The 271,235-nt window shown below is 46.2% G+C and overlaps 91 protein-coding genes across 91 annotated transcripts in view; 42 read left to right on the top strand and 49 right to left on the bottom strand.

Annotated features, from left to right (window-relative positions):
• PADG_03915 (CAMK/CAMKL/MARK protein kinase) overlaps window positions 1-1,270 on the bottom strand; it is a gene marked incomplete at both ends in the record, with an annotated part of 3,274 nt that extends 2,004 nt beyond the window's left edge. Inside the window, 4 exons of the mRNA XM_010760933.1 lie at window positions 1-787; window positions 872-989; window positions 1,101-1,129; window positions 1,223-1,270. The exon at window positions 1-787 is cut by the window's left edge and continues 264 nt beyond it. Coding sequence (XP_010759235.1) covers window positions 1-787; window positions 872-989; window positions 1,101-1,129; window positions 1,223-1,270 — 982 coding nt within the window. The remainder of the gene's footprint in view (window positions 788-871; window positions 990-1,100; window positions 1,130-1,222) is intronic.
• A 1,922-nt stretch (window positions 1,271-3,192) lies between these two features.
• On the bottom strand, window positions 3,193-3,857 carry PADG_03914 (uncharacterized protein; the record flags this gene model as incomplete). The annotated part of the gene is made up of 2 exons (XM_010761345.1): window positions 3,193-3,524; window positions 3,620-3,857. The coding sequence occupies 2 exons, from the start codon at window positions 3,855-3,857 to the stop codon at window positions 3,193-3,195; spliced, it is 570 nt and encodes a 189-aa protein (XP_010759647.1).
• A 1,455-nt stretch (window positions 3,858-5,312) lies between these two features.
• On the top strand, window positions 5,313-6,936 carry PADG_03913 (uncharacterized protein; the record flags this gene model as incomplete). Its single annotated transcript, XM_010760932.1, has 5 exons — window positions 5,313-5,476; window positions 5,637-5,898; window positions 5,972-6,078; window positions 6,474-6,522; window positions 6,577-6,936. 5 exons carry the CDS (start codon window positions 5,313-5,315, stop codon window positions 6,934-6,936), a joined length of 942 nt encoding a protein of 313 aa, XP_010759234.1.
• Window positions 6,937-7,571: 635 nt separating this feature from the next.
• PADG_03912 (uncharacterized protein) lies at window positions 7,572-9,135 on the bottom strand (the record flags this gene model as incomplete). The annotated part of the gene is made up of 5 exons (XM_010761344.1): window positions 7,572-7,723; window positions 7,802-7,910; window positions 7,975-8,360; window positions 8,420-8,465; window positions 8,533-9,135. The coding sequence occupies 5 exons, from the start codon at window positions 9,133-9,135 to the stop codon at window positions 7,572-7,574; spliced, it is 1,296 nt and encodes a 431-aa protein (XP_010759646.1).
• Window positions 9,136-9,588: 453 nt separating this feature from the next.
• On the top strand, window positions 9,589-13,016 carry PADG_11680 (uncharacterized protein; the record flags this gene model as incomplete). Its single annotated transcript, XM_010761608.1, has 12 exons — window positions 9,589-9,726; window positions 9,878-10,300; window positions 11,044-11,231; window positions 11,339-11,390; window positions 11,462-11,505; window positions 11,604-11,714; window positions 11,847-12,047; window positions 12,099-12,207; window positions 12,233-12,370; window positions 12,425-12,672; window positions 12,704-12,760; window positions 12,857-13,016. 12 exons carry the CDS (start codon window positions 9,589-9,591, stop codon window positions 13,014-13,016), a joined length of 1,869 nt encoding a protein of 622 aa, XP_010759910.1.
• Window positions 13,017-15,157: 2,141 nt separating this feature from the next.
• On the bottom strand, window positions 15,158-15,821 carry PADG_03909 (uncharacterized protein; the record flags this gene model as incomplete). Its single annotated transcript, XM_010761343.1, has 3 exons — window positions 15,158-15,354; window positions 15,484-15,613; window positions 15,741-15,821. The coding sequence occupies 3 exons, from the start codon at window positions 15,819-15,821 to the stop codon at window positions 15,158-15,160; spliced, it is 408 nt and encodes a 135-aa protein (XP_010759645.1).
• Window positions 15,822-17,062: 1,241 nt separating this feature from the next.
• PADG_03908 (uncharacterized protein) lies at window positions 17,063-17,731 on the top strand (the record flags this gene model as incomplete). Its single annotated transcript, XM_010760931.1, has 2 exons — window positions 17,063-17,467; window positions 17,522-17,731. The coding sequence occupies 2 exons, from the start codon at window positions 17,063-17,065 to the stop codon at window positions 17,729-17,731; spliced, it is 615 nt and encodes a 204-aa protein (XP_010759233.1).
• A 1,434-nt stretch (window positions 17,732-19,165) lies between these two features.
• On the bottom strand, window positions 19,166-22,473 carry PADG_03907 (uncharacterized protein; the record flags this gene model as incomplete). The annotated part of the gene is made up of 3 exons (XM_010760930.1): window positions 19,166-19,257; window positions 19,346-19,639; window positions 19,731-22,473. 3 exons carry the CDS (start codon window positions 22,471-22,473, stop codon window positions 19,166-19,168), a joined length of 3,129 nt encoding a protein of 1,042 aa, XP_010759232.1.
• Window positions 22,474-25,993: 3,520 nt separating this feature from the next.
• On the bottom strand, window positions 25,994-30,319 carry PADG_11679 (proliferating cell nuclear antigen (pcna); the record flags this gene model as incomplete). Its single annotated transcript, XM_010761607.1, has 9 exons — window positions 25,994-26,011; window positions 26,195-26,481; window positions 26,597-27,026; window positions 27,139-27,179; window positions 27,274-27,289; window positions 27,459-27,613; window positions 28,265-28,918; window positions 28,986-29,437; window positions 29,508-30,319. The coding sequence occupies 9 exons, from the start codon at window positions 30,317-30,319 to the stop codon at window positions 25,994-25,996; spliced, it is 2,865 nt and encodes a 954-aa protein (XP_010759909.1).
• A 2,581-nt stretch (window positions 30,320-32,900) lies between these two features.
• Window positions 32,901-33,595, bottom strand: PADG_11678 (uncharacterized protein; the record flags this gene model as incomplete). The annotated part of the gene is made up of 2 exons (XM_010761606.1): window positions 32,901-33,115; window positions 33,409-33,595. 2 exons carry the CDS (start codon window positions 33,593-33,595, stop codon window positions 32,901-32,903), a joined length of 402 nt encoding a protein of 133 aa, XP_010759908.1.
• A 1,632-nt stretch (window positions 33,596-35,227) lies between these two features.
• Window positions 35,228-36,577, top strand: PADG_03902 (uncharacterized protein; the record flags this gene model as incomplete). Its single annotated transcript, XM_010761342.1, has 4 exons — window positions 35,228-35,310; window positions 35,410-35,848; window positions 35,955-36,149; window positions 36,275-36,577. The coding sequence occupies 4 exons, from the start codon at window positions 35,228-35,230 to the stop codon at window positions 36,575-36,577; spliced, it is 1,020 nt and encodes a 339-aa protein (XP_010759644.1).
• Window positions 36,578-37,922: 1,345 nt separating this feature from the next.
• On the bottom strand, window positions 37,923-40,092 carry PADG_03901 (uncharacterized protein; the record flags this gene model as incomplete). The annotated part of the gene is made up of 5 exons (XM_010760929.1): window positions 37,923-38,308; window positions 38,440-38,890; window positions 38,982-39,322; window positions 39,419-39,601; window positions 39,696-40,092. 5 exons carry the CDS (start codon window positions 40,090-40,092, stop codon window positions 37,923-37,925), a joined length of 1,758 nt encoding a protein of 585 aa, XP_010759231.1.
• A 1,243-nt stretch (window positions 40,093-41,335) lies between these two features.
• On the bottom strand, window positions 41,336-42,220 carry PADG_03899 (uncharacterized protein; the record flags this gene model as incomplete). Its single annotated transcript, XM_010761341.1, has 4 exons — window positions 41,336-41,549; window positions 41,618-41,749; window positions 41,793-41,943; window positions 42,079-42,220. 4 exons carry the CDS (start codon window positions 42,218-42,220, stop codon window positions 41,336-41,338), a joined length of 639 nt encoding a protein of 212 aa, XP_010759643.1.
• Window positions 42,221-42,348: 128 nt separating this feature from the next.
• Window positions 42,349-42,555, bottom strand: PADG_11677 (uncharacterized protein; the record flags this gene model as incomplete). Its single annotated transcript, XM_010761605.1, has 1 exon — window positions 42,349-42,555. One exon carries the CDS (start codon window positions 42,553-42,555, stop codon window positions 42,349-42,351), a length of 207 nt encoding a protein of 68 aa, XP_010759907.1.
• A 1,212-nt stretch (window positions 42,556-43,767) lies between these two features.
• Window positions 43,768-44,283, top strand: PADG_03898 (uncharacterized protein; the record flags this gene model as incomplete). The annotated part of the gene is made up of 2 exons (XM_010761340.1): window positions 43,768-44,098; window positions 44,249-44,283. 2 exons carry the CDS (start codon window positions 43,768-43,770, stop codon window positions 44,281-44,283), a joined length of 366 nt encoding a protein of 121 aa, XP_010759642.1.
• A 1,431-nt stretch (window positions 44,284-45,714) lies between these two features.
• PADG_11676 (uncharacterized protein) lies at window positions 45,715-47,325 on the top strand (the record flags this gene model as incomplete). Its single annotated transcript, XM_010761604.1, has 3 exons — window positions 45,715-45,834; window positions 45,901-46,523; window positions 46,596-47,325. 3 exons carry the CDS (start codon window positions 45,715-45,717, stop codon window positions 47,323-47,325), a joined length of 1,473 nt encoding a protein of 490 aa, XP_010759906.1.
• A 215-nt stretch (window positions 47,326-47,540) lies between these two features.
• PADG_11675 (uncharacterized protein) lies at window positions 47,541-48,011 on the top strand (the record flags this gene model as incomplete). The annotated part of the gene is made up of 1 exon (XM_010761603.1): window positions 47,541-48,011. The coding sequence occupies one exon, from the start codon at window positions 47,541-47,543 to the stop codon at window positions 48,009-48,011; it is 471 nt and encodes a 156-aa protein (XP_010759905.1).
• Window positions 48,012-51,576: 3,565 nt separating this feature from the next.
• Window positions 51,577-52,311, bottom strand: PADG_03895 (dynein light chain, cytoplasmic; the record flags this gene model as incomplete). The annotated part of the gene is made up of 7 exons (XM_010760928.1): window positions 51,577-51,608; window positions 51,650-51,719; window positions 51,803-51,829; window positions 51,909-51,943; window positions 52,021-52,054; window positions 52,158-52,180; window positions 52,281-52,311. 7 exons carry the CDS (start codon window positions 52,309-52,311, stop codon window positions 51,577-51,579), a joined length of 252 nt encoding a protein of 83 aa, XP_010759230.1.
• Window positions 52,312-52,696: 385 nt separating this feature from the next.
• Window positions 52,697-55,641, top strand: PADG_03894 (RNA-binding ribosome biosynthesis protein MRD1; the record flags this gene model as incomplete). The annotated part of the gene is made up of 4 exons (XM_010760927.1): window positions 52,697-52,927; window positions 53,030-53,701; window positions 54,082-54,354; window positions 54,412-55,641. The coding sequence occupies 4 exons, from the start codon at window positions 52,697-52,699 to the stop codon at window positions 55,639-55,641; spliced, it is 2,406 nt and encodes an 801-aa protein (XP_010759229.1).
• A 727-nt stretch (window positions 55,642-56,368) lies between these two features.
• PADG_03893 (uncharacterized protein) lies at window positions 56,369-57,670 on the top strand (the record flags this gene model as incomplete). Its single annotated transcript, XM_010761339.1, has 2 exons — window positions 56,369-56,515; window positions 56,879-57,670. The coding sequence occupies 2 exons, from the start codon at window positions 56,369-56,371 to the stop codon at window positions 57,668-57,670; spliced, it is 939 nt and encodes a 312-aa protein (XP_010759641.1).
• A 1,015-nt stretch (window positions 57,671-58,685) lies between these two features.
• Window positions 58,686-60,372, bottom strand: PADG_03892 (uncharacterized protein; the record flags this gene model as incomplete). Its single annotated transcript, XM_010760926.1, has 7 exons — window positions 58,686-58,708; window positions 58,811-59,213; window positions 59,315-59,389; window positions 59,484-59,780; window positions 59,839-59,910; window positions 60,003-60,034; window positions 60,156-60,372. The coding sequence occupies 7 exons, from the start codon at window positions 60,370-60,372 to the stop codon at window positions 58,686-58,688; spliced, it is 1,119 nt and encodes a 372-aa protein (XP_010759228.1).
• A 2,056-nt stretch (window positions 60,373-62,428) lies between these two features.
• On the bottom strand, window positions 62,429-64,428 carry PADG_03891 (uncharacterized protein; the record flags this gene model as incomplete). Its single annotated transcript, XM_010760925.1, has 5 exons — window positions 62,429-62,641; window positions 62,717-62,815; window positions 62,894-63,043; window positions 63,116-64,320; window positions 64,398-64,428. The coding sequence occupies 5 exons, from the start codon at window positions 64,426-64,428 to the stop codon at window positions 62,429-62,431; spliced, it is 1,698 nt and encodes a 565-aa protein (XP_010759227.1).
• Window positions 64,429-64,802: 374 nt separating this feature from the next.
• PADG_11674 (uncharacterized protein) lies at window positions 64,803-65,012 on the top strand (the record flags this gene model as incomplete). Its single annotated transcript, XM_010761602.1, has 1 exon — window positions 64,803-65,012. The coding sequence occupies one exon, from the start codon at window positions 64,803-64,805 to the stop codon at window positions 65,010-65,012; it is 210 nt and encodes a 69-aa protein (XP_010759904.1).
• Window positions 65,013-68,067: 3,055 nt separating this feature from the next.
• PADG_11673 (uncharacterized protein) lies at window positions 68,068-73,463 on the top strand (the record flags this gene model as incomplete). Its single annotated transcript, XM_010761601.1, has 4 exons — window positions 68,068-70,455; window positions 71,337-71,638; window positions 71,864-72,631; window positions 72,704-73,463. The coding sequence occupies 4 exons, from the start codon at window positions 68,068-68,070 to the stop codon at window positions 73,461-73,463; spliced, it is 4,218 nt and encodes a 1,405-aa protein (XP_010759903.1).
• A 352-nt stretch (window positions 73,464-73,815) lies between these two features.
• Window positions 73,816-74,072, bottom strand: PADG_03888 (uncharacterized protein; the record flags this gene model as incomplete). The annotated part of the gene is made up of 2 exons (XM_010760924.1): window positions 73,816-73,989; window positions 74,040-74,072. The coding sequence occupies 2 exons, from the start codon at window positions 74,070-74,072 to the stop codon at window positions 73,816-73,818; spliced, it is 207 nt and encodes a 68-aa protein (XP_010759226.1).
• A 993-nt stretch (window positions 74,073-75,065) lies between these two features.
• Window positions 75,066-77,791, top strand: PADG_03887 (uncharacterized protein; the record flags this gene model as incomplete). The annotated part of the gene is made up of 4 exons (XM_010761338.1): window positions 75,066-75,252; window positions 75,624-75,700; window positions 75,776-76,028; window positions 76,116-77,791. The coding sequence occupies 4 exons, from the start codon at window positions 75,066-75,068 to the stop codon at window positions 77,789-77,791; spliced, it is 2,193 nt and encodes a 730-aa protein (XP_010759640.1).
• A 588-nt stretch (window positions 77,792-78,379) lies between these two features.
• Window positions 78,380-79,656, bottom strand: PADG_03886 (uncharacterized protein; the record flags this gene model as incomplete). Its single annotated transcript, XM_010761337.1, has 3 exons — window positions 78,380-79,266; window positions 79,347-79,499; window positions 79,593-79,656. 3 exons carry the CDS (start codon window positions 79,654-79,656, stop codon window positions 78,380-78,382), a joined length of 1,104 nt encoding a protein of 367 aa, XP_010759639.1.
• Window positions 79,657-80,385: 729 nt separating this feature from the next.
• On the top strand, window positions 80,386-81,893 carry PADG_03885 (uncharacterized protein; the record flags this gene model as incomplete). Its single annotated transcript, XM_010760923.1, has 2 exons — window positions 80,386-80,828; window positions 80,918-81,893. 2 exons carry the CDS (start codon window positions 80,386-80,388, stop codon window positions 81,891-81,893), a joined length of 1,419 nt encoding a protein of 472 aa, XP_010759225.1.
• Window positions 81,894-82,405: 512 nt separating this feature from the next.
• PADG_03884 (ubiquitin-protein ligase RMD5) lies at window positions 82,406-83,967 on the bottom strand (the record flags this gene model as incomplete). Its single annotated transcript, XM_010761336.1, has 4 exons — window positions 82,406-82,624; window positions 82,711-83,466; window positions 83,591-83,718; window positions 83,847-83,967. The coding sequence occupies 4 exons, from the start codon at window positions 83,965-83,967 to the stop codon at window positions 82,406-82,408; spliced, it is 1,224 nt and encodes a 407-aa protein (XP_010759638.1).
• Window positions 83,968-84,857: 890 nt separating this feature from the next.
• On the top strand, window positions 84,858-87,455 carry PADG_03883 (uncharacterized protein; the record flags this gene model as incomplete). Its single annotated transcript, XM_010761335.1, has 1 exon — window positions 84,858-87,455. One exon carries the CDS (start codon window positions 84,858-84,860, stop codon window positions 87,453-87,455), a length of 2,598 nt encoding a protein of 865 aa, XP_010759637.1.
• Window positions 87,456-88,387: 932 nt separating this feature from the next.
• Window positions 88,388-88,896, bottom strand: PADG_03882 (mitochondrial import inner membrane translocase subunit tim10; the record flags this gene model as incomplete). The annotated part of the gene is made up of 2 exons (XM_010761334.1): window positions 88,388-88,589; window positions 88,799-88,896. The coding sequence occupies 2 exons, from the start codon at window positions 88,894-88,896 to the stop codon at window positions 88,388-88,390; spliced, it is 300 nt and encodes a 99-aa protein (XP_010759636.1).
• A 723-nt stretch (window positions 88,897-89,619) lies between these two features.
• PADG_03881 (lysine-tRNA ligase) lies at window positions 89,620-91,634 on the top strand (the record flags this gene model as incomplete). Its single annotated transcript, XM_010760922.1, has 5 exons — window positions 89,620-89,666; window positions 89,737-89,975; window positions 90,062-90,232; window positions 90,318-90,743; window positions 90,844-91,634. 5 exons carry the CDS (start codon window positions 89,620-89,622, stop codon window positions 91,632-91,634), a joined length of 1,674 nt encoding a protein of 557 aa, XP_010759224.1.
• Window positions 91,635-95,837: 4,203 nt separating this feature from the next.
• PADG_03879 (uncharacterized protein) lies at window positions 95,838-96,305 on the bottom strand (the record flags this gene model as incomplete). Its single annotated transcript, XM_010760921.1, has 2 exons — window positions 95,838-96,140; window positions 96,261-96,305. The coding sequence occupies 2 exons, from the start codon at window positions 96,303-96,305 to the stop codon at window positions 95,838-95,840; spliced, it is 348 nt and encodes a 115-aa protein (XP_010759223.1).
• A 496-nt stretch (window positions 96,306-96,801) lies between these two features.
• Window positions 96,802-97,698, top strand: PADG_03878 (NADH-ubiquinone oxidoreductase 19.3 kDa subunit, mitochondrial; the record flags this gene model as incomplete). The annotated part of the gene is made up of 3 exons (XM_010760920.1): window positions 96,802-97,097; window positions 97,178-97,533; window positions 97,604-97,698. 3 exons carry the CDS (start codon window positions 96,802-96,804, stop codon window positions 97,696-97,698), a joined length of 747 nt encoding a protein of 248 aa, XP_010759222.1.
• A 1,751-nt stretch (window positions 97,699-99,449) lies between these two features.
• PADG_03876 (uncharacterized protein) lies at window positions 99,450-100,616 on the top strand (the record flags this gene model as incomplete). Its single annotated transcript, XM_010761333.1, has 4 exons — window positions 99,450-99,628; window positions 99,717-100,079; window positions 100,159-100,432; window positions 100,575-100,616. 4 exons carry the CDS (start codon window positions 99,450-99,452, stop codon window positions 100,614-100,616), a joined length of 858 nt encoding a protein of 285 aa, XP_010759635.1.
• A 1,946-nt stretch (window positions 100,617-102,562) lies between these two features.
• PADG_03874 (uncharacterized protein) lies at window positions 102,563-104,189 on the bottom strand (the record flags this gene model as incomplete). Its single annotated transcript, XM_010761332.1, has 5 exons — window positions 102,563-103,070; window positions 103,127-103,188; window positions 103,260-103,412; window positions 103,476-103,548; window positions 103,615-104,189. 5 exons carry the CDS (start codon window positions 104,187-104,189, stop codon window positions 102,563-102,565), a joined length of 1,371 nt encoding a protein of 456 aa, XP_010759634.1.
• Window positions 104,190-105,002: 813 nt separating this feature from the next.
• Window positions 105,003-105,722, top strand: PADG_03873 (60S ribosomal protein L20; the record flags this gene model as incomplete). Its single annotated transcript, XM_010760919.1, has 3 exons — window positions 105,003-105,203; window positions 105,310-105,486; window positions 105,564-105,722. The coding sequence occupies 3 exons, from the start codon at window positions 105,003-105,005 to the stop codon at window positions 105,720-105,722; spliced, it is 537 nt and encodes a 178-aa protein (XP_010759221.1).
• A 566-nt stretch (window positions 105,723-106,288) lies between these two features.
• PADG_03872 (NADH-cytochrome b5 reductase 2) lies at window positions 106,289-107,476 on the top strand (the record flags this gene model as incomplete). The annotated part of the gene is made up of 4 exons (XM_010761331.1): window positions 106,289-106,333; window positions 106,398-106,677; window positions 106,761-106,838; window positions 106,908-107,476. The coding sequence occupies 4 exons, from the start codon at window positions 106,289-106,291 to the stop codon at window positions 107,474-107,476; spliced, it is 972 nt and encodes a 323-aa protein (XP_010759633.1).
• Window positions 107,477-107,936: 460 nt separating this feature from the next.
• On the bottom strand, window positions 107,937-108,125 carry PADG_11672 (uncharacterized protein; the record flags this gene model as incomplete). The annotated part of the gene is made up of 1 exon (XM_010761600.1): window positions 107,937-108,125. One exon carries the CDS (start codon window positions 108,123-108,125, stop codon window positions 107,937-107,939), a length of 189 nt encoding a protein of 62 aa, XP_010759902.1.
• A 249-nt stretch (window positions 108,126-108,374) lies between these two features.
• Window positions 108,375-111,254, bottom strand: PADG_03871 (urease; the record flags this gene model as incomplete). The annotated part of the gene is made up of 5 exons (XM_010760918.1): window positions 108,375-108,455; window positions 108,693-108,872; window positions 108,951-109,010; window positions 109,142-110,818; window positions 110,913-111,254. The coding sequence occupies 5 exons, from the start codon at window positions 111,252-111,254 to the stop codon at window positions 108,375-108,377; spliced, it is 2,340 nt and encodes a 779-aa protein (XP_010759220.1).
• Window positions 111,255-113,326: 2,072 nt separating this feature from the next.
• On the top strand, window positions 113,327-114,630 carry PADG_03870 (uncharacterized protein; the record flags this gene model as incomplete). The annotated part of the gene is made up of 3 exons (XM_010760917.1): window positions 113,327-113,708; window positions 113,761-114,083; window positions 114,154-114,630. 3 exons carry the CDS (start codon window positions 113,327-113,329, stop codon window positions 114,628-114,630), a joined length of 1,182 nt encoding a protein of 393 aa, XP_010759219.1.
• Window positions 114,631-114,827: 197 nt separating this feature from the next.
• PADG_11671 (uncharacterized protein) lies at window positions 114,828-115,203 on the top strand (the record flags this gene model as incomplete). Its single annotated transcript, XM_010761599.1, has 2 exons — window positions 114,828-114,922; window positions 114,960-115,203. The coding sequence occupies 2 exons, from the start codon at window positions 114,828-114,830 to the stop codon at window positions 115,201-115,203; spliced, it is 339 nt and encodes a 112-aa protein (XP_010759901.1).
• A 2,406-nt stretch (window positions 115,204-117,609) lies between these two features.
• Window positions 117,610-118,853, bottom strand: PADG_03869 (uncharacterized protein; the record flags this gene model as incomplete). The annotated part of the gene is made up of 2 exons (XM_010760916.1): window positions 117,610-118,146; window positions 118,263-118,853. The coding sequence occupies 2 exons, from the start codon at window positions 118,851-118,853 to the stop codon at window positions 117,610-117,612; spliced, it is 1,128 nt and encodes a 375-aa protein (XP_010759218.1).
• Window positions 118,854-121,784: 2,931 nt separating this feature from the next.
• Window positions 121,785-124,679, bottom strand: PADG_03868 (uncharacterized protein; the record flags this gene model as incomplete). Its single annotated transcript, XM_010760915.1, has 8 exons — window positions 121,785-122,034; window positions 122,156-122,778; window positions 122,877-123,488; window positions 123,606-123,814; window positions 123,964-124,117; window positions 124,183-124,281; window positions 124,341-124,474; window positions 124,652-124,679. 8 exons carry the CDS (start codon window positions 124,677-124,679, stop codon window positions 121,785-121,787), a joined length of 2,109 nt encoding a protein of 702 aa, XP_010759217.1.
• Window positions 124,680-128,599: 3,920 nt separating this feature from the next.
• On the top strand, window positions 128,600-129,541 carry PADG_03865 (uncharacterized protein; the record flags this gene model as incomplete). Its single annotated transcript, XM_010761330.1, has 1 exon — window positions 128,600-129,541. One exon carries the CDS (start codon window positions 128,600-128,602, stop codon window positions 129,539-129,541), a length of 942 nt encoding a protein of 313 aa, XP_010759632.1.
• Window positions 129,542-130,570: 1,029 nt separating this feature from the next.
• PADG_03864 (nitrogen permease regulating protein NPR2) lies at window positions 130,571-132,474 on the top strand (the record flags this gene model as incomplete). The annotated part of the gene is made up of 4 exons (XM_010761329.1): window positions 130,571-130,613; window positions 130,706-131,137; window positions 131,236-131,372; window positions 131,455-132,474. The coding sequence occupies 4 exons, from the start codon at window positions 130,571-130,573 to the stop codon at window positions 132,472-132,474; spliced, it is 1,632 nt and encodes a 543-aa protein (XP_010759631.1).
• Window positions 132,475-133,102: 628 nt separating this feature from the next.
• PADG_03863 (histone acetyltransferase NGG1) lies at window positions 133,103-135,384 on the bottom strand (the record flags this gene model as incomplete). Its single annotated transcript, XM_010760914.1, has 3 exons — window positions 133,103-134,107; window positions 134,175-134,668; window positions 134,841-135,384. The coding sequence occupies 3 exons, from the start codon at window positions 135,382-135,384 to the stop codon at window positions 133,103-133,105; spliced, it is 2,043 nt and encodes a 680-aa protein (XP_010759216.1).
• A 2,405-nt stretch (window positions 135,385-137,789) lies between these two features.
• Window positions 137,790-139,846, top strand: PADG_03862 (uncharacterized protein; the record flags this gene model as incomplete). Its single annotated transcript, XM_010760913.1, has 4 exons — window positions 137,790-137,793; window positions 137,922-138,001; window positions 138,079-138,613; window positions 138,678-139,846. 4 exons carry the CDS (start codon window positions 137,790-137,792, stop codon window positions 139,844-139,846), a joined length of 1,788 nt encoding a protein of 595 aa, XP_010759215.1.
• Window positions 139,847-140,618: 772 nt separating this feature from the next.
• Window positions 140,619-141,084, bottom strand: PADG_03861 (uncharacterized protein; the record flags this gene model as incomplete). The annotated part of the gene is made up of 2 exons (XM_010761328.1): window positions 140,619-140,879; window positions 140,989-141,084. 2 exons carry the CDS (start codon window positions 141,082-141,084, stop codon window positions 140,619-140,621), a joined length of 357 nt encoding a protein of 118 aa, XP_010759630.1.
• Window positions 141,085-141,185: 101 nt separating this feature from the next.
• Window positions 141,186-142,159, bottom strand: PADG_03860 (uncharacterized protein; the record flags this gene model as incomplete). Its single annotated transcript, XM_010761327.1, has 2 exons — window positions 141,186-141,645; window positions 141,765-142,159. The coding sequence occupies 2 exons, from the start codon at window positions 142,157-142,159 to the stop codon at window positions 141,186-141,188; spliced, it is 855 nt and encodes a 284-aa protein (XP_010759629.1).
• Window positions 142,160-144,197: 2,038 nt separating this feature from the next.
• On the bottom strand, window positions 144,198-145,817 carry PADG_03859 (chlorophyll synthesis pathway protein BchC; the record flags this gene model as incomplete). The annotated part of the gene is made up of 7 exons (XM_010760912.1): window positions 144,198-144,391; window positions 144,489-144,801; window positions 144,929-145,074; window positions 145,201-145,401; window positions 145,476-145,491; window positions 145,567-145,635; window positions 145,755-145,817. 7 exons carry the CDS (start codon window positions 145,815-145,817, stop codon window positions 144,198-144,200), a joined length of 1,002 nt encoding a protein of 333 aa, XP_010759214.1.
• Window positions 145,818-147,986: 2,169 nt separating this feature from the next.
• On the top strand, window positions 147,987-148,570 carry PADG_03858 (uncharacterized protein; the record flags this gene model as incomplete). Its single annotated transcript, XM_010760911.1, has 2 exons — window positions 147,987-148,178; window positions 148,229-148,570. The coding sequence occupies 2 exons, from the start codon at window positions 147,987-147,989 to the stop codon at window positions 148,568-148,570; spliced, it is 534 nt and encodes a 177-aa protein (XP_010759213.1).
• Window positions 148,571-148,706: 136 nt separating this feature from the next.
• PADG_03857 (uncharacterized protein) lies at window positions 148,707-152,543 on the bottom strand (the record flags this gene model as incomplete). Its single annotated transcript, XM_010760910.1, has 3 exons — window positions 148,707-149,626; window positions 149,694-151,877; window positions 151,982-152,543. The coding sequence occupies 3 exons, from the start codon at window positions 152,541-152,543 to the stop codon at window positions 148,707-148,709; spliced, it is 3,666 nt and encodes a 1,221-aa protein (XP_010759212.1).
• Window positions 152,544-157,021: 4,478 nt separating this feature from the next.
• Window positions 157,022-158,006, bottom strand: PADG_03856 (60S ribosomal protein L15; the record flags this gene model as incomplete). Its single annotated transcript, XM_010761326.1, has 4 exons — window positions 157,022-157,162; window positions 157,247-157,473; window positions 157,569-157,725; window positions 157,920-158,006. The coding sequence occupies 4 exons, from the start codon at window positions 158,004-158,006 to the stop codon at window positions 157,022-157,024; spliced, it is 612 nt and encodes a 203-aa protein (XP_010759628.1).
• Window positions 158,007-158,588: 582 nt separating this feature from the next.
• On the bottom strand, window positions 158,589-159,939 carry PADG_11670 (uncharacterized protein; the record flags this gene model as incomplete). Its single annotated transcript, XM_010761598.1, has 4 exons — window positions 158,589-159,201; window positions 159,330-159,464; window positions 159,571-159,784; window positions 159,915-159,939. 4 exons carry the CDS (start codon window positions 159,937-159,939, stop codon window positions 158,589-158,591), a joined length of 987 nt encoding a protein of 328 aa, XP_010759900.1.
• A 2,197-nt stretch (window positions 159,940-162,136) lies between these two features.
• PADG_03855 (uncharacterized protein) lies at window positions 162,137-164,922 on the bottom strand (the record flags this gene model as incomplete). Its single annotated transcript, XM_010761325.1, has 2 exons — window positions 162,137-162,680; window positions 162,749-164,922. 2 exons carry the CDS (start codon window positions 164,920-164,922, stop codon window positions 162,137-162,139), a joined length of 2,718 nt encoding a protein of 905 aa, XP_010759627.1.
• A 3,268-nt stretch (window positions 164,923-168,190) lies between these two features.
• On the top strand, window positions 168,191-168,493 carry PADG_11669 (uncharacterized protein; the record flags this gene model as incomplete). Its single annotated transcript, XM_010761597.1, has 1 exon — window positions 168,191-168,493. The coding sequence occupies one exon, from the start codon at window positions 168,191-168,193 to the stop codon at window positions 168,491-168,493; it is 303 nt and encodes a 100-aa protein (XP_010759899.1).
• Window positions 168,494-169,574: 1,081 nt separating this feature from the next.
• On the top strand, window positions 169,575-170,132 carry PADG_11668 (uncharacterized protein; the record flags this gene model as incomplete). The annotated part of the gene is made up of 2 exons (XM_010761596.1): window positions 169,575-169,796; window positions 169,998-170,132. The coding sequence occupies 2 exons, from the start codon at window positions 169,575-169,577 to the stop codon at window positions 170,130-170,132; spliced, it is 357 nt and encodes a 118-aa protein (XP_010759898.1).
• Window positions 170,133-173,577: 3,445 nt separating this feature from the next.
• On the bottom strand, window positions 173,578-174,867 carry PADG_03852 (uncharacterized protein; the record flags this gene model as incomplete). Its single annotated transcript, XM_010761324.1, has 3 exons — window positions 173,578-173,721; window positions 173,867-174,397; window positions 174,589-174,867. The coding sequence occupies 3 exons, from the start codon at window positions 174,865-174,867 to the stop codon at window positions 173,578-173,580; spliced, it is 954 nt and encodes a 317-aa protein (XP_010759626.1).
• A 1,317-nt stretch (window positions 174,868-176,184) lies between these two features.
• PADG_03851 (uncharacterized protein) lies at window positions 176,185-179,970 on the bottom strand (the record flags this gene model as incomplete). Its single annotated transcript, XM_010761323.1, has 6 exons — window positions 176,185-176,268; window positions 176,341-176,769; window positions 176,841-178,294; window positions 178,869-179,078; window positions 179,288-179,621; window positions 179,725-179,970. The coding sequence occupies 6 exons, from the start codon at window positions 179,968-179,970 to the stop codon at window positions 176,185-176,187; spliced, it is 2,757 nt and encodes a 918-aa protein (XP_010759625.1).
• A 2,239-nt stretch (window positions 179,971-182,209) lies between these two features.
• PADG_03849 (uncharacterized protein) lies at window positions 182,210-182,978 on the bottom strand (the record flags this gene model as incomplete). Its single annotated transcript, XM_010760909.1, has 2 exons — window positions 182,210-182,798; window positions 182,911-182,978. 2 exons carry the CDS (start codon window positions 182,976-182,978, stop codon window positions 182,210-182,212), a joined length of 657 nt encoding a protein of 218 aa, XP_010759211.1.
• A 473-nt stretch (window positions 182,979-183,451) lies between these two features.
• Window positions 183,452-183,781, top strand: PADG_03848 (uncharacterized protein; the record flags this gene model as incomplete). The annotated part of the gene is made up of 1 exon (XM_010761322.1): window positions 183,452-183,781. One exon carries the CDS (start codon window positions 183,452-183,454, stop codon window positions 183,779-183,781), a length of 330 nt encoding a protein of 109 aa, XP_010759624.1.
• A 1,268-nt stretch (window positions 183,782-185,049) lies between these two features.
• On the bottom strand, window positions 185,050-186,243 carry PADG_03847 (uncharacterized protein; the record flags this gene model as incomplete). Its single annotated transcript, XM_010760908.1, has 1 exon — window positions 185,050-186,243. One exon carries the CDS (start codon window positions 186,241-186,243, stop codon window positions 185,050-185,052), a length of 1,194 nt encoding a protein of 397 aa, XP_010759210.1.
• A 5,246-nt stretch (window positions 186,244-191,489) lies between these two features.
• On the top strand, window positions 191,490-192,491 carry PADG_03846 (uncharacterized protein; the record flags this gene model as incomplete). Its single annotated transcript, XM_010760907.1, has 3 exons — window positions 191,490-191,636; window positions 191,738-192,180; window positions 192,272-192,491. The coding sequence occupies 3 exons, from the start codon at window positions 191,490-191,492 to the stop codon at window positions 192,489-192,491; spliced, it is 810 nt and encodes a 269-aa protein (XP_010759209.1).
• A 453-nt stretch (window positions 192,492-192,944) lies between these two features.
• On the top strand, window positions 192,945-193,745 carry PADG_03845 (uncharacterized protein; the record flags this gene model as incomplete). Its single annotated transcript, XM_010760906.1, has 1 exon — window positions 192,945-193,745. One exon carries the CDS (start codon window positions 192,945-192,947, stop codon window positions 193,743-193,745), a length of 801 nt encoding a protein of 266 aa, XP_010759208.1.
• Window positions 193,746-194,202: 457 nt separating this feature from the next.
• PADG_03844 (uncharacterized protein) lies at window positions 194,203-195,669 on the bottom strand (the record flags this gene model as incomplete). Its single annotated transcript, XM_010761321.1, has 2 exons — window positions 194,203-194,508; window positions 194,581-195,669. 2 exons carry the CDS (start codon window positions 195,667-195,669, stop codon window positions 194,203-194,205), a joined length of 1,395 nt encoding a protein of 464 aa, XP_010759623.1.
• A 467-nt stretch (window positions 195,670-196,136) lies between these two features.
• Window positions 196,137-198,371, top strand: PADG_03843 (DNA polymerase epsilon noncatalytic subunit; the record flags this gene model as incomplete). The annotated part of the gene is made up of 1 exon (XM_010761320.1): window positions 196,137-198,371. The coding sequence occupies one exon, from the start codon at window positions 196,137-196,139 to the stop codon at window positions 198,369-198,371; it is 2,235 nt and encodes a 744-aa protein (XP_010759622.1).
• A 691-nt stretch (window positions 198,372-199,062) lies between these two features.
• PADG_03842 (uncharacterized protein) lies at window positions 199,063-202,685 on the bottom strand (the record flags this gene model as incomplete). The annotated part of the gene is made up of 2 exons (XM_010760905.1): window positions 199,063-201,879; window positions 201,966-202,685. The coding sequence occupies 2 exons, from the start codon at window positions 202,683-202,685 to the stop codon at window positions 199,063-199,065; spliced, it is 3,537 nt and encodes a 1,178-aa protein (XP_010759207.1).
• Window positions 202,686-203,804: 1,119 nt separating this feature from the next.
• Window positions 203,805-205,638, top strand: PADG_03841 (protein disulfide-isomerase domain; the record flags this gene model as incomplete). The annotated part of the gene is made up of 4 exons (XM_010761319.1): window positions 203,805-204,178; window positions 204,256-204,634; window positions 204,705-205,144; window positions 205,230-205,638. The coding sequence occupies 4 exons, from the start codon at window positions 203,805-203,807 to the stop codon at window positions 205,636-205,638; spliced, it is 1,602 nt and encodes a 533-aa protein (XP_010759621.1).
• Window positions 205,639-206,526: 888 nt separating this feature from the next.
• Window positions 206,527-207,908, bottom strand: PADG_03840 (uracil-DNA glycosylase; the record flags this gene model as incomplete). Its single annotated transcript, XM_010761318.1, has 3 exons — window positions 206,527-206,865; window positions 206,972-207,440; window positions 207,517-207,908. 3 exons carry the CDS (start codon window positions 207,906-207,908, stop codon window positions 206,527-206,529), a joined length of 1,200 nt encoding a protein of 399 aa, XP_010759620.1.
• Window positions 207,909-208,548: 640 nt separating this feature from the next.
• On the bottom strand, window positions 208,549-210,120 carry PADG_03839 (uncharacterized protein; the record flags this gene model as incomplete). The annotated part of the gene is made up of 3 exons (XM_010761317.1): window positions 208,549-209,425; window positions 209,509-210,007; window positions 210,078-210,120. The coding sequence occupies 3 exons, from the start codon at window positions 210,118-210,120 to the stop codon at window positions 208,549-208,551; spliced, it is 1,419 nt and encodes a 472-aa protein (XP_010759619.1).
• Window positions 210,121-210,526: 406 nt separating this feature from the next.
• PADG_03838 (uncharacterized protein) lies at window positions 210,527-211,775 on the top strand (the record flags this gene model as incomplete). Its single annotated transcript, XM_010760904.1, has 3 exons — window positions 210,527-210,945; window positions 211,033-211,442; window positions 211,537-211,775. 3 exons carry the CDS (start codon window positions 210,527-210,529, stop codon window positions 211,773-211,775), a joined length of 1,068 nt encoding a protein of 355 aa, XP_010759206.1.
• A 1,481-nt stretch (window positions 211,776-213,256) lies between these two features.
• On the top strand, window positions 213,257-213,472 carry PADG_11667 (uncharacterized protein; the record flags this gene model as incomplete). Its single annotated transcript, XM_010761595.1, has 1 exon — window positions 213,257-213,472. The coding sequence occupies one exon, from the start codon at window positions 213,257-213,259 to the stop codon at window positions 213,470-213,472; it is 216 nt and encodes a 71-aa protein (XP_010759897.1).
• Window positions 213,473-214,117: 645 nt separating this feature from the next.
• Window positions 214,118-216,408, top strand: PADG_03837 (uncharacterized protein; the record flags this gene model as incomplete). Its single annotated transcript, XM_010760903.1, has 3 exons — window positions 214,118-214,427; window positions 214,489-216,033; window positions 216,098-216,408. 3 exons carry the CDS (start codon window positions 214,118-214,120, stop codon window positions 216,406-216,408), a joined length of 2,166 nt encoding a protein of 721 aa, XP_010759205.1.
• Window positions 216,409-218,095: 1,687 nt separating this feature from the next.
• Window positions 218,096-219,896, bottom strand: PADG_03836 (uncharacterized protein; the record flags this gene model as incomplete). Its single annotated transcript, XM_010760902.1, has 2 exons — window positions 218,096-219,780; window positions 219,860-219,896. The coding sequence occupies 2 exons, from the start codon at window positions 219,894-219,896 to the stop codon at window positions 218,096-218,098; spliced, it is 1,722 nt and encodes a 573-aa protein (XP_010759204.1).
• A 1,281-nt stretch (window positions 219,897-221,177) lies between these two features.
• On the bottom strand, window positions 221,178-221,644 carry PADG_03835 (uncharacterized protein; the record flags this gene model as incomplete). Its single annotated transcript, XM_010761316.1, has 2 exons — window positions 221,178-221,496; window positions 221,601-221,644. The coding sequence occupies 2 exons, from the start codon at window positions 221,642-221,644 to the stop codon at window positions 221,178-221,180; spliced, it is 363 nt and encodes a 120-aa protein (XP_010759618.1).
• Window positions 221,645-222,374: 730 nt separating this feature from the next.
• On the top strand, window positions 222,375-224,710 carry PADG_03834 (GTPase-activating protein GYP1; the record flags this gene model as incomplete). Its single annotated transcript, XM_010760901.1, has 8 exons — window positions 222,375-222,401; window positions 222,469-222,480; window positions 222,606-222,619; window positions 222,685-222,801; window positions 222,871-223,367; window positions 223,425-224,317; window positions 224,377-224,469; window positions 224,546-224,710. 8 exons carry the CDS (start codon window positions 222,375-222,377, stop codon window positions 224,708-224,710), a joined length of 1,818 nt encoding a protein of 605 aa, XP_010759203.1.
• A 120-nt stretch (window positions 224,711-224,830) lies between these two features.
• Window positions 224,831-226,134, bottom strand: PADG_03833 (dimethyladenosine transferase; the record flags this gene model as incomplete). The annotated part of the gene is made up of 3 exons (XM_010760900.1): window positions 224,831-225,577; window positions 225,655-225,876; window positions 225,949-226,134. 3 exons carry the CDS (start codon window positions 226,132-226,134, stop codon window positions 224,831-224,833), a joined length of 1,155 nt encoding a protein of 384 aa, XP_010759202.1.
• Window positions 226,135-226,415: 281 nt separating this feature from the next.
• PADG_03832 (U4/U6-U5 snRNP complex subunit PRP6) lies at window positions 226,416-229,469 on the top strand (the record flags this gene model as incomplete). The annotated part of the gene is made up of 3 exons (XM_010760899.1): window positions 226,416-226,807; window positions 226,948-229,237; window positions 229,326-229,469. The coding sequence occupies 3 exons, from the start codon at window positions 226,416-226,418 to the stop codon at window positions 229,467-229,469; spliced, it is 2,826 nt and encodes a 941-aa protein (XP_010759201.1).
• Window positions 229,470-230,306: 837 nt separating this feature from the next.
• PADG_03831 (uncharacterized protein) lies at window positions 230,307-231,804 on the bottom strand (the record flags this gene model as incomplete). Its single annotated transcript, XM_010760898.1, has 4 exons — window positions 230,307-230,971; window positions 231,036-231,141; window positions 231,230-231,504; window positions 231,576-231,804. The coding sequence occupies 4 exons, from the start codon at window positions 231,802-231,804 to the stop codon at window positions 230,307-230,309; spliced, it is 1,275 nt and encodes a 424-aa protein (XP_010759200.1).
• A 446-nt stretch (window positions 231,805-232,250) lies between these two features.
• Window positions 232,251-238,402, bottom strand: PADG_03830 (uncharacterized protein; the record flags this gene model as incomplete). The annotated part of the gene is made up of 8 exons (XM_010760897.1): window positions 232,251-232,351; window positions 232,440-232,601; window positions 232,665-233,717; window positions 233,785-234,190; window positions 234,273-235,583; window positions 236,440-238,143; window positions 238,236-238,324; window positions 238,387-238,402. The coding sequence occupies 8 exons, from the start codon at window positions 238,400-238,402 to the stop codon at window positions 232,251-232,253; spliced, it is 4,842 nt and encodes a 1,613-aa protein (XP_010759199.1).
• Window positions 238,403-238,787: 385 nt separating this feature from the next.
• Window positions 238,788-239,539, bottom strand: PADG_03829 (ribosomal protein S18; the record flags this gene model as incomplete). Its single annotated transcript, XM_010761315.1, has 3 exons — window positions 238,788-238,994; window positions 239,110-239,348; window positions 239,434-239,539. 3 exons carry the CDS (start codon window positions 239,537-239,539, stop codon window positions 238,788-238,790), a joined length of 552 nt encoding a protein of 183 aa, XP_010759617.1.
• Window positions 239,540-240,010: 471 nt separating this feature from the next.
• PADG_03828 (uncharacterized protein) lies at window positions 240,011-242,528 on the top strand (the record flags this gene model as incomplete). Its single annotated transcript, XM_010760896.1, has 2 exons — window positions 240,011-242,235; window positions 242,357-242,528. 2 exons carry the CDS (start codon window positions 240,011-240,013, stop codon window positions 242,526-242,528), a joined length of 2,397 nt encoding a protein of 798 aa, XP_010759198.1.
• Window positions 242,529-243,778: 1,250 nt separating this feature from the next.
• PADG_03827 (uncharacterized protein) lies at window positions 243,779-244,222 on the bottom strand (the record flags this gene model as incomplete). The annotated part of the gene is made up of 1 exon (XM_010761314.1): window positions 243,779-244,222. The coding sequence occupies one exon, from the start codon at window positions 244,220-244,222 to the stop codon at window positions 243,779-243,781; it is 444 nt and encodes a 147-aa protein (XP_010759616.1).
• A 1,411-nt stretch (window positions 244,223-245,633) lies between these two features.
• Window positions 245,634-246,948, top strand: PADG_03826 (uncharacterized protein; the record flags this gene model as incomplete). The annotated part of the gene is made up of 2 exons (XM_010760895.1): window positions 245,634-245,715; window positions 246,590-246,948. 2 exons carry the CDS (start codon window positions 245,634-245,636, stop codon window positions 246,946-246,948), a joined length of 441 nt encoding a protein of 146 aa, XP_010759197.1.
• A 3,210-nt stretch (window positions 246,949-250,158) lies between these two features.
• On the bottom strand, window positions 250,159-253,847 carry PADG_03825 (glutamate dehydrogenase (NAD(+)); the record flags this gene model as incomplete). Its single annotated transcript, XM_010761313.1, has 4 exons — window positions 250,159-250,207; window positions 250,316-250,416; window positions 250,522-253,355; window positions 253,475-253,847. 4 exons carry the CDS (start codon window positions 253,845-253,847, stop codon window positions 250,159-250,161), a joined length of 3,357 nt encoding a protein of 1,118 aa, XP_010759615.1.
• Window positions 253,848-261,984: 8,137 nt separating this feature from the next.
• PADG_03822 (uncharacterized protein) lies at window positions 261,985-262,233 on the top strand (the record flags this gene model as incomplete). The annotated part of the gene is made up of 1 exon (XM_010760894.1): window positions 261,985-262,233. One exon carries the CDS (start codon window positions 261,985-261,987, stop codon window positions 262,231-262,233), a length of 249 nt encoding a protein of 82 aa, XP_010759196.1.
• Window positions 262,234-262,840: 607 nt separating this feature from the next.
• Window positions 262,841-263,140, bottom strand: PADG_11666 (uncharacterized protein; the record flags this gene model as incomplete). The annotated part of the gene is made up of 1 exon (XM_010761594.1): window positions 262,841-263,140. The coding sequence occupies one exon, from the start codon at window positions 263,138-263,140 to the stop codon at window positions 262,841-262,843; it is 300 nt and encodes a 99-aa protein (XP_010759896.1).
• Window positions 263,141-263,297: 157 nt separating this feature from the next.
• PADG_03821 (uncharacterized protein) lies at window positions 263,298-264,366 on the bottom strand (the record flags this gene model as incomplete). The annotated part of the gene is made up of 2 exons (XM_010761312.1): window positions 263,298-264,194; window positions 264,310-264,366. 2 exons carry the CDS (start codon window positions 264,364-264,366, stop codon window positions 263,298-263,300), a joined length of 954 nt encoding a protein of 317 aa, XP_010759614.1.
• A 689-nt stretch (window positions 264,367-265,055) lies between these two features.
• Window positions 265,056-266,388, top strand: PADG_03820 (DNA repair protein; the record flags this gene model as incomplete). Its single annotated transcript, XM_010761311.1, has 3 exons — window positions 265,056-265,151; window positions 265,208-265,796; window positions 265,964-266,388. 3 exons carry the CDS (start codon window positions 265,056-265,058, stop codon window positions 266,386-266,388), a joined length of 1,110 nt encoding a protein of 369 aa, XP_010759613.1.
• A 1,686-nt stretch (window positions 266,389-268,074) lies between these two features.
• On the top strand, window positions 268,075-270,249 carry PADG_03819 (uncharacterized protein; the record flags this gene model as incomplete). The annotated part of the gene is made up of 3 exons (XM_010760893.1): window positions 268,075-268,132; window positions 268,249-269,684; window positions 269,758-270,249. 3 exons carry the CDS (start codon window positions 268,075-268,077, stop codon window positions 270,247-270,249), a joined length of 1,986 nt encoding a protein of 661 aa, XP_010759195.1.
• Between the last annotated feature and the right edge of the window lie 986 nt (window positions 270,250-271,235).

Raw genomic sequence — 271,235 nt, 5'->3', positions numbered from 1 at the left:
TGACCTGATCTATATTGACACCAGCACTCCTCATCCTCTCCAGCGTCGTCTTCTCCAGAGGTGTCGAGAATGGAGGAGGTCGTGCCAATTTCAGAATGGCCTGTTGCTGTGGGGCATGCTCTGCGAGAAATGTATGATTCAACACCTCGCACAATGTGGGCCGGAGAAGTGGACGTTTCGATAGTAACTGACTGATCAGCGATTTTGCATCCTCGGGAAACCGATCATTATACGTGGGTTCTCCCGTTAAAATCCGGGTTTTCGTAACCTGGTCATCATCGTCATCGTAGGGTAGTTCCCCAGCAATAAGCGCGAACAGAATGATGCCCAAACTCCATACGTCAACCTTTTCACCAGCATACTTTTCGCCTTTGAGCATTTCAGGAGCGCTGTAACAGACGGTCCCGCAAAATGTCTGTAGATAACTAGCCTTTCCCTCATACTCCCTGGTGAAACCGAAGTCACACAACTTGACATTCTCGTGCTTATCAAGCAGAATGTTTTCCAGTTTCAGATCACGATGTACACAAGACTTGCTGTGGACGTAACTAACAGCCCCGACCAGCTGGGCGAATATGCGCTGGACCTTCTCAAGAGGCATCGGCCCATTGCGAATAAGATAATTGTACAATTCATCACCGGGGCAGTATTCCAAAGCCAGCCAAACAAGTTTCTCCGTCACGATAACCTCGTACAGTCGAGCAATATGGGGATGAATGAATTGGCGATGATGGTGGATTTCTCGCGCAAGGTTTGCGTCTTCTCGATTTGATGACTTCAGGACGACCTACATCGTTTGAACCATCTCATATATTAGTTTCTCAAACCCGAACATTGTCACTCAGGGGCATAGACGTGGTATTCGCAGTACCTTGGAGCCATTGGTGAGTTTGTGAGTCGCGAGATAGACCTTTCCAAAGGACCCTTTGCCAATTAGCTTCCCGAGGTTGTAGTTTCCGACATTCCGTACATCCTTCGAGGAGAATTCTCTATAAAGACGAACAGTACAAAGTCAATATAAATGCGTGTTTCGTGGAATATAGAGATATGGGACTCCAAAAACGGTTTATACGGGACAAGGCATAAAGGAGGAAACCCACTCTAGTAACTCTTGGTAAGAATGGACAAGCTATGCGACACCGGGAAAGGATGTCAGTCAAACCGTGATTCCAAAACAGACAAGAATAACATAACCATAGAAATCAATCCAAGCACCACGCACCTTATCCTTATGAAGCTGGGACTCAAGCTTCGACTTGTTGGCCGGCATGTGTGAAGAATGGGCACGAGAAATATCTGAAGCTGCCCCTCGCGTTCCTCTCCTCCTTGCTTGCGGATGGCCAAGCTACCGCAGGTCTGCCATGTAATAACAGGGATCATATATTAGTCCTTAAGGTGGTGTATGACGATAGAGGGCATCAACGGATGGATTTGCGGCGTGATAAAACTGCGATGGTTGTCGGTGGTTGGTTGATAAGGCGGACGTCTGGAGTTTGACGTAGTCGCGGGCAGATAAATTCGACTGAAACGCGCAAGGTCAGCCCTGGACCCTGAGAGAAAAAAAAAAAAAAAAAGGCCCCTACAAGCCACTACGGCAATGAGCAATGTAAAAGTACAACCCAAACTCCAACGAAGCCACTTATTCAATACAAATATTTGGTATTCATCTTTCTTAGCTAGTAAGATTGAGGTTTCTCAGGCAGATAGATATACTAAGCTAGCTGGCGAGGTTTCTTGGCTCTGGAATGATAGTTATGGCTTCGGCGTGAATTTTGATCCCGATCTACAACTGTGAGGACATTAAGAATGTGTACTTATCATACAGGTATTTAAGTGGTTTGAACATGTGGCTGTAGATTCTTATAGGCCTACTACTATACTTGTTGGGGACCCAACACAAACACGCATCTAGCATTAAATAAATGGGGTATCATTGACCGATTGGAAGATGGAAAGATTAAAATTGTAAACTGGGTTTTGCCAACGAAGCAGATGTAACTAGAAATTCACCTACCGTGAGAACAGGGGAAACCGAGAGGCTGCTATTTCGAACTCTCAGCTGCTGCGTACAAGGCAGTGATATCAGCGGCTTTCACAGATTCCAGCGCCCATCATCATGAGTTCAGGATTTCTAGGAAGCGAAAAGAGCAGCCCTAAATTTTCAACAGGGAAACCTCCTCATACAAAGGGAAAGGCTTAAAATTTACGGCGCTCTTGAAGTTAAAGGTCTCAAACTTTGACAAACTGTGGATATCTGCCTGTGGTACAATGGTTGAATGGAGGTTGAATGGCGGTTGAATGGTGGGTTTTTGAATGGTGGCTGATATGGTACCATTATTTATGATTACCCTTGCACTGGTTCCAAGCTTTGCCGCGTTCATCACATGGACAACTGACAGACTTCAAGGAACCCCCTGAGAAATGTCCTAGATGCCTTCGGAACAACTCCAACATTGCTTCCAGCCATTCAAAGATAGTTTTCCTGATGCTCTCTTTGGAGGAACCCTGTTCAGGGAGTTGAGCAGTCCCCAGATCCCATCATATTTGTCACCCAGAATGAAGAAAAGAATATGTGAAACAGACTCGATATGTTTCTTATCAGGGGTCACCAAGAAGTAAAGAGCTAATATGTAGTTGCTGTGCCGTAGCTTTCTCTGCAACAGATTATTGTTTCGTGATATTTATTATTCAATTACATCACTAAATATCAAAGTGAAGACTGTGTATTTGATGTACTGAAGAGCCATATGAACAGGCTTCATTTTCATGCAATAGAAAGGGCTGTTTGTGTCAGCTACTTACAGCGTATTGCTTAGTTGCTTAGTTGCTCAGTTGCATCCAACATTGAAACCTGAAATGCATAATCACTCAGAAGTAGAAGTGATAAGCATGTTAAATAACAAGAAAAGAAACACAATATGCATCTCATTCAATGAAAAATGTATGCGTAATATATCTCAGAAAAAAAAGTGTACATGAAAATATCACTAGACATATAAATAGCCAAGCTTCTCCGACATTATGAAGTCAATATAGAATGAAAACATTCAACATCCTTTTAAACCTTATATCAACTCAACTTGAATTCGATAAACAGAACAAGAGTACCATACACAAAGACCGCGAAGGGCAAGCCAATAGCTCCATATTAAGCGGACAATCCTCTCATTCGTTACTCTCAGTTAATCAAATTTAAAGGACTGCCAACAGCCCAAGACCCGCACCAATTAACACAGCTTGCCCTCCGAGCTTGTTAGCCGCACCGGTAGGATTTGTAAGGGGCTCTGTTGCGGTGGCTTCGGAGCCACCTGGCAGAGTGAATGATGGGAGAGTCGGGGTGGGGAGGCTGAAAGCATCAGAAGTAGTGGACGAGCTGGATGAGACATCGTTGTCATCCCCAGCCGGAGTTGTCGGGCTCGTGGTGGGAGGAGCGGTCAGACTTTCAGTAGCATTGCAATCTGCAAGAGAGCTGCCCTCGGGACAACAACCGGAATCTGTACAGAAGGTCCCTTTGGGGCAGTATTCTGTCCAGCGCAAACGGTACGTTAGTTTTGGGAATTCAGCGCCCCGATGCTGAAGACGGAGAGAAGGCTTATTGTGCAGGGATGAATGTGCTTACTTCCGTTTGTGCAGCATGATTCGCCTACGGTAGGGTTATAACAATGAGGGAAACTTCCGCATTCCTCATAGCCTTCGCCACAAGACTTCGCGCAGCTATATGGTCGCCTGATGGGCTTGCAGAGGTTCAATTGTCGGCTCTGCAGCTTTTGAAGAGCCATGGCAGCCATGTTGTGGCTGGGCTGCACAAGAGCTGCCGAAACAGCGCCGGCAAACAGCACAATGGATGAGATATGCATTTTTAATTGTGGTATGAACTAAGAACGAGAGTGAATGGGTATCAATATTAAATTATGTATATCAAAGGAGCGAAAGAGCGACTGTTAAAAGAGACTGCAAGAAGGGAGCGAAAGGGGGTCCGGCGGAGATTCAATTCTCAGGAAACAACCTTGGAAAAGGGAGTAATAAATCTCTCAAGCAAAGGAGAGCGGCTGAGGCCCATATTTAAGGATCTGGGCGGAGAGACATGCTAACTTTCATTCCAAACACGCCATTAAGAGCCTCACTCCCTTGCCCTTCCACTGTGGTTGTAAATCTCACTGCAATTGGGTGGGAAATCAAAAGAGATGGACATACGGCGAGGATTCAATACGAGGGGTCCAGATTTCAATTTGTGAAAAACAGAACGGCCCGCCGATCCGCCGACACAGAAAGATACATCATGACAATATGTCGGGCCCATTCGCAGGGGGGAACAGCCAGTCCCAGGCCATGATATACGAGGGCCCATTTTGAAATGAACCATGTTAAGCTAGATGCTGAAAAAGTACAGCATGATCTTTGAACTCGAAATTGGAAACGTGAGGTCACAGTCATTTTTGTTCCTCATCTGTTCTACCAAGGAATGGAAGTGTCGAACTTCCCATTGCGACTGTAATGCCTTTGAAATCTGCAGAGCTTTGTTCTTCATCTTATTTGAAGGGTTCTCGCATAATGCCACAATCCATGGTTGGTGCGAGTCTCAAGCGCCTCAAAATTCAAAATTTGACAGTACATCCCATTTTGGGAAAGGGGGTGAACAAAGTCCAAAGGTCGGATATCCAATCACTGACGATCGAGTGATAGTCGATGCCAATCCTTCAGCCTGGCTTCTCTTAGCGCAAACCCAAGTTGATCATCCAGTTGCTTGTTGTCTGGAGAATCAGTGGGGATGGGGGCGATTCGATTCAAGACACGTCCATCAAGGGTCAGTTGTGAGAAGAGGAGGCAGGTTTATTTGCAATCAAAATGTTGCTCATATGTTGTTAAATAAATAATCCGTATATATCCAACAGCCGGTGCGGTTATGCAAAACAAACAACCTTAAGACCAACACTTCACAAGTAAAGCAAAATCAGAGCACAATTGATAACACCGTATCCAAACTAAGCCACAAGCCAAAAGCAGGAAGCAAACAGGTTAAAAACCAACTAATAAAAAAAAAAGCCCAGTTCATTAGCTCAGTCCCAAGGTTGGTTAGGCCTAAGCAGATGAAAGTTACCACACAGGCTTGGCGGCGGCTAACCAGCCAAGTTGAAAACCATGTCCCCAAAAACACGACGACGACAAACGATATAGAACAGAAGGGGGTGATGTTATGTTTCGGGGGAGACCTCCCCAATCAAAAGCGTCTTTCTCGCTGGGATCATTATGGCGATTCAAACGACCATGTTTCCCTGCAAGTGCTTCAGACGTTTTGTTGACCAAACCATGCGATGGCTGTAGGAGAAGCAATTGAAGAACAGAGCTTGCCCCGGTGTCACGAAAGGCATTACTATCCCGCCAAAATCGGCGATGAGTTTAAAGACCACCAGTACCTGGTTATTGCAAAGCTTGGATATGGTGCGTATTCCACCGTCTCACTTGCATGGGATCAGATGTTCGCAGATCCCATCTGCTCCTGAGAAAGATTGTCAGGAATACTAGTATTCACCCACTCTATATGGCAAAGCAGTACCCTTAACTCAATGAGTGCGTTAGCCATGATGCCGAATCTTCCCCAATTCGTAACGAGACTAATACGCTTGCGGCGTTTAAAGAGTTTTTGCTGAGACGGGGATCAATACAACCTCCCGGCAGTTGGGCTTTACGCGTCATGAGACGATATCTTTGAAGTCGATGGAGCTTCCCTTTATGGCCGACACTACTGCATCTTCTCAAAACCCCAAAGCCAGAGTATTCGTGTGTTACAGGAGACATCTCCAAAATGCCATCCTGCCCAAGCTTCTTGTGAAATCCATCATACACCGCTTGTGGTTTTCCTCCAACTATTTCATTCGAGCTGCGGTGTCATCCATGTTGGTAGGTTGAAACGAGATGGCGAAACCTTTTGCATCTACCCACTACCATACTTGGAGCAGACATGTCACCTCAGAATGTTCTGATGCAACTCGAGGGTGATAACAGCCTCAAGGACATTAAGGACCAAGAGCCGCGGGATCCTAGCGACCCTGTCATCACGACTGATGGAGCGGCTCCCGTGTACAGGTCTCTGGAAAACTAAGCTGGAGCTTTCAGGCCTCCCAGTTACCCAGTTCATCAAAATACGTCGAAAAGATGAGGCTTTTGCGAATCATCTCCAACGGTGGAAGATTCAGATATCCAATACATGTTAAGCCAGTGCCAACGGAAGCGCATATTAACCAGATCAATGGGGTCAAATAAATGTTTCCCTTCCGTGAACTTAAGTGTGTGATTGTTTTGGCCTTGAGTTAGACATACTATTACAGGGTGAACGTGATTCACGTCTACTAGTATTTACCTGTCTCCTAGAAATTTACCATGACACCAATGGACCACTCAACAGGATATACCCACCCAAGACTTCTGAAGCTCTGGGGCTCCATTTAAGTCAGACATCCACCAATTCCGTTTAGTCTGCCCATCTACCAGTCGCATTTGCCCGAAATCAGGAAGGACTGGAAAGTCTGCCTTTATTTTTAGGCTACATGAAAGAAGCTTATCCAAGTCTCCACATAGGCACGCGACAGGGCGTCCGAACCCCACATCCCCAAAACCTCTTTCGAGGACTTCGTCTACACAATCCCACCTGGCGAGGAAAAAGACCAGTTTTCTCAAGTTCATACGGAAGATACTAACTTGGGATCTGGAAGTGAGGGCCAACTGTACAAGCTCATCCAAGATGAGTGGATGATAAAGCCTCCATCAGAAGAAGATATGGTTGGGTTTGAGGAACCAAATCGGTATGTAACAATGGATGACTGGATAGTGTATGTACCGCTTCCAAGTTTTCTCAGAGTCTATTTGGGATTGTGTTCTAGTAGTATGGATACCGTAGTTGCCGCAGATATATGCAGCAGGCTAGATATTAGTAGTTAATTGCCATTTCCCACTATCTGCATTATTATCAAACCAGGAAGTCTACATAGGAATATCTCTATATAAGTATGAATTGAGGGTCAACAAATCCACTGAAGTGAAAGCCCTCGGATCGAAATGGTACCTGCATAACAATTTGACAATCAGGTTGCTTGCAGGGCAAGACATTTCCGGAAAGATAGTTGTGAATCGAGAACTGTGATGATCAGGTAGTTCACCCAGCGCATAATATAGGAGATAAGAAATCATGAATATTTCACCCAGGGCTCACTGCGCACCCAAGGGTGTGTTTAAGAGAACAAGGGTGGTTAGTTCACGCATCGCGCCTCTCAGGCTAGGATCATCTAGAATGGTATCCATCACTAGATTCATTCATGCCACTCGACTATCAGAGAACCCAAGGGATTATTCCAGGATAAATGGAGAAAATACTAGCCATCATGGGTATCGTCTTTTATATGAAGAGTCAAGATTCGGGTCCTTGCTTCCCCCATCTGGTCGAGGGGCAATATTTCCAGCCCCAACCCTAAAACGCTGTCCTGAAGTAACGATAATTCTAGCACGTAAATGCGTGCAGTTAACGACCTGAAAACAAAGTTCTAGCAACTTGACAACAAAGTGCCTTTCCCCATTTCCTATGATTGTGGTTTAGAACCTGTCCACCAGGGCAGAGACTCCAGATGGTGGCGCGCTCGTTTGCTAGTACAGAACGTTGGATCAACAGTGGCAATGCCGGCTTCACCAAAGAGGCCAAAACTCGCCAACCCAAGGTATGAGTGGAGGAGATCTATACAGGCGTCAATCATTAAACTTCACGACCAACTGAAAAGGCCAAAATCTTTGGGGTAAGGAGTAAGGAACCCACCTGGTGGGTCACCGGCACATTTTGCAAAGCCACCTATTAGGTGCTGCGTTTTCTCAAGCAGATAGCGACGGTTTGTGTCTACATTTACTACGTTGAGACGATCCAATATCTAAAGAACAGAGATCAGTCTCTTGTGAACATTGTTTCTTCATAAGAGCGGGGTGGGTATTTACACTTAGTGTACCTGTTACCCAGAAGGAGTAACATGTATCGACAAGTTTGTTTGATCTACCATTAAATCCAGCCCAGAGGAGATCTTCCTCTGGCCGCTCCGCCGCCGTGGATAGAACAGGTAGGGAGGATATTTTCTCATCAATCGATCGACAATCGGATTCTTTCAACTCGTCGAAGTTGAGTCTCTCTCGCTCTCTCCCCCTCTCATCTTCATTATCGCTTTCGTCAGTCTCTTCGAATTCCGTTGTCTGTCGCCAGGCCAGCCAGCGAATTAAATTCTCGAAGTTTGCCGTTCCGGGGACAACAACGGGGACTGCATGGGGGGCAGAAGGAGGTGTGCATCCGAGAAATGACAGCGACGCAAGGGCACAGTACGTTAAGCCAGCTACTACAATGTAAGCTGGGAGGCTGATTATCATACTGGTAGAGCGTAAACATGCGTACCATGCGATTCGTTCAACGGTGACACTGAAAACCCCCCATCAAATGACTTTTATTTCCATTTCTGTTAGCTATTCCGTTTTATACATTCTTGTGTGATACTCACTGTTACTTACCTGACAGGCCTCAATATGAGAGATCAGACTGTTTACATCGATATCTTCAATATCTCTAAGATAATCCGCATCTTGTCCCCGTAGTATATAGCGTATACCAGCTGCACAGCAGCAAAATCTCAAATCACTGCTTCCTTCAAATTTTCCTTCGGTTGCTAATACTTCTCCAAAACTCCCGTCTTCGCGCTGCATACTGCATAGCCACTGTAGACATTCTCTCCGTTTGACACGACGCAGGTCATCACCCAATAAAATTAGAGTCATGAGCGCAAAGAACGTGGCAGGCACATTTGCTGGGTCCCAGCATTCATTGGAAGGGTTCCTCTTCGAATCTCCAAATATCGTCCCTGGAAATCCCCGAAAGCCACCAGACGGAACCTGGCAATGGTAGATCCAATCGATATAGCCTTTGCGCTCTGATGGCTGGAGGTTGTCATCCAAGGAGCCAAGGAGATCAAGCCCAGCAATCGTGAAAAAAGCCAAGGTCATTCGACTTGAGTCATTGGAGGTATACTGATGTGGGAGAAAAGTTTTGAGGCAGCGAATAAAGTATTTGACTTGGCGATCCTTCCGTAGCACAGCGGATTCAGCGGGGTTTGTCATGGCTGTGATGGAGGGGTTAAACGGCCTCGACAAAGAAATGGCAGATCTAAACGCCTTGGTACGAAAAGATGGTGAATAAAATCACAACAACTCTATCAGCAAAGCATTGGATATCGTCTATGCCACGAGATATCCTATTTCGAAACATAAATCATAAACAGCAATATGGAACATATGCCATCAGATTTCAAGTAACAGAAAAGGAAAATGTTTGTTGGTTAAACTAACTAGTCAACTAGTTGAGTTAGGGAACCATCGGACATGACATAACTCATTAGTCAGCACCAATCAGTCAGCAAGTCCCCTTATCTCAAAGAATCAAATCTGCGGCATTCAAATTCGAAGACGATATCCCAAACACAACACGGAGTGAGCGACATGGTGCTTCAGCTTCCCCCAGGTACTTAAAGATACTGCGGGAATTTATCTCTTCCAAAGGGCTACGGGCTCATCATGGGCCGGTTGTCGTCGAAAAGCTACATCAAGCTGCATGCTCTCTTCCAGTTTGCCCTGGCTGTTTACCTCACCAACTGCCAGGAAATTATTTCAGACTGGGACCTGGAATACAACGTCAACAATGTTATCCGGATCGTAAGTTCCTAACTATTTGTTTCAGTTTCAGTTTCCGTAACCCTCAACCCGACATGATCACATTCACCGATCCCTTTCACTTCATTCCGCCTCAAATAAAGTTTCACACTCGTTCTCCGATCCTCTCCGCTTACATCTCCGGATGCCTCAGGATGCGACACCGACATTCACACGCCCGCACTCTCCGCTCGCCTACTGCGGTGTTATCCTATTAACATTCGCCCTCTTCGACCTAGTCCTAGCCATCAAACTCCCCTTAATAAATCAAATGATTTTGATAATAAGCCGTCTCTTCGATTCCAATGGAAATTCCCCCACCATGTCCGCAGCGGCTAATAAGATGATCCGGGTCTTCACCTCCCTCTTTACGCACATATGCATCCTCCTCGCCATAACCAGATGCCTTGTCTTTTCTATCATATCAATACGAATCTACGCTTCTGCCCCCGAGGTCTGGATGCCGGCTACCTCTGCAGGAATGCAAGATGCTGCGGCGTTGGATGCAAAAGTCAACCATCTGAAAAATAAAGTGGTGCTGGGATATGCAGTTGTGGAAATGATGTTCTCCGCTTCGGTGGGTGATAGATATGCGCTGCTCTGGATTGCCAATATTTCCATCTAACTAACTTTGCTGAATTTCTTTGCTCCACTCCAGACACTTCTCTCACTCAAAGACGAACGTCGACGGACAGACTCTTCACTATTTGCTCCACCCCTACTATCGAGGGCTTCACGATAATACATGGTATCCATGCGCTGGTGATAAATTCATCTTCATATCATAATGTTCGCAATTTGGCTGAAGAAGTGAAGTGATGGAATTTTCTAGCTTGCAGCGCGGAACTTTCTCCTATACCATATCATTCACTCACCTTGAAGCTAGAGCTTAGGTACAGTACACAAATAAGTCTTAAACAAAAGACTTAATGATTCTTTTTTTCCGGAAATCTTTTTTACCTTTTGATTTTCGTTATACAATAGGTTAAAGGAGGGCAAGAAACAATCCGTCTAGCAAGATGAAGAGTGGAATAGATTTTCTTTGATTTATTGTTTAGGCGTCGCTCTGAGCTTTCCATAACCATATTGTCGTTCGCCCTTTGTTCATATCCCATATTCTTACATACCCTCTTTAGCCTTCCTTCGGTTGTATTTTTATCTTTATTGGCTTCGCTTCTCTTCTTTTCCATATCCAAAGACCAAGAGGGACGATGCTCGGGACAAAGAATGGAGAGGCCCACGTTGTAAACTAGCGCCCACAGTAGTAGAACAACTTGGCTCTTAGCAGAGAATTCCAATCTAGGCCATCACAAGGACCAGCACGACCTCCCCTCACCAGACCAGACCGTCTCCGTGATCAAACCAACAGGGAAGACGAAGACTGCTCTCTGGAATTACCTCAACTTACCACGGAATTCCCAGGCATATGTCAGTGCAGTTGCCTCCCCGACGCCGCATTCTCTATTTCCTTATACGCAAGATGCATACTACAGTTCGAGCGTTCATCCGTATGAACCATAGATTGATCCACCGATTTTGGAGACGGGACGGCATTCCCGAGGTCGATCTCCGCAATAGCCACTAACTAACCTCTAAGCTTATAACCTGACATCAGCCAATCACAGGACTCAGAAGGATCCTTGTTATCTAGTGGGTATGTCTCCATGGTATGTATTTATGATGGGAGCGCTTAGAGTGGGGTAACTCCACCCGATGGCGAAATACTAAATCCTGTGAGGGCGGCGCATCTCAAGGCAACATGACAACAAACATTCAAAATATGTATGTTAGTTACATCTCCTAGATGTCCCCTGTACCGCCAACGCATAATAATCACAAAATTTGATTTGACTAAGTTAACTACCCCTTAAAGTCTCTAGGGATATGAATTCCCCAAAATGCTACCTGCATTCCTCCCTAGGTTCAGGCCAGTTAGCGCCGGACACTGTTTATAACGACGCCCGACTGACTTTAAAACGCCAGAATGAATTGTCTCCGCTGTTGCTAACACCTGTATTGTTAAATAATATGTTGCAATTAACATTTACGATATCCTCAATATGTCACATTCAACACAGGATGAACAAAACCAGATCCTAGAACCATTAACTGCTTGACTGCAGACGCTCTCATTGGATAATAAACAGCCAGTGCGCCGCAGACTTACATGACTCGGGAGTCAAGCTATGGAGAAAAGAGGATCTTGCAGATATCGAACAACAGCTTGCACACTCCCGTACCAAGGAGAAGTTTACTGTCCGCCGTATCGACGGTAGTGCCATTCACATAAGGAATCCGATGTTTGGGGTGCAGAAGCCAATCTGGTAGGGCCTACAGTCGTCCCATTAACATGCAACATCATCATCACCTTTCAGGAGGCCATATGTTAAATTTCAAGAGTTCTGGCATCTCGTCCAAACCACACCTGATGGTCCACCCGAGATGTACTCCTGCACCTACCTCGTAGAGTGGAACAATGAGACGGTAACTACCCAACTACGAGGGACAGATGGAGAACGGGCGATCGTTGTTTGAAAAGTCTCGAAACCAATGGAACGACAGCGCGACCTGCGAGGCCTTCACGTCACAGATTCGCAATCTCCTATGCGGGAATGGGAATGCGAAGAAGATGATTAAGATCATGTGTGTTCTGGGTTAGGCGACTTGAAACTGCAAGCCGCCTGATTGGTGGAGGGCGCAGAACAGCTCCAAGTCAACGGCTGAACAAGAACCGGAAACAAGCGTGATAGAAGCGTCCTTGATACATCATGCGATTGCGTTAACGGTGGCCGACGTAACACGTTCTCATGCCGAAACGGGGGACGTAAGGGTAAGGCTGCTTGCTCAAGACCCGCTTTACTCGACTGAGAAGAAGGATGTGTTACGGCAGATTGGATTTGAAGTTGTAGGGGATCATGGGGCTGGGGGCTTTGCAGAACTCGATGACATGTGTATAGTGTTCTCCCCTTTCGTTAACTAGCGCACCGGTCAAGCAGATCATTGCGGATCTCGCTCGGCCAGCCGTCATCATCTGCGCGTGAGCTCCAATACCGTGTTCAATAAATTCTAGTACGGAATATATCTAATCCAGCGTCTGCTGCCAATGGTTCTCGCTAACCTAGATCTTCTCTAGCAAACCGTACAAAGATCCAGATTCTCCGAGGACAAAGCAGATGTGGAAAGAATATGAAAGCTGCGAATTTCCAGTTCGGCCCGAGATTGACCTGCTAGACGGCTCGCTGCATCAGTTGATAATACATGCTAGAATTGATGACCAGAAACGCCCGAGGTGATAAAACTTGTACGCTTTTGTTATCAGAAAAAAGGATCTCCGGTTCTCACTCGCGGGGGGTGTCAGATAATACAGCACGATTCCATCCGTCGGACCGTAGCAAAGATGGCAGTGATTATCTTATTACGACTAACTATTGAATTTATATGGATTTGTTATAAATATCGCAATAAGCTTAAGCTTCATTTCTAAATCAGCCTGTATATTTTGAGCTTGGGCTTTTCACGAACGATAATAAAGCCATTGACGCTGGTTTTGATCTTTCTGAGCAGCAGAAGGGCGTTATTATTAGGTTGATAGATATATCATAACTGGATGACATTGGTTCCACAATCCAGGAAAGCTTAAGAGATATCATAGGTGCAGCCGTGATTAAAAAGTTCTATTCTCTATCATTCATCGGTCTTTATTTGTGGTTCATATTTGCCTGAGAGTGGAAGATAGATCGTTGAACTTGATGGCTTCGATTTATATAACTACGCCCATACAACGATTGAACTTGATGGCAAAGCAACACGCTCCAACTATTGTAAGACACGCACCCGTAGTTAGCCACCAGGATCCAGAGAAAGCAAAGTTCCGAGTTCTACCATAAACTCCAAGGTCCCTAAGTATTCATAGACACGATCAAAACAACTCACACGTCCTTGGTTCCGTTCCTCGTCCCAATACAGCTACTCTAGGAAAATTAAAAATATAAATAAATAAATAAAATAATAATAATAATAATAATAATAATAATAATAATAATAATAATAATAATAATAATAATAATAATAATAATAATAATAATAATAATAATAATAATAATAATAATAATAATAATAATAATAATAATAATAATAATAATAATAATAATAATAATAATAATAATAATAATAATAATAATAATAATAATAATAATAATAATAATAATAATAATAATAATAATAATAATAATAATAATAATAATAATAATAATAATAATAATAATAATAATAATAATAATAATAATAATAATAATAATAATAATAATAATAATAATAATAATAATAATAATAATAATAATAATAATAATAATAATAATAATAATAATAATAATAATAATAATAATAATAAAATATAATAAAAAAAGATTGTCCTTGCCAGCTTTCCCTTCACCCGGACCGTGCAACGTCATTCGGGGCTGCGAATGGAACAAATCGCAAAAGTGCGAGGTAACCTTATACGACGCTACGCAATGCAGGCTGAAACAAACCACTGGCTGATGAGCATTTCGGGACTCCCTAAGGGTAGTGTTGGAGCTTGGTTGCTCAAAGTTCCTTGATCCTGTGGCTTTCTTGGTAGTTACGTGCAGTGGGACATTCGTTCCACAGCACGACTGTGGCGGTGCAATAGGGTATGTTAGGAATAGGGGTTCAGGAGGTAGGATCTATTTTTGGAGATTAAGGGTTAGGGGACTTGCGAAGTGGGAGATGAAGTGGTTCGAGCATGGAATCGAGAAGGGATCAGCGATTGAGGGCAGTCAAGCCCATACATGTCTCTGACAAGGTCTACGGAATAAATCAATATGTAAATATTTTTCCAAGAACTATTACGATTAATTAGCATGAAGTACGTTCATACATACATGCACAAATATTAGACTCATTACAGTGTTGGAATTAGAAATTTGCCTTGAACACGTAGCACACAGGAGACCCAGATCCTATTGTATGAATGTAGGTGTGCACATACATATTAAATACAACATTTTGATTGAAAAGACCATTGAACATGCAAATAGACGGAGAACAACAACACCAAAAAAAAAAAAAAAAAAAAAAAAAAAAAAAAAAAGGAAAAGAAAAGAAATGTGTTTCCATCATCCATAACATTCGTTGAACAAAATAAGACACAGAGCTTCAACGGATGCTCTCATATGAATTACGAAACAAGAACTATCCTACTTCCGCTCCCTTTTTCCAACCAACACCAGCACATCGCATAGCATGGCACAATGGTATATAAAACGAAGACATAAAAAGGGAACAAGAAAGAAATTTAATCAAGAATAACATACACCTCCCACCCCCTCTCGCTCACTCACTCAAACCATCAAACCCTCAACCCCTCCCCAAACCCCCCAAACCCCGCGAACCCCCCGAAGCCCCCGAACCACACCTAAAACATCCCCAAAACCGCCATTACCAGTACCAGTCCCGCGCCAACTCCAATCTTCGCTGCCGCGTTCTGCGACGGCCCCTGAGTGGGGCTAGGAGTAGGGGTAGCAGACGACTGCGTGGTATTGCAAACGACTGAGTCTGGCATGCTGTTTACGCCGGCGGAGGCGCAGAGGCTTTTTGCGAACATGATTGTTTCTGTTGGGGATGGGTTTAGGATTGTGTTTGTCAGATATGGGTTGTGTATGTGGGTTTGTAGGTTTGCAGGTATTGGAGTGTATCTATGGGACTTGGATAGATAAAATGGTATAGATAGATGCAACATACTGTTTTGATCTTCCATTGAGCAGTGATCCATGACGCAGCAGCTCATGGTCATGAGGGAGCCATTAGAGGAGCAGATACACTGGATATTCAGGCCGCACATCGGGGGAATGCTGTCTTGCGCGCATTTTCTCTAGTGGGATATTTCATTAGTTCAGTATTTGTTTGGCCTTATAGTATCATTGTTGTGCTACGGATGGGTTGGGGTAGTGGTAAATTAGATATAATTGTATAATATAGGTGGTATTAAGGAGACATACGGCGCACTCAGGAAGCCCATTCATGCCCTGAGCGGCGACGAGGCCGAGAACGGAGGGGAGGACAGCCATGGAGAGACGCATTGTGTAGAATTGGGATTGGGAAAGATGGAGAAATGTTGGTGAGAGAGAAAGATAGATAGAGTTGGACGATGAGGAAAGGGAGAATGGAATAGCAGGAACAGCGAATTGTCAGCTCTTGAGATAGAATCGTAAATAGGCGATGGCCTGGCTGATATTTGAGATTTTTGTTTCGTCACAATTTGAATCGAGGGCTTTTGCACAACTGAAAAAGGTCTGGGGAGCCACCATTATTTATTGTTTTTAGCATGGAGTATTAGCATTAGTATTAAACTAGTATTAGAAGTATTATTCAATAGATGTGCAGCCCGTGGCTATGATGTATCTTCCTGATCTGGGGTTCACTAGTTACCTATTTATACCGATAACTTTCAGTATTATTAAACCATGTTTTACTCCTTATGGCTTGTAACACTTTTTAACTTGTTAATTACGTATTTCACCACATTCTAAGCCACTTTAGCACCCACGTGATATATAACTCTATTCAATAATTTCCTAAATGGGACTTGTTTGATTTTCACTTGAACAAGACTATTATGACCTTAGTGAAGAATCTCTCCGCAACCAAAACAGGGCTACGCCCGGATTATTCTTCTTCCTTTCATTTGCACCCGGATTAGTTTTCTTCCGCCCTGACCTGCATAAAACTCTTCGCCCAAACCTTCTTCGGAGCTTTCATTCTCCTTTCCCTTTCTCCTTCTAACAACTTTGTCGTTTTGTTCTATAAGGAAGCGTTAGGGCCATATTCGGTAGCACGCCCGTTGCACTAACAGCATACAAAGTTGAATCTTACGAGTATTGAATTAGACTATACTAAGATGAAACTCCTGCGTAAAAGCTTAATAAAAAGTATGGATATTTCAATTAAGATTTTTACTCTTCTAAGATTGCAGATATTTACCCTAAACATAGTAGTGAAAAGACGATGACAGTAGTATGGCAAATGATCTCTCATATTAAAACATTTAACTTGATTTAGAAATTTCAAAGAAGCTTCAATGAAGCTGAATATATTTTCTTGAGTGAGGCAGTTAAAGAGGCAACATGATTTGATATCTTTGATGTCTGAATTAGAATTCATAGAATCAAATTTAATTCAGATTAAAGTTTAGATGAACCAGTTGTTGACGCTTCCGCCCTTGCTCCACGTGATTCTAGGGACCCCCCCCCCTATATAGCTGAACTAGCCTCCCTCCCCTCCCTAACGGGAGGATCGACGAACGCCATATCCGTCATCAAGAATGGATCCATGTCATATGATGGTGGGGTTGGGCTTAAATGCCCCTCCAAAGCTTTTTCGCAGGCCTGACAAGAACTTGTTTTCTGCGAAGCTCTTCCCAGCTTCTGCGCGCCAGTTACGAACCATATCCAGCCAAACAACCCCTTTAAACACGAATAACAGACCCTCTCTACGCCTCATTATCAGAACGCGCCATATCTGTCTTCTAAGTGAAATGGAGACCGAGACGAAGAAAGACTTGAGCGTCAGTCCCTTGCCTCCGGGCTGCAACGATGATCTGAACTATCTAAAAACGCATGTGGATAAAACCGTGTCATGGCAAACGCTATCTACTTCTCTGAAGGAGAGCATGGAACCTCTAGATCATTCGAGAGTTGAAACTATACTACGCGCAGTCAAGGCTAAAGTGAGTGTTATTCGTTTGCTTCACAGCTAGTAGGAAAACTGATGGGCATGGTAGCACTCAAAATTCAGAATTTTTAAAATAGTTGATCGCACCAGGTTTATTATCAATCGGGAACCTGTGCACATCATCCCTATATCAAGTGACCTTGTGATATCCAATCGTCCGGATAAAAGTACAGCAATAACTGTTCCAGTGGGGAGTGGTGTATATGTTACTGAAACCATTTGCTATATCCACGCTTATACCGACTTATTAACCATCTAACCTGGTTGGAAAGAAGCGACGGCGGTGGATGGCTGTGATGTATGGGTTGGATATTCCACGTTTTAAAACTCTGCGTTTAATTGTCTAGAGATGATGTGACTAAAAAACTTGAACTTTGAGATTCGCTTATGTAGTTATTACCATGGTATGGTTGTGTTGCCTGTTCATCTAGCCTGGAAACCTTATTAGTGAAACTGCCATAGTTGGTCCTGGCAGCAACTGACCGAAATTGGAACTCGTATTTGAAAGTGCAGACTATCAAGCAACAAGTTCTGCCACTGCCCATCCGTCGAATAAACCTGCGTAAGAACGAATTGAATTGTTATATTCTATAATATATAAGAAGTTCTCTACGCGTTGAAGATATAGCCAGTGTGGATGTATGGGCTAGGCCTAAATAGGGCTAGTGTGAAAGAGGAAATTTATACTTTTGATTTTCTAAATATTTCTTACATACAAAAAACTTATCTGCCTTTTAACTAGTCAAGCTCAATCATTCAGCTTTTTCTATTATCAACTCTATAAAATATTACTATTGACACTATGTCATGATGCTATCTCATTATAATTATATTGTATTGCTATTTTATAAGAACGAAATTGTAAGCTAAATTCTATTCTCTATTTCTATATAAAAATTTTAGTTTTTGATGTTAATTAAAAATGTTTTAGGTAAATTAATACATGAATTTAATGTTGTAATTTGATGCATCATGTACTAAGAAATTATGTTAATAGTAAATTATACTATAATAAATAGTTATATCTATTGTAAAGAATTGGTCAAGATTTTCTTTCAGTAACTGCTTCAATCTTTGAGAGGCCGACTCTGACTGAGATGAGTTTCTCATTATATAAAAGTGATAACATCAAATCTAGCGCTGTTGAGTTTTGCTCATGAGCCGATTGGTTTTATAAGAATGACAAGTAAAGACATTCATACTTCTGGAATGCGCCTTTGTTTTATCGAAGTAATTGAAGGAGAGAGAATTGAGGTCAAACATGAGTTCTAGAAGTATGAGAATCATCTTGACCGTTTCTCTGATGTATAGGAGTAACGAGTAGAGGAATAACAAATGTACAAAAAACATTTTCTAGGAGAGGAGTCCCGAATTAGTTTTCGAGATTGTGATGGCAAGGTCATTTAATTTAAAGCTGCTGGTTACTAGGATTTATTTCACACTGTAATGTTTTTTAATCTTGTTGTTGCGTGGCATCCTGTGTAGAAGGAACGAGGAAAAATCCTAATCTCATATTAAAGGACCGTATCCATGGCTATGCTATGACGCCTAAGTAACTTCCCACAGTCATTAAGAATAAAGCCCAAAAAATTTGTAAAACGAGAGTAACAATAGTAAAATCCGCAGCGCCCGCTGCGGATCAGAGGTCCTCAAGCCAAAGGTCCTCTCTGACAGGCTGGAGGTCACCTCGCACCTACTGCCCCTGTTGACAATTCTCACTATCAATATCCTCCGCAAAAGCGACCCTGGCACTCCCATTTCGAGACACCTCCTTATCTGTAGGGACTTTATGGTTTGTTTGTTTTCTTGCTAGATGTTTCCTAGAACCTCCTGCCCCTTTTGCAAGACACCTCTTCCTGCTTCTATTCCTGACGATTCTCCACCAGCGAATAATAATCCCTTTTCGCCCATTTCAGCTTTTCCCGCTCTTGAACAGCGGCCATACACTCCGTTGCAATTCCTTTAGCGAGGACGTGTTTCTGATGTTGTCGTTGTGTGTATATGCGCCTCCAGGCAGACTGAATAATGACCGCAGCTCGTGCCTTTTTCGAGGCAGACAGAAGCCTGCAGCAAAGAAACGCGAGAGCTGCGAGAGTGAAATCTCGATCGAAAAAATGAGGTGATGTTGCGGACAATGGTGATGAGGACATTGGAGCTACAAGTGAGGCTGTGGTTTTTGAATCTGATGTTAGCTCATGTCCTTTTACTTCGGGAACTTGCCAGAACGGGGGTTTCAGCAGGATGAGACCTATCCTTACCGAATTGGCTGCTACAACCCAAATATCGCAGCCTCGAGTCCAAACTTCCCGAACCACTCAACGTTTTCTCGTGTCCAACTATGTACCCCTCATATTCATCCACAATGCTCTCGAAAATCCGTCCGTCGGCAAAACTTGTCGTCAAGTTATCAAGTCGAATGCTCTTTAGATGGGCAAGATGAGAAGCCCATTTTTTGAGCAGGAATGAGTGCCGCTCATATCCTGCATCGAAATCCTCCTCGGTCTCTTCATCATCATCTACACCGTCTTCAGTTTGACTATCATCCCGACTTTCTAGTTTCTTTTTCAATCGCCGGATTTCCTTTCTCACATCGTCCCAGTCAACCAACACAGACAGACCCCATTTCCCAACAAGGCCCCACAGCAGCGCTATGGTTTTTTCGCGGTACCCGTCAACGATATCCTCTGCACGGATGTCTTTGACAATGACACCAATGCCTTGAACGCCTAGCAGAGCACTTAACGCTATTTGCACGTTGAACAGTTTCGTTGCTCTACTAATGCATGGTATCTTTAGATGTTGCGAGAGTATCCAGTCTTCCTCTCCTTGCAATAAGGATAGAATTTCTCCCGTTGGCATTGTTATAGTGGCAGAATCAGAGCCCTCCTGTTGAGAGAGCAGGGTCGACGCAGAAGGATACAGAAGTAGTTCGACAAGCCTGGTAAGAAGAATGCCATCTCGAAGATCGATAGCAAGGTTGTTAATGTGGTAATCGTATTCTTGTAGAGGATTCTGTTTGTAGTCCACCTGGCAGTCGAGGTGATTCAGCGGCCGAGTGATGTCACCAACTGCTGGAAGAAGCATTGTTCCCAGTGCCTGAAGAACCGCTGCTGACGACTTATATTTTGACGATGGATTGAACAAACATCGAGGCAATGTGGTCTTTGAAATTTGGCTTGCTTTGTCTAGGAGCACTACCATCATAATGCTGCGCAAGAGAGTTCTGCGATAAGACCACCCAGGTGTGCCAACGTCCTCCCCATCCAGACCAGCAAAACCTGTTCCGGAATCCTCATTTCGTAGAATGAATGTTTCCAAAAATGATTCTAATGTACGACGAAATTGTCTTTCCTCACTTTGTGGAGGAGAGGCCGCGGAATTACTGGGTCTGGCAGATCTATTTGGGACAGGTATTTTCCGCCCTATCACAGTTTCTGCCGCGGCTCGAAGCGCGAAGAGATCATATGTTTCTATCCAAAGGTTCAGAAAAGAGCGCTTCCGTCCAATGTCCTCTTTTAAACAGTTTCCGCGAGCCAAAACGTCCTTGGGTATGCCTAGTGCACCATAGAGAAGAGACGCCTGGACACGTTTATACAGCAAGGAGAAGGATGCTTCTTGGTATATTTCCAAAAGCTCGTGTCTAAGGGTATCACTGTCATATAGGCCTGAGGTGCCTCGCGCGGAATCGAAGAGCCCATTCACGAGTTGAGTGATAGCTACCTCTTGATGTGCAAGCCAATTTTCCTCATACATTGCCGGATTGGAGATGTCTTCGCTGAGGAGGGGGTATTTCTCCTCAATTGTTAACGAAGGTATGTTGGGAACCAGAAGTTTCGCTGCCGGCCTTCTCGTCACCCGTGGCTTAGGAATTGGAGGAGAGGATGATACCTTTGGGCCTTGAGTCTGGCGAGTCTTAAATACTGTGCTCTTTGGAGCCAGGACGTTTTCCTCGCGGGGACGCAATTTAGGGTTTGGGACCACGTTTGCTTTATTTCCAAGTACCTTCCTGTTCGCGGATAGAGGATTTCCCTTGATTTCAAGCTTCGCTCTCGCTGCTGGATTAACAGCAGATGAAGCTCTTTTTGTTGGTTCCGCGACAGGTACACTCTTCCGTTTTTCAACGAGTGGAACATCGAAAATAGGAAAATATGCTCCTTCAGATTTCCCAGATTTGATATCATAGACAATCAATCCTCCTGGAGGTATATTCTCCTTCCCACCATTCTGACCTGGGATATCATGTTTTATGCTTGGTTCCTGTGGAGGCTTCCGTGACGGTTGAAGGGGTGCCCGCCGGGGGGCGATTGCGAATGACTCTCTTGCCGGCTGCTTTCGAGCAATTCTGGATTCCAAGCTTCCTATTTCGGAATCTTTAATGGCGTTTTTATTTCCTTCGTGGACCTTTAAAGATTTGACAGGACTGAAGATACCCATAAAGACGGAGGGAACAGTTGTGTCTTCAGAAGGAATGTAAATCGTCCTTCGCCTTGTTAACTTTTTCAGAGGGTCAGCAGCGACTGGCAGCCGCTGCTCTTTTGCCATTTCGCTGCGTTCATTTATAACGGCTGAATTGTGCGACTGAGGGGGATTTTGTGGAGGTGTAAATTCGTCGACTTTAGGAGATGCTGCGACGGAGAAGCTCACTCGGGGTCGCTGGAATCTCTGTGCTGGCTGCGATAACATTGAAGAGCCTTTGGCCGCAGGCCTGACCCTTGGATACCGACTTGATTCCACTCTCTTTTCCAACGCAGGCCCCAAACTCCCCAGCTCATCCGCGTGAATATCAAATGCTTTTGCTTTCCCCGCCTTCCTTGGCTTAACTCTCGTTAAAGGAGCATGAAAGTCCTTCGTAAAATCGATTGCAGCGGTGTCACCATCGGAAAGTCCAAATTCCTTGTCGAAATCGCTAAGATTCTTGCCGCTACCGGAGAACGGCGATTTGCTGCCTCTTCTCCATCCAGCGGGACACGGAGTCGCAGCTTCACTGTATCCTCTCGACATTGTGTAGGGGGCCAAAACGGTGATATCAAAATTTGAGTACTAGGGGTCTAGGTGCCTTTAGCAACGGATTGAGGCTAAATGGTTGCCAATTGTGCTTTACCTTATCAAGCCAAACTTCACCATATGAAAGTTTTAGGGTAGTGATTAGGGACAACGAGCAACTTTTGAGAGGCTATGAGGGAGTGTACTGAATAGATATGAAACACGATGCTTTATATATGTTGATTTCTTCATAACGAATGTTTCTCTGAGCTCAAAGCTCCAAGGTAGTGAAACTCTCTGCTGATGTCGTCACGATCCTCAATGTCTTTAGGGCGATGATGACACCATTGTTTATTTACCACAACGGGTTTTGTACGGTTGCCCGGGGCAACCGTACGAAAGTCGTGTCATGGCTCTGCCTCTTCGACTTTTGGACAGAAAACCGATGGACATGATGCATCGGGCACTTTACCCCATGCGATTCCATGAAAGGGAATTTAGCAATTAAACCTAGATGTATGGCTGCTCCTACGTTGTGCAGCAACATCGCTTTTGAGAGATGTGCCAGAGTTCATCTGCTACGGTTTTACACGGCTAGCAAGCCCAAGATGCCATTGGCAAACTTAACGTTCCTAGCATTTTGCTCCGCGCTGGATACTTTTTCAAGATCAAGTTGAATCTCTCGCTCTATTTTTTTTTTTTTTTTTTTTCTCTTTCTCTTTCTATTCTCTTTTGGAAACAAAATAAAAACAGTGAGGCGGACCCCGACATGGACCAACTGCCTGATATTCCCTTGAACCTGCATACAATATCTCTCGTCATCAACCAATATTTTGCATCCTGCGGAGAGACTCCGAGATGTCATCGTATGTACCATTACTCTGTAAAAGGTGTTGACGCGAACTCTATACAGCCTAGTTGTTACGCCATATATTAGTAGTGAGTGATGATGTCGCTATCGTGGGAATGAGAGTATAGCAGATATCCAAGTCCCCATTGCGTTGAACCTGTGAAGGGCCTCAGCGCATAAAATAATCACTTACAGTATCTTGCAAGCAAGTGAGCATACCAGGATAAGGCGATTGTTAGTCAACATCGTCGAGTAAATCACCTGCTAAAGAGTCCTGTCGTTACATCTTTGACACCATCATCGAATATCCAAAATCATGAAACTTCTTCCAAAATTTTGATGGAAACCATAGCCGTCGACAACCACCATCATCGTAAAGAAACCATTCTTGGACCCCATTCACCAGCCCACACATGTGAAACCCACCGACATAGAACCCACCTACCGTGGCCATTCCGTACTCCCGCAAAATCCACACTGCCACGGCGCCAGCTAGGTACATGTAAGTCATATAAACCAGCTCCAATGATCGATCGTAATATGCCCATTTCTGGCAGCTCAGCAATGGACGGATGAATGTATTTAACTGAACACCCCGTACGGGGGACAAATCCCGCTTTCCCCGCCTGAGCCGTATGCCACACGCCGTTCCGGGATAAATCGTGCAGCCAATTAAGGGTGTAATTAGTTGGGCGCTGGTGATATCCCGACACCATGAAAGGGATACGTATATCTGAGTATTGGGTAGCACCCTCAACCGTATTTCAACTGTTGTCATCCTCACTGATGATCCAAAAATGCTACTTTGTACCTAGGCATTGCGCTTCGCAGCTTTGTTCACTCACATTCTCCGTACTAATTTCGGCTTCACTTCATTGTAAAACATAGAGATATTAATCATCTCTCCAACAGATGCTGGCACGAACGGGGAAGCATAACATGAAAGACGGAGTTGAAGAAACGTCAGAGGATCATTTGACCCCATGGTAACCCAACATCCACAGAGAGCCTTAAATATTTGACTTGATACTCTTCACCAAACAATTCTTTCACTCAACTTAGCGATGATTAAGGGGGAAAAAGAAACACAAAAAGCGGCAACCCACGGCAGAATGAACGTACAGCAGCCTAACCAGATCCATACTAGCGTATTCAAATGCACAAAGTTCATTCCAACGCCCCCAAATTAAAATTCCAGCAATGAAAAGCTCCCACCTCGCCAAAATTCCTCTCCTTCTCGTTCTCCCTTCTTCCCTCCAAGCGTCGTCCTCACCAAAGCTGCGTTTCTTTGCTACACACGTCAGATCCAACAGATCTGTCCCATCCCCTCTCCTTTTTGCCTTCTCTCTACTGGCCCCCAAAAACCAGCAGAGAAAAGGACAAGAAAGGGCGGGAACATGCAGATGAGAAATTCGGAGTACTCTTCAAAAAGAACCCTTACCCAACCCACTCTCTTTCTCCGCTCCTTACCGGGCAAATAAAACGAGTTAGTGAGTCGGTACTGCCCGTGAGGGCCTGGCGTGAATCTCACCACGTCTGCAATTAGGCATCAGAAACATCGGGGTGGTTTAGAAATTTTGGGTTGTCGCTGAGGGCGGGCGTAAAACCCCCTTGTCCTTCGGCGCATCTTTAGATTTTTTCAATTTTCCCCATGGGAGAGCCGTTGCGAAGATTGTGTGTACAACCGCCTCCGCCCCTTCAAATTCTCTCCTAGGAGGGGATGGGTTGGTGGGGTTGGCGGTGTATGACACTTTAGTGCAATACGCAGCGTGCCAGGATAGCCGTTTCTTCTTTTCTTCTTAAGAGGGAGCGGTCTGGTATGAATTCGATTCCGATTACTCTGGTGAGGACGACGCTTCACTTTTTACTTTTTTAAAGGTTCGTGGTTATCATATTTGTTTGTTCATCTTGCTCCGTTGCGGGAGCCGGTTGGAATTTTTGAACAAAGGATACTGCTAATTGTTGTGTGTTTTTTTATTGCATCTGCCGTGCGAGGATCGGACGTCCCTTTTTTGTTCATTCCGTGCGACGTTATGTATTGCTCTCCTCTGACTTCTTGTTGGTCGTCCAGGTTGTGGTTTTTTTTTTTGGGATCATACTATATTGCAGGGATTTTCTATCAGCCGGACTGGCGAAGGGCTATTTATATCGTGGTTCAGCAACGCATTTCTCCGAGTGCAGTTTGGTCTGGCTGTATGAGGGAGTGCCTCTCATGGGCGCCAGTAGATGGTAGTTGGCAATTGGGCTCAATTCGCTCCAGGGTTGACGTTGGAATGGCCCTTGACATGGGTTCGGGAAAGACAACTAGACCTGATTTACATTCTCTTCACTGCTACGAACTCGCATCACACTCCATGATTAGTAGCCACTTGTGCTTAGAACCAAATATATATATATATATATATATATTTATAATATAAATAAATAAAATAAATAAAAAAAAGCATTAAAGTTACGTTGCTTGAATCATAATATATAACTCATAATAAACAAATCTTTTCATTATTTCGCCTTCCCCTACTTCCATTAAAAATAGAGTAACAGCAAGCGTGATGCAAAACATCTTGGAATCTCATAGCTTGCCAGTTTACAACAGACATGACGGGGCAATGGAAATCATGGATGATGGTCTTGAAAATGTTGGATTTTACTATTTTTTCTTATGTTTAGTTCTTGTCTTCGGGCCATTTATTCCTCGTCTCCAATCTATAGAACAAAATTAATTAGCAACCGTTCTATTAGTTGGAATGCAAAAAAAAATAAAAATAAAAATAAAAAAAAATAAAAATAAAAAGTTTGGGGTAAAAGGGGGTTGCAGGAGAAAGAGCGGGGAATAGATTGCAAAACAAAACAACCACCCCTCCAGTATTTCAGATATACAGGACATACTTTTGGCGCAAGGAAGAATCTCAAATGGCCGCTGCCCAACCCATACTCGACGAGCAATGGCACCTCCTGGGAGAGACAGAGACGAACAGTTGCTGATAAACCCGTGGCCTTGCAGAAATTGTTAAGGTATTTGAGAGAGAAGGTGAGGGAGACGGGTTCAGAGAGGGCGATGGAGACGTTCTGGTCTGGCTTGTCGACGTTGGTGTGTTGGCGGAGGGTGATGGCACCGTTACCGATTTCGCCCTGGCAGGAAAATTTGACGCCGTCCTTGTTGGCTTCGATCATTACTGTTGAGTGGGGAAGGGGGTGGTTAGATGAGGGGTACTGTCCGAATTTTCATTTATCCTGCTTATTTCCGTAGTTGGCAAATTAATGACAACAATAGAGAGCCATGAAACATACCAGACTCCGACAAATTCCCCAAATCAGTACAAATCCTCCTGAATTCCGCCGACGGCATATCCACCGTAGCCGCATACTCCGTGTCTGGGATCGCCAGGTGCTCCTGGTCAATATCCATAAGTTTGATATCATACTCGCTAAGCCGGTCCGTCTCCGCGCTCTCGAAAACCAGGTTAATGACGTCAGGTGAGTCCTCGGCTTTTAGTGTCAGGATGTCCTCGTTCTGTGCCGCACGTAGCACCTTTGTGAGCGAGACCAGGTTGATGCCCAGCGCAACGTTGCGGTCGCAGCGGTAAGGGGAGAACCCTTCTGCTTTCAGCATCATGGAGACGAGAGCAACGTGCGAATTGTCCATAGCTTGCAAGGCGATGCCGGAGTCATTGCAGTCGAAGTTGCAGTCTTGGACTAGATCTTTGATGGCGTCGACGACCTGGATGTGATAAATTTTTTTTTTTTTGTTTTTAAGTGGTTTTGTCCGGGTTAAGCACGTCTTGAACGAACAAGGTGCATGTGTGTGAGGACTGGTGTGGGATCGCCTTTACCTTCTTCAACAAGCTGGCCTGCTCTAGCCGTGCTTCCAACACTGTTGTCAAATTCCAAGTCAGTGAACCGGCCAGTTTCCTACCAGTGGAATCGTATCACATACTCTTGTCAACTGAGGTGGGTAAATATTAAACGAAAGAACAAGAGGGACTGTCGCAGGTGATATGGTGGAACGTAAGTATTGGGCACCAGTTCGTTCTGCCAGGCTATTCCGTTAGTCTGGCATACAGTTAGGGGATTATTCTGGGAGGGTTTACGGTTGTAGAGACGAGAAATTGAGAGTGTCAGCAGGTACTGAGTATAGGGTATTGGGTATAACGTTTGTGGGAGAAAGCGGTGCGCGGTGCAATGTTGAAGGGAGCTGGAGTTTGGCGGTCGAAGATTTGCGGGGCCAGAGAGCGCGCCGACGCGTCGCAAGACACGAATCGCGTCGGGTCAAAGGTAATCTTGCCCCATTCGAGCTAGCCTTCTTACCTAACCGAATCTACCAGCAACAAGGCAACAATAACCAGCTCTCATACAATACACAAAAGAGCAGCAAGTCTGCACAAGCACCCTCGAAATGATTGATTTTGCAAATTGACATAAATTATTCCTATTGACTACTTATCTATGGTGCCGTACAGTATTCCAACATAAAAGACAAAATATAAGAATATAGAAATTACACATTATGCAATATTCAACAGCAACCCATTCAAACCTAATAGAAAAAAGAAATTAAACAATTGACAAAAGGGGGCCTCATTAAAGAATGATAGAGAAGTCATTAATAAGAAAATAGTTGATCGAATTATAATGATATTGAACTCAACTTCGTCAAATGACTTCCGTCCGCCGTTGAACAGGGTATCAAATGCGTAGCTGGGACTCCAGGAAGGAGGTGTGTTGGATAATCAACCGGAAAATGCAAATATCTTCTCAGAGAATAAAAACGCTCAAAATGCTGATATAACGGCAATGGCAGAGGCGACGACGGGCAAAACCAGGCCCGTCGGTTGAAAAAAGGAAAGCAAGAAATGAAAAGTGAAAAAGGAGAGAAGAAAAGGGACGAAAAGGGAAAAAGAAGAAATGAGGCAGTACATCATGCTTAGATGCTCGTAATCCGCTGCGATGCCCTCCCACGCGGACGCAGTTTGATAACAGTCTCTAACTCTCTCAGCATGTGCGTATTAGCATCCAATTTCTCCCGCACCATAGCCTGCCTCGCCCGCTCCTCCTTCATTCGCGCAATCCTCTCCTCCCGCGACATAGAATTCCGCTTGAGGGGTAGAGCAATGGCTTCAAAAACCTCATCGTCGTCCATGTTGTTATCCGGACTTTGGAGGGACTGCTGATGCTGCTGCTGCTGCTGTTGTTGTTGTTGTTGATCTTCACCCGTCAACGCCCGGAGAGCCTCTGGAGGCCCGCCGTCAACTGCAGTCACGCCGCTGAGACTGAATGTCGGCGACGCGGGAGATTTGAGGGAACTCGTAGGTCGCGAGAGGCGACCTGAGTTTTCGAGGGTGGCAAATAGGGCGGATTTTCCGGCTTCCCATTCCTGGAGGATGCCGCGGAGGTCTGTGCCGATGGATTCGTAGAGGGTCGTTAGGGTGGTGCCGAAGTCTGTGTCGTCCGTCGCTCGTTCGAGGCTTGCGTCAGATTCCTCGCGGATTAGTTGCATTTTGGCGTGGAGGCTGCGGATTCCTTGGGAGAGGGAGTTGAGGCGTCGGAGTTGCGCGCGGTGATGGTCTTTATTCGGGGCTAGTTTGGCTTGTGGGTTCGGTGGGATCATATTATCTAGGCTGCAAGTTAGTATGGGTGTATATCTTGCCAGCATATTTTGTTTCATGAAGTCTCTACTTACGGTCTTGCTCATTGAGGATGGCGACCAGTCTTTCTACGCAACCTGTATCTGCAGCAACGAGACGCTGCATCTCCTCAATGGCGGTACTCCAATTTGCAATATCGGCTTCCCCACCCTCAGCTGGGAGTGCGAGCAAGCAGCATAAAGTAGCCTTTCTAACGGAATAAACTTTGGAAAACAAATTTCGAAGGGTTCGTAAGGAGGTCCCATCTTCCATCGCACTGTCCGCTAACAGTGCATTTGTTTCCTCGAGTTCCTCCGGGGAGAAATCATAAATATCATAATATTTTTCCAGATTGGCGGTATCTGCAAGTAGTCGCAGATGTCGTTTCGTCTTTAAGTATCGCTCCAGCATTTCCGAAAGACACTCTGAGAGAATGCGCCGGAGTCTCAAACAACGCCTTGTTTGCGTTTGCTCTTCTAGGCGGGTTATCGGCGGCATGGGAGTGCTTCTATATCGAGTGTTAACGTATGTAATGAACCACATTATGCAAAAACGGCTTTGGGGAATTGGTAACAAACAATCTATATCCTCTGGAAACCAGCTCCACCTCCTGTATCAAGATAACCGATGCTGAAGCGGCAGAATCAAAGGACTGCGCGTTTGCAACAAGCACGGACGCAACATCCACTGCCTGGCGACGAAGATATTTCAACCACTGGCGCTTTGCAAACGCATAAAACGATATTGCTACTGCCAGCAGAAGGACCACTAGGACACATATCCTCCAGACATTCCAATCCGATCCCTGCCGCGATCGAGCCCAGTGGAGTATCCAGACCACGGAAAAGGATGCACCGGCTGTGAATACGGCCCCAGGCAATCCAAAATTTGCTGCTCGTGTGCTTGACTGATCCTCATTATTGCGAGTATTTGATAGCAATCCCGTTATGGCACTGTACGACGGTGCGCACTGTTCGTTGAGGAGCTGTGAGGCGACGATGATGTATCCAAATTGTTCGAGGAACCGTTCATTCTCACTTTTCCCTATTGTTGTACTAACAACTGCCTTGTCGATGCGAAAAGTATAACCAGTCAGCAACGGGAAATCCACATCGTGAAAACGGAAAAAGCGTCCCCATACCTTGCAGAAGTCAGAGATTCTAGCCAGAGTTTGATGTTTCGCCAATGGCTTCAATTGTCGCGGTACCGGCAGTCTATTTCGTATTCGATCTTGGAACGTAGGGGGTCCTCGAGGTGCGAAATTAGCTGTCGATGAATCCAGCGGAGGTTGCGATGGGCTGAGGTCCTCTTGTAGCGCCCAGTCTTCCTGGCCTTCACCTTCGCCTGTTAGAGTGGCAGAGTCAGTCGAAAAGCGCGACAACAGATTCATGGCGAGAAAGATTAATTAACTCAACGCATACCCTCCAGATATTTAGCTAAAGGCGAGTCTTGATAAATCAGCGCCTCCATCACAGAAGGACATGGTTCTTGGAGGCTTTTATGAACCAGTACAGAGCCAAGTCAACTGATCCTCATGGAATGATGTGCGAATTGAGACTGGGGAAGCGCTGAGCAGGCGACGAAAGCGTTTCCCAAGGATGCAATGGAGGGTAGTACAAGTGTGACTAAAGGGATAAATCGACCAGTGGTTCAGAGACGCACGCACGCATGTGCCACGAGATCGTTACCGGGTTGTTTAGTTCCTTTCTTTCGTTTTTTTGGTGTGATGAAACGACACCTAATCGTTGGAATATTAATACTCCAAGTAGCATGGATGGATGCAGTTATTAGTGAGTTGGGAGGTGAACAGCCGAAGCGCCGAAACGAGGTTGATGCCACAGGGGCTGACAGCGGCTGCAAGCGCCCGGTGATGTGGAGGTTGAAGACACCTGACCGCGCTAAGGAGGGCGCGCTCCAGGGGCATTGTTGTCCAGGGTAGAGCCGAACCGGTTTTGTCACCAGTTAATATCAATTGTTGCTTCTCAGTCCTACCTACGCCCTCTCCCTCTCTCTCAATCTCAAGACAGGACAGATAGACGTACAGCTTAATCAATCTTGGTTTAGTTACCCACTTCATCTCCCAAGATCTGCAGTCCCTGCAGATAAGCAGCAGGGGCACTAACTCCTTCTGCCTCATTGTGCCTGAACCTTGGAACCACTGGAAGAAGCAGCCCACTGCCAGCTAGCATATTCCCACCCGGGATAACTCTAACTAACCTGCGTTCACCAATCCGTCTCTTTGACAAGCTGTCCACTTGTCACCTATCTTTGCGATGATGCATTGTGCGTATGTACAGAACAGCTACCCGGTGCAGAAATGGCCCGTAGGTCTATGGGTATCTGCAGGATTTCAATCTTTTTCTCCCGTATCCGCAATAATATTGACGCATCCTTAGGCTCAAGTCTGGTGGATCGGCTTTTCCCCTCCTTTGAACCTTGGAACGCCGTATATTTACTCAACCCGATCTAGCGGCAAATATGTCTTGTTACCGCGTTCTTAGATGCCTTTTTTTCCCTTCTTTCTAGAACATCTTGATGTGCTGATAAGGGCTCACACGTTGGTTTCTCCTATCGCGACGCGGAGATTCGCTGCGGTGACTGGTTTTCACAGGGCAACCTGGGAGCAAGATCTCTATCCAGCAATGTCCATATCAATGTATATGTTTATACCTAATCGATATACTATGCTTCTAGATATGGTTACCTCTATTCACCCTTTTACACTCGTATGGTCTCTCAAGACGGAAACATGAGTATGACTGCAGCATTTTGTTCTCGGATGAATTATTTTTATGGAAAGAATTCTTCTCTGAAATTCTGCTCTGAACATGTATACTATGATATTTCATCCTCTTTTCTCTTGTGAGCAGCTCCCGGAAAGGGCTGTATCTTGGCCTATCTGACCCGCGTGGGTGTATTGAATCTTTCAAATTCATGACAGAACAAACTTCCCAATGGATATCTTGATGAAACCGAGCATGCTTGAATTTGTGTGCTTTTATATATTCATTTCCGTAAGTATAGAAGATACTATTCAGCCACGTCTCACAGATCTTTCATGTAGGTAATCTTATGGTGCTGCTGCTCAGATTTGAAGGAATTGTAATACAACAAATCAAGGACACTATCATTTTCCTGTTCACGGCTTACCAGGTATATATATTCTTCACCTCTTAATCTCTCTGGCCATTGATGCATTGTTCCACTTTTTTTTTTCTTTTCTTCTCATCCGGCTGTCTCGCGCCTGTCCCCAGATGGCAGAGAAAATGAAGAGGGAGTCAAAAGAAGCAGTGAAATTGCTACTCTGCTTCTTGAAAGCTCTTCTCCGGTCGCCAACCGATAACTTGTTGTGAGATTCGAGATGTGTTCTCGAGTTCTCTTTCAAAAGGCCATCATTGCTGACAACTTGCTGCTCCGTGGAGCAGCAAAACAATGGCAGCATCGGAGCATCCAGCCACTCGCTTCAAAGTTTATGTGTAGCAAGCGAATCTTTTTTCACAGGGTTTGGAAGGCAAAAGGCAGTTCGTCAAATAAAGTTAGAAGAGGAACGAGAGCTTCCTCAGAGCTAGCTTCTCATTCTTACTACAAATCTGAGCTTGTCCGAACTGTAAATTCGGGTCGAGAGAAACGGACATTCGCCCCGAATGGCATTCGCAAATGGTGTGCTTTCCCTTGGAGTCCAGCCATCATTAGCTAGTTTCCCTCTGTTTCCATGATACCCCTACCCCATATATTTGCCTTTCCGTATCATACGAAATGTGGCGATATCTTGCTGAGGGGGCAGTTAATCGTAAACTGCCAGCGTAAATCCCCGCTTTTCAATCCATCACCGAGTCATTCGAAACAGCGCTCACAAGCGAAATCGCCACAGAAGGACTGCATTTCTCTCAAATGCTGGGTTCAGACCGGGGGGGGGGGGGGGGTGGAGAATTACAGAAATTCACAAGCATATTGCAGCATTTTCGGTAAGCCTAACGAAGTAGCCGCTCATATCGAGCAAGGCGCACCCGAGCAGGATTGCCATCGTGGAGGATAAGGAATCGGTTAATGCCCTGGAATAGCAGCAACTGGGGTATTTTACATCCCATGTTCAAGCAAGGCTTGCAATTGCGTGCTTCTCGACCAAAGGAGAGCAGTTTTGATTTGTATTTAACTGGCCTGCCGGGGGTTGGGGGGGATGATGAAGCTGTACATGACTAACTGCTGCATGCAATGGGGTCAAGATATATAACTACTACGTTTTGATGTAGCATTTTCATTGTCAATGTCTATTGTTTCAAGATCACTAATTCCCGCGAGGTGTCACTTGTGTGGCCCCTGATGTCGTCTAATTTATCCCAGCGTCATCAATCCCTGAAGAATAACTACACAGCCTCGCCCTCACCAGCCACACGGCAGGGAGGGAATACTTGACTAATCCGCTTTATAACCCTGCAAATAATAAAACATACGGCGGAGAAGAATTAAGAGTGTTCAAACCGAGCCACCAGCCACCAGAAGCGGAAACTCTGGGATCTTGTTTCTGGCCTCTGGCTATCTTCCCCTCCCCACCCCGGGTAAATCCCCTCACAAATCCAAGGGTTAACGCGCGGAATGGATCGGTCGGGGATGGAAGGTTTAACACTAGCCACGGACCAGCCCAAGCGCAGGTCTCAGACTGAACCATGGCTCCAGTTTTGCTGTTGTGCCTGACAACAATGGCGAGTCAAAAATAAACACTGCTTGTTCCCACGAATGCAGTAACCGAGCTAGACAGCACGGAAAGAGATTCTTGGTATTTCTTATGTCGTTTCTTTGCGGGTCGATGCATCGATGCTCTTCTGCAGACGCAGGGGATAATATAAAATTAGCCACAGGGCGAGAAAACTGCGATTCCTCCTTGGGGTTTGTGGTGTTTATGTTCAGTTTTTCGAAATAGAGTAATGGGTGGTCCACACAACTTTTGACTTTAAGGTCCGGGAGAAAAAGGTTTTTTCTCCGGTTGAAAATTTCAGCTGTGATAAATAAAAAATATAAAACAATATATATATATATAAATAAATAAATAGGTCTAATGGCCATCGCATTGGACTTTTGCAGGTTCGGTAAGCTTCGTTAGCAGAACACTCCGGATTTCTTGATCAAGACCGTTCTGTCAGCCTTGTGAAGTTGGGCAGCGAAGCCGGGATATTTTTTCAGATTCAGCCCCACAACCCGCTGGAAAACAAGAATGTATCCTCCATGTATGTAAATACTGTATGTCCTTCCTGGGATACCTGAGCACCAGCAGGTTGAAGAACGGTTAGGGACATGCGGAGTACATAAGTATTAGTTCCATCCAAGCCGTTGCTCAGCGAAGTCGTTAATCGTTAATCGTTAATTGCTGACATCCAGTGTTTTGCCAGTGATGCGCAAAATGAGAGTCCCCATCCCCATCCACCATTCCTTAACTAAACTTACAACTAAGAATCCGTTATAACTACTAGTAACTATTAGTTAAACCTATTGGTAGACTGGCTGCATCTGCATCAGGTCAGCCTATACGGAGTACTATTATGCTCCATCCCAACCACCCACCGTCTCATCCCCGGTTCGCTTGGTTACAGCATCCCCTGGCCACCATTACACATTGTGTTTCAGGCCTCCCCTTCGCCAGGGATTTTTGCTCCAGCCGAGATCAAAACTTAATCCAACCTAACATACGACAAGTGCAAGATAGTTTTTTTTTTTTTCTCACCTCCTTCTCCACACTTTCATCACTATTATTTACTTCCTCTCCCTGGGCTCCACGGACTGCTGCTGCTGCTGTTCATCCAACTCTCTCTCTCTTTTTCATCACTTTGCTCGCTGCGGTTGCTGGGAGGGCGTTGGTCAACTGGTCTCACTGGGCTTGTCAACAACAGGCTCGTGACCTAGATTTAATTCCCATACCAACGCCAATCCCAATACCATTCATACATATCTTTCTATTATTATCACCTCCTGCCCTCCTGGTCGAACACCTCATCCATCCTCATCATTCACCATCCATAAAAATAAGTACCCTTCGCAACAGGATCGCCAGCACCCGCGGATCTGAGGCTGACCCATCTATCGTCCATCCAACCACCCTCCGCTGCACTGATCTCACCAATATTGATCGAAATACCCTCCTGAAAGGCGCCGTGCTCCGTCCAGGAGCGAAGCCGCCAAGATTCCTTACCACCCATCTCGCGCCTCGGTCCTGGGAGGGCGGGCTTTTGACTACTCCATCCACCAATCCTCCCCCGGCTTCCGTGCCAAAGACGGCTATACAAACGTCTTCCCTCAAGAGCCCAGAATGTATCGGCCAAACTCACGCTGGACGTGGTCGTTCGTTATCATAACTTGCATCCAAGCTGCTATTATTCTTGGATTTGAGTCGTGAGTGTGCCGCTGCTCATTTCCCTGCAATCACGTATCTGCTTGTATATATATTTTTATATGTGCAACATTCTAACTCCAAATTGCTCAAAAATGCAGATACGTCTTTGCCCGTTTCCAGAGCGAACTCAGAGGCAACTACGGCACTGCGGCCACATCACGAACAATTCCAACATTCCTAACCCTTTACATCTTCGGCTTCGTATACGAGCTCATCCTAACCTACGATGCCCTACGGTTGAAAAACACCATCCAAGTCATCGGGATATGTCTCTGCAATGTCGGCCTGCTGATATACGGTGCTGTGCAAACGGACCAAATCCGGGAAGCCATCCTTGCCCTAAACAGGGGACACAATATCGACAAGAAAATCTGGCCCGACGTGAAACCGTTTCTCGTTGCTATACCTATTATCATCGGCATTGGGTCCGTGCTCATGATGTTCGTTGCTTGGAAGTTATATGATGAATTCGCCTGGACTATATATAAACATATTAGCGCTGATTTGCGGATGAAGCGTCGGTATCTAACATACCAGGTATTTGAAAAACGCTCTTCTTTGGGCCCTCTTTATACACATTTTATACAACCCTTAAAAGACTCTTGCACAATTGCCGGTTTTGCTAATAGACTGATATTCCCAGATCTACATCGCCCTCCTGAAATTTGATTTCTTCTTTTTCCTCGGTTTCACAGTTCAATTCGTAGTTATCGTCACCGACAAAAAGGCCACAGAATATATCCTCACAATCATCGCCATCCCCTGCACAATCCTAATCCTCCTAAGCGCAGCCTGGTCCACCCGTCGCGAAAATACCCCCGGAATGATTATCACCATTGTAAGCCGCACCCCAACCAGTCACCCTCCCCTTAAAGCACCTCATCCTATCCCCATCATAAAAATCCATGTTTCTTTACCAACTCAACTAACACCCATTCCCCCCCCCCCCCCCCCCCCCCCCAGCTCCTCTATCACGGCGGCCTAGCCTACTTCCTCTTCAAGCTTGTGCGCATGTACACCCCTCCACGTATGGACGCCTACAAAGCCGCCCGCACATCCCTCACCTTCTTCACCGTCATCACCATCGCCCTCATCATCATGACCATCATCAACGCCTGTATCTGCACGAACAACTTCAACAAGGGCTTGAAACCGCACATTTCTAGCCGCAAGGTTAATAACGATGATGAGAAGCCGAATACGACGGAGTTGTCGACGAATATGAAGGTTGGTGAGCTGTTGCCAGTGAGGATGACGATTGATTAGAGAAAAAGGGTTGAGGGGATTTATTTTTGTTTGTTTTCTTTCCCTTTCCTCCGGTGTGTATGTTGTGTGTTACTCTTTTTGGCCATTTTTCTTTTTCCGTCTACATGTGCTTCCCTGCTTTTGGTGTTTGTTTATTTTTGTATTCTGTGGGGATTGGACAGTGTGCAGGAGGGGAAAGAAACCTTGGAATCAACACCCTGCTGTGAAAAAATGGATTGCAAGAATCAAAGAAAGAAAGGGGATGGAATTCTCCTCAAACACATATATACGCACTACATAATAATTATTCCCCACAACACCCCACAACACCCCATTTTCTCCTCTCTCAACTTCAGACCCACGTCTTGCTTGTTTTGCTAGAATATGCAGAGAAACAAATACCCAGATGCAACTCATTGACATTTAAATAAATCAACCAACCACCTGGAGTGGGTCTATCTTCAGATTTGTTATTTTATTTTATTCTGAATTGGTTTTGTGATACATATCTCCCCCAGGTTGCCTATGATTTTTGAACAAGTTTTTCTTGCTGGTTTTTGATTTTCTGCTGAATGGGATAATGTGTCCGTCCTGTTCTAGGTAATATACTCCTACCATGTCATAGTAATATTATACTAACGACAGCAGCTTGATGTTAAGCAGTTTTCATGATAGGCTTTCTGTTATTGATATTTTTTTTCCCTTCTGGTTGTTTTGGCTGGGGATGATTTTGGAACTCTATTCATACCAGCAAGCACCCAATCAACTCCTTTTTGTTCTCTTTTTTCTTAATCTTCTGATTCCTCAAGTTAGGTGGTAATATATATTGATAGTGGACGTTATCGATTGTTAGTGCTTTTTTGATTGTCAGAGAAAACTTGGTGCATGATATATGAATTCCTTCTCGATTTTTTATTTATTAGATATCTCCCCCATCCTGACACAAAATGACGTACATGTCTAGGACATGCTTGACTTTATATGGCACAAAGTTCTTCTCTTCTGAGGGCTATTTGTCCAATCGACTGTTCAGTCGAACTCGATGAAAAAGAAGAACAGGTCATGATATTAATACTGACTGAGGAAAATGAAATCCATGTCCAAAATTCATACAGCACCTAACTTCGCGATCAAAGTCATGTCATGTTATGATATCATATCATATTCATATCATAACTAAAAGCTAAAATTCCAAGTCACGCAAATGAGAAATGATTCCAACCCCCATCCGACGCCTCATATCCTCCAAGTTCCACACTGCCCACGATCCCTCTCTATTCCCATCTCCATCCCCACCCTCATCTTCACACCCCCAACTCATTTCCTCAAACCCACCAAACCACGCCGCACCCCTCACCTCACCTCCCTAACCCCTCCTCTCTAACAAAACTTCAAAAGGCGGCGGTTTCGCCGTGAAATACGTACGATAGCCCGGCTCCTGCTCATCGAAGAGGGAAAATCGGGATGCACCGGTTCCATTTGCAGAGGTGGTTTTTTTATGCGCTTGTTCCCCTGAGTGCAAGCGGACGGTAAAAGTCCGGAAAAGCAGAGCGGTCACTAGGCGCATCTCCATGAAGGCTAGCGCTTTGCCGGCGCAGGAGTGGGCGCCGATTAGGAAGGGGTGGAAGGCTTCTTTGTGCAGGATTAGACTGGCGTCCGTGGTGGAGGTTGGGGACGTGGAAGTGGAGGTGGAATTGGGGGTGAGCCAGCGTTCGGGGATGAAGGAGTTTGGGTGTTCGAAATTGCGAGGGTCTAGGTTGTGTGTAAGGTATATTAGATCCATGTGTTTTTGTACGTACAGCACTAATAATGGGAATGGGGTGATATGAGCTCTTAAGGTGAATTGTTTGATAACCATTTTGGTCCTAATAACAGAATCTTACCCCGATGCATTGTATATGTAGGCGTGGACACGAGCGTGTCGCCGGGAATCCATTTGCCTGCAATCCATGCACCTTCGGGCGGCGTCATGCGTTGCATGTTGCCGGGGACCGCGGGATATAAACGGAGAGCTTCGTTGATGCAGCCGTCCATGAACGGGGAGCTGTTGGCAGACAAATTTTGATATGAGAGATCCTCAGCGTCTGTCAGGATGCCGTCCAGTTCCTGCTGGAGCAGTGATTGCTTCTCCGGGCAGATTGCTAGGAGATAGATGAGGGCGGAGAGGGATGAAGAAGTCGTTTCGCTACCGGCGACAATGGCGAGTTCGGATTCAAAGAACAGGTCCCTGGGGATGGAGAAGTCGTCGAAGATGAGCGGGGGGGAGGAGAAGGGTGAGTCTGGGGAGTTATCGTTTAGGAGGTGAGTGAAAAGGTCGTGGAGGGTTGTTGTTTGCTGGATATTGGTCGTGATAGTTAACAATGGTTACACACTGCATTTATGTGTATTTCCGTTATGTGTAAAGAGAATGTATAGAGTAGTTTACCTTCATCCGCTCTCTCAGCCGTCCCGCGCTATGCTTTAAACGTTTCGCCCACAACCCGCGAATGATGGGAAGAGTCCGGAAAAGAATGTACGTCCACGGGAGGCTTAGGAGGATTCCAAGCAGGGGTTTAGCTTCGGCTAATGTTATAAGAATATCACCTGGTTTTCCGCTTTTTACCATGTTAAACAAGTTGCTAAATGCAACATCGCCAATGACGTCGAAGGCGAAGAAGTCCATCCACTGGGTTATCTCGATAGGCTTGCCATTCCGTGTTCTCGCGGACAGCTGGGAAACGAGTTCTGTGCAGTAATCCACTATCCGTGGCTCGTACGTGGACAGAGCTGGAGATAATTATTGTACTCGGGTTAATATGTATGCGGCTGATTAAAATATGAGAGTGGCTAACAGGGAGAGGTCAAAGATGATGGCTTGTTCACCTTTCATGCCGAGTCCACGGTCCCATAATCTCCTCCTCCTTGCATGAGCCGTATTGTCGCGGATCATTTGCAGAGATCGGGAAGGATAATTGATATCGTAGAATGGTCCCTTGATACACACAGTCCCTGGGCCGTGAATATCACGAATGGCATCGACATGGCTGATTGAGATTTCTCGTGGGCCTGTTGATACATAAGTAGTGAGTCGTATGCAACTTGGACTCCATACATCAACTAGCGCTACCCCGTAAAAGTGTGTTGAATATGTGTAACTAACGAATGCGGACAAAATCTCCATGCTTCTTGTGAAGTTTGTTTATTTCTATGGGTAGCTTGTACCCAGGAAGAGAGACTTTGACGGTCCACCACGCGCTTAATTTCGCACCCAACGGACCCGGGAATGCCTTGAGAGGATGAAAGAAAACACGGTAGAGGCTAATGCTCCCAAAAAGCCCGGTCATATAGCTTATCCAGAAGGCCGACACCAATAACAGCGGATCGCGGACGGACAGCTTCGCCAGTGCAAGGACCACAATAGGGCTGAGGAGGCCTATGGCATAGGCATAGGTTGCCGCAAGAGTTGGAACATGCCGCTCCCATTCGCCCTGTTTGAAGAGCTGCAGATGAGATACAACTCCAAGAATGATGTTTGTAGTGCACAAGAGCGGCAACATCTTGTTTTCTTTCTCTCCTTGTTTTTGCGACTTTCTGTTGAAGGGAGGGGATAATTTTTGGCCACACGCATTCGAGTCTATCTACCATAAGTTGAAGAGGGAAGCAGAGCTAAGACCGAAAGCGATCCAGACAATATTCCAACAGTTTTAAAAACTGGCGACTGCCACATCTGCTGCTGTCATTAAAATGGAGTAAGATAAAAATGGGGTGAAGATAGCACAGATGAACGAGCCATCGAACTCATAAACCCCTAGAGTCCACTGAACCGGTTGGTTTCGGCTAGTAATAAATGTGCCTTCGCAAGTTTCATCGATTGGAGATGGGGTCGCTCTCATGTCAGAGTGAGCTTAGTATTAACTTTCATGTCACATTGCTCCGCGATAATACGGCGGAGGCCATATCAGCAGCCTCCAGAATAGTTAAATTTTATTAACCCCAAATATGCGTCACTTTGCACCGTGCTCGCATCCTATCTTCTGTCGTCCCCGGGCCGTCTTGTCGGCTTTTGTGGTATCTTTTACGCACAGACTTCAGATGCGCCCGCTGATGTAGTAATATCTTGCAGTAGTCAGTAATAATAATATGTCAATGTTCTGGGTCTCATGTCATTTCATGGCTGACAGCAAGGATATCATTGACCAGCACTTGGCTCAGTCTTTTCCAAGTCCCGCAGGATTGAAGATGAACTCCGTGCAAAACTCTGTTCTGCTGCACTTCAAGGCATTCTAGAGTGGTTACACCGGTTTGATTTTCGGTAATATCATTATTCAGAGTGCTGCGGGGTGATGATGCATAGGTTGCTAGCAATCCTTGCCCACAGGTGGTTGAGGTGAGGAGGTACCTTGAAAGTGTCCGTGTCCCGTGAGAGAGGTTGAGTACTGCTGATGTTCCTAACCATCCCTCATCCATTGTAAGAACAAGAATAGACATTTCTTCCCACACTTTATTTAATAATAGAAGTTCATCTGACTCGATTTTGCAAAAAAAGTTTATATGGACAGATACGAGTTGAGTCATGTGATACTATTTGTTTGTTCCCCCCAAAGGTGGTACCACTGCTCATCGTCTGCAGATATATTTGCAGAAATCCACGTTTCAACGACTTGAAGTTCACATTAACTGATAATCCTTCAGAAGATTCCTGGGCCCAAAATTTATGTTCTATACACTGACATCATTCCTCCCTCCTGGATGATAATGTCACAGGTATTGACTTTGTCATTGCATCTCGCGTCTCTCCCTTCAGGCATGGATCCGCTGTTGGAGATGCTCCCCTTCGACAATCTCGAACTCTTCTTGTTTGTCTTGTAAGGCAGATTTTGCATGTGTCATGCCAATATTGTGAATGATGGCGATATCAATGCCGTTATGGTTGATAAAAGAGGCATTGACTGAGCGAACCATGGAGTGATATGAGCTGGCCTTAGAAATTCGAGTCCCGACAGATCCCCTGTCCCTGGCTGGCGAAAAGCACCAAGAGACAGGCAATCAAAGAGAGTTGATGAGAGATGCTGCAGCTGCTACAGCATCTGAGGACGACCAATAGGTGCAGCTAGAGCCTTTGGTAATATCCTGAAGCTCAAAAAGCCCGTTTCACAGAAAGCGGGGTTTGGCCTAAAGCCAGCGCTCTGTTGAAGATACGCTTGAAGAGCTTCGCTGGACTTCGAATTCAGACCGCATTCCTTCATGCTGAAATCACCGAGGAGCTCTCAAATCATCCAGTATTCGGAATGATTCTTCTGGTGTACAGCGTATGCACTCTGCTTTCCTGTTCGCGCTCTCAAGAACGAGCTTTAGCAAATTCCGGATCAAGCATTGGGTGGCACGGTGTGATAGCCACTCGTTTACTCCTAAAGATATATGGAATAATCTCAGCAGTTCATCCACCAGCCTATGCTATCCCATTCTTCCTAGCGAGCAATCAACATGGCATATTATGTGTTAGATGGCGTTAAACTGGATAGTAATACTGCACCAGATCTGACCTGTCGAGAGATCGATGGATTGTGAGCGGCTATTTGGTGGTGTCATGATTGGAAACGTTCCTCCAAGAACCACAGAAATGAACGGGAGCATAGCCTCAGTGGGTGTTGCTTTGCCAGGTAAGAAATTGGAGAGAGCTGCCATACTGGACCTGAAGGACTGTACGCAATAAGTATGCAAAACGTGAATTTTCATGGCGAGAAAATCAAAGGTTTTAGGCTTGTTGTACTGGAATATGCCATGAATGCCTAACCCCTTCTCAATATTTGTGACTATTTGTTGATTGGAAAATTCTCAATTCGTGAAACGTTTCCTGGTTCGTCGTAAAGATTCCAAAGAAAGCGTTCCGCCATAAGCTTCTCTTCATAGGGAGAAAGCTTAAGTTTGATACTCGGGGTGTAAATTGCCTTTTGTCCATTCCCAATCCTCCGGATACCAGCCTGCAAGTGCCCAGTCCAAAATGCCCACAATTCTGCCATCACATAGAATGATAACTATCCCGTGGGGCTAGATCTGCGTGTGAGAAAAATGTACGATAATTGTTGCTATGGCAGGATGCGACTTTTTCTCTCAAAGGGAACACCTCCCCTTAATGGCCCATCACCAACAAATCCTGAAAATGGTTGGTTCTAGATAATTAAATGGTGATTGGGCAATTCTAAATCTGGTGTGAAAGATGGTGTTTTTCAAACCTAACGCTCATTAGACTTAGCAAACGAAGGGTTATTATGATTGACATACCCTGGAATGTTACCATCCCACGCTCTGGTGGTCGATATAACTGAAGTAGCGGACGAGGGTACACAAGGATACTCGGACTTGGATTTCTCTAATGAAAGAGGGAATCCTTAATAAGAATGATGTGGAATAATAGTTACGACACGGGTCTGGCCTTCGCAAGGGGGATTCGTTTAACCTGATATGAGGCTGAACACCACCAAATCAGTCTCTCTCTAGCACTCTGACAAAGAGTCCAGAGACATGCGACGGGACCGGCGATAACATTTATCTTAGGCATTAGTGAACCTTGGATATATACGCAACTTCATACATTTGAAGGGTGAGGACGGAGGGTTATCTCTATTATATCTCTGGGCAGAGCGGAACCACCCTTGCTGCGGTAATGACGTGGATTCTGTCGATAGAGACTTTATTAATAGATCATAACTTTATGAATGTGCGATTCAATATCAAACTTATATTTTCTCCCTAAATATCATATAAATGATATGTGTAGAGTATCCGCAGTGAAGGATAACTACCTGGAACATCGTGGGATTGTAAGTTTACATACCAGTTATGCAGGTCAGTGGTAATATTACGCCAAGAATGACAATACATGATACATCATTGTGGCCTTTTCTGGACATCTCACTTCAGATCGGCTTAAACTCTAGTTACTTCGCTGTCTCCTCGCAGCAACCTTTTCCACAACGCCAATCCTACACCTCATTTCATTTCCTTTCTTCTCATCTTCTCATCTCTTTTAAGTGGCTGCGGGATTTAACCCCCCCTAATTTCCCTCCCTTTCATCTCACCAAACACCCTCTATACCGCGCCATGGTAAGCATCCACTGGAGCTCTCTGCTCCTTACTCTGTCTATCGAATTCTTCCCACCCTTAGAGGCGCAAATAGGTCTCCTAAAGCGCAATTCACGATACAAACACAACTAACCTACCTATCTCCAAAAATGCAGGCCTCAGGATCTGGCGCCGACTCAGGAGCTGAAGGAACCAAGGCTTCCTTGAGCGCTTCCGGCGCTGCCGGCTCGTCCCTCAATTGTCCTTCATCACCCACTCCCCCGGGCGGACCACGGACAGCTCTGCGCCGTCGGGCTGCTGCAGACCACAAGGAATCCATCCGGAATGCGCGCCCCACATCGACACGAGCTGCTGGTGCTGGAGGTTCCTCTGGGACTATGCTAAAGCTCTATACGGACGAAAGCCCGGGGTTGAAGGTTGACCCGGTTGTGGTGTTGGTGCTGAGTTTGGGCTTTATATTCTCAGTTGTTGGTTTGCACGGTACGTTTTGCTCCGCTGTTTTTATGTGTTTTGTTGGCGCAGCTCTCTCTTGTCCTTAATATGTGATATCTCTCTGCCTTCATAATGTTCCGTGGTGCTGAGCCAGCCTTTGTTGCTCGCCAAGTTTAACTAACATGAGTTGCTGTGCAGTTATTGCCAAAGTTACTCGGAAATTCTCTGGATAAACATTTTGAACTCAACCTCCATCGATGCCGTATCCTCGACAATACCATTCTTACTTATCGCGGATCAAAAGTCTAATCGAAGAGGTCTGTACGATATGACTGCTTGAGGTAGAATAGGTATTTTGTAAGGTTTAAATCGTCTGCTCTGCAGATCCATTTCATTTTGCTCGGATGGACTTGGTCATACTTTCTCTTCTTGGTCTTTTCTTGAGTTCATATATACCCTGCATCTACTGCTTCACAATATCTGCCGAACGTCTCCTACCGAACTACCGATGGTCATGGTCGGACTGGGTGAACGGGAGAGCTCTGAGCATGAGTGGAATATTCCCACCCGTTGCTCTGTTTCTACCTGAAACGTGGTTTGCTAGTACATGTTTTCATTCGCCTCCTGAGTTCTTCTTCTTCCACCTGGATCTTTATCTACCGTTGATCCTTTCCTCCCTTTCCTCCCGTTCGCCTGCAGTTCGTTGGGGGAATTGCACGCCTACCGTTACCCAGGAACCAAAAGCTATTTTGTTTTGTTTTCCCTTAAGGCCGCTGTGGATGTGTATTTTTCTATTTCTGAAATTCATGTCTTAAATAATATATAATATTTTATATTTTCTCACGTCCTGGGTTCTGTTTTCGTTTCCCCTACGGTTGTCCTTGACTCGAGTTTCTGTTTGGGTGTTGATGCTCTCTAGCATTCCGTGATAGAATGGCAGAGAACTGGGAGGGAGGAGGAGGTTGGACGTATGCATGCATGTATGTATGCAACGCTTTAACTGCTTGTTTACTTAAATCTAATCCCACATCGCCCTTATAATGAACAGTCAAATTTGCCCTTCATCTGCGCTCCTAGCGTTCTGCTTAAGTGGGAGGTTCAACTAGACGGCCTCTTGACAGGTTAGGAGACTCACCCCTCCAAAATCCCCGCGAAATTTAACAGCTACAATTAGAGCTCAAATAAGATTTGATCTGTAAATATGTAGTTCTCACCAAGGACTCGCCCTATACCAACTCATCAGAATAATTCTACATGTGCGAACGAGTGAAAGAATGATACTGTGGCCTTCGCTTACCCCTTGACATTCCATCCTATATTTAGACGCCCAGGCAGCCTGGAGCAGCGACCCAGCTTGGTGCCTGTTCCTCCCTAACTATAAAAGCCGGCCGTCCTCTCAGCGATCTTAGCGACCTCCCTCAAAAAATTTTCTGTTTTATGTCATATATATGCTTACGATAAGTCAGTCTTGTTCATAAATTGCTCGTTGAGCGCTCTATACATCATCTAGCTCTCATACATTTGCTTCTTAAATAGCCCTAGCCTTTTGTTGGCACATCCATATTTCGTCTTCCCTATCTCCCCTTCTTGACTCTATGTGATATTTTAGTTATCCTGCACTCTGAAACTGATATAGTTGTTCTCCCTATTTGTCATCTGATATAATGGCGACTGAGGTTGTCCATGCTATTGAGATATCTCTAGTGGACATTTCCACAAAATCAGTGACCTTGGGTCCTCAGATGGCTATCATTGTCCGGGAAATTTCGGGCGTCCTTATTAAGGTATGTTTCCTTGTGCAGGGTAGCTGACACCATATTCTCCAACCAGGTAATTGATTTCTTTTACAGCCCGGCGCCAACGAAATAACCATCTACGGCGTAGACCCCCAAGTTGATCCTGACTCGATTCGTGTTTCTGGAAAGGGTCCTGGCACCATCACTGACATACAGACTACGACTGTAACACAGAGAAATTCTTTCGAGGAGCTTTTTCCTGGCTGTGAAGTCGAACCTGAGGACAATCATGTTGACCATGACGACCCAGATGATGATTTTGGAGTTGACAGGTCCGAACTCTCAAAGACAGGAAAGGAGTTAAAACTTTTAGATTCGAGTCTTGCTGCTGCCCACAGAGAGCTGGAGACAGCTAGAAAATCCATAGAACTTTTAGATGACTATGGAAAGAGCATGAAAGCAGGTGATACCCCAGTGGCGAGACTTGAAGAATATCTTCGCACCTATCAGACTCAGCGGTTAAAACTGGACGATTATTGTTACGAGTGTGAAGGCAATATATCTGACATTTCTAATCGGAAAAGCAGATTGTGCCGCAAAATGCGTGACCTTGAAGCGGCCTTCAGTCACGCTCGAGACGCTGCAGCAAAGCCTGAGCATGAAAACAGGAAGAGAAAACAGCATGAACACAATATTACTGTTGCCGAGAAGAAAAGACGTCGAGAGGCCCAAACAAAGTTTTATCCACAGCAAGTAGGAGTGGTCAATTAATATCTGGACGGATTTCCGAATCACACTCCGGGCTCCAGTCGGCGAAACTCAACCATTTCGGTTTTTGGCGCATCAGAAACTGCAGGGAAAGTAGAGCTTTCCATCACCTATGTGACAAAGAAGGCCGGATGGGTTCCTTGTTACGAATTAAACCTAACGACGCTGACCTCCTCTGGGAAAGCCGTGTATCTGGCAGAGTATCACAACTTCAGCTCTGAAGTTTGGCGCGATGCAAAAGTTGTGTTGTCAACCTCAGAGACTTCCTTTGGAGGTCTTGGAGAGAAGCTCCCACTGCTCAAACCGTGGAATGTGAAATTAGTCCAGGAGAATACTCCAGGATCAAGCAGCTCCGACGGCTGGAGGAATCCACTAGAGAATCACGTTGGCTTCAACGCCCGGGTGGGCCTGGAGAACCGTGCATTCAACAGAAACAATATACCAAAGTTTCCTACAACGAACCCAAGTCTAGCACCGGCGACTTATTCGACGGGTCTGCTGCTTGGAAAACAACAGCAGCAACAGAGGCAACTAACAAATATTGCACAAGCTCAGAGGATGCTTCCACCTCCTCCCCACACCGCGATTGTGCTTTCGCCTTCACCTCCTCCGCCAGCAGCCATCCCAGCATCATCAGGAAACCTGCCTGAAACTACCGCTGAAGATGATGACGCCACCATATGCGCAGATTTGACAGATGCTGTCACCACCCTCTCCGACACTTCAAATGCTCTCACTTTTCAAGAATCTTCCGACAAGACTATGGCCTAACAACCAACTATGACATCCCAGGTCAACGCACCCTCCGCCCTTCACCCCTGAAATGCCGTCACGTAATCGCGGAGATTGATTTCCCCAGAGTCGAGTTCTCCCACGTGATCAACCCAAAACTCCGCCCTGCTGCTTTTCTCCGCGCCAAGGTCTTTAATACATCATCACTGGCACTTCTGCGCGGTAACGTTGGCCTCACGCTCAACGGCACATTTATGGGAGTCGCTGTACTTCCCGGCAGCCGCCCAAACACTACCTTTAGCCTTAGTCTTGGCGTTGACCCGGGGAAACAAGTAAACTACGCCACGCCCGTCGTGCACCGGACCTCCGGCGGATGTTTTACGGGGAGTTCAGAGTCAACAGTATTCACACGTTCGTGCTGGATTGGAAATACCAAGTCGACAGCTGTTTCATTGGTGGTGCTTGACCAGGTCCCGGTCAGCGAAACCGAGGATCTGCAGGTTAATATTTTGCAACCTAAGGGTTTGAGTAAGGAAGGGGATTCTGTCAGTGTAGTCCCCGGTAGTAGCGCTGCTAAGGCTATCTGGGGATCTGAGCGAGTGACGATGTTGAAAAGTGGGGAGATTATGTGGCAGCTTGCTCTTGAAAAGGGGAAGGAGGTTAAATTGACTTTGGATTTTGAGACGAAGATGCCGAGTGGGCAGAAGATGACAGGTGCGTATTAAGCTCTTGGCTTTATTTTATGAGGCTTTAGATGTTTAGATATTTATTTATTTTTATTTTTATTTTTTTTTTGTTGTTAGTTTGGGGGTTAATCGGGAAGTTCAGCTATCGAGAGGATTGGTTGCAGGGTTAGCATGATATATATACGATATATATACCCAAAGATTTAAGAATATAACGATTATATACGGAGTAATTATCTAGTTGATTCATATTCAACTCTCTTCGATGAGCATATTTTTTCTCGTTCATTTAATCGTGAACCCCCAGTCTTTCAAAAAATCCGCAGGTGGGGGAATATCAAAGATAGCCAGAGACATCTTCAGTTATATCAATAAAGAAGTCTCATGATTTTCATTCAAATTTAACGTAAGATGTCTTGAGATGTTTGATTAATGGGTTCCTATCTTGTTTTCTTCTTGAAAGCTCTGAAGGCGTCTATTTATATATCGGTGAATGAACCTCGGAAGTAAATATATTTCCCAATTAGGAAAAGTTCAGGACGAGTTCCAATTAAAGAATCAACTTTAGGCTTCCGCTCTTGACTCTCACGCCAGATCTGGTAGGGATCAAGTGACCCCCCTACGGAAATATGCTTGTCCTTAAGTCCAAGTATAGACTACCGGCGATTGGGCCTTTTTGCAGCAGGGAGTCTAACAAAATCTTTCACTCTTACAAATCCACTTTTACGAATTCCTTCCGTAAGGGAATTCGTCCTTTGTAAAACTAACTATTGGAAGTGCTAGAGCCGTATTCAGTAGCATGTGCCTGGTTACGCAGGACTAGATGCTCTAAACCTAGGTCATTTAATTTAATTACTTAGTGATTGGGTAAAATTATTTCAGGATAGATCTATAATATATTGGTTGCAGAGATAGATTGCAGCTGTGTTTATTTGAAATTTGAGCAGAGTTGATCATGATTTTAAAAAGTGAGCTCAACTTAATAACTCATGTTCGACTTCTTATGTATGACTTTACATATTCACTGCTTACGTAGCCACATACTCCGCCAGCCATCAACAACTAATTTAGTATTCTAAGACAAACAAGACAAACTCAGCAAGTAATTTCCCATACTAAATTAGTGTGATAGTACAAAGTGGCCGAGGAAGTAGGGAAAATTGGCTAACTCCGACTCTAAACCTCAATCAGACATGTGACACAGCCACACAGAACTTCATCATTGCCTTGCCACAAGAGCCGCATGCAGCAAGCTCCGCATCTCCAGACTTCCCCAATCTGCCTGTCATCAAGTCTCTAAGAAACCTCGCACCTTCAATCATCCAACATAACAAAGTTTGCTTTTCTCCTAGATTTAATTGTCGTGTTCGCCTTTTCCTTACCTTGCAACCCTCATGTTAACCAGCTTTCTGGTTTCCTGAATCATTACGGCGGTTCAACCCACACATAAAGTTACATCCCGATTCCTGCTCTTATTATAGGCTGGTTTTACCGAGCAAGTATACAGTGTATATCCATATAGGTATATCCTTTCTTAATCTATTCTCAAAAGCCTTGAAATCCAGATTGGCAGCTTACCCTATTGGCAAAGACAAAGAGCGAATCAATACCAAAGTTACTGGAACAGACCAAGAGATATATTCTTGCAGGGTAGAGAGAAGAAACGCGCAGGCTATTCTCAGTTTAGCACGCTTGTCAGAAAAAAGTGAAGATGGCTATTTGCCTCACATTTGGAACTCAGGGTATGTTTTTATCCATTCAACCTTGGCCCATGTTTCGATATCTGTAAAATCTGGTTCCTCCGCAGCTGAAATGGGACACAAAAAGAACATTCCACTAACATGTCTTGCCAGAATTCACATCCCGCCTTCAGGGATATGAAAATGTCACTGCTCAATGTCATAATTGTGAGTGTGGCAACCCCTGTAATGCTGCTGATGAAACTGGGCATTGAGTCAAATTGCAAGTATGAGAAAACCATTATTTAACTTCTTCTATCTGGTCTGAATAGGTGGAAACTGGTCTGCGAATTGCGTGACAAGGTGGTAAGTGCACAGAATTTCCTTCTTTTCCCCAACCAGCGTTGAGTGAAATTAGGATTCGGGGGTTCTGCATGCTGGGGGAACCATTGAAGAACGAAAGAAAATGAAATGTTCCCTAATCTAACTATATCTCTCTAGGCCTTGGTTCACAGTTTGCTTTGTGGTAAGGCAGCTTTTCAAATACACTCGATCCCATATCTTTCTCAGCTCGCGGAGAAACTACTGAGCCAATTCGATCTTTGTTTTGCATGAACTAATTTCATTTAACTCTTAATTTAGCCCGTCGTTCCCTTATCAACTCACAAGTACAAGGTTCATCTTTGATATATTACCCCTATGTTTCTCTTCACCAACCAGCGCTCATTCCTGGATTTTAGGAAGTTTCATGCCACATATGCCGTTTCGCGCAAGATCTAAGGTATGGTAGATTTCTCTGTTCTCTTCTGCACCACCCATGTTTCTTGATTTCCGTCCGCCTATGCCCTTCTAACTTAGTTTACACAGCAAACGACCAGACGTTCAGTCACAAGCTGGTGGAGGGGGCCCCCCTCCACCTGCACCTTATCAAGGGCATCCTGGCTGGGGACCTCAGGGGCCAGGAGCACCTGTGCAAGCACATCAAGGTTACGTGTATAAGTAATTGGGGCTATTGGAGAGTATATTTGTCCTTGGGACTGCTTCTGCCCTCTTTTCTTATTGTGATTTCTGGTTGTTTGGGTCGCATTGCCCTTGTTTATTTTATGAACATTCCCTATGATTATCGTGCTGTTTTCCTTCGGTTGTTGCTTTTGTTGCTGTTTCTTCTTTGAGTTCGTTTTCTTTTACACGGTGTATGGATTAATTTAATATTGTCCTGGGTTCAAAACATACAATTTCATTGTTATACGCCTACATACCCAAATGTTTATGAAGACTTGCTCTTTGGCACGTTTTGGCCTTTTATCTAGTTCTCTTTCATACTCCTCGTCACTCTTTTGGAATATAAACCAGGATTTATATTAAGAAGAGGAGACGAGAATGGAGGGTTAGTATATTGGAGGAAGGTATAATTCTAATTGAACCAGCTTCGGTTCACAAAATACCTGCCTACACCTGTTTAGTCATCATTCACATTTTCTCTGCTTGTTCATTTGCACGCAGGGAGATATATATGATATACAATGCTGGTGAAGCGAAGAGACAAAATACATCAGAAGAAATGACTAAACCAAGATGAAACTATGAAAAAAAAGGGTGTTCGTAATTCGTTCATTTCCAAGCTCCACATCATCCTGGTTTTATTTAATTTCTCTTTCGTGCACATACAAATATGTATTGAGAATATTATTCCATCGGAATATCGCGTCGTTTAGGAAGTAGTCCGAAGGGAGAAAAAAGAAAATCATCCCGATACTGTCACAATGGATAGCATGGAGTGGTATACGAGGAGGGTTGACGCTCGTATTTGGGCCGAGGAAAGCAAAGGAGACAATAATCTATTGGGTCTTGAAGAGCAAAATGGCACAGTGTCCCACATAGAAATATATGAAATGCTTGGTTTCTGGAGTTGCGACAGCTAGGGATCAGTCTTCTTGAACGAACATTGGTTTGGTTCCTACATAGAATGGAAAAGGGAGGGGGGAAGGGTGTTCATACCATGCGTTACGAAACTGCCGAAATTCCGCCCAACTATGCAATGCCAGGTAGCGCCTTTGCGCAAGTCGAACTGCATTTCAAGTAAGCAACAATGCATTTGCTAAGGAGGAACTTAATATAGATCTGAGAAGAGATTTCCTGACTGCTACTCACCTCCTTCTTTATATACTGGGCAATATCCTATGAGGGGATATACCCATTAGTTCGAAAGAATCAACCCAGTGGATGTGTACCTCAATCTTCATCGAATAAGTTGTACCTTTTCAATATGGTATTTATCCATGGCCTCCGTTGCTGTCAGAAAGAGCATCCAGTATTAGTTTGCTTTTCGCATCCAGAGTGTTATAATGGTATGCAAGATTCTGACGTACCAACTTCAATGGCTTCCTGCTGCATGTCCTCGCTCTAGATCCCCGATTGGCTATTAGCAAACATACATTCAACAGTAGATCGACGTATTAACAATCATTTTTCTTGAAGGTTTGTCATTAGAGATTTTTGTGCTTACCATATCAGCAGACTTAATCTGGGCTGCAGTTCCATATCTTGTCAGTAATGGTTGTGGTAGTCGTAGGTAGGTCAGGCAGGGGAAAACAGGGGGTAACTGTATGCTGTCTGTTTGTTTTGATACCTTCGAGTTTCTCTCGCTTTTCAGAGGCCATTGTAGATATGGGTTCAAGGGTCGAAGAATTCCAAGTCAGATCCACGAGTGTGATATGAGGTGGACAAGAGGTTTTGCAGAAATTGCGTATAAGATGGTGGTGTGTTTAAAAACAGACTGGTTGATGGTTCCGACGTTGTTCAATGAACGTCTGCGCCTATTGTTTGTTGCGACAAGCTCCATATGGGGTGGTTGAAGCTAAACTGCTGACAACCTCACCGCCTTGGGTGGCAGAAAACAATGACATCTTTCCACACATTTCTTGGCTGTTTTATCTTTTTTTTCTTTTTTTTTTTTTACCCTTTCCCACCATTATTATTATTCTCTTCACAATCTCTGTCAGCATCCGGGAAGGAGAGATCCTTGGTCATTCTCATATAATCAACATGGAAGGGAACACAAGAGTCTTTGTGTCAGGCTTGCCGCCTACTTTCTCAAATGATGATCTTCGAAAACATTTCTCGATCCGTTTCCAGGTTACTGACGCTCATGTCATTCCGAAACGAAGGATTGGCTTTGTTGGCTTCAAAACCCCTTCTCTGGCACAGGATGCTGTTGATTACTTTAACAAGTCATATATAAGGATGTCGAAAATAGCTGTGGAGATGGCACGGCCAGTAAGGACCCCTTCGCATCGGTTCCCTCCCAGATATCACTTTCGAAGCCATCGTCGAAGGCTGACCTATTAAGGGATTCATGAAACTGACCGGAGACTTAAGATCGATGCTGAACCCCCTACAGTTGGGAAGTCGCATTCAAAACATGGCACATCTGCCAACTCCACATCTCTCAAGCGCAAACATGACCAAGTAGAACAGAAACAGGATCTTAAGCTTCAGGAATATATTGCGGCTATGCAACCGCCAATGAAGTCAAAGACATGGGCTGATGATAGCATAATGGTTGATACTAACGCGGTGCCAGCCAATAATGCTACAATTATACCGTCTATCAATGCTGAAAAATCTGAGGTGCAAAACAAGCGGTTGAAACTTGATCACCAATCTCTTGTTAAGAAGAAGCAGATGGAGCGGCCGAATCAAATCACTGAGGATAGTTTAGCCACTCCAAAGCCTAGATCTGTGGAGCCTGAAAATGACCCACAGGTCGAATCCGTCGAAGAAGCGCCGAAGTCCGATATGGACTGGTTACGATCAAGAACGAGTCGACTTCTTGGCCTGGTTGAAGAAGAAGACGATGACGATGGTTCCGCCGTAACTCCCCAAGTACGGGAAATTGAAGCAAGCGATGGCAGTGATCACGAAATCGTCATGGGAAGAAATTGTCCAGAGTCTCCGTTACCCAGACAAAACGAAACTCCCAATCCATCCGATGACAAAGAACCCTTTGACGCAAATATAGGTCTACTTCGTGAGACCGGTCGATTGTTCGTTCGGAATCTCCCCTATAACACCAGTGAAAGTGACTTGGAACCTTTATTCGTTTCTTTTGGAAAGATTGACGAGGCAAGTTTTTTTCTCTTTTCTTCTCTTTTTTCCTAAAATTTTTCCTTTTTCCTTTTTCATTTCCTTTTCATTTCTCATTCTTTTTTTAACCCTCACCCCATCTTCTACGTGCAACTAGCCGCCGCTTGACCTCCAATGATGATTTTCCAGATAGGGACAGCTTATGCTATGCAAATGATGTCACCTGGAAAGAGAATTTTAGTAGATGCCTCTTTTGATCTGAGGAGTTTGTCGTTGAAGTATTCCGACGTCTGGTTTATCAAGTTTTCGTTCATCATATCGGATGCTAACTGTAAAAATTATAGATTCATGTTGCTTTTGATACACGACAATCTAAAAGCAAAGGCTTTGCATACATACAATACGTAGATCCCGAGGCTGCCATTCAGGCTTACCAAGTCCTTGACGGGAAGGATTTCGAAGGTCGTCTCCTGCACATCTTACCAGCCTCGCCAAAGAAAACGTACAAGCTGGATGAATATGAGCTTTCAAAGCTCCCTCTAAAGAAGCAGCAGCAGATTAAACGAAAACAAGAAGCTTTATCTTCAAACTTCAATTGGAACTCTCTTTATATGAATGTATGCACTTTGTCATTTGTGTTGGCAATACATAACGTAATCTAACAATTTGACTAGGCTGATGCAGTTATGTCATCAATATCTGAACGGCTAGGGGTTTCCAAATCTGAACTGCTTGACCCCACGTCTTCTGATGCCGCAGTCAAGCAAGCCCATGCTGAAACGCATGTCATTCAAGAAACAAAGGCATATTTCTCATCGAATGGGGTCAATCTGGATTCGTTCAAGCAGCGAGAACAAGGTAACACTGCGATTCTCGTTAAAAACTTTTCCTTTAGCGTGAAAGCTGAAGATCTAAGGAAGCTGTTCGAATCGTTTGGGGAAATCAAAAGGCTCCTTATGCCACCGAGCGGCACGATAGCCATTGTTGAATTCGCCCTGGCGGATGAGTGCCAGAAGGCCTTTAAGGGGCTTGCGTATCGGAAACTAGGTGATTCGATACTGTTTTTGGAAAGAGCACCAAAAGACTTGTTTGATGAGAAGGCGATCGCAACCAACGCTGTACTCCCTGCTCCAAGAGTGGTCTCGCAAACATTCTCAACATCTGACACTTTCAAGGCGAGTGAAGCGGACGAAAACGAGACTCCGTTGGAGACATCGACTCTGTTCGTTCGAAATCTTAACTTTTCTACCACAAATGTTCGCCTGGCAGAGGTATTCCAACCCTTGGACGGATTCCTGTCTGCTAGGGTGAAAACCAAACCCAATCCAAAGCGGCCAGGGGAAACTCTTAGCATGGGCTTCGGGTTCGTGGAGTTCCGAACCAGTGCTCAGGCACGCGCTGCTCTTGCAACGATGAATGGTTATAAACTGGATCAACATGAGCTCGTCATCAAGACCTCGCACAAAGCTATGGATGCGGCTGAAGAGAGAAGGCGCGAGGACAATGCTAAGAAACTAGCTATGCGCGGAACCAAAATCCTCATAAAAAATTTACCGTTCCAAGCTACAAAAAAGGATATCAGGAACCTTTTTGGTGCATATGGCAAACTCCGCTCAGTTCGTGTGCCGCAGAAATTCGACCGCACGGCTCGTGGATTTGCGTTCGCTGATTTTATAAGTGTCCGAGAGGCGGAGAATGCCATGGAGGCGCTGAAACATACCCATCTTCTTGGTAGGCGGCTTGTGTTGGAGTTTGCGTCAGAGGAGGCTATTGACCCGGAGAAGGAGATTCGGAATATCGAAAAGAAGATGGATGTTCAGGTCAATCTGGTGAAACTTAGGAATCTTACTGGGTCTGGGAGGAAGAAATTTAATCTTGATGCATCTGGTGATGAGGATAAATGAATAGATCGATTGCATCCTCTTGGCTGTACAATGTATTCTTCTATAACCCGAGCGCGGAGGCACAATTGCTATACGAATGTCTTAACTTCAAATTCTTAATGTGCAGGTCAATCCTGCTCACGAGATGCATCAGTAGCATTTGGGCATACAGACTGAGTCTATCTCACGTCAGGATTATAATCACGTTAGGAAGATAGGAAAAGCGTGCTAATGATCTATTTCATTGAACCATTGGAGCTACTATGTATATTCTACAAGAGAGGCGAATAGGTGACATAGTTGTAGATACCCTATGTTGGCTGACGTAGTAATGCTTCCGATCTCCGGATTTGTTCCCAATATCTGACCAAATCAGACTCGGGAAATCACATGACACGATCCCGAAACTTTTTTTTTACATCTCGAACGACATTCCATTAAAAATGAATGTTATATCATCTACATATATACACCTCTACCAATCGCATGATTTAACCCTCAATCAACTACCCCTGGGCCCTGGAGAGAGGACTCCGTCCAAAAAAAGACGCCAAAAATAGAAGAATACTTCAGACGCACAATTTACCATCCAAAAGAGTCATCGCCCCTGAAAGCGTACTGCATGGATCCAAAGCAAATACTGCAACACCGGCTGCAAGTAAGGAGCCTGAATAGCCTTTGATAAAAGTCAAAAAGGGACAACGACAAGAGGCACAGTAGTAGATTATAATATTATCTACGTATATCCATGGCTACCCACGCGGCCCGCCAGGTTGCGAACCTCAAGCAGGTCCATATTAAAATGGTACCAAGTCCGCGCACGCTCGTAGAGTCCCAGTTGGTTCTTGGGGCGATGCGGAAGTTTGGGGAAGTGTCATATTTCCTGAATCTGAAGGTAAGATTTATGACTTCTCTTTTGATTTCTCTTTTGTGGCTTTAATTTTTGGTTCTTAGTTTATTGAGTGGGTGAAGGGGCCTTCTGTCTCTTCGTTTGTATCGAGGCTAGATCATCCAGACTTGGGAGATGAATACTTTTAATATCGGTTTGATTTCGTCTCCTGAGCGAGAACAAAGATACTGTTTTTCTTATTGTAATGTGAAAAAGCACCCACCTTTTGGATCACACTGATATGAGGTTTATTGGCATTAAGCTGGAATCCTCTTAGAGCATTTTTGGGGCGTTTATTGCTCTTCTCCTACCCTTTCTATCAAGCATAATCTCGTACTCTTCAAATTGCGTACTAAGAACATGTCCTAGAACACCCCGTCGCCACGAGCCATGAATACCGGGCGCTCTGCTCTAGTAATATTCGAAACAGTTGATGCCAGAAACGCTGCTGTGGAAGCTTCTCCACTTATTATTCCAATTCCTAGTCTATCTAAACTTTTGCCGGAATCAAGCATGCTTAACTCCGGCAAGGAGAGCTATCCAACCAAAAGCACCCTCGCCAAACCTCGAATCAAAGCCAGAACTAGAGAAGCAAGAAGAAACAGAGAAAGAGCCAAAAAAAAAAGGCAAAACTTAGCAGATTATGATGGTGATGGTAGCTCCCCGGCACCATCAATCCTCTGTTACGTTGAACCATCCCACCATGACCACAATGTTGCTGTCATGCAGAATCCATACTACAACGCCTTCCACATTGCGACCAACTTACTAGAGGTCCAGGATCTGATGAAGACTGCTACTAATTGCAGTGAAGGAGTTGGCTATAGTGAGGAACCCACTAAGAGCCTTGGCGATCTAGTCCTGAAACCCCCCCCGTGGCTACAACATATGGATTGTTTCCCGAAGAAGAAACGGATGTTCCCATTTCGTCACCAGGGTAATGTCTTACGGATTGCGGAGACGCTTTGTGGGGATTCCCTTATGCGAATGTATCGGGAGGGAAGGGAGGTTATGGAAAAGTTGAAAGTGAAGAAAGCTATGACTTCGAATAAGAAGGCGAATGAAATGGCACAGGAGAAGGAGCAGGGGCAGGGGCAAAGGATAGAACAAGAGCAAGAGCAGGAAAGAGAATCGAGAGAATTAGAAAAGAGTGTGGGATAAGGGTCTTGGTTGAGCAACCGGCATATTCGAAAACCTACGGGGTGGGAAGAGAAAGATTCACAAACTAAAATGAAAGTATCCCCTGACGCGCCTCACTCTAAAAGGGCTCGCATATAATTGCGCTTGCTCACTCGCCTTTACTCGAAATATCAAAGGACTTTTGGTTAGGTTATGATGTGTTTAGGTGCTGTTTGCATCCGTTTGCATCCCTGGAACATCAAGTCCAAATGATCTACTCTGCAATGTTTCGCGAATGCTAAAATAATGCAGCCCAGCCCAGCCCAACCGGCGTTTTTCTCATGTCAGATGGTTAAGAAATGCAGAAAGGTACAATGGATGATTAATATCAACTTTGGAGTTAAACATTTTCAGTGCCATCCTGGGTTCTAGCAATCTTGGCTGGAAGATGAGTTCCAGGGAAGAGAGGAGGGAGGAAGAGTATATATCATTTGAATATATGTAGCATCTACGCCATGTATCATTAATCCTCTGCGTTGTATATATAGCGGATAATAGACAAGGTGTTTTAGCGCAACTTCAGAAGGTAGTTGGGCCTGCAACTCATGAAATGGAAAGTCTTGAGTTCAGAAAAAGAGTCGGAAAATTCCACCAGGTACATGAACATCAAATTGGATTCCATGTTCCTCATCCATAGCAGATTTTAGTAGTTGTAGTAGTTAATAAGAAAGTATGGACATAGAAAGGAAATAGAACCTCATGCTTATGGATGGTTCATCTCAATCTCATTTTAATCTGGACGGAGGGGGGAACCCTCCTTCCTGTCTCTCATCATACTTATAGCTCAATATCTATCATAAGGAAATAAATTGTCATGAATGCAAACCATAATCGCTGATACCGGTTACGCAAATCTCGTTACTCTCTTATCGATTTCACAAGTTCGACTCAGGGAAGGGGGTTAATTCGACCACCCACTTGTCACGACACACGGACGTACGCTGTCATTTGTTGAAATAAGGTAGTTAGTAAAAAAAAAAAATTGGCCCTTCTCTCACTACTTTGTTCTAGGTTTCAAAACTACCCGGTTCAGCGGCACCCAAAGTGAAGTCAAATGAAAAGCGTAAAAGCACACGTGAAGAGGCTGGTAGATGAAAATAAAACAACGGCAATTAAACTTACTCGCATCAATTTGCTGGATCTGCGGCAGCGTCAGCCGCACCTTATTCCTATACAAAGCCGGACACTTCGTCTGTAAAGGATTCCCCTCGAAATATACCGTCTTAAGCTCCTCTTTATCCTTTAGCTCGCGCTCCACTTCCTCAAAGCTGGCGAATTGGTTGTTAGATGCCCACAGCTCCTCAAGATGGGAGAGATGAGAAAGGTTTTCTAGTATACTGATCCGGTTGTTAGAAATGTCGAGGACGCGGAGGTTGGTGCTATTTTCTAGGCCGGATATGGCGGTAATGGCGTTGTGGGAGACGTAGAGTTCTTCGAGGTTGGGGAGGTTTGAGAGGCCGGAAATGTTTGTTAGGCGATTTGAGGGGAGAGAGATGATTTTTAAGTTGGCGAGGGCGTCAATATTCTGAATGGGTTGGTTAGAGTGCCATGGTTATATATGGAGCTCGCGAATAGGAGAGACCGAAAGACAGTCGCTTAAGGATCGATGGTACATTATTCACATACCTTGATTTCGGTGATTTTATTCTTTCCTAACCAGAGCTCCTCTAAAGCTATGAGGGAGTCCAGATTTTCGATATCCTAAAACAATATTGATAAGCACAGCTCGTTCATCCATATCCGGGGTCCCACCAGCAAAGAGATGTATAGTGCTCAAAAAGGGTTCAGCACGAACTCGAATCTTATTCGCAGCAAGCTCCAAATTCCTCAATTCTTTCAGCCCCTCCAGCCCCTCGATCTTCTGTATTCGATTCTGCACGAAATATAGATCCTTCAGATGCACCAGGTGAGAAATATTCTTGATATGTTTGATATTGTTGAAGCTAAAGTCCAGGCTAGTGAGTTTGGAGAGGTGTTCTAGCCCTTTGATATGCGATATCATATTGTCATAGAGATCTAAGTCGGTGAGTGTTGGGCCAAGGTTTTCGGGGAAGCTGAGTCGGGATATTTGGTTTTGCCGGAGGCAGAGTTTCTGAGTGTATTTCATTCAGTTGACAGCCAATGGAAAAATGTTGAGGGGGCGTACGCACCTCTAGATTCGTGAAACGTTCCAAATGAAGTGCTGGAAGGGACGTTATGCGGCAATGGACCAGATCGATGTCCTGTTTGTTTGTATAAACAATGGCTCATTTACAGCTGACTCATATTATCTTTCTAGTCTGTGGATAGGCCGGGAATGGTGGTGTCCACATACGTCAACATCATTGCTCAACTCCGAAAGCAGATCTAAACGGGAAAACGCGAGACGTATATCAGCATGTATCTATAAAACCGATTAAGAGGAAAATGAGCAACGTGAGGAGGATGGAAATGACAGCAATATCTCTGTTCTAGGAGATATATATACCTTCATCCGCATCTATCTCTTGTGGAGGTGGAGCATTTTCATCTGAATCTTCGGGATCTCCTTGGTTGGCCAGCACGGCATGATGCTCGACACGCAACTTGCCATCCCAGCCTTTACTATCTCTCATTTTTGGGCTGCCTTGTGTGTCGTTTATGTCGTTGTTTTGAGACGTGTTAGACGTCGAGCTCGCGGAGATTGGAGGGTTAGATTCCGTCATTCATGTAGCACCTATGTTTTGGTGAGGGGGAAAAGAGGGGAAGCCTGGAGGTTGAAGAAATAGTTCCTCTGGGGTAGTGAAATTTGTGAGAGGTTGCGATAGGTGCCTGTAGAGAGGGGAGTAATAGAAAGGAATAAATAGTATTGGGTTTACTTCTGTCGCGGAATCAGGGTTGGATGAAAAGTTGTAGTTATTTATGTAACTAAAGTTCATGTGGAGTTGTGGAAGATGTCAGCCAAGCCTTGCTCTCTCGTCTTTATTTGCAGAGAGGGTGGGTGTTCTGGACACAGCCAGACGAAATTGCTACCAGCAGCAGCAAAAACAAACGGCTGAAATTCTTGATAAAATCTACTGTACATCAGATTTTCTCACTTGAAGCACAGAAGGCTCTGGATGGTTAGTTACATCACAGGGCCATAGGTTATTTCTCCGCTACGGACTCGATGGACGATTCATATAAAGTAACTTCTTCAACGGTCATATGCAGATTAGATAAACGATAAACTGGGCAAGTATGTATTAAAAATTACAACGATGATTGGACGTATTTTTTATATTTCTCTTAATAATAACATGCTAATGATTGAAGAATACTCCGTACAGATATGAAGGTCCTTACGACGAAATGGGAACTGAGAGAAAGATTTCAGCCTCCCAATAGGTACAACGTGCGAAGGAAACGATGGGTGAAAAAAAAAAAAAAAAAAAAAAAAGATGAATGATCTAGCTAAGAAGTCTTTTGGAACTGTTATTATATATAGCCCAGTAATAACTACTAGGCAGGGAGGTAAAGGGCAAGGAGTTTCTCTGCTTAGTATAAAAGAAGTTGATAGGGGCAAGGGGGGTAGAAGAAGCCCCTGAAGATGCAGAAACTCAATTCAATGCCATTGCTTTCACGAAAGGAAGACCATACAATGATACAGATAGCATGCTAATAAAATGGGGAATTCTGACGCTGTTTTGAGGTGAAAGCAGAGAGAGGGGAAGAAGAAAAAGATAGATTATCCTTGAGGAAAAAAGATTAAAGGAGCACAGAAATAATATAACAGCAGAGCTTGGCCTGCTAATAATATATAGTAATAAGAATCGGGTAATCAGAGAGGGGAATTGGCTAAGATTAGAATGAACAGAGGAAAGAGAAAGAAAAAAGGGGTAAATAATATGAAAAGAACGCGCAAAATCAATGGCTTTACTTATGTGATATCTCAGAAAATAAAATAAAAAAAAACAAAGACAAAGGCAAAATATTAATCAAAACAGTACTGACACAAAAATCGCTGCCTTGATCATGGGAAAGGTGGTGGGAGAAATGGATACAAACATTTATGATGATGTACGAAGGCCAGATCATAGAGGAAGGAGAAGAGTAGAAATAGAGGAAAGGAAAGAAGGAAATAACAAATGAAATGCATGGTTGCAGAGAGAGAGAGAGAGAGTGTGTGTGTGTGTGTGTGTGTATGTATGGGTGTGCTTTTGTTTTGTGTAAACGCCACTTGGGCGTAAATAAGATGGGAATGAACACATGTAACCAGCAAGGACATTTTTTTATAGTCTGCGAATGGAAGGCAGACAAAACGCCTGGTCGATGCAACAAGGAAATACTCGAAAGGGAAAAGTCGCTCACTCGGAGAGGTATATCAGCCCAGTTAGGGGGTTGTAATCAGTCAAGGGCGATAGGTATAAACTGGAAGAAGCAAAATAATATAGTTGGAACACGGAAATATGGACAGCGTCTAGGGAAAACCAGCCTGATAGTAGGTAGATGCTCATTCGGCCTTCGACGTAAAATTGAGAAGCCTGTTAATATCCGTTCTTCCTCCAATTGTCGTGGGGGTTGTTGTTCTGGTTTGTCCTGGGTTCAGAGCCATCAACCGAATATTTAGGATAGGAAGGGCTCGAGTAGCAAGAACACTTCATGACCACGATTTCGACGCCAAAGTAGAATTCCTACTGATCTTTTATCCTAGACCAGAACGGAAGATCGTACTAGTGATCCGGCAAACGAAAACGTCCATTCCAAGAGGAACGGCGTCGTCAAAAAAATTACCCACTATCGCTATAACGCAACATTTAAAACCAAGCTCACATCTCGAACCTGAGAACCTGCCAAATCCTCGAGAACAGGGATAAGATCTAGTAGCTCATTATCATGGGCGTCCGAAAACCAGCTGCTGATTGGAATGGCATGTTGCGGATGGAAAATGTAAGAGGTTGGAGAGTTATCAATGATAATGGTATCTCGTAGGTCGCGTCCTACTTGTGAAAGATCCTGAGCGGGAGAAAATTGGTTAACATGTATTATCCACGGGTTCTTTCAAGAACAAGCAGCGAGGTCGTAGCATACCTTAACATAATTTCCCTGGTGATTATAACAGCTATCTCTAAATAACCGATGATGCACGACTTTATGAATATCTAGCTGATCTAACAGAGGATCACCGTACTGTAACGTAAATGTTAATTTTATGGTTGTTGTCGCTAATCATCATGAGCACCTGACTACCATGAAGAGAAGACGAACCTTTGATACGGATGCTGTAAACACCACGACTTCATACAATTCGCCCACTCGTTTCATGAACTGATCCACGCCGGGACGCTTGATAACATAGATATTATGATATTGTCCTTCGATTTCCACGGGAATCGTGAAATCAGCCTTTTCAAGAACCTGAAATTTCGGTTAGGTACAATTTTGTATTTGACTACTAAAGCAAATGGGAGCCGATAACACTTTTCTTACCTTAAAACTACTATGAACAAGCGTTTCATCGAGGTCGAGCACTAGACATTTACGACTCTGAAGGTGCGGCTCGACAGGTGGTAATAACCACTGCTGCTTGTCTTGCGGGATCGCTGGAACGGGGGAAGCATATTTGTTGATCGGTTCCGTATTGCGATCTAAGGGGGGAGGAGGGGGAAGTTCAGTCGCTCGCTGTACCGGTTCCTCGTGAGGTATAATATCCACATCTTCATCTATGTAACTATCCGCTGACTGTGTATCTTGCATGGGAGCATCGTTATCGTCATTGGGCTTTTCCGGGACGTCCTCGGTGGGCTGCACATTCTTCTCAGCCCAAGTACTAGCTGCGTTTGAAACTGCAGATTTCTCCGATGCAGCAATAGTAGGCAAACTGCGGGATTCCGATTCTCGAGCTGGATAAGGCTTGGAACCAGAACCAGAACCAGAACCAGAACCAAAGCTGAAAGACGAGGGAGACTTAGTTAGCACGGGTAGGTTTGATCCTTCCCCAGGGTGCGTTTTGGTAAAATGATCTAAACACGTTTCACCCCGCGCTGCGGCGACTTCCACCTCAATTTGCGACTCCGTCCGATCCGTATTAGCCTTCAACGCAACTTTTTCATCAAATGAAGCCAGTTCTCTGGAATCTGCCATGCTCGAGTTTGCAGCACTGGCTTCTGCCTTCTCGACAGGCGTTGGTTGTCTACCATGAGATGAGAGCGGCTTTACGGATCTTTTTGGCGGTAGGCTGACACCCTCCTGATCGTCATTCGATGCGCTACAGCAGCTGAGAAAAGAAAACAGCTTCGAAGGTCTCTTTGATACATTTTTCTTTGGCTTGTCATCCATATCGGCAGTTTTAGTTTTGGAAGGAGTGTTCACAGCATCCGGAACATTGGAACGCTTGGATCGTTTGCTGCTTCCCATGCTATTGGCTCGCTTCTTGCTTCCGGCGTTGTTTTCAGCGACATCTTCGCGTTTGTCTGGAGCGGTTGGTTGCCCTCGTAGTTTTATACTAGAAGATGACCGAGATGGGATGTGAAGGAATGATCGTTTTCTCCTCGGACGATCAGCTTGGGTGGAAGCATCCTGTACCGAGTTTGCATGTGATGTGTGCCGTTCTACAGGGCCCTCATCAATTGATGGTTCAGTTGACAAGATATTTTTTTTTGTAGGCGCATCATTTGGAAGAGGTGTGGCAGAGTCTTGAAAGGGACAGCTGAGATTAGCATTATGAGATTTTTGATGACTGATGATTAGCGGAATAGAATAGAATACTCACTGGACCCTGAGCCTTTAGGTAAGGTCGTCATGGATTGTGTTTTATGAAAGCTAATTCTAGTTAGAGACAGGATGACGAGTCTATTTCCCAAGAGACAGGATAGGAAGATGTATGTCGATTTAACACAAGCACAAGTAACATGGACACAGCTGTAAATTCAATAGCCCTGTATCACTCGTGATATCAAATATAGAACTCGGTCAAGAAAAAGATTTCCCGCTTTATTTTTTCCTCCTGCACCTATCACACTAAGGATGGTGGGAGGTTCGTTGTAAATGGTGGGCGCGACAACGAAGGCTAGCTTCAATCAACTTCAGGAACCCCCTGCAAAGACGTGAGAAACCAGCACCTCTGGTAAATTGCCTTTCCAACCTGCGCTGATATATCAATGCTGGCAAGCAGACGATGGCTTGGGGCCTAAAGCAGGAAGTCACGGTGGTTGGGGCAGAGGATTCCAGAGGCGACACAGTTTCTCCAACCTCGCGTATTTCGCGCCTGCACGAATGGTGTCAACCGTTGAGATTTGACCAAGTGGTCTCCCAGCAGACTCTCAAATCAATCGATAAAGCTTCACGTATATCTCCAGCAGGATGTGAACGAGAGGAGACGGTGTGATGCGGTCGATGGATGCTCCGTGGAGGTAAAGACAATCCTTGCGATGTTCGGGGAGACCCAAGGCTGGAATCGAGTAAGCAACCCAAGGGGGAATAGTCCCGTTCGGAGTGGACTGAACTCAGAAAAGCTGCGGGAGTTCAAGTGGAATCTCGATTAGCACCAGCGAATTGGCCAAGGGGGAAATGGGGGGAACCGTCAAGACGTAGAACCAGCCCAACCGACTCAGGGCAAGGAAGACGAGGTTGACAAGCAGGATAGAAACAAACACAAGGACAGACAAGAGACTGACGGGAAAACAGCAGTCTACGGTCTACAGGAGGTGCTGAAGAAAGATTAAGCGGAGGAGAGGCGGTTCAACGCCAGCATCAGAAGAGAGGTTGGGTCAGGCTTGGTTAGGTAAGAAAGGGAAAGGGGGCTCTGTGGCTTGGTCGACCAGGGTTGGTATTGGTACTAGTACTTACGGCCAACAGCTGCGACCGCAAGTATTATAATTTACCAAACGATGATCTGCCCTCCATACGTCCAGAACTGCTGACCTGGGATACAGCCATAGCTTGGACCCTTCCCAAGGTTCCAAAGTCGTGGCTGAAAGTGGTGAAATCAATATTCATGTTGCATCCATGGATTGGCTGGCGTACGGAATAGTACGGCGCGTATTGTTTCAGGGTGCGTAATATATTACTCTATGCAGTTGGACCTCAATTTTACATTATTACTTGTACGTGGTACCATCATTTTCTAAAAATACATATACACGTGACCTCAATCTCTCCCATGGATCCAACCCAAGTGATCTCGCTATTGAGATGGGCGTCTAGTTTTACTCTCGTTAACAACATCATATACCGTGTTACGAGCTCGATACAATAACTATTCATCAAAAGTTAAAAGCGGGATCCCATCAATGGATTAACTATGAAAGCCTGGCATAAATTTCTAAAGCCTGCATTGCCATATCTAGAAGAGATTAACCTAGAATTTCATAACAACAGTCCAGTCCGCTTTCTGTGAGTAAATGTCGCCCCTGTTTCTCTGGTAGATGTCAAAAGCTCCAACCACGGAGCTGTTGCCAGTATAAGCTTATCAACTCAAACCCTTGCCTGCTTCCGGGAGGCATGAGTCCCTAGACCTTGTCACAGTTCGAGTCGGCAGTAACTAGCAGATGAGTGTGCTGTTGTGCTTAACTACCTGTATCATATCATACGGGGCGAGCAATTTCAACTCTCAACCATCGCAACCTCAAAATCGAATGTCCGCAGATGGAGCATCACATTCTCATCTAGAGTTGTGCAGCACGTGAGGGGATCAAGCAACCTTGAAACCCTGACCTGCTCATCGAAAGGACATGCATGTATATTCCCGTGTCTGTGCTGTGTGCACCATCGAGAAAAGATGGACGCTCTCGTAGTTTAAATTGGTCTCACAGTGTAACCACCTAAGTCTAACCCCTCTCGCACAAAGATTTCTTCCCTGGTCCCAAATCATGCTGGGATTCAGATATAAAGGTATGGGATTCTCAGCAAGTTAAGTGCTGTTTCATGAAACAGGCGCAAAACCCGGGATATGGATTGCTCCCTGTGTTCTGATCAGATGTTCTTTAAAAGTAACACAATTACTTAGCTAGTTTTGTGCGCGAGATTAGTCGCACTCTTGTTAACACGATTACCGCTAGCACATTGGCATAGCTCCAACTTCTCGCCGCAAAGTCGCTAACTAGGTCCTGGGTAAATTAAACATACCTAGGCAGGCATGCATGTGAGAATTCAGCGAGGTCAATAAATGATGGTAATCATCAGACAGAACAGCAATATCGCCAAGACATATGTTGCAGTCTTCGCGAGGATGAATAAGAAAGTGACCGAGTTTTTGTGCCATCCGTGCCAAGTCTGGGGTTCATCACATCATCATTGGACAGCGTCTTTCTTCACGGCGCTTACGCAGGAATCAGGATTGAAAAGAACCCTGTTCTGCGGAAGGGTGAAACCAGCACCCGTCGTCTTTGCCCATCAGGACGATGACAGGGTAGTTTACCGCTAGCAGGATGGCCAAGGTCTGACACTGCAGCTCGGCATCCACCATTAGTTTCTTGGTTCCACTGTGAGAGTCAGCTTCGGCTTCTGCCAAAATATGGCAGGCGACAACCCTCTATTTTGAACCAAAGCCCGCGGAAGACATTGGTTGGAGAAACATCAAGGATTTGAAGAGTTTCGAAAATTAAAACTATTGGCAGGCGAATCATAAAAGATTAGTTAATGGGCTGCAGATGCGTGCATCATGTTATGCTTCGGGGTAGGCCGGGGACCGTCATCGAAGCTATGGCTCGCGGAACATTTGACACAGCGGCAGCAGGCGTCGGTCGCTTGAAACTTGAGAGTAAAAGCCTGTCAAGGATATGCTTCCACAAATCAAACTGCATTGCCGACAATGCTGTTCATGAGACCTGTCTTAGTGAAATCAAGGAGCGATGTGTATTCGATCCCCATTGGTCGAGAGTGATTGTCGAGAATGAGTGTTCGAACGCAACGAACAAATGACCGGACCCGATCAGTTTCTACGCTGCGTATATTACTCGGTATTATTACATTACGTCCATTACGCCTATTACACTGGTACTAGTATTTTACGCATCCGATACAGCAACAAACGCCAGTAATAATAGCTATCACGTGATACTATCGTCATGTGAGCCCAAGGTCTCCCCGGATTTTCAGTGTCGTCACATGTCGCCAAAATGCGCCCGCATGAAATCCCTCCACAAACCTTCATGCCTTCAACATAAATCCGGCACAGCCAGTAATTCCTTCTTACCGCAACCTGGGAACTGACAATGCTCAAACAACTAGCGACAGCTGTATCTTATGTCCGCGCATTTGACTTGGCAAAAGAATTTTGATTCAAGGGACCTCGAGAACCTGGGCGGCCTCAACGTGGATTTGTTGAGTCTGACAATGCCATCTCCTGCAGAAGGATAAAACTGTATATTTTGGCGCATCTTCCGGTGGATGCGAGAAACCGCACGTTGAACTCCATACCCCATTCTTGATATACTGGCACAATGGCTGTCCAGTCGACGTTGCAACCTCGAGAAGACCCGTTGCTCCTCCTGTACACCCACTACTCAAACCTGCTACGCGCTCGGTTCCGGAAGTCCTCCAAAACTACAAAGTTAGTCGCAACTACTTTTCTTCTGTTGTCGATAATAGGAAGTGGATATGGAGGTTATAGGTGGTGGCAGGAATGGTCGAAGGAACGGGCCCAGGGGAACCGTCTGCTGAGAAAGAATTCTGGCATTCGCGGCAAGGATGGTTCGCGAATAATATATGTCCCGTACAGATCGTCCGTCTCCTCTTCCGATACCTCAAAAGTCACTATTCGCCCGACGAAACCTACTACATTTGATGCCCACCGGCGGCTTTTCTTGAATCCTCCCAGAGCGGCTGGCCTCGGTGATGTATCGTCCATGGTGTCACAAATCCCGCCACTCTCCACCAAGCCAGGCTTGAATCTAGCCTTCTTGCACCAGTTTCTTAGCCTCCTAAGTATCATGATTCCGAGATGGAGCAGCAAAGAAACCGGGTTTTTGATCGGCCATGGCGTTTTCCTTTTGCTCCGGACGTACCTATCTCTTGTTGTAGCGAGACTTGACGGAGAGATTGTGCGGGATCTAGTTGCTGGCAGAGGAAGAGCTTTCATCTGGGGCCTCATCAAATGGTGTGGCATTGGAGCTTTCGCTTCTTATACGAATGCCATGATCAAATTCCTCCAATCCAAAGTATCGATTGCCTTTCGAACCAGGCTCACTAGGTATATACATGACCTGTACCTTAACGATAACATAAATTACTACAAACTTTCCAATCTTGATGGAGGAGTTGGTGAATCGGCGGATCAATTTATCACCCAGGATCTCACACGGTTCTGTGCGGCCTCTGCGAAGTTATATTCTTCCATTGGGAAACCTCTGGTGGATCTCTTCGTTTTCAACTATCAACTTTATCGTTCACTTGGACCTCTCGCACTGGCGGGTATTCTGAGCGGCTATTTCGGCACAGCAACTATACTCCGCCGTGTTTCCCCACCATTTGGAAAGTTAACAGCGGTCGAGGGTAAAAAAGAGGGAGATTTCAGAACCCTCCACTCTCGACTCCTAGCAAATGCTGAGGAGGTGGCATTCTATGGCGGGGCTGAGATGGAACGTGTGTTTCTCACCAAGAGTTTCAAGGATCTGCAGCGATGGATGGAAGGAATATATAGCCTGAAAATCCGCTATAATATGCTTGAAGATATGATCCTTAAGTACTCTTGGTCTGCTTTTGGATATCTCATCACATCGCTTCCTATATTTCTACCTGCCTGGGGCGGTCTTGGGGGTGTTTCTGAGATGGCTTTCTCTTCGGAAACTTCTGGGAGGGAGAGGGACCGAATGAAAGATTTCATCACAAACAAGCGTCTTATGCTCTCCCTAGCAGATGCAGGTGGTCGCATGATGTACAGCATTAAGGATCTTTCGGAATTGGCTGGGTACACTTCCCGGGTATACACTCTGATTTCAACTCTCCACCGCGTGCACGCTAATGCATATGCCCCTCGCCGTGGTTCTCACCCCGAACTTTACTCCCTTTCTGATGTGCAGGGCACGATCCATAGTGGCTTCGATGGCGTACGTCTAGAACATGTTCCTGTGGTGGCACCCTTTCTCTTTCCCCAAGGTGGTGACGAGCTTATCGAATCATTATCCTTTATTGTTCATTCCGGTGAGCACCTTTTGATTTCCGGTCCCAATGGCGTTGGTAAATCTGCTATTGCTCGCATAGTCGCTGGGCTCTGGCCAGTTTACCGTGGCCTAGTAAGCCGACCTAGAAACTTTGGTGCGAATGGTATAATGTTCCTTCCCCAGCGCCCGTATTTAAGCATAGGCACCCTTCGTGATCAAGTCATCTACCCCCACAGCGAAATGGACATGCGAGAGGATGGAAAGAGCGAGGCAGATCTACTTCAAGTCCTCAACGACGTCCATCTCGGCTACTTGCCTGACCGTGAAGGTGGTTGGGACTGTCGCAAGGAGTGGAAAGATGTTCTGAGCGGCGGCGAGAAACAGCGCATGGGCATGGCCAGGCTTCTCTATCACGAACCTAGATATGCGTTTGTCGACGAAGCCACCTCTGCCGTTTCTTCTGACGTCGAAGGCTTACTCTACGAACAAGCTAAGCGACGCAACATCACCCTAATCACAATCTCCACGCGCCTTTCGCTTAAGAAATACCACACATTCAATCTCACGCTTGGCCTGGGAGAGGATGGTACCGAATGGGAGATCGACCGGATCGGAACGGAGAAGGAGAAAATGGGCGTTGAGAAGGAGATACAGGAGCTAAGGAAACGACTGGATAAGGTTGAGGCGTGGAAGGTTCGGAAGCAGGAAATAAACGACGAGCTGTGTAAAGTATAGGTGGCTAAGAGTGAGGCTGGCGAGGCTGAACTAGCTCCCCCTCCTTATCAAGCAGGCAAGGCAGATACGATCGAACAACATCAAATATGAGGACGGAGGGAGATACAGACACCGTGGAGACTTTGGCTGGTGCTATAGAATAGACCATCTGCATCGCTTTCTTTAAAATGAACACTAGTATCTGGCTTTGTATTTGTGCAGTACATATTATTATTAAGACTTGTTTTGTAGCTGGTTACATTTTCTTGGTGCACTGTCGTAACTAACGTGCATATTGTTATTCCAGTTAAAACCCGTTTGCATTTCCGAACAAATCCATTGAACATCGTATGATACCTGAATGAGTAATCTCGCCGATGACTGGATCATGTAGTTAAGCGAGCGAAGCGTTTAGCCAAATTGTTCTTTGCAAAAACGCAGCCGAACATACTCACATCCCGGTTCCGTCTTTTCAAACATTGGTCCTACCACCCATTCGCCCTCCTTGTGCAGCATAAGCAGCCAACAGGCGGAGAGAAAATTAGCACTCTGCCCTCCCTCTTCGCATAAGAAACGACATTTATCTGAAGTCATGAGAAAACAGCGAATCATACAAAATCAAGAAATTGGAATCTACGGAAGAGCAGCCAGGCTTTATCATGACACAAGTTTCATTCATACCTATCGGAAATTACGCTCTATTCTCTAAACATGAAGCTCAACGGGCTAGCGTCAGCTGGCATTTATGTCAATATATAAATATCTGTATTATGCTCTCCTCTAGAGACATTTTAGTCGATTTAGGAATCTATGTTGCCCCGCGGCATATCGATGTAGCGAGCCCAACAAGGGAATTTATCTATACATACACATATATACTTTTTAATAATTTAAAGCCACAGGATAGCTCATTGCATACCCGCGACTCCCACAGGATCGGACAAAGCGGAATACTTACTGAGGAGGATTATATCACGATGCTATCGAATATTCAATCCATCATCCCTCCGGGGATTTTTTGGATACCCATTGTTCTTCTCACTTCTCCATTCCTCCTGACATGGTTGTTTACTAACCTGAAGGCACGGCGGGGATTCCGAAACGGGGGCGAGCCTCCACTGATTCCATACACGATCCCATGGCTTGGCCACGGCCTTTTCTTCCGTCGGGGCACAACTTATTTCTCGTCTTGGGTTAGGTTAGTGGAATCATGCTTCCTCCAGCCGGCTGCGGTGTCCCTTAATCACTGACCCCTGTACACTTATTCTAAACCTGAACCTCGTCCCTCTTCTTGGAAAGCTGGAGTCGATATACTTTCCCTGAACCTGAAATGATAGAGAGAGAAAAAGGAAGATGCCAGTAATGGTGTGGTCCATCACTGAATGACTTTTGCTTATCACGTTTTGATCCCGTTTTTTGTTAGGAAAAAATATCCCGATGTGCCGGTTTTGAGAACGTTAATCGCAGGGGACTATTTGTATCCTATTTTCGACCTAAAACTGGCAAGCCAGATAGAGCGCCGCCCAAAGGTGTTCACGTTCGATCCCATCGTGATACTCGTGAATAAGGCTATTGGAGCTCCCAAAGCAGACCTTGATATTCTTGCGAATGGACCTCCAAGGTCTACTGACGGTCAGAATGGTAATGGCGCAGGCCGTGGTATAATTCCAGAGCTCCATCGACAGCATTTCCCCGGTCTTAATGGCCCAGCTTTACCGCATATGATATCTAAATTCAGTGAGATCTTGACCGCAAACTTAGAAAAGGAGTTTCCAAGGAAAAGTGGTGTCGACACCGGGTCTTGGGTAACGCTTGATCTCAAAGAATTTTACATGCGGCACCTCACCCTTGCTTCGATACCGATGTTAATGGGGACGCGTCTGATGGAGATTTGGCCCCGAGCCTATGAAGACATGTGGGAGTTTGACACCCACGTATTGACGCTTACGTTAAACATGCCTAGGCTATTAATCCCGAAAGCATCCGCTAGTCGAGACCGGATGGTCTCTATCATGGAACGATGGGAAAGTGAAGCATACAAACATCGAGATTTCTTTGCAGTGGAATCGGAAAATCCGGCCTGGGACCCCTATTGGGGGGCTAGACTGGTGAGACAAAGGCACCGCACGTTTCTGAACAATGGTGTCAGCAAACGGGGTCGAGCCGTTTTTCACTTGGGAGTTTTGTGGGCGTACGTTGTGATGTTTTCGTTGTATATTTCTTCTCTCCATCTGCTAAATTGCTGATTATCGTTTGAAATAAGAACAATTAACAACGCAGTCGCAGCCGCGGTGTGGATGTTGATGCACTGCTTGCTAGACCCACACCTCGAACGGCGAGTCCGCTCCGTAATCGCTTCGGCTCAAAATCAAGACGGCACGCTGGATATTGATAGTTTAGCTTTGGACAAGCTCATCAAATCCCTATTTCTTGAGACTCTGCGCTCATATGTCTCAGCACCCTCACTACGGTTAATTCTAGGAACAATTGAACTTGAGGGTTACACCTTTCGCAAGGGAGGAACAATAATCGTTCCGGGACGAGAACTGCAAATGCAGGAAAACATATGGTCCGCTGGCGGGTCCTTGCCGGGGCCTTTGGAGTTCTGGCCGGAGAGGTTTATCGACAGTGAATGCAATGACGATAGAGACATGGCAGCTGAAGCTATTGGGCATACTAATTCTCAAGATGAAGTTAAACGCGATCTTGTCGTCAAAAACGAGGTGAAGCTATCGGCAGATGCGATGACGATCCCTGGTAAGATACGGTCGAGGGAAATGCGAGAACGTATGAACTGGATGCGTCCTTTTGGAGCAGGCACCACGCTTTGCCCCGGAAGAAACTTGTCAATGTATGAAATGATTATTGGTATGGCGACTATGCTGTCGACATTTGAGATGGAGGTTAATAAAGAAGCCCTACATTCGAATGGAATGCCACAACCAAACTTTGACGTATCAGGGGCATTGCCCCCTGACAGGCCGTTTATTATTAGAATGAGGAGGAGAACTTCTGTGCACTAGGAGTCTTGGAGACAAGTTGGTGGCCGGTAAGGTAGCAAGTTATGATAAGGCGATTTGTTGTGAATATGAACGGTTAGTTATTTGGCATAGTGGCGATCAGTGAACCGGGATATTTATGAACGCTGATAGGTCCATTCTCGCGGGGCTGGCTTTAGAGCAGACAGCCTAAATGTCACAGTTATCCTTTTCTTGGTTCAAGCGTGGTAGATATCAGAAAAAAACGAGCAATTCCTTAATCTATCAACCCAGGCCATCCTACAGAATCCTCGATACAGATTCCACACTTCCCATGATAAACCCCTCATCATGAATGAAAACCACGATAGCCTGGTCACCAGTTGCTAACGGGTGTTTAAATCCGAAGCCAAGCGGCTTTGAGAGTGACAGGCTCTGGTTCTGGCGAAATCATTGTGATGGTAATTCGTCCTCTTAGATGTGATGTTTTGCGTGCTAGGATATCAATTCTGTCATAGTTCTTCAACAGTGGAGTCCGACAAGAGCATGTCCCTGCCAATTTCTTGATGAACTGTCAAATATTAGTATACATTTGGTTGGTGAGATCTCATTGCAACTTACCTGCTCCCATGCAGATGCATGGACTCTCTCCATTTTTATAGTTTGCCAGCTAATGTATGACAATAAGAATCGTGATATCTTCTATAACCAACCTCTATATGAGGAGGAAGAATGAGTATCTTATACCCACGAGAGCAGTTCACGTCAATCCCAAACGCATCGACCCCGCTGTCACTCTCTTGCGACTGATACCTAGGTATATACACACCTTTATGCCTGGTATTACCCGACGCAGATTTGAATTATTAGAAATTCTAAACGAGAAAGAATTAAAAATCTTCATTGCATGACGCCTGATGAATGTTCAATTACACTTAAAGCGACGTAGTTAATCATGCTTGGTGATTATTACCACAGTGGTCTCATCGGGGGGAGAATCCTCTCATCCAAAGATGGTAGCTCAGTTGATGGACCGCTTTAGTTCACTTTGTCCAATTAATAATATTACAATGGGCGGCTACCCTGTCGGGCAAGATCATACATGTTGAAACAAACATGTATGAAGGCACAAGCACACATACACGATAGCTTTGAATGAGGGTTCTATGTAGGCGCACGGTGAAAAAAAAGAAGTCTCTGCTTCTCGGAAAGTTATATGGCAGTTCTTTTGAGTTATATCTGAGAACGACCATTCTAATGATCAATGAGTGGTACGATTTTAAATGGAAGCAGACAAATTCTAGTATCAAATAAACATAAAGAAATTGGGTCAAAACACTGTGGAAAGTAAGAAATTGAGGGGTCTGCTCCTCATTGCCTGAGGGATGAAACATGTCTCATTTGAACTGAAGTTCAGCAATCTCAAGTTGAAATATGAGTCGACCAATCATAATAACTGCTTCATTTCCTCACGTGACTTATATTCAATGACTTTCAATTTATTTCTTCATTTATTATTCCTTTTTCTTAAACAATTCAAAAAACGCATCAACACCATCATTTCAAGAGAACGAAGCAATATAAAATGAAAGGAAATTCAACCACCTAGCTTAGTGATTTTTTATACATTTTTTTCCCTGATAAACCATGCCGCCTCTCAACTTGCCGCATGATGACCAGGACGGCCTCATCGAAATCCCGATCGATAAAACTTTTAGTGATGGGGATAAAACTATCTGGCCGACACATGAGCGTCATGAAAAAGAAGATCCTAAGCTGTACCTCGTGAAACTCGCCAGTTTGTGGATGAAGGAGAGAGGGGAGGCGAAAACAGGTTAGTGATGATGCTTCTAATCCTTTAATCATATAAAATATGCAACTTCCTTTGTCGAGCTATTTTGTTTTTCAATCCTCGAGTTGAATTTTTGTGACTCTCTGGATTATGTATTGTGATGTGTGATGTACTGTTTACCCCTTCTCTCGTGGTTCTATCCTTATTCCAAGATAAGGAACACTTTATTGGGGAAGATTACAAGAATAATTTTAATTTCAACAATATGTATTTTCTTATTATATCATATAATTCAGAGCCTCATCTATATCCATTTTCAGCTCAAAATTTCATATATCGGGCTTGCTGCCACGTCGATTTCCCTTCTCAATAGTTGCCATGTTACCAATTAACACATAACCGCTTAAGTATAGGGAAACATTATATTCTTGACCAACTGCCTGAAGGATATGTGTATATGTCCCGGGCACGTCAACACCATCCTGATCTTGTTAGTAGTATCTTTTCCAGTGAATTGGAATGATGTACATGCATGAACAGAAGCTGATTAGCAACATAATATCAGCGGGACAAATATCTGTTCGGTCACCCGTCAGGCTATTACTACAACTCTCCAAATCGATTCTGGCCTCATTTTTACTATCTGATGAATCATGGTGCCACTCCATGCCGCTGCGAACCTTGTCGAGCCAAGAAGCAGTTATTGACAGTTGACGACGGGTCTGGAATGGGAAGCCAGAGACGTAAGCCTGGGCCTAAACCTAAACCCAGATTAGGTGAATATCACATATCCACAAATGGCGGAATAAGAAGACCAGGTAAGAGATCATTTCCGCCCTTTTATGGAAATCTATCATGTCTATATTCATCGGATCGTGGCAGCTAACGCTAGATTATGAATATAGGGCGTCACAAAATGAGAAAATATGTAGCCGAAGATGAAGAGGGAACGCCAGATGTGTTCAAAAGTCTCGTAATGAAGTTGAAAGCTTCAGTTACCCTAGATGAACCGATCAAGGAACCGTTAAGTATGGACTGGAGAGCCGAGCGCAGTCAACTTCAGGACCATATCACCAGAATATTTATGCAACATTCGTTCATCCCGCGTATTGGTGAACTTGTTTTATGTTGTTTTTCCTTCCGGGGAACAGAGTTAAAATACAACCCACGTACTGAGAGCTTCGAAATGTATTGTCGGAAAACGAAGAAATTCCTTGGAATCCCTGAATGGCGAGCAGGAACTGTTACACAAACTGCGATGGAAGCTCCAATTCTCGAAGACGTAATTACGGAAACAAAGAAGAAATTGGCTGTCAACATGTCTGGCTTCCGGGTGGAGACGTTTCCGGACCCAAATAGTACAGATAAGAGCCTCTCAAGCCAATACAAATACGTGCCACTGAGCTGCATCCGGCCTCTTAACTATTGGCAAATATTTTTGCAGGGGATCCCCCCCGGCGACTACCACCCGTCTATTCAAAATGCACTCACGATCATGTCTTCTTTCTCAGTGTTGGATAAGTACCATTTTAAGGGAAAATGGCCGGACGCTACCGTCTATTGCAAAGGAATCTTCATTGGCTCCGAACTCCTGATCAAAGGCGACGGTGTTCGACTCATGCCGCGGTCAGAAACGCCTTCGGCAGGCCCATACAACCAAGTTACCGATGTGCTAGTCATAGAGAGCATTCACGTCAAGCTCCGAAACTGTGACGCAAATATGTCCTCTCCGCTACTGTGTGAGTCAACAGCAGTTCGTCTCGTGGGTAAAACTTATACCCTTTCACCCAAAAATGCTCATAGAGAACCACAATCGATCGACCCCCCAAAACCACTTACTGAAGAGGAGGTTATTGATTCATTTGAATGCGTGGGAATGCGAGGGTACGGAACATGGTACCGTATGCACCCAAAAAGGCATAGCATTCAGATATCCCTAGATCATGTTGTTGGTCGTTGCTACGAGTCAGAGCTCATGGCCCTAATGTTTGACGATCTCTCTCTGGGCCTGGATCTTGAAGGCGTGAAATACGGCCGTGAGTATGGTCGATCAACTGATCAACGATTAAGTCCAGGAAAGAAGTGGTTTTGCGGGGATTCCAGAGTTGAGGCTCTCGCCCTCGAAACGTTGAATCAGCATGAAGTGGGCATATATGATGACGCCAGGGATGTAAAGATGTTCCGCTCAAATTTGAGGATAATTGATGGAACGGCGACCAATGCGGACCTCAGGGATGCTAAAATCACCCGTACAACGGGCAGACCACGGGCCGGGCTCATTGGTGGCAGAACTCCGTCAACCACTTTTGAAAGCGTGGGCAGGATGAGCACCCTAGTTTCAAGTGCGCTTGGGCCGCTAGAGGCTTCTATTATCCCTAGCCCTATGGATCTTACGTCCGCTCCTGCTTCGGATGTCCAGGAACTGGACTCCGCGGATTCTTCTGAGAGCGAGACAAGTGACGAGTTGGCGAGCGGATTTCCGTCGATGCTTACGGTCCGTGGTGGAACGGAAGAGAGCGAAGGCGGCGACTACAAACCCTCCAACACTGGGCCACAGGCGAAGCGGATTAAATACATGTGAATCCTTATTTTCATTATCATGGGGTGGCGGGTTTCACTCTTTCTCCCATTGCATTAAAGTGCGGCGTTTGTTTGCTATGCGATCGGCTTCTCATGTTTAAGGCGTGATATCTCATGAGCGAATTGGCCTTGGATACTTCCCATTTCGATTTGTATTCCATCTTTGGTGTTCTCTGGCATGAGCCTTCCTTTGCCCTAACTTGCACTCTGCTTTCGGCTCTGCCCTTCTTCTACCCTTTATTGTCTGCATTTGCGAGATACCTCTGTATACTATCCCCCTTCAGCACGACAGCACCTCCTGCAAATGACGGGAAACGTGTCAATAGATCACGTTATTGTTTGATTATTTATTTGTATATTTTTGTGACGATATCTTCCTTTTCTGCAGCGATGATGTGCAGTGATGATGTGCACAAATTCCTGGACGACCAGATCATAGCATTCCAATGAGAAATCTCATTTAAATACATTAATCATATTTAAATACATTCATCGTAGGAGCTAAACGAACAATCCGGAAAAGATTATATCAAACACGTCGCAAGTATACAATACATACCCCTATAATTCATGTATCATTATCATACACCTAATGATTCCTCTCCACCACTTCCCTCGCAAAGTCCGCAAACGTCTTCCCTTCCTGCACCTCGTCTCCTAAATTCGGTTGCGTAAACACTGCCAAGGTATTCCTTGCAACCTTCCCTTTCACATTCTTGTCTCCCCCTTTGACGAAATGTGGCACTGCCCGGAATTTTCCTTTGGTAATCAGCTCCAACGCCTCCCCGGTCTGAAACGCCAGACAATCCTTTGGGATGTTGACCTTGACAACTTGTCCCGTGCGTGAGCGGATATACAACCCCGCCTTTGGATCCGGGGATTTGGGCAATTCGGGGATACTCCTGATGTCGCGACCATTGCTCGATACGAAGGATGAGGGTGGATGTGCCTCTTCATCAACGAACATGGCAGAGGTGAGTCCAGTAAGACAGCTATGATCAATATGCGTGGCACACCAATCGTCTTCATCTTCCTCCTTATCGTTATTGCTCTTTTCCCCTTTACTATTCCCCTGGTCCACCACAGGAAAATAATGCAATAGTCTCGCCTTAGTCGTCAAACTTGTCTTGACAACATGCTCCAAATACCCCCGTTTATACCCGTCAATATTAGCCAGCGCATATCGATCACAGGCGCGCGCTACCAATGCCGCCGTGTCAATGACCAACGCACACAGTTGCTCAATGCTACTGCGGAAGGTGGGCAGACGTCGCTGATCCGGCCAGATATTGGGGGCCGTGTACTGCGGGAAATCGGGGAAGTCATCCGCCGGCGCATTTTGCAAAGATGGGTCCTGGTAGAAGGCACAATTTATATAGTAGGAGCCCTTGAGTGTATCGAAGCGGCCAGAGCGGAGGGTTTCTTTGCCACAGGACCAGCCCACGAGGTATTTGGATGCCGGGCTCGAGAGGGCGTCTGGTGAGGAAGGTTGGCTTGGTCAGCTCCGTTTCTCTCCTAGGCAATTTGTTTCTTTGATTCAATGATCAGGGATATACCCAGCTCCTCTTGCGGAAGCGTCGCTACATAAGAAGCATTTGACAAGGCTTCAGCGCGCAGTTCTTTAAAGCGGGCGGGGAGGTCTTTTACGATGATGATGCCGAGAGATGAGGGGCCAAAGGCTTCAGTTAATGTTTCAAATGAAACAGAGCCTTAGATATATATATATATATTTATAGAACGTCAGCGATGGAAATTGTTTTAGGAGACTCGTCACATAGAAAGAATTATAGAAATGGATCTACCTTCTTCGAGTTCTTTGAGACTCACAGTAACTGGGTCGCCAGGGATGGACGCAGATGAATTCATTTTTTTAGATCGGTTTCGGCTTTCCTGTCCACCTCTTGCGATCCCTTTTTTTTTTTTTTTATCAAACCTAGTTAAATATGCGGATACAGGGGCCTTGGAGGAGGGTTGTCTTGGGTTGAAGCATCGGGCATCGGCTATCTCCACCGTCTTAAAATGTTTCATCTATGATAGCTTGAGTAGAGCCTATTCCTACAATGCAATCCCATTGGATTCCAGGCTTTAAACCAACAAACAGTGGTTGAGCGGGGGCGCCTATTTCTGCACTTTTAAGTCGCTAAAGTTCAGCTTGGAACCAGGGAACTGTGGGGAATGCGATGGGTCCGGGGGAGCAGTTAATCACTGTTTATACTGAGAAAAACTCTAACAATTTATGCGATGATATAAATTAGCCGAGATCAGTTCTAGTTTTCATATGTGCAATTTACTGAAAGTAATGATTGAATCAATCTCTAACACAGAGAAGATAGAAGCCTGCCTGTAACTAGTCATTTCTTTATAGTTATATTTAACTTGTTATAGATTTGTATTTCTTCGACACAGCAACACAATGACAACAACAACAACAACATACAACATGTAAATAACAGATAACAAGTTTGCACACTTGCAACTGTCTCAACTCTTTCATCACTTCATCACTATCATCACTATCATACTGTAGTCTTTCATGTTTGCTTTCTCATTTTAAATCGAGATTCCACTCTTTAACTACTCCAAACAGTCTTTCAAATGGACTCCGACAAAGTAAAGTCCGAGTCAAGCGAACAGCCAGGGGTGACCTTTTCGGCTCCCTCATTCTATCAAAAACTCGAGGCGCGCCTTGAGGAAATCAGAAAACAGCGCGCTGCCAACGTGAAGTCATCTGCAGACACCAGCATGAAAGCAGAAGAGACTGCAACTGTTGTCGCCGTCGCCACAGACACTAACCTGGAGGCAGGGGAGACTGCTACGTCGGCTGCTAGCCTCCAAGAGAATGACAAGCCAGCCGGTCAGCCGGGGCAAATTCCAAAGAGAAAGAGGCCTGTTGATCCTCTTCCATGCACATGTGCTATCTCTGAAAACTGCTGCAGAGCTGCAAGGGATGGTGTGTCAGATTGCCGACTCAATTCAGGGACCCTTGGCCATCCCCCAAAGCGCCAGCAGAAAACCAGAACCCCTTTCCTCAGCTCATCGTGAGTATAAGAAAAGGCGACTCCTTTTTTTTTTTTTTTTTTTTTTTTTTTTTTATTGTCATAACTACTCCGGACTAACTATTACATAGCACACGCTTCATTTCGACAAAGGAAAAAGCTCGACTCCAGCGATCAGCGGATGATGTTCTGAAGATTCTCGCACTCTTCAACAAATCAGCCACTGCATCCGAGAAAGAACGTGCTACTCTGTTCAAAGAAACTCGAGATCATGTCCATCATCTCCAATTCTATGACATTGAGCCAGCATTCCCTTCTGTTCTTCAAAAGTTCCTTGATCAGGACACTGGTCTCCCTGCCATCATCAAAAGCTCTACAGTTCCCTGGGATGTCAAGCTGGACTGTGAAGCTATTCTCAACCGCTGGGAACATGAAGACTTTGACCCAGACTTGCTTCGTGGCATCATCACTCGCCAGGTTAGTGGTCCCCCGACTAGTGGAGCGCAGTCGGCTGGGAAAACCACCAAACTCGTAACCTCCCGCAGCTTTGACAAGATGTTCAAATTCAAAAAGAACAGCCTTGTTGTGGGTAAAAATGACCTGTACAATGGTCAATGGTTTCCCTTGCAAATTATTGCAGTACGCGATGGTGCACATGGTAATATTGAAGGAGGAATCTCTGGCCGGAGTGGCCTTGGGGCTGTTTCCATTGTCCTCGGCTCTGCGGGAAACGGATATCCAGACGTTGACGAAGGAGATACAATCCTATACTGTGGCACACGTGGCAAGGATGGGGTGGCTTCCAGTGGGACTAAGCTCTTAATTGAATCTTTCGAGAAGAAAATCCCCATTCGCGTCCTGCGTAGCTGCAAGCTACCAAAGATTAATCCCTATAGGCCCGCGATGGGGTTCCGGTATGATGGGCTCTATGATATCCATGGGATGGAGGTTCTGGACAAACCGTCAATGTTGCATAGGTTCAAGCTGCGACGAATCCCCGAACAGACACCCATTAGGTATCAGGGAGATGAGAAACGCCCGACAAAGAGGGAGCTTGAGGAGTGGAAGAGGGTTTACAATCTTACCGCGATCTGGAAGGTGAATTAGTTGAGCGATTCTGAATTTCTCGTGATGCTGGGAGCGGGCTGGCAGGCGAGGATGGGGTTGTGTAAGTTTGTCATTTCTGATTTGCTTTTTCTTCATCGCTTTGCCTGTTGCTGACGTGACAATTTTCTTCTGTAGCCTCTAGGATACGCGCATTTACAAGTTTCATGTTGTTGTCACCGGGAGTATAACAGGCGACAGTCAGATATCTTCGGGTGGAAAGTGTTTTAATTGGAGTTGTCACGATAAAGATGGATACCGATGTAAATAAATGAGAATGGAAAGATTGAGAGTAGGGAGGAAATTAATTTTAAATATCATACATGGCTTCGGCCAGAACAACTTTCCCTGTCCCCAAGTATTCGCAACTGTTGCAAACTCCATGCGCCCGTTCCGAACAAATTGTCGGTCAAAGGGAAAGCAAACCCCGCAACGCCCAAATATATGCAAATTTATATAAAGGGGGGAAAGATTAAATAAGAGGAAAGTATGCATATGTGACCCTTTCCACCCTTTTACAGAAACACCTTCTGCGCCTCTCTGGGGTGGCTTTCGTTCGGACAGTATGGACATTTAAATTTACCCCCTTTGCTAAGCCTCATGAGAGATTCTTGAGCAATGACATGGCCGCAGGGCATCATCATTGGTGGGTTTTCGTCTGTCGTCTGCTCTTTTGATACTGGGCAGACGAATATCGAGTGGAATTGATAGGAGGGTGGAAGAGGGATTTCAACCTGCATTTATTTAATGATTAGTGTGTGGAATTACGGGGAAGTAGGAAAAATAGCCTCTTGAGTGGGGGGAAGGGAAATGTTCTTACGGGAAGTTCGTTTTGAGACGTCCATTCGGTCCGTTTTTCTTTCATAATTGTCTGCAGTTTGAGTAGAGTTGGCAGCGCTATTGCGCCAGCTGTGGCTGCTATGTACAAAGGGGAGTCGGCTGACAGGCCTAATAGCGAGCAGAACTCACGGGTAAAGGAGTGCGCTACATCGGTCCAGGCGGAGGGGTTGTTGAAGATGGCTCTATAGGGCGAGGCTTCCAGATTAGGGCAAAATGCCATGGCGCCCATCAACTGTTGAATTTCCGGCAGATGCCTAGTCTGGAATGTAGAGAATTCATTCCTGGCATACTCCAGTGCCAATTGCCGTCCTGATGCCATGGGTGTTTGGGGATTTTTGCCTCCATGGAACAACCACACGAACTGCAGCCTGCACAGTTCAAACTCCAGATTGCTCCCCCTTGCTTCCAGCAAATGCCGATGTTCCGACGCCCATTGTATGGCTGGAAGTAGGTTTTGCTGTTTTTTCAACTCATGTAATATTTGATACATGAGAACAAACTGTTTTCGGATCTCCCCAGACTGCATCTGCTCCATTTCAATTATGACATCGATGGAGTCGGAGTCTGAAGTTTCAGAAGCCGGTTGTGCGGGTGTTGGGTTCTTGGCTACTTCTGATAGAAATGTAGAGGCAACGGAAAATTGACCCTCTCGTAGAAGGTGCATGGCAATAGCTCTGTTGACGAGCGCTGGCTGCGCTGATAGAGCGTCATAAGGAAAAGGCTTATCTTTGAATAACTATGCGATAAAAAACAGTAAAAGATCAGCTCTGCATTCCAACCACACACACACACACACACACACAAAAAAAAAAAAAAAAAGAGAAAAAGGGGAGAGAGGGGGAGTGAGGGTCCAAGCTCACTTTATCCAGAGCTTTGGTATACTTGTTAAGTCCACTGTGGGCATCCTTAAGGCTCTCATTAGTTACATCGAAAGAGGCTTTGACGGGATTCTGTAGCTTTGCCAAATAAATGGAGGCTGAGCTTGGATCTAGGCAGAGCGAACATTTAGCATAACGCCCTCCAAAAAAAAAACCATCCCTTGAGATCTGAATATCGATACCGGTATGGTTATAGGTGTGTGTGTGTATGTATATTTATGTAAGTGGATCAGCTCACCCCTTGCGATGTTGTCCCTAGCCTCCTGGAGCAAGTCAATTGTCGCCTGGACATCTTTGATGCTTTTTCCGCTCTGGGCGCGCTTCCAGAGCCGCTGATGTTCCTTCTGCAATAAATCCATGTTCGCCGGTGGTGTGGTGGGGAAGTCAGCATTAAATGGAGATGTCTTTGGTCAGAGCTCTTATCGGTTTTGCGTAACGGCGGACATATCGGGGAGCTCAGGATTTGGCATCGAGGTCATAGAAATCGATGAATCCCTATCGGACGAACTCCTAGACATAAACAGCGGTCTGTTGTTTGAATGACTGTTCCCCTCTAGACGGAGTATGCTGCTCCAGGTCATGAGTAGTTTGGCTCGGTTAGCAGGTACCTAAGGTCATCAGAAGTTGAAGAGCGATTAAGTTCCCCAAGGTTTTGGTTGGTTCGAGCTCCACTTCGCAAGCCGTTGTAACATACTGTCATGTAACAATGAAACCACGAGAGACATTGCACCAGGCTGTGGCGCAGGTGAGTAGTGTAGTATTGTACTGTGCTGTACTCTTACTACTTGCACTGGAAAATAGCGTTTTGGCACGTGAACCCAGTGCAATAGTCATGTACCGTATTGTAACGTATTTAACTAACTATATTAGTCATTCCCCATCTTGTGACAATCACAGCCACTTGTGACATCAGTGGTTTCGTCTCTGACTTTCATTAAGACATTCACGTTTACTTCACAGACAAATACTTTTTAGTATTCCACAACTGTTGTTATCATCCGTTCTTTGAGGATGCCTGCCTTTATTCCCAGGCTAGGATATCCTCCATCCAACTGATGATGGCCCTTTTCACTGTTCGCTTCTGTTTTTTTCCCTGTCCAGGCCTCTACTGCCATCTCAAAGACGTTGGCGGGCATTCTCCGTTTGGCTGCTGCAGTAGGTGCTTTAATTGACCCTCGCTCCACGGGCAATTGATATTTGTCCGCAAGAGCACTGCACAAAAGACACCTCGTTATTTTCTCCATCTGCCATGGCCTATCCCAGCGACCTGAGCAACTTTCCCTCAGCGTCAGGCACCGCCAGTGCCCATCTCGATATAAGAACTCCCCATGGCAGAGGTTATTCCACAGCTCCCAATCATATCGAAGTGGCAGAAGGCCCCTCCCCTAAATACAACCATCAAAGGCTTGTATTTACAGATCCTGTTGCTTTCCGTTACCTGGAAGAGGATCCTTCTACGGTAGTCCTGGATCGACGTCGTACCCTGACGGGCTATGAAATTTACATTGTGGAGCAATGGGCGTGCTCCAGGGTACATCCTACGTTTGTTATCAACACATATACGGGCGATCCTTCTCATTCTGCTATTGTGGCGGTTCTCAGTGTTCCTACGGACGAAAATGCCTGGTCTCCTCGGTTGAGGGTTTACTTCAATGCGATTTCACAATTCCATGCCCGAAAACGAGAAACTCCCCTTGGTATTTTGATGGTCACGAATCTCAGCAGTTTCCCGTCCGCATTGACCGTGATACCCGTCCCTGATGGCGATGTTAAGAGACATAGGGATGATTTCATTGTTAACGAGAACCTGAAGCGTCTTTGTTGTTCAGGACGGGCTGGGATGAACTTGAGGCAGCCGACTGCTACTACGCAAGCCAAGTTTTATCAGCTATACAGGACGAGTGAGCGTGTGCCGTTCTACTCAGCAGTCTTAGAACTGGTGAAAGAGTGCCAGATTGCATTGACGATTTTCGATAAGCTGGTCCCCGAGTATGCGGACGGATTGCTCTGTGATGTGACAGAGAAAGCCATAAATGATTGGTGGACTGATACTGGAACTGATTTCTTCAATATCGAGCCAAGCGATGGAATCCTAGGGCCGACCACAGTTTCCGCATTGCTTGGGACGTTGATGGGTGCGAGAAATCGCCTAAATACCTATGGCGCTCCTGTTCCCAAAGACGTTTTTGATGTGGCTGCCTTAAAACGGGGAATAGCAAGCTTTCAAAAGTCCCAAAAGCTCGACGGGACTCGCAGGCTTGATCGACAAACATTAGATCGACTCCACCGTGTTACTGCTAAGGCTGCGAGCGGGGATGGTTGGAATGTACCGCGGGCAGTGAAATCCACCGTTGCTGAACTGGGAGGCAAAGGTGGTGAAATGGTGATGGGTATTGTTGGCGGGCGTGACAAAGCTGGGATATCGGAGGTTGAAACAATAGATATGGACCGGTTTGTGCAGCTGGTTAGTGGAGAACGGTCAAAATGGCTATGGCATGGCAAGCCACGCAAAACAGGCAGTGATATCTTTCGTCACGTTTCTGGTGAAGACTCGATGGTCTTTACGAACGATGATCGTGGCGGATACAAGTGGGTTAGTAGGAAAAGGAGCAACACTACATCAGAGTATAACTCTGGACGACCAAGTCTCGAAACAGAGCATTCCGGTAGACTACTTGACTCCCAAAGCCATATTTATGATGACAAGGAACAACCACTAAAGGGTGCCCTTAAGCGTACAGTCACGGGAAAGGTATCAGACGCCCGTGCCGGATTTGGTAGATTCCGGGATGCCGTTGGCTTACCTGGTCTCCGATCTCATCACCACAAACGATCTAGGGAAGGGACTGATTTTGAAACTGACCTGTCTGGTCATCCAAATGTCGAATACCCTTCCGGATTACCCATTATCAAACTGGCAGACGAAAATGTTCAGGAAGTAATACGACCGGAACATCAGGACGATACCGCCCAAACTCTGCGCGAACGACTCCCAGTAGAACCAAGCCCTATCACCGATTCCATCTCTCCCAAACATCGCACGAACCACGATGAACTCATTTCCAATGATGAACATTCAGATGCGGGTGAATTTCAACCCAGCGAAGACCAAGAGGCTGCTATCTCCACCGAAAGAGGCGGCAACCTTCCACTCAAGAAAGTCCAGGAGATACCAGAAGAGTTACTAGGTGTCACCCAATCATTCGACCTGCCTCTTCGACGCCCACGAAGCCTCGACATACTTCCTTCAAAAGTTTCAAATCCCCAACGCAATTCCCGCTGGCCCCGACATCTATCCTTCAGTGTCGTGGAAGACACCATTCTTGTCTGGAACAGCATTGCAGATTGGGACCCAACCCTCAATACCGCAAAAGAAGCAACCCCCGCCACAGCAATGCTGCGAGAAGACATCCTCGCCTCCGACGTGCGGCACTTTGGTTGCAAGATCCACGACTTACGCGACAAGATTGCGCCCTGGGTCGAGGAGCAGGTTAGCGCTGTAGAATACATCGATGCCCGCGCCCAGGCGCGACTGGAAGAGCTCAATTCCACCTACCAAGAAAAGACCGAGGATTTCGGCATGCTCCGGACGCGCACTGCGGATTTGGTTGCGGTCGAGGGGTCCGGGCTCTTGGAGGCGGCGAAGAAGGTTGAGCTGCTCGGTGCGAAGCTTGATTATGAGATAAACGTGCTGCAGTCGAGGATTGAAGATGTGGAGCTCAGCGTGAGTGATTTTGAGAGACATATTGTTGGGCTTGAGAATAGGGTTCGGGACCTGGTTATGGATGAGAAGCGGAAGGCAAGGAAGTCGTGGATTAGTTGGGCTCGTGAGTTTTGGGGACAGTGATGGAAGTCAACAGAAGATTCGCAAGGAGAGGGTTATTTTTCTTTCAACATTTGTCTTTGTTATTTGTTGCATGAAGGCGGGTATATAATGGCTTTCACCTTTTAGGTATTTTTGGGAGTTACCAATTTTTTTTTTTTTTTTTTTTTTTTTTTTTGCTGTACTATTAGCCATATCATTTAGAAGTGATCATATACTCGGAGTTTGATGTACACATAGTTACGTAGCATAGCATGGAGGTCAATAACTTAGTGAAAGCGAACCGAATCAACAAGGTTTACCATGAGAATATCCTTCACACAACCTGCAATTACATGACCCAGGATGTGGATAGATGTGATCGATGCAAAACCCTGCTTAAGGCAAAAAGACCGTCCCGACATGATAAAAAAAAGTCTTTCTTATATAAAAATACATAAACCGCACATAAAGAACTGCTGGTTCCGATTGAAAAGCAAAATGCCCCAGTAGATGGCGGTATCGTATAGAGAAGATGTGAAACCAAGAGACTCTCTCCACCCCCATATCCATGGATGACAACCTTCACACATGAATACATTGACACAGAAATGCGACAAAGGAAGATGCTCGTAAAGGACCATAGCAGTTTTCCACACAATCCTTTCCCCCTTACTCCTAACAGGTCCCCTGCCAAGAACACCAGATCCATCCTCCAATACGTCAAATCCTTCATGATCCCAAGGCATAAAAGCTGTTGCGCTGATACCTAGTAAGTAACCCAGCGAATCGGGCCGAGTAAATGGGATCCGACTCATCAGACCAAACCTCTCGCGCCCGCATCGTCATAGACAAGGAAGATTCCTTTCCCCCCCCCCCCCCATCATCCTTTTATTTTTTTTCCCCCCCCCCCCCCCCCCCCCCCCCAATTTTATAATGTCCCTTCTTTTCACTGGGTAAATATATATATATATATTTTACATTCCGAAACCAGAACTGCCTGCACCACTCTGCTGTCCCATAGCCTGTCCCTGCATCTGCTGCATCCTCTCCGAAACCTTCATGTTGACTTCGAAGAACTTGGCGACGCAGCGGTCGAGGCAGACGGATTCGCCCTTGTTTAGGTCCCCCTCGCGGTAATCGGGCGGTATGCATTTTTTCATGCAGGAGCTTGAGAGGCTGGTGGTGCGGGGAGGAGGTGATGGGTTAGCAATTGTTGTGTTTTCTTTTTATATTGGGGGGTTCTGGATGTTGCGTTTTGTATATATATATATGTGTGTGTGTGTGTGCGTGTGTGTGTAAACGGCCTCGGCTGGTGTTCCGGGACGGGGAGAGAAATGGAGAGTGAATGGGGTTTTCTATGTGTAATGTGTCTTTTGTTAACTCACCGGGTCATCATATCTGTGACCATCTCGACCTCTATCTCAGCTCTGCTGATCCTCTCCTCCGAAGATAACTTCGGTTGGCCTCCGAATAGGAATGACATCTCGAAGTTTGGGGGTTTATGAGGTCACGGTATGGGTTGCGAGAGGAAAGAGGATTATCCGGCGGATGCGCCGGTGGAGGATTTTCTTGCAAGAAGTTCTATTTGGATATCTGTGTCGAGCCAAAACAAGTTTGGAATGGAAGGGGATGCTCGTGTGGCATATGGGCTTGGTTGTCTGTTGGTTGTCGGTGACGCCGTGTGAAGCCCCGCGAGGCTCTCGATGAAGTCTCTAAAGGTCCGTTGCAGATGACTACGCAATTGGGTTTAGCGCAGAGGGATGGAGCAGCAGAAAAACTTGGAGATGTTTGTTTAGCTGAAGAGAAATAGTAAATTAGAATCAACAGACTTGCCTATTTACGATGACCTCCTGCAAGCATATCTATTCACACACACATTCACCTCATGTCCCAAATTCCCTTCTCTCCAGCCATTGATCCTCCCAATTGAGGCAACATTGCCAGCTGAGCACATGCGGACTTCCTGCTCTCGCTGGGTGTCCCAGGCGAACCTGGATAGGTCTTTTTCAAGGTATGTTTGTAGATCTCTCTCGCTCAGTTGGCGACCTCCAGGTAATCTACGACGATGAGACAGCACATTTACAGAACCGCTGCAGATAATGCTTGGGGGATTTCATCATCGAGTCCCTTTTTTAACCAAGCAGAGGAATCAGGACAACGTACTCTCTGAAAATAATCAATGCAAATTTTACATCGCCTTTCTCTCATGGATGCCACTCTTTTTCCCGGTCCTGAAGGACAATTGCTGACCATGTAAACGAAACCAAAATTTCAGATGCACGCGGTGCTCACTATCACAGACCCCTGTTCCGTCATCATGTAGAATAACGACACAAGCCTTTCGCTCAGTCCGTTGGTCGTCTGCTAATACATCCACCCAACTGAGATCAGAGAATAAGCCGTGCTGGAAAGATCGAATCGCACAGCTTAGAGATGTCTATCCAGATCCATATCCCCGGCTGTCAGTTGACAAACGGTCGATCAGCTGCGACGAATTCCACACCAGATATAACTCCCTAGCACCGAACGAGACCGCAGAGCAGGACAAAGTGGTTATCTGTGGTATGTGCAGGACATGCATGACATATATATATTTGATCTGAAGAAGCAAAAAGGGCATGCGGTCATTGCTTACTTTAGGTGATTAGGCAGAATCCAGTCTGCGCGGAGTGCGGGGAGCAAGTTGATATTCCTTGACCTCGTGCAGAATGGCCGGAAGGTGCAGATCCTGTGCAATCAGCGGCATATGGATGCCATGGGAGTGACACCGGAGAAGTTTAAGCAGTTTTACCATCTACTAAGGCGGGGAGATGTTTTATGTATGTTCTCTTACACCTCAATTCTGCTATTTTTTCTTCTATATAACATTACACATTGAACATTAACGAACTGGCTGGGAGCTAGCTGTCATAGGAAACCCTCACCGAACGGGCCGCGGTGAACTGTCCGTAACCGTCTCCGAGCTGCCCAAGCTCATCACACCATGTCTACACGACATCCCACTGCGGGTCAAAGAGCAAGAAACCTCTCCGTATGATAGACACGTTCAGCTGCTCTCCTCCCCCACAGCGAGTGATATCCTTCGAACCCGGTCAGCCATCATCCAATACATACGCAACTTCTTCTTCAATCGGTCGTTCATGGAGGTGGAAACCCCAATACTTGCTTCTGTCGCCGGCGGTGCGGTAGCCCGGCCGTTTCAGACATGCGCAACTGAGTTCCCAGACAGACCTCTGGCGCTAAGGATTGCACCGGAGCTATGGCTTAAACGCCTTGTTGTTGGCGGGTTCGATAAGGTGTTTGAGATTGGCCCGTCGTTTCGGAATGAGGGTACGTCGTTATCCATACATACGTTTCTTTATCTCTCCAATGATATTATGTATCTCTGGCCATCCTAACTGGGATATAACGTCTCTTCGCCCCCCTCTAGGCCTAGACAACACCCACAACCCCGAATTCACAACCTGCGAATTCTACCACGCCTACGCGGACCTCGAAACACTAATCTCCATCACTGAATCCCTCCTAACAGGGCTGTCCCAACACATCCACACCCTCCATCAAACCATCCAATCCTCCCTCTCCCTACCACCAGCGCCCTTCACAACACCCTTCCGCCGTCTCGACTTCATCCCGGCCCTCGAACAAGCAATGTCCCACAAACTCCCCAACCTCACCCCAACCTCCACCCACAACCCAACGACCCAAATCCACGAGCTATTCAACAACCATCTCAATCAGCCCCTCCCCTCCAACCCCACCCTCCCCCGCCTCCTCAACCGCCTAAGCTCCATCTACCTCGAGCCCCAGTGCAAAGAGCCAACCCTCATCATCAACCATCCAGAATGCCTCTCGCCGCTCTCGAAGTCATTCATACACCCCCAATGCGGGCAGGTGGTTGCTGCACGGGCGGAGCTATTCATCGACTCGCGTGAGGTGATGAATATGTACGAGGAGGAGAATTCGCCGTTTGAGCAAAGGAGGAAGTTTGAGGGGCAGGTTGGAGTTCAGGGGAAGGAGATGGGTTGTGGCGTTGGTTCTGGAGAAGGGGGAGGGAAGGTTGGTGATGAGAGTTACTTGCGGGCGTTGCAGTGGGGCCTGCCGCCGACGGGGGGTTGGGGGTGTGGGGTTGATCGGCTGTGTATGCTGTTCACAGGGGCGAGGAGGATTGGGGATGTGTTGAGTTTTGGGAATTTGCGAAGTGTGACGAGGTCTGAGTAGAGATGTTTGCTGGGATGGCAGGAAGCAAGAGAGAAAATCAACACCAGCAACGTTTTTATACAAGGTAAATTTAAGACTTTTCTCAATAACCACCTCTTTTATATTTTAATATTCATACTATTAAACCAAGCATTATAGAGTGATGGTGAAAAAACATAAATATTTTTATATTTTAATATCAAAATATTTTTTATTAACTACATTTATAATTTTTATTCAAATTTTATGAGAATTAAATGATTGATTTCAACAAAAGCTTTCAATTTAAAGTATTCTTTATTTAAATTTTAACAATTGTAGTAAACTAACATCTGATTGAAAAATTTTTATAATCAAAATTCTGTAACTAAATTATTTTGCTGATATGTAGATTAAATTTTTTTTATCTAATTTGTGTAAAACATTTTCATATTTCTAGCTTTTATTTTCTTTTCTTTTCTTTTCTTTTTTCTTTCTGATAAATTTATCTTTTTCATATTTAATACGTTTTTTAAAAATCAGTCAACTTTTTAAAATTTAATTCAAAAATACTTTTATTCAACAGCTCTTGTTGAAACTAATTATTCTCTTAATTTTTATAAAATTTAGATAAGAATTATAGATGTGATTAATGAAAATATACTTTTCTTCAAAATGTAGACAATCATCAAAAGTTTTTCATCAATCTATAATACTTGATGTATATAGCATGGATATTAAATATGAAAGAGATATATTATAACTTCAATCTAGCATAGATAAACAGGTGTTTGATTGCCAACTAGATAAGCTATATAAATGAATACTAAGGTGATTCTAAAAGAGGCCTGGAGAGTGATCTTCTTATATGCCATTGCTAGGCAGTTTCTCTTTTCAAACAACGCCAGTTCTGCAGTCCAGTAGCAGACATTGAACTTCAGAAATAAACTCTAACAAATATCAAAAGATTTCACCTACTCATTGCTGTGAAAATTCATGTTTTGCCTCACATGAAAACACTGCTGATTTTGATTTTCTTTCAGTTTCATACCCACACCAAAGTTTGTCTAGACATGACAGAAAAAGTGCCTGTAGAGCATAGTGTAAGATAATCTCTGTAGACTACGGTAGAACTAGCTGGGTGTAACGTAAACCGCCACACAACGCACGCCGCCACACAACGCACGCCCCAAAAAGCCGATTTTTGAACCCAACCTTCCACCTTCAATCATCTACAACATGCCAACCAAAGAAGCTGTAGAGCTCGCAGTGGCTGAATTCCTTTCGCAAGAGGCTGGCAATTATACTACTGTTGCAAAAAAATACGGAATTCATCGAACTACGCTTATGCGACGCGTTACGGGCAAATCAGTGTCTCGAGAAACTGCCGACTCCCTATATAGACAGAAACTTACGAACTCTCAAGAGGAAGAGCTTATTCGATATATAAATCGTCTTACGGACCGTGGCTTTCCTCCTACACCTCGAATTCTTCAAAATCTAGTTGAAGAAATCCTTCAGGAGCCGATTGGCGAGCATTGGATCTCTAGATTTTGTCAACGCCACAAGGATCGCATCAAAAGCCTATATTTACGAGCAATTGATCAAAAACGCAAGAGAGCTGATAATTCTGAGTATTTTCAGCACTTTTTCCAGCTTGTATTTGATTGATTTTTATTTACATTGCCTGCAATTTAATGAGGGGTTGCTAATGCTTGAGCATCTTAGCTAGACGAAAAGGTCAAAAAATTCAACATTCGACCATCTAATACGTGGAATCTTGATGAGAAGGGCTTTCTTATGGGCGTCATGCAAATCAGCAAGCGAATAGTCTCTGTACAGCAGCTTAAGAGCGGGAGCTTGCTAGGCACGATTCAGGATGGGAGTAGAGAATTCATCTCTTTGCTAGCCGCCATATCAGCCAGTGGAAGGTCAACGCCGCCAGGTCTTATATATCAGTCAGACTCCGGGGATTTGCAAGATACGTGGCTAGAAGATTTTGATTCTAAAGAGCATGAGGTCTTTTTTGCTGCCTCCCCGAACGGCTGGAGCAGTGATCAATATGGATTACATTGGCTGCAACGGGTCTTTAATCCTCATACAAAGGCTAGGAATGGAGCCTGGCGCCTGCTCATCCTTGACGGCCATTCTTCTCATGTCAATATGAAATTCATCAACTACGCTGATCAAAATCGTATTATCCTTGCTGTACTGCCGCCTCATTCAACTCATCGCTTGCAGCCTTTGGATGTTGGTATTTTTGGACCTTTATCAAAGGCATACTCTCAGCAGGTGGATTTATTCTTACGCTCAGCAATGGGAGGTGTATCCATTAAAAAACGCAACTTCTTTTTATTATTCCACAACGCCTGGAAGCAAGCTGTCACGAAGTCAAATATAGAGTCTGGATTTGCTGCTACTGGCATTTATCCTCTCTCACCAGATCGGGTGCTTAGCAAGCTTGCTAGACCAAGCACTCCAGTCACAGCAGAGCCAGTCACACCCACTACCATACGAGGACTGCGACGGGCAGTTAAGAAGTTAAATCAACGGCGAAGAATCTCTACTGGGTTCCGAAAAATCGTTCATGCTAGTGAAAGACTAGTTTTTGAAAAAGAGATTTTGCAGCATGAAAATAAGCTTCTATACGAAGCTTTACGAAAGGAGAAGAAGCGCCGCCAACGTGGAAAGCCTCTAGGTCTTGTGGATAAAGAGAATTCGCGTGCTGCTCAATTCTTTTCACCTTCTAGGATTGCGGCAGCACGTCAGCAGCTTGAGACCGACGAGGCTGCTAAGATTAGTGAGGCTGCTGAAAAAGCAGCAGGCAAGCTTCAACAGGATATATTACGTCAAGAGAAAGCGATCGTAAAAGCTGCAAAGCAAGCTGCAACTCGAGCTCTTAGGCTGGCTAATGCTCAGAAGCGAGAGAGACAAAAAGCTGAGGTTGCTGCTCGCGTGGCTGCTCGTAAACTAGCTGCTGAGCGAAAGAAGACTGATAAGGAAGCTGCTCAGCAAGCTACTAGAGAGTTAAAGCTTTCTAGAGATCAAAATCTCGTTGCCGCCGCCAGATCAGCCAGGTCAGCCAAATCCCCTACAAAGGCCGTACGAAGCCAGGGGCCTGGCGAAAAATCTAACCAGGCCAACCCTATACAACCTTCCCAATCCGGTAATCAGTCAATTACACGCCTATCAGCAAGCTCCCTACGACCTACTTCTTCTAGCAGTTCCTCCACGTCGCCGTCAATTCCTTCTTCGCCCACCCCGCAATTATCACGTTGTGGCCGCATTATTCGACTTCCATCTAGATTTTTGGATTAACTATACATTTTTATATGATCTATTCCTTCTACTAGATATATATTTTTAATTTAAATTAAATAAATTCATGGGTGGTTGAGAAATTGGTGGAATTCCTTGGGTGGTTGCTTGCTTGTAGAGGCGTGCGTTGTGTGGCGGCGTGCGTTGTGTGGCGGTTTACGTTAGCTGAGGATAGCGGCAAACTTAGACACCAAGTGCGTACTTGACATAAGGCGACTTGCAATCTTTAGCGCAGTTTTTTTAGTGTGTCCATTAGTGTATTAAATACAGTGATCTAACTAATTCTACATCCAGATCTGCGGTATTTAGCTATATTGATGTAATTTATGTAATCTCTTTGAGCTAAGTTTTAATCGAATTAGGGTATTTTGACATGTAGAACAGTCATGCTTAGATTGTAAAAGCTGTTTTTGATTTCCCTGATTCTGTTGTTTTTTTTTTATCTTGACATCAGACACAAGTTCGCATGGTTGGAAGAGAAATTCAATCATTTAGATGACAGTGCAGGTTTAAATACTGTATTATTCTTGAATGGAATGCTGTATGTTTTTATTTGTATTTAATATATATCAGATTTACAAGATAGTCAAATCTAATTGAACTAGATATATCATAGTCTTTGACTGCATACACTTGAAATGAAGAAGAATAATAATAAAGTAATAAATAAAGTAATATACTTGATTAATTCAATCACTTTTAGTATTAACAGACCAAGATTCACCAATGTGATGAATCTCTTGAATGAATTTATTATTTGCCATTTTCAAATGCTCCGAGGTAAACATGGTGGTTCTCCCTAGGGGTGTAGTGCCATCATCGGCCCGGTAGAAGGGATTTTGCAACAGCTTAATATATGCTGACTGCAATGCCCGGAAAGTCTGGTTTAGGAACATTAGCAGGCTGTGTAAATGTGTGGAGGTATTATCAACTTGCCGGCTTCAAATCTGAATCGCGAAGGCCAACAAGGGGTGGGACTTTCTTCTCATCCCTTCCCGATACGGGTTGCCCGCTCATATCCACGATTATTAAAAATTTCACATCGGTGTTTGTGAGCCAGCCATAGGCTGCGAATCGTTCGTCAAAGGCATGCAACAAACCCAAATCCTGATCAACCGATGTGTGCTTCCGGCGTATCTCAAAGAGGTCGAGACATGAGTTTAAGAGAAGTGAGAGCTCGAGCCTGGAGGCTTCATGGGGTGGGAATATTGAAATATGGAGAGGCTCGTTCTGTACCATCAAGCTGTCAGTCAAAAAAAAATAAATAAATAAATAAATAAATAAAATAAAATAAAATAAAATAAAAAAATCTTGCCCGCAGGTGACAGTGGACAGGCATCAGATTCTTACAAGTTTTCCAATGATGCCAATGCAAGCGATGGAGGGGGAGCCCATTCTCTCGTTTGCTTCTGGTTTGCTGTTTACTTATATGTATGCTATGAACATGACTCCAATGGTTTTCTTGACACTATCTTGAGTGCTTAGGAGAGTATGAAGAAGTGTATAGCACCATACAGTGCATTAGCAAGTCAAGGTTTATTGATGGATGGAAATTGGATGAAACTTCACTAATTAATTACTTGCGGCATTCCCTCAGTAAATATATTACCATCCTACCGTATCGCTGCTGAAATGAGATGTTTTAGGTTGGGTGCTTCGCCCAGAGGTACTGTACTGTACATAACTCAATACACAGTACCGCATGAAATGGCTTTGTAATTACCTCCGGCTTTCATACGGCGCTAAGCCCTCTTTATCTACCTGTAGAAACTTGCACCAACAGCATCCAATGGATTACCTAGGTCTCTCTCTATGAATTATCCCGCAGCACCCGCCTTGACAGAATTCCCTTGACCTGCGTTTCCTCAGGCAGGGTAAATACATTTTTACAATGCTTTCACTAAAGCAGGCATCAGTGTGGGCAGCGCCGTGCAGTAAGTGTCCCCGAATCATCAAGTCAAAAGTTCGCCTTCTGATCTTCAATCTATGTGAAGTCGCCTCTCCAACATCGACTTCCGTCCTGCGGTATTCCATCTATCCCGGTGCTTTATTTTCAACTCGCAATGCCTCGACAGCCGTTGCAAAACAAGAACATGCCAGTTCCCAACTCACAGCAACAGGCAAACCGCGAAGAGAAGTTCCTCTACCGAGCCAGGAGAAGAAGGGTGGCGCGATGCAATTCGCATTGTATGGCAAATCCGAACATCTCTCTTTTATCTCTCTTTGTGCCTCTGAGATTGAGCTAATATTTTTTATCATCTGCACAGGACAACCCTCGACCAGGTCACCAATTGGGCACGGCAGAGCTCGTTGTGGCCAATGACTTTCGGGCTAGCTTGCTGTGCCGTGGAGATGATGCATTTGTCGACTCCTCGCTATGACCAGGATCGACTGGGTATTATTTTCCGAGCCTCTCCGCGACAATCGGATGTGATGATCGTTGCCGGAACGTTGACCAACAAAATGGCACCGGCATTAAGGCAGGTTTATGACCAGATGCCTGATCCTCGCTGGGTGATCAGCATGGGAAGCTGTGCAAATGGAGGTGGCTACTACCATTACAGCTACTCAGTCACAAGAGGTTGTGATAGGATAGTGCCAGTTGACATATATGTTCCCGGCTGTAAGTTGCCTTCCACCACGATTTCACCGGCGATGACTCTAGTTGCCTAACCTAACTTCGTCGCTGCCAGGCCCACCAACTTCAGAAGCTCTTATGTATGGGATTTTCCAACTCCAAAAGAAGATGCGACAAACCCGAATTACTCGAATGTGGTACCGAAAGTAAATAGCATATCTACCAATAAAAGTACGGAGCCAGGCCCTCCATGTACCTGTGGCATCTGTCATTTAAAGTTCCAAAGCATTGAGTTGATGCTATTTTACATCCAGGCATGTTTCTTTCTTTCTTTCTTTCTTTCTTTCTTTCTTTCTTTCTTTCTTTCTTTCTTTCTTTCCTTTTTTCCCCTGACATATTGTATAAATAAACAATGCCTCTACCAAGCGTAAAACCGGCAAATAAATGCAAGTCTGAAGTAGTAATGAGTCTTAATCCGTAGTAAAGAAATGGACGAAACCATCATGTATTCACCGTCAACCTCTTTTCTTTTCTTTTCTTTTCTTTTCCCCCATCCATCCCTGTCTCCTCCTGCTTTGGGCAAGCTGGTTTCTAGCTGCAGGCCAAGCTTGGATATCCTGGGAGCCGAAGTTCTGGGATTGTTCCCATGGCTTCATGGCCTGTCTGTCTGGCTCATGGGTGTGATAATGGATTGTGCATTTTCTCTCTTTGACTGGCTGTTATGGGGGGATTGCATCAATCGGTATCATGATATGTACGATACAGCAGCTGATTCCTGCAGATCGTGCCCAGGCCCAGATTGGTCCATGTACTCGGTACAGGCCTTTGCAGAGAGTTTTGTCTGCCTGCCTGTCTCTGACAGATTCTGGCTAATCTCTCTGTTAATCCATTTCTGCGGGTTTACCCACTTCCGGCTTTCATATCTGCTCCTAGAATGTGTGTCTCTTGATACACTGATACATCACATATTAAGATATCCCCCCCCGCCGCCAGCCTAGCGTAGCTGTGGTATGGTACCGTACAGCCAGCCCCTTCCAATGCCTGTCCAATACCTGCCATAACTGGGCATTACCCCTGATCAACCCCAAGGAGCTTCCTTCCGCTTCTGATGCCAAGCCCCTCTGTGGGGAAAGGTGGGGTGGACTGGCCCCGCCTCTGATTGGCTCTGGGATGCCATTAGCACTGGAATTAGCTGCTCACTGGTGTCCACGTGACTGCGTGTGAGTCACCTGAAATCGCGTTCCCACTTTACACGTCGCCCTAGCGCAAGCCGCGTCGCCCGCTATCACATTCCTGCGGATACAAAACGCTTGCTTGCACTAACGCAGACAACAGCCCATACAACAGACACACTCGGGGAAGACGGGAACAGAGAGGTGAGGAGGCGAGGAGGTGAGGGTGATTGAATGGTATGGATTCTTTGGAGTACGCATTCGGCGTCGTTGCTGCGGCTCAGTTTCCTCCCTCTCCCCCACCCCCCCCTCAATTTGCTTGTATTTGATTCGGGACGCCTGCCTGTCATATGTGAGAAAATATTTTAGTTAGGAATAATACATAGCCAGCAAGCTTAGGCCTGGGGACAGTGCACCTGTATTACTCCAGATTACTGCTATTACTGTGCAATACATATCCCTATATAAGATCCCTCTGCACCCTCCAGGCTGACTGGGGAGAAAATTTTTCATTCCTTTCCCTTTCTCCTCCTTTCTCCTCTTCTCATCTTCTCCTCGCTGTCTCCAGTAGATACCAGGCAAACAAGACAGATAGATATATCTTTGAAGCCTGGCTGTTCTCTGGTCTTCTTGTCTTCTTTCTGCTTCCTTTCTCTGGGGGAAAAGACAGGCATTAAAAGAGAGCATAAGTAGAAAGAATAGAAAGCCAGAAACGGGAACATCCAGAAGAGACATATAATCCCAAACCTCCCACAGAGACAAACAGAACACACATCCAGCCAGGGCACCATGTTTATCAGACGATCCTCCCAAAGCCATCATCGAGAAAGTTTCTCCTCCAAATATCGAGCCGGTAAATCCTCCTCCTCTCGATCAAAGCGGTCCTTCAGAGATCCCTCAACAAGCGTCAGACGGGCAGAGAGCACATCTCAAAACCCTGAGAGCAGCAGCAGCCCCCCAGTAAGCCCGTAAGTCCTTGTGTTTGTGTGCCTCTTCATCCAAATGCCCACTACCCATCACCCATCGCCCTTAACACCCCTTTTCCTCTCTATCCAGCAACCTCTCCTCCGCAATAATCACCCTCTGCGTCGGCCCCGACCAGCGCCTCTTTGCCGCCCACCAAGACGTCCTCTGCATCTCCTCCTTCTTCGCCACATGCTGTCGGAGCCAATTCCTCGAATCCCACTCCAAACGCATAAACCTCCCAGACGAACAGCCGGAAATCTTCTCCTGCATCCTCGAGTTCCTGTACAAGGGCGACTACTACCCGCGCCTCCTGCACAATAAGCGTCGAGATTTGTGGGAGCTGGAGAATGGAGCTAGCCACAACGCCTCGGGGAGGATGCAGCAGCAGGGTATCGAGTCGACGATTGTATGTCAGGTGGATGGGAGTGTGATTCTGAAGGATACAGCCGTTTAGTGAGTATCCTAGCTATATATATATACATATGTGTGTTTTGTGTTTCTGTCCCCAGCGCTAACAACGATTTCCATGTAGCTGCGCGGCCGAAAAATACGACCTGGACGACCTCAAGCGCCTCGCGCTGCGTAAACAGGGTCTCCAGGTAGCCGTGCAGTGCAGCACCATCCTATCCAGTGCCCGCTACGCCTATGCAAACACGCCCGATAACGACTCGAAGCTGCGGGCACATTATCTCGCGCTGATTATTCGGAGTCGATCGACCTTCAAGCGCAGTGGGACCATGCAGATGGAGATGGAGGAGGGGGGCAAGTTGTTTTTTGATCTGTTTGTGGCTATGTGTAATCATATGGTGAGTTTGGGGTGTTTAATAATTTTTTTTTTGATGCTTTTTCATGTTATCGTTGGATGGCGATTTTTTATTAGGGGTGGTAGTGACCTTGGATATTCAACATAATAATAGATGTCCAATGCTGACTTTATCTATGTATCAGGATGACCTCACGAATGCCTCCAAGTCGCCCTTCTCCCACTAATTTGAATGGATCGGATTGGATCACGACCGCACATCCATCTATGGACCTTCCACTCCACTCCGGACCACTCCATCTCAACTCAACTCACCTCATCCCATCCCATCCACACGATCCACCCCTCTCAGTCTCAATCACTTCGCCACTCCTCGCCGTCCGATCTCCATGGTCAGCACTGACATCCCTTTTACCTTATCATGTATATTATAATGTATCCCTACACCAAGACCGCACTGGTCCCATGGTCGAAAATGGGGAGGAAAACCTGGAAGCAGAAAAGATATTCCATCTCCTTTTTCCATCTTCCTATTCCATAGTCCTATCAATCTTGTGCACCCTCTGTACATTATTTTCATTTCATTTCATTTCATTTCTTTTTATCTACTATTATCTCGTTTTGTCAATTCCCTTTTATGTGTTTCTTCTTTTCTTTCTTCTTATTTTGATCTATTCCCCATTTCCCCCTTTCATACATCAGTCTCCCACCTGCTGCTCCGTACTTGAAAAAAAAAAAAAAAAATTACACTTTCTTCCACTTCCTCCTCCTCCTGCTTCATGTGGCTCTCTCATGCACTTAACAGTTTTCTATTTGCCCGTTAATGTTGCCATTTCATACCACTTCCATGTTTTAACTACACACCGCAAAATCTCCTCTGCATCTGCGCTCATTGCCCCTTTTCGAGATCTATCTCTCAAGCTCAAGCTATACCGTCTTTCCTAAACACACTGTTTTTTTTTTTCTTTCTTCTCTAGTTCCATTTGTATGCTCCGGGTGTTGTCTTTCCGGTGCCCAACAGCATCACCAAGTAGTACATAGAACTCGACAACCCAGCGGCTGAGCGATAAAAGCAGATGAAAAGGGTAGAACAAAGGATAGGGAATGTAATTGAGTGATTGTTCTACGGGATGAAAGGGGTATAATTTCTGTGATGCTGAATTTGATATGGAAGGGAAACCAACTACCTTTATATAAGGAAATGAGGCAAACAGGTCGCTAAGTGCACATACGGAGGGAGATATTTGAGACATTTGGCTATTTTCAATGGCCAAATAAAACCCAGAAACCTTTGTCACCCCCAATAGCAATCCGGAGCGCCTTGACGGCGATGGCATTCGAGCGGTGAAGTGAAACGTCTCGGCCCTCAAGCCTTGGAGTCGAATTAGATTATTTTTACAAAGGAGCGTAACTCTTCTCTTGATATAATTAAAACCAACAAAACTACGCGGGGCAGCTGGCCACACTTCCTCGCTAATGCAAGGAACCAACCGCCCAACGCTCACCTTTAATAGGCCAATGACATCTGTAGCTTTGCTGGCGGTTGTGGACTTTGTAGCTAAATGCCAGAACAACTTCAACTTCAGGATAACGTGACCTGACTGTGCCCCTTCCGGGGCATATCTCTGACTTCCCTGGCCATGCGCTGGGAAGATTTTGCAAAATCACAGAACAATGATACATCCAGCATCGAAGTCGGATTGGATAGATTTTCTGTGCGTGGATCCCAAATATGATTTTGGCAAATGTGCGCAGGACGGCAGCTGAATATCAGGTGCGCCATCCGGATGTGGCTGATGTATTATAACGTGGGTACGACGGATGCGACGACTCGAATATGTCCTGGGGAGCGGTGAATGAGGTGACTAATAAGCTAAACTGCGAGCTCCGGAGTTATCGGTGAGACCAGGATCTTTCAATCGTCAATGGCACACAGTCAAGGGTACGCGATTTCATCAGTTCCCCCTTCTCATACGATATCAGGATAGTCAAGAATACGAGCGAAGTGTGCATAAGTCATATCGTAAGACTTATGCCATGTATGGTATAGGGGCCAAAGAGATAGGCGTATCAGACACCGGTTCCAGGAAAGGCTGTACCCCCTTTACTTAGCACGACAATCCCTCTGTCACGGGAAATGTACCCTTTCATTAAATTCTGCGAATTAAATCAGTCAGTAGGTCAGCAGACAAATGGTGTCGGGGCCCAGGACCCCACGGGGACTAGGACGGAATTGTTGATCAATGGAGTTAGCAGCCACCTTGTATATTAAGTTAGCCAGGAAGCATTCAACTTCGTCCATGTCCAGCGGCGCCTTCTCATCCACCTTGTTCCCCAATCTAATGGCAGCCGCGAATTCTGCAACCGGGACTCGCGTGCGTCTGATAGGTGATTGACCATTAACTGGTGGATCAAATCCTCCAGCCAAGAAAACTTTGCGGAAGAGATTGCGCAGCGCAATGTCCCGACCCCGTTCGAGAGGTAGATAGATACGTCTTCTGACGAACTCATTTTCTCCGGCGGCCATAGCTGCATCGAAGCCTGTGAGATCGCCCTTCTTGATACATTTGCTCAAGGGGCTGTATAAGCTCTCTAGGCGAGGGTAGGGGGCCAGGAGTCGATGTGTTGGTAGCGTGTGAGTCGTGACAATGTGGCAGGGGATAAGGTAGGTAAGGATGAGTCTAAGTATGGCTTTTTTAGCACCGATGTCATTCTGACGGGGAGTATTTGCACCCACTCTCTATTTTTCTTCGCTTCAGGATGGCACATTTTCCAGGCATAGGTTAGATGCACCTCAGCCTAAATAGCTAAATGGTCAATATTATATCATAGCATTTGGGTAATTCAATGCATTCTAGAATCGTGCGCACCTCTGCATAGTTCTCTTCAAGAAAACAGATCACTCCAAGATAGTATTTGAAAGTGACAATATGAGACTTGGGGAAAGCGGATATGGGTGGTAAATCTGCATGCGAGGCTTCGATGGCCCGCAACAGGCTCTTACACGATGAAATTGCTCCGAGCTACATATCACGAGTTAGGGGATAGCACATATGTCGAGATAATAGCTTTTCCGGACGCCATACCTTAAAATACGTCTTGAAGGAAAGGTTCACTGTGTTATATACGCCCCATTTACGTGATTCTTCGAGAGGTGCCCTAAAATGAAATTTTAGACAATGGGCTTGAGCCAAGAGAACATGATATGTTCAACCAGAAGCGTACCTGTCATGGAGACATAATGTGAACATCCTGTTGATGATTTGAGACGACTCCTCCAGCTTCGCATTTTTACTGGCATCAGAAACAACATCATCCCGGAAGCTGTCATTAAACGTATCTAAATCCTGAGACGTGCAGGAATCCGCTTCCATTGCGAATATCCGAAGGTATCTCCCTACGATATATAAGCAAGGCAATGTCCAGGCCTGGAACCCGCCATTCGTGTATCCGCGTATGAGAAGGTTGGCAACCTGCTTCCAAGCATTGAATACTTTGTTCCAGCTCCCTGTCTGAGGAGACTCTTCAATTTCAACTATTTCCGCCACAGCCTTCCAAAACGCCACAAAAACATCCACCCACGCATTGCCTTCTTGCTTGGGGAGTTTGATCCCCGTTGAACGGTCTTGAAGGACAGCAAATCGGACATCTGACTGAACATTGGCGGCATTTGTGAAATAATAGAAATCTCGAAGCCTATCTGGGTCCTTTGGGGAAGCGACAGGAGTAATTGTAGCTGCCAGTGCAGAGCCAGAGCCCACCAGCTGAGCTGCCTTGAACTCAGCAAATATTGCACTCATTCTTGGAATAACCACCCGGTGCGGGTGGAAGTCAGCTAAGTGGAAGCCGCAAACCAACAACCGATAGAACGCAAATAGATAAATCCACTAGTTCATGTATCACCTTCAAAGAAATTCTGGAGGCTGGTCAATCTTCCCTTTCTGTGATGTCTGATGTGCTCGTTCTGTTGCATGTTGTTTGTTGGTCTCTTTATCATTTTGCCTGCGGGAGGGAATGTACATAGATTAGGTTATCAAGTCTTGGCATTGCCCAACCCGGTTAGCGCCACAATCCACCTAGGTAGTCACGGGGGTTAAGCGAAGGGCCACAGAACACAAGTCCAACAATCTTGAAATTCTAGGAGTTGACGACGGAATCCATCTAACGACACAGTACGACAACCAGACAAAGTAAGTACTTATCCTGTATAGATGAATTGGATTACTAGTTGCTGACGATATTCTAGATGGGTGAGTTTTTCCCTTTGCTTTGGGCTCCGCGCCGTGTAATGCCTTGCCCAAATCCTCCCCCGTGAGAGCCTGTCAATTATCCTTCCACACCAAAAATCCAAATCCCCAATTCTTTAAGTAGCACTTGATGAGGATTATGATTCTTGCGAGTTCCGAAGGAATGGTGTGCCTCTGTTTCGATGGGATATTTTTAGCCTAGGATGCGATTCTTGAACATGTTTTTGGTCCCAGGTTATTTTTTTTGTCGAACCCGTTTTAAGGGGGCATAAAAGAATTTTGGATGGGCTTTCGATGCCGGCGTGCACCGTTTTATATCGATTACGATGATTGCAAATACAGACGTTTGGGACACTGTCTAATGATATGTGTGTCATATTAGGGCGTCTAACGGAATACCAGGTCATCGGGCGCCATTTGCCCACAGAGGCAAATCCCACGCCAAAGCTGTATCGCATGCGCATCTTCGCCCCTAACACTGTGGTCGCGAAGTCAAGATTCTGGTATTTCTTGATGAAGCTGCGAAAAGTGAAGAAGGCAAATGGCGAAATTGTCTCCCTCAATGTGGTATGTACCTCCACCCGGGAAAATTTTGCCAATTTTGATTTCTAGATATGTGAAATCGTTGTTCCGGGGCAAGGCTGCTAAAGTCAGCTTTCTTTCTTTCTTTCAGATCCACGAGAAGCACCCGCTGAAGGTTAAGAACTTTGGCATCTGGATTCGCTACGACTCGCGCTCCGGCACACACAACATGTACAAGGAATACCGGGAAATGTCGCGGACTGATGCCGTCCAGTCCCTCTACCAGGATATGGCCGCCCGCCACCGTGCCAGATTCCGGTCCATCCATGTAAAAAATCCCAGCTGCCTTCATATGTATTGCTTATCACATCTGATTGCAACATACTCATTCGTTTCCCTTTGTAGATACTGAGAGTTGTCGAAATCGAGAAGAAAGACCTTGTCCGACGCCCATACATCAAGCAGCTCCTCACCAAGAACTTAAAATTCCCCCTCCCCCACCGCGTTCCCAAAGCTACCACCAAGAAGTTGTTTGCGGCTCGCAGACCTTCGACTTTTGCTTAAGTGAATATAGGGTTTTTTGTTGGTGTGGGAACTGTCAGCAGCGGAGTATCAATGAATTGCGTTTATGGCTGCTTGCACGTTTATGCTGGGTAGATGGACTGGTTGGGACGAATACTACCCTGTCCCTGAGATCCGACTGGTCATTCTCTTGTTTTAGTCTATGGAGCAAAAAATTTTCTTCTCAATTTTATAATTTCCAAAATTTCATGAACGCCCCCCGACTGCCCGACTGACAATCTGCCTTAATTATCGCATTACTGCTACAGGCAGTATTTCATAGTTCTTCTGTAGCAAAAATGATCAATATTTCGTAGTTCTTCTGTAGCAAAATGATTAAGATCACGGCATTCTATATACGCTCTCGTTGTGGTTAACCAAAACTCCAATATCCACTCCCAACATGGCAAGTTTTCCCTGAATTGCGTCATGCCTCCAATGCTTGGTGCTGCTGTAACTAACTATAAGCACCCGCCGAAACTAAAAAACCAAAACCCCATCCAACCTCCATTCAACCTCCGCATCCACCCGTCCATTGGTTCCCCCGGATACATTAATTCCTCTTCACAATGTTCGCACGATACACACTCCGATCTGCCCAGCCTCTAGCACAGGTAAATCAACTCTACCCCTTCCCCGTTGCAGGCTCAATATGTTGACACCGTCCCATGCGCGTAGAGCGTGCGGAAATATTCATCCGAAGCCCCCGCAAAAAATGTATTGCGGACTTCCCTATATACCGGTCTTGTTTTTGCAGCAGGCGCGGGCTTCTATTACTGGCAAAATATCTCCGCGAAACCAGTGGTTGAGCTGAAGGAACGAAACGCAGTTCTTAAAGGAGGGGATCAAGGATGGGTTGGCTTGAGGCTGGTCGGCATTGAGAACGTCAGCCATAATGTCAAGAAATTACGATTTGAGTTTGAGGATCCCGAGAGCGTTTCTGGAGTTCATGTTTCTTGTAGGTTTTTAGACTATTTTTCTTTTCTGGGACAGCTATTCTCTGGTTATATTATGCGTAGCTAACCTGGATCTGCAAAACAGCCGCCGTTCTGACGAAATATAAGGGACCTAAGGACGAGAAACCAACTATCCGTCCTTACACTCCCATCAGTGACGAAGGTATGTAAAAAAAAAAAGACATCCCAAACGGACCGATTTTAACGGCAAATGTTCTGACGCACATCGCAGACCAACCTGGCTACCTCGAGCTGCTGGTGAAGAAGTATCCCAACGGCCCAATGTCCACGCACCTTCACAACATGGCGGTTGGACAACAGCTTGACTTTAAGGGCCCCATCCCCAAGTATCCGTGGGAAACAAGCAAGCACGACCACATCTGCATGATTGCAGGAGGCACGGGTATCACACCCATGTATCAACTAATCCGCAAGATCTTCAGGAACCCAGATGACAAGACGAAGGTAACCCTTGTCTTCGGAAACGTCACAGAGGATGATATCCTTTTGAAGAAAGAGTTGGAAAAGCTCGAAAACACCTACCCGCGACGCTTCCGTGCATTCTACACCCTGGACAAACCGCCCAAGGACTGGCCACAGGGAACTGGTTTCATCACTAAGGAATTGCTCAAGACAGTGCTCCCTGAACCGAAGACGGAAAATATCAAGATCTTTGTCTGCGGCCCTCCGGGGATGTACAAGGCCATCAGTGGGCCGAAGGTCAGTCCAAAGGATCAAGGAGAGCTTACCGGTATGCTGCAGGATCTTGGGTATACCAAGGATCAGGTTTACAAGTTCTAGGGTTTGCGCGGAACTCTCAGGCGCATCAACAATTTCCGGTCATTTTTTGGGGGGTATAACATATGGCACTTATTAGATTTAGGAATGGCAGACCGTTCTCGCTAGGCTTTGTATGAATATCAATTGGCTTGTTAACATCTCCAGACTTAGATTTTGTGTATGCACTCTTCTTCCGGGTTGAAAGAAATGGGTATTGCTCCTGCGAATGTCGAGTAGTAGCGGAGATGATAGGTTCCTATGGGAAAAGCCCCAAATCTTCGTATAAAAAAAACCCCCAATATTACCTATCTCTCAATTTTCCAGTTTGCAGATCACAGAGCCTCCAATTACCGCAAGTGTGGTCATTGAAGATTCCAGCATCGAAATCGGTGCAGTAGGAGCAGATATTTGGTTATTAAGGAGACCGACCCCATGCTTTTAAGGGGTTCTGGTTAAGGAAAAGAAAGATTCCACCCTGCTCTTACGACATATATTCTCCTTCCCCATAATCATCCGCTGCTGGGTTTTGCGTTTCCTTCTGGAAACCAACCAGAAGATGTCGGTTCACGCCTGGTTTATCAAGTTCTGATACTCCTGGGTACTCCAGGGTCTGGTGCAGTACCCAAAACAGCAGTTTCAAGCAATCGCAGAGAATCATGAGAACTGACATCACGCAGTTAATTAATAGGCCTATACGCAGATAATTAATAGGTCTATATTCCAACAATTACAAAAGATATAAACACAATTACACATTAGGAGGAACTCATGTCCCGCTTACTCTCCATTCCTTCCTATCAACAACCTCTCTTCAAGCCCCCTTTACATCAGGCAAATAATTATACTTATATAACAAAACTCCTCAACACGAATGGGAAAACAAATTTCTTCTCCAAGAGACAGCAACCGCAATCATCCATCAATAGACAAAATACTGCTGCGTCAGGTGTAATCGAGAAGCCGGCTCTGCCTCACACAGCATCCCGTTTGCTTCGACAGTCTATATCGGAAGAAAATGGGAGGAGGCATTGAGTTAGCAAAAACAATTGTAGGAGCTCCAGAATGAAAAATTTGAGAATACAGACGAATACCAATTGGAACGCCACCCCCTAATGAGAACCGTGGGTGGGGGGGTATCTCCTGACACAGAACAGTTCGGGCTGGCTTCGCGTGTGGGATGTGGTGTGGAATGGGGTATTATGATGTCGACAAGAAACAGCGAGATAAATGGACTTACATAACTCTCCGGATCAACCTTCATCTTTGGCATGACGTCGTTATATTTCATATCCTTCTTGCCGATACCTCGACAATTACGCACCGCCTCAACCCGTTTCTTGATCCCGTACGAATCAATGATGCCCAAACTCTTGGATGCTTGGGAGACGAACATGATGGATGTTTGGGGCACGCGTGCCTAAAATAGAAAATTGTATTAGTGAATGACATATGCAGGAGAGAGGAGCGGGGGGAAACAGGGGATGATAAAACTAACCCCAAACATATATCTCATCACAATGGGCTCGATGGTCGGAATCGATGCGTTTGGATCACCCTTTTGTTTTAGTTGTTAGTAAATATGTTTCGCCTTCTATATAACCGATGCAAGCCATCCATCTTCTTAATCAAGCGTATATGATCCCCAAAAAAAAAGGGGGTAGAGAAAGGAAGGGAGCTTGTACATACCACCATCGCCGCGGCAATCATCCCAGACTTCAACACCATACTTGGCTTCGTCCCAAAATTCGCAAAAGTCCACAAGACAAGATCGGCCACCTTCCCAACCTCCACACTCCCAATAACATGGCTCATCCCTTGTGCAATTGCCGGATTGATTGTATACTTGCTAACATACCGCTTGACCCTGAAATTATCTGCGCCGGTACCTTCATCCTCTTTCAGCGGCCCCCGTTGCATTTTATTCTTATCCGCTGTGTTCCACGTGCGGAGAATAACCTCTCCACAACGGCCCATGGCCTGGGAATCCGAGGACATCATGCTGATGGCGCCGAGGTCATGGAGTACGTCTTCCGCCGCGATGGTCTCGGCGCGAATGCGGCTTTCGGCGAACGCGACATCCTCGCGTATGTTTTTGGAGAGATGGTGGCAGACCATGAGCATGTCCAGATGCTCATCAAGGGTATTCGTGGTGAATGGGCGCGTGGGGTTGGTGCTGCTTGGAAGGACGTTGGGGTGTTCGACGACGGAGATGATATCGGGAGCATGTCCTCCCCCCGCTCCTTCTGTGTGGTAGGTGTGGATTGTGCGGTTCTTGAATGCCTTGGTAGTTTGTTCGACAAAGCCGGATTCGTTGAGAGTGTCGGTGTGGATAAGACATTGGACGTCGTATTCGTCGCATACGTCCAGGCACGTATCGATTGCTGCAGGAGTACAGCCCCAATCTTCATGTAGCTTGAGGCCTGCGGCTCCGGCACGACATTGTTCCCGTAGGCCTTTAGGTCCACTATCGTTCCCTTTGCCAGTGATTCCAAAGTTCATCGGGAAGTGGTCACAGGCCTGAATCATCTGCTTTATTTGGTTTGGCGCAGGCGTACACGTCGTTGCGTTCGTTCCGGTACTGGGGCCTGTGCCGCCTCCAAACATAGTGGTAATGCCAGAGGCCAGAGATTCATTAACCTGCTGTGGACAAATAAAATGGACATGAGTATCTATGCCACCGGCAGTCACTATTTTCCCTTCACCAGAAATGACATCGGTGCAAGCTCCAACGACCATCTTCGGATGGACTCCATCCATAATATCCGGGTTTCCCGCCTTCCCAATGGCCACAATATCACCCCCCTTAATACCTATATCAGCCACGTAAATCCCACTCCAATCGATAATAAGTGCGTTCGTAATAACGGTGTCAAGCACATCATCCGCACCCCTCCCCGAAGCTTGGCCCATGCCTTCTCGTAGGGTTTTACCTCCGCCAAAACTACACTCATCTCCATACGAGGTCATGTCCTTCTCAACCTTCACCCACAGGTCCATTGAGCCCAACCTGACAAGATCTCCAGTAGTCGGGCCAAACATGTGCTCGTACGCTTCTCTATTCATAGAAAACGGCTTGATATGTGTCATATCCCCAGCAGGCTGGGGAGTGTGCGCGAACCCAGCCCGCTGAAGCCGCTCGATAATCTCGTCCGCTCGACCGAGGTCTACTTTTCCGTTTGCTAGGAAATTGCCCCCATGAATTATCTTTTCCCCGGCTATCTCAACGAGGGTAACCGTTTTGGAGTCTCCCGGTTCAAACCGTATAGAAGTTCCGGCAGGGATATCGAGGCGGTAGCCGTATGCCTTGATACGGTCAAAATCCAGCTGTGGATTGACCTCGATGAAATGGTAATGGGAACCAACCTTTGACAAGCGGGAAAACACCGTATGTCAGCAGGCCGCAGAACCCCAAAAAAAGGGGAATTTGGTAGGTGCTGATTAGAGAAATCCAACAAACCTGGATGGGTCTATCCCCCTTGCTAGTCACTTTAAGGCTCAATCTCTTCCGTCCCCCATTAAGTACGATCTTGGACTGCTTAACGGGAATAACCGCGCCAGGCATTTTCAGCGGGTGATAGTCTTCCGGGACAGGATCTGGGAAGATGTCATTTGAAGGTACTGGCAGGAAGCTGCCATACAGTGCCTTTTCCAGATCACCATCCTCGGAACTGATGGGCTCATGGACGGTTACTAGATACGTGCCAGAGGGGAAAGTCCCCTCGACGAACAGTTCATGGAGAGTGGAGGTCACAGATGGCAGAACATGGCGGCGTCCCAGCATGGTCTTGCCTAGAGCCATCAGGTCGGCAACCGTATGGTTCCCATCGCGGATAAGCTGTGGAAGGTCAGCATACGTTCAGCCCTGTTTGGTGATGTAGCTGTTGATGCTTCTTCTTCTTCTTCTTCTTCTTCTTCTTCTTCTTCTTCTTCTTCTGTTTATCGTGGAGATGAAGATTCATATCGTAGGTTAAGAGAGGAGGAGGAAGGGGTATAACGGACCTCTTGTATGTTTGATGCTATTAATGCCTAAACTTCCCTTTCAAGTCAGCAAGCTGTGGAAACGGGTATTGTCGTTCCATATAATGGGTGCCGGGGGTCTTGGGGCCCGGGGTGGGGGGGGTTGGCCCACTGACGGTTGCTTCCGCATGGTTCAATCTGACTCCACGAGCCAGACGTCGTTGAGCAAGAAAGCCCAGTTGGGAGATGGTGAGCTTGTCTATCTGTTCGAGAGGAGAGGTCAGCAACAAGGAACAGCTACGAAACCGCATCGATAGCAATAACTAGTTAACTACTAGTCATAAATAGCTCGTGAGGGAAGCTCCAGGATTGTGCTGTATCCTTCGACTTCATTGAAGGAATTGAGCATAAACCATAGCTATACCAGACACAGAAGAAGACTCGAGAATATAAACCAAAACGTATCTTAATTACCTCTCTCGGAATCAACTGCATCTTCCGGACCGCAATCAACTATTCTTTGCTCTCTCCCTCAGCTGTAGAATGACCGCATTTGCCTGCTGGGAAGTTGAGTTCACAAGGTCTGCTTGGTTTTCTGCAGCACCTAGTGGAGCATAGGAAAAAAAATTAAATTAATTAATAAGTAAGTAAAGAAAACTAAAATAAAATAAAAACGCTGGAAGAAATGATTAAAACCCTCTGTTGTTGCTGGCCACAATGACATAAATGGTACAACAGTAGCCAACGTGATTCGCCACTCAACGCACGTACCACACTCAATGCAAGCCTCTTACAAGGCAACTAACCCACAAATCCCACGGATTTCTCATGAACATACTATGATATTTAAATATAACTAAGAATATATATACATATATATATATCATTCGATGGGGTAGGCCATATTAAAACGTCGACATTTATTTCAAAGCTGAGATGATAATCGAATTGAGGCAGCTGAAATGATTGGAAACACAATTGTAGGGACGATGAACTACCCCACATGGGTACCTGGATGTTGAGATGAGTCTAACCGATGAAGTTGACAACGAGACTTGACTACGGGAGGTGGGTTGGCTGGTTTGAGCTGGTTCAGCTGAAACAACCAACCGATGGGCTTGACAGCGGTTGAGACGTGGTTATCCGTTATTAGGAAGCCTTTGTCTCCCCACCACCTCAGGTTCATTGGGGGGGCAATACGGGTAACTAACTCGATAATAACTATAATTAATAACTAACTAGTATCATAGTTTATCTCTAAGCACCCAAGACTACCGGAGATGCAGAGGGTGCTCTGGGCCCAAGAAACATACAGTGGCAGAGGCATTGGGGGTGCCGTATAAAGCCCTGCTTAGGTTTATAGAGGCAGTTTGAGCAGGCCTATGAGTGATGATTAAGGAATAGAGGCCCTAGAGGAGGAGAAGTGTGTAGGGAGAGAGCTAGTTAAAGATAGGCAGTTTATCTTTAAGAAATAATACCTAAATATTACTGGTCACAATAAGGGGGCGGGGGGCCTGTATATAGACAGGCCATTTCCCCCCTAATATAGAGGTAATACCCTATAAGCACTATGCTTAACTAGCACAGGTGTATCACGAGATATGTGAAAAACACGAGAAATTAGTGTGTTGAGGGTAGGTGGGCTGATGAATTTGATTGTTTTTGGATGGTTTGAACCGCTCGGTGGTGAAATACGTCAGGTAACAGAGGGTAGCTAGCATCGTTGAGATCTTGCCTCTATTACTTCTACTCTTAACACAGCGGCAACGGCTCTTGGAGGGCGAGATCCCCTCTGTCCTCGCGGCGGGGCTGTAACAGTCCTCCATCAGTGCGTGCTCTATCAGTTCTTCCCCAGTTCCTCAATCCTCTTGAGCTCCCTCTCCCTCGGGGGAAACAGGACAAGCACTCGCAAAAATGGCACAGCGACATCCTCATCAGGCCTCTTTGGAGGGGATTATCAATGTCTCCGCTTCAGGGCCCTTGATAGCAACCCAGCGTGCCAGGGCCATGAGGATTTTCTACAGCATCGTCGACTCTTTCGGTCCCCCGCCTAGTAACCAAAGACCTTCCGAATACAGCAGACCACTTCTTGTCCGATACACCTACGAGTTTTCACGTTCTGAGCTATCGCAAGACACATTTCTGCGCGCGTTTTTCGAATTTATGAAATGGGATATTGCTGAGGCGGATGAGGCCAAGTTCAATATCAATCTTGAGAACGAAGCCGTGAAACATGAGCTGCACACAAATTTGAATCTCTTTGCTGATTTTCTATTTGATAACTTTTTCTTACCACGTAACTATGTCCCTATATCCACCTCTGGCGAACTTGACCAACCTGCTTCTAGTTAAGGCTTGTGGCTTTCAGACCGCCCAGCCCACCCCAGCCCACCTCTCTGTGATCGAAAAAGCATTGAGAGGCCCACAGGAGTTTATTGCGACAACCGACCGATTATCTGTTCTTCGAGGTTCCTGTCTAATCCGGGACCATAACCGCTGTGTGATCTCACGTGCTTTTGACGGGAAAGAGGCTCTGACTCGTATAAGACGAGATGGAGTTGATGCTCAGGATGACGAAGGACACCCGCTCCATGGACAGTCAAGCACGCTGTTAGAAGTGGCCCATATCATCCCACATTCCTTGACACAGGCAAATGCGAATGCAGAGCTGGTACGTTCCCATTGCTGTAGAGAAATGAATCATGGTTGCAGTTGCCCCTGTTGCTAAATGGCTTGCTTAGGACGATTCGAAGAAAGCCGCGCTCTTGATCCTGAAGATGTTCGATTACGATGTCTCACACATCATAGACGGTGTCAATATTGACCGCCCCTTCAACGCCATGAGCCTTACGCGTGATCTTCATACCTATTTCGGGAACTTTGAGGTCTTCTTTCAGGCTGTTCCTGGCCAAGATCATACTTATCTGATTGATACTTTTCTCCCCCAGGGGATTTTGCACTATCTTCCTGTCAACCGCTCACTTTATCTTGCTGCCGACCGGCACATAGATGCCCCTTCCCCCCGGCTCCTTGCTATCCACTGCGCCATTGCTCATGTTCTTCACCTCTCTGCGGCGGGGGAGTACATTGAACATATCCTTGGAGACATGGAAGACTTTGGTGTGCGAGAAGACGGTTCCACGGGACTGGGCTATCTGGTGAAACTGAGATTCGGCGGCTGGCTCGATAGAGGGGACCGGAAAAGGACCGGGAACTGATGCACATAGGCCCAGACTGTTTGTCTAGAGTAACTGATATCAGGGCCAAGCATTCAAGGCCAGGGGTGTAGGTCCAGTGGCCTTTCTTATTATGCTAAAGACTATGGCTCTTCCAGAAACGAAAGAATAATTATGAAGTAGTTGCCCATAGTCAGCCTCCAAGTAGGAAAATTCACTCATGTCAGGATTTGTGTGTCATGGACAATGCCAAGGAATCTACTAGGCCCCCAGCATTGATTCCTCTGCTGGAGGAGCGGCAGCAGGAGGTGGACAGATCACGACAGAGGGTGCGGTACGGAGTGAGTGGTACCATGCGCAAAAGAGTTCAGAGAGAAACAGACCGTGATTGATATCGAGCGTCAGCTCTCTGGCTTGGCCGCCGTCAACGATGAGGCCCGTGCAACGGGTTCTGTAAAAGGAATTATGACATGCCGTCAGCACTGGTCCAACCTTCTGGAGGGGCTTCTGACGTGGCCAGCCTCGGACCCCCTGGAAGATGAACGGCGACGGCGCAACGTAGGTGTAGAGGCCGTGAGGCAGTGCTGTGACTTCCCCGAGGGTGGTCTCCCTTGAGAGGAACGACCGAAGTGAAAAGTGCTGTCCGATGGGGCTCTCCATGAGGATATCCAACCAGAGAAGATGCGCGCCATCACCCTTATCATGGGAGGAGAAAATGCCGGGAGGGCGAAGAGCAATATCCGACATGCCAAGAAGCCTAAAATCTCTGCTTGCAGTGTCGGAGAAAGGTACTCCAGGCATCCTGATGTCCTGAGACACTTTCCGGCCGGCGCATCTCAGTGATCGTCAATGCAATTTCTGCCTCCTCCCGCTCTGCGACCAGAAGGACCTGCAGAATCATGCAGCAGCAGCCCTCTGCGTCGGCACCTAAGCAACCGTTACAAGTTATCATAATTTTGGGAAACCTGCGAATGTACTTGCACCAAGATGTAGACTAAGCACTTTACATGTGAGCGCTCTGATGCATAACTAGTATCAGTGGGGTAATAAAGGCGCAAACCGTCTGGGCATTTCGAATGTATTCGTCATTGTTTTATGCTCCGTTTGGAGGTTTGTTGGAGCGAAACATTTCGCCTTCTCTCCATTGCGAATCGAGCTATGCCAATCAGTTTCGAGCATAGTTGTTTATGCGCTAAAGAGGTTGGTCTTAAAAAGATTTGGTTCCCCTCTACGATCTTCAACACTGATCGTCATCGGGTCTTCGTTGGACTTAAAAGAGGCCCCTGTATGGCGTGGGAAGTCCATAATTTACTATATAAAAAATAATATATATATCAGTATAAAAAATTTTATTTTAAAATACAAATTAAAATATAAATATATTAATTACAAAGCTGAAAATTATTAAAAGAAGAAAAAGAAAGTAGATCTGTAAAACAAAGAAAAATATTGCTTTAATAATACAAAATTAGAGATATATAATTTTTTATAATTAATATAAGTAAAATTATAAATTTACTAGTTAAGTATTAAGTGTTAATTTTTAACTAAAAAAAAAAATACTTCGAAGATTTTCCCTTAAAATTTTATTTAATGAAAGTGAAATCAGTAACCTCTATCTCCAGAGAACCGTGCAAGCTTGGGATTGTCAGAAAATATCAAACAAGCAACTCCTCATGCGAGCCTTGTAGCCAGCCAACCTTGTCGCAGCATGCATGGTAAGAACTGATAATAAAACCACACCAAAGTAAAGAAAAGCTTGAATGTATGCAATATCCAGCTAATTCTTTCCATAAATGAAGCAAGGCCCTCACTCATAGCGGAGCTCAATAAAACTAAAGCCTGTTAGAACACCCACCCAAATCCCTACGAAAACGTCCTGCCCACAACCCCCCCTTCCCCCCCCCCCCCCCTCTCTCTTTTAATCCCTTCTCTCCCGCAGGAGGCCTAACTAACATTTGAAGTTGCACATACACGCGTAACACACAAACCCGGCTGTACATGTACACAGAAAGCTACCAGTGAAAAGCAGCCAGTGAAGAACGTGGGAAAAGGAAAAAGGGAAAGTCAAACCTTGCAAGAAATCAATAATCAATACCCTATCTTATTTATCAGGTCCTTTTTTTTTTTTTACCCTCTTTTCTTTTCTTCTTTCTCGCAAGGCTCTTGAAAGACCCTTTTGGGTCTAGAGTCCGGGGTTTGGTGCTTGCGCTCACTCAACCTCCCTCCCTCCAGGGTGCTCAATCCGCTGAAGGCAAGGAGCTCAACCATGAAACCCCACAACCATCAACTGTCAACGGTTGACACTCCACGAAAGGTCTACACATGATGGTTGGTATGGGCCTTGTCAGCAGTTCAAATTAATCAATTCAAGGGTTCGAGAACAGTCAAAGGACTCGAAGAGTTATCTCCAAATCTTCTCTCAGCACCCCAGCTTTCGCCCTCACAGCCCCCCCACCAGCTTTCGCCCTCATTTAACTAAACAACTCTCATTGAAGAAAGGATTAGAAAATTATAAAAGAAGAAAATAATAATAATAAAAAATGCTTTTTCTCCCCATGGTTCCCATTTTTGCATAGTCAATACTCATATCATCAGTTTGGAAAGCCTGCAATTGGGAATCAGAAAAAAATAAAACGGACAAGTGACGCAGAGAATGGAGGGACATGTGTGTGGTGAAATAATTCAGTCACGGACATACTCAACATACACCATAAGCACAAGCACAAGCACAAGCAGAAAGCGTTTCATTGCAATTTGCAAAGAGAATCAAGGGAAATAAAAAGCCACCAGATAATTTCCCAAATCTCAAAACCCAACTCCCATCCATCAAATTCATCCATCTCACACGCACAAAATGCAAAACACATTACCATTCGACAAAAAGCAAAGCGACAAAGGGGGAATTCCCAAGGCAAAGAGAGAGAAAAGAAGCAAAGGGAAAATTAACCACAAATCCCAACCTCAACCACCTCCCCCCCCCCCCCCCCCCCCCAAAAAAAAAAAAAAAAACCTCCCCCTCTACTCCGCAGCCTCACTCTTCCTCTTCTTCTTCCCCTTCTTATCTCCCCTAGGCATCTCCGTCGCCGCCGCCACAGTAGCCGCAGTAGAGCCCCTCTTAGACTTGGTCCCAGACGCCGTCACCTCCTCCTTCTCCTTCTTTCCAGCCCCCTTCCTCTTCTCCGGCGACCCCTTCTTCCCGCTCACCCCACCAGCAGGCATCGCCGGCTTCCCAGCATCTGCAACAGTCCCCCCAGCAGTGCGACGCCGCTTATTCGAGCGGGGAGGCGTAGGTGCCTTGACAGGTTCAGGTGAGGCTTCCTCTTCCTCTTCCTCATCTTCGTCCGCTGATTCCTCGTCAGACTCGTCAGATTCCTCTGTAGACGCTTCATGGGTGTGGGTGGGGAGGACGGTCGTGGTGGCGTGGTGGACGCCCTGGTGTAACTGGGCGGCAGCGGCTTGAGTTGTGTCGTCGTCCGGGACTGGGAGGCCGGCTTTGTACGCACGCATTTTCTCGTGGTAGACTGCTAGGTTGTCTGCGTAGAGTTTTTTCCAGATCTGTTGGGGAGAGAGATGTTGATGTCAGTAGCGTCCCAATGTTTTCTTTTCCCCGTAAGGGCAGGTAAAAATATGCAGAATTGTGTAGGGATATTAGGAGAAAGTGTAAAACATACCGATTTCTCCTCCTCAGTCATCTCCGCCCACCTCCTCGTGCCTTCATCCGCCACCTCCTTCGGGCGCGCATTAGCCCCCAACTCCTCCGCAATCGTCGCGCGATTATGCTGCATATACAAAAAATACGGCGTCAACGCCCTCTTAGGCGCATTGGGATCATGGGGGGCGCGCTTGCGCTTCATCTTCCCCGGCACAGGAGCGCCACCAGCTCCGGCGCCCAGGGCGTCCGGACGACCGGGACTAAGACCGCGGGTGCCACCCAGGAGGCCATTTTCGAGCAAGAGGCTGGAGGTGATGCTGCCCAGATCGAGGGTTGAGGGGCCGCGGTTCAGCACGGTGTTGGCATGGTTGATGTAGGCGCGGGAGAGATCTGAGACGGCGGATTGGAGGGTGGCGAGGGAGACGATCACCTGGATGTATGTTAGAGCTGAGGGGTCGGTGGGACTAGTTTTTGTGGCGGTGTTGAGGGTGTGGCTGGCTGTTGTTATGGGGTTGCTGACATTGAATATGGCATCGAGGAGGGATTGGGTGAAAGGGGATGGGGGGATGAGAGATGGAGGAGGGGCCAGGGTTGCGGCACGTGAAGGCATGGTGAAGGATGGAGGGACGGCGGGGCGGGGGTATAAGGGAGAAACACGAAGGATGGAAGGAAGGGTGGGTACAGTGGTATTACAGTGCAGTGAGGAGTTGGCAACAGTATAACTGGGACTTCGGGGCTTCGATAGGGAAGAGGAGGGTTGAAGGCTAATAAGGTTAATGAGATAGATAAGAGGGCAATGGGGGTTGGTGGAAGGAGATAGGCAAGGCCAGCTGCCCCAAAGGATTTGGGTGGCGGCGTGGAGGTTGTGGGTGATTGATTAGTGGTCGCTGCTGTTTGCGTTGCCTAGGGGCAAAGATGACGGGGGGGGAACCACACAACCAACATGGAACAGAAGAGGAAACCCCTTCAATTCGCGAGAGAAAACAAAGGGCAGGAGGAAATCATACACAGCGCCAGCCACCAAGGACGATTCCAGAGAATGATCAGTGTTCAAATCAACTTACACTATCGCGGGTCCTCGTGAAGTCATCAATGTTGACAGTCACAATCGCAGTGCTATCCTTATTCTTGTCTTCTTTGCGCGACATCTTGGTTTGAACCGCGATGCTCTAAGCAGTAGCTAAGCAGGTAGGTAGCTTAAGATGGCACTGCTTGTTGTGCGTGTTGAGGATTATAGCGCTGGGATATTGCCTACTGAACAGGCAGCGGAATAATTATTATATTAAATGGTTGGGAGGGAAGTATAAGTAGGCAATTCTTTTTCTTTTTTTTTTTCTTTTCTTTTCCTTTCTTTTCTTTTCTTTTTTTTTTTTTGTTGGGGGTGTGGGCGCGAAGGGTGAGAAAAAAATAACTAGGGAGAATGCAGGTGTATAACCGCAGTGTGTATCGACAGGCGTGGCGTGAGGCGGGAAGCGAGGGAGAGGGAAAGCAGAAATTTGAATGACTTTGGGGGGAGGGCTGACACCTAAATATTAATTTCGGCCGGGCGTGAGGATCGCTGGCGAGGTTGATAGGGCGCAAGGGCTAGCAGGGTAGCGACCCCTCACACACATTGTCCACGCACACACAAAGACAAGCGGTTATTAGGCCACTTCTTAATTAACCCAGCCCGTCCAAGCCAACGCTGCTTTTTGGCGGTCTCGGCAAAGCTAGGCTAGGGAGGGGGGAGGGGGGGGTTCCCGAAGGGTTACTGCCAGTGAGTGCTTATGATTAACTATTTTTGGTTAACTATTTCGTTAGTTATAATGGGTGACTGCTCTGCCCTAAGTTATTGTGATACCCCGAGAGTTGCAGGACGCTGCAGGCTGCATGGGCTGGGCGTCTCCTCCCCCCGCAGTGCCTGTTGCTATTGGCTCCAAGCCTGCAATTCTTTACCCCCTTCTCTCGGCTCGGCGGCTCAGCTGGTTGACCCCACTATCACACAAACCCTATTATTTCTTTACACTGAATAATATAAGGCCTCACCTCACCACACACACACACACACACCCACCACCACCATCATCATCATCATAATAAATGGAAAATTGCACTCGCAGCAGCTATATTATTTCTCTGGCATTTCCATTTTCCTTATCCTCTCCATACAGGCATATGGAGTGAGAAAGGGCGGCAGAACAAAACATAAGCCTAAGAAGCAGATCCAAATTAAGCGCAAATACATGCTGTGTATTATTATTATTATTATTATTATTATTATTATTATTATTATTATTATTATTATTGCCCAATGCGGCGGCAGCATAAATATTGTTGAGTATTGATCCCGGTGTGTCTGCAGGCTTCGCCCCCCAAGGGAAGTTTTAGTGAGAGAGACACAGAAATCTTCTCGGCCCCTACCACCAGAGGAGCAAACCCAACTTGACACAACAGCGCAGGAATATTTGCCGCTAATCACCTGAAACCTTCCGTTATTCCCCCCTTCCCGGCCCCGCTACAACTTCCCATCAGGGTCGACTCTCCAGCTAAAAACTTTAGTTAACTCAAGTAAGTTACTTCTGGTCTGTTGGGGTAATGGTTAACAAACATTGCCCCCCCAACGCTGGTTCGCAGCCACCTGGGTTGTTGTGCCGGGCGCTGACTTCCACGCACTCTTATCCATATCACTACGTAGTACACAAATCCACCCAGTGTGGTGCATTCCGCCCCGAAAACAGCACCCGTACTCAGTTACCCCCCATTAGGCAACACTCTGAGGTGTCTTGAAAAATAAGAAGCCAAGAAGATTAACTTATTTTGCTTGGGATTAAACCCCCGAAAGACACCTCACTTTCTTCTCTGATAAGGCATTCTCTAAAAGGCAGCGGTAATTCTGTCAGAGGCTCTTTTGGGTATGGTGTTGTTAATATCATTGTTCTTTGTCAACCTGGGAAGTATGTTAATATTTAGGGGCTCCTCTTTACGATATCCTGCCATGGCTTTCAGTTGACAGAGCTACCTATATTTTAACGGTGTTCTTCTCATCAATTCGACTTTCTGAAGTTTGTAACTACATGAACCCATTAAAGTACCTCACCGTTTCATTTCAAGTCCACTTTATTTATATAAAACTATAACTACCCTCTATATCTCAAAGCAAAAAGAATGTCAGATGATAGAAAATAAAGTCATGCATCTCCCCTGTCTCTCTTGTTTTACTGATATTGAATATTCTCTATATTTTAATCTTACAATAAGAGACGGGTGAAGATGTTAGAAAGATTCAGCTGAGCAAATGCAAAAATTAAAACCAAAATAGAATGTAGTTACTGGATATTGTCGCAAAAAAAAAAGGGGGGGGGGGAATAGTTGAATAACATCAGCCACCCGTTTCCCTAACCACCCCTTTTCAACTTCAGTAAGTGGAAAGAAAGGTGAACAAACACCGCACGCCGTCCTTGCAAGTTCCCTCGCATTATAGGAGAAGCAAAAGAGGCATACATACATATCTTACAGCAAGCGACGCCCCCATACCACTCTTCAAACCTTCACAGTTCACAGCTCACAATTCAGCCTCCTCCTCTGTATGATTATTCCCAGCACTGACGGGCGAGCCGAAACTTGTCCATGCCTCATAGGTCCCGCTCCGAGCGGCACGGTATGCGGTCATGCGGCACCTGGTCCTGGAAGAAGTGATTGTTTGCAGGGAGCCAAAGGCCGATGAAGAGAGGGAACATGTGCTCACGCGGTCGGATGGGGGTGTCAGATGGGTCTTGGTCGCGTCGCGATTATTATTCCTAGTAGGTGTGTGACTATTGTCGTCATGGGATGAGTGTTGGTGTTGTTGTAGTTGTTGTTGTTGTGAAACTGGGAGGTGAAGGGGTGGAGTAATTTTTTGGGGGAGGGGACTGGGATTGGTACTGGGAAACGCACTAGGATTGAGAAGTTTCTTGTGAGGTATCGTCATCCTCGTTCTCTAGATCTGAAAATGAAGATTCCACATGAAAATCCAGTTCCCGGTTTAGGTGTTTTTCCTTCAATGCTAGTTTTATGGCGAGGATTTGGGAGTTTGTGGAAGACTGCGTGTCGGCACCATCGGTTGTGTCTTGGCTTATAATATCCTGCAATGTTTCCTGGAATGCAGCGGCTGAAACTTCAGGGAGAGTATTGTTGTGTTGAGATTGCATTTCTCGCAGTGAAGGTGAATCGGAATCTGGTTCGCGGGCCTCAATGGCTGTTGATGGGGTAATGGGAGGAAGCTCGTTTTCTTCGATATATGAATCTGTTTGCTGGGTTGAATGGTGTTGTGATGAAGTATTAGATTCCAGTCGCATCCGTTTTCGGGACCGACGCGAGTCTCGCTGGACATACTCCCTCATCAACTTGTCGTGGGTAAAATCAGTGCCAGAACACAAATGACCAAATAGAGTTCGCATGGATACGTCCTCGTCCCAAGTTGCAACATCTGCAGTGCACGATATGATGTCTTTTGGTTTGAATGCCCTGATGAAATTGCAGAGTTCGTCGTACGAAGAGTGGCGCGAGTAGGGGAAACGCTGTTCATATATTAGTTCAAAGCACCCTCCCTCATGGGCTAAATGAGAGAAGCCAAATTAATTTACAAAAGTATGAAATCAGGTAGGTATCTTCTCACAATTGTGTTTGGGAGTGGACGTCCGAATTTGCCCCGTATGTTTAGGGGTATCTTGGGTTTGGAGATGTCTGGCAGATCCGATAGATTGACCTTTGGCGGCTCTCGGCTTAGAATGCCCACGAGCTTCTTCACGGAAATTTCACCAACATCCTTTATGCCATAAGCATCGAGAGATAGCGATTTCGATTTCGATTGATGCGCATCTGACAAAGCATCTAGCGCCAACGAACGAGTTTTCTCATCCTTAATACGCTCAAAGCATATATTTGAAAGCTGCTGGAATACAGCGCCATCCGATAAATCGAGCTCATGGCTTTGGTAAAGGTCGCCCTGGCCCCCGCCAGCTCCAAGCTCGGGGATCTCAGAACCATCGCTCGTACGCGACACGATGGGAGTAATATATACGGAGGGGCCTTTGGAGATCGTCGAGCAGCGCATATCGGGCTCGCAACTATGGATTCGAGATTTATGATCGTGAGTTAAGCAACCGGGGGCATGCGCGTTGCCCAGGGTGAATCCACAAAGGAATGCCGTTTTGTCAACTCCAAAACCATTTGTGGCCCGTGGCGTGAGGGATTTATACAACTCAATTTGATATTGATCGACATGGATCTGATGTAGCTTGTTAGCTTTTGCCTTTGGTGATTAAAGATGAAGTTTTTCCCTCTACCTTGGTGTTTAGCGCCGACGACAGGCCAACCAGATATCTTCATAACCAAACGTCCATACTCGCAGATAAAATATTGTATCCTCTGGGTAGGCGTTGATCTTTTCTAAGAGTTCTCTAATTCCTTCAGCTTTAGAGGGGAACGATTGGTATACATCAGATTTCGTAGCAAAGGTGGTGTCTAGATAGATCTTATCAAGTCGCTTATCTCCAAGGGTGTATGGAATAAGGACTGGATTCCGAATAAGATTGCCCACCCACCAGGATTCCGCTATGTTATATGGAATATAATTAGTATGGTCAATTGTTACGGAGAGCGATATGGCAAATTAGATCAAGAATTAAATAAATTTAGAGATCCCATCATAGCAATGTCGTAACAGAGAGAGCATATATAAAAACGCTAAAAGTAGCACGTACCCCGAATATCGCCGGTATAGAGAATGGTCTTGCCGTTTCCCTCTATAAGAAACATGACCGCACCAGGGCAATGGTTGGCGTCGAACAGAGTGACTCGAACATGGTTTCTTGGGCTCAGCTCTATCTCTGTTGGAACTTGAAGTGGGATTGGGCGCTGGTTAAAACATATGTTAATGCATGGGTAACTTCGTGGCCATGGCGTAGATATCAGGATCGCACCAATAATTTGGAGAGATGCTTGTAATGCTGCCTCCTCGACTCCAGTATCCCCTTGCTGAAATTTATGCGATGGGGGCGCTTCTCAAGCCGGAGGAGGATCTATTTTTCATGGTTAGTTAATTTATATTCTTTTGTAGAAGGGAAGAAGGTTACTTTACCTCTCGTGTAGCAGCAGAGCAATAAATAAAAGGTGCTCTCAAAGATTCTAAGCCTTGAAGGTGGTCGCTATGCACATGGCTCAGAAAGCAGGCCAGCGGAGCCGGTCTTTTGGGGTTCTTTCGAAAGTAATCGACTGCTCAATTGAAGCGGTACTGGTCAATATATCGATTTGGTCAATAGGCCAGAAAAGACAAAAAAAATCTGGATTTTTTTTACTTCGAATTTGTGGAAACTCTGCTTCCCGTGTTAGCTAAGATTAAAGTGATGTTGGATGTCCATTCAGCTATTTTCTCTCAGGGGTTTTGCTAACCTTCAACAATGCCATCGAAGGTTGACATCGTCACTGGGCACTTTGGCAGCTGTGAAGAGGCTTTGTAAAAGCTCTCATGCGGCTGTCAATATTCGGATGATGGAATGCCAGCGAGAGCCATGCATTTCACCATTTATACGAGTGACAGATAATGTCTATCTATCTTGGGCACATTCTCTAGGCAGAATCATAATCACGTGTTTTGTATATCGACACTCGCAGTTCAAGGGCTCCGTACTATGAAGCCAGAGAATAACCAAAATACACTAAGTTGTTAGAAAAAGAGGGTTTTCGACTGAAGGACATATTTATTTGGGGTAATTTCTATGTACTGTCATCAAAGTTCAAAATATTCTTGGTGATGTCATCACCAGTTCTTAGGGATCATCCCCTCTTGGAATCTGCTTCTAATTTTAAGGGGGAGGTCCTTGCAGCGCTGCCTTAGTTAAATCAAGTGAGGGGGGAATGAAATGCGAATTCTGTTGGTTTCTGTTCATGTAGGCATATCTAACGATCTAGGTTGGCTGACATTTTCTGGCAACAAGGGCTGGTGAAGTTTTAGGTGGAGACTTAAACGGTTCGTATTTGGCAGTCCACTTTGTGTAGTGCTGCTGTTTGTAGGTGCCTTGGGGAGATGCTAGATTTGCCTGATGGATACTATCTCCGAATCAGTCAAGCCAGTGTACATTTACCACGGACAAGATAGTGATGACACCACGGTCCCCCTAAATGTTCTCGCAGGAGATAGGATGACTGGCTATGCATCTAACTGCAAACACTTTGTCAAACTGGCTACATATCATCCACTGCTGACCGAAAGACATAAACCTACTACACTACAGTGTGCAGATTGATTCACCACCTACGACCAAAACATGAATACCTATTGTGGTTAGAATTACTGGTATATGTGTTGGGGAGGGGGGAGGGGGAGGATAATGGATTTGACCTCTTCCAACAGACGTAAAGAAGTGTGTTATATTAACGAAACTAAGAGCAAAGATGTCCTATTTAGTTCAAATACGTTGCGTTTTCTGTTTAACATCTTACTTTCTTGCAGAAACCAAGTGGGGAATATTGCCCCAGGTGGCAGCTATATCGATTCCTTCATAAAGTGGATGCGCCTCACCATGGCCCCGAGTGCTTCAGAGGAACACAGCCAAATTTAATGACAGGGAAAATGCCCATTGAAATGCAAAGGCGATGGCCAAAGCAACATATGAGAGACTTTTTTTCATCAGCTTCCAGTAGTTACTGGTCTTGGAGAGACGGAACCCAGCTTTGGCATTTCGAAGTTTTTGCTTGAACTCCTCCATAACTGTTCATCACTGCTCTCTTCAAAGGGGAGTTCCATGCAACACAAAACGGGCTCAGAATAGTTCACCGGAAATATATGAAATTTCCCCTCAGAAGAGGTAATAGCATAGTTATAGGCAACAACGTATTCAAGAAGCCTAGGACCACAATCGGATGTCCGAGACTGGCTCAAACGAATCCAAAGGTGGTGTTAATTCCGGGTAAGTCGTTTCTCTCTGTAATGCCGTTGTTCCGCTACCACTAGCAATGAAAGGGCATAATTTATCCCACGTGGAGATGACGTACGCCAGTGACATTTAAATATATTGGTTTCCAAGGGTATCAAAGGGAGATTAGGGAGATTATCGGACAATAATAAGGGATTTTTCCAATTGCTCCACTGTGCTCTCCGCTCTCGAGGCTGGATGCATTAATAATAAGAATGCATGGAAGGTGGAAATCGAATAGAGCAGCTTAAGAAGACATACCCGGGTCGTTGTAGGACGAAAGAATTATGACCATACATTGCCACTAAGCTGGAAATCTGCTGTAGCTAGTCAGTTAGTTAACCAATCATGAAGTCCATACATCCAAGCGAAGATGAATGGATTCCCCTTTTAGTCCTATGGCGAGGGGAGCAAGGGAGACTCTAATATTTAACGTACAATAAGTGAAATTCTGGAGTAGCATTAATAAAGACGTGACCACTTGTCATTGGAGAAACAAATCCAAGTACGCACAGAAATGGGTATGTTGCAGGATTGTTGCATGATCGAACGCATCGACGGGCGGGCTCTCCATCCAGGCGGGCCAACACAGTCTGACCTTCAAATGACTCGGACACGATAGAGGCGGATAATATTCTCGTAGATTGGCCAACACGTGTCGCCCCATTATGCTTTGAGGGGATATTTTATGCAAAGTTGAACTCCATAGAAAGGTCCTGAAGAGCGTCACAACCATAAAGTTGCTCGACAAGGCTTAGTTATCCACTGCCTTGCCCAGGCTGGGTGGCATGTCGGCTGCTTTCATGTCTAGCCAGGATCAGGGAATGCAAGGGAGCCCGCCACAAGAATGATTGGATACGGAACGATGAGCTGGAGCCTCTGGAATTTTGCCGATGCTGGTGCGAAAATATAAAGAAGGAAACCCGCGGGCCAGACATTCTTGCGAACATGTGCTGTGACCGACCTGAATGCTTAGATATGCAGCAGCACCAGCCAGGCTCCGATAGGTTGAGCCCAACTCTGCATGTAACTAACTAGCTGCCAACACCATGCTGCCGTCTGCTCTGCATATAGTTAAATGCTCAGGTGGTTAAATAATAACCCATGCCCTCCGGTTCTCTCGTCAGGTTCAGCGTGAGACTTCGAAGTTCACGGTTCCTGGGCCAGGCACTTTTCTCAGCTAGAATCACTGTTGGCCAATCTTTCCTTCAGGTGTGATTAGTTAACTAGTTTATCGGTAACTACCATCGTCCCTAGAGCAATGATTCACATATCGCTGAAGAGAGTCTAGCCAGCACGGCTCTATATATAAATCAGCCGCGAAAATCGATTTCACTTGGGTTGACTGTGTTCCTTGAAGCGCCTGTCTCACAGGATTGCTCGACCGTTGGGGTGTGATGTGCTTGGAATTGGAATCATCCCCACAGAGCACATCCGTTTTGGTCTTGTTTTGCGAATATTTTAAATAGCAACGCTGGTTGGGGCTCCCAAATCGGCAAACTCTCCACCAGCAACTCTAACCACGTCTTGACCACGACCACCCAAGCCTCCACTGTTATTTAACTAACTACCTCCTGCAGACCCACGAAATCCGGCTTTATATCCAGCCAATCTCCAGGAGCAGTCCGAAGACGAGAACACCCCAAAGTTGCCTCAAAAACCCGGGTACAGTGCGAACTTCCCAGATTGCCATCTTTATCTCAAACGCCAGGACCTCGAAATTTCGCGGGTGCAGTATTCGCAGGAGCCACTTCTGGAAGTGATACATACCTCTTTGACCATCAGAATAAACGAAGTGATTAAAATAACTTGATCATTCAACCCTACCGTCGCTAGTTGCAGAGTGTCTGGCGTGATCTTCAGCGCAACCTGACTCGCGAAACAACCCGTGAGCTTTATCAACTCGTGATACTCCGTTTACTGAGATAACCCGAAATAAAACCTCACGAGAAGCTGGAGACTGAAAAATTATACCCAAGTTCCTGGTAAAGGGGAGATACGGAACAGAAATTGGCAGAGACGGGAATTGTAGGAACAGCGGAACAATATCAGGAGCTTCTCGTTCCAGTTATTGGTGCTGCGGCCGCCAGCTCCCTTTCTACATATCATTATATCGTCACCTGAGCTTAGGAATTTCCTCGATGATGTGAATGCATAGCAATGTGGAAGAGTTGATTGTAGCCGGAAACTTACGTGGACTTCTAGATCTATCCACATTCTTTTTGCTCCCAAACCTAAGTTACTTCCACGCGTCCTATTTATCGATAAGGTTTAACTTCGAGAAAATTAACCTCACAACCATCTTAAATACTTCCGAGACCATCTATCTCATTCAGAGCTTAAATTTTATCCCCTTTATTTCTACCTCGCCTTTGCCTTCTCCTTTCTTTGAAACTTGACAACATCGAACGCCTGCTCACCCACCATGCATAAGCCTTCGCTGTCTCAACTTGTGTACAACGCGATCTTCCCGAAGCCTCGCACGAACGAACCCTCGTCATTTGCGTCCCTCATCACTCGGCATCTGGTTCCCGAGGTTCGTATCGAAACGTCGACTTTCTATGGCACTCTCGACTGCATTGAAGCTCAATATCCGGGGCTCGACTATTCATATCCGCCACACCGAATGCGGTTGGGTCGTTTCACATGGCATCGGAAATTGTTCAAAGCGTTTGACGAACTAGGGTTGACGGAAGCTGAAATTGCTTCTCTCTGCCGTTGGGAGGGTACAAAGTCCGCCAGAGATCGCTACGAACGGGATGAGGCGGTCCAAGTGAGAGATACTACAGCAGACGACATTAGGGCCGCGACCCCGCCAATACCACCATCTGTGTATATTCATTCATACGAGCAGGAGAGTCCTCGAGATCAGCATGCTCGAGAACCAGCAGTTGAATGCGAATTCCCAGAGTTGGAGATCATATCAGAGCTACAAAGTGAGGAGGAAGATGAGTCAGAAACAAGCGACGATGGCGCTGAAATGGAAAGTTATGGCGTTACGTTAAACCGACGTTTGATACAGGCAGCAGAAGCCAGACAACAGGGAGCCGACGTTTCCCTCGACGAAGACTGGGAGCAGTGGCTGAAAGAAGCCTCAGAACGTAATGGATATACAGAGATGATCGATGCAATCAGAACCGGTCAACCACTGAACATGACGTTCACCAACTTGCCAGTACACTCACCCTCTTCCTCATCGTCAACTAGCACGGGTGAACTTTACACTCATAGAACCCCACGCCCGACGAATTCCAGCCAGAGATCCGCCCCAATATCAAACGGGCTTGGGACTGCTGGGCCAGCCTTACTGAGCCCTTCTATCACCACTAGACGCGCTGTCGGATCGTCGTCAAGCCCCGCCACGTAGGGCCCGAGGTACCCCTGACAATAAGCCTCTCAAAGCCAGTTGCTCTACCAATATCAACAGAGGGCATCCTATTGGCCTTTTCCTGAAAACATAATTTCTGATTGCCCGCCCTGGATGGATGGCTCGGCTAACATACTTATTCCATGATGCATTTTATGATTTGTACCCATTTCCACTCTGTTTTGTTCAATTTCCTTTCTTTCTCTCCATTCCTACCCTTGTTAGACTGGCGTTCACCCTGATCGTTACGGCTTCTCTGCATCATTTCCAACCCTCGCGTTTCTACAGGTGGTTCCCCGAATAGATTTTTCTCTTTTTGCTTGCACTTTCCAAGTGATTCAGCGAACCTCATTGTTCCATTTTCCATTTGAAATTCTGTTCTATGATTTTTTTTTCTTTTTTCTTTTTTTTTCTTTTTAATTTTCTCGAACTTTATGTAACCGGGAGGCGCTTTGCTAATTTAGCCAGTCCGTGATTTATCTCTCCTATGTGTTTATGTGGCTGAGGGAATAGCGTGTTGAGCGTCGTCGATTCGATTACTTGATATTTCTCCTTTAAAGAGGCTTTGGTTTATTTCTTTACGCAATTCTTTTTTCCTTGCTAGACGCCTATCATTCTCCTTGCGATGCATATGGGGCTACTGAGCAAAGGGGGCATGTCGAGTTCAACATCAAAATTAACATTACTGTATCTCAGTTAGTAAAAATGAAAATTACATCTCCAACAAATTGCATGAGCTAGAAACTGGCTTTCACCTTAGAACTAATTGGGTGTGTGGGACATGTGACTTAAGCTTCTCGTCATCTTCATCAAGGACAAAACCTTCAGCAAGTATGGACATATTTTATATTTTACTATTTATAGCCATATCTGCTTGACAAAACACAATAGCAGACACTTGTCAATCATGGGCAAGCTGAACTATTTTGTAATCTTTGGTCATCTACCCTGAGGAAGACCTCATCATGACGCAAGAGGGAATTCCGCGACTGGTATAGTTATAATGCTATACAATCTCCAGCAGCAAAAATGATACATGCAATATTTTACAGCAAGTTTGACACCCAGGAAGGTAAGATATCGGTCGTATAACTTACATCTAGGCGCCAACTGTTTACATTTGGTCATTATAAAACTAATAACTATTTACGCCCCTGAACGCAGGCCCAAAAGTTGTTCATCAGGTCCCCGATGGAGCCATCGTACCATCCCCAACAGCGCCTCCGAACCAGCCTCCACTGATTTCTTTTTCCGACATATCCTTCTTCGTGATTCCGCGACAGGAGCTATGCGGCAACCTGATTCACGTCTGCTTGGGCGGATATCGCATCCTCGGATACCCAGTCTGCATGACATCACCGCGTTACGACCGAAATGAGTTTATATTCAACTTCTGCATTGTTCTGGCTGAAGATGAGCAATTTGGCAGTTTCAAAAGCGTAGTGCAGAAGCTGGCGCATTTGATGTGCGGCCTGGAAGAACAGTCTGGGTTTTTGTCGAGAGATTTCTCAAAAGGTGGGGAGGGAAAAGTTTACAGTCTCTGTGAGACGATGATGGAGGATTTGAATAATTACTGCGAATGCATGATCCCAATTGGTATGGCATTCTCCTTCCTTAAAAATATGCCTTCCAGTTGTTTTCCTGGGTTGTTCTATAATCTTCCTATCCGGCCAGTAACTGAGTGCTCTCCCCAGATGAACTCAACACTTTGAATATCAAACTATTTCCTCTCTATCCCTCACCACCAAAGGTGAAGGCGTGGCAAGTACCACTCTTTACTGTTCGTTACGAAGCTTTCGTGGATGAGAGCTGGGATCTAACAATGCAGAGAGTGAGTTCTCTCGCGGCAATCAGTCGTGAGCTCAAATCTTGATTCTTTAGGAGGATAAATAATTCTTACTTCTAATTGTCAGATCGTACCTTTCATCAACGGCGTCAACAGCATTCGTATAATTGCCACACTTGCAGACGCAGACTTCTCCCTCACATGCAGTGCAATCCGACACCTCCTTTATTACGGGTGCATATTCCTCCTAGACATCTTCTCCTTCAATGCGATATATGCGCCAACAGCACAGTTCGGTTCAACCATCGCAGTGGATGAAGAAATGCAACGCGAATGCGCACAATATGTAAACACACGTTTCGCACGCACCCAAAGTGTAACAGCACCACAAACATTCACACCCTTCACGCCATCTTCCCTATCATCTGGCCCCAGATGCAGTTCGAAGGCCCAAAATGACGAACACCTAGATTATGATGAAATGTGGCCACTTACCGGCAAATCTGGAATCATGGGTGCCAACCAATGCGGCAGCATCGTTGACGGAGTCGGGCTGGTCGAGCTTTACGCTAGTCTTAGGCAGGGCAAGACTGTAAAGCAATGGTACATCGAACACTTGCACGAGCTTGCCTACATAGATCTCAGACGCTTCATTACATTTGGTGTGATAAAGGGGTTTTTGTACCGTGTGCATAAATATGCATATGCAACGAAATCCCCTGCACGGCCAGCTAGACAGAGTCGTCAGGAGCTTCCGTCCTCGTCGCCATCATCCTCCCTTTCACAAAGTACTAGGAATGGGTCTTTTACAGGCAGTGGTGTAGATATAGCGGGAGGAGGAGGACGTCGCTTATCTACCCGGAGTCATCGGTCAATAGGTTCACGATCCGGAAACGACTATGTCAGTACGATGATTGTATCGCGTGGCTCGTATGGCGATAACGACATCGCCGTTGAGGATGATAGGGAAGATGGGTATGATTTGGAGGACGACGAGGAGGTTGTGATTGATGACAGGTCATTGAGGAAATATCTCGATGGGGCGCACTGCTTTGATCAAATATGCACAGAGCTGGAAATTAGTGAGAAGGAACTTACGAATCGGCTGAAGAGGTATCCGTATGAAGTACAAATTATTGATCGCTAGGGTAGCAACTGAAGTTCCAAGTTCTAGTAGCTGATCCTTGCTTTTCCCCCCGTTACCATGCGGGAGAGTATATATTCGTTACACCTGGTCGGATGCACGCTTTCATGCTAGTATAGGAAACCGCTGTTCTTACACATGAATTCAAGACGGGATATTTGCCACCAGCCTTCCAAATTCCTAGAAATTCTCAACTTAGGTTGGCGGAAGGTGAGGATATCGAATGTCACTTTTCGGAGCACATAAAATGTGAGGTGGGTGGAAATAGAAACGAACAAGACTCAAGAGATCTTGTATTAAAATGCGGATAATATTTGAAACGCCATCACTTTGCACACTGAAGATCGAGTCCTTCCTTTGATAACAAAGCCCAGGTCCCAGTAAGCCCATCCCAAAACTTGCCCGTAGACGCCAACCGCTGGCATAAGACTACAAAGAACATGATAATGATACCGGACGCCATGAAAAGCGAGAATCCCACCCAATCCAGAAGTTCCATACCGCAAATCCCATCCCAGACGAGAGAGAAAGAAAAAAAAAAAAAAAAAAAAAGATAAGTTGTACATATCGCTGTTAAGAAATAAAAATAAGGAAAAATATAAGAAAAAAAAAATAAGAAAATCTCTTCCGCCTACTCTTGCTCCTCATCCCAACCCTCCACCTCCGCTTTTTCATACTCCTCCATCACCACTGGGTCAAAAATACTCTCATCCTTCCCTGGCACTGTCGTTTTACAATCCTTAAACACAGGCCCAATGCAATCAGCCCACCGCTTCCGGCGATCCATCAGCGTGCGTGCCACATCGCCAATGCCAGGTCTGCTTACGCCAATCCCCGAAGCACTGGATGCGACAAGATGGCTTCCGCCACCAGCTCCGCCCGGTCTATGTTTAGCCTGCGAGCCTTTCTTGCTCTTGCCAAGCGTGCGCGTGCGTTTGAGATACGCCTGCTGCACCTGTGAATCCAAGTCGTCGTGGATCGTGCTGTATTCTTGGTATGCAAGGCGTTCACGGGCGATCTCTAGTAGACGTGCTTTGCGAGACCCGTTGATGATCATTTGCTTCTTTAGCTCTGCTTGCAGGAGACGTAAACGTTCCGCGATATCATCGTCATAGTGCGCGTCGTAGTCTGGGTTATCATTTTGTCCGAAAAGCCCAACGTATCGAAGCTCGGCTTTCAGTCTCTCGTCGAGCTGTCCGTGTTCAAGCTTAGCGGCGGGTACTTTGAAACCGTTCGGGGAAGCATCAGCAAAAGTGGTGGCAGAGTTCAATGGTTTGGCCTCAGTTTCTACCCCAAGCAGATTGTCTAAATCCATTGCATCCCCATTCATGGTGCCATTCATGTTAGTATCCTCATTATTAGAAGTAGATCCAGCAGCACTTTCAACTGGAAGTGTGCGATGTTCGAAGCGCAACAACGAGTACAGGCGGCTGACTAGGGGTGGCGCAGAGATTTGTTGAGTTTCTGCGGTTTCATCCGTCACTTGGTCGATACTGCCGCGACCTTGATTCAGAGGTAACTGTTCTCGCTCTTGATTCGACGAATCAACATTGATTGACCCATCCTCCTCAGCCCAGATATCAGTATAGTGTTTCTTGCCTCGGCGTGGCATAAGGAAAGGAGTTGTGCGGTCACCCTGATTTTCAAAAATTAGTGGATTGTCACAGAAAAATACCTATAATAAGTGTTGACAATCAACTTACTCTCTCTTTGAGAAACGCAATGTCCTCTTCCGTGAGAGGACGAACATACGGCTCAATATAGGTAGCAAACGTATTGGCGCTGACTTGGTTGGTTGGTTTTGAAGTACTGAAATCTTTGTCTGGAGGGGTTCCTGTCATCAAATGGCTAAGATCGCTCTTTGGAAACTGAGCGACACAATATATCTCCTTCTTCTCCTCGTCTGTCATGTCAACGGTAACATCTCGGATATGATAAATGGTGGGATCATCAAACGTAAGCGGATCAGGGCCAAAAAATTGGTACTGCTGAACAGAGGGCGCAGGTTCGGGCTGATGGGAATCAGAACTATCCATCGAGTCAGGCGAACCTGCAGCCGAGAGCTGATCTCCGGCGCCGGTGGCGGTTGGAGATGGTGTTGGAGAGAGAGAAGAAGTGCTTGACACGATAATTTTTGATTTTTTCGATGGAGGCGAAGCTGTTCTGGTTGCATCTTTCCCACTGCGACGATGAGGGACTATATGCTAAGTTAGATCCAAAATAGGAAAACAAGAGCTGGACGGAAACAAATAGGCACAGATTTGAGGAGTGTGTGAATGCAAAGAGACAGATTAGATCCTATTAACACCAAAAGGAAGTTAAGTGAAATACAGCATGGCTGGAGCTAAGACAAGGAAATATGGACTTACTGTCTGACTTCATATCTGCTCCATCCTGTCTGGCTACAGTATGAGCTCCATGTGATAAGGGTCTCTCCTCTTTGGCAGCCCCTCTATCCTTTCTCTTCTTCAATTTACCTCCCTTTGAAGCCCGCCCCATGTCCTCATCATCGTCTGCCTCTCTCTTCATTCTCAATCGTTCTTCTGCATCTCGGTCTATTTGTTCGCGTTCCCTCAGTTCTTCAAATGCTTCCTTGCGTTTCTGCGATAGATCCCGTATTCCCGCATTACACGCATCGCTTCTGACTTCGGCCAACTGGCTCAGAGTTTTGAGGTGTTCAACCAACGACTCAAGAGCCTTTGGCTCGGGGATCTGACCACTTCCGCCCAGCTTATCGAGAATGTCGGAATACTGCACGGAGGTTGAAACCAGAATCTTTGAGATGTCGTTGTCTAGATAACCAATACCGGTTACGGTGCTAGTGCTGACAGAGCTTGGAGTGGTATTGCGACTGCGAGATCGTCTGACCTCGCGGCCCTTTCCTTTGCCTTTGTTTGCGAGCGGCGGAGGCATGTTGGCCGATACCTCATGGAGGTTTGCTTTCACAGTTCAGAGACTGAAAATGGCAGCACGTCTAGACAAGGGACGGACGGTATGAGACGCTCTCAAACTTGTTGCTGCAACGACGGGCTATTCTACCACGCCTTGAGAGATACCCCGAGAAAGTCAGTTTGCGAATCGAATCGTCCACAGAGAGCGTCTCTCGATGGTCTCTTAGACAGATATAGTCCCAGGGTAAGAGCTCACAAAGGATGGGAAGAGTTGATTCGCGCGCAAATTGCACAGCCTTCTCCAATTGGTATATCTCGACGATGTCTCTTTTTTAGCTGGTTGGTCGCGCATGTTTCGCGATGCTCTTCGGCCCATCAATTTTCGCCGTTCGGATAAAGTTAGCTCGCGAACTTGAGGTCATATATATCACGTGACTTGATATGGAGGTAGCCCGTATCTGGTTTAGCGCTGCTCTTTTGTACTGGGTGGTTGGTTGGACTCAGCTGAAAGTTGTGAGCTACAGGTTGAAGATAGAGAAATAGTTTGGTATTTTGGCAATCTTCTGGCCTTCATCTCCAGAGTTTGCACGCTTCGAGTCCGCTATGCTAGTCCCGAAGAGGGTAATGTAAGTTCTAGGAACTACTTGTGTCGAGAAGAAACTAATCAATGTAACTTCTGAATGTCTCGTCAATCAGGATTTTGTATGGTATTTATTGTCTGAAGGAGCTTAGCTTCTGCGCTTTGGGATAATCATCCGATCCCGTTCGATTAAGAAGCTGCCTATGTGGTTAGGAAATTTGGAATGATGAGAGGACATTCAGCTCAAACTATCTCCCATTTGAACATTGGATGTTTGTTCAGCTAACTAACAAGGGGGCGCATCTGTTGTGCCTCTGCAGTTTTTTTCCTTTCTCCCTTGGCCGGCCCCTTCCACAGCAAATACCGTGCGAATGTGTTTCTAGAAGAGGCGGAATCCGAGGTGCCACACCTTGCTCGGGAGACTTGCAGGAAGAAATAGTCTACATATCTGCTATGTATCACAAGTCGCGGCGCTGTCCTAAAATTTGACCTTACCCTTGTGGTTGCATGGACCGCTATTATTCGCAAGGATGAGTTCCACCTTCCAACGTCTTAGTGAGGGTGGTGGTCTGTTAACAGTCTGTACCACTGGCGATTAACAAAGGACGGCCAAAGTGTGCCCTATGGCCACTTATGTAGCTTGATGGCTACCCTACCGTGACTGAAACTAACCTGTGGGGTTAAGCTAACTGATATTTTGTCAACTAAATGGGACCTCTTGGGATAGGGACCATGGAATTTCAAGCACAACCCCGGTATCAGGCGCTTCCAGACGAGAGAATATCGGTTGCGGGCAATTCAGAGGCGAGTCTGAGCCAATGATTGGAGAGTGGTGTTTGCAACAACACCCCTTAGAGGCCCTATTAACCTTTGAACAAATCATAAATCACAACTTGCACAGTACAAAAATTCCAATGCCGCGGAACCCATCGACAGCCCTGTGGCTGGATAGGGTCAACCAGTCACAGCATGAGACCTAGGAAAGCCTCGAAATTAATTTTAGAACAACGATCCATACTCAGTTGACCTCAGGAGAGCTATGGAATAGGTTATGTGCCAAAGTAGGCAATTATGCCGGCTTGGGGAAGTACAGAAAAGTGTTTGGAAGTTTTTCACATCCATTTCTCGGTTCCAGAGAGCAAGAAAAAACATATCAGGGTACTTATATGTTGTATATGTTCCCAAAGTGGGGAATCTTGTTCCAAGAAAAACAAAACCATTCCATGCCAAAATGGACAAGAGCAAGAGTCTGGGGTCCAGATCTACGCTGAGAGACGTCAGATACGAGATGTCTATGCGACATTAAGTGGGATTGTGGATTAGTGACTTAACTAAGGTGCGAGGCTAGGGAGCAGCTGACTACTTGAAGAATCACTGCATGTAACAACAACGACAACAGCACCCGCGAGCAAATGCCAATAGCTTCATGATGTTGAAGACAATCCACTCCATGCTTTGAACAAGCGCACCCTGTCAACCTCGAACAAAACACTTCTCGCCCGCACCGCCGAAGACCCCAAAAAAGGCGTCTCAGTGCGAGTATCTAGATAGGCTGCTGGGGATGTCGCTATCCTGATACCCACTCCCCCTTCAAAAGGACAAGGACTGCAAGAAGGCTTTGCTGGTTCCCCTGCTTCACTGTTAGATGAGATAAATAATCTATGTCTAGTTGTGATCGTTATATGCATTTTTCACTGTGAGCGGCAAAAGTCTCCAGCCGCATTGCGATTTTTGACCACACTACTACGTAACTGCTCGATATACTTGTTCTAATTCCAGCTCTCAAGTCATATACCCTAATAAGCGTTTTTATTGTCACTAGAGTCTTACGGGATTCTTGTTAAAAGATGAGTAAGTTTTCCACCCTTGGACCCAGGGCACGACTACCTTCGGAAAATTTGTAGAGATCTCTCCGAAGCAAATTGCAAGATTTGAAGAAAAGTGGTGATATGATACATCCTTGGCTGATATATTATTAGCTGCAAATACTCTTGACACTGTGGTCTTCGCTATCCCCTCATCAGAAAGATCACAGTTAGCAACTCCAGTACAACTAGATGTGAGGAGGAATATGTCGACCCTCGTCTAACCTCTAAAGCTGGACACTAACGAAAGCTGTAAAAACACAAAATACAGGCCAGCATCTCCTTTGAACTCAGGATTGGCGGTAGGATCCGAACGCTGTCAACGACAAATGCAGGGGATGGTTTTGATATCCGAGGCTTGCTCTATGTAGCGGACCTCGATCCCGAAGATCCGTGTAAACAGATGACAGCCCCTTTTGTACCAGCAAATGCGACTCGAAAATCCAATCTTCCAAATGTAAATATATTGATATCGATTGCTCCTTGGGTCTCTCCCACGTGTACTTTATCTTTCTTAGCAGCACAGTCACGAAGTTCGCCACTTGCGTCCATCTTTTATCGACCAGATGCATCGACTGACATACCTCCTCCAATGGACGATCCAATCTGGGATCTAAATGACGGCGACAAGTGGAAAGCTGCAAATAAATTCCCTGTCTACGCGATCCCCGGTGAATATGGTACGACGTTGATGCGTGCATTGAGCGAGTATTCTGGGGATTTGGCTGAGGTTCCACATGGAAGAGACCTGGCGAGGACATTTGACGACGATGAACTTATTCGGTTGTATTCAAAAATTGGCCTAAGTAATACTTTTCGTCATATCCATGGAGTTCTTTGAACACGTTAAACTGATATATATACGTCTAGGGAGCAATGGCAGCAGCCTCCCAAGCATCTGGGTTTTCCTTTTAGCTGTGCTGGGGATTCTGATTGGTATTATCCTTTCCTTATCCATCGCCGTGCGGCTAGTTCAAATCCACCGACGCGGCGCTCTGGAAAGGCGAGTCGCAGCAGGAGAAGTTGATCTAGAGACATTGGGTATTCGGCGGCTGAATGTCCCTCAGAACATTTTGGATAAAATGCCACTCTACATACATCACGAATTGGGCAAAAATGAATTTCTGACGCCACCTCCAACGACAGAAGTAATGCCAAATCATCCTTCTGAGGAATCTCATAAAGGCCCCGTGGATCAGAAGAGACATTTCCTTCAGCTGGTATCACCTTTGAAGTGCATGTCAAGTGCATCGCAGGCTCTCTTTACACAGAAATTCCAGTCTCTATCATTGCCCACACCTTCACTAAAATCACCAACCACGGCTTTTAGTACCAACCAGCGAGGCCACAATCAGCTAGCGTTCTCACAAACCACCTGTTCTATCTGCCTCGATGACTATGTTAGCGGCGAAACCACAGTCCGCCAACTTCCATGTCAGCATTTATTCCATCCAGAATGTATCGACAATTTCCTCTTACAGAACAGCAGTCTCTGCCCAGTTTGCAAGAAAAGTGTTCTTCCCCGTGGATATTGCCCCGAGAAAATAACCCATGTCATGGTTCGCCAGGAACGGCTTGCTCGCCAGCTTCGAGAGGTTCAAAATCGCAACACAGGGTGGGTCATGATGATTCTCAGCCTATTACCCCAGCTGAGAGCCAATGAACGACGCAGCGGTTTCCGCAATCCAGTTACAGATATGCTACGGCAGTCGAGAAATGCCGCCCGAGCCACAGTTACACCTCCATCTACAACCACCTCCCAGCACCTAGATAATTCTAGACCCTCGAGACAGCTGCAAGAAGAAACGCGTGTGAGGGCTATGGAGATGTTAGGTGGTCATCCCATGGTTGCAGATGGCGAGAGGGCGCGACACTTGCCCCAGTCGAAATGTACGCCAGCTCCAAACATCCTAATCCATGTCACATATCCTCTTATTATGTATAATATTTCGTCCGGCCGAGGCACTGTGGTTCGTGCTAATATATCTGTTTCTATAGGGCTTAAAGTTCTCTATAAAGTATTCCCGGCAATACGGTAGGCTAGATATTTATATTGCTATTCCGCACTGACCCATGTCTAGCTCACCATGCTACTTCTTTTCCGATATATAAACATATTCTATGAAATTTTGAACAAACCATACCCGTCATACCTATCTAATCTTTGACGATGGTGTATATTCATATATATTCTTTTTTCGCCTCATGCTCAAGTCATTTCTGCACAATATTTTGCTCTTCCACGGAGCCAGTTCTCACCACAGGCGTTAATCAGCTGAATCGACTCAGGGGGAGATTGAACGCATTCAATTACTTACTCAATTACCCTTTCCTATTTCTAAACTTTTTTTTTTTCATTTATTCTTTCCTCGTGGCTGATACCCTTTTCCTAAATTTTTGTGGATGCGGAAATCCCCTGGGGGTAAGATGGATGTTCTGTTCCAATCTCCCAAACCACTTCACTGTTCCCAAATTATATATTCTCATTGCTAAACATATTCTTCTCTGTCCATCTGCTTCCATGTAGGGAAATTCCGGGAGATAATTATAATATTTGTCTCGAGTGAGGTGCGGAAATGGTCTTTGAATGTTTTAGAAGATAATGAGTAGAGTTCGTGGGTACTGATGGAAATGTGGGATATCTGATTATGAGTTTCTCTACCGAAGCACTACATTTTTAGAAGTTTTTAAATATTATTGAGTTACCTTGCATTTCTCAAGTAGGTTTGCTAATTTTTGCTGTGTAAATATCTATTAAGACGAGCTGACACCACCTTTAAAATACAAATCTGTACATGCATTTAAACGGAATTAGCGAAGCAGGAGGACATCGCAATTTTGAAGCACATAGACTTGCTCAATATCCAGCGCGCATTCCAATCCGATGTGCAGGAGGTTGGCGGCCCCTTTTATAAGTGGTTTTGAGAAGCCCTCTTGCAATAAGCGCATCATGTGCGGTGCAGAAACAAATCGTAGCTCTGGGCTAGCATATGTTGAGATGCCATTTTCAAATAATATCCACCTTGTCACCTTGACCTTAAGAACCGCGGACCAACATTTTGCCCTGTTGTCCTAAGCCAAGCCTGTGAGTTACTAGCAAATATATATATATATGGCGAGACGTAGTCGAAACGGAGAGGTATGGCTAAAAGCTGGAGCATTCGGTTTGAGGGACATGTACATTCATATATGCGTTCCGGGTCTCGTCCTGGTGCAGATGCACACCATTCCTCAGAAACTGATGGTGTTCATCGTGGTTCTGCCTCACGGGTGTCATAACTCCATAAGGAACCAACACAGCAAGAACACGGCCGACTCAATTGTCCATTCATGGCAACACATGTTAGTCTCAAAAAGGCTGCTGGATGGTGAAGTCCCTCATGAAGCAAACTTGTCATGTTTCCCCTTAACCCTAACATTCAATATCTCCTCATGGTAAGACCCTCCCTTTCGCGCCTTTTTCAGCCTCTTCACCTCGTGATCTTCCAATTTCCTCCCCACGGCAGCTTCCAATTCTTTGCGACTGATTTTCTCCAGGGCCTTAGACTCCTTGGACGCTTTCAATTTAGGTTTAAAACGTGCCTGCATGCGGACACGGCAGGTTGTGTTAAACGAGATGCTTGAGGCATCGCCACGCACCTCGATCGCTGACGCTGTTGTAGATTCAGAGCTTCCTCGGGGTTCCTTTATGGAGATGAATGCCTCCTTGTCGCCACCGGCCACCTGGAAGGAAAATGTACCCGGTAGGTCTGGTGAGGGTATCGGAAGGAAGGATTCATATGCGGATACGGCGGGGGTATTTGCGCTTAGAATTCCGTATTTGTCGCAGCTTAGATATCTATCAAAAGTCTCTGGTGGTTAGCGAAATTCGCTCCATGAATCGGACATTTGGAGGAGAGGGGGGGGGAAGAAAAGAAAGGAAAAGAAAAGAAGAAGAAAATATTGACAGGAACCCACCGCCCATGATGTCCTTTGAAATTAATCCCCTCGGTACCCGCTACTCTAGTAGCAACCCACACTTGCCTCACATCATGCGGCTCTGCCGTTCCCGGATCGCCTTCAATCATATTTTCTATCTCATGAGCAAAAACCTTTCCGTTGCCATCGCACGCGATGCACGTGGGAGGGCTAGACGGCAAAACAATCACGACTGGACCTAAAATATCCGTTGGTGTGTCTGCAGAGACCCAATTCTGGTCCTCGTCGGCAGCTGAGAAATCATCGGGAATACCTTTGAGAGCGCTTTGGCGATCAGGGTTTCGGGAAGGAGACTCATAAGGATCGGAATCGGTCTGTTGACGCTTGCGCTTTTTGGGTTTTTTATCACCTTTAAATGTCAGTGGTTTAACCATCGTTACATTCGTTTGCTGATTTCTTTCCCCTTTGGTACGATTCTTCCAGAAATATGAGAGACAGGTTCGATCAAAACGGCTCAGGTTGTTAAGGTAAACTTAAAAAAAACTCAGGTTAAGTCAGCCCAGCACTAACTTATTTTGGCTTGAAGGGTTCCGCCAAGCTTCGAAGCTCAGATGATATCAATTGCGGCTGACAACCCTATTTTAACCACACGCCTCGCTTTCTATTGGTTGAGCAGCTAAGCAAAAGCAGACCTTTAAATGGATACAGGTAGTAATAGCAATTAAGATCGCTCAAATAAGAGGCATTTGGCCATAACAACCTTGGGGGTTGACTCCGCAATTTCTAGATAAAAAAGATCCTGACCCTTACGCTTCTAAAACAATGTATGTTCGTGGGTACAAATTGAAAAATGTCTTTGTCCACGGCTAATGACTCTAGCATGGCTCTTTTCTACCTCAATTCGAAGAAGGAAATCTGGCGTAAGATCAACCCACTGAAGAAGAAGAAGAAGAAGAAGAAGAAAAAAAAAAGTGGTTCCTCTCGTTGGGAGGAGACGAGCATATTCTGTGAATTATTTGGAAGGAGTTTGGAGTCAGCGCAGATGATATTTAAACGGGCGATAAACTTTGCCATGTGCCCAGCGAACGATTATCACTTCGAGCCAGTTCATGGCTGCTACCAGCATTAACCGAAGGCAATAGCGATGAAATATTCATTTATGCAAACTTCGTCTTCGACCTATCTCTCATCACGATGTTCAATGGACACTAACTGCCAACGAAATTGGATATATTTAATCAATCTCTTAATATAAACCCGAATGGTGCTTTCTTGTTCATGGGAATAACTATCACCAGAGTGATCCAAAGATTCTCTTGGGAAGTTTTACCAAAATAGAAACTGATGTCATTACGTTCTCTAACGAGGCCCTTGGTCGTTGGTGGACCCGTCCACGCTGCTCCCAATACCTTGAAGCTGTGGAGTTGTTCTGGATGCCATAATTACACGTAACGCAATGGTGGCATCAACGTTTGATCGGTGGTTCCATGTAGAGGATGAAGGGTGAAAGTCACGCTAGGGAATTGAGAAGCGCCTCTCGACCGATCATTGGGGGGGGGGGGGCCACGGTTTACCCTTCGAATTGCAGATCGACTGCGGATTGTTGACCCAACACCGATTCTCGAAACGGCGTCCTGAGTAAAATAAAGATGCCTGGGTTTTGTTATGCATCCAGGGGTAATCGGACCTCCATTAAATCTTCTGATGGCCCTAGATCTTGGTTTTCTCTTCGGTCTTCTTTATCTCTCCAGTTTTGCCTTGAGGGAGACGGACTGCCACTGCTAATCATAACCATATGTGTTTCAGCGTCAGGTTAAACGTATTTTCATTATATGCTGAATGAAAATCTATGCTCACGCAGCAGCTTATCACATATCTCCTGGGGATTGTGGATGATGCTGTTTTTATAGGCCCAGGACTCTTTTCTTATGCTCCTTCTATCTCTGCATTGGTTTCCTCATGAAGGCAAATATTGAATCGGTTGACAAGATAAGAGACGGAGTCATTATAATTTTGACGAAGTGTGTGACATGAATACGTTGAAACACTTGATGCTATCTTCATTCTTGCGGGATAAACTTTCAGTGATATTGAACTCACCGAATCTGACCCACCCGATTAGTGTGGGCAGTACAAAATACTTTTTCTAAATATGAAGTATTTACACCCCCCCCCCAAGGTCCTCAAATGTGATGTTATATACCTTGGACAGGGCCCGCACATCAGCACAAGTTTTCCAGTCATCAACTTGATCAACATTCTTATGTTAGCACGTCTCTCAACGCACACTCATTTCCATTTTGATGTTGATTATTCTTCATTCCTCTATATTCATGCTCTATTCTCCATAAAAAAGAGCCCATGCATTCTCTTATGTAAAAATTATGCCTTCTATTTCTCTATTGCCATAAAACTAGATGTGACCAACGCAGCACAGCTTCAAAAAGACAAACCAATATGAGAGCAGGTATCTTAATCGAAGACAATGGCAGCCTTAATGGCAGACTTGTTTCTCATCGACTCCAAGCACTCAGCCCATTGCTCGATCTTGAAGACTTTGTTGACAATGCCGTTAACCTTGACCTTGCCAGAATCAAGGTAATCAATGGCAGCAGGGAATTTGTAAGTTTCACTGAAACTCCCGAGGATGGTGATTTCGTCGCCGACTAAGGGAGGGAGAAGAGAACGTCAGTCGACCACGAACTCAACACGAGCACTTTGGATGATGAAAAAAAAGGGGGGGGTGGGTGTGCAATGACATACAGATCTTGGAGGGTGGCCATGTGACGCGATCTTTCGCAGCGTAGACGCCATACACCACGAGCTTACCACCGCGACGGACGTAGTTGATAGCGTCTTCCAGAATCTTCACGCTACCAGTGGCCTCAACGACAATATCAAACCCGTATGGGTTATCGGCCTTGAGCTTGGCAAACTGCGCACTGGGGTCTTTCCGTGAAAGAGAAATATATTCGTCTCCGGCGTTGAGAGATTTGGCCAAATCCATTTTCAGACCCTCAGGGGCAGCAATGACAACTTTGCATCCACCGTTCAGCTTGAGCATTTGAGCGAGAACCTAGGAAATTGTAGGTGAGGAAGCCAGGCCAAAAATAAAAAATAAAAATAAAAATAAAAATAAAAATAAAAATAAACAAATAATTAAATGAATAGTATTTGTTCTCCAGATGCAGGTGAAAACTTACGAGGCCAGTCGGGCCGGCGCCAAACATGAGGACGGTTGAGCCCATCTTTGGGGAGATCTTATCAAGACCGTGGGCAGCGCACGATGCGGGCTCGAGCAGTGTGGCGTCAGCATCGGAAAGGTTCTGGATCTTGAATACCCTGCCAGCTATATAGATTGAGAAGCGTGTCAGGATCTCCATTGCCATCCCCACTGGATATATATAATAATAATAATGATGATGATGATGATAATGATAATGGAAATAATATATCAACGGGCATATTCTCTTACCAGGGTATGCACAATATTCAGCGAAACCCCCGTTCATGGTCACGCCGTGAGCTTCAAAATTCTCGCAAAGCAACTCCTCTCCGCGTCGGCAGTAGAAGCATGTTCCGCAGAGCTCAGAGTTGTCGGCAACAACACGGTCACCAATGGTGAAACCCTTGACCTTGGGGCCCAGGGCGGCAACTTCACCAACAGTCTCATGACCTGGTTTTTGCACGTTCACAATTTTAGTACACAGCGCGAGGGAAATGCAGAGGAGCAAAGGCTATTCTCCATACCAGGCACCAGAGGGAACTACAAAATGCCGACTCGGTCAGTTTCCAGCCAAAAGGGACAGGAGATAGGGATGTATGTATTGGGGAGTTTTACCTTTGCCAAGAATTCTCCCTCGTGGATATGGAGATCTGTGCCACACACACCGCAGGCCTTGACCTTGATCTAGAAAAATGCATGAAAACCCCGAAATCAGAAAAGGAAATCCAGCACGGGATGCAAGATGCTTTCATCAGAGAGGGAAGGATCCTGCAGGATTTCCCATACCAAAATATCATTCTCACGCAGCGTTGGGACGGGGATGTTGACAAGTCCAAACTCCTCGGGCTTGGAGTATCTGGAGGCATTGACACCCAGAGGTTAGCAGGCGTTCTAGAGACGAAGAAAAGGACAATCCGGTTTTGTTTTGGACACGCCTATGATCCCGCTTCAGGAGTAACCGTCTCCAGCCTTCGGCGCATGTTGGCATCTTGACGTGGCGACATGGAAGGGGGGGGGGGGGGGGGGGGGGCAGCAAGCAAGGAGAGAAAACTAACTGGAGAGCCTTCATAGTCCTGGGGATCTGGCCGGCCATTGTGTGTGAGGAGGATTGATCGTTTCCCGAGCTTATACAACGATTGAGATCTGTGGTCAGGTCCAAAGAGTTAGCACCGACAATCGCTGATGTCAGCAAGCTGCGTGCAGGTCTCTCCAGCCATACCTAATCTTCTGGGGAAATTGAGCAAGTGTGATGAAGACCCAGGAAACAGGCAGCAGATGTGGGAAGTGAAGAAGAAGAGAAAGGGGAGAGGCGAGGGGAGGAGAAAGATGAGTGTGACTGTGAACAAATCGGTGAGGTTATGGGTAGGGAAATATTATTTCTTCCTCTCGAGAACATGACTAACGTTGTTCGGTCTCATCATGGTGGGGGCAGGAAATCCACCGGCGCCGTCCACCAAGCAGCCAGCAAAAACATAAAATAAAAAGAATAAAATACCAAACCAGCCAAATCTCACCATTATTCCACGACGTTGGGGAGAGCAATGAGCGATTAAAAAACTCTGGATGAAGTCGGCTCTTAGCCCAGGTACCGGTGACGGAGGGAATTTTACTTCCAACTCCGATTGAAGGTCCCCCGCTGGGGTCCTTGGAATGGCGGCGCAACGCCATCGCAGAGAACGCCGAAAGTTTAAAACGTCAATTGGAAATCTGGAACGGTCAGCCATTTTGACATCTTCTTCTTCTAGTTCCCTTCGACTCCCTGCATACCGTTCATTCGCCCACGGGACGGTTAGAAGTGTGTCGTCTGTGATCGTGGCAACAATGATTGGAACACCTGTGGGGATATCCCGTATGGGCTGCTGGCTTGATAAATGGACCAGGATTCCTTAAGCTATGGAGCCCATTGTGGATTAAAGGAGCAGAGAGGCGGCAACTTGTAACATCACCAAGCTGAGATTCTGGTGTTGAACTGAGAGGACAGCATCATGGCATCCCATAGTTGGCTTTTTTCCTTTTTTTTTCTTCTCTTTTGCCCCACTATCGCCTACGGCCATCATTTTGCCGCACCACATTATTCGCCCTCCCCTTCATCTCGTAAAATTTTAAATTTTTAATTATTATTTATTTAAAACAATATCTCCATTTTTCTAGCGGTCACGTCTGGCCAGATCTTCCGCTGCTTTCTGCATGGAAAGGAAAAGGAAAAGGAAGACGAACCGTCGCTCTGCTGCAAACCATGTGGCCGAAAGGCTAAATAAAAAGCTTGTCATTGGTTCTCAACAAGTAGATGAAAAAAGGTACCAAGTTGAGCAAACCCAACAAAGTATTTCGGTTTACTTTTTGGGCACTTGACAACATGCAAAACTAGCTGATCCTCGAGAGCAGCTTGTTGTTGGATTCCTCCCGATGTAGTTATTCGATCAACTGCTGAGCGGGTCAAGGGGGATGGATGGTTTTCTCCCTGGCGTCAAAGGAGGGGAGGCATCGACAGAACAACTCTAAGAAAGCAGCAATTCCACTGGACCTTGACATCGATCGTTGGACTGCAAAGAAATAACCAACATGTACATTTTTTTTTAGAACCAAAAACTGCTTGACAACTAGAAGGAAAATTCCTCTGCGGCACATGACATTGGACTGGCCACCTTAACCTCAACCCCGTTCATTCAACCCCGTCCATTCAACCCCGTTCATCCAACCCCGGCTGCAACCCTGCGCCTCAACCGCGGAACCTGGAACAGTCTGGAGTGAGCTGTTGAGCGCTTCAAACCACATGAACCATTCCCCGTGGACCCCGTAGCATCTGGTTATTCTGCTGGCAAAAGGAAGAGCAAGAGGAATAGCAAAAGTAAGATATTCAACCCAAGTGTACATGCTAGTAGTGCTTTAGGTGCTGGAGCGGAGCCGGTGCATTGCCAGTGTAATAGCCGGGCGCAGAAGTTTACTTCGGAAGCTTTTGGCCGCTTCTATTGGACCAAGTAATTAACTAGTTATCTCGGCTTATCTTGATATTTGGAATTTAGTAGTTAGTTAAAATGTGTTACCTTACAGATAGGAACCTTGGGAGGTTTTTCACAACGAGCTTTGGACTATCCCTGTACCAGACCCGTGGGCTTGGAAGTGATGCTAGTCTTAAGGCCACACGAAACCCTAGCAAACCAGGACTATCCTCAGCCCATGCATGTCCAATGAAGCCAGCATTTAATGCCACAAGAGATGTCTTCTCAGTAATCCCATTAATAAGGTCTAACTAATCACCAGGTAAACTAATCCGTAGCCAATATCAAACGCGCTAAACAAAAACGAGGAGAAGAGAAGCAGACCAACCCAGCAACCCAGCAACCAAATAACATCACTCTCACCCCATTCTGTCTATACGCATAACCAAACACCCTTGCTAAACAAAAGGGCACCCTCCTCCTCTCCAAACGCAGAATGGCAAAAGACAAAGCTCCACCTCATAAAAATGAAATCGGAACACCACGCAATCCAAACGATGCTCTATCGTCCCGAAACCCTCTCCAACACCTATCCAAAAGCTATCCAAGAGGAAGATGATCCAATGAGGTCAGTGCTTGGTTGCAGGTTGACCGAGTCAATACCACCAAAATTAAGGTAGGGAAAGCCGAACAAATGCATATCAGAATCCCAGCGCCAGAAAGAAAGAAAGAAAGAAAGAAAGAAAGAAAAAAAAAAAAAAAAAAAAAAACCTGCGTCACCAAACAGGATGATTTTATAAATAAGCTATGAATAATCTATTTCAATCCAAAACCCTCACTGTCCACCACAGCCCTCCACAATTTCTCCTCCAACTTCTCCCGAGTCGTATATCGATACAGCGCAACCATGTTAAAACACGTCCTGGCCGTCGGAAATCTATCCGAATCCTGCCCCAGACACACAAGACGAATCATAAGATTTGTCGCGCCCATAGCAGGAATGCGATCACTTCCGGTGATGAAGCTGAGGATCTTGCGCTGGTCGGCGGGTGAGACTCTGGCGAAGAATTCCCAGAACCATATCACCACGGGTTCCTGTTCGGGCTTTTCGCATTGCCAATGCTCATAGACTGCGACGGCTTGCAGCGAGGGGATATCCAACGGTTCGTCTGAACCACGTACTAGAAGTTCGATCTCTTCAGGGCGGAAGAGGTGCAAGGCGTTTCCTCCGCAAACAGTGAAAAACCCTCGTTTAAAGGGTTCAAATTGGCGTGCCACTGCTGTGTCTAGCAGGTACTTGACATAAAGATCAACATATTCACGACGATTGAAGTTGGTAACTGGTTTCTTTTCTCCTCCAGGGCGTAGCGGCAACTCAAGTTTCTTCCCGTATCGATCTACTTGAATAACAAAATCCAGGCAAAATGCCTCCTGCACGTCGCCATCATATTCCAGGAGGTTGCGCAAGCCCCTTGCAAGTGCGGGTTGATATTCCGCGAGATCTTGTAGAGTGCATTTAAAGACCTGTTGGGGAGTCGACAGGGCGGGCACATTATTTGAAGGTGCACAGGAAAGAAGCTTCCTGAAGGCAAAGGGCGGCAAGGCGATGTCCAGAATTGTGGAATTGTATATTGCCAAGCCAAGCAACACTCCAACCAAGAAGAACTGCTCCGATGACTCAAAACAAAATGGATTGAAATAGCAATACTGCGATTGCTCATCATAAACAAAAAGTCCTAATCAGCAGAATTAGTAATGTCAGTTCCACTTCGCAGAAAGGGATGGAATTGTGATGGGACAAACCGTGAAGAGGATCAAAAATTTCTCGAACCAAGAGGAGAAACCACTCCTTCCGCAGGCCGCCAGCGTCAACACCCTCCTCACCAAGGAATTCGATCCGCAGACCCTTCTTGATTTCCTCTTGTCCAGTACCCACCACCTCGCTAACACTGCGCAGACTATCCTCTGCTAGACATTCTCTTCGCACCTTCAGCACTAGATATTGGCTTACTCCTCTTCGACCCAAAATACTATTAAAGAAGGCTTCTCGCGCTTTCTCTTCCATTTGTCGTCGAGCATCGTGCTCGAGAATGCGTATCTTCGCCCAGATGCTCAGGAAGAATGAATACTGGCAAAATGAAAATTGACCATTGCGAGACTCCCATGCATCGAAGTCTGCAATCAGATCAGAATAATCCAGCAGCGTGTTGTAAAACGTGCTTATTGGAATAAGGTGCCTGCTGCTCTGGCCATCGGGTCTCAATACCTCTTCCGCTCCAGTTCGTACTCCGTCACGTTTCCGACTGTGGGTCATATTGTTCGCGCAAAATAGAAGTGCCATAACCTTTGCTGCCGCTCTGATTTGCCAATCTTTACTGTACGTAATGGCCTGTTGAGTTGCATCAGGAGATTTTGGGGCATTCTCGCGGTTGATAGCAGAATGAAGCTGGGCGGGAGTCGTGCTACCAGTAGATGAAAAGGTAGGAACGTAGTCATCCAAATCGTCTCCATTTCTGAGTTTGGTCGGATTGGTCCGTCGCCGCTTCTGTTCTCTATTCAAGCGATACGTGACAAAACTGCCTACTAGTTCAACAATGCGGCGGATATGACTCTCGGAAAATCTCGAAAACCAGGAAACGAGTATGTGGTGACATTCCGTGGGCAAATTAGAGAGCAGGCCTAGAATCCTTTTAATGATAAGAGGGCGACGGTCTGGTAATTCGCCTGATGCACAAATCGAGGCCGAACGCGAGTGGAGGACTGGTCTGGCGGCATTGCTCGCAGGACTTCCACGGTCTTCAGGCCGATGGCGTTCAGGCCGTCTTTGAGTCTTGGAAATTGATGCCAACTGTGGGTTGCCACTCAGGCTGGAGGAATAGAGTAACGGGTTTGCAAGCAAAATCAATAGAAATCTAATATCTTCCGGACGCTTCAGGGGGCGCCTTGGTCTCTGGAGTAAGTTTTCCGTAGCTTTTAGAAGGACAATTTGGACATGTCGTCGCGATGTCCTAATTTCTTGGTCTAGAACAGAAACATCGGTTGCATCCCATAATTTGGCCAGCGCTATCTTTTCCGGACTGTCTGTTCCATCTGGCCTCATTTCTTTCCATTTCTGGGTCCAGGACTCACCAGCGTGGATAAGCTCTTGGTACCAACCAGCAAGATCAGCCCAATTTATACGCGGAGTCCTTGAGCTAGTCAATCCGCTATTTGCTCCGAAAGCTTTGTCCTTCGGATAGTCTTCACTTGAACGATTAACATGCGTGCGGTTGCCCGTCCACCAGGAGCCATTCTCTGCAACGTCACTGAGCAAAAGGGTCTTTGCATCAAATTGAAAAACAGGCGGACTTGACAGAGGGTTAGTAGGTGAATCAGCGGGTAAGCCTGTCGATGTTGGATTTCCCTCGCTTGCCACTCGAGGAGGGTGTGGTCTTACGGTCAAAAATGAGTGATTGATCGTATCACAGCCGTTAAAGCAAGCGTTAATATAGTTTTCCAGGGGGCGAAATATGGACGCTGACCGACCTACACCTGGCCTGTTTTCATTGCCAGATGTGCATTGGCTAGACTGTGAAACAGCACGCGTCCCATCCGGCACAACTAAACTGTCCGATCCGCGAATGTGTCTAGCGTGGTGTGATGGTTTTTCCGTGTCGGACAGAGACATTCCCCGCATATCGCCTTCCAAATCTCTTGCATTTCCAAGAGAAGACACTCGAGAAGCAGGGGAGTGAGAGCCAGGGGAGTGCGAACGCGAGGTTTCGAAATTGGACCATGGGGAGGGAGATGGACTTCTTGCAGGGAATTGTTTGGCACCCGAAGCCTTTCCCTGGTGGGAAGCGTCAGACACGGCGGACTTGCCCGAAAATGGAGGCGCGACAACGGGGCCGGGGCCTCGTTCTTCGGTTTCATCTAAAAACGACCGTAGATACGAAGAGAGACATCGTTCAATGATGTCCCGAGTAATTTCAAGAGACAAGTACGGCACTAATTGTTGAAAAGAAGGGGGCAAAAAAAAAAAAGCAACGGTTAAAGATAGTTAGTCCCCAGTAAGCAGTGAAAATAAAAAGAATTGAGGTATAGAAACCAACCGTTTGGTCTAAAGTGCGGAACAGAGTGGCCATCAGCATTACCGAACTGGGCATTCAAAGAATCGTGTCGTGGCTCCAGGTCATTCATTGCGGTACATTTGCCGCATCTGAAGCCCTTCATGCCACGCGGGAATGCATTGGTATGGTCGCAAGTGATGCACCTTCGCGAAACATACTCTTCACCTCCACTGGCATGTACCCTCTCCTTCCGCGGGCTGGTCGACCTCGACAACCGCCCAGGATGTACGCGGCCGTCATCTGAAAAGTCTGTGCATGCATCTCTACCAGCTGGCTGTTGTCTTTTCTTCCCAGAGCCAAACAACGAGGGGAATGGATGGCTAATTGAGCGCGTATGGGTACGACGCGGCGGAGTCGACATGGAAGAGGTATCTTGAAAGCTGTGAGGGTGAGCTTGAGGGGTTTCGGGGCGATATGTTAGCGGAGTTTTTGGTAGGTTGTTGCCATCATGGGCCAACGACGGAGACGAGGAGACACTCTTGGAAGGCTTTGACGCCGATGGAAGGGGGTTTGACTCGAAGCGGGATGTCCAAGGTGGAGACATCGGGATCGTGAAGTGATTCTGCAGACCAGAGAGCTTTGACTCTTCCAGGGATCTGCAGGTAAGCTAGGGAACCCTGATTGGCGCTGCATCCAATGAAGGTTTCAGATAAATTAGCCTGTTACCTTTCTTGTTCCGCCTGGGTGGGACCAGAGGAGGGGAAAGACGGAACCCACAGCTAACGACAAATGTCAGACATGGGACTGAGAACCCACAGAGAAGTTGTTAGCGGGGGGAATAGCAGGTGAAATTGTTCTAGGCGTTCCACTTCGATCGTTGAAAATACTGGCGCCAGCTGCAATTGTTGGGAGCTGATCACCAACCAAGGTCTGTCTGCCAGTCTCCGGTCAGGGAGCAGGCCTGTATCTGCCCCGCCCTGTTTGACGGGAGACTGGAGCTAATCGTAGTGCCTCATGCCACTGAACAATCACTGATAACTAGCTACCAGTTGGTTTTGTTGTTGTTATTTGAACCGTCAGCCCAGCCGGTGGCGGCGTGGAAGTTGGGCTGGACCTGCTCTGCTCTGCTGCTGCTGCTGCTGCTGCTGCTTCGCCGTTGATTTGCTGGGAGCAGGGACAGCCCGTGAAAGCTAATAGAGTTCAACATTCCATCTCCATTGTCATCTTCAGCTTCAGCTTCAGCTTCAGCTTCTGAATGAATGAAGTATATCCTCAAAGTTCTCTGTGTTTGTTATTACAACAGTGCCCGCAACCTTCGCGGACACAGGATATGTTTCAAAGGAGTTGGCCATGTAGATGTAACGGTGGACGAAGTGCAAGATCTTGATCAGAACCGGGGGATCACGCGGTCAAGTCCATGCATAGTAACTACGGAGCAGCGGCCAAACAAAGACCCCTTCAAACAGAATCGCCTTAGATATGTAACTACAGCTTTTTGGTCTGGAAAAGTTATTGGGCGCTTTTTAAAATAACATAAGATGTGTCAGCAACCAACCGTCCCCAACCCTTCTGATAATTAGGGGGAGAGAGTGGTTTATAGAGACATAGTTACCGGGCTGGGAGGATGGGGCATGAGGCTAACCGATCTTAACCAAGATTGGAGGGCTGTTATAGGCACCAAACCCCCCATTAGGCTAGGGATGCCATTCCCAAATAGATCGCCGTCTTAATGTACGTTGGAAGGTGGTTCGCTGAGGCTGGACAGAACCCCATCCAAGTGGACACCCACACAACCACACAACTCCCGAACCAGGAACAGACCCATCTCATTCCGTTGCCCTACCCGTTCACTGCCGTCATATATCTTTGAAAAGTTTCAAACTCACGATTGATACGCTGTTCATCCTCGACCACGTCTCGGGCCGGATCGGGGACTACTCATGCTGCTGCAAGACAAGCCCCAATCATAAAGCAGAAAGGATCTATTTCAATCAAGCCTGGAAGAACTATCAGCAAGTTGCTCCAGATTTCTCGCGCCTCGTAATACAAGTCATCTTTGGCAGTTTTTGTTGCAATAATACGAGTACCAACATCGTCATCAAAGTCATAAAAGCATTTGGTATTATCACCCCTCAGTTGTTGTCACATTTTAGTAGTTATCTTCTGGTTGTGGAAATTGGCCTTCTCAGCATGCGACAGCAATCTCCTAGCGGTGTTTCGAGGGCCTACGCAGTGAACCCCTTAAACTTATGTTTCTTCACTTCAACCTCCGAAATATGTGTGTATCCAATCTTCTGCCAGCCAACCAGCCAAAGCTCTTCGCTGTGCAGCATTCAATCTTTCTGTTGACGCCGCACCTCTTCCCCATGAGTGTGCCAATGTCGATTTCCTAGGGATTTCCCTTTCAAAAAGTCGATTGCCCCCAAGGGTGTCGAGTGCCTATTGATTCTCTAGGGAGGTTTGGGGAACTTGGCGGGGGTGGGCTCATGTGGAAGATGATGTGACTCCCCTGGTATCCAGCTCCAACAGCCCGATCCTGATTTCATCCTGCTCGGTACCTTTTCTGTCACAAAACTTGTCTTAGACTAAGAAACACTGGCGGTGGAGCTGTCAATCATTCTAAATCAAAGCTTACGCATACCTCCCAGCTAGATTCCCAGTGTGGCTGTCGGTCCAGTGTGTGTGTTGTTATTTTCGCTCGAAGCTAACGGCAAGCTAAGCCATGAACATATTTAAATGCTGAGGAGGTTTGGGGCTCAAGGACCAGATAGTTAGTATGTAGGTAAGTAAGAACAGCAAGATATACCATCAAATCCACTCTTGATTCTCTAGCAGTTTATACCAAGCTCATTTGCAAAACCATAGGGCAGCGTGTTTTTATTCGTCCCAAATTCGCAACCACCGATACTTGCTGCACATAAGTGATGACCTTATCATGCGACATGCACGTAGTTACCAATTTGAAGCCGAGAGAAGTATCCTATGATAGTGGAAGGGATGGGTTTGGCCAACGAAAATAACTGGCGTATGGAATCGAATAGCGGTCCATCCAGAACAGAAGTGAGACTAGGGAGGGGGTGCATTTCAGCCATGCTTTGTTTCCTACGTGCTGCCTCCAGCCTTCCTGTTTCCAGAACACACCCACACACCACCCACGAGGAACTCCTCATGACGCCTCCATGGTGTGTCAAATTTGCCACGTTGAGAATTCCGTTGACGTGCTCTACGGTGCTCAATGCCAACGTTAGCATGTATCCTTGTCGACATTCCGAGCATTGCAGGGTGTGCGGCACATACATGAACGGGCCACACCTTGCTCAGAACTACAGTCCTATGGCTAAAGCCCAATTGTCCTGGGAATAGAGGTTTGTTCGGGACCTGAAGGAAGGCATGGGGGCGACTAAGAGAGCCAAATGGACTCGGCTATTGGCCTATATCTCTAAAATTGGGACTGGAATGAGAAGGAAAACGGCTGGGTGGAGCCGCTCTTGCAGCAACCAAGTGTCAGGTCTGACAATGATACCCATGGTTTGGGATGGTAAGTGGTGAATAGATGTGGTGGAGGTGATTACGTGGATGAGGTAGAGATATTTCTCCGTTTACCGACGATTGAAACTTGACGTCAACCATCAATTTCCCACCCGTTGGAACTCAAGAAGACAACCCATTGCTTGCACGTACCGAGCACAAGGAAGAACTGCTAAACTCTTGATTAGGAACCTTTTGTTTACTTGGAGTTTGCCGATATGGGCACCACTCTACGGAACTGAGACTCCATACATTCTCTTACGGATATCTCTACAGTGATTTATCAACGCTACTGGGTTAACTGTGGATGCGGTTGACGTTGGTTTGCTTCAGCTCCCGTAAACTGAATTTCCTCCGGCTATTTTTTTTGGCTGGACTGTTGACGTCGTCTGCTACGTCACACTCGTTTCCTTCGATGTCCCAATGGAAAACAACCGTCGAAACTGCCAGTTGAACCTGCAACTCAGGAACCCACCTTAATCCAACATCGGTGCCTCCGCAGCCGACTGCCAGTATGCAAACCTCGACGCAGGCGTTACTGACCGTCATCAGAGTTCCTACTGCTAACTGAGAGGATTAACTCTCAACTTATTCTGGCATCAGCTAACCCCCCAGCTGGCGGTATTTTGACCAATGATTCCATTGAAAATACCTTCAAACATAACATCTAGTTTAGAGGGTATCGGTGCGACCCAGAAAGTAAATTGGAGCTGAGGTGTTGACCTTAGATCCCGTGGGGACCAATGGGTATATAATGCGGCGCAATCAGGTAGAACTAATAGCAGTTCTGAGGACTTGAGCGCATTGGGGGAGTGTTAATGAAAGGGTTGGAGCAAGGAGCCCATGTACATACATGCAGAAGTCTTTACATAAGAATAAATCAAAAAGTTTGAAAAGTGGTTTTAACCCCCCCGCACACATCTAAGATAGAATCACAGCCGACGGAGTTAAGGTTAAAGCGGAGCGAACGAGAGCAGGGCTTCAGTCCGACTCCCAGCCTTGCCGCGGTGAAAAGGTAGCTTGGACAGGGCAATGCTAGCAAAGCACCATAGACAAAAACAACCCGAGAACAAGATGTAACTTGAGGAGAGAGGAAACAATTTAAACAGCAAGTCGATTATGACGGGGATGCAAACAAGAACCCCCCAAATGACGACAAAACTCTCGTGCGTGTGTAAAACCCCCGAAGGAAACAGAAATCCGGGATATTAATCCGGGATTATACTAAACGCTAAATGAACGCCCTGAAGCACACAGTGGAGGCAATAGAAGAATCTTGAGGATTTTCCATTTTGCTATAGACATTACCAAATTGATAAAAGTCGTGGCAACCATGCACTCTGCTGGTGCTGCAGCGGAGATTAAAATTGAAAAAGCTTTCTCTCCACTCCTGATGGATGGATTGGTGGTCGGCAATGCGCGATGTTGGCCAAAGTCGCCCACCACCGCAAAATAGACGCAATGTAAAACGTAATTCCAACACCGACACCCACTGTCCATCCACACACATATCTCGGTAACCATAACCACCGCCCCTTCTCCACATCACCACGTTTAGCGGTATCTCCAATAGCTCTGGGTATTGAGGCGCTTCCAGGTCTTCCGTCTGCCAGCAGTGGTCTTGTTGTATTTGTGGCCCCGTCCAAGACCACGGGACTTCTTGCCAGTGGCGGTCAAGCCGCGGGATTCGCGGTGCTACGAAGTGAACAATATTAGCATACAATGGGCCTAGTATGGTTCGTTCCACTTGTCGCAGAAATATATTAGGATAAAGCATACCTTGTGCACTGGATTGACGATCCAGTTGATGCGAGGATCGCGGCGGATAGCCTTGTGCTGGGGATCGACGAGGATAACCTCATAGTACTTGTAGGTGGAATCCTGGTTAATCCAGTAAGAGTTGAGAACGCGCAGGTTGGCGCAGCGTCTGCCAACACGCTCTTCGGCAGTGGATCTCAGAGAACGCTGGTATTTGAGCTGGTTGATACCATGGTTGGTAGGTTTGCCTATTTGGATATATTCCTCGTGTTAGAAATTTACAAAATTTTTACGAATCAATCCGCCACTTTGATTCCCCATGTGATTAAAGATGATGACACACCGTAAGTGGCACCCTTGGGGGCTGGCCTCTTGCGTCCTCCACGTCGGACACGGATGCGGTAGATAACGTAGCCCTGCTTGGCCTTGTAGCCGAGACGACGAGCCTTATCTGGACGCGAGGGACGGGAGGCACGATGGATAACATTGAGTTGACGGAGCTATATTTATGCACTCTCAGCAAAGTTCAACGAGTGTATAGCAAGACACAAAATAATATTTGTGCCACAGTTATAAATATCTCTGGCCGGAAGAGGGGAGAAGTTGGGACGTATTTTAATTCCAACTATTCTGTCTTCCTTTCCTTCCTTCAATTCCAGAGAGGATTTCATCTTGGGTAATCGAGGGGTCTCACCTCCCAGCATCGGACGCGCAAGAGGAAGCGAATCACATCGGACTGCTTCTTCTTTTGAAGCTCCTCCACGTATTTAAGAGCACCCATCTATCAAGTCAAATTGTAAGCTTTGGGGCATCAATGGAAGGTAATCGAAGCCAAATAGCAGTATATCAGCACCACAAGACATAGGGACCCGGGACACGTACCTTGTCGTCGTGGAATCGTTGCTGGTGGTTGTCGTGGTCGTGGTCGTGGTCGTTGTTCGATGCTTCAAACACAGCAAAAGCGAAAAGTTCTTTGGTTGTTTTGTTCAAGGAGTAGTGTGGGAGACGCTAGCGGGATAAGCGAGCCTAATTGGAATAGAACTCTTGGCGTAAATCACGTCTATTTGATTGGTTCTGCTGAGTCATCCACGTCTCCAAAGCCCCTTTAACAAATGGGAAACAACACAACCATTTCGTTAGAGCTCATTATAAAGAATGAAACTGCTCCAGATCTTGCAGTTTGCGAATCGCAAATTCTGGTAGAAAGGAAAAGTCTTGCAATATGACTCATGACTCCTTGTGTTCTTGCAAAATAATGATGTGCAGATATAGCTATAGATAGATACAGATATCATAACTACCCCTTTTTTCTCGACACCCTGCTGCTATGCAGCCATGACACCCACCCACACTTCGCTTTCGCTTAACCCCCCCTCTCAACAGGAAAAGCCTTGATGAGAGCCTTCATTCCCTTCACAACCTGATGTGCCACCTTCCCCCATCCATACGGCTCCTTATGAAAATTCTCCTTTCCTTTTCCCATATTCAACATATCCTGAAGTTGCTGATCGTTTTCAAAACAACTCTTCTCCTTATTCCCGTTCAATCCCTTGTCGTGCTTCGAGGCAAGCTTCTCTTTAATCTTCCTCTCTCTGGTGTCATCTTTGCGCACTAGAAGCCTTTCAATTTCAGCCTGGGACGCTGCCACACCGACAGCAATTACACGGCGAGTCTCCGCACAATCGCGTTCCCACATTTCTGCTGGGTCTGCGGGAGCTTCGAGGTCGGAGATGAACGTGGAGAGCTTGTCATATTCTTGGATCAACGATTCACTGCATTGGAGCAGAGCTTGGCTTCTGTGGTACAGAGGATGTTTGCCTGTTGGTACATCTTCAAGAACGAGTTTTTGAGCGTCCACTTTGGATGTTAATCCTGAAGGCCCTGATGTCGTTCCGGACGTCTTCGCCCCTGTAGGAGCTAGAGCTGTGCTAAGGAGGGAAACGATATGGGAGCGGAACACCTCGGATGCAGCCTCCCTGAAAATCCCCATTATCTATTGATTAGATGCTGGGAAAAGAGGGGAAATTGAAGTGTAACTCAATGGAGAAGGGGAGAGACGGCGGGCGGGATGAAATAAAGCCAAAACTTTCAACAAGCAACACACCTCTCTCGAACCTCCGAGTCCACCAACCTAACAAGCCTTCTTTCCTCCTCACTGATGCACTTCTCGAACTCTTTTGCATAATTGTCCCTCTTTTCAGGACGCTCCATCGCGGCTTGCAGATCCCTCAATGCCTTCCTGTTCCGCGTCCCCAACCCAGTCAACATTTAACGCGATCAATTGCAGTGCGACTCAACAAGAGTACAGGATATAGGACGCTCTATAATGTTATCTGCTCTCTTACCTAGTCGCCTCCGCCTCCCAGTCGTCGTCCTCATCTTCATCCAGATCCAAATCCACATCTTCGCCATCGGACTGGACAGTATATTCCGAATCCTCTTCGCTTTCCCCGATGGCCGCACGCGTATTCCTCTTCCCTCTAATCCCAGCCCCAACTCGCATTCTTTTCCTCTGTCCCTGAGCAGCTCCTTTGCTCGTGGGATCTGCTGCTGTACCTGCTACTCTAGCTGTTAACTCTTTCCTCACAACTCATAACGGGGGAAGTACATAAGTGTGAGGCAAAGTGAACTGGACTAGCTGTATAAAGGGAGAGATTAGGGGGTATGGAAAACCCTCATTTCGGCTCACCAGCTCTCTTTCTATCACGAGGCATGGCCGGATGAAGATGCAAATCTTTCAGGTCAACTAAATTTTGCCTCAGGATAGTGATTATCAACTTATTTGAACCAAGGTCTCACGGATTGATTGGGGGTATGACATGGATGTGAGGGTGTGAAGTTGGATTGGTCTGATCTGCCAGGTCGGTTTAAGGGGCAGTGGTCATGTGACCCAAGATTCTTAGTCCAAGCAACTGCCGAAGCAAACGAATTAAGGGATGAGAGACAAAGAGTGGTACCCTAGAAAATCAGTAATCATAACAATATATTCATCAAATTCCTATACCTAATATTCCCATTCTATCCGTCTTAAGAGAAAATCTCTGCCTCGAGTCTGTGCTCTTGTCTTACTCTGCATTGCCTCTTCTGCCCACTCTTCATATTTCTTCCAACGACAAAATCCCATAGGAGAAAAGAGAGAACAAAAGGAAAGAGGGGAAAACTAATATAAGTAAATATGAGAATATCAAATTGAATGTGAATAGAAGGTCCTCTGTGAAAAAGGACAAAAAATGACAAAGGAAAAAGCGTGGACTAAAACAGATTTAACGAAAGTCTGTCAAATTATATCTTAGAGAAAGTGAAAGGCAATACAAAAAGGCAGAATTTATATCCCAGTTCCAGCACCAATTTCCAGATTCCAGCTCTAGTTTCCAGAACGCAATTTTGGAAAAACAAACATATAAAAAAATCCCCCAGTTAACTGCATGAATAAAAGATGGAGGAAAAGGAAGCTAAGATGGGCCATTCCTCTGAACGCAAAAATAGTAGTAGTGGTAAGAAAACAATGAAACATAACGCAAAATCATTCATTACGTAGAAGAGAAAAGAAGGGGGTGGGGGTTGAAAACTGAGTCGCAGCATCAGAGAAGGCAGCATGCAAAACCTGAAAGTCTCGTGAATCGAAAATAGTGTATCGACAACGGTTAAGGGTGGAGAAAAATTACAAGTGTGGAAGAAAAGAAGTTAAGTTGTTACATGAAAGAAGGGTCAAACGGGTTAAGATCATGTTTGGGGTCTGCAGCAGTCCAAGGCAAATGTGACGGCCAAGGGCACTGAGTAGTGCTTTGCAGAGAGCGATTGAAAGATCATCCGTGAACATAACAAGTCGAGGCAAGAATGTTAATAAAAAAGAAAAGGAAAAAAAAAATTCCAGGAAGAAAGAAGAATGGAAAAACAGATAAAAGCAAAAGTTACAAGCAAGATAAACAAAAGTCCTCCCAATTTAAAGAAAAAAAAAATCCCAGTTCCTAATGTTCTCCAATATCCGCTCTTATAAATAGTCTTTGGTATCACACCCAGGGTCTTCCGTGTTTTTTTTTTTTTTTTTTTTTTTTTTTTGACAACTTAGATCTTCTCTTTCATAACAGTTCATTCTGTGAAAGAAGAAAAAGAACATGCACCCAAGAAGTTGGAAATCAATTTCGTCTCTCCTCAACCTTAGGAAAATGGAAAACACCATGCAGAAACATGAATGAGAGGAACAGAAGGGAGAAAAAACAAGACTGAACAATCAAAGAACTGAGGGGGGATAAAATATCAAAAACAACTTCCCATTACAAGTTGAACATCGCATTGTGTTATCCTGGTTATTTTTTTTCTTTACCCACTCATCGTAAGCTCATTAGCATGTATATGGCCTATGCACTAAACAATGAAACAGCCTGCAGGTATAGGAAAGAAATGGGAAAAGAACGGGGAAAATAAAACGTAATCTCAAAGGCAGATATTTCCGAGATAACTTGCTCTCTGAGCAATTGTAAAATAAAACAAGAAAAACGAACAGGGTCCATAATTCGTGAGTCGGGACAAGTCTATATAAAGTAAACAGCAAGTTTCCGAGAAGGCCTGGGACTCGCGCGCCATACACCGGCATAAAATCATCATCCCTGATCTTCTTGATCGATTTCTGGCGTACAAGGTATATCTAATCGAGAAGTCGAAACGCAAAAGAGAAAGAAAGAAAAAATCCTTTAAAACGACAGGGCTATAATGTAAATGTCGAAATCGTACGGGCGGGAGATAACAGGAGTTATTGGGTGTTGTCCGTAGGGAGGCGGAAGCGAAAGGGGTATTGTAGCATAACGCTGCGCGATAACATGAGACTCTTTGCTTCTCCCAGAAGAAAATGAAAACGAATGCAATATATTATACGATGCCATACAGCGTCGAGGGGTATAAATCGAGGGTACATCATGAACCGAGTGAAAGGCCTTGGAAGCGATTTGTCCAGTCGCCTTGTGTGGGATGGGTTTGGCGGCCCGCTGGTCCCAACCCAGCGGCACTGTTGAAGTCGCCCAGGTTCGGGTCCCCAGTCCCGTAGTTGGTTGAAGGGATAGAAGAGAACGGATCTGTTTGCGGTTGAAGAACTTGTGAAAAGCTAGACAGCCCCAGCTCAGCTTGTCGGCCAGCAGCAAAGGCCTGGTAAGGGTCCCTGTACGTGCTCCGCGCGGTTCCAGTAATATCTCTGGCGGCAGCGTCTGCATATCCCCCTGTCACACCTTGGCCAGCGCCTGGAGTAAACGGTTTAAAGTCATGGGGCCGGCGTCGGTCTGGGTGGTTTTCTTGACCAAACCCCATGGCGCTAGTGAGTCCAGCAGTTGGCGTAACGAAGGAAGCTGGGTTAATGGCGGACATCCAGATCCTTGTCTTATAGATTTTAAACAGATCTGTGACAAGGGAATTGAAATTGATGTAGGTATCAGCGAAATAATAGAATGTGAGCTTTTTCCAGTCCCTACATACAGAATATATGGTCAGTTCCCTCTTTGAGGTCATCCAAACGGGTGCTTGGATCGAACTTACATTTGGAACTCGGCATCCAGAATTTCCATATTAAGCCGGTGCTCAGCTACCTTTTGCTGGCAAACACGCTTTGCCTTAGCTTCATTCCCCTCCTTCTCACGGAGAGTTTCAATTTCGTGGCTTTGAGCAAGCCGCTTAATCAGCTTGGGCTTAATATCTCCACCCTGTGGTTCTTGCATTCCATGTTGACTCTGTTGGCCCATACCGCCCACAGCACTACCAGGGGCGCCATTCAAGTTGGAGGAAACGCCGTTCGGATTCACTGCATTTGGAGCACCCGACTGGCTTTGGCGTGAGAATAGCATAAGCCATTTGTAATGTTCCTCTGCGTAATATTCTTTATATTCGCGAGCTTTTGCCCAGGTTACATTTGCGTGACTAACTGTGCCAAGGTCCGTGCCACGATCCGCTTCAACGATGACAAGGTCACCGGTATTCACCTGCAATCCAGTATCTTCCTGGATATAGAACACATCTGCCCTGTAGCATTTGAATGTGACAATGAAAAGCTGCTGGTTATGGTGCGCTTGGGCCAAGTTCGAGTGCTGACGGCCAAAGGCGTTGGGCATAACATATGCCTGGTGGAGGGAGGTGGACATCCCGGAGGAAGCGATATTTTCGGGAGCGCGGAGGGGGTTATCGTGTCCATTGAAGTAAGAAGCTGCATGTAGACGGGCCTGTAAACGATCCTGTCCTGTTGTATGGGCTGTACGGTGATGATTCAAACAAAATTGGAGATACTCACGATTGTTGTCAACGGAAGAAGTAAGGGTTCCATCAGCATAATTTCCGAGGCTATCTTCTCGGTTACCCACGGAGCCAATGGCAGCTTGCTGAGAATCAGTGGAAGAGCTGATAGATGGGTGTCTCATGGGAATATCAGCGAAAGAGTGGCGACGACTCTGGGGTCCCTCTGGAATACCACCAAAGCCAAGCGAGGTTTGCCAGTGGGCCTTTTTAATATTTTCTAGCGTACGGTTCTCCAAGGAACTAAAAGCCGGGAATTGCTTTTCGAGGTTAGTTGAATGTTCACTGAGCCTTCTCCGCCCATTGCTCCTGGAATTGCTGTATCCAGGAATCTCTCCCAGCTCGTCATGATCCTCAACTGCCACTCTCTCTTCTGGGACACTTCCAGGGAGACGATGGGGGTTATGGCCTTGAGCAATGGAGAATCCACTCGTTGCAGAAGCTGAAGACATAGCACGATCGCGGAACCTAGAGTTTTCAAGTTGGCTAGATGCTGCTTGGCGTAAAAGAGCATTTTCCAAATAGAGTTGTTCCATGCGACGTGTCTGGGCCCAATTATATCCAGCTTCGGAGGTGCTGGGGAGGTGGTGATGGCTGTCATCTTCATCTTCACGAACACGCCCAAGGGTTGCAGGATCATGTCCCAGCTCCCCGAGCATGCTAGGTCGAGAAGAGCGGCGCTGGACTGAGAATTGGGCACTGGGCCCTCTGCGTGTGGTTGGAGTAGGTATTCCAGCGGTAGAAGTCGGCAAACTGACTGATTCTGGATCTAGCTGGCCAACAGAGTACGACTGGGAACGATATGTTTTGGGGGTAGGATGAAGAGGAATTGCAAAGGGGATGTTGGAGTCCCCAGAGATGGTTCGTGCTAGAGGGCTGAGAACGTCGTCTCCGTTGTTGCTTGAGGATAAAGTTGGCACATTCGAAGTTGGTGATTGGAGAACTTCTGTCAGCCTTGATGGGGGTTCTTTGCGTGTCTCTGAGTTCCAAATGGCAGTTCCCCACGGGGAAGATCCAGCGCCTGACGATCCCCAACCAAGCGGTGCATTAAGTCCCGGGCTAGTCGCACTACCCCATGAAGTCGGTTCGGCGGCGGCTGGCGTTGTCGGGTTAGAATTTGTAGCTGAAAATGAAGAGCCAGTTGGCAGTGAGGTTTTTCGAGCCAAAGAAGTGGGAACTTCGTTGAGCCATGATGTGCGTCGCGTAGGCTTAAATACAGGAGCGGCTGCGACTTGGGTGGGGTGATGATCTCCTTCATCGTCAGAGGAAGCCAAAACCTCCGAATCAGGGGTAGATTTTCGAACACCTTGGCGAGTTTTCTCGAGCAATATTGAAGCGTTATTGCCAGGAGGTGGGTATGCGGTATGCGGGCTTTTCGCAGCTGGTGTTGTACCCTTGCTTGAGTTACTTCTGCTTGACGAAGCCATGATTGTTGATTGATTTATAGTATGAAGGGGGAAATAGAAATCGGGTGTAGGCGTTTAAGTTGATGTTGACTCTTGAAGAAAGCCTATGTTCTACGCTGCTAGAACTTGTAATGTTAGCCAAATGTCAGCGCTTTTCTAATCACAGAGGTCCTTGGGGACACATGTTCGAATATGGAACCACAACCATTCAGTAGAGCATTTATAGAACGAAGGAAACTGTTTATATCAAACGAAGGGAATAACAACAATTCAAATAAATCATGAAGAGCGCAGTGGCAGTTAAACCGGATATAAAACGTAAATATCACAACTTACAGCGAAAAATTAGAACAGATGCTAGGGAAAAATACAGATCAGGGAAGATAAAAGAAAAAGAAAACTCAAAAGCACGAAAAAAAAAAGAGCAAAGGTAGCCAAATCACAAGCAGTGAAGGCCACCGCCTGTGAATTCAGGTCACAAAACGTATGAAATGTACGCACGTAGAATGGGAAAAGAGAAAGATAAACGTACAACTCCTCGACCAATAGAGCACCTGTAATTGCAGCTTCTCTGCAGAAATGATGGCGTGGATGTTAATGTTCGATCTCACAATCGAGAGAGATTTCAACAGAGATTATACGTATAAAGTCAAACACATCTGATCAGGGCCTGTCTGGGTCTTCTTGCGAAGCGTAGTTATTCGTAATTGAGGATCAATGTCGTGAATGGTGGGTCGACGGGGTGGATGAAACTATACACAATATTCGTGATAACTTGAGAGTGGCGGGAGGGGGGAGAGGGGGAGAATCTAAATCATTAAGATACATAAAGGAAGAGTTAGCCCATCACATTCACACATATCCAGTATTGCATGATATCCGCCACATAAATCTCCCAACGTCGTCAGAGCCAGCAGGAGGAGCAGGAGGGATGGTTGCCCTTCAAAAGGAAGTCGCTAAGCTCCCCCTCGATAATCAGGCCACCCTTTCAGCCCAACGGTTAGAGCAGAGCTATCCCAATGTACATGGCACATTGAGTCAACAGTCTCCACCTTGCACATCTCAGTAAAGCGTGGCGAATGGAACTTCGCCTCCCAGATTGAGATAAGGGCCAGAAATCTCAACGTCAACCATCAAATAGAGTGGTTAATCGCGAACATCTGGTCCAGTCAATCACGGAACTTCCCGTTCCCAAAGTTCCCGTCGCTGGGTAGCGTGCCCAACCCCGAGAATGTCTCCATCAACGGGCTTCTGGATAGGTGGGCGGTTTCCCAATGACGGAGCTCACAGATTTATATAGATATATATTCAGGCCGTGTTTGCTACTCCTTCTCGAAGGGAACTGGCAGGGCATTCCATCAAGGATGCAAATCCGCCGCATCCGCCGTTCTCTGAAGGGTGGAATGCGCATATATCGAACAATAGAAGAGGGGGAGATATAGAGAGAACGGGAAAAATGGAGCTTACCCAGAAAGTAATCTTCTAGCTAATGCGACGGACGAAAAGACGAAGTGGGGTATTGTAGATAGGAATTTTTGGGTATTGTCGCGCGTAACACTGATCTATGTAGAGTTGCAAGCATTCAGCTTTGAGGCATGGTAGGCCGGGAAAAAAAAAAAAAAGATATCTTCCTCTGAACAAATAAAACTAGGCAAGGTAGTATAAAACTCACAGCTCGAGGATTGGTCCTGGTGTGGTGAGCCTCACTCAAATGTTTTAAAGAAGTTGGCGACAGTCACGGGAGTTGGCAGGCGAGATGGATTCAACCGTCAATACCTTTGAGAAAACAAGTAATGACAAACTAACGAAGCGACCAGGCTTCAGTGCTTGCAAGGTTAGGTAGATTTGCGAAAACTTCTCGCCCAGAAGAAGGCCGAGTGGCGATGGCGTGTCAAAGGGGGTGATGTAGTTGTGTAGGTTGTTATGCAGGACAGGACCGGAGGGCGTAAGAACGCAGCGGCTTCCCCCTTGCCGGCAGGTTTATTTTTTATTTTATTTTATTTTTTTATTTATTTTTTTTTTCTCGTTGTTTTCTTGAGCGCAGCTAGTGCAAACTCGGTAATTCTTGCTTATAATTCTTCCTTCTGATTTTCGCTCTCTCTCTCTCTCTCTGTTTTTCCCTCTTTCTCCTTATTGGTTGGTATTCCGTCTAATCGCGGGCTATTCTGTAGGTATAGGTATATAGGAGGGCGCCGCGAGAGTGGATTCGGATGGCGAAAAGGGGTCAGGAAAATCTTTCGACTCGCACGGGGGGGAGGGGTCAAGGAGAGGCGTCAAGAAGAGGCGGGGTGGGAGGGTCTCGCGATGCGGGAATGCGGGCGCGGTGTTGTGGTGTGTTGTAGTATGTCGTCGTAGTTAATGGGAGGGGGGCTATCTATGGTGCTGATATACTTGTACTGGTGGAAGAGAGTAAACTGCCATCAACAAAGCCATGCAACAGGCCTTAGACCAAGCGCATCCTCAAGATGGAGCCAGACAGCGCGCAGATGATCGATCGGGCGGAGGAACAATTGATGACGATGGAGGACGACGGGGGCATTTGGGGTGCTGTAGAAGAAGAACAGGGTGGTAGGGATAGCAGGGATAGTTGGGATAGCAGGTAGGGTGGCGGAGGATGGCGTTCAATCAGAGAAGAGGAAGGTGGATGAAATAAAGTCGTTCCGTGTAGTCTGAGAGTTGGGAGAGAGTTGGGGGAGAGTTGAGAAGAGAGTAGAGTTAAAGAGAGAGTTGAGGAGACCAGCGAACTGCGGGAATAAAGTTATGTGGGCAGACAGCTAAAGTTGCCGTCTACGTCGTATGGGGGCGGATCCGTCCTTGGAGACTAGGGAGAGTTTTGCGGAGAGAGGAAGAGCTTTGGAGAGTTCTGCTTCTAAGTTCTGGGACGACGCTGGAGGCTAACCGCTTAATTAAATAACTAGTTATCACTAATGCCTCCAGGGGATAACTAATGGGGTTAGTCGCAAACAAGTTTTGGTGGTTAGCCCTGTTATCATTTGGTGTTAAATACAGTCTAAACGGGCCTGGAAACCATCGCTGGATGCGGCTAAGAGCCACCGTAGAGCTATGAAGTACGCAGAGGAATGCGGGAAACAGGATCAGGAAAATTCTACAGGTATTTAGGGGGGATTTGAATTATCTGCATCTACAATATCCGTTTCGTATTTAAGATACAAATAGGAAAATTTAAAGCAGTTCACGCCTGATTGTTTTTGTGCGTGCATCTTCTTGGAACCCCTGACAACCAACCAGCAGTGGGGCCTTTAGTTAGAGCTGTATCCACAATTCCTATATGCAGTACTCTTACCTCCTCCAGAGTACTCCAGGCCTGAAAGCTGAAGGCCCATATTCTCCATCATCATCATCATCATCATCATCATCATCATCATCATCACCTAGATCCACTATCAGTGAATGGGAAGGATCAAGGAGATCGTGGTCTTCGATTCGTGGATGGATTCAACGTGAAGTTTCTGGAGTCCTCAACTCCATCGTGCTGCAGCAGGTTACGCTCCCCTTCGGGTTGGAACAGGAACAGTTGGGAACAGAAGAGGGGAACCACTCACAGGCCGGCCAGCTGAGCAAAGGACTCTAAAATTAACCCCTCTGACAGCAACGGCTTGATGCCAAAGAGGATGGGCCCTCAAAAAAGAAAAGAAAATCAATAAAAAGAAAGAAGAGAGGAAAAGAGCGCGGAGAAAAGCGGAGAAAAGCGTGGCGGGGGCGCATTAGAGGTAGTTAACTAAAAAGCCCGCCCAGCCCGTCGCTTCATCGCGTTCCAAATTTTCAAAGGATATATAATTCATCCGTAACGTCTTGCTACGGGATTTTGGGCATGCTCTTCCCATAAAATAGTGGCGGGGAAAGCTCTAAAGCTCTATCCTTCCTTTCATTACTTCAAACATCAAGACCCCTTCATGAGCTTGTAGATTGGTGATTGACTAGTTATAATAACTAGGCCTGTCAGAAACAAAAGTTTGCACGAGGGAAATATTGCTCCCAAAAACTGGGGCAAATCACAGCCATATCGCATCATTCGTCTTGGGTTGCCAGTTGGTAGAATGGAGACTTGTCTCGCCGAGCGGACCAACTATCCTGGTTCCTTAGCAGGCCAGCTATAGGGCAGAGCATCCATCGTGAACACCAAACACTTGAACCACGCAGCCCGGATGAATCGCGGCTTTGAGCAAAGGACATTCATCAGTCGTGGCAATCAATGCTTTTGTTCAACCTTGTCCGAAATCTCCGCAGTGATAACTGATGTCCTACTGCTTCCCCCCCATCCACACACAAGCAGCAGAAAGTAATTGAGTTTCGGGTGCAATTCCTTACTGGACTGGAATTCCGGCTTCCGGTAAAGCAAATGGGCCAAAAAGGCAGCTGGAGAGAAGGACCATAGACTTTTTCTGGTGGTTTCAGCAGTACGCCTTACCCCGATTTCCCTTTTCCATAAAGCGTCGTTCAAACCATGGTTTCCTGGGCCCAGTCGAGCTTTTAACCTTTTTGCACACCAACCTTGTCAAAAGCGAATCAGCACTTCAATGTAAGCTGGTAGAAGTCTAAATAGAGATAGATCTCTTTAAGGTTGTTCAATTTTCAAATACTGTTTTTTTTAACAGTGCCTTTAGAGTAACTACCGTGCCCGCAATCCTCCAAAAAGTCTTGTCCCTCTATCCATGGATATAGGTAAAGTCATCTTCAACAATCCGTCCCCTCATTTTGTGGCATGTTGGGTGGAACCTACCAAGCATCAACCCAATCATTTACAACGGGACCTCGACCCAAGATCATACGAGGCCATGCGGCAACAATCCGACGAGTCAGCGTTGTCGGAACGGTCTGGAAATGGTTGTCAGTCCAGGTTGATCCCCCCTCAACCCCAGCCCAGAGCCATCGGCGTAAGATAAGCGGCGGGGCTTGATCATAATTGCACTAGAAGGTCTAGTTTCAAAAAAAAAAAACTCAGACATACTCAACAACTTCATTGTTGTCAACCCCCGAAGTGCATGAGGTACAAAGGAACGGTGGAGAGGCACACAGCCTTGTGACAAGCACACATGGCGAACGGAGAAAAGCTAACACCTGTCACGACTCACCAGGGCCTCCTCCAGCCGGTGATCGCTGATCTGCCCGTTGTTTTTCGCCTGGAGATTCCAGAGTCCAGGGTTCCATCCGCTTGTAAGTCGTCAAGGTTGATCGAAGAAATGAATAAACACCACTTTTCCTCCTTCTAGGAGAGGATGGGTTGTTGGTCCTTTGTGTTAGTTAACTGCCTAGGCACTCCCCTCGACAACAACGACAGTAAACTAGCTAACCTTTTCAATAAAATAAATAAATAAGAAAAAGGTAGGGCGGTGCTCCGTAGTGATTATCAATATCTAGTAAATATGCACTCATGTCACTAATGTTCCTCTACTGGCCCATATATTACTTGCTTCTCCGTTACTCTGTACATACATACGGTGTCCTGTATGCAGATGGACCCTCAGATCCCTTTCCACCGTGACCAAGGTGCAAATCTCCCGGACACCCTAGGCATTTGGTCAGCACGGGAGTCCACCATCCTTGATCCTCGAAACTCGAGATCTCACCATAAGACAGATATCAAAGAGCGGGTTGTCAGAAGAAAAGCTCTACATATTCATCTAGGTACATGCAGGAAAAGAGGAAAAGTCAAATTGGACTGGCTCATGCTTTTGATTTAAACTACGCATGGTTATCTAGTTGTCTGCCAGGAAAAATTGAAAACCCCGTCATTATTCATTGGAATTGACGAATCAACATTCCGCGGAAGATCACACAGAAAGATTTAAACCCTCAACAATAGAAACGCAAAATCAAGACCGGAATGTTAACAAAAAGTAAAATTTTAAAAATAGTAAATAAAACATCCCAGAGTGAGAGAGAAGGGGGGGGTGTGTGGTTGTGGTCCGTGGGTACCCGCGATATAGTTCCAAGAGCCAGGGAATATGCCTGGGTTAGAGTGCATAGAAAAAAGCTCGCATATAACTTAGCTTTTTGCAGGTCAACCTTTTCTGCGTTGTGCATAAACCCTCCTCGCGGCAGGCAGTCGGGGGAAGCCTATCAAAGGGCAAGGAAAGGCGAGGGACCTTGGTGCAGCCTGAGGGGATGGACGCAAGAATGGCACCAAGTGGTCCATTGCATGTTTGAGAGGAACAGAGATGGGAGATGATTTTGGTCCTCGGGAATGATCATGGGAATGGGCTCTGATGCATTGCTTTCATGCAGGCCATGCTGGTCCAAAACTGCGGGGTGCAGTAGATTGCTACATCGAGACTTTTGACACTCCCCTTTTTTTTTTTTTTTTTCATTTTCTTCTTTTTTGCTTGCTCCCTTTTCTTGTTATGAAGTTCTCTTGGTGAAAACATTTGTCTGAGGATTTCCCTTTTTGTATGTTCATTGTTTTTTCAGACTGGCTTTTTGTTCCCGTTTTGAGCAAATTGTTATATATGTTATTTCTCCTGATATACAGGTGGTTAATGGGCATTATTCTTTTTAACTACCAACCCATTCTCAGCAAATTCACCAGAGAATATATATATATCCATTGTGAATAATTTTCTACTTGATATTTCTCAGCTGGTAAGTTATTTTGGAGATGGTGAATGCTTGTGGATCCTCAACGGTGAGACAACAGACGAGAAGTAAAACGACGAGCAAGAGATGATAATATACTTAGTTAATAAATCCAATATTATTAATAACGTGCAACCTAGTTAATTGCGCAACAAAATATGGAACTCCAAAATGGAAAGACATTGGACTTTTTCCTTTTTCCCTTTTTCCCTTTTTCCTTTTTCCCTTATTCCTTTTTCCCTTCTTTTGCTCTTCCTCAGGACGTTTCTTCCGCCACCCCCGGGTCGATAATAGGCCAAAATTTCTTCTTGACCCTCCACTCCTCCTCTCCCCATCGAACACCACCGCCTGTGCACCACCTATCATATGATCCGCTAGACCATCCACCCCACCAGCTTCTGAAGCAAGAAGACGGCCTAACCCCCTTCCCCTCTCTCTCCTTACTGCTTCAAATCCGCCACCGCCAACCAGGCCCTAGATCCTATCGGCTGCGGGGCTTAGCCGACCCCCCTCCCAAAAAAATATAATAATAATAATAATAAATAAATCAATAAATAAATAATAAATAATAGAAAAAGCACCCATCGCGGTCCGAGTTGTCCGTTTTTGTTTCAGGATCCTGTGCTCCCGCATCTCATGATTCGATTGCCTGTGGATTTTTCCCTTTTCCATCCATATGCTTCATTTTCTTGCATTGCGGTTGTACAGGTACGACCACTCTTATTTTAAACTTTAATGGGATGTTCTTTTTTAGCTACCCAGCTAGCGGGAAATGCGGTTCAAAGTGGAAGTTTTGTGTCCGCTGTGCGGATGTGGTGCAGGGCGGAGCGATTGTGGGGGTTGGCGCTGGTTTTCCCCCCCCCCCCCCCCCCCCCCCCCCCCCTCCACCCTCTGGGGTGCCATTGCTTTCCTTTGTTTCCCATCTCATCGGAGGAAAGGGAGAAAGATGTGAGCAAGGAGGACTTGGCGGTGGCGGGACGGGGCTGAAGGGGAGAGACGGGGTTCATGATATGTCATTGATGGCATGTGCATGTGCCGTTTGATAGGAGGAAAGTTCCCTAAGGGGTTCGTCCCCTTGGAAGGTGGTTCAACTTCCCAACCAAATATACGACGGTGCCAACTTCTCTCCGCTGGCGGTTATATCCATCACTGGATTCAATTTGCTTCTGATGTAACATCGCACAAAAAGCAGAGGCCAAAACTGGGCCTCATTTCTGATTGGTATGGCGAAGAGGGCGGGCGTCCGCTTGTCCATATTTAAACATGCCGCATATTCACGTCATGACCTGTAAAGGTAGGGATGAATAGCACTTGCACGAAAATTTGCGCAATTACTCCTATTGAGCTCAGTCAAGCGGGATTGGATTGTAACCTCCGGGTAGAGGTTGTTCCGTGAATGGCAGGGGCGCATACCAAGGGCTTAGCCACAGCACGATGGAACGGGGAAAGGGGCGCTTCGAGGCGATGAGATTAGGCCAACAGAAGCCATACAGGGGCAGGTTGGTCATCAGAAGTGTTTTGAAAAGGGAAGGGTCCTAGCCTATGACGTCAGGTTAGAAAAACAAACTCCGCGGAAGTTGGATATCAGGCTAGGGTTGGGCATATGTCTCTGCATTGCTTTTGTCACACTTGTTTTAATCGCCAGCTCTTCAGGCATTAGTGGGCAAAAACTTGTGTCTCTTTAATCAAGAGGAGTTTGTTGGTTGACTTCAAAAGGGTGTTTGGAGAATAGACAAGCTTCAACAAGTAAATTAGCCCGCGGATCCTGCGCAACCAAAAAGTTCCCTCAGTTTATCAAACGTAGAGAAAGACCCCATTCATAATTATTTCAAAGAGATAACATGGCTTGAATGGTTGGGATGCATGTAGACGCATAGTTTGTTGTACAGCAGAGCATATATGAGAAAGCGGAAGGCAAACGGTAGGCAAACGTAGGCAATACGCAAACGCTGCCCGGGATATATCTGATTATAGAAACATCGAAAGAAAGTCTCAGAGAGGAGACCCAAGGAAATGCTTTAGACGAAAATCAGCAAGCAGCGAAGAGAGATAAGAGGGCTTAAAACGCTCTCTCCATCTTGGTCACTTAACCGTTTCCAGACTGCTCGACACAGTCGCCTGAGGACCCTTTTGCTGCCGCAACTTTTCTTCGAACTTATTAAATTCACTCAGGGCGATCTCTTCCTCTTGATCCAGCACCTGATTGACTCCTTTAACTTCCTCAATCTGAATGGGAGAAGGGGAGGAAAAAAACGGGTGTCAGTAATTCCTGTAAAATTCTAACAAGCTTGTGGAAGAAGGTGTGAGGCGGGTGGAACTCTCTGCGAGGCCACGCAGAGTGGGCGCAAAAAGGTTCTAGAACTCCACTCACATAATGCATCAACATCGACTCAATCCCATTCTTCAACGTCACCGTACTAGAGTCGCACGTCCGGCAGGCACCCCGCAACTTCAAATTAACAATCCCATCCTCAAAACCGCGGAACTCAATGTCGCCACCATCCTCCTGGATCGCCGGACGGATCCTTGTCTCCAGCAACTCTTTAATCATACCAACAACCTCGTCATCGTCTTCATTGTAGCTTAGCGAATCTTCTTCCTGGGCTTTGCTTCCAGCCCCTGCCTCGGAGATAGTGACAATTGGGTCGCCGGCAGTTACGGCTTCGGTGATCAGACTGAACACTTCCGGTTTGATATGTGCCCAGTTTGCGTCGCCGGCTTTGGTAATGGTGATGAAATCGGGCCCGTAGAATACGGCTGATACGCCATCGACATTGAGGAGTTTTGATGCTAAGGGGGAGGGGTAAGGTGGTGCGAGGGTCGAGCGTGGGGAGAGGTATTCTAGGAAAGTGGTTGGGAAGTTTTCTGGGAGGACGGAGTGATTTGGGATAAATTTCAATGCCTATTGGAAACGGTAGATGTTAGCTGATGGCTCCATTCTTTCTCTTATATATATATTTAAATAAATAAATAAAACATAATTAAAATAGAAAAACTTTCGCTCCAACTACGCATCGATGTATCCGTTATGCAATTAAGCAATGAACTTAAATTCGCCGAAAAGACATTGGTTTCCAAGAGTTCCCCACTCACATCAGCATTAGGAGTATTCTCAGTTTGTATAAATATGCTCCGACTGCCCACAGGAGCATTTAGCTGCGTCCCCGGTGCAGTGGGCTGATGTTGCGGACGCAGCGTTGGTCTATGGTGTGACGGTGAGGAGGTAAGTCCCGAAATTTTCGCAGCAGCAGTGTGCACGCTCAAGGCGCATTCCGGTCCACGGAGGCTCAGGGCCGGCCCCAAAATGCGGCTAGAGGGCCGTGATCGAAAGATCAACTGTTTGAATGTTCTGGATAGAGTTTTTGTGGCCATCGTGAATATAGATACATACATCTATCTAAAAGTGATATATATATGCTATTTGGACGGAAATGGGAAGAGGAAAGTTTTTGGTGGTCGGCAACTTTTACTCGTTAATCAACTAACGTAGACAACTACAGCCGATGTGCAGATGACGTAATTAAGGGAAGATTTCCGCGGAGAAGTATCACGTGATGGAGCCTGTGCCCTCCATTGTTGGGTTGGTTCTTGGTAGGAAGAGACTGTTCGCTACCACATAACATCTATCCGGAAACATTAACATCAGAGCCATACCGGAATGTGAATAGCGATTGGTATCCGCAAGGCTGGCGGGTGACTATCACGGCGACATTCGATAGGCTACGACGGTCCGTTTCAGGGTATGATCTGCAACACAATGGATGGTTCTTTGCTTTATGTTCTTCACTTGAGGCAGATATTGGGAAAAGGGATTCAATATTTTTCATTTCAATATTTGGACAATAGATAGACACTAAAAAAATAACAAGACGTGGAAGGCACAAAGTCTATCCTGCTAGAAAACCAGATCGGCGTTTGGGCACCCAAATCAGAGGGGATCCTCGTACATTGAAGGAAGATCGAAAGATAACACCCAAAAGCGTTATTGGCATTCGTCATGTCATGGTATACCTGGAAATTTTTATAACAAAATCCCTCTTCCTAAGCAAAAGAGTTGAAACGAACTAGAGATGAAAAAGAGTACAACCAAAAAAGGGGGAAGCTCATCTTATGATTTCTTTCCTCCCGCTTTGCAATAGTAGCCCCGAAACTTGGCAAGTTAATAGCATATACCACAGCAGATACGGAAGATATCAAAAGTATAAATGAAAAAAAAAAAAAAAAAAAAAAGTTGGAGGGAAGGGGACCTGGCACCGCATCCCCCCCGCACCCGTTCGGGTCAAAACACCAAACAAGAAAAAGGAAGACGAGAAGAAAGAGAGAGAGAAGCGGTGTGAAACGCCACAGAGCCAGATTCGGTTTATAGCTATGCGGGTATATACGAGCAAGAGCGAAATAACGGGGGGGGAGATATCACATGTACAGCGCATATAGTGGATATATCAGAATGACGAGAATTTTCAAAGCAAAGATGAAATCAAACTGGCAACCCTAGGGGGACAACTCGAGCGCAACGAGTTCAAACTGATGGAGCGGATAGAGAGAAGTAAAACAGGTCATGGGGTGAAAAAATGGAAGTGTTTGCTTGGGCAGTGTCATCTCTATATGTTGGGGTAGGGGAAATCGTGAACATAATCGATCGTAAATCTTCATAAATGAGGCCATTGGAGGTCCAACGAAAAGAGATTCTCAAGCTCGACGCCAGCCGAATCGTCTGCGGGGCGGCTCAGTTCCTGATGGGGGTTCAAGCTGCGTACTCCGATTATAAAGTTCCTAGAGATGGTAAAAGAGAGGTTAGAATTGGGACGAGATGGCCAAAAACGAGGGAAGAGGATTAAATCTTACATCCTGATCTCCCGAAAACTTGGTATCCAGAATTAGACGCTGAACATCATCATTTTTCGAATAACAGGGGAATGGGGTGCGTTGGCTATTATGAATGCCCAAGACAACTTCGCCCATGATCTCAAATTTTTTCCAGTTGATGCGATCATTGCCAGGACCGATAAATGTTCTGTTGCCTTCTTCTGCCGAGACGAGGTCGCGTCGGTGGAGAGGGAGGAATGGGATCTTTTCTGCAAATGAGTTCTCCCAAGCTAGTCGATAAGCGAAGTGGCTTTTTTCCGTGCCCATGAGAATGACCAGACTCATAAACTGCTTCTGAACGGTTGGGGATACCAGCTCCCTGGTTTGTGTAAGTCGAAAGACGGGAGTCCCGTTAAGCCCTGCAATAACGGCTCCAAGGGAATTGTAATTGTTTAACTGGCGCAATTTCTGAGTGGGAAGGCAAGTCAGTAAATGGACGGATACGTATAGGAAACAATTATGGCGGCCAAATCACTAACCATTGCGATGTTCATGAACTTTTCCAAAGCCTGCGCTCGATGCTTGGGTTTGTCTCGAAACAAGACCATGCTTGCGACAAATAATGCTAAGTGATTGAACTCGTCTATCATCCTGTTGACACTACACAGACCTTTCGTTGAAGTCCTGTCATCCGCAGATACGCTCACGTGCCGGACGAGATCTCGCGGTCCCAAAGAACTAAACATGACCCAGTCGATACGTGTCACCTCCCGCGCAAACTCATCTTCGGAGATAGCCATGAACATTTTCCATTGCTCCTTTGTGAGGAAGTGTTTCGGAGACAACTCTAGTCGCTGGGCTTCTTGTTGGGCAGACTCCACACTCAACAATGTCAAGAATGATTGACTGGATATACTGCCCGACCTATAAACGCTCGAAGCCGTTGAGAGATTGGAGAGGTTCGAGGACAGATCATGATTATTATCGCTTAGGTCCAATGAACTCATATTATTCAGGGTACCATCGGTGGATTGAGCAACGAAAGTTGCCGGCGAGCTCTGTACAGATGTATCCAGGAATGTTTCGACATTTTCAGACTCATTCTCTTCGTCTTCATAAGCCCAACATAGATCTTCATCATCCACAAACTTTTCGAGAAAAGAGCTCATCTCTTTTGCGGCAAAAGCGAAAACGTAGTTCTTCTCCAGCGAAGGTAAAAAATCAGTCAGACGCTTCCGTGTCTTTGAGCCAGCAAAATCACCTGGATATTCCGATACCCATTGCGCCATGATATTAAGCAACCTTAGATGGTTTGCACGCTGCACCAATAGCGGGCTCGGTGCCGACCCAATGCTTTCGAAGCGTGCAAGCAAAGTCGAGAGGAGCTTTGCAGGTGTGGCAAATTTTCGATATAAACACAGGAACATGTTGGCAAATTTTGCGTCCTGCTTGGACATGGGAGGTGCCAAAAGGCGATCCACAAGCTCATCGAATGTCACACCTGGGTCGATAGACTTGTCCGTGCTAGCATCAGAGCTGGACGGAGGCCCAGTTCCCTTGAGATCATCACCTTCATCCTCCATATCCAAGAAGCTGCTAAACGCGTCTGAGCTACCACTGTGTCGCCAGGTCGTTTGTAATCGCTGATATGGGCCTTTATTGGATGATATTTCTTCGGGAACGATGCTCGTTCCTAGTCTTTCCCCACGGTTCAACCGGTTCCCAGGAGGAGTTCTGGGAGGCACAGGCTGTGAATTGCTTCGAACATTTCTCGATCCTTGAGCAGTGGACGCCAGGTTTGAATCGTTTAAGGATTTCTTGGCTCGATGGTTGCTGCGGTCAGTGGCAGGCGCACTGGCCAGAGTGGATTTGGGGTTCTCGGAGCTAGCGCGGATATGCTGCCTGTTTTGTGAAGGGATTGGACGACGAGTTGCTCGACTAGACGCAGAAGAGAGCGTTGCAGAAGTTGACGCCGGTTGTAGATCAGCTACATCTAAGTGATGGTCAGCACCGACGAAATGTAAGGATTATTCAACCACATTGACTTTTGTCGGTGGTCTTAAATCGAGGTGAAAAGAGAGCAAGTCATAAAAAGTAGCCGGCAAAATAATTTAAAACGCAACAGTCAAGCCCGGTTCATCGACGAGAACGGCTAGCCCATGGGTGGTGACAATAGGGGGAGTGTGCGTTGAAAGAAAGTCAGCCAACGCAGATATAGGTGAGTCTAAGACCACAAAATAAGACAACTAAAACGGTGGGGAAGAAGCGGGAGGGCCATTAGCGCAGCAGAAATAAGGAAATCAACAAGCGCAGAATAGCTAAACAGCAAGCCAACCAACCAGCCCAATATATGTGGGGTGGTTATTGGCAGAGCCAAAATGCGATCTGACAAAGGTGGATGCTAGCGTGTAAAAAAAAAGTTTCAAAAGAGAATTAAAATATCCAAACAAGGCGAAAACGCTTGGGACAAAAAGGAAAAGTTAGACTAGGGTTTTGGCAGGGGAATGGAAAACGGCTGTTTTGCGGCATTGCCAAGGTGGGGAACACAGCCACCTGAAAATCCTTACCAGAGGTTCTGTCTATGATAGCCCTGAGGATGTTCGAAATGCATTTCTTCTGCGACTCTGGGTCATCAGAATACGTGTCCTGGACGTCAATACCGCTCAGTATTCGACCGGCTCGATGGTAAGTTTCTTGGTCTATCCGGGAAGACGGGACTTGGCCCTCCCGTCTACAGCCCACAACAATAAATGGAATTGTAGCTTTTGACAGCGCACCTATCAAAGGGTCATTGGAATTAGTTTTCACAATTGTTTGGTTTATAGCCTTGGCTAGAGATCGCCGCTCGGAAAGAGGGAAAGGATAGAAAAGTAAAATGAATATGGGATAAATAATAATAACTTATAAGTTATCTACCGACAGAAGCCCGCACTTAAATGTAAGATGGCGACGGGGTAAAACTTTGATAAAAACTTCTTCCACTTACTAAATACTCGAGCAATTTGAGTCACGCCCCTCGCATCACTTGGATTAACCAGGACCAGGACGCCGTCAATTATGGGCAATTCCTGATCTCCTAGAAACTTGGGCCAAACGATGCGACTGCTTTCATCGAATGAGATTATGTGGCTCGTGATCTCCAGCAATCGCACGAGGTAGATGGTTCCATCCAGGGACATCTTCTTCATTGAGGAGCGCGATATGGGACTCTGTTTAAGATCTAATGCGCATTGCACAAAAGTGGACTTTCCCACTCCTTGTGCACCCACAACGGCCAAATTGACCTGGGCAGGACGAGGCCTAAGAGTCGCGGGTTGGATCTAAATGGCAACCCCCCATAGGTGGTGTCAGCAACGAAAAACAACAAAAATTGTCCCCACGGGAATTTTCGCAGGAGAACAAGGAGACGCGAACGATGCATACCTCAACCGAACCATTAGTTGAGACATGACCATCTATCTTGTCTGCGGTGGCAGAAGGCATCTCTTTCTCTTCGAGCACAGGACTAGTTATATCATCGCCCCTAGGACGAATGGTTGGTGGGTAGATGTCCCACGAAGGCGCTGAATAGGAGCGGCTTTGCAGGTACGGGCGTTGAGGTTGGGGGGTAGGCCGTTCCTGGGCGACCTTGCTCGTGGAACGCGTTCTGGGAGGACGTGGAGCAGACATTGTATGTATATATATAAAACGAGCGGAGGGGCATTCACACAAACACAGCGGCCCAGGGTCTGGGGAAATTTGTGTGCGGGAGCGGGGAAATAAGGGCAGATCATATCCTGATCCTGAAGCTTAGAGCACTTTTATCTGAAAGGCATCGTCTTTGCTATTACTACGGGGAAGGGCTTAAGTATTGAGCGGGGAATCTGATTAAAAGGACAGAGCAAGCAATGTGTTGGTGCCCGTGCTCTTGCGAAGAAAAACTGTGAGTGGAGGGGAATCAGCAGGGGGATGTGTGCGGAACTCTGTGGCGGTTGGAAACGCTGGACTCAAAGCATGGCTGGTGAGAAGTACAGCAGCACAGCAGCAAGATATGGACGCATATTTTAGCTCTGTTACCGGGGACGTCGAAGAAGAGTGCAGGGTGGCAGGCGATGGTGATGGGTTGAGCTCATGTTGCCTGTCGTGGACGCTGGAGGCTTGCCCCAGGTGGGCTGGGCGCAGGCAGGCGAGAAGTCTGGGCTCCAACATCTAGCGCCTCTCTCTCACAGAGAAACATCCACACATATATCGAACAGGTAATATACCGGGAGAGGCAGAGAAGCACTGGCAGTTACATGTGCAGTATTATCCAGGAGGAGGAATATATTTAACTAACTACGCCTTGGTTCGCAGGTAAACAAACGGGTGAAAGGGAAAAGTTGACATTCCGACTTGCGAAGCCAACTAATAAACCCTTTTTCTTTCGTTACGTTAACTAGATACCCTACACAGCAAATACACTATATAATATCTATTCTTAACAACCTGATCAACCACTCATATCGCCCTCACAAAGCTTCCTCCAGACAGCTTCTTAAATCGATTCTCCTATAGGCGATTCCAGACAAGGATTCGGCACTCTCGAGAAATCCTAGAGAGCTGGAGCTGATCGCCAGAACATCTCGAGACCTAGAGCGCGAGTCAGCAACAGTGGCAATCCAATCGCAGGACCAAAAAGCTCTCCAATCGAGCAACTGTTGCGCATGGACTCCCCGAGCAAAGTGACAGCTCCACCGCACCCCCAGTGGTGTCATGCGGACAATTTTACCATTCCTTGGGTAGACTTCTCGTTAAGACTGTTCTTCTGTTGCAACAGTGCGGGATTAAATGCATAATTTCTTATTTATACGCAACTTAGTGGGGAAATTTATTTTCATTGGCAAAATGTGGTGGGCATGGCTTTGGCTTTTTGGAAGTTTTTATCTGGAGACTCTGTCGACAGCGCGCTGTTGACAGCGGGATGTTATATTACATAGAAGCTTCGGCTAGTGCGAGTTCCCAAATACTAGGACAAATACCTGGGAATCCTACATTATTAAAACACCAAAACGCATCATCAATGCCTGTTTTTTTTTTCCCCCCGCGCCAGGAGGCCAACAATTCTTTAATCGCAACCCTGTAAAACGGTTACCGTTTGCACCGTTTACAACGTGCTTGTCTCACAAGGCTGTCTGCCATACCCAATTAGGGGGTAAGATATCAGGTTATACCGAGGTTTGTCGGATGAATCTGAATCACCTTCCCAAAGATCGATCCTGTGCGCTGCTGACCCGCGGAGAATGCTACGGAACAGCCCAGCTATTTATCACCCGGTTAAAGGTGACTGATCTGAGGCGGTGTCTCTAATAGTTAAAAGGAGGGACAGGATATCACGACATGGTCTTTCAGTCTTCCGGGGCGAGCCCCATGGTAATGGTAAAAATATGATGCTTTCTCTCCTTTGGGCACTGATTGCTTGTCAGAGCCGTTGGATGTGTGGGTGAAACCTGCATGGCATGGATACTTAAAGTTACCTAGGTCCCTTGACGGATTCACAACATCGTTATGGAACTCTAGCTCGCTAGTCAGGACTACTTATCATTGGATGTATTACCAGTCCAGATAAGGTTAACGACCTGATTGTGGAGGCAGGAAATATCAACAGCGATCCCGAGTTCGAAGCTAACGCAACCATTCTTCGTTGCAGAACGTAGAGCAGGCAACAATTCTTGACCGGTTGTTTATTGATGAAGATAAAGCGGCTAGCCGACCGGCATGGCATGCGGGAAAATGTCTCTGAACAGCACCAGCGCACCGCCTTTGCAAATTATTATGTCGAATATAATGTCGACATCTCCCCTCCATCATCTCCCAAGCCCACAGATGGATGGGTGGATTGATGATCCCTACCGGGAAATCCCTCACCGTTATCTTTTAAGTCGATAAATCCTCATCCTTCGGGTTGCGACTGCGTAGATTTCGGAGCAGTGTCACCGCCCGCTGCTAGGACCAAGGAAGCGAACTGCGCGAACCCTTCAGCATCAGCGCCGCCAGCAGCCCCATTGCTGCTCTCCAAACTCTCTCGCAATCGTTTCACCTTCCATAGCCCTCGGTTGAACCCTTTCTCCTCCGTCCAGGGCCCTCTGCTCTTCCCTCCCCGCCCAGCATATGACCCTCGGCCACGTCCGCGCCCACGCCCATAGTTGTTATGTTTCATCTCCACCCATTCTTCCTCCAGCGTCAGCCTGTATATATCTCGTAGCTTGGATCGCAGGGCGGGATATCGGACGAACAAGTTCTTTAGCTCCTGGGATGATTGTAGATCGCTGAAGCTGAAGTTGAGGGTTTCCTTCGCAGAATTGGAGTTCCGGGGTGGATTCGTCGCAGTAATGTCAGAAGGCTGTAAATTCAAATCAACTCCATCGTTACCGCCACCATGCGTAGCTGCAGCGGTGCCGTTTTGTAACGTATCACTCAGTCCATTCTGCTCTTTCGGCTCCTGCGCGTGTTCCTCACGGGCTTTGGGAGTACAATAGATCCTGTGTGCCTGGGTGCAAGCAAGCGAGCAGCTGTGCATGCATGCATGCGAGAATTAATATGTCAGTGTATTGCAAACTTTTGCCAACAAAATGAATGTCAATAACCACTTACCTTTGCGCACTGCATACCGGACAACGATATTTGGACGGCTCATTCGAGCACACTTCGCAAATAATCATATCTTGAAGTTATGCAGCAGATATCCTCGAAGCGTTCGGAATGGGATATCTATATAAAGTAAAAGAAGTTCACTGGGGGATATCAGTTAGCTAGTTCTTAATAAAACCAATTTTCTATTATCATCAATGTGAGATTGTGGATTGCATTAATCTGTTTTTAACATAACTAAAGTTAACTAGTTACGTTGGTTTAGTTAACTAGTTACTAACTTAGAAAATATCGCTTATATAATCACAAATTCCCCCAATAACTCTAACTATCTGTAACTTGAGCAGCTTCAAGAGCCGTCGAAGGACATACACTTATACTAATTACCCTCAGCATAACTTCCACCGGCCATTTCTGGGGTTGCTTCTTCATCAGACACCCCATCCAAATTTAAATATAACGCTCCCCAAAACAATAAAAGAATAAAAATATAAAAGAAAGAAAAGAAAAAGAAAAGAAAAAAAAGAAAATCCCGGAACAAACCATGGCATCTCAACTTCCCATCCAAGCCCGCTCCATCTACCGGTCCATCCTCCGCGAATTCCCCCAACGACCCCTCTCATCTCCATCACCGCTAAAAACCCGAATACGCTCCCGGGTCGCCTTGGAACCCTCGCAAAATGGTAGCAAAAGCCAAATCGCACAAGCGCAGCTCGACGAGGCGGAGCAGTTTATTCAGTATCTAAGAGCGCAGAGGACATATGTCACGTTGCTGGAACGGTATAACCCGGGCGCGGATATGAGTGAGGAGGAGCGCGTTAGGTTGACAGCTAGGAAGGTGGGCATGGAGTTACCCATTGAGAGGATGGAGTAGAATTGATGTATGGGTGTTGGAAGAAGTTGTGTGATTATTTTCGCTGGAAGCAAATTTTTTTTTTTTTTTTTTTTTTTTTTTTTGGCACTTGTCTTCGCATTGATCCTGTAGGATTTTTGCGACGGGGGACGAATGCGAGATACCAACATTACTGCGCTGCTTTTCATTCCTGGCGGATCAGAGCTTGTTGCGCCCATTCCCTTACTTTCAAGGAGAATCTATACGGCCATCGAAGCGCGGTGGTATTCATGATATCGATTGACTGGAAGCTTTTTCGAAATGAGTGGATGCTCCTTGAGTACTGAATCATTGCATGGGCGGTATAAATGGAGCAGTCTTAGCAGTCTTGGTTTTACCTTTACTCATTTGCGATGTTAGTGGCTGCGTCAAATGGATGCCTGTTTATATATCTGCACCGACCGCTGTCAGAAAGTTGTTGATGCTAAAGATATCCGCAGATCATTGGGAATGTTAAGGGGGGTTGAAGAGAAAGCTATTCATGCATACGTCTAAGGACGATTGTATATTATATGTGCGTACAGAGATATAAAATAGATCATTCTTGGCAGATAGATAAGTGCATCTACATGTTTAATAAATAATCGTTTGGTAGTTATTTACCCCTTTTGAGACCTGGATGTTGATCCTCTGGTTACCCCATATCTCATCATCCATTGTTCATACATTTGGCCTTCACTCAAAATCATACAATGACAGAAAGATACTCTTAAAATAAAACATGGGGAGTAAAACTGGACACAAGACAAAGAATACAGGTTTCAAACAGTATATCTCTAGTTTAATAGGCAACAGTGAATAATTAGTGTTATAGCTCCCAATAACGCCCTTTGATAATGCTGTGTTATGTTCAAATAAATGGATACGAAACACCCCCAACAAAAATAATTATGGTAACATTTAAAAGAAGCAATGCACTGATACATGAGAACAAGGGCACTTGAGGAGTTAAACAGGGTCCTGCCGTAGAGTCGGAAGGAAATATCATTCAGGGGTATTATCAACGAATCTAGGATTGTTTTGGAGGTCTGAGAGAGTGTGTAGTGCTTTCAGGAGACCAGCTCTTTGTGGCTGCGCCACCATGCTGGTCAGCGTCAGAGGAAAGGGTACGAAATCGTCAAGGTCATCACGGCAATGTGAAAAAAAAAAAAAAAGGAAAAAGAGAGTAGAAATTGGGAAGCCACCAAACGAAGGGCGAAAGCGACTGAATTGGGTAGTTGTGAATCTTGGATTTTTTCGGCTTCCATTGCCTAAGCGCGCAAAGTACCTCGCGCCATCCGTCCGCCCATGTAATTTCCCGCAGCGGAGTTGAAGAATCTCGATATCAGTCCAGTTCCGGCAGCCGTTTTTGCCTTTTTGGCAGGCTGTTGGGACGCAGCCATCGAGCTAAGGGGATGGTGCTGCTGAGGTTTGGCTTTCGGTCGAAGGGTATGGATGTTAACGTAACTACAGGATATTGCTGCTGACGCTGGACTGGCATGGCTTTCCGCGACTATAACGTCATCAACGGCATAGGAGCCCGGGCCGAAGCTGGAGGGTGTGCCTCGAGAGCTTGGGGCGAGGCTAGATGAACGAGATGACGAGCTCGGTGCCCTGGACCCGCCACGGGAGAGCGGTGGTAGGTCCTTGATCGAGGGAGGAGAAACAGATCGGTCGGATCGGTAAGGCGATGGGAGTCGCTTTTGGCCGACGTGATGGGTGTCGAGTCGCGACCGAGTTTTCCGTGCCATTGTCAGCGCTTCGCGGGAGTCGTTAGTGAAGTCATTAGCTTGTCGGTGTTGCTGCTCTTCCATTTTGAGTTCATGTTGAAGCATTTCCTTTTCGCCCTCAAGCTGGAAACGCTCGCGGATCGGTGCAAGGAATGGTTCGAGATAGTAAAATAGATCCTTTTCTGTGACACGGGTATCCCAGTTCAACAAATAGAGCAACTGACGTTCCATCAGGTTGACTTCAGGAAGAGAAAATCCGAATTCATCAAAACCCTTAACTGTTGTATAGCGGGCCCAGTGTTTATTCTTTGGACTTGAGTCATTCAGATTCTTGGCTGCAAGGATCAGTGATGCGAGGAAGATACGGTGACCTGTACATCGCATCCCCTTGGACATAGCTGGAAGCTTAGCTCGAAGGCGGCCCAGAAAGACCAAAGAGCTCATAAGAGTAGGGACTTCGACATGTGATCGATTGACAATGGAGCAGATAAACTCGGCCAAAGATGGAAGAGGAGGCAGTAATCGAGGCGCGGCGCTCTCGGAACCGTCGATCGGGGGTGTTGTTGGGGGAGTATGAGGTTTAGATTGGGTGAGGGTCACGGGTGTCACCTCTTCCTCGCATCGGATGACCAGTGAAGCTTGCTCCGCAAGGTAGAAAACCATCTCTCGGGAAACTGGCAACGTGACAAACTCATTCAGAGCAGCCCGGTTGTAGGAGGACGTGGACTGCACCATGTCTGCTATACAAATCCTAAGTCTAGACAGTATGTGTTGCTGGCAAAGAGATATCCAGTTGGTAAACACAGTGGGAAAGAATCCGTCAAAAAGCCCCAAGCGATATTCAAGAAAATAAGTATAAAATGAACCAGTCAAACAATATTATCGTAGATTTGCCCAGTGCCAAACGCAAAAGATGGTCGGTACACCGCAGAGGAATGAACCAACTGTAGTCTAGTTCAAAAGATGGTAAATGGACTAATCGGTAGTATGTTCAAGTCTCCGTCCAGAGAAGAGATTCGGTGTTAACAGGAGCTTTTGTGCTCTCTTGGAGACTGCAGTTCAACTTCCAGACCTGTCTGGGAGTGGCCAGGAACAAATACAAAGGCTGGATATGGTTGCTAGAAGCAGTCAGAAGCGGTCAAAATCGGAGTCAGCCATCAAAAAATACTGTTGGGTTCCTGCTTAAGTCCAAACAACTTGGAACAGAGAACTGTTTTACTAACATGGAATTTCGAACAATTTGCTGCCTCTCCTCCAGGAAGAATCGAATTAAACGTCGTTGGTGCCGTTCGCGAAACGACAAAGGTGCAGAAAGTTAACCCCTGTAGGATACCTTGGGTACATAAAAAGATTTCGTCACTGGTTCGTCAAGGAGGCGTCTAGGTGGTAAATAGTGAAGAAAGAAAACAATAAGTGAAGAACAATAGAAGAGGAAATATCTATAATATATTAACATGCAAAAGAAAACAACAAACTGAAGAAAACAGGCTGGTAAACAGGCTAGGAAACACCGTGGGGCATGTGGCTAAGTCTTGTGAAAGGAGTGGGCAGAGCTGGAGGACAGATTCCATAAATACGCAGACATGCCAGGTAGATCGGCAGGAACTGAGAGAAAAATAATCACGGAAGCATCTGGATCTAGCCAGCCCTGCAGAGTATAGGCGTCTGGGGGGCGGGCGGCTGGATACCGTCGAATGGCCAACAGAGTCAGACTGGATATCTGACGTGTGGCCTAAGTATAGGCCACTGCCGGGGTATGAAGCGGTGACAGCGTTAACAACAGAGATACACAAACATGAACAACGCAGGAGTCTGCAGCATGCTAACATTGCTCTCAAGATCACCATGGAGAAATTTAGGCCTGTTTGAAAATCTGAGCCTCGAGTCTTGTGAGCGAGTCAAACAGACTTTCCCCAAGGGACGTGACTAACCTCTCTTTCAGAGGGATTACCAAAACTCGATGCCCATTCGCTGCTGCAGGAGGGCGACCTCAAGCATCAGGAGGTTTGACCCGGTTTCAGAAAAGGGCCTGTTTTGTCTTGAGTTTAGCGCTGCACCCTTGGCTGCGGGGGGGTGGGGAGGGGGTGGATTGGGGGGGTTGGGGTTGGGGGCGCACAAGATGGGAGCTTGGAGAAATGGGAGATCAAACAAACTGCTTGGGGATCATCGTTCAGCAGCCGAACAGAGTTATTCCAACCGGGACGCCGGTTAAGGCTTCTCTCGGCAAAAGGACGAGCGACTTGTGTTTAATTTTTTCCTGAAGAATAATCGAGATCATTGTGGATGTGGCGGGGCCCAATGATAGCGCGTGTTCTCAAAAAGAATCCTGCTTCTGTAACAAACCATCTGCCATAGTCATCGAGACCTGGCAAGTGATTATTTGTGGGGTTGTCTTTGATTGACTATGTGTTGTTTGCCAGCTCCTGAGCAAATATCCGTTGTCTTCGCGCTCAGTTGTATGAAATAATAAAACCTCTGAGTTGGTAAATGTTTCTATTATTTGCTCGATGCCCTCTCTTCTTGGAAGATGATCCCTTATGAAATCGAGGATCCACAGAGACCTGATACTCCGTAATTAATTAAAGAGGTAGTTAGTTAGCGCTTAAGGACTGGGGAAGTTAAACAACCCTAATTAAAAAGTTACCAGACTCTGCCCAAGGCCTTGTCTCCCAATATATTTGTTATTCCCGCAACTGTCTTTGTTTTGCCCGGTTCAACAGCTCTTCACAGCACTGCAGACCAATCAAATTGTCTCCTCTATGCAGCAACAAGGGGCAGAGATGCGTTGCTGTGTTTCCCTCTGGCCATGTCTAGGATTTCGCAGGGTCATTGGTAGTTTGTTGTCTCGGTGTTGCTATTTATTCTAGGTTGCAGCAAGGCGAAAACGATCTTGTACATAGCAAATTTGCATCCTTGGATCTCGCCGGCTATTAGGCAAGAGGGCACGAAGTGAAGATGTGCTGGCATTCCCGAAGAAGTAAAAATAACATGTTGGTAAGATCTTCAATCCTTGCTTCATCTCCCATTGCATAATCTCTTTGATAGGAATTCATGCCACCAGCGACAAGTCTTGGAGAGGCAATGAGATTCGTAATATAATATGGTAGTTAGTTAACTAGTTAGCAGAATTGTTATTCATCATCAGCCGCTTACGCCTCGTTGTGGCCTGAAATATTTACATTTCTTTTGTTTTTGCATCTTCTAGAATAAACAAACATTTTCGACTCTGCCAGTTCACCGGGAACCTCTCTGGCTGACGAAAAAAAAAAATGTGTTTGAGCTGGAAGTTAGCCAGGCTGCTGCGACAGCAGACCTCTTTGTTTCCCTGGTAGATAGGTGGATATTTTGCGATGTCATTCAAAAAGCCTCATAAAACAAACCATGGAGTCACGAGCTAATTAGCTATCACAATCAAGACCGAAAGAGGCAAGCAAGCAACAGCTTCTTCGAAGGTCCAGAAAGAAAACAGGGCTCGAATGATTGAAGCCTGCGCCCCGTTCTCCAACACAACCGCCCCACCCCAACCGCCCATTTCTGTAGCCGCCGGGGATATTTTTATATCTTGGCACACCACAACATCTTTCAGAGGTTTGACAGCGGTTAAGGTTTATTATGCGACGGATAAATCCCCACATTGTCCCTGACATAAAACGGACGCATGCATTATGCAAATTGATGCCTCAATAGAACCCTGTTTTATCCCTGATCGAGTGTGCCTCGGACTCGGAGTAACGAGGAAGTCAACTTGACTTCAACATCCAACAACCATTCTTATCCTCTGTAGCTAGCGGCTTTAATTTTTTTCCTTCTGCGTTTCACATTGACTCTTGTTGACGGTCGACCACCTGTTTCTTCCCGTTCCGTCACTCTCATACTCATAGCAAACCTATCAACATCTACTTCTTGCATTCTTGAATTCGTGACTCAGCCAAGCTGTCTAGAATCTTTGACTTTGAACCCTTTTTCTTGTTTCAAACCATCACCCGTCTACTAGGGTTTCCCGAGTTCGAACCGAGCTTTTTTTTCCCCCTGTCATTTTGGTCGATAATTTCTATCACTGCCTCCCTCAAATGATGCATCCATTCTATTGCTTTGGGTTTTCTATCTTGACTTGGGCAGGCTCCCAATCCATTCCATATGATTCATGTGCGCTCCTCTGAACTTGAAAACACTTTTTGGTTCCATAGTTGGGAGTGCATATTAACCGACCCAAAGGTGTAGTACCATAATTGTACATGCCAGTGGTTATTTTTTCGTTCATTTTCCAATTCTTTGATATATTCGTTGATTTCGCACACCTGCTCCATCGCTCTCACCAGCGAGGATCGGACGAGTGGGTTGTTCGACTTATAACACCGGCATGTCTATTATAAGACTACCACAGTTCACCCCATCGTTTTGGATTGACGGTTTTGTGAAATTGGTTTGGTGCCTCTATCCGTGGGACTGGATTTCCCGATTGTCATATGTTAAGCTTTCCAGTGTTCCAGCATGTGACTTTTGTTTCCACTTCCGTTTCCTCACCCAAAAGAACACTACTTGTCACAGTCATAAAAAAATCTCACTGGTCTCTCCTTGTATTGAGCTCCGGATTGTGTAGAGTTTCGGACAAAATCCTGTAGTCTCAGTAAGATCCCAAGTCAACTATTCCAGACTGAGTTTCTGTATTAGGTTCATTACCAACTCTTCGACCACTGCAGCAGTGGAGACGTGAATATCCGAAGATATGTTGCCAGTTGGGTATTCGCGTAAGCACGACAAAAACGACACATACAGTTTAAGATCACTATGCACATTTGCAAGGTCATGCCAAAATTCACAGCCACCACTGCTGCATCTGGCGGCCATTTGCCCTCCAGTCCCATCGCATAAAATTTGTACAGCTCTTTGCCAATCTTATTTGCCACTTTCCACCTTTTCCGTGCTGGGGTTTTAAAGTCGGAATGATAACACAAAAGATGCAAGATCCTGCAGCTCGTGGTCCCTCGACATATCACCAGATTGGGTTGTATGCAACACGACAGCATCCAACCTGTGTTCAACCTGTTCTGCCACATCTTTTATCCCCATTTATGCTGATTAATATCTTTGCGTACATCCAAATCCACTGTGATCGATCTCACTTCCCCTTGTTCCTGACAGTCTGTGCAACGAATCTTCCCCAAGATTTCCTCATTTTGTGCACAAGTAATTTCAAAAGACCGCCCTTTTGGCTGTGAACTTAACGATATATATTGTCAAGTAACACTTTCCCGGAGATTGAAACCTCCTTTCCCCCTATTTGGATATTCGTTTTGTCTATTGGTGTCCTGGGCCTTGATGACGCGGGTGTTCAGCAACGCCGCCCCTGGGAGTGGGCGAAATGGAACGGAAATAACTTCTTCAAAAGAAAAGAAGAGGGTTCCCGTAAAGATAAAGTGGCATCTCAAATCGTCATTTAGTGAATAATCCAATGAATTTCAGCTGGTTAAACAAGCCATGCTTGAGCTATAGGTGGCATATAGTTCATTGTTAGTTGAATATAACTCTTTTATCTTGGTCTTGATGGGAATCTTGATCAGAAGGATAAGGTCCATGACCGGTATTTAGAATGATATTTCTGAAGGGATATTATTGCCAACATGGGTTTCATTAGCAAATACGTCGTTCCCGAGAATCGCGAGTAGAAGGTTTATGCTGACGTAATGATATCATGAACACATGACTCGCTGCCTCGGATCTTCCTCGTGATTGATGTCTTTGTCTCCTTCATTGCAACGACATATCGTTCCCAGATCAACATTTTCATCCCACAACTCCGCTATTTCCATCCAACAGCATCCCAGAAACTTATTGTCCCTCAGTTATTATTTCGCAGTCACAATTTCTGAGTCTATATTGACGTTCTGCAGCTCATTATCAATCCTCATCATCTCTTTGACGCTCTGTGCACAAACAACAACCATCTTCAGTTTCTCCGAACTACAGCTGCTCCAGTGATTATGGCGGGAATCTCAAGTAGTAATCAGAATAATAATTCGAATCATCAACAAGTGTTCGAATGGAGCCGCCAAACCCAGGTTCTCGCCAGCTGCTACTCTGTCAATCCCTGCACCGGGAGTCTCAGCAGTTTCCATTATTGCACTACAGTTGGCACAGGTGAGTTGATAAAATTTCCTAGCCCACACCTTTGAAAGTAATAATGATTTTTTTTTCCCTTGCTAACGGAAAGCTTTTTCCGAAATGCCAGGGGCCCAGTGGTATCCCTGAGGTCCCCTCAGGGCATAAATTCCCCCCGACAAGTCCTCCCACTAAATACTCGGCCACAGCAGTGGTGGCTGATGAATTCCTGTCGCCGCGAGAGGGACTGGAATTCAATGGGGAGGCAGTGCAAACTATCACGGAAGAGTGTGAGAGGCTCTTCTGCGACACATTGTGGACATTGTTCCTTGGTGAGAGGCAACTTGCTCCACAACAGTCGCTGGTGATAGGTGCGGTACCTAATAACAATAAACACGTAAGCGCATTCGAAGCGAATGCAAAGATATCTGGGCGGATTCAGAACTGTATTGAAGTGTGGGACTACCCTGGAGACACGATCTACAGAGGATTTGTTGCTGCCGACGGCGACCGGAGAACTCTGTTTGTATTTTTCGACAATCACACATGTGCGGGGCAAGGGTTCAAGTCTGGGTTCGTTATACCTCTTTCCCCCTTTCATGGTTACTTTCTTCCCTTTTAATGACCCTGAAGTTTCTCATTTTTCCTCGGCTAACCTATGTAGATTGATGGCGCTGTTCGAAATCGCCAGCAGTCCCGAGCTTGATTGCTCCGAAATGATTGCATGTGTTGATCGATCGATGGACGCAGCGGACCTAGTTGTTGCAATGCGAAATTTAGGCTGGGTTGGATTTGAATTAAGTAGTTTGAACGACTGGGTAGTTCCTCCATTGAAGGAGGCTATTATCAGTGGTAAATGGTTATTTATGACAGTGGAAATCTGATGTTTATCTTGCTTGACGATTCTAGTCTTGAAACTGTCTGTTGTCCTCATTGCCTTTATGCTAAATGTCATGCCAGCGATGTACACAAATCAGTTAGTTAATGCTTTTGCTACTTATAAATGGATATTTTCTATTTGATCTGCGATATCAATCGGGGGCTTCCCAGCGTGATCCTTGGAACCACATGGGGGACATGGTTGCTTACCTAACTAGCCCGACGGGCTTCAAACCCTTGGAACTCAAAAAGCGGGGATCCCGGATCATTTATGATTCCCTCAAGTAATATTCTAACCAGCTATAATCGAAGTAAGTAATACGCTTGTTGAAGCTGCAGTCGACCAAAGCTATCGTCACGCCTAAAAGACCAACAACAGGTCAGCGTCCTTTGCGGCATGCCGGCAATCAGGCGAGTCGATATCTGCATAAAATGAGCTGGGGAAACCGCTGCACATGATGTCATCGTCATCATTCATGTCATCCGTCTTTCCAACTTACCTCCTCCACTCCATCCCCTTCCGCAAGCGCGATGTGAAAACAACTAAAAATACCAACTCCACACCAAGCGATTCCGAGACCCCCTCCAAACCACAATCACCTGCTCCTTCAAGCAACGACGCCGCGACCAATGGCTCTGGTTTTCTCCACGGGCATAAATCCTACCTCCGCTGTGCCCGTTGCTCAGCAGAGCTTTGTCTAACTTCTCAAATCATCAGCAAGGGCTTTACAGGGCGGCATGGACGTGCCTATCTCGTCTCTGCCAATCCGTCTACGGATGAGATCTCCATAAGCCCGTCGTCCACACTGCAGCGCACCTCACTCCCCAACACAGTTACGCAGCAGCCGCTACCAAGACAGCTCGTCACGGGTGCGCATACGGTCAGTGACATCACCTGTCGTTTTTGCGGGAGTCTCCTGGGCTGGAAGTATGTGGCTGCAGAGGAAGATTCGCAGAAATATAAGATTGGGAAGTTCATATTGGAGACGAAGGGGATCAGTATCTGCTCGTCCTGGGAAGAAGGTAGTAATTCTAATGATTGCTATCATGATAACGGCGATGTGTTTGGTTGTTTTTGTTCACACCGGTCGTCTGGGAGCAGTAGTGCGATTCAGAGTAATGGAAGTGGCAATGATGTGGAGTTTGATAGCCAGGATGAGGAGGAGTGTGAGGACTTGTTCTCTGGAATATGGAGTCCGTGGTTAGCGGAGAGAAGAAGGCGGGATCGGAATTTTGAAAGGCATTCATTGGTCAAGTGAGGTGGAGGTGATGGGTGGGATGTTTGGGTGTTTACTGTCTCTGGTTCAGTTCTTCTGTTAGTGTTGTTTGTTCTTTTACGCAGCGTATGGGACAACTTTCTCATTCTATTGTAGCTCAAATTCCGCAGAGAAAATCCTTCCTCTTCATATTTTACTCTTACCAAATGCTGGAGTTAGTGGAGCGATATCCTTTCCGCTCATAGTCAACGGATGACTGTTTCTGTTGATTCATAACGATAATATGGTATCATCCCATGTTATGAAAACCAAATAATACATCTAATAAATAAAATTACATTGCCCCCAAAGATAATCATCAATTGCCACATCATTGTGGCCAGTCAAGTTTTCGAATATCATTAATGGTTTGTTTGAGTCGGGACCAAATTGGCGATGCGATAGGTATTTCAGGATATTGATTATTGCAGAACTCCAGCCTCACATACCAAAAACAGGTTTAATCGCCGGAACCGTCGTCATCCAGCCGGACTCTCTTTGCTGAACTTGTTTCATCGACAACCTCTGGCTCTTGCTCTAATTGGCGCTTACCAGACGACTCTGGTGTCCCAGAAGCCCGTTTCTTTTTCTTGACGAACGACGAAAGGTCATTGGCGCCCTTCATGGCCTCTTGCAAAATAGAGTCTTTATCAGCGGACGAATTTTGACGTAGCACCTGGCTGAGGATTCCATTTAAGGCATTGGAACCATCGAGGGTTCGGGTAGCATCATTTATGGATACCGGGGGTCGATTAAGTTCAATCAGCTGTATATTGGGTATTATGTTAGTATTGGTTGATTCCAGTGATGCAAACCAAGGATGTAAACGGCAACTTACACGTAGCTCCATATCCGAAACAACTTCTTTCACATCATCAATGCTCTGTTTCATTTTGAGAATAGTTTCCTCCTCAGTGATGCTCTCAAGCTTCTGTTGTTCCTTTGATATCCTTAACTTGCAGCTCTGAATCGCAATCTCCATGTGCTTTGCGGCCTCTTCTCTCAGTTTCATGTCAACCTTTGCGACCTTCGCGTCCGTCGTGTCTTGGCCGTCTTCCGCCTTTTCTGGCATGATCGACGAGAACTCAAGACCTAGAGAAAGCTTATAGTAGCATTCAGCAACACTAGGGTCCTCCAATGGGAAAAGTTTTGTTTTCAAGTCCAAAGCGGCTCTTAAATCAGCGACAGCATTTTCAAACCTCTCACCCTCCAAAGAGATTTCAGCCTGTAGGTCATATATATCTGCCAGTCGCTCCTTGATCTTGCGTTCCTCGCTCTGCTTCTCGGATCCCATCTCTTCCAGTTTTCGCAAGAGGAGTATGCGCGCCAAGTCTAACATTTCGTACGCATTAGCAAATTCGTCGTCGTCCTCCTGCTCAGCTCCATCGCCCTCCTCACCACCGTCCTCTTCATTAGAATCAGAGTCGAGGGTTTCGTCTCCTATAAACTGGAACAGTGACGATGATCCTACTTTCGTCCCTTCAGTTATGCCCTCTGCAGCTTTCTCGCTTGTTGCAGAACCCTCAGCGATCGCGTTGCCAATGAGGGACTGCTTGTTGGGTAATTCAGTGCTAGTATTCGTCGCTCCATCTCTAGGTATCCCGTTCTTGGGCGCTGTGGATGCTTGTCCTGCCACCTTTGAACCAAGCACATCGCTTTTCTTCACAGCGACATTGTACAATGACTTCCCGTACAAATATAACAGGTCCGCATTGTCGACAGACATCTCACCATTCAGCTCTGCCTGGAGCTCTGTCGCCTGGGAATAGAGGTCCGCTGCAGTATCGTAGTCTTTAATGGCATCTTTAGCAGCAGCTCGCTTGATAAGATCCGCTAATTGTGCCCCTTTCAATTCGGGAGACGATTCTGAAGCTGACGCATCTGTATCATTTGTTGGAGCGCAGCTTTGGGGAGAAGCGTCTGCCATGGTTGGTGGATCAAAGATGAAAGAGGGAGAAGTTGTCTTCGAAATGAGCAGCCACGAATAAATGCGTAGTATTGTAGATAGTTTTGAATAGTATAGGGTTGGCTAGGACCTGGAGGCCAATTAATGTAATCAATATATGCTGAGGTTAAGAGTTGTTCAGTTTCGTTCTGGGAGAAACCGTGGAAGCCGGCTTGATTAACTACTTGATGCCGTCACGTGTCAAAACGCGTTGAGCGCAAGCACCCGCAACGGTCGCGTTTTCCAACATTTTGAGATCGGATCGTGCAGAGAGAGACCTTCAGCATCATCATCATCAACAATCAACGACAACTCTATCAGAGTGGCCGAACATCAGGGTTTAGTCGATAAAAAACATTGCGAGAACATTACCCAATGATTTATACTCACTTCAGAAAATGCGACGATAACAACTAATTGCAATATCAACTTCGGCTATCTCCCGCGGGATGGCAGCACCGACTTCTACAACCTCCATTCTCCCAATCCTATTACCTCCACCAACTCTCCGTCCACTTGCCTTTAGAATATTTACGAAAAAGCACAGCTTGACTATTACGGCATCGAGCCTACAGTCACTCGCAACCTTTGTGGGGAGGAACTGCGGCTCAGAATGGCGGGAGGGAGGTCTTGCGGAGCTTGTCCTTGACGAGATCGCGAAAACATGGAAGAAAGCGGGGGGGGGAGTAATCGTCGAGGACGGCGGAACTCACGCTGATCTGCTGAAATCAATACTTAATAATTTGGAACCCAGGATGAATGGTGGGAGAGTTATCATTTGGGAACCATCCAAGGATTCAGAAGCTGCAACATTAGTCTCTGGGAAAGGTGGGCAAAGTAGGACGAGTCGTACGAGGGAAGGGAAGCCAGATTCCAATGAGGAAAGGTTGGAGATAGGGGAGGATAGTGCATTGCATGATGCCAGAAGATGGATTAGGGTTGTTAGCGCATTCGAACAGAATCGTCCTGTGTATAACGTGAACAAAAAGAATTTTGATATTATTACAACCCCACCCTCCCTATTCCCGTCTGCGTCTCAAAGAGCCAATATTTTCAGAGATCGATACAATCTCATTTACCAGCGGCTGCTGCGCAACGAAGCCTTTCAAATACCTCTTCAGCAGTCTAATTCATCACACTCCAGTGCAAGCCGATCGTATAAAGTCACTTCCATTGCGAATCTTCTGGGGAGGTCTGGCACATCGCATTTACTTCTCGGTCTGCTCGCAGTGTCCCCAGCCGGAGAGCTCTCCATATCAGACCCGACGGGAAGCATAACCCTTGATATCAGGGACGCTCGGGCTGTGCCAGAAGATGGGGCATGGTTCACACCAGGAATGATAGTTCTTGCCGACGGTGTTTACAGAGAAGAGGAGGTCGTTAGTGGTTCTACATTGACGGGGTCCGGTGGAGTTGGCGGAACGATTGGTGGAAAGTTTATTGTAGCTTCTGTTGGTGGACCTCCATGTGAGCGCAGAGAAGTTTCATCTGGCGCAGCCCATCATCGAGTTGCAGATGGTGATATGACCGTCGAAGGCGGTTTTGGTTGGGTTGACTTCCTGGGTGTTGGGAGTGAGCGCAGCAGAGGCCCTCGCATGCGACAAATTGAAAAGATATGTCTCCATAAGGGCCAGCCGGAGGAGCAGGAAAAGGTCAGAAAGCAAATAGTTGTAATGGGTGAGGTCAATTTGGACGTTCCAAAGACGGTGGAAGCTCTCTCATATGTCTTCCAAAGTTACACCTCATTTCCAGAGCATCAAATACCGTTGGTTTTTATTTTGATCGGCAACTTCCTCCAACATGCTCTCATGTCAGGCGGAGGGAGCAGCGGCAGCATCGAATGCAAGGAATACTTCGATATTCTTGCTTCTGTCCTATCAAAATATCCACGTCTGTTGCAAAATTCGACATTTGTGTTTGTTCCAGGGGACAATGACCCCTGGGCATCCGCCTACTCGGCCGGTGCTTCCACAACATCCCCTAGGGATGCTATCCCTGATCTATTCACGTCTAGAGTGAAACGTGCTTTCACTAATGCCAATAATGTACATCAACTACCAAATTCACGCCACACGCCGGGACAAGCGATTTGGACATCCAACCCCACCCGGCTCAGCCTTTTCGGGCCCGTCCATGAACTCGTCGTGTTTAGAGATGACATCTCTGAGCGACTAGGACGTACCTCGATTGTTTTCAAACCTCAAAAGCCTCAAGAGGTTCCACAGACCCGTAAGGAGCCCACAGGAACAGATAAGGATATGGATCTAGAGTACATAGATCATAACGAACCTCCGCCTCCTGAAGGAGATGAAACACGACAGCAAGAGCAGCAGCAAAAGCAAATCAACCAAGGAAAGCCACTACCAACCTCAACCACAAACCAAACAAATCTCCACGCATCCCGAAAACTCGTCAAAACGATCCTGGACCAGAGCTATCTCTCCCCTTTCCCACAACACATCCGACCAGTCCTCTGGGACTATGCGTCTGTCCTACATCTGTACCCCTTACCGACTGCTATGGTCCTAGCAGATTCCGATGCGGAACCCTTTGCAGTTACTTATGAGGGGTGCCACGTTATGAATCCTGGCAGGCTGATTCCGGAAGGGAGCAGGAGTCTGGTAAGATGGATCGAGTATGACGTGGCGAAGAAGAAGGGGAGAGTGAAAGAGGAGCGGTTCTGAAGGGAATATTTTTCATGTGAATAGTGTAGTTCTTCTTATTTTCCTGTTTTCTGAGCCTCTAGAGGGATGATGGTTTTGGGTTTTGGGCTGCGTTCCGGATTTTCTTTAATGGCTGGGATTATTTTTACTTAGACACTGTCGATCAGAGATTTGTGGAGTATTTTGCATATATATTTATCTACTTCTTTGGGCATTTATACGTGGAGAATTGGTAAGTTTTAGGGGGAAAACATATCCATGTAGAATGCTCAGTCACCTCTGAAGGTTGTTGGTATCTAACGTGATATGAAAACATAATAACAAGAAATTACACTTCACAGCACCATAATCCAGGATGGGCCTTTAGCTATTTGACAGAAAAACAGCAGGGGGGGGAGGGTAAGGGGGAAGAGATAGGCAAAGCTATCTATAATCAAAAGTGCAATCTGAGATTATTAGGACCGTTGCAAGCTCGCTGATGCGCATAGAGTGAAAACAAAATGGAAACTAGAAAAAATGAGCACCAATAGACGCAGAAGACGCCAAAGACGCTGATATCAGAGCACCCAGAGGCATAGAAAGAAAGAAAGAAAGAAAGAAAGAAAGAAAAATACCCATGACAACCCTTTTTATCCCAGTTTATTTATCAGATTCCCTCACCTTCTGTACCTGAAAAAAGGAATATTTGAATTTTCAAATAAAAGAAATTCAATCAGTCAATCGTGATAAAAGCCACCCCGTTGCCGTTGCTGATGCCCTTATTATTTCCGTTGACGGTAGGTCTCGCGGCGATATTCCTATTATCCTTATTCTGAGCACTCGTCAGCTTCTGCTTCATCGCTCCTAGATCGGATGGCGCGTGCCCTCCCATCCCAATATCGCTATTATCTGTCGTCTGTGTCGCTGCTGCTGCTAGCCCCTTTGTCCATCCCATACTACCAGGATGTCCCTGCAAGCCCGTCATACCCGCCTGGCCCGACTGTGGCTTTGATTTACTATCCGTATCTTTACCAGCGAAATTATTATGAACGGGTTTCTCCCCATCCGGGCGTGTGCCACCACCACTAGGACCTCCCTCCCCCACCGGAATACCCGTCATGGAAGAAAGATAATCCGTCATAACCCCATGCAGCGCGGAGAGGAGAGCTCCAACGCTCTCCGAATCAGCAAGGGCACCATTACCCATCCCTTGCCATCCATCCCGGCGGGCACTATAAATGGTCTCTCTCAACTTTCCCTCCAGAGGCTCTTGGGCGTCCTTCTCCGCTGGATTGGCGACATCCCTCAACACCCAGACGAGACGATCCCGCCGTAGGGCAGCGTATATGCAGAATCGGTAGCGGACCGAGGGGTAGCGGAGGTGGAATATCTTTGAGCTTCGGGAGATGATCTGGAGTCTGGAGTTTCCTGGTAGATCGGTATGTGGGTCGATGGAAATGTGATCCAAAGCCTTGAGGACTGGTAGTGTAATGATGAGCAATTGCAGGACGGTGTCTACGCATGTAAACGTTCGGGGCCGCAGTGTTCCGTTAAGTATAGCAGTTAACGACTCCTTGATGCGACGGTGGGGGCTTTGAGGGTGGAAGTCCATGGTTGTTCGTAGGATCATGAGCGGGGTTTGTTTAGGTAATCGTGTGATGGAATCGATGTCGGATAGTATGGCTTGTTCGTGGTAGTTGAAATTGATGCTGGCGCGAGCGTTTTCTTCTGCTGCATATGCAAACCTTACGCGGGTGAGTGTGAGCGATAGTGGTTTCAGAGACTTTCGTTTCAGGATCTCGAGGGTGGAGATTATACGTTCTAGCTGTTGTAGGCGGGCGAGGAGTTGGATAATTACGGGTTGGCCTACGGGAGTCAGGAAGCGCATCGCAAACGCACGACCCTTGGGCTGGAATGCTATGCTTCGGTCGAGGCGAACGGCTAGAAGACTAATGTCTTTTATTTCTCTCGAGAAATGCCCATAAGCTATCATTATGGCGCACTGTGATGATGGATCGATACCCCGGAATGATAGGCGGATCGTGTCCTTAATTGGGGGTTTCCCATTGTTTGCGATAGGGGGAGAAATCTGTAGCGCGGGTGGGAGGGAGACGGTCCGGAACCTTATGAAGATATTTGGGACATGAAGGTGCGGGCCCAAAACGAGATTTGACAGGGAAGGGAAATGGTGGATTCCATGAAGCTCCGAGAGACAGCGAGCATTAGCGTGGATAGCAAGCACCCCCGAGAGAGCATGATCCAATTGGCCAAAGGAACCGTAGTTCAACCGATGCGGCGACCCCCCATATCTACCGGTTACCATTCGAGCGGATTGAGGAGAGAAGGGGCCTTTTTGGGTTGATGGCGCACGTAACTCAACAACCCACCAATGATCCCCGTCCATACTGCAGGTATACGCAACACCCCAATTGCGTTCCCAGGATTTGCGAAAGAAAAGGATAGATCGAAGGGTATTCGCAGGGAAAATACGCCGAAGGTCCTCGCCTCTGATGTCGCGTGAGTTCACTGTCTGCCAGCCAAACGCGCTTGACAATGATTCAACTTCATCTACGGCAGCTGCTGATCGAAGACGAGAGATGCGAAAGACTATATCATCGACGACAGGTTTTTCGGAACTTCGATCCATGTCATGACGGTTTAATAGTAGAGGTGTTGAGCGGAATATGATAGTTCCAGAAACCGGTTCAATCATCACTCTGAGGTCCCGGCCCTTTGTGAGCTGAACGTCAAGGAAACAGTCTCCTGGCTCCGTCATGGATGTTTGAAGGCTGACAGAAAGCGCTCCACTGGCGTAGAGACGTCCTTGCGATAATCCGGCGTATGTTGATTGGAGCAGGTATGAAATATGCAGAGCGATAACGCTGCGGAGGATGGCTTCTATCGAAAGAAGTTCCAGGTCAAATTTGATGCACTTCGACTGTACTTCCTTGCCGTCCCTCATCCATCTCAAGCCTAGCAGGGGCGATGCCGGAGTCGAACAATCCTGTATCTGAATCTTGCGGCGGCCACTTTTTATACCGATCTCGATCCAACTCTTCGGTCTAGGTCTATTAATCCAGTATTGGACGACTAGAGTGCGATGCAAAACCTCCACACGTAAAGTATCAAGCCAGGGACCTCGAGCAAGCTCGATCGCTTGGTGAAACAGTATGGTGATTTTGTTTGATAACACCAAATTATGCAACAGGTTAAAACAGCCTGTCAGGCCAGAGTGCATGAGCATGGCATTTACTCTATTGTCGAGCTCATCCAAGAGTCTTCCTGTTGGTTTGGGCGGCGAAGGGGAGAAGAGAAATCGAATATCGACGAAGAAAAATTGGGAGGAACGATCCTCTTGCGCAATGGACAAATCGACTTCGAATTCCGTTGGAACCTTAAATGTGACCCTGCCATCATGGACCACATAATTTGTAAACGCAGCGGGGACTTGGTCATGTAGTACGAGCCTTGTCCGGATCGCCTTATTAATTCTCCTCAATGTTTTAAGCATCATTTTCGGCGTCAGGGGTTTTGGGGGGATAAATGAACACTGGACAGAAGGAGGGCAAGGTTCAAATGGTCAGTCAGCATTGACGAGCTACAGAAGGGATGGCGGCGGACCAAGGTCAAGATTACCTCATTCATAGCAGCAACTTTGCCAGTTGATAAAACCTCCAAAGCCATCGCGAGATCCGGATTGGCAGTCTGAGCTCTGATCAAGTCGCGCTTCATCTCGCCAATAGACAATATGGCGCCGTTATAGCAATCATACCTCATTCGAATGAAAGCCTGAATGTCTATGAGCCTGGAAACATCCGCTGCGCGCCGGCTCCACTGAGAAAGCACGAGAATCTTGATGAAATCAGCCCGTTTCGACTGGGCGAATTCTAGAATACGCAATTTCTTCTGGGCACTATCGGCGGACTGGCTGGAAGGGTACTTCCCGTTGGCCGTGGCCGTGGCTGCGGCTGCGGATGCGGATGCGGATGCGGATGCGGATGTGGATGCGGATGCGGCATGCGAAGAGGAATTCAAAGTGGTTGTTTGCGGATCGGCCAGCTCAGCTATGAGATCAGTCAAGTCATTCCAGCACTGTTGGGCGGCCCGATTGATGAGTTGACCGAGGGGAAAGAATCCCTGACTGATATGCACCAACTCAAGCGGCAAGGAATCGTCGAGTGAAGGGTTGGCGGTGGGTTTGGTAGCATCTTTCGTATGAGAAGGGCCGTTTGAATAGTTTCCGTTATTCTGCGATGGGAGGGAAGTGTTTGAGACAGCGCCTTGAAGAACGTCATGCCGGGTGGTCTCCCGCCCTGGTCCACTCGCGTTAACAGCATCCATGATGATACCCGGCATTGCTGAGCGAGCGACGTCAAAGTGGCGCGCCCAAGTGGCGGCCCGCCGACCTCAAGGCACGTATGGATGTATGCGCAGTGGGCAACACAGCGACACAGGATTGTATTGACAAAGCGGACGATGGAGGAGAGACCAAGGGAGGATAGAACTGAATGGGGGTCGGGAAGGGATGCTCCGAGATTGATCGCGGGCTCTAAAGAAGGTCACAGCGCATGGGATGACATAGGCAAACCAAGGAGAGAGGGAGAGGAAACCCGCGCAAGACCTGGGGGGTGGGGGGGGTCCAGCGTTACGGACAGTTCTTGGGGTGCAGAGAAAAGGATGAGTTAGCAATGCTTGAGAAAAGAGTAATAACTGTTGGAGAGGTTTTGGACGTTTGAATCCACAAAGAACAGGGGCAAGAGGCGCTGAGTAAGCAGCCAGTATGACTCGCGCGAGCCGCAGAAGGCAAGGACTCGAGGTCACATGACCCGACAGGGCCCCCCGTCCCAAAAGCGGAAAGGGGGGGGGTTGCCAGCAAGCAGCAGCAGCAGCAGCTGAGTTAATCCGCAAATCTCGGGCGCTAGTTACCGAGATCCACCAAAACCTTCAAGCGCTGCGTCCCCCACTATTGGCCAGGAGCGGTTTAGCGGCTCGGTATTCTCGTCCCCGCATTATTAATAGTCTTTCGGCTGGAAAGAACAAACTGGCCTCATCTCGGCTTGAGCTGGCCTTTGTGCTTTGTTCGTGGGTAGAAGGTAATAATAATAATAATAATATATATTCGCTAGAACCCACCCTTTTCCCCCATCCTATTTCTTTTTCGACAACTGACAGTCTCCAGTTTCTCAACTCTCGACCAGGGTTGACACCAGCTTCCTTCTCCACTGTGGTTGTATCGGCTTCAAACTCCTCGCCATCCTTGCTGATTCTTCTTTGTATTGCTGTCGCTTCACACTGGGACATCCCATAAGCGTCCTTCTTCCGTAGCTCTCTCTCTCTCTCTCTCTATCTATCTATCTATCTATCTATCTATCTCTCTCCGCATTCCTACACCACGTCGATTGTTTTATTGTTTTATTTTTAATATTTTTTAAATCCCATAGAACCCCGTGTCTTCCTGCCTGGTACTCTTTGACCATGCGGCAGTTTAGACATTTTGCCTTTGGCCTAGCTGGCCTGGGTATCGCAGCCATGGCTTCTGCTGCTGATGAGGCTGCTGTATCGGATGTGCATGCCCTCAACGGGTCCACATTCAAGGACTTTATCAAAGAGCATGAGTTAGTCCTGGCGGAGTTTTATGCCCCGTGGTGTGGCCACTGCAAGGCTCTTGCCCCCGAATATGAAACTGCCGCTACCCAACTCAAGGAGAAGAAAATTCCTCTTGTCAAGGTTGACTGCACCGAGGAGGTTGAGCTCTGTCAAGAGTACGGCGTGGAAGGTTACCCCACGCTGAAGGTATTCCGTGGATTGGAACAGGTTAAACCGTACTCTGGACCTCGCAAGTCCGCATCGTATGTTGCTGCCCTCGCTAATTCCGTAGCTGATGCAGGCAGGTTAAGCTAACACACGACCCCTCTCTCTTTCTTAGCATCACGTCATATATGGTCAAACAGTCCCTTCCAGCAGTCACCGTCGTAACCGTCGATAACTTAGAGGATGTGAAGACTCTGGACAAGGTTACAATTATCGGATTCTTCGCCCAGGACGACAAGGCCACGAACGAAACCTTCACCTCTCTGGCTGAGGCCTTTCGTGACGAATTCCTCTTTGGTGCCACAGATGATGCCAAGTTGGCCGCTGCTGAAGACGTTAAGCAACCATCGATTGTCATGTACAAGGACTTCGACGAGGGCAAAGCTGTTTATAGTGGCGAACTTACTCAAGAACAGATCACCAGCTTCATTAAGCTTTCCAGCACGCCTCTTATTGGCGAGCTTGGACCACATACCTATGCTCGCTATATCCAGGTGAGTTGGAGAGCTGCACACGCAAAACCCCTTGAGATACTGCTGGTATTCAGTACTGACAATGTCCTAGGCTGGCATTCCACTTGCCTACATCTTCGCTGAAACCCCCGAGGAGCGTGAGGAATTCAGCAAGATGTTGAAACCCATCGCGGAAAAGCAGAGGGGTTCCATCAACATTGCCACCATTGACGCTAAAACTTTCGGAGCTCATGCCGGAAACTTGAACCTTAAAGTCGACAAATTCCCAGCCTTCGCCATCCAGGACCCCGTAAACAACAAGAAATACCCCTTCGACCAGGAGCTGAAGATCACCCATGACATTATCGCCACGTTCGTCCAGGATGTCCTGGATGGCAAGGTTGAGCCTAGCATCAAGTCCGAGCCTATTCCCGAGAAGCAGGAGGGCCCAGTCACAGTTGTCGTTGCCCACAGCTATCAGGAACTCGTCATTGACAACGACAAGGACGTTCTCCTGGAGTTCTACGCCCCATGGTGTGGCCACTGCAAAGCGTGGGTTATCACTTCCCCAAAGTCTCTCCCAGCATTAGTTTCAAACCATATCTCCCGTTTACTAAACAAAAATCATCTCTTGCAGCCTCGCACCTAAATACGAGCAACTTGCCCAACTCTACGCCGACAACCCCGAGTTCGCCGCCAAGGTCACCATCGCCAAGATCGATGCCACCGCCAACGATGTCCCAGAAGAGATCCAGGGTTTCCCAACCGTCAAGCTCTTCGCCGCCGGCTCCAAGGACAAGCCATTCGACTACCAGGGTTCGCGAACCATCCAAGGTCTCGCTGAATTTGTCCGGGACAATGGCAAGCATAAGGTCGACGCCTATGATGAGTCGAAGGTCACGGAGGATGATGATGTCACTGAAACCCCTGCCTCTCCCAGCTCTTCATCCACCAAAGCTGCAGATGAGAAGAAGGAGACCAAGACTACATCCTCAGCAGCTCCAAAGGACACTGCTGCTGAAGGTGCTCGTCATGAGGAGCTGTAATTTTCATTTTCTTGTGTGCTCTTGCTTTGTTTTGAAAAGATTTAAAAGATCTTCATGTAGCTATTTTCTACAGCGAGTCTAAATAACAAAGGGGAAAAGTATAGGATTTTTGTGAGGCATTATGCGTGCTGGTAACTTAGGTGCTTTGTCTCTATATATCTTCTCTATTTTTTATGTTAAAATAAAATTCTACCCCCGGACCCAGGAGTTCGAGATTCTACACTGGTCCCACAATCAATAAGAATCTGCCTTTGCCGTCTGCCATCTCATTACCTGGTAGAGCCATCGGAAACCCTTCACTTGACAATCCAGAAAGTCCTAGATCTGTTGTTTATGGAAATGGAATTGCCCTGAGGACATCGGAGGCTGATTCGAACGGGTCCAGCCAGGGTCTGAAATATCTCATGATTAACGAGTCTACGTTATTGCTAACTAGGCAGGTAGGTAAGGGGGGTAAGGGGGGGGTATTCATGCTGATGAATGAATCCCTATAAACATTGGGATAGTGTTGTTCTATGAGGTAGGTCTCTATCCATTCCAGATTCAGCACATATATGCAGCCTCAACTGACTGAACAAGACAGTGTAGGGGGGAAAATAAAATAAAAAAAAAAAGAAAAAGAAAAAGAAAAAGAAAAAAAAATCAGCTCAGCTGAAGAAATGAAACAAATGAAAAACAAAGGGAGAGTATTAGGACAAGAAAAAATGAATTAAAATAAAGGGTAGAAAAAACTTTGCGAGTCAACACCGTTTCAAACGGCTCTGCTTTCCCTCACAGCGAGCACATGTATACCAAGATTGGTAGGAAGCAGGAATATTTGGACAACTCGCACATTGCATCCCAACCTCTCTTGAATCAAAAAAAAAAATTCATCCTATGCTAGATATTTCAATCAGAAAGCTCACACTCCGCTTCCGCCAGCGCCTCTAATGCATCCGCATCATCTTCATCCCCCTGCGTTGGCAACGAAGATGATGATGGCACGCTGATAGTAGTCTTCTTTTTTTCTTCGGCTTCAATGTCTGTGGCCTTGACAATGGAAGATATAGTCGTGGTTTGTTTGTCAATGCTAACTTCAGCTTCAGCGGTTGTTGTTGTTGTTGTTGTTGTTGAGGTTGAGGTTATGACGGAAGATTCCTCGTCAACAAGACTCCAATCAATAATCCCGTCCTTCCCGTACCGTTCACTAAGCCATTCGTTGGTCTTTTTGAAATGGCCACATTGGAGCTGAAAGAATTGAACTGTGTTAGCATGTCCCGAAAAAAAGATAGACGAAAAAAAAAAAAAAAAAAAAAAAAAAAAAGGTGAGAAATAATAAAACGTATAAACCCACAAATCCGCCATGCACGCTCAACGGACTAGGATGCACAGACTGCAACACGCAATGCCTTTTGCCCTTATCCTTTAAAATATGTGCAACCCGCTTCCCAGCTGGCTTACCCCAGGCCAAGAACACAACCCCACGCGTCCTCGTCTTCGCCACGATGTCAATGACCTTCTGCGTAAACTTCTCCCAGCCCTGGTTCGCATGGCTGTTGGCATTGTGCGCACGAACGGTCAAGCAGGTGTTCAGCATGAGCACGCCACGGTTTGCCCAGGGGGCTAGGTGGCCGCCGTTGTTGGGGGGTTTGACGAAGGAAGGATAGTCGTTTTTCAGGGCTGTGTAGATGTTTTTCAAGGATGGGGGTGCGGGCATTGGTGGGCGGACGGAGAAGCAGAGGCCGTGCGCTTGGTTGTGGTTGTGGTAGGGGTCCTGGCCGAGGATTACCACGCGGACGGTGTGGAGGGGGGTGTGGCGGGACCTGGACAAGGGGGTGTTAGTTTCGACAAAAGATGATTATCTGGAGAGCTCTGATATATGCAAATCCATATACATACCATGAATACACCTCGTCGAATGGCGGGAAGATCTTAGCACCCGACGCAACCTCCTTTTTCAAAAACCGCTTGAGGTTCAGGAATTCATTGGTCAGCACCTCGTCTTTCAGATGGGCCAGCCAACTCTCGTCCAAGGTATCGATTTCAAGCTGAAGCAGCTCCTTCTGCTCTTTTGTGAGGCCAGCAACCCATTTTTCCTTGTTGAACTTCGCTGCTGGCTGGGAGGATGCAATATCCGTTAAACCGGGGGCAGCGGAGTTTTTGTCCGTTTGTGCCCCAAAGAAAGAGGCGATGTTCCCGTTAGGTTTTGGTTTCTTTACATCTGTTTCAGCAGCAGCACCGTCACTGCCACTTAGGTGGTTGGCATCCCGTTTACGGGATGTAGTAGACATGTTTTGAAGAAGAATGGCTGGCGTGAAATTGGGGAAATTGCGGATATCAGAGGACGTATAATGACAGGAAGGAGAACGAACGGAAAAACTACGAAGGATGGAAATCACAAAATTTCGAAGCATTCGGGTCGGGGGGATTCTTGCTCCCTTTATGCTATCTCAGAACTAAGAATTTCGGAAAAGCGGGCGCAATAAGTCTCCAGGCGGCGCGCCGGCTGAGATTCCAATTCGGCGGCGCGTGAGCGAGGCGTGTCGGCGATTAGTAAGGCAGCGCGGTCATGTGGTTTCGTGTGTAGATTTATACTTCCTGATTGGAGTAGAGAAATGAATAGAGCATTCCCGGGTATAGAACCTAGCTAGATATCAGAGCATTAAGTCGAGGGGGGGGATGGATGTTGCTAGAGATCATATTCGTATTACAAAATCTAACCATACATTCATTGTTTTGTTTCTCCGCCTGATAACTAACTAAGCATCGCAGCCAAGCCCGTTCACAGAAAGAAAAGCCAACCATACAAAAAACAGCAGCACACTTCTTGTAATAGAAAGTGACTGGGAAAAAAAGGGAAATTAAAAAAAAAAAAAAAGTACATTTCAGGAGACAAAAGCAATAAAGAAGAAACAAAAATAATTAATCTCGTTATTTGCACCTCTTCTCAACAATATTCGGCCCATGTTCTTCAAACTCTTTCCTCGATATCCACATCTGATGGAACGTCCCCAGACTCGCAACAATGCTGCCTCCAATCCACGACCCAAACTTCCTTTCCGCCGTATTACCAGCAGCAGTTATTCGCACCCGCGGACTGGGAAACATGTTCATAAGCTCAAAGTTCAACCGATCATTAAACCCATACAACAGACTCGTCGCCCCGGTCACGACAACATTTGCAAGTAAGTGTGGCCGGATATCGACGTCAACTTGGTTCAATGAGCTACGGATTAGCTCTGGTATTGTCTGCGCAACGGTTGGTGCGGGGAAATCTGAGTCTGGATCCGGGATAGCAGCTTGTGCATCGAATAGAGATTCTACGACCCGGTATCGCTCTGCGCCAAACACTTGGTTGTACCCATCGGGGAACTCGAAGGGGCGACCTGGATTCCCCCGCGCAATCTCTTCGTTGGAGACACCGTTAGGGCCTGTGCTGGATAGCGAATGTGGGCCCGGCCACACTTGGACTACGCATTCTTTGAATTCAGAGATCGTTCGATCCTCTAGCAGGCGACGGAAAGATGGATCTGGAGCCTGGTCAGGAGTAACTGTCCTGTAGGTCGCTTGGGCAGGTTGGCCAGCATCGACGGCTGTCTTGGAAGCGACGAGATAGTGTGGGGTGATGGTTATGGGTTGAGGGGTGTGGGATTTAAAGAGTGCACGTATCTGAGATGAGATGAAATCGCCCCCGAGCGGGGAGTGCTGGACGCCACGTTTCAGGACTAGGCCATCGTGGACCGGGGTGATGGAGACACCTGATGCACCAACATCAACGACCAAGGCTGAGGCTTTGCCCGCAGCAAATCTAGAAAAGACACATATGTTAGCGCTGTACAGACCATCTTATGTGAGAGGATATGGAGGAGGCGAAAACAATTAAAGACGCACGCAGCTAATGACCCATTCCGAGCAAGGTAGAAAGCTGGACTCCCCCATTTCTCCATTGCAATCTCAATCGTCTTTTCTCGCGCCTTGACAGGATTCCAGCCACACTCCGTCATGAGGAGCGGACTATCAGCCAGCGGTCTTTCTTCCGCCTCCACCACATCCATATCCATGGGGAGGTCGCCATTGGTAACGTCATTTAGTCCATTAAACATCGGGTTCCCGGACTTAGCTCCCGTCAGTCGCGATGTGAATGAGTATTCCCACACTTTCTCTGCCATGTCCCAGTCCTCCACGAACCCCTCCCTCCCCATGGGGTTGTGAATGGAAAGCCCTGGCCGCGGGGTAACATAGATGCTGTCGCCATAGATGTACTTTTCCTGGGAATCTGTAGAGTATTTGCCGTAGAAGGTTGGGATAACGGATTTTGGAGTGTCTTCACCTGCGAAGCCAGCGCGTACGGATGAATATCCCGGGTCGAGGATAATTGCGGACACCTCGTCTACGGAATTAGTGTTTGTGTTTTGGATATTTGGAGCAGCTTGGAAGCGCAGGAAAGGCGCGTGACATACCTCCGCCATATTCAGCAGCTGCAGGAGGTACCTGGGAGCTCATCTTGGTCTGCAGTATTGTGTGGTAACGTGTGTGCGAGACTGGAAATCCTCAGTGAGAGAGCAAAGCAAGCAGCGGCTCAGCGCAATGCCGACACACACTCTGCGCGGAGGAAGAGCCTCTGAAAGTGCAATCGCATGCAAGGGACGAATTGAAAAGTAGCGCTTGAGATATGAAGAACAGGTGTGGTGAGCTATTTGCGTTGTCTTCCAAGTCCCAAGTAAGTTGTTTGTGGCGGGCAAAAATGATAGATGTTGGTGGTTGTTCCTTTGACTTAAATGTTTAATTGCTCATGTCTGGAACCGAACCACCCTTCAACAACCATCCACCCACCTCCAACTATTTACTCTCAACTACCACCAACTACGAAGAACATACTCAACACTAATATTCGCGGTATTATACAGCTATGTCGACCATGGAAATTGAAGAACCGCGATTCAGGCCAGTCAAGAGAAGAAAATTCCTGCGCAAACGCCATGAAGCATCGCCAGACGCACCTCAGCCACCACAACAATCCCCAGATCCTGAGGTCGTCTCCTACAGCCTCCCCGCAGGACAAGACAGCGCAGGGCCAGAAACCCATCCAAATGAGCCCCAGGAAACCGACATTGGCATTACAGACATATTCCGTCGTCGAAAAGCTCTCAAAACTCGAAGGGGCGGCGTCGAGTTTACCCCCGCGTCCAAACCAGCCGCTGATGACCATGGCGAATCTCTACAAGAGGCTGATTCTGCCACCCAGGACCCCGAAGATACGGTTATACGACGTATCTCAGATCGCTTCGTTGCCCATACAGGCCAGAAGGTAGATATGGATAAGCATATGTACGTTTTCTCCGATACGCTAATATAACGGCTGCCCGTTATTTTTTTTTCTTTGGGAGGACGTAGTGAACGGCTAACAAGATTAAGGATGGCGTATATAGAGTCAGAGATGGCTAAACGTCATCAGATATACAACTACAATGCCAACGCCTCTGGTAGTAATGAACAGACATCCGAATCCACCGCGCAGAGCGGTCTCATTCGTCCTATGTCAGATCTCCAGCTTCCCCAACGCCAGCCAGCTTCTTTGGGCAAACTGCATGAGATCGACTTGGGGCCGGACGCCAAGCTGCGTAACATCGAAAGAACTGAAGCAGCTACGAGAAGGCTTGCGGGTGACGAGGTACCTGACGAGGATGAGGAAGAGAAGAATGCCGGTTCGAAGAAAACCCGACCAGGTGTCAAGGATGCAAAGAATTGGCGTGGTAGGAAGAGGCGCAATAGCGAAGATATCCGGCGAGATAAGCTTGTTGAGGAGGTTCTTCGGGAGAGTAAACGTGAGTTTACTTGTCAACTATATCTGACTGTACATAAAATATCCATCTTCCTAGACATGAACACTAACACACATCCTGTCCCAAATGTTTCCAGTCGACGTCTACGATGAGCCCGAAGTTGTCACTGAGCAAAATGACGACCAGGCAGCAGACGACCGCATCGCAGAGAAGTTCCGTCGTGACTTTTTGGATGCCATTCATTCCCGACGTCGTGGGGCCCGACCTAAGACTTCCAAGACCACCAAGCCCGATATTTTACGCGGTCCGAAGCTTGGAGGAAGCAGAAGTGCTCGTGCGATGATGCGGGAGAAGGCCGCCGCGCAAAAGCAATGATAATTTACGACCGCTTTTTTGGGGAGAATTTGGGATGGGGGCTGTACATACATACATACATACATACATACATACATATGACTGCATATGTCGATAAATATGGGCCATTCTATTTTCTTGTTTCAACGGTCCCTTTGTGCATTCTCCACCAGGAGATGCGCTGATATCTGCAGTTTTTTACACTGGAAGGTAAATGTGTAATTTTTTAATTACAAGTTTACGGAATGCTCTTTGCAATCATTCCCTCATGTTTGTTTCAATCCCACAATTGCCAATCAAAGAAAGCAATTCCTTCCGGAACATGGATGATTTAATTCTCTAGTCAAGTCCAGTTGCTCCTGGCTGGCGGACAGACTGGTCCAATTGTGCCTGAGTGAAAGCCACAGCAGGTAACGGCTGCGGGCGTTTGACAACATGCTAAGCTGGCGGGTGGCCAGAGCAAGGTTCCATGAATTCCCTTTAAAGAAAGGGAGGGGCATCCATACTTGTTCGATAAGAAATTACCATGATGAGTGGTTCTCTCGCTGTTTCTACCCGGACCGTGAACCATGGTTAGCCTGGTTTGTGTATACACGGCATATACATTAGTAGGTAGGTAGCTATCGGAGGAATAACGTGGTTGCCCGTGGTATTTCTCGAGAAGGATGAGCGAATGGAAACTTCTGCTGCGGGTTTTGTTTGTTGGCATGCCTTAATTGAGGCCTTTGCTGATGCTGTTTTTAGGTTTTTTTATACAGAGAATTCTTCCTAGGAAAAGAATTCACTTCCCCTGAGAGACACGTTTGATGAAATATTTGTATTGAAATGATCTGGGTTGGCACTTAAATGGACTTGTCCCAAGCAAAATATTCTATTAAGGGTCGTGCCGTGTGCCCCACTGTTGGTGGAGAGGGAGTTGGTAGAAGCAAGCAACGGGTACAAGATAGGAGGATGTTTGACGGAAGAGCCTCAAGGATCCACCCATGCGTGCTTCTACAAAATCCATATGCACAAAATTTTTTCAGCAAGTTTCTATGCATTTGTGAGCCGAAAGAATACATAGCCCCATGAGATCGAGATGACTGCAAACTTGCTATGAGTTTATTCAAGGCTGAATCTCTTGCGGCTTGCAAGATAGAGAGATCATAGGACAAAGTTCAAGCTCACGCAGCCCCAAAGGAAGTGGAGTGGCTTTGACCCTCCCGGTTCCTTTTGTATTGAAGCTATTCCAGAATTCAGGCCAAGGATCTGGACAACTGTGGGTACCTGGCCTGGTTCTGATTTGCTAACGTTTGAAATAGTTTGCCCCATCGGGTTCAATAGCAGCTGAGCGGCCAGCACAAGTTAATGTCCCCCCAATGTTGACAACGATATTGAAAACGGCCCAGGCAGTGGTGAATTCCGCTGAAGTTTAATAAACGACCCAGATCCTAATTTGCCTACAAACACACATACATTGAGGACAGATATGATCTCACAGGGAACATATTCACAAGTTTGGCATGGCGTTGAGACCAATATTCAAAGAGAAGAGCAACAACCCACAACAATATTTCAAACCCAACATCCCGTCTTTATGTCTCAAAGGCGAAGCACACCAAACGCCAACTGTTGTGGATCCTTGTGGCACATGGACTCCCCAGTCTCTACCGATCAGTGTCCATTCGTGGCCTGTCACTGGTCCAACGTCTGCCAATAATAAGGGCTCTCTGGGCTAGTTTGAAGCTTCCCTGCTCCTCGAGTGTCAAGTCGTGAGACTCGTCAGTTGTTAGCAGCAACAAGGAGGGCTGAAACGTGAGAGGAAACCTAAAAGAAAGGAAAACTACGTGGAGCTGCAGGCTTCACACTTGCAGGGGTGAAAAGTGGATTCTCAGTTACAATCATTAGCAAAGGGGGCGGCAATGGATAATGCAGCCTTTACAGACCGTCTGGTACACGCCTGGCTCGCTTCACGGGCAGGAGTAAAATAGAATAAACAACAGGCGGTAAATAATGATACCGCCAGCTTTGCCTAGGAGTTTTCTTCATATTATACCATTCTTCCTTATCATTTTCCTCTTGGAGTCTCGAATCCTCACTTCTACCTTTCCCTTCATTTCAATTTTTCGTAATCCTAGCAGCATTTCTATTTCGTTTGTTCCATTTCTTGCGATATTCCCACTGCCGACTGATGTCACACCCACCGAATCTTTCTTTCCTCTTCTGAGAGACAATTTTCTGAATAACTGTTGAAGTAGGTGTCTCCATCAGAAACAGTCCCGACCCTGCTCTCGTTTGGGATGACATATATACCTTTGGCTAACTGCTTAATAGTGATACCTGACGTGACTCGAAACTACCCTGCGTCGGACTCATCAATCGATATGCGGATCCGACGCTTGCCAAAAGCAACACTTCTTCTGGCCTGGGGCCTGCTTTTAAATCATGTTGATGGAGCGGACGTCCTAAAAAACAATGGCTTCACCACATGTTTGGGCAACTCTGATATCAGGGTCGATAGAATTAATCTTGAGTTCGACCGTGCCACGAATAGCTTCAAATTCGATGTGGCAGGGAGCAGCAACAAGTCACAAAGTGTGATGGCAGTGTTGGCTATTGAAGCCTATGGCCAACGGTTCACACAAGATTTCAACCCATGCTCCGAGAAAACCAAAGTCGAGCAACTTTGCCCTGGTACGTATACCGGCTAGTTATTATCATGCTCTTTTTCATCTTGCTCATCTTTTGTCTACAGTTCCCGCGGGACAGTTTTCGGCTATTGGAACACAGAAAATACCCTCAGATTTCGCGAGTAAAATTCCATCCATCGCATTCGCTGTCCCCGATCTCCAGGCCGATGCAACCCTGCAGCTAAAGGCAATTGACGGAGGCCAAACCCTTGCCTGCATCAGCTCCAAGGTAGGCAATGGAAAAACATTGGAAGCTCCCGCTGTATCATATGCTGCTGCCGGAATTGCAGCGGCCGCGTTAGCTCTGTCTGGTGCAGCAGCTTTAGCGGCGAGTGGGAATCCAGGAGCGGCTACGTCAAGTCCAACCTTTGGAGAGGTCGTTGGGTGGTTTCAGACTATGGCAACCTGTGGCATGCTGAGCGTCAACTATCCGCCAATGTACCGCAGCTTCACCAAAAACTTCGCCTTCAGCACTGGCTTAATTCCCTGGAACCAGATGCAGATCGCGATTGATAATTTCAGGAACAAGACCGGAGGAAATTTGACACATAACAATTTTCCCTTCCTTCAAAATGCCACACTCATATTCCAAGACGGTTCAAATAGTTCTAGCCTTGGAAAACGTTCTCTGGACTCTACTTTCCGTTCTACACATCTTGTTGCGCGAGAGATAACCACTTCCATCAACGAAACATCCACTGGCGGCAGCGGTGAGAGTGACGAGGGTGGCTTGAATCATGTTGTCAAGGGAATCCAAGGATATGTCGAAATGCTCTCAGTTCCCGAAGCTAATACGTTCATGACGGTGTTGTTAATATTCGCTGTTGTCGTTGCGGCTATTGCAACTGGAATTTTACTCTTTAAGGTTATTTTGGAGGTCTGGGCGATGTTCACATCTTTCCCGAAGAAACTGTCAAATTTCCGTAAGGATTATTGGGGTATAATTGCGAGAACAATCACCAACTTGATTCTCATATTATACGGCATATTTACCCTCTACTGCGTCTTCCAGTTCACTAGAGGCGACTCGTGGGCGGCCAAAATCCTCGCAGGCGTCACTCTTGCAATTTTTACCGCGGTTCTTGCGTTCTTTACATTCAAAATATGGAGAATAGCTCGAAAATATAAACAGGTGGACGGTACCGCCGCCGCACTGTACGAGGACCATGAAACGTGGCGGAAGTATAGCCTTTTCTACGACAACTACAAAAAGGGATACTGGTGGATTTTTGTCCCCACCATTATCTACATGCTCGTGAGAGGTTGCATCATTGCTGGAGGCGACGGGAACGGACTGGCTCAGACCGCTGGCCAACTTGTTGTGGAGGCAGTAATGCTTATTCTCCTTCTCTGGTCGAGACCCTACGAGGCAAAATCTGGCCAGTGGATCAATATATCAATTCAGGTCGTTCGGGTCTTGTCCGTTGTGTGCATTCTCGTTTTCGTCCAAGAATTGGGTGTCTCACAGACGACACAAACTATCACTGGTGTCGTTTTAATTACAGTTCAATCAGCCCTCACTGGTATCCTTGCCATTTTGATCGCGGTGAATGCCATAATCCTTTGCTTCAGGAAGAACCCGCACAAAGCAAGGCAACGGAAAGATCTTGGTAAGTGTTATCCTTTTATGGAACCTCCAATTCCGAAAATATAACCCAAACTAACAGACAACAGAAACAATGGACCGAGATTTGGATACCCTCACCCCTCTTGATGCACGAAACTCCCTCCTGGAACGTTCAAACAGGGCCCAGCGCCATCCCTCAACTAGAAAGGATACCGGTTTCTTCAACCGCACCGCCCCTTACGAACCGTATTTCAATTCTCCCTTCCCTGAGAAGCCCCGCCACATACACACAGAGAGTGCGGATTCTCTCCTCTCAAATAATGCCAACAACATCAACTATATGAACATGCGACAGTCAAATCAGTCGCCATCGCCAGAAAGACAGAGCATGCTACCAGTGGTCGGTCGAGCGTACTGAGTGAAGCACCACTCTTCTCTTTTTCCTTTGCCGATTCCGACCAGGCAGAAATATATGTTGATTTCTATTTGCTTTAGTTCGTTTATTGCGTTCGTATGTTTTCATCGGGCAGCACCCCCATCACATGTATACCCTTGCTGCCACCTTCTACCCTGCATGGAACCTTTCTCCATTCACTATTCCCGCATTAACCTGTCCATAAACATACATACTCCGGATTATTCGTCCCTTCCTCCCCTTCGTTAGATCCTATAATTCATATGCTTGGTTTTCTCTTTTCTTTTAGAGTTAGCCATTCTTCAATTAGCGAGTTCTGACCCATCATATCTCATTGTCAGTATGTCTGTTTCTCTTACACACTCTCCACAAGTCATGTTGCATATACGGTACACAGCGCGTGCTCCTTATTTCATATCTACTGGATATAATTTTTCTATTTTTTTTTTCTAATTTTTTTTTTAATCGAAACTATTTTCTCCCGCTATTTGATTTTTAATGAGGCTGCAGCAATCACACGCACGTTCTCTCTCTCTCTCTCTCTCTCTCTCTCTCTCTTTTTATTTGTTTTTTCATTTTCAACTCACTTGTGCTTTTACTTACCATCAGTCAATCCTTGTATATAGCTAGCCATACCCTCTCACGAAAGCCCCATCGGGAACAAAGGGGCAATTTCGATGTTGAGGTCTCTGTACATACGTTCTTTAACTATTCTAACGTACATCAATAAGAATATCTTCTGTAAGGACTACATTATTCCGGAGCCAAATGGCAAATGTCATGATGCTCAATTTGGTTTTGAACAACATGGATTCAATAGCCCTGTTTTTTTTAATGGGTTTTAAATTGTTTTTTTTGTCCTTTTAAGATTGTGATATTACACCTCAAGAAGAGAAAATTTGGATTATGTCAGTCATGAAAAGGGGAGGGTAAAGCCTCACAGGAAATGAAATGGAAAGAACGAAAGAATTTGAGAATTTAAAAAGGATTAAATAAACAAACCCATAAGAGGCGAACGGAGGCGAGGGTTGTTATTGACGCACCAAGGCTGAGAGGACGGAGCAGGAAGTAAGGAAACATGAAATAGCAAGGAGACGAATTAATGAAGAAGGGAATATGAACATTAAGGGGATTTTTAACATAATAAACATCAGTGAGGTAGTTAATTATCCATAAGTAAGGACCCCAGTTGCTGCTTTTCTTTGCAGAGGGTCCATTTTGGAGTATTTCACCAACTTAAAACTGATCAGAACAACGGCCCAACAAGCGAAAACTGAGACAGGGAAAAACTAAACAACCTTGGAACAGAAGAGGATACGGGGAAACACTGCCGTCCTCGTAACAAAAAGCAAGAAAACATTTGAAGGCAATACTAGACGTAGTGAGTGTGCAGATTGAGATTAAGTAGATTGGTGGAACAAGTAGCAAGGACGAATATGCAGAGTGAAGATTCGTTGCTATTTGTCCAAATATGTTTTTGAAATGGAAGAATTCAAGAACTCTTGTGCATGATCACCAGGCCCAGAGAAACTTCTTGTCCGCATGTATGAGAGGAGCTCATTGGTTCGATGGCATGTCGATGGCATGTCGATTGGATCAATTGAATCAGACTTTTGTTTGAGTATGCAACAATTGAAGGATCTAACATAGCACTTGATTGGTTATACCAACATGCTTTTTAGATTCTTGTTCATGTGCGAGCATAAGGATGGAATCCCCGGTGAGAACCCCGTCCCCCACCACGGTAATTGGCGCCCGGCTTCCCAGCGTTCCGGGGCCCAGTGGGCGCGTTTGCAGGTGGAGCACTCTGCGGCTGTGGCGTTATGCTCTTGTTGCTCCCAGGAGATGGTCTAGCACCACCATGTTGTGTCGGCATATTATGAGTTGGCGACATTCCGCGCCCAATACCACCACCGCCTCGACCCATGTTGCCCCCGCCCTGTGGGCCGGTAGGGATATTCGGCTGCGGGACATCATCGTACATTCCTTCCCAGGACGTGGGGCCACCTTGTTGATATGGTGCAAATCCACGAGTCGACTCAATGGCCCGGCGTGCTTGTTGCTGTTCGTACTTTTGTTGTTCAAAGGCAATCTGCTCCTGTGCGTTGTAGCCGGGGCCTCCTCGGTGGCCTGAGAAGTTACCACCCGAACCGCTCATGCCCATATTTGCACCTCCGCCACCGCCCATTCCACCAGGTGGACCCCCGCTCACGACACCACCCATATTCCCACCCATGTTACCTCCCATACCGGGGCCAGGTCCAGGTCCCATGGCATTGCCCATCTGTCCTCCCATCCCATCACCTCCAAACCCAGGCCCAACAGGACCCGGACTCGGGCCCTGGTTTTGCATCTGTTGCATCTGCTGCATCTGCTGCATCATTGCTGGATTCATCATCCCTTGCATCGTTTGAGGACCGGGACCCTGAGAGCCAGTACTCATCGCTGATTGAGGCGCGCCTCCGCCCATCTGTTGCATCTGTTGCATCTGTCGCATCTGTTGCATCTGCTGTAACATCGCCGGGTTCATACCTGCCATTCCTATTACGCCTCCGGCAGGTTGGCCCTGAACAGCGGCGGCTGCCATTTGTTGTTGCATTAAAGCAAAATATTGTTGCATACGCTGCCAGTACTGAGCCATCATCTGCGGGCTCATGCCACTTGTTAGACCTCCTTGGTTCTGGCTGTTTTGCTGCTGCTGTTGTGAATTATCCTGGCCGGCAGAGCGTTCGTTGTCCCTGCTATAGCGATCCTGATCCCTCATGCCACGTCGGGACCCCCTGCCTCTATCGTCATCATCCCGCATGTTTCCCCGCGGCTGTGCTTTCTTGACTTCGATAGGTTTTCCGAGGATTTCCAAAGGTCCAGAGAGGGTTGCCTCGACTGCTGCTTCGCTGTCAAATGTTACAAACCCGAACCCTCGAGGTCTGCCACTATCCTTATCAATCATAAGAGTAGCATCCACCACCCGACCAAATTGCATGAAAAACTGTTTAAAATCTTGCTCGGTTGCCTCTTGGCTAACGCCGCCAACAAAAATTTTACTTGTCCGTTCTTGCTCATCTCTAGGAATGGCGCGTTTTGGATCGATCTGTTTGGTTCCCTTTGTAAGCCTAGATGCTCTCAATCGAAGCTTTGACGCACGCCAGATTGATGCTGTATTCTCCGCTTGCTTCGCTTGAGGATGGTGATTACAAAAGGAGATACCTACAATTTTACCATCCAGATAATGTTCTTTCACCATCACCGTATTCACTGTCTTGGGGTCTTTGAAAGTGAGAAATCCGAATCCCCTTGATCGTCCCGTAGCGCCATCACGCATTACTGTACACTCTTGGACCTCTCCAAATTGTGAAAAATAATCTTTGAGTGATTCTGGTAAAACAAAAGAAATTCACAGTTAGGTAAAACGAATTTCTAGATCCGGTTCTCTGGAGATGGATTGGATACATACGATCAGTTGTCTCCCAATTCAATCCTCCGATGAACATTTTGCTATATAGATAGATCTATTAGTCATGGTTGCCTCAATAATAGAGCGAAAATCGACGGGACAGGTGCTATAATCGAAAAATCAAATATCAAAAAATAACTATGCATAAAGATACAATGTCACAATGTCAAGAGCATCCAATCAAAGAGCTGCTTAAACACGGCATCATTGCTGTGGCATCATCGAAACATAGTACTGTCCATCACCACTGCCGCGATGCTTAAATGAAGGTCGATCTCTCGATTTTAGTTTTCACTACCAAGAACTGATCGGACAGTCTTCCTTTCCTGGGACACTTGGTTGTAAGGGCCGAGCTAGGTGGGTATATAGGAGTCATTGAAAGTTTTGAGTGAGGAATGATAGCTCCTTTACAAGCGGGGTTTGGTGACGGTTTGACAGTGAAGACGCACAGCGCTCAGAGGAGCTTCGTCGGATATGCAAGTGTGCACAGTTGGGGCCAGCTCTGACCAGTATAAGATGCAGTTGTAAAATATTTTTGTGACGAGTGTATTTTTTTTCTTTCTGTTTTCTGCCCGAAGATCCTCTCTGCCTTTCTAAAAGTCCGAAGCTAGGTAATGCTGATCGATATCCCAGAATTCAAGACAGCCGAAGTGTCTACTTCCTGCTCTGTTCTATCAAGATATATTGACAAGAAGCTCTTAGTAGCAGCTGCACTATAGTCGCTTGAATAACTGGCTCGCCTGGTATGGCCTTCGTCTAAGACTCTCGACTCCCACTTCTCCTCAAAACGCGGTGGCTGATAATCCGATGCCCTTGTTCTGATCATGTCTGGTTTGCCGAGAAACTATGTAGGGTTTCCTCCTTTCAAGATATACCCCTTCCTGCACTCCCATGTTTCCAAGTGTCAACACTCCCGGTTCGAGTCGCTTAACCTTAGCAGCATACCGCAGCCAACCCAATTCCGACAACCCTGCATATGTCCCCATCAGCCGCCAAGAGATGACACACCTTTCCCTTTCACCTGGCTTTGGTTTCAAAAGTGAGGCAGGTGTACATATATTTTATATATATGGTATGGAAGGCCAGATCACATTTTCTGCAGCGACTGTTCCAAATCCCAATCGAAGACATGGTAGATATCAATGGAGATCGAGACGACGACTCATATACACTCCGGCATCAAACTTATAACCGGGGCCACAATGCGATGATTCCCATTTCACCATGCAAACGGCAGCATTTATGACAGCTCGATGCTCTTACAGCGACAGATGGTGAAAATAATAGCGCAGATATTCAGAATATATGCAGATACAACTTACCCATCTTCTTTAATACCCGTTCCATGACTACCTGGCTCTACATTGGCTGCACGATGCTCAGTATCCTGTGTTATTGGAGTTGGCTCGTTAACACCAGTTTGCTGTTCCCCATTCGTCGGATGCTGTTGCTCTATCTGTGTGTCGTGATGGTAGCTTTGGCCATTGCCGGTGGATTGTTGCTGTGGAGGAGGCACAGACTCCGCGTTCACTTCAGTTTGTGGTTGCAGTTGCGACTCTTGGGGCTCTGGAAAGCTGGGTGTAGCAGCTGGGGCAGCTGAGGCCGCTGCGCTCTGAGTAGTGTCATCTGCATCATAGCTATCCAAACAAGCCTTAGTACACGCGATTTATAACTTTCTGGTCATTTTGCGAACTTCGTATCATAATATTTCTTTTACGAGGAAGGGGGGGAGAAGACTTACAGGTCAGCGAAGAGATCTTCCTCAAGATCCTCTGGCTCAGTCATGGTGACTTTTTGGAATAAAATGGAACTGAAAGGGATGTCTTGTGTCAAAGGAGCTCTAGAGCTTCAGCCGGGATCCGTATAGAGATGCCAGCGGGCGAGATGAAGGTTGTGTTGGTTGTTGTTTAGAGTGAAATGTTGACGATCGAATGAAATTGAGAAGGAAACGAAGGTAAAAAGGACCTGGGCGAGTGGAGGTGTTGTCTTGGCAGACTAGCCCCGATTTGGGTTGGGTCATTTAAACTGCCTTCACTTATAAGTATGGTATTGTAAAGATAACCACAATTGAGGAAGAAATGTTCAAGCCTTGCAACGACCTTTTCCCCTCTTTTCTCTACAACTCAACTGATGTCATAAATTTTTGTTAAGAAAAATATTCTATAATTAATGCTTCAATACAGCTGTATTCCTCCACAGTCCCCATACAGCACTATAACACTGGATAAGTTGGTATTTCGATTGTATATATGTTCTAAGTTGCGTGGCCATTTTGGCCGGAATTGTGACAATACAATACTAGATCATGTCCGTATAGAACACATGGGCTATCACCCTTGCTTCGTTAAACCTTAAACAACTCGCCCAACCACATTCTATTTATACGACGAGCGATAACAACGACGGCGACAACGACGACGATACCCCTCGCCTCACCCCCTCTTCCTTGCACTGGGGATTCTCTCTCGGTTGCTCCATCCGTTCTCTTTCTAGATTTCTGAGGAGGCATCCAGTTATGGCGGGTAGAAAGACCCAACAGCAGGTATGGCTCATCAACGGACGAAACGGTCCTTTTATCCTATGCTGATTCCAACCTTTGCTCTCAACAGGAGATGGTTCAGGTCGGTCCGTAACTGCATATCACTTTGCAAAAAATCATATTCCCTTGCTGCAACGATACTGCTCTTTCCGGCTTTAATATTTTTGAGCTTGCAGTTTTGCTAACTATCGGCCGTCCATTTGCCAGCTAGACCAGACCGAGTGTGTATTTCCCCACGCCTGAATATTCTACACTCTTCTTGTCCCTCAGACTAACAGAAATAAAGACGGGTAGCTTCTCCTTTTTGGAAAACTCGATCGTCGCCGCAGCAACCAAAGACTCATGGGGGAATTGACCCGAATACAGTTGTAGGAGCATCTTACTCCCATGCAGACATGGTGAGGTGAGTTCAAACGCTCAACCCGTACCCTAGGCTGCCGTTGCGAAAGTTAACCTATTCCACGTCTGCTAGGAACATATCGCCTTATTCGCGAACACACGCATCGCCAATGCTATCACGTACTAGCAGTAACAACCGGAGTAGCAGCAGCTCTATGCTGTTAACGGACTCTGGAGGAATCACATCACCGCCTCGTCATCCGTACGCGAGCGTAATGGCACAAGCTGGTGAAGACTGGAGCCACGATGATGATGATGATGATGGAGATGAAGACGAACTCTCCTATGATGATGATGAGGACGAGTTTGGGCTCCCCAGCGTTACGAGCATGCGGAAAAAGAAATCGAAAGCTCCCTCTCGACAACAGGCCCAGGTTAAAGGGAATTATGGGCGGGGTAGATCGAAGAGCAGATCAAATGGCTCCTCAAATTTGGCACCCAATTTAGGCACTTTGAGGCTACGTGCAAATAGCTCTGATATTGCAGAGGAACGAGGTGTCCTAACCTACCCAACGGCAAAGAGAGCTGACGGCAAGATCTTACGTCCTCAGTACAAGGAGATACTAACAGGTAAGTGTGCATTTCCTATCAACAGTAGTAATAAAAACTGACAAGTTATTTTAATAGATCCTGCAAACTCACTACACCTAATAAATCACTCTCCACCTCCAACAAACGGTTCACCCAAAGAACTAGAAGTTCACTTGAGTCGCATTAGCAGGATCAACAAGTTCAAACGAATTCTCCAAGCAAGTACCGTATCGCTTCCAGAACTTCGCGACCTAGCCTGGTCTGGTGTTCCAGATGAAGTTCGAGCGATGACTTGGCAGCTTCTGCTCGGATATTTGCCAACAAACAGTGAGCGCCGGGTCGCTGCTTTGGATAGAAAACGGAAGGAATACCTTGATGGTGTTCGACAGGCCTTTGAAAGGGCCAGCTCAACTGTTGATAAACCAGGAGGAACGGGCTCTACATCAAATGTTGGGAATGGAAGAGGTTTGGACGAAGCTATCTGGCATCAAATAAGTATCGATATTCCCCGGACAAACCCTCATATTCCGCTATATGGCTACGAGGCAACGCAAAGATCCTTAGGAAGAATTTTATATGCTTGGGCTATACGCCATCCCGCAAGTGGATACGTGCAAGGCATAAACGACCTAGTCACACCATTCTGGCAGGTTTTTCTAGGGTCGTATATTACGGATCTTAACATAGAGGAGGGAATGGATCCAGGGCAACTACCCAAAGCTGTTCTTGATGCCGTGGAGGCTGATTCATTTTGGTGTTTAACAAAGCTTCTCGATGGTATTCAAGATAATTATATATATGCTCAACCTGGTATACACAGACAAGTCGGTGCTCTGCGCGATCTCACGATGCGGATTGATTCCACGCTTGCAAAACATTTAGAAAATGAGGGCGTTGAATTCATGCAGTTCAGCTTCCGGTGGATGAACTGTCTTTTGATGAGAGAGGTCAGCATCCAAAACACAATAAGGATGTGGGATACCTATATGGTAAGTATTATCACCCTCGACCTGCGTTCGACTACATTCGCCTAACATGTTCCATCTAGGCCGAAGAGCAAGGCTTCTCCAGGTTTCACCTTTACGTATGCGCAGCTTTCCTTGTCAAGTGGTCTGAGCAACTGCTTAAGATGGATTTCCAGGTTTGTTTCTCCTAGCTTCCCTGCTCTGTGCCAGAAATATGAAAACAAAAAAAATCAACTGTTAAATTATTCATAGGAAATCATGATGTTTATCCAAGCCCTTCCCACCAAGGATTGGACCGAAAAAAATATTGAGCTTCTCCTGAGCGAGGCGTTTATATGGCAGAGTTTGTTTCAGGATTCGAGTGCCCATCTCCGCTCTAGCGTTGGGACGCCCTCTGGCGCGGGAAAATGTGATTAATTTTGCTACTTCCAAATATACCGGCACTTGGAAGGGCCAAGGTACCCCAACATAGAATCATATGTTGACGTGGCGTTAATATATGTAAAATTTCCGAATAATGTGTTCCACTTGGAGAGATCAACTGAAATGGATACCCTTCAGATTAAAAGCCCACAAAAGCTTCAGGAAGTCCCCTTCGTCGCACATTCTGGCCCTTTTGTCTGCAAGTCCAGTGTCGTCCTCGAGAACTTGTCTGACCTTCTCCCTAACCAGTTCCCGTACTTTTCCTTTCTTCTTGCGGCCTGGATTTTCTTTTTGTACGTTCGAATTTAATTTCGGCTCGTCCGCAAAGAATTCATGGACGTCCATGTCATCATCATCATCGACGTCCATGGTACCATCCAGTCCTTCATCTGGTTCACCTTGGTCCTCCACTATGTTCATGGGCTCACTCTCGGAATCCTCGGCAGGCCCATCTTCGACCGGAATGTTATTTTGGGCACACCATGTTCGGTAATTCGACTCTAGCATGTCGAGAACACTAGTGGTGCCAAGGAAGCTGGATCTTATCGTTTTGTTTTTCCGCACGAACGCAATTCTTAGAAGGCCGTCCCATTCATCGTAGCTGATTTGAGGACGGGGGTTTTTGGGAACGATGCGAACCACACTGGATTCTACAGCGGGTGGTGGTTTGAAGTTGTTTTTTCCAACTTTCATGATGTGGTCAATTCTTGCCCACATCTGTGCGTTCACAGACAATCGGTTGTAGAGCTTGTCACCGGGTTTGGCGAAGAGTCGCATTGCAAATTCTCGTTGGAACATGAGAATGCATACTCGTGGTGCAGGGTTGGTGGCGAGGAGTTTAAACGTTAGAGGAGAAGAGATCTGTAGTCATTATACTAATATTAATTTTTCTGTCATAGAAAATTTTACAATCAGGGGCAGCCCGGTCATTATCGTACCTGATATGGAGTGTTGCTGATGCAGACATCAAAGTAAGGTAGATCAGTTTTAATAACATCACCCAGTAGAACTTCAAGCCGCTTCTGTTCCGGTTTCCCTTGAACACGTTTCGTAACTTCTGCAGCCATTCGCGGGTCCAACTCGACAGCAATAACTTTCTTCGCTTTCTCCAGTATCTTGACAGTCAGGTTGCCAGTACCAGGGCCTATTTCAAGAACGGTCTATAGAAATAGCCAACATTATTATTATTAACGGTGCCCTTGGAATATATATAAGAGTGGGATAGCAAATACATCACTCTGCTTCAGCTCTGCCTTATCAACAATAGCCTGAGCAACACCCGGATTTTTCAAAACATGCTGACCGATGTCTGTGTTCATGCGGAAGACATTATTTGCGGCCTTGGTTTTCGCAGCGGCCTGGGCATAAGGGCTGGCCTTAGAAGCGCTATTACGCTTTTTGTAGGGCGCTTTCGGCATTTCTACGCTGCTAAACCTCCGGCCACAGGTAGTAATGGTGGTAATAGAAGGAAATAACGGACGCACGTTTGCCCTCGTTCGCATCTCAAAGTCGATGTGATGCAATGATTAATTTTCGACGATATAACACTTGTCCGGATTTACGTTGTTGCGGGCTCCGAAAGAAGCTCTCACTTTGAACCTCCGCGATGGCTCTACTCTCACACCCCAAGCAACAACCACCTTACTTCGTTTTTTGTTCTTCTTTACAGTTTGGATTCTGTGTCTTCTTTCCATACAGTATGACGGGACGGAGAGATTTCCTCAGCCAGCCTGCACCAGAGAACTATGTGGCCGGTTTAGGACGAGGTGCCACTGGATTCACCACGCGCTCAGACTTGGGCCCAGCGAGAGAGGGTCCCACTCCGGAGCAGATACAAGAAGCCCTTACCAAGCGCGCTCTTCTACTTGGCACAGCTCCTCCAACTGCATATGGCGCATCGCATAGAGGAGAAAAAGGAAAAGGAGACAAGGCCGAGAAGGTGATAGAGGAGGAAGAGGATGACCGGTTTCAGGACCCCGAAAACGAAGTTGGCCTTTTTGCATATGGGCAGTACGACCGGGATGATGATGAGGCAGATCGTATATATCAGGAAGTGGATGAGAAAATGGATAGAAGACGGAAACTAAGAAGGTTTGTCGGCCCCTTTTACTATTTGTTCTTCGAAATACCTCCCCGCTCCCTATTTTTGTGAAAGCTCTGGGTTTATCGTATCTCCATGAAGCGTTCTGGATAGATTGCCGACATAAAAAAATTATATTTCTCCACCTTAGGGAAGCTCGAGAACAACAAGAGCGTGAAGAATACGAACGTAACAACCCTAAAATCCAGCAGCAATTTGCGGACTTGAAGCGATCCTTAGCTACAGTCACCGATGAAGACTGGGCAAATATCCCGGAGGTTGGCGACCTCACGGGGAAAAACAGACGGGAAAAGCAAAATTTAAGAAGTCGATTTTACGCCGTGCCTGATAGCGTCATTGCGAGCGCAAGAGATTCTACGGAATTCGAAACCACTATTGCTGAGGATGGAACTCAGACTTCAGTGCCACGTGGGGAAATGGACGGTACAATTACGAATTTTGCGGAGATTGGTGCTGCGAGGGATAAAGTCCTTCAGGTGAGACTTGATCAGGCTGCACAAGGGTCAACAGCGGACGCTGCAGCTGGAAGTGCAACCAGCATTGATCCAAAGGGATATTTGACCAGCCTCACCAAATCCGAAATGAAAGCTGGAGAGGTAGAAATAGGAGACATCAAACGAGTTCGGGTATTGTTGGAATCGGTCACAAAAACAAACCCTAAACATGCCCCAGGCTGGATCGCAATAGCTCGGTTAGAAGAGATTGCTGGCAGGATTGTGGCTGCGAGGAGTTATATTGCCAAAGGGTGCGAGCTATGTCCGAAAAGTGAGGACGCGTGGCTAGAAAATATACGGCTAAACGACAACCACAATGCGAAGATCATTGCAGCTAATGCGATTAAAAGTAATGACCGTTCAACCAGGCTCTGGATCGAGGCTATGAGACTTGAATCAGACCCGCGAGCCAAAAAGAACGTTCTCAGGCAAGCAATCCTTCACATTCCACAGTCTGTTGCCATCTGGAAGGAAGCAGTCAACCTTGAAGAGGACCCGGCCGATGCACGTCTCCTTTTAGCCAAGGCAACAGAAATGATTCCACTTTCTGTCGAGCTATGGTTGGCTTTGGCTCGTCTCGAAACCCCTGAAAATGCCCAAAAGGTTCTGAACGCCGCCCGCAAGGCGGTTCCAACTAGCCATGAGGTTTGGATTGCAGCTGCTCGACTACAAGAACAGATGGGAACTGCCGGCAAAGTCAACGTGATGAAGCGAGCTGTCCAAGAGTTAGCGAGAGAGTCCGCTATGTTAAAACGAGAAGAATGGATCGCAGAGGCCGAAAAATGCGAGGAAGAGGGTGCGGTTCTCACATGCGTAGCCATTATTCGTGAAACTCTTGGCTGGGGCTTGGATGAAGACGATGACAGGAAGGATATTTGGATGGAAGATGCTCGGGGAAGCATCTCCAGGGGAAGGTATGAAACAGCAAGAGCTATATATGCTTATGCACTGCGCGTATTCGTCAATAAGAAGTCTATTTGGCTTGCTGCTGTCGACCTGGAGCGTAATAACGGGACTAAGGAAAGCCTTTGGCAGCTACTTGAAAAGGCGGTAGAAGCTTGCCCGCAAAGCGAAAGCTTGTGGATGCAGCTTGCGAAGGAGAAGTGGCAAGCAGGAGAAATCGACAATGCAAGACGCGTCCTTGGAAGGGCATTTAACCAAAATCCAAACAACGAAGATATCTGGCTTGCGGCCGTAAAATTGGAGGCGGATGCAAAACAAACAGAGCATGCGAGGGAACTTCTTTCAACTGCACGTCGCGAGGCGGGAACCGACCGTGTCTGGATCAAGAGTGTTGCATTTGAGCGTCAGTTAGGAAATACAGACCGAGCCCTCGATCTCGTCAACCAGGGTCTCCAGCTTTATCCTAAAGCCGATAAGCTCTGGATGATGAAGGGCCAGATATACGAGGAACAAAATAAATACCCCCAAGCCAGAGAAGCATACGGAACTGGTACTCGCGCATGCCCCAAGTCCGTACCCATTTGGCTCCTCGCGTCCCGCCTCGAAGAAAAAGCAGGCGTCGTCGTCAAGGCCCGATCAATTCTCGACCGAGCCCGCCTGGCGGTGCCCAAGAATGCAGAGCTCTGGACTGAATCCGTGCGGGTGGAACGACGCGCAAACAATATCAGTCAGGCCAAAGTGCTCATGGCGAAAGCGCTGCAGGAGGTACCAAATTCAGGTTTCTTGTGGAGTGAGAGTATCTGGAATCTCGAACCGCGTACGCATCGCAAGCCACGAAGCTTGGAAGCTATCAAGAAGGTCGATAACGATCCGATCCTCTTTGTGACAGTGGCACGTATATTTTGGGGTGAGCGAAAACTCGATAAGGCGATGACATGGTTTGAGAAGGCCATTGTCTCCAATAATGATTTGGGGGATGTGTGGGCGTGGTATTATAAGTTTTTGTTGCAGCATGGTACTGATGTAAGAATATATAGTTCCCCACTCCCCTCACAACTTGATCATCGTCTTGTTTCATTGTTTACTAACTTGGTGCCTGCTTGGCTAACAGGAAAAACGAGAAGACGTGATCAGCAAATGTGTATCAAGCGAGCCTAAGCACGGCGAGATTTGGCAGTCAATCGCAAAGGATCCAGCAAATGCGGATAAATCGACGGAGGAAATCCTGAAACTCACGGCGGCGCGTTTGGAATAGAAAAAATTTCCATTTTAGTGCACACGCACTCCTTCATTCCTGGCCTTCCAGTTATATTTGTATTATCAATTTGTTCTAATGGCTTGAAACTTAATTGGCGGCGGCATCGGTGTTGTTGGCTGGGGAGTTCTGGACACGGGAAATCTAGCGAAATACAATTATGTCCTTCATATTTGCTATACTACGATGATGGCTATACCGACGATATTCGCATGGAAACACGTCTTGTATACCTTTGCTGAGAAAATAATAACTAACATGTTCAGATTTCATATCCGGAGTGTAGTGCTCCTGGGAAACAGCTCTTATTTAAGAGTATTCGTTGAAGCAAAACTTACTTGTAACTACCAAGCATAGAAATGACATTGAGCGGATCACAATAACAACAGAAAGAAATGACTATCATGAATGACGGATAATTTTTGTCATTGGTAATCCATACAAAAGAACCATCCTGTCAAGGTATAACTATAGATACAGAAAATAAGAGCAAATGAAGAAACCAGAAGAAGAAAAACCCAAAACCATTAATCACCTGTGCACCAACCGCCTGAAGATATCGAAACCACATAGAATAATCATCCCACCAGAATTATCTTCAGTAGTAATTATGCAGAAATGAGGTTCGAGGAGGACACAGTTGAAACAGGAGGGCAGTGTTGATAAACGTACTAAAAATGGAGATAATATGGTGAAATAAATGAAACCTGTCCCGAACGCCTCTATGAACATTCACCCACTCCAATGGTATATGCATATCGAATCCCCCCTTAGATGAAACGGCCAGAAAGAAAAAGGATGGAAAAACAAAAATGCAAACAAAATTAAAAATCCATCTTACGCAGCCATGGAAAGGCAATCATCAAGGAGATTTGCCAGTTGCATTCGATCCTTGGAACTCGCTCCATCCCAGTCCCAATCAGCTTCATCAGTGTCCATTTCATCAGAGAAGCCATCGACACCATTTACGTTATTGCTTATCTGGCTGATGCTTTCCATGTAGTCTTGTCGTTCAGCCTCAAGTTCCTCCTCGACGTATCCGCCTAATATCTCATCAACAACCAGTGGCATGTGTCCCAACAAACCACCGCCAAGTTCCAGGGCTAGTCTTAAGTCCGGAACACCAAGTGCCTGTCTTGTGCTTGCTTCCTTGGCTTCAACGGGGAGGAAACCGCTTGTTGAATGCTTCACCAGCTCTCCCCGGGTGAACGCCATCTCCTCCCGCTCTAGCTGCCGCCGATATTTCCGTGTCATGGTTCCATTGATTGTTCCCGAAGGTCCATTTAATCTTGTTCTTGAAAACACGGTTGAGAGGAACTCCTTGACAAAATTCTCAGTTGCTATTGACATAAACACTGCGCATGGGAATGAAGCCCCATTAACCACGGACTCTTCGTAGCATATAGGAACCATGCGCGCAAATATCGAATCTGCGTCTGGAAATTCCCCAATTTCGGAGGCTAGAGGTTGAGCATAACGCTTCCGAATTTCAAGTTCCCAGTCTTACCATAGCGTCAACTTCGGCTCTTCGTGGATTTTGGCAATCGTATACTAGAATCCACTTACTTGTTTTGTTCAGCCCTCCCGCACTTGCAGGTATTTGGTCCGGAAGCCGAATCTGCTTGGCCTGGTGATACTCTTCAAGTGGGTTAGGTATGGAGTGAGGGTCCGGCTGTTAAATATATAAAACCATGTAATCGTTAGATCATCACCGCCATTTTAAATCCCGTTTTAAACATTATGCTTGGAGAAAACTCTACCTCAGGAATAGCTTTTAATCTCCGTCTCTCCTTAGGGGGTAGCTGTTTGATCTCCGTCTTAAGGCGCTGTTCCGCCGCGTCACCCGATACGGGTTTTGATACAACTGTCGGTTTATCATTCGCGGAAACCCAGCTCGCAACACCATGGTCCGGGAGATCCCTCGTGAGATTGCCAATAATTGCGCATACGAAGTTGTTATGGAGGTGTTCAATCTTAGGGTCGGAAGAGAGAAAATGGTCGACTCGCAAAGCGAATTCATTCTGGTTCAGGTGGCCTTTTGTTTCAAAGTTAGAAAATAATTTCCTCTGCCCGGGTAACCCGCCAGATAAGATATGTATAACGTACCAATGAGAAAAAGAGCTATAGTCTCCTTATACTCGGTCCAGTGTATGCCGATGGCGGCCTTTAACTCAGTGTAAACAGGCTCAAGATCCAGGCGCGGAACTGAAATGAGAGCCTTTGCCGTCTTTTGCGTAGTTACCGGAGGCGGTGCAATGGGGTGTTTGATTGCAGGTACAGTAGATGATGTTGAGCTGGAGTTTGTCCCAGTCAGCGCGGCGGGATCGATCTGCATTGTGCTCCGAGACCCCGAGACCACCCGCCGCGAGGGCTGAAGCCAGTGGAAGTGATGGAATGGTGGATTAGGCCCTCATTCAAAAAGAATAGACAGATCTATACCAGATAGTGGATGGAATGGATGGATGAGGGTGGTTTAGCGATGGAAAATACGAGATATCCGAACCGCGATGGGTGATGGGATGATGATTCGTTGGTTGGTTGGGTCCCGTATTGCGACGTTGAGTGAAGCTTAGAGACTGTGGGTGGAACTGGAAAAGTGCGTGGGTTTAGAGATTCAGAGGGCAAAAAACATTAAACAACCCACCAACATCAGGAATATGCATTTTAGCTACAAACTGTAGGAGGAACATTTTTCATAGACTGTGGGTATTTACAGTTCAGGTTGGTGTCTTTATTATTGTTCTAGACAAATTTTAAGAGACGTTATAAGAATAACCTCTGCTACTCCAGCTTCAAAACATCTTCATCTAATATCCCAAAAAGCTTGCTCAGGTCCCCAATAATCGCCGTGATTTCATTTCCTAACTGTCCCGTAACTAGAGCTATACAGTGTTCAAAATCATTAGCATACCGGTGTCGTATATGGAGAATGTGCAGCAGCAGAAGCGCCGGGGAGACAGCCAAACATACCATATGCGTAGAGTAAAGCATAGTCCTCATCTGTGGTCAATCGAGATGCGTTGGTATCTTGGCGAAACCGGTGCAACCTCGCAAGAAGCCTATCTCGAGCATGATCTATTTCCGGGAGGGCATCATTCAAAGGGTATTCGAGTTTCATGGAGGATGCAACCACTGCACTGGAATGTTAGTCCCAGACACCAGTCAGGCAAGGCAGAAAATATGGCTGAACCATACCGGATAACAAATGACTTATTCGCGCAGAGAGCTGCATTCTCTCTGGCAAAGTATATGACAACATGGCCGCCTCTCCTTCCGAAGCAGTCAGATTTTTCATGATCTCCAGGTTCATAGCTTGGATGGCATCCAACATCCGTCGCGTTCGAGTAAGAAGTGATATATATATTGCCTCCGGAAACGGGCCGCGCAACTCAAACTCTGATCGTGCAGAATTATAAAGAGTCTCTAGGCTGACCATGAACCTCTGGAACTCAAGTTTCTCCCTGGGGGTAAAATATGCAATGGCTGAATTTCCATCCACCATCGTAGAGAGGGGTTCTCGTTTCCAGATCACGCTCATCCATAACCACAGCAAACTTAAGCCGCCTTTTAATTTCGTCCGTGCGCTGATAGGCCATATCACTCTCGTGATTATGATCCCCCAAAGAATTCCAGAAAGAACAGAGACGACACGATGGATAGCAATATCTACTACCAGAGGTGTACTTCCTCCCTCATCTTCGCCATCGTCAATACCGTCGCGTGAGAGAGAATAGGCATATAAAACGGTGAGGTTATAAGTGAGCATGATGAAACGACCCATGGGACCGCGGTTTTTAATCAAAATAATGTGGGCAGTGCAGAATGCCATAACCCAGCAGATAAATGCCAGGGCAAACACTTCCCCAGAAGTTACCTTCCAGGCAACAACAGCGCATATTGCTCCAAACGTTGTTCCAAAAAATCTAGCAAATCCCGTAGTATTAGATGCGCCAATTGTCATGGAGCAAACAAGCATGTAAGATAGCAGGCCCCACTCCCCGCGCCAATATGAATAGAAAGGCCGCGTCGATGGCATAAAGGAGGGGAGCGCATAAATGGCCGCTCCGGCACCAACTTTGATAGCGAATTTTACATCATCTCGTCGAAAAATACGCAATGCTCTCCATATTTTGTACCTAACTTTTCCTTTCCTTGATAGCTCAGCTAGATCAACTGGCGATGTGGTAGTTTCTGGGATGCTGTAACGTTCAGGAGCGATACTTGTCTCCCCACGCTCCGTGGCCGACCCTGTTCAAGGCGATTGTTATCATTATTATCCAAGGATACAACTGTTTACTTGGCCAAATAAACTTACTGGAGGCAGAAGTCCACTTGTTGGTATGGTCGGGCGGGGTGGGACGCCAGAATTTAAGCCAGCCCCAGGACCTCCCGTTGGGCCGTTCTTCCGTTTCCAAATGGAGTTCGTCTAATATCTCCAGAATTTCTTTGAGTTGCTCAGTAAACGCTTGCAGTGAGAAACTGAAATGACCACAGCTCGCCGCAACCTCTTCCAGGTCCGCCTCCATCTCAACGGACTTAGTCTTAACAGAATCTTTCTGCAAATAAACGAGATTCAGTGCATCATTTCGCGCATTGCGATATAAATCCAAAGCTCGATCAAGACTGATCCGAAATTTGCAATTAACGGCAACTTTATACTCCGGACCGGGGCCGTAAGGAAGCTCTCTAAGAATTTCCGTCACTGTATATGACAACGATCGCTATCGCCAAAAAGAAAATCGTCAGTACATGGCTAAATAGGCAAAAGTTGAAAAACAGCGAGGTTGACTAGGCTGTGTGTACCATGGAAGGCCCAAGTTGAGCAATGAATCTCTCAAAAATATCTGCGGGTGCCTGTGTCCCAATCGGATCCTGCTCATGACCCGCAGCTGGCTCGTCGCTTTGTAACCTTTCCAGACCAGGTATCACTCTCCTCGTTTCTTCGTGAGCGGATCGTGGAAGTGGTAAGAAAATTGAATGGCATAATTGTGTGGTAAAATAAGATGATGGTTCTTCCGGCGTTGGAGTGACATTCCTATTAGTTTGTTGTGATTGTCTCAGAAGGTCAAATTGAAGGTTAGCGGCGCTCTGAAGTCCTCCGATATTCTGAGTGATATCCTGAATAGCCCGAACGAGTTTTTTTTCCAGACGATATTCCCTTTCCGTTCCGGCAAGATAGTGTTCAACTTTTTCCTCTTTGAGCCACTTCTCGACCGTTACATATGCCTTTTTGTTCCTGTTCAAAGCACTTTGAAACGAGTCCTGCTCGAGGTGTTCCGCGGAGCCTTGCAGGAAGCTCTCAGTGATGATCGCAAGCATAGTACCCAGCGAGGCTGTCATCTCAACCAGATCCTTTCGAAGCTTAGTCCTAGCTGATACGGGGAATATCAGAAAACAAACAGCCGTCGTAGCTATAACCCCCATCACGACCATTTTCAGAACCTGGACGATTTTAACTAGGGATAAGTCGCCCTGTTGCACAGCTCCCTCCTTTGTCAAAACATTAATAATAGCCAAAGATGTAAGAGAGCAGGCCACATTCACCAACGGGTCAGCGCGCCGGAGCTTCACCCATCCCACAAAGCCCAGGCCTCCACCGCAGAAAACAAGGAGAACGATCGCATGGCCAAGCGGGAGGAGGTTGAGTTTGTCCTCAAAAAACACCGAAATCCCCATGCTAGTCACCGTTATGAAAGCTGCATAAACAAACGCCAAGAATGCGTATATTGTCGCCAATATCATGCTACCCTTCGTCCTTGCTGGGTGGAAGTAAACGGTGACCGTAGCCACCATATGTTTTCCATCTTGCTGTCCAAGGAAATCCGCAAATGCCGGTAGAAATGTCCCAAGGGTGCCAATCATATATGCGATGCTGCATTTCAGCACACCCCTGCCGATTTCAGACGTGATATATGGGTGCAGAATATGGGTGAGGCTTATATATTTTTGATAGCATTTGTGCCAGATGCTTTCAGTCTGCGACTGGGGAGCTGCGCGGCGTTCAAGCAGTGGCTCACGTTCCTCCTGGTCATCGTTTTCTCTGTAGGATAATAAGTTGAGAAGGCCCCTTAGGCGTTGCCCGGTTCGAGGAAGGATGAAGGAGACGTGGTTTAGCTGGAAGAATGATCACGGTCAGCATGATTCTGCGAAAACGGGAGCGGCTCTACTGGGCCGTCAACAGAGGTCAAGAGCAGTTACATTGGGTCTGGGGAAACGACCAGCATTGGATGGTGACATCACATCTGGAATATTTTCGTCATGGCTTGGAGGTAAACATGGGCGGGGAGCAGATAGAATCTGCCAGGAGCAGAGGCTCACCTTGACCATAGCATTTATAAGAAAGCTTGACGAATGCGCAGATCGGCGCCTATTTTAACTAACTGGTGAAACAATCAACTAAATTCAACTACGCAGTAACTAATGCGCCGCGTTTATGGGGTAGCTACATAGATGCGGTGTGGGGGTGTCTCGTATTCAACAACTACCAATTGGGCTTTCTTTTGTCAAGCCGCAAAAAGCAGGTAGTTAAACAAGACCAGCTTTTGTTAAACACCACCTCATATGTATATGATGACGGATATGATGACGGAGATCGTTTCGTTGTCCTGCCATTCGGGAACGCTGTGTAGACGCTATATAGATCACGTGCAGCACGGCAGGGGCCAACAATATAAGATTATTAAGCCATAGTATGGTCTAAACGTTAAGCTGATAAACTCGTATAATAAACAATATATAATAACTTAATGGTGATGTCGTGCTTGGGAAAGCCACGATTAGGTTGCCGTGATGTATTCATGGATATATAGCAACTAGTGTATTTCGGAATCGAGTAGTTAACTAAATATCATTCGATGCTGGGTTGGAATCCACAACGTGTTCAATATGAGCAAGGAGAAAATCACACAGGTAGCTCATCAGACTTCACTCTCTTCTTCTATTTTAGATTCTCCAGTTTCCATATCTTAACCGCAGCATCAGCTCCAACAGATGCGATCTTAGTGCGATCAGTAATCCACACCACCCCGTTAACCCCTTCCTGGTGAGCGTGGGCCACAGTCAGCCATTCCCCTGAACAAGCCAAGCTCCAGACGAAGATCCTCGTGTCGAGACTTCCGCTGGCCAGATGACTGCCTTCAGAATTCCACGCGAGAGAATTGATCCGTGCGGTATGAGAAGTCCACCGGTCGGTGACAATGGTACCATCTGCAGTCTTATAAACCACGATGCGCCCGCGTGAATCCCCCACGGCCAGCATTGAACAATGGGGCGAGAATGCAAGACTAGTGACGGCATCTCTCGAAACTTTTATTTCCACCGAAGGGGAGAGGATGTTATTGGCAATAGAGCAGATTTGGACGGACGAGTCGGCGTATCCGATTGCGGCACTGTTGCCGTTTGCAGCAATTCCATTGATAGTTGACTTTGAAGGACCGAAATCCCCCACTTTCGATCCGTCTTTAAAAATCTCAATACCGTTCTCCTTTGCAACAAGAACGATGTTGTCTCCTGCGGTGACAACGTTCTTTGGCTGGCTCGCGAGCTTGGTGGCGCTTCCATTGTATGTGTTGGAAGATGCATCGACGGCGCGAATTGTGTCGTCCCACCCGACACTGTAAATGTGACCTTTGCCTTCCTTCGTAGCTGCTAGGCCAGTAATATAATTAGGATGCCCCTGGCCATCAACACGCTCTGCGGACCCCTGTGTCAGATCCCAGTTGTATACCTTGCCATCAATACCCCCGGTCCAGAGAGTTTGCTTGTCACCGACATCAAATCTGGCGAAAGCGGTAATCTCCTTCTGCTGACCTTGGACGATGCGAGTTAACTTCTCATTGCCTTCGACTAGGTAGTTAAGATCACCAGTGAGAGATAGGCTGATAATCAGGCCATCACTTCTTCCATTAGGCCAAACAACTCCGACCTGCTGATCCGATACGCTAACCGCCCCGTCCCCGCCCATCTTCCAATTCTGGACAACCTTCCCCTGCTCAACGTCCCAAACCTTCACCGTCTGGTCCGCACTCGCTGTAACAAACTTGCGAGAATCCGGTGACCAGGAGACGCCCAGTATACTCCCCGTATGTTTCCCAGCCCCTATTTGGGTCTTTGTCTCCCCCGTTTTCCCGTCATAGAGCCAAATTCGCCGATCTGATCCAACACTGACAAGATTCGCACCATCTGGACTGAACCCAAGTCCGCAAACATAATTGACATGATTTTCACTCGCTCGCGTGTTTACCCTGAACGGCACTCCATGGTAGAAGTTGACAGACATGTCATCTCCAGCAGTCGCGGCGCGAATTGGCCGCTGCTGCCGAATCGCTACGGCATTAACTCTCCGAGAGTGGCCTGTAACTTCACCGCAAGAGTTGCCGCTGTCTGAAGTAATACAACGGCCATATTTCTCTCTTCCATCGCCCACCGCTATGATCCGTTGCGAGTCCCCATCCCACGCTAGATCGTTGATTCGACCGCTCACGATGAAGTATTCCCCTTTCGTAGTGCCCTCTCCAACACAGTCCCATACCCTGACTGTGCCTGCCTCATCGCCGCTGGCAACGTAGTAGCCGGACGGAGAGAACCGCGCGACTGTTGTTGGTGTCTTGTGTCCTGTATATTGTCTCGAAATTGAAGGGTTGTCGATGGATCGGAGGAAGATGGATTTGTTCGACTAGGTTTTCTTAAAGGTCAGTTATGAGGTGTAGAGTCTCGAGTGGTTGAATAGTAAACGGAGAAACCAATCTTATTCTGTTCTTGACGTACCGCATAAGCCAACCGCTCGCCTTTCGAGTCGCATGCAAGCTGTGTTGGCTGTGCTCTTGCGGTGGAGGGGCTCGGGGCCAAGATGAATTCTATGCTAAAGGCGTCAGCAATGATGCCAACCTGGTACCAAGTCTCGGGGAACAGTCCATACCATTTTCAATGGACATTTCGCGGAAAATTAAAGAGATGGCTTATTAGAAATTTGCAACAATGGTTTGATTCTTGAACATAAGATACAGATTCTTGAGTTGTTGACGATTGCGTAGCCCTGAAACCTTGCTGACTATGGTGGGGTTAATTATCCAGTGGGTTGCCATGGTCGAGGTCCCTTGACAATAACTAACTGTGTGAGCCGCCTCTCCAACAGTCAACAGTAAAGCCAATTGAAGATTCATGCAAGCAAGAAAGAAAGAAGAAAAGAAAAGAAAAGGCGATAGCGAAATTAATATCTACAAACACTATGATACAGATATGATAAGTCTTCCATCTCCAATAGTGCGAACCACAAATCCAAAACCCTAACCCCAATTCCAGAGTATACAAGCATATATATCAAGGGATCAGCCCTCGTTGTATCTTCATTCTGGCCTCCGCAGCCAGAATTTCGGGATGTCTGTGAACGCTAGGCATAAGCCCCAGGGCTATAGCGCGTCGAATGGCTTTGGATATCCTGCGCTGGTTGACCGGTCGTAATCCAGTTTCGGAGGAGTGTCTGATGCGGCCCATCTCGGTTACATACTCAGACATGACGGCAAAATTCTAGTGTTTGACAAGCAGGAAACGATTAGCTAAAGCTAAATTTAACTATAAGACGTGAAATGGTATATAATATGTAATGGGATATATAACATAATCTAGGATACCAACTACATACCTTGTACAGATGGAGAGGGTTCAGGGATAACGCATCGAATGCGTCAGTTGACGGTCTTTTCTTGCTCTTCCATTTCTTCATTTCTGCAGGGCTCAGGTCGTGCGGCGAATACACATCGCCAGTCTCCCAAAAGCGCTTTTGCTGCCTTTCTAAAGCACGGGCTCGTTGCTGTTGGATGGCCTGCCTTTCAAAAATTTCCTTCATGGCCTGCTTCTTCATCGATTCACGTTGGCTTCTTTCTGCATGAAGGTCACTTGTTGTGAGAGGGTGTTATATGATATGCTGGACAAGAACATTATAATAAGACAATTTTCCATTACATACCCGCAAATCGACTGTATGAATTCCATCGTTGCTGCGGCGCTTGCAGGGTAGGATTGCGCGAAATCTGACGGAAAAAAGAGCATATTCGACTGGTCTTGGACGCCATTGTGCATCCCCCAATCCCACCCGAAATCGAATTGCGGCAATACAGACGCTGCTGGGGAATGCTAGAAAACTCAGTCGAATTACGATTGTTGTAAAATTTTTGATGCGGGCTTAGTTAACTCGGAGGAGTTTGAAGATGATAAGATCTTCCCCAAAGCGGTGAGGGGCAACAGAAAAATAGCGACCCTGAACTATTTTAAGGTTCAACAGTTGAACTATCGCAAATTCAACGAAATATGAGGAATAGCTCCATCAAATGATGTATTGACCAGTTGTCGACATCTGGGGATAATTGCTGAAACTCGCCACTCCACAGCTCCTCTCTCTCGGTTTAATTTATGCTGTTTGTGTTCTTGGGGCATGGTTTAAAATGTGCATTTGGTGAGCTCATTGCACCCAATTCACCCAGTGCATGTATGCACTCTACGGAATGGGCCGAACTGATTTTATATAGCAGCAGAAATAAGCAACCATGCGATTCCATCTCTCACAGAGAACTTTCCGCACGATTGTAGAGAACAGACCGTGGACTCACCTTCGATGCCGCAGGCGGCTGGGATTGTTCGCTCCCGCTCGAACCGCCCAATGCCAGTCGCTCTACAACATCCAGCGAAGATATCTTTTCAGCTTTCCTAGTGTTACCCAGGCAGTTTCCCAACAGGAAACCAAAAAGGGCCATTCTGCAGATCATGGGGCCAAACGAATGATGGAGTTGGTGGAAGCATTGGAGCAGAAATCTCGTCCCCCGCCACCAGATATTATCGCCAGGGCACTCTCGTCCTTCATCCAGCAACGACTGGAAAACCCTATGACTTTAACAACGAACCAAGTCAGATTCCTACAAAAGGCATTGCATTATTTAAATGGTGCCACAAGGGAAGAGCAATTCACACATTTGGCTCCGGATATCACACAGTTGATAGATATCCTGAAGGCAATATCACAATCAGAATGGGAGGCGGATGCCCAAGACGACGTACGCATTCTTGCTAGATTGGCTTATGGAAAGATCTGTTCCAGGGTAGCCAGAGAACCCGGTAATACGGGACATCCCAGTGCGGAGGCTATGTATCCATACTTATATATATTGGCTTCCACTGGGAAATCTGGCGAAGCACTGCGCTTGATTGAGGGGCATTGGGAAAATGTTTTCGTCAACGAAGGAACGTTGCCTTGGATAACTGTGGCAAAAGGTTCTTTGAAAGAAGAAGACAAAGGCGAGTCCATGATACTTAACGTCCTGGAAAAGATGACAAGCCGAGGTATTCGATTAGATCAAGAATCCCATGAAATATTGACACTGGCAGCAGCAAAAGAGGGAAATGGCAAAGCAGCTAGATCTGTCTATGAATGGAGCCTTACCCACTCAGTAGAGCCCACTCTCGCTGCCACAATTGCTGTTGCGAACGCTACAATTTGGGATGGTAGTGCAGAATGGGCTTCCAGGCTCCTCAAGCTTCTTCGCCAGAGCCCGACCCCAGAAATTAGGGATGCTGTTTTGCTACTAGCGGTCAAAGAAGGAGGCGGAGCTGCTGATGTTGAGAAAGAGCTGACTGACCTTCGTGTCATGAACCCTGAATTACAGTTTAGCTTAACGATATCCACTTTCAACAAAATCTTGGTGTATCTAGTTACAAAGTGCGAGCGCAGCGATGTGGAAGATTTTGTTGCCCTTGCCGAAGCATGGGGTTTGGAGCCAGATACAACTACTGGCATGTTAAGGGTGACTGCACGTTTGCGGAATGGCGATATTGATGGTGCAATGTATTTGTTTGAGGAACTGGATTCAACAGAGCTGACTGAAGGGGATAATCTTCCTTTGTGGAATGGAATTGTGAGATATCTTTGTTCGGCAGCGAAAGATGAACCTGATGACAAGACCGTCCTCGCTTTTCTCGACAGACTCTTAGAGCTAGACGGCCAATTTGAACCTGCGACCTTGGAAGCACTTTGCCAGATGTTACTCTCCCGCCACGACATAGAAGGCATCGCGGACCTACTGAAACCGTTCGCTAGTACTTACAGCATACCAGGAATTTCACAGGTTCTAAAACCGTTCTCTTATTTTATCGCGGACCAGAATCAGCCTACGGACACTGCCTGGAAAGTCCACGAGCTGCTAATCAGCCTAATCCCGTATGCGCCTGTGGGCTTTTGGACGAAAAGCATGCTTGATTTTTTCAAGCGAGACCGACCGGATCTTGCATGTCTAGCCTTTGGCCACATTCGTAAAAAGACTGCCCCGTGCGATCGACCTACATCCTCAACATACGCGTTGTGTTTCAGTGGTATCGCTAAAGCGGGTTATTCTGAAGGCCTTTTCCTCATCCACAACATGTTGAAACTTGACCTCGAAATAGCAATTACCACGCCGCTTCTAGACAGTCTTGTGCTTGCATATGATGCATGCGGAGAACCTGAGAAAGCGATGGAGTTCTTCAGAGAGATTCTCCATTCGGAGGAAGGTCCCTCTGAAAACTCTCTGGCATATTTCTTCCGGCTGTGTGGCAACTTCCGCCATGGCCTAGATGAAGCGGACCAGATGTTTAGGAAGTTGAAATCACTTGATGTTCCCCTGAATAGGATGGCATACACCAATTATATCCGCACTCTTGCTCTGCATGGTGAGCTCGAGCGTGCTGCGGACACTATCAATGCAATGTATTCAGAAACTGAAAATCACCCTACGGAGTATACGTGCGTTACTAATTTTCCCCAATAACATCCCTCCCAATAAGATCCCATCCCAACCTTATCTTTTACATTTACAAATTACTGTTTTAGCTAACCATGTTTTCCCTCACTTTACCCTCAACAGCATTGGGATACTCTATAACTCTCTCCCGACACAAAAATGGCGCGACCAAGCCGAGTCATGGGCCAGGGTCACCTATCCACACCTGTGGACTGAACTTGAAAAGAAACCTACGATCACGGATGAAGACGATGGAATTCGCTCGTTCGTTTTATCCGATGAAGGTCAAGGATAAAAATCTTAAGTGCAGTAGTGCAGTAGAAGAGAAGAAATAACGGAAACAAGAGAGCTCGTTCCAGTCTGGAGATTTGATTGTCGGGTTCTGCCTGTATCTTGTGTGCCGCTGTACTATTGTCCTAGTGCTCATGGGTTGGTAGAGCTGTACTGTACATGTACCTCTACATCCGTAATGAAATGCCGCATATTTTGGGATGTTGACATTCTCCCTGCCTTATTTGAAATGGGCATGCGTGTTTATTGATTTGTTTTGTATATTATGTAGGTAGATGTCTCTATCATTTTTGCATGGAATATTGAGGATAGGTTTTACGCATGAACTAGTTATGATGATTAGGCGGAGGAAATGTATAAGCTAAACTGATTAGCTAAATATAATAAATCTCTTATCGAAGATTGGTATATGTTTTTCCTGATAACTCAATCGCTTTCAAGAGCGTATATATATATATATATATATATAATTTTAAAGCCTTTTCTCTTTCCCCCCATTCCCTCTCCCTTCGTCCCTTGTCCCGTCTCCTCTACCTCCCTTAAGAGCCCCCTTTCCATATCCACAACCCCAAAAAACACAGTTTCCAGCCTCTGAAAGGACAATCAAGTGAAACAAATAACACACAGCACAATAAACCTGGAAGCGCTGAGGAGTCCAATGGAGATTGTAAATGCATTTGCTTCCAACAACGAATCAGCTTCCAGGGCCGTAAAAACGAGGCCCAGTTAGTTACAGCTGCGACAATTTATAATCCGCTTCACCAAATACATGAATTGTTTGAGGAAGCAGAAAAACAAAGGTGGGAAGGATGACGTCGAAAAAAGGCTCATTAAGGGTAACCATTATCACTTCAGTTTGGAGCTGATAGCACGCATATACAAACACTAAACCCGTGGGGATATCTCCAGCAAAACATAATCAAGTTAAAACACGCATTTCCCATTACGATAAACCTCGCACACACCACGCCACAGTAAAATATACATTTTGCTTCAAGAGACAAAAACAACAAACCCAGAGGAAGAAAGAAAAACGGAGGTAGAACAAGGGATTGGGAAGATTCCACCACAAATAATTTCAGTGAAACATGGGACCAATGTAAAAAGATTCAAAGCAGATAAAAGGATAAAGCGCAAGAAAGACAACACCACAGAAACCCGACCAGGAGTCGTCCATTACATCTTCCCCGTACAGGAAGTCCTTGCTCTCTCGTCCTCCCAGTCTCAGATGCCAAGAAACAACAGCCGTGGATTCTAATTTGCCATCACTTCAGCGGCAGCCGGCGCGGGCGCGGTTGTGGGAGCAATAGCAGCATCGTTCCCAGAGCCAACAGCAGACTCAACAGCCGCATTCAAAGCATTCTCCTTCTTAGTCGCTTTCACTCCTTTTTTCGTCGTGGCTGTGGGATCCTTTGGCCTTCTGCCAGGTTTCGCCGCTCCGCCTGCAGCCTTGGGCTTCGCAGTGGTGGGCATGGCTGCTCTCTTGGTGACGCCCGCTGAAGCAGAGGCCTTGGGCTTTGGGCCACGCTTAGCACCGGAAGACGTTGATGTCGCCTTTGGCTTCGTCTCGTTGCCAGCCTTTTGCTTTGCTGCAGTGTTGCTGCTGGTGTTGCGACGCTTCTTAATAGCAGGGGAGGTGGGAATTGGCTCGATGACGCGGGGACGCGCATTTCCGGTTGCGCCACGTGTAACTGCCATTATTATTTTAGTTTGGCTGTTTAGGTTTTCTGTCTCCTTTGTTAGAAGGTTGAGAGACGCAGGTTGAGTGATTGTTGTTAGGGCTTGAATGAAAGTTCTCTTCGGCGATATGAATACTGACTTCTGACTTCACGTCACGATATTGACTTCTGTCGTGGTAAAGTATATGATTGAAAATTGAAGTTTGTCTATGATGCTTGGTTAGAACTGAGTCTTGAAATAATTAGGAAGGTAAACTGAGTAGAGGTTTGTAGAGAAAGATTAATTGAATAAAAGAAATATACACACACCACTGGGGTCGCAGGTGTGGCATATGCGGAGAACGAGGAACAACAACACAACATACCTTTGCACGTGAAAAGCTTACAAAATGCGACAAAAAATCTTTGTACAATCCTTTCAAAAGAAATTTGAGGAAAGTCGTGAAAAATGACAGAAAGAAAACAAGACTATGAGCATAGAGTGTGTTACAGGAAGTGATGGAGGCAGGTAGTTTTAACATCGTTTGCGGTGGGATGCAGCGCAATCAAAGAAACAACAGCGCAATTGTCAAGGACTAAGCATCATAACACGGAAAAAGTCGCCTCTTACCTTGATGGATTTCGTGGAATAAACTATCGATTTGTCACAAATTTGCTAGGAGGAGATGAATCAAATGTTCGCACTCGTAGATCCTCGGAAATAGATGTGAAATACAGAGCAGCAAGAGTGTGTGGTTGATGTTGAAAGAGTTGAGGAACGTGCAGAGGGGGGTTGGAGGTTTACGGAAGAAAAGAAAATGCGCTGCTGTTCAATCAAGGGTTTCAGCTGCTGGAAACATTTCAAGGCTATTCAGGGGCTTGAAATAGTTAATAATAATGAAAAACAAAAAAATAGCCAACAACACTCCAACCAACTTTTCCCGTGGCACAGCGACTGAAGCCCGAGAGAACTGGTCTTCCCCATGACCACCAAGGAAATTATGGGGATTTGTTTTTCGGTTGTTTTGGGGTAAATATGTACTCATATTTTTCCCCTCCATTCACATCCATTCCCAAAATGACTTCTTTTTAGTTGCAGTTGGTGCTGCCATTCCCTTTGCAGCGGGATCCTTTTTCATCCAACATATTTTCTCCCGCGTTTGGGTTGAATACAACTCGGCATAGTCGAGAATTCAATGAATAATGGCTAGCCAAGGGCATTGGACGTGAGAGCCTGCAGCACACAGGACGTTACGGTTAAAATAGGCGGCATTTCCAGCTTAAGGTTCCCCCTATATTCAGGGATCTTCCAGGCTTCGATAAGTCTGACTGAGCGTCGTGACCCTCCCGGTTGATGCACCACGACATTCATTCTATTTTTGTGGGAGAGATTAACCAGATGGCTGCAACGCTTTGTGGCATATGGAAGAGCAACTTATATATTTCTCCAGATGAAACCACCCGCTTCAACGACTCTTTCGACAGTAGTTAAGGAGCTGAGACGATTAACCAAGCTGTTACGGGAAAACAAAGGTCCTTGTACTACGGAAATAACTAAGCCGGAGTGTTTCAATGGGAAGAAAGCTTATCCATGCACTGATTAGGGATGCTAATGTTGCAGTTCGAGAGGCAAAAGTCCTTCCCCTCGTCACAACCAAAAACAGATAAAAAACCGCAATAATACCAGCAGCTCAATACTCCCATGAATACGAACATGATCCTGAATCCTATGTAGCTTCTGGGTTAACCCTGCCATCTCACAGAGATGTCCATCTTTTCCACAGGCTGGAATTTCTCATGTCACGGCGGTTGGGTTGGTTAACGGTTCTGATAATAGCTGGAAAACTAAAGTATTTCCAACTCCGTCCCTGGGAATATCTCGATTTGCCCGGTTGATGCGATCATCAAACAACCCCCCCGGCAGCATCCGGTACCTTTGCAAAGAATATTTAACGAAGAAAATTTAGCAGAACGAAAACGACACAAGGCCCACTGGCACAAGCTGATTTCCGTTTTAGGCAATTCTCCACCGCAAGATAGGGCATAAACCCTAATTCCTTCAAGAGACGCAGAGCCCCGAAGAGAAGAACAGACAGATCTGCTCACAACTAACATATTCCTGATATGGATTTTATTCACAATTAGCCATTTTCAATCGGAGCAATCTTCAAAGTGAACTTTCCCCAAAAATGAGGCTCTGACCCCGGCCAGCAGCCCGCCTCTTCGCCCAATCAAACTGCATAGTCACGTGATATATATATATATATATATTTCAGATATCCCAAAATGGTTTAGTCTTCGCTAAACCTTTTCAACCACTCAACAACCCGCCAAATCCCTTATGTAATCCTCCAGCGAAAGACACACAGAAATCGCAAATTAACCACAAATATTATCTCCACTGTAGCTCAAGCACTTCCTCGACAACGACGGCGACGATTCCGAGCCCGACAAAACCACCAGCTCCTTCCATCTCTTCTGCTCGATCGCCAAGATGACTCACGAGTCCGTTTACTACAGTCGTCCCAGGACCTACGGCAAGGGAAGCCGCCAGTGGTAAGTATCTTAAACTTCAACATCTGCCCATGGGAGGAGGAAGATGAGGAAGAGGCGGGGAAAAAGATGAATTGGAAATGGAAAATAGATGGTATTAAAAAGAGAGATACGGACGGAGAAAGGGAAACGTGGAATATTGGACATGCAGGATGGAAAACACATGGGGGGTTAGAGAGTGGTTCGCTGATTATTGGAATTTCTTCGATGTAGCCGTGTCTGCGCACACAAGGCCGGTCTGATCCGCAAGTATGGTCTGCTTGTCTGCCGTCAGGTAAGGAAATCATGGTTCCCGATCATGAAATTTTTCTATTTGAAGACGAGAGAGAGAGAGGCAGTGCTGAACTGGGAATCTGGTTTGCTAACGTTCTTTCTTTCTGTGATATGCAGTGCTTCCGTGAGAAGGCTTCCGATATTGGCTTCATCAAGGTAATTATCCCACACCCACATACATACATATATGTATATGGATAAATGGATCACGGACCCATCCGCTCCAACCGCATTGTGCGAACAAGCCAAATCTATACGAAGTCACCTCTCGAAAGACGGACATGTTAAATTGCACTCAAGGAAAAAGACACGAAGCTAACCAATATAATTAGTTCCGGTGAAATCTTCTCCTACCCTTGCTCCCAGTAAATCGCATCTATTCCGCCCGCACACGTATATCGAAAACAGTTCACTCCTACGAACCATACGAACCTAGTAAAAAATGTCTAAATGTTTTTAAATCTCTGCAACACCCCGTCGCTATCATTTAACAAGGGAGCACAGAAAGGTGCCACAGAACGAGACAAAGCCATGGAGGGAACGAAGATATAATTTTCAGAAAACCGCAACTATGATGACTCAAGGGGATTTCGATATATGAGAGAAATGGCTGTGGAATATTTTGTCGACTTGTTGGGATTCTTTTTCATCCCTATCTATCACCTTCCTCTTTCCCGTTCTCTGTCCCCTTTTTTAATGTCTCGTCCGGATCATTTTATGAATGGTTGTTTTCTTTTTTTTTTTTTTTTGCTTGAGTTCTAGAGAACAAAAATAAATACAAATCAGTCAATTGATTACCTATGTGACAGCAGACCAATCGGGTTTTTGTTCATCTCCCCCAGCCCGTGTCGATTTTACATGTTTGTTTTCTGTTTGGGATACTGCCCTCCAACGTCAGCCCCATGGCCTTAAGGAAATTATGCATATATATGCTGAATGACTTACTACGGACTTGACAGCCGTGAATCTGTCCGCTAATCAGAAGCTCTTTTCCCCTTCCTGCCATGCAATGAGCCAAAAAAGCACATGATATAGTTAAGTGTTCAAAAAAGTTTAATATGTTCATATATTCTTAAGACCTAATTAAACTTTATTTTCAACTTTATTATAAGACTGAACTTCTATATATATATATTCATTTATATTAACTAACTAGTTAATCTTTATTGTCATAAAAGCTTTAGCTTACTTTCAATATTCTCTACTGATTATATTGAGCTATGAGTAGTATCACACTTCTTAGGTATTTCATTGGTAAAGTTAATAGTCTTCAGATTGAATAAAAGTAAAAAAATAAACTCATATTGGTTGTAGTAAATTTATAATAATAGATGTGCTACTGAAACAGCTCTAGCACTTTCTTATAGAACAAAAAGACAAATTTGTTAAAAGAAGAAAAGACCAATAAAAGCTATAAAAATGAGTGCAAAGTTTTAAACAGATTAGATCAGAAGAAAAATAATAAACTAACTAGGAGTGAGGAATTTTGATTATTGAAAGATTATCATCTAGACATTAGTCTATTACAATATATAATTTTTTTTCAAAATCAGAATCATTAGAAAATTGAATTGATATACGTTTATATAACTAAAAACTTGATGTAATTTTAATGAACTACGAAGCACAAACACAAGAGATCTGTCTGCAGAATTCAATGCGCAGAAAGGTCTAACTAGAGGAGAAGCTCAGGATCTTATTATTTCACCCACTGAACCTGTTGAATAGCCTGTCATTCAACCTCCATAGCCCCCCATGCTCCGAGTCTCTACCACACTTATGAGCCCTATAAGGCTGCGGCAATTGCGGTTCTCTCAGATATACAAGAATAAGGTGCCCTTGAACCTAGTGTAATTGTAATTTAATCAAGGATGGTTGAGTGTAGATAATTTGAATTAAAATCTAGCTAGGTGGGGGTATGGTGGTGATTTTCGAATGTGGATTAACGTTAGTTAGCTATGTGATAGACGCCTATTTCCATGAACAATAGAAACACAATAGGAAAGAAACGAGAAGAGGGATTTACAGAAAGGAAACGATTGGACACAAAGTTCATAACTTGTCAGTAACAGAGCCCGTAAAGATTAGTTACAGGGCAGCTCCATTGATTAAAAATTCGGATAGTGCACAAAGGGGCCCCGCCATGCTCCACTCCGCCCCGCCCCAACGAAGGTGACTTGCTACGGACTCCGAGGACACATCTCGTTGAAACCAACACTTCAACAATAGAAGGGGTTCTCCCATGTACATGTACACAATACACAGTACAAGACCCCTTTAAAATGCTATTCCAGTTCCCCAGCTTCTAAGCCTCCTTTTTTGGTATCTTCAAGCTCGACCGCATTTACCGAACAATGCAGTTGTGGTTTTCTCATCTCCTTTTAGCAAGTTTTTAGTATGGAATGATTATAGAACTCTTATTTCCGAAAAGAGATCAGAGGAACAATCAATCAACATATCCATCCCATGGTAGCGAGATGTAAAAGACATGTCTATACAATTAAAAACACATCATTTTCGTTTTTTAACACTACATCGTAACTGTATACAGACATCCACTCCACTGTCATCCTCCTTATCGGAATTACTACTACACCACATTAGCAAAGAGCATATAGCTAATCGTCATCATCATCATCATCCTCATGTGCTTTTTGGTTGTAATGCTGTTCCCCAATGACGCAAGAGAGCGAAAAATGAAAAACTGAAACTGAAACCGAGATATGATGGGTTAGGACGGACGGCGGAGGCGAGGGGTTAGAGGTGAATAGACCAAGGAGCCGGGGAACAGACAAAATACTAAAAAAGAAAGGAGTGGGAAGGGCGTAAATGGGGATGCTAGAACACAGGCAAGAAAAGAGAGAGAAAATTAAGATAGTACAAGGTCTTAATTGAAGGAAATAAAAATGAACATGAAAGGGGGGAAAAGGGGAAAGTAAGAGAGCTAGCTAATTAAAACACCAGTTGTAGTTTAAAACACATCAGAAGCAGTCTGGCCTTCTTCCTCTTATTTTTTTTTTTCTAATTTTTTCTATTTTGTTTTCTATTTTTTTTTCTTATTTTTCTTAAATTTTTTTTTTTGTAAAACCCAGTGTGTTTTTATTTTTACCCGTCACCTTTAAGTAAAAATTTTGGACGTTATGTATGAATTCATTGCTTCTGTTTCTCCTCTAGGAGTTTCGCTGATCTCTTGCTCATGCTGTTTTAGGTGGTTTGGTTAGCTAATGGTCTTAAGAAGAAACTGAATCAGGGTTGAGCACTGTTTGTGGTGGTGGTGGTGGTGGTGAGATGTGGTCCCAATACATACAAATCGAAGAATGAAAACTGGCTCGGGCTGCTGCCGTACTCGTAAACGAAGCGGCTGGCAAGGTAGCTTCCGAAGATGGAGCGCAAGTAACTGATGGGGACCTGGGGGTGAACCTCATGTTAGTCGAATATTACATACGTTCATAAAACACAGCGTTATCCAATGGCCAAGAAAGATATAAAAAGGATATAAAAAAAAACACCCACCCTCTCCAAAATGGTCTCCAACCCAATCTTTTCCAAAAGCAGCTTAGGCAACGCATCCCTAAGCACAGCCTTCCTCAGCTCCCGATCCTCCCACAACTGCGTCTTCTGCAACTCCTCATCCAACTTTGTAATAGCGATACTAAGCTTGTCACTAAGCATGCTCCTAGGCATCCCCGTCTCCTCATGCTCGCGCCAGATAGCCTCAAACTCCAACCGCGCATTGCGCTGAATAATCTCCTGCACCTCGCGCACATACTCGACGTAGAAATTCGGAATGGTCCCATCCTCGCGCACGCACATGTTTTCTTCGAAACCCTTGTCGTCGAAGGAGAGGGAAGCGAGGACCTCGAGCGAAGAAGAGGTGACACCGCCCTTGTTGACGGAGGCGTCTTTGAAGATCACGCACCCCGCTTTCTCGAGACGGAGCTTGCTATCCTGTGTCAGGAAGAGGTTGGCACCCTCGACGATGTACGGGATAGTCGTCTTGCCATTCTCGATCAATCTGGACACGTTACTAAGATCGATGGACTCTGGTCTCCCGCCGCAGGGAACGAACATGTCAAACGACCGCCCCTCGCGCAAGTGGAAAGTATTGCGGAATACGGTGCCGTTGTGCACCACCTCACCGCTGGGTAGAACGACGTTGCTCTCGTCGACGAGAACACGGTAACCCTCAGGTGACAGCTTGGATTTGTCGAATTCAACGATCATGGCGCGCTTCTTTGCTAGTCTGACTAGTTCATCGTGATCTAGACCCTGCGGATCGACAATGACTCCGGACCCATCAACGATAGCGCAGTATTTCTCGTTACCTAAGAGGATCTCGTTGGAGCCCAAGTCACCGTCCGGACCACCGGTTTGCATCTTTCGAACGGTTGATGGGTCGATCCCTAGCTTGCGGTAGATGCCAAGCACATACTGGCGGACAGATAGAGTGGTCATGCCATATCTGTCGTGGGGGATACCACCCAGCTTGGGACTCTTGCCCGTGAAGAAGGACTTCCACCAAGGCGCACCGCGCTTGCGAGCATGCTCTGTAGCCCAGTTGACCAGATCTGCCGTATTCTCATCGGGGCCCATGAAGAGGATTTCATCCTGTCCGTGCAAGTCGACAATGGGGTCTTTGATGCCAGGACTAGCCGGTGGTAAGAGAAGGTCGAGGATACTATCGATGTACTTCTCAAACGCAACTCTAGCTTTATTCTGGTGATTGACATCGAGCAAGATGACGCCCTTGGCGCCTCCTTCTGGGATATCCTTATTTTTGCGCTGCTGGGTATTGGCCAGGTTGTAATTTTCGTCGAAGAGCGATCGAGCATTGATAGCGTACGCTTCCTTGTCACGACTCTTCACGATTCGGATACCTCCACGCGCGATGTCACGGAAGCGCAGGTGGAAACCGCGGAACTCAGAGCTGATGACCAGGAACATTCCATACAGGCGCTGGGGATACTCGTGTTCCGGCAGGAAGTCTGCTGCGAGCCGGAAGCTCAGGGCAACTTTCGTAGGGGTGTAGAAGTTGGTTTTGAGGACTGCATTGTTGAAGATGCGGAATGAGTTCATGACCATCTCGTCATTCTCGCTGACGACTGTCTTGGAGACGAGCTTGTCAAGTCCCTCTTGATCCAGGGGTTCATCGACTTGCAATCGCAGGTAACTCAGCGTTGGCAGGAAGTCATCGGGGACACCCTCCACCATCTGAACGTAATGGGTCTGTGCGAAATCAAGATAAAGCTTGTGGATGAGCTGGGGATACTTGTTGATGATTTCAAGGATATAGTCCGACGTGAAAGTTTCGGTACGGAGTCTCTTCTTGATCTTTGCCAGGAGTTCTGCATGGGAGCTATTGCTCGAGTCGAGGATTGCGGTGAGGGATGTATATTCGGATCCCAGGCGGTTCAGGAACTGTTGCACAAACACCCAGACGCAGTGAGCGTAGATGGTCTCCTGTAAGCTGAGAAGGCCGCTGGCAAAGTGGCCCTGAAATTTGTTTTGAGGGATGCAGTAGAGCAGAGAAATCTCCTTCATGATTTGGTGAATAGCAGCTTCGATGGGTGGATGTTTCCCAGAGATTTCAGCACCTGCCATTGGCTTGAGATAGAGGGATACCACAGTGATGCCGTTGGAGAAGTTTTCGAGATACTTCCGTGAGCTTGTCAGGCGGTAGTAATGGTAGAGATCAGAAAGCGCGCTGAACATGCCCATAGCGGATCCCTGGCGATAAGCAATAACCAGTCTCTTCTCGCGAGAGCCTTCAATTTCAAACATTTCGATAACAGGACCCGAACGTGCAACAGCATTGATGATGATTTCCTGGTAGATGGCCTTCGTGTTCGCGGTGGCCTTTTGCAAGAAGCGCTTCTCTCCAACAATTTCAATGTTGGTCTCTTCCGGGTCTGGATGGGGCTCGTTGAAGTGACATTTGTAGACGAAGTAGCAACGAAGCTGCTGCTCATGGTTATCTGGTAAGGAACTAGCAGAGCGGAACGTTTCGACGCGATACGCATTTTTAGGGGTGCAGCCGTTGATGTATTTCTCGTCGATGCGCTGCTCGTAGCGAGGACCATCGAAAGCACTGATCCCTGGCTTGCTAGTGTCGATGTACACGGCATGATCAGGAGCTTCCTTGTCCAATCGTATCTCTAGACGCTTATCATCCCGGGCATATGCCGCAACCTTGGCAGCATAGAGTGACAGGATGTGACTGACGATCGCGTCGACCGACTCAGTCTGGAAGTACATGTCGTCAATGCCAAGCATGTTGTAAAACCAATTGGTTTCTGACGGGACAAACTCTGAGGGGATGAATCCCTTTTCCTCAAGCTCATCCATAACTGTAGAGTTACTAGATGTTAGTCACTTGAGACCGATACGGAGTAGAAACCACAGAAACAGCAACCAAAGTAAAAAGAAAAGAGAAAGAAAGAAAGAAAGAAAGAAAAATCCCACTCACCAGCCTCCATCTGCTTCTTCTTCCCCTCGAACTTCGCCGCAACATACCCCGGCCCCTCCTCGGACAGCACACGATGCGTGCCACCGGGGATACCCAGATGTGTCGGCTGAGGCGACGGCTGACGCCCCGGGGTGCGAATCACCATCTCCAGCTGCTTATTGATAAGGGGGGGCCTCTGGAAGCCGGTGGTCGGGGTTCCAGTGCCAGACCCTTCCTTGGAGGAGAAGGGGCTGAGACCTGGTCTAGTCGACATGGAGAAATGGGTGCTGCTCAGGCCGTTGGCTACGAGCTTCGGCACTGAGTTGTCTGTGGCCGCGGCCGGCTCCATGTTAGAGGTGGAGGCGGGGTTGATGGTTACGCCTTGGGGAGTCATGGTTTTTATGTTATGCGGACCGGACATGGGACTTCGTTTAGGGGGTTTTGGGAGGTCTGGCGCTCTAATTTCAATTCAGTTCCAAGACTGGTGGAATACAGCGATTGGGCATGAGAGGTAGCGATTGTACTGTAATTGTACAGCAGAGTACAGTCTTGGAGATTCAGGGATGAATGGATAGGGATGTTGTGTGTGTGTGTGTGTGTGTGTGTGTGTGTGTGTTTGTGTGTGTGGGTTGGTTTGTGGGGGAGGTGTTTGCGGGGGAGGTTCTCGCAGCAGATCAGCGAAGCTGGGAACAAGCCCGGTGGGGAATTCAAGCTGAGAGGGAGGAGGATATAATAGGAATAGCTAAGAGGGACGCTTAAACTGGAGAACAGGAACAGCAGGGAGCGAAGGGAGCAACTGCCATGGAGCAGAGTAGAGAGGAAATTCAGAAGGTCGGGAATCTTGATCTGTTCATGTGTCAATGTTCAAGACCATGAGAATATATGATCAGAAAAAGTAAACTAAGGGAGTTTTCCAAATTTAAAAAAGCCCATTCAAAGACAGGCGGAAGTTTTTGCCTTATATAAGATAAGCCGTTGGGCAACGTCACCCAGAGTGTCAGAGGAACTAAGGAACCGCCTGAAGTCTATACAAGTAGGTTAATATAATATATGTATGGGGTAACTCCGTACGGGGTGAGCGTCTTTTGTCGCAAGGTACGGTACAGGTGATTACACCCTCAAACACTTAAAGACCAACGTCCCCCCTCCTCCTCCCCTCCTCCCCTCCTCCCCACGCGGCAAGCCATGCTCAGGCGGAGCATACGTATTGAAATTCATCCACACCCTTCAGTGCAAGAGCCCAAGACAGATATCTGCAAGGAACAAAGGGGGCACGGTGAAAAAAACCTTGGAAAGGCCGTGACAATACACACCGCAGCTTTGGGCCAATCAGAGGTGGAAGTGTGGCTCTCCCAACAACGCGGAAAGCATCGGTTCATGGTTGTGGTGGGGCAAAGGGCTGAGGGAATTATTTTATTCCTTGCCGAAACCTGGCGCAGACGCACGGTACATACGGTACGGTATGCGTATAATACATATGGTTAAACTGAGAATACCGTAAAATTCAGGGTCAAGTTCAATGGATCATTCCCACCCCGTGCAAAGACAAAAAAAGAAGATATTCCAGGGATATCTCTATTCATCTTCTCTTTTCTCAGCGGGAAATATAATATTCATTCAACAGCTAATTGCAGGTTCAATTGAATTAACACGATAATCGTTTATGGTCTCCCGGACTGAGAAAACCTCAGCTATACGAACCTTATAACGAACTAGTTAGTCCTCAGGCCGGGCTTATCTATCAAAACCTTCCGGAGGCATCACTCACTCTCCCGCTCTTCTCTATCGCAATCATTATTCAAACAAAATCCATACTGTATAAGTACTTCCATACAAGCAACTAGCAAGCACACAAATAGGAAACTAAATCCCGCCAACCGATCGCTCTTTAAACTCGATCAGATCTCTGCAGACCACGAGATCAAATTAAAAAAAGAAAATACAGAAACAACCAAACCCAGGTCAAACAAACGGGAGGCCCAATCCGCCCAATCCATCCATCTATCCATCCAACGAATCTATCCATTGATCCCCATCCAATGTATCCAACGATTCCACGGATACGTGCCCCTAGGGTAAGTAATCTCCTTCCTAACAAGCATCCATTCCAGCTTTCCCAAGGTTCCCCCTCTGCACGTGACTGGCAGTTTGGCTTGGCTGCGGCCCAGCCTAACCAAGTGCCCAGTTATTCCACACCGATATTCCTCAGTGAATGAATACCCAGCCCATTGATCGACACAAACCCGGCCGCACAAACCGGGGAGCTTTGGAGGCCTAGACCCCGAAAAACAAGAGAGAAAGCTGAACGCCCACTTGTTTGAGCTTGCGGGGGGAAAGAAGAAGCACTTGAGAGGCCGCCGAGGCGTTTCTGGCTCCAGATTACGTAACCGTCCCCACCGCCAGGCCCATGTGGGGTTTTGGGCTGGAACGGGAGAGCGCTTGGGCTGTGATTGGGCGGCTATAAATATCTTAGCTCTCTTATTTAGAAGGTTTATTTTGAGGTGGATTGGCTGTAATATTGTACTTTCTGTACGGAGAAAACGTCGGACGGGATTGTGAAGTAAACTTTGCTCAGGAACATTTTGTACTCGTTTTTGGTATTGGACTGGATCCGAGTGTCGGAGTGATGGGGTTATAGGGAATTGCTTCTGTTGAGACTGGTTGGGTATATATAGTTCCTGTGCTGGATAAGATTGGAATAGTAGTTGAGTGCAATTTGGGAATTCGAGTCGGCGTATTTAAAAAATTCGTTAACAGCAGATGATGTTTTGAAATGGTTTAGGCACAGTCCATTCGACTACATGATGATGCCTTTTTTGCTGTGTTGCGGGGAACGGAAATAACAAGGGTTCTTTCTTCCCCCCTCCCCTAATGTTCCTGTTTAGACGGAATCAGAATTAGTACATGATGAGGAAAAAATCATGAAAATTGTGCCATAATGAATGACACGGTATGATCCCATGGATTTAAACATTGCTGTCGAATTCTGCTTTAATCCTAGGCTTATGTCAACGTTTGTGTGACGTAATTGGAGCAATGGTTCATTCGAAGGGGTATAACTGGAAAAGAAAACAGTACCTCCCCCTTGCCATGAACGACAGGGAGTTACCATGGGGCAGGAGGGGAAAAAAAAAAATAACATATAAATTAAATTCTCAGTTGTCCTGAGATTAAAAAAAAGTTGTGAAGTGAAGCAAATGCTGTGGATGTAGTTGAAGATATAGAGAACCTACAATATAGATATAGAGATAGAGATATATATATATCATGATATCAATATCTTTTCATACCCCCTATCATATCCTCCACCGAAGCTCACCTCCTGAACAGCCCGGAAACAAACCAAAAATCAAAAAAAGTAAAACTAAACCCAACCACCGGAAACTGCAAAAGACCTACCTACACATGGATCATGGGGGTTCCCACCGCCACCTTGTCTAATTGGAAATCATCATCCCTAAGAATCCACTTCTCCAGGCGCCCACCGTATCAGAAGTCAATTAAACCCAGTTGTTTTGGGCCCCCGTTCATCTCGTCCACCTTCGGGTTAATGTGGGTAAAGCCGCACCAAGACTCCCTTGCGCTTCCCGGTTCCCAGTTACTATCTAACTGTTAGACCCCCAATTCCCCAGTGTGTGTTCTAGTTATCCCTGTGCCCCTGTTCCTCCAGGCCTCCATTCCAGGCTCTCTACCCAGACTGGCTATTTGCGCCTCACTACTCAGTGCCCTCATTTTTTCCAATAACATTAGTTGTCTAATGGTCATTCATATATATGAGTCATCGGTATCGTTTCCACAGATTCATCAAGGTTCTTCATCAGTAAGTAGATGACATCTACAAGCTAGGATAGGAGAGAGAGCATTTGCTAGATGAAAAAGGGGAGCGGTCAGAGATCTCGATGCTACATCTCTACACCAGGTTCCATCTCGTGCTCACTTCTCCTTCTTCTTGAGGCTATATGCCCACATAGCTGCTTGAAGGATGTTATGTGTCGCCGCTTTGCATTGGACAATTTCTAAGATTATTCCGTCATCGATGAGAATAAAAATAAGAAACGGATATCGTTGGTCCTGGTGGGGGGCTTCGCTGACACATTAGTTTAGAGCAGGGAAAAAAGGAAAAATTTTTTTTTATCAGGATCCTTGCATATGCACGGGAATGCACATTGCATGCACGCTTTGCATGCTTGTATTCCTAGAGAATATAGACGTGGAGGGGATTTGGAAGATTCTTTTGAAAGATTGGCAAGCTTGATCGATTGCAAAGGTTGCTTAACTGAGAGAACGAACTATACTTATCCGTGCGCGAAACTGTTTATACATATACACATGAATAGATCAACTATGCCACTGCGTAGATGGGTAAAGGCGTGAAAATTAAGGGGAAATATTTCCGATGCTGGAACCAAAAATGTCGCTGGCTGAGGTTGAGAGATCAAGTTGGGGCGTTCAAGTATGAGAATGGAGTGGCATTCCAATTGGCCGACCTCACCCTTAGAAAGCTCCCAAACGGCATATACAGGGGGATATAGATCTGCATGGGATTCTCGGCAGAAGATGTGGAATCTGGGGGAATGAAAAAAAAAAGGCCTATGACCACTACGCCGCTGCAGCTCAGGACAGGTTTATGATTGGAACATGCCAGGGTAGGTTGGCCTCGCGGGGTTCATTTCCGGGTCGGGAAGGTAGGCAGAAATCTTCGACTCCTATAGGGGAAGAAGAGGGTGTATGATGCACATTCCATCTCCCTCTTGGGTGCACACGGGGTCCCGTAAAACCACACTGAAATAGCCTAACGCGAAACTGCAGCCCGTTCTGCATGAGCGTATAAAGGTATGCAATCTAGTATATGTGGCTGGCTCATATGCAAGATACCTAACACAAGTGGCGTCATGCTTCCTTTCTGCTCTTTCTTTCATTATCATCAATGATTTGTATAGAAAGGCGGGGAGTGCAGCAAATGGGCATGGCTTCAAAGCATTTAAAATGTGAAAATGGAGGAAATTCCACTATAGCTAACTGACAAGATGCGTCAGTAGAGCTGTTGCGATGAGATGAGATTTTAACAAGGTTGAATTAAGAGTATAGCATGTTATGACAGAGGCAAACGTGGAAGGAAGAGGCTTTGAGGGAAGGAGGTGCCAGGTCTATCCGGTTGGTATTTGGGAGAATGGTTTGGCATGACGCTGGGCATAGGTGTGGCGACGGAGTTTGGGGATTCCGTCGATGGACTTTGAGGAGGGGGTAAAAAGAAGCGCGGAAGTCTCTCTAGAGAGATAGATGCGGATATGATCCGCGGATAATTTGAAAATTGTTCCAAGGGTTTGTCTAGCAAAGACACCTCACAGGTAGACATACACGCGAATAGACAAAATATACCAGTCCACTGACGATTTCACATGGGCCGTGGTATTTTATCATTCTGTAGCCCTCAGAAAGGAGAGATTGAATCCCTTTCACATAAACAAAGGAGAAGGAAAGTTCAGCAAGTTGCCATTCGGAGCATAAATTGGATGCCAAAACCGCGATTCATCAACAAGGGTATATATAGCAAACGATCTCCCGTCCCGTCCCGCACAAACGACAGCAGTGCATCCGTATCCGTATCCGCACATCTCGCGTACTTAGCCGTATCTGTCAAGTCAGTTGTCATATCGAAATATTAATCATGAGGTGAAGAAACTCGCCTTTCCTCCCACAGACGATGCAAGGATCAATTGAAGGAAGTGGAGGCAATTCCCGCAGACTTTCTAGAAACCCCTTTAGCACACAGCTCGAGCAGAGTTAGCAGGGGATTGGAGTCCGATCGGCAGCTGTTGGCCTGACTAAGCTGGATACAAAAAGAAGCCGGAATGGCTGTCATTGGCTCCTTCACTGTTCCCTGACTTTTTGTAGAAATTTTGAGACCAGGAGGCCTGAAGCGTAGAATTGGACTGTTACATTTTTGTGTGGGGTTTGTTGGATGTTTGTTGGAGGTTGGATTGTGGGCTGATGGAAAATTTATAAGGTTGCGTTGATCTCGGGAATTGATGATCAGCTTGCTTGTTCAAGCTGGCATTTGGATTTTGCTAGTTTTTGACACTGCAGTCTGGCAAAAGAAAGGGGTGCACCTATTCCCTCTTAATAAGAAAATATTTTTCTTTCTTTTTCCTTTTTTTCTTCCTTTTTTTTTTTTTCATTTTCATTTTTTAATTAATGATAATATTTACTTGTAAACCTCTGAAACCTCTGAAACCTCTAGCTGGCCATCCCCACAAAGCCACTCAGGCCTTGAATCTCTCCATCTGGGGAAGCTGAGATTTCATTACACTACCATGAATACTCCGTAATGACTAGCGAGTTCGAGAACCCACCCATTCGGGTTTCGTCTCAACTCTCGAGTAAGAGCTAAGCAAGTGAGTTCAAGGAAATGATGAACAATAATATAATCTCGAAAGTATGGGACAAGACATGTCCCAGAGGTTGCCCGCACTCGCACGAGGATTCCACATTCATGGATGTGATGTGAATCTCAACCCCCATATTTCATCCCATCTTCTGTATTGGCATTGGGGGGATCAGCTGTATGACAGTGTCAGAAATTTACCTCTTCAGACCACTACCATCACAGCTGGAAATGCTGGGGGCAATCGAATACGAGAATTCAGATAATAGGAAAATCTGGGGAATTTCTCACAGGAACTCTCATTGTTGCCAATTAGCACTAAGCTCTGGCAATCTGCGCACTGATAACACTGACCGTAGCACACAGACCGTAGTACAAAGGGAAGAAAACGACACGTCAAGTATTTCATTTTTTTTTTATAAAAAAAAAAAAAGAAAAAAGGAAAAAAAAAATTGTAGTTTTTGTGAAAATCAAAGAGCCAACGGGCCTGTAAATTGCAACGGATGTCGGTGTTTGAGGCTCCTATTGATGCGCTGGCACCAAGGAGCCGGTTCAATGAGCCCTAAGAATGAGATTAGTGAGGCTAGCTAGGCCGGGCAAGGCAGCAATAATAACAAGCCGTTAGTTATGTCGCAGGAGAGATCGATTTGGTGACTTGTAGCTTGCCAACTTGCCATCGACAAACCAAGAGGCGGCGTGCTAAAAAGCTCTGCAGCCAGTGTCTGTGTTCCTGCTTCCCCGGATATTCGAAGCAAGGAACCTTGTGAAACCTTTGGAGGACAGCCAACAGCCAGTTATCTTGCACAATCGGCTTCGAATCAACGGCATCATCTCCAGTATCAATCATGCCTGCACCTGGGAGGCCACAGCCCGCCCTCTGCCCCCCAAGCCCAAGCCCAGAACTGATCTTGCAGCCCGCTACACGAAAAGTACCTCAGCACTAAGCTGCAAAGAGCTCCCTAACATAACTGAACTTTCCATTTCCCGCCTAGTTGCCCTCCACCACCACTCTTCCCCCCCCGCCTCCTCCGGCCTCCCTCTCCCCCACTGGAGGGTAACTAACGGAACTGCGGAACAGGTGGATTCGTTGGCTTGGAGGTTACAAGTACCCGGTACCACCGGTCGATGGTAGTAGCTCTGGGGTGTTAGCCAGACGGAGACTTGTTTGTTTTGCCGTACCTCTAACCTGAAGCGACCTATACAATACCATACTTGAAGCACTAGTTTAGCTGGTTGGGTGATTGAGGTGACTGTTCTACCCCGGCTTTTTTATTTTTATTTTTATTTTTATTTTTTTTATCTCAGCTGTAACCATCTGGCGAGATATTTAAATATGTGTGGGATTCCGCTGCTATTTGGATTTCTCCTCTCTCTTCCTCTTCATTTCCCCTCCTTTTCTGCCTTGAATGACCAAATAATCTATCTCTTTAAAAAGAAAGCGGTTACCTTCCTTAGGCTGTATTTTATCATTGATCGCACTGCTACACAACCACCACTCTCTCATACTTCTTGCTCTCCTGAACAACGGAGCACAGGCAAAAATACCTAACTATCCTCTCTTAATCATAATACCATAATCACCAAAAGAACAAACCTTCGGAGCCAGCCCAGAAGAGACACAGTAAGTAGTGACTCACACTTCTCATCTCTCCTCTGTCGTTTTCGTTTTCGTTTTCGTTTCATTCATTCTTGGCCCTATTCTTTTCGGCCTCCGACGGGACCTCGGCTCGCCATCATGGGCCATGCCTTCATCTGGTTGGAGCGAAAATAATAGAATGGTGGTGCCCTGTGGCGAGGGATTCGAATATCTACATACACGTGCAATGGGGAATGGGAAATATAGAAGCATTCTCCTCATTCATCCTTGCTAATGACTCGTATCCTAGACTTTTTCGACCATCAGATCCCACCCTCTCGCTGGACGTAATACACAGACACCCTCGATACCCGTCCTAATCAAAACCTTACAACAGGACGAAGGCAAAGCTTCCGTTGAACGAGAATTTAACAATCCAAACACCAAAAAGACAAGTCATACAAAGGTATATCAATATCATATACCTCGACAATAAAATATCTATAAAAGAGTCCTCCATCTCACGTCCTCCACACTCAACCACCTCTTTCAACCAACCGAAACGCCAACATGACCTCCACCATATCAGAACAACCCTACCAACACATCCTCTCCCCAATCCCCACAAAGCCCAAGTCCGACCTCGTTAACGACCCCACCGCCACTTTCTCAGCAGCAACCTTCTCCCAAGAAATCTCCCGCGCCATGCAAGCGTCGTCGTCTCAACTGCCAAAGTACGTCTCGTACTCCTACATGGAGGATGCATTCGATCAGCCGCCTCCACCGCCGCCATCACCGGTGGGGTGGGCGAAATCGTGAGAAATTTGGGTCGAAAAAATAAATGTGGGGAATACGAAGGGCCCCACAGGCGGGGGGAGGGTTATCAATCATACACATTATTTTCCTTTCGTGAAGTTCTGCATCCTTGTTCCTTTTTCTTTCTTTTCTTTTCTCTTTTCTTTTCCTCTTTTGGTTCTTTTCCCACTTTCACCCTTTAATCTCTCTCTCTCTCTCTCTCTCTCCCGCTCGCTCGATTATTTCCTTCGTTTGATTAAAAAGGCACATTTTGATGTTGATTCACACGATCATCCACATGCGTACGGATATATACATTCGTCACGTGCTGTGGACCGAGAGTGTGCGCATGGATAGATTTTCAATAGATAGGACTGGTTCGGATATCCCTTGGCGTCTCTGCATTGCAATTTTTTTTTCTCTTTATTTTCGTCCTTCGGATATTTTGATTACTGATTTTCGATTCAACCTGCTTTCTCTTTTTCCCCTCTTTTCTCCTTGCCCCGCTCGTCGGGAGATGCGTTTGGTTGTAGTTTTCCTCCCTGTTATTATTTGTTGTCCCGCTCTCGTTTTACATTTCCGGGTCCTAAAATCCATATATCTGTATCTACTTACAGTATATACCGCCTCATTAATCGAATTTTCCTACCAATTGGGATACATATTTCCCACCCGTGTTCGACTTTGTCAGCCCGTCGTTGGAGAGTGAGAGGTTGCCCTTGAGTTCCTCTGTATTACATTTCTTAGCGCGGGCGGAGGGTTCGCCTGTGTCCATCGTCTGCTGTGTATCAAGAGCCCCGTGTACTGTATCGTACATATATGTCCCCATGGACGGGGTACATAAACAGCGTGGCGAATTTTTACGTTCGGCATCTACATATGCCCAGGGTGTGGGGAAGTATGGGGACATAGCCTGACGTCCCTCCAACATCCAGTTTCCCTCTTAATCCCTTTTACCAATTATAAAAGCCAATACTCCATCGCATATCCTGCCCCCTGATGCTAGATATGAAACCGGGAAGCCCTATATCCCCCGAAGGTCCCCATCAATCGCCATTTGAATCACTCCCAAAAACAATCAGGTCAACTCAACCACCACCACCCTTTTCGGCCTTCGAAGATCCCCCACGCTTTACTTGCCCCGTTTGCCGCCCTTGCCCGGGTTGTCCCGGAGGCGCCTCTACACGTGCATAAATCTCCTCCAGCGCCCTGAGCGCATTCGCATCCCCCTGCAGCACGCGGCGGTTAAGCACCTCCAATTCAGCCATCTGTTTCCCCGTCTGTGCCCAGCCCTGCAACTTCGCCTCGAAGTTCTGGTTGCGTTTCTGGGAGAAGGTTGTGCGGACGACGTCTGTTTCGCCCTTGGCGCGTTTGGCGTTCATGAGGCGCTCAAGAAAGCGAGCTTGGTTTGTTGAGGCTGTTGTTGTTTGGGGTGGTGGTGGGGTAGATGCATCTCCTGCTGTTGCTGTGGGTGTGGATGTGGCTGCTGAGCCTTGGGTGTCACTACTTTGTTTGGGCGTTGTAGAGGACCCGGAAATCAGATTTGCCTTTTGGCCTAAGATTTTGACACGATTGGCGGAGATCAGGTCATACTCTTGATGATGTCGGAGGCGGGGGAGCGTGGAGTGTTCTTCGGGCATGGAGAAGGTCATCTCTGTTCCGACGAGGTCGACCCATGAGCAGGAGAAGATTTGGTTCCGATAGGAGATTATCGGGTTGTCGGAATGCAAGTCCATGATCTGGATCTGGTCTTGATGCCGCAGGGTCTCTAGATCTGGGTCTGTGCTGGCATTGGCTGGCTGCTGATCATTCTCGTTGGCATTTAAGTTTGGGGAGTGCGGGGAGTCGAGCGGGGTTGCGGGTGGGGGTTGGGATGATTCCGCAGTGGACGTGTCATGAGATGTGGCGGGAAAAGATGTGTTTCGTTTCCGTGGGGCTCGAATGAGGCCATTGGAGGATGTTAGGTCCAGGTTGAGGTAGAAAGTCTTGTGGTCGCGACTATTAGCGGGGTCTTTTGAATCTTGAGTAGATTTACAGTCCCGAGTTGCTTCAATATGAAAAACTTTCTTCGAGCAGGTATAGAGTTTGAGATTTACGCACCTCAGTCGCGGAATCATCATATTCATATTCAAAGTCCAAATCGCCTGATGCATCCATGGGAGGCAGATGGCCTGGAGAGGTAATTTTTTTTGAACCCGATTGCGCGGTGGCTTGCTCAGGTAGGACAGACAGACAATGGTCCGGAACCAAGGACTTCCTAACGTAGGCTGAGTGAGGGAACTGGTAATTTACTCTTTGTATGCATGTTCATGTATAGTATAGATTAATTAAACTGGGAATAACTATCAGCGAGAGCAGTTAACCGCATTCGTTTCCAACCTCGTTGACGCGGAGGGCGGAGGGCGGATAGCAGCTGGAGTTCCCAGGTTGCTACTTCGAGCACCGCGACTGAATGTTGAGTTCAGAGTCAGCCATACATGATCGCTCCTAAAGCATGGAACATTGCAGTCGTCGCACAGACGTTCACAAACTGAAAGAAGACCAGAAAAGGGAAGGGAATAAGACACGGATGGTGAGTACGGATAGCGCAGATAGTATTTATGTAGCTGGTTTGAATGGCGGAGAAAATGATTGGGAGATTGACATGATGATGTAAGCTGGCAGTTAAAGTTGTTAAACTGGTTAGTAGCTGTCAAAATATCAGCTATCTCTCACATCTTCACATCTTCATACACACAGTTTTTGATCTTCTTCAAAATGTTGATTCGATCTTGAATAAGATACCTTCGTGCAAACCACAGGATTAAATAGTCAATATCTAGCATAAATAACCTGGCGCAGCAAGAATGGAATCTCAACAGCGCGCTGTAACTCCGCCGCCAGTCAACTCTGCGTCATCCAAGCCCAAATCACCTTTGACTCCAGAGCAGCTTCGCAAAATTGTAGGTCTGTTTGCATTCCATGTAAAACGTTTTGCGCATACTTACATGTGATATAGGAGATAAATCGAATGAAAGCGAAAGCACTTCGAGAGCAGCATGATTCTGAAGTGCGAACTGTTTCATTATCTGGAGGTTCTGTTTCTGCAGGACAAAAGCGACCATATTCAGCAATTTCTCCTTTCAAATCTCCTTCGAGCTCTCGCGATGCACGGTCAAATAAACCCAAAGAAAGACCTCTTGATGAGATCCTCCCGGCGCGTAACTTCACAAAATATGTGGAGTACGACCTGAGCAAGATGACTGATACTAAAGGAGGGTTTTTAACAGTGGAAGATGATCCGCATAACAAGGCTTTGCAAACCGGTGAGAAAGACGAAAAACCCGCTCACATGACATTAAAAGAGTGGGAGCGACATCAACTTCTACAATCCTTACGCCGGGAGAAGGCAGGGCCGTTCGAGCCCGGGCTGAGTGTCCTTGATAAGGAACAGAAGTCATGTCGAGAATGCGGCAGCAAGGAGATTGACTGGAAATGGGAAGAAATACTGAAATGTGCTGTCTGCAATTCTTGCAAAGAGAAGTTCCCTGAGAAATATAGCCTCCTCACCAAGACAGAAGCAAAGGAAGATTATCTATTGACAGGCTGTAAGCAGTTTGAAACTTTATTTTTGTTTGTATTCTTTATATTGGTTTTGCTTGTGCTGTTTTTTTTTTTTTTTTTTTTTTTTTTTTTTTTTTTTTTTTGTTGAAGTGTTCGTCTGAGGCGCATCTACTAACCGAGCTCCTTTCTCTACACTTTTCAAATTCACCAGCTGAACTGAATGATGAAGAGCTTCTACCTCATCTTGAGAAACCAAACCCTCATAAAGCAACCTGGAATAACATGATGCTCTACGTTCGATTCCAGGTCGAGGAGTACGCGTTTTCACCAAAGAAATGGGGGTCACCTGAAGCTCTAGATGCTGAATTTGAGAGGCGGGAGGCTACAAAAAGAAGACAGAGAGAAGCTAAATTTAAGACCAAACTTCATGATTTGAAGAAGCGAACTCGAGTTGAGGCATACCGACGAAGCCGCCAGGCTGCATCAGGAGAAGGGACAGGTGGTCATTTTGGTGACGATCTTGGCAGCAGCAAACATGTGCATGAATGGGGGAGACTTGTTGAGAATCCTGAGACAGGCATCGGGATAAAGACATGCGTGGGGTGTGGGATGGAGGTCGAAGAACTTGAATTCTGAAAGTCGTCGTCTTCTACTCCTAGTCATTATTCACATATGCACATACATTTCCGTCCAAAAGGATATCCAGGCCATGGACCGTGCGCATCGCATTGGACAGAAGAGGGTCGTCAATGTCTATCGGTTGATTACGAGAGGAACTTTGGAAGAGAAGATACGTGGAAATCTGGGAATGGGAGATTAAATGTCCGACCGGGGAGAGGAAGGGCTGTAGGGGCTGTTTTGCACAGTCCAGTGCCCACTGACAGCCTCCTCACACCATGTCCCAAGTTTTTGTCTGATCTAAGGCCCTATATAGTGTGTACCTGAACCGTGCACTGTACAGATCACGTCTTGTAGTATGCATGGATGTATAATATATGACCACCCCGCAAAAGAACAAAGGCCCAAAGGACAGAGAGAGAGCAGCTAAACAATGAATATGTACAGAAGTACTCCGTAGATAGAAGAGTGTTGGAGCAGGGGCTTGAGACTTGCTAAGGAGAGACGCCTCCCACTTATGAACAAAACCACCGGAAATTTCACTGACGAACTGGTCAGTTATCTGTAGTAAAAATAATAAAATAATCAAGGCGGGAAATCCACTCTGGTATTCAAAAGCCCACAGAAAAAAAGTAATTTCTAAAAGTTATTTATGTTCTTGCTAAGAATAGAGAGAGCACAGCTTACTTTTACAGTTGCAGAGTTATGTCAGTGAGTGAGTGTGACCTTGTTATGACTGAACTTGTATGTGCCTTCGAGCTCAGCCATTGGACGGACGGAACCTGAAACAGAGAGTCAGCGTCATCATTGCCATCATTCCCAACCACCCAACTTTTGCGCGACCTGCAACAACTGAGCAACCAAGCAGCCAACCACAATGCGTTATCCGCGTTATCCACCGTCTACCTTAACTCTGAGACACGTAAGGGCGCATTCAAGAGTCAAGACCAAACTTCCCCCTATTCTCTGTTGCTGGATCCCCTGGCTGTTCCCATTCGCAAGGAGTGAAATGGTCCGTAGGCTGCTGCCAAAGGACTTCTTTTCCTGCGACTTAAACGGCAAAAATTAACTATCCGGCCAGAGTCGAGTGCTTACTGCAGGTAAGCTTAACTACCGCAACTTTCTGGACGAAGGATCTCCCATCAGCTCGCGTTTTCGTGACGAGACCCCTTCAGCTAATGCTGCTCTGAGATTATAGCTGCCACTACAGCTCCAAGTCAGCGTTCGCATCTCTAGCTTAACAGCTGCAGCTATCAAGTCAAGAGTAGGTATTGTCTTTAGATTTAAATTTCTTGGAATGGCCAGCCAGTTCTCCCCTTCCCGCACCGTTTCTTGTTGATTGATCTCCAAACTTGGGATGGCGATGGGGATGGCGGACCCTATGACAAGCACCCCCTCAGTCTATAGAAGTAATGTCAAACAGGCCATTAATAGGCTATATCTCGGTCTTCGTTGGCCCTGGATTCCGTCACAACTGTCCTCTCTCTGCATGACGCCATAGATGGACCGAACTCCTGAGTTCCGCCTGCTGCCGGTCCGAACTTCTGACTGGCCCTTGTGTGTGGCCGAACATGCCGTTTGACAGGGATATCTTCTGATTTTATTCTCCACCGCTGCACCGTTTGACTATTATTTGATTGCTCGTTTTGAATCTTCACACGGGGTCCCGGGAATCGGCTTATAGGGCTCGTAGGGCTTGTATCTATGCGTTCCCGTCAGTCATCAAAACGAACCATATGGGAAATCAGCCATGCTTCCTGCGGTGTTTTTGTGTGTATACATACATACATATATATATATTTGTGTCTTTTCCTTTCACATTTCTCAGGATCAGTACGTTGTTTCTCTCGTATTTCCGTCGCTCACACCGTTAAACAGTGGCCCTCCAGCCGCCTCTTGGCCATGGCTCCCACCTGCCGCTCCTTCCCCCTACACCCTCGCTTTCGCCGCTTGACCAACATCCTTTGCTCGCCTCGACATCATTTGCTTCTTATATAGACAATCCAGACGAGGATGAAGACGAAGCCCCCACAATTATTGTCCCAGAATCCGGGTTAGAAGCGGAACACGGAAATCCTACTGATGGTGCACCCGGAAACCTTCCCGATATTGACACCGTGTTGGTCGCTCAGCTTCCCGGTGAACCGTGGACGCAGTCGGACCTTTCGATCTGCCAGCAAATGAAGGCAAAATCCCGCGCTGTCCTCACCGTTCTATCATCTTTAATCACATATGTATCTATGAACGGTCTGGCCAGGGCTCTTAACCCTTCTGCATTCGCTTGGTCTGATGAGGGTAGAGAGGAAAAGCATTGGCTTGCGACTTCCAATTCTTGGTGGGATCGTAAAGCATGCAGCTGGCTCGGTCTCTGTGGCGTTGCTCACTACCATGGGGTGAAGGGCCGTTTTGGACATCGCAAATTTAGACACGATGGTCAGATACCACAGGTTGATGATGATGATGGCAGCCGGGATTGGGAATACGCATGGTCAAGTGGAAACAAAACTAGCCCCGGGGATTGGGCGGATGATGAACGTCGATTACGCTTGATACCCGATTACGTTCTGGAATATGCACCTCTGGTTCATCTTTTTTCTGGTGAACAGTTTTGGCCTACAGATATTGCGGAACATTTACATCACGTCACACCACAATTGAACTATACTCCAATTAAATCTCAGGAAGAGCACTCTACCCTCTCCAACCTTGATGAATTGAATAAGTGGCAACAGGGGAGATATGTTTTCTTGACCAGCAATGACAATGTTGAGGGTCGGCCGACTTGGCTGGAGGGGAAGGCAAATATCCCAAAAGCTGTTGTTGACTTGGGGGATGAATTGGAGTGGGATGGTGGAGTTCATGGAGCGCTGGATGACCTTCCGCTCGACGATATGGAAGACTGGTATGATGCGGGAGATGGCAGTTCCCGATGTGAAAGTTGCGATAGAACAGACCCTGGTTCTCCTGGACAGCCTGTTACGACGGAGACTTCTGAAGGGGAGGGGTTTGTGGCTGGACGATTTAACGAACGAAGCCCACGCGAAGTGAAGAACAACAAATCTGGCTACAGCAATGCCCCTGCAGTTTTAATCGTCGTGGATAAAGGCAACGGCGTTGTGGATGCATTCTGGTTCTACTTTTACAGCTTCAATCTGGGTAACGCCGTTCTCAATATCCGTTTCGGGAACCACGTTGGCGATTGGGAACATTCTCTGGTTCGATTCCAAAATGGAAAACCAAAGGCAATATTCCTCAGCGAACATTCGTTTGGAGAGGCATATATCTATGAAGCGGTGGAGAAAGTTGGGAAAAGAGTAGGCTTTCTCCCTGCAAACAGAACCCCGAGAGATAACTAAAGTAATTCAATTTGACTCACACCCCTCCTAGCCAGTGATATACTCCGCAACAGGAACCCACGCCTTGTACGCCACCCCAGGCACGCATGCCTACATTCTCCCCTGGGGCCTCCTACGCGACGTAACCGACCGCGGCCCCCTGTGGGACCCCACCATGAACTACCACGGCTACACATACGACTTCACCAACGACATCCTCCGTGCCGCAAACATCACACCCCACTCACCAACAGAATGGTTCTACTTCGCCGGCCACTGGGGCGACAAATACTATCCCCTTAGCGACGAGCGGCAGTACAGATTTGCCGGCCAATACCACTATGTGAGCGGACCCTGGGGTCCGCGGTTCAAAAACCTTGGCCGAAAAACGGTTTGTCAGGGCGGTCCGACGGATTCGTGCGTTATTCGGAATTGGATCGGGGATAGTATGAGACCGAAACGGTGGGTTAATGTTGGGGAAGGAGAGATGATTAGTGAAGAGGATGCGCATCGGATTTTTAGGGATGAGAAGATAATGGTATGAAAAGGGGGTTTTGGGGATTAGTTTGGTTTCCCCCCTTTTCCTACATCCTCCCCGCCCCCACCCCCTTTTTTTCCCCTTTCTTTCTTGGTATTGGCGCTATTGTGAACTTACAACAATCGTTGATTTGGTTATTGTTTTTCTTTCGTTCCTTTTCATTTTTTGGACCTCAAGGGTGGCGAGCAGAGTTTTGTTTTTCTCCCTTCCAGCAATGTGTTCTTATACTATACCCTTGTTTGTCCGTCTTTAGGCGTCTTGCCGGTACTGATCCCAACGAGGGATATTTGCATATACAGGTGATAATTGGTTTAGAGAAGAGAATGTGGATATAGCTTCTAAAGTATCCACTGCATTTTGCCTCTTGAATACATAAAAAGTTCACAAAAGACAGAACAGAAATATAAGAGAAGCACGTAGGAAAGAGAGGAGGTATCATGAGCCGTGATATGTACATACATATGTATATGCATGCGATCTGGGAGGGGAAAAAATAGAATGTATAGGTGCATACATAACATCAGAGGAGTAGATAAAGCATAAGAGTGACAGGGAGAGATGAAAAGATCTCAAGGAAAAAAACAAGGAGAGAAAGAGGATGAATCAAAGCTCGCGGCGTGTTTCTTCCTTTAGCACCTCATAACCCTCTAAAAAAGAACGAGGGAAGCAAAGATTGCTGCTAGATGAGCGCGCAGAGCCATACTTTATAGAATCAACAAATAGCAGCCCCAGAAAAAAAAATTCAAGTGAATAAAAAGCATAGGAAGAGATTTGAGTAGACCCATTCACGATTTAAAGAGAGAAAGGGAAGTAATAATAATAGTAATGAAAAAAGAAAGGAGCAAAAAATACAAAAAAAAAGAAAAGAAAAAAAGAAAAAAAAGAAAAATATATAGGAAACTCCTGCATATTGCCTACCGGAAGGCCCGTATAACGGGGACATATAATATTGTATAAAATGGGGAGGGAATATATGAGATAGAAATAGTGAT

This window comes from Paracoccidioides brasiliensis, assembly GCF_000150735.1.
Source record: "Paracoccidioides brasiliensis Pb18 unplaced genomic scaffold supercont2.4, whole genome shotgun sequence".
Lineage (NCBI taxonomy): Eukaryota > Fungi > Ascomycota > Eurotiomycetes > Onygenales > Ajellomycetaceae > Paracoccidioides > Paracoccidioides brasiliensis.
Note: the sequence above shows the minus strand (reverse complement) of the source record. Positions and strands in the feature narration are given on the sequence as shown.